At 43.6% G+C, this 221417-nt stretch overlaps 2 protein-coding genes, 1 long non-coding RNA gene and 1 other non-coding gene across 12 annotated transcripts; 3 read left to right on the top strand and 1 right to left on the bottom strand.

Annotated features, from left to right (window-relative positions):
• The first annotated feature begins 68888 nt into the window (after nt 1–68888).
• Nucleotides 68889–147910, top strand: Iqsec2 (IQ motif and Sec7 domain ArfGEF 2). 4 transcript variants are annotated; one of them, XM_087902785.1, is made up of 16 exons: nt 68889–69819; nt 89925–89954; nt 103149–103244; nt 123746–124007; nt 124785–125186; nt 130095–130990; nt 132520–132681; nt 133144–133266; nt 134338–134504; nt 138276–138415; nt 139144–139269; nt 141569–141668; nt 142364–142525; nt 144357–144530; nt 145001–145050; nt 145625–147910. In XM_087902785.1, exons 1-16 carry the CDS (start codon nt 69113–69115, stop codon nt 146588–146590), a joined length of 4563 nt encoding a protein of 1520 aa, XP_087758911.1. In that variant the 5' UTR covers nt 68889–69112; the 3' UTR covers nt 146591–147910. The 4 variants fall into 4 exon arrangements, with proteins under 4 accessions (XP_087758911.1, XP_087758912.1, XP_087758913.1 ...); XM_087902786.1 differs by lacking the exon at nt 103149–103244 and having other exon boundaries at nt 68890–69819; XM_087902787.1 differs by lacking the exons at nt 68889–69819; nt 89925–89954 and adding an exon at nt 101172–101319.
• On the top strand, nt 112761–115258 carry LOC146889064 (uncharacterized). Its single transcript, XR_015736940.1, has 2 exons — nt 112761–112926; nt 114525–115258. It is a non-coding gene; the product is annotated as an uncharacterized LOC146889064 (long non-coding RNA).
• A 12376-nt stretch (nt 147911–160286) lies between the features above and the next one.
• Kdm5c (lysine demethylase 5C) lies at nt 160287–199707 on the top strand. Of its 6 annotated transcripts, none has more exons than XM_048441649.3 (26): nt 160288–160778; nt 164389–164466; nt 166862–166984; nt 167244–167414; nt 169063–169194; nt 173232–173355; nt 173436–173617; nt 174944–175102; nt 178692–178811; nt 178917–179075; nt 181109–181290; nt 181386–181548; nt 188323–188442; nt 188550–188744; nt 192087–192268; nt 192347–192471; nt 192619–192766; nt 193451–193556; nt 194136–194494; nt 195077–195215; nt 195663–195842; nt 196000–196137; nt 196318–196899; nt 197181–197250; nt 197396–197595; nt 197879–199707. In XM_048441649.3, exons 1-26 carry the CDS (start codon nt 160629–160631, stop codon nt 198242–198244), a joined length of 4653 nt encoding a protein of 1550 aa, XP_048297606.1. In that variant the 5' UTR covers nt 160288–160628; the 3' UTR covers nt 198245–199707. The 6 variants fall into 6 exon arrangements, with proteins under 6 accessions (XP_048297611.1, XP_048297610.1, XP_048297606.1 ...); XM_048441647.3 differs by having other exon boundaries at nt 197181–197259; XM_048441648.3 differs by having other exon boundaries at nt 169060–169194.
• On the bottom strand, nt 187684–187789 carry LOC125405260 (U6 spliceosomal RNA). The gene has a single exon (XR_007233518.2). It is a non-coding gene; the product is annotated as a U6 spliceosomal RNA (small nuclear RNA).
• Nucleotides 199708–221417: the final 21710 nt, after the last annotated feature.

Below are 221417 nucleotides of genomic sequence, written 5' to 3'. Positions count from 1 at the left end.
CAGTTGAGTCACCATTTTGGGAGGCACTAGAGAAAGGAGCAACAGATGCCTCAACTGAGGGGGTGACAAGATAAGCCAGGCTCTGAGCTGCTTTGGAGCAAAAGCCATTTTCAAGTTTGCCTGCAAAGCCCTTCCTGTCTTGTTTGCCTGTGGATGTTTTAAATTTCCATCACCAATGCAAGTGTGTCTGTGTTTCTTGTAATCTAAAAGAGGTTAACACATGTGCACTTCTGATGTGTGACAGCCAGGGAAGTTCTTCCTGGTGAGTTTGATGCAAGACACGGAGGTGAGGATCCATTCTTCCCCTCGTGCCCTCGTTTTCTCATGTGCTTTTCACTCATTTACTTGTTGATTTTCTCGTTTGTCTAAGTCATTGTTTTTGGTTATTACTCTGTGCATCGATTTGAACATTTACTCATTTGTTCTTTCCTGCATCCCCCCCTTTCCATTCATCTGCTCTACAAGCATATATTGAATTTCTTTCTGTGTATCAGGCCCTCAACTAGACTCAGTTCTCTGGCCTCCAGAAATTCACAGCTTAAGTAGTGACTCAGAGGAGTGCACTAAATGTAGCAGATGATATAACAGAAGTCTAGATGGGGCAGGGCGAGCTTATAGAAAGCACTGGGTGGTTCTCCCTGGAGTCTGGTGGGTTGGAGGAATTGCTCAGTAACACCTTTATAAAAGAGGGTGTTCTTCAGCGGAGTCTTAAAAGAGGAGTTGGTGCTTGCTATCTGGGAAGGGACAAAGGAACATTATGGGGAGCTGCCTAAGCAGAGAATGTGTAAGTTCATGGCTTCAGAGGGTAGGTAGTATTGGTCCATGCCTTGGTAAAACTGGTGGAAGCCTTGCAATCCAGCTTAGCTTTTATCCTATGACCAATGGGGAAGCTGTAGGAGGGTCTGAAACAGAAAAGCGACTACAGATACATTAGGAATCTCAGTCCGGCACCTGATATTAAAGAAGACTGGGGGTGGTCAGGCAGTTGTGGTACACACTTTCGATCCTAGCACCCAAGAGGCAGAAGTAGGTGAATCTCTGTGAGTTCGAGGTCAGTCTGGTCTACAGAGCTAGTTCCAGACAACCAGGGTTACACAGAGAAACCCCCTGTCTCGAAAACCAACCAAACAACTAAACAAAAAGATTGGGGGCATAAAGCACTGACCTAAATTGTGTATGTGAATAAAGTGTACATGAGTGTCATCAATAGAAAGTTGTTAGTTAGAGACCAAGATTTTTTTTCAGAAGGTAGGATTTCAGTTAAGAGTTTAAGAATAGGGACTGGAGAGATGGCTGAGCAGTTAGGAACACTGACTGCTCTTCAAGCATCCCCATGGCAGCTCACAACTGTCTAACTCCAAGATCTGACACCCTCACACAGACATACAGGCAGGCAGAACACCAATGCACACACAATAAAATAAAAGGATTTTAAGAATGGGGGGTTCTAACTGGTGAAAATGAGGATGGGCTTTCTGAGCTCAGGAGCTAAGCAGGGAGCTAGAAGTAAAAACATATTACGGTTTGATTAGAGCAGGGGCTGTCTTTCAGACAGAGAGAGACTGCGAAGTTTTCCAAACTCTTACATAAAGTCTGGAGGGACAAGAAAATGTGGGGGGCACAGAGAGTTCATGGACAGGAGTATCCTTTATGCTTTTAAGTTTTGTTTTTGTTTTTTAAATCAAACGTTCATTTAAAGATGAGGTAAGGCAGGCAGGCACATTATTTAGAAAATCATACAGAAGGTCTTATGGAAAACAAGAGTCCATTGCCCTGCACACTCGCACTTTTGGTACCTAATTTCAGATTGGTTTTTCTTTTTCTGATTGTTAACTCCACACCTAACTAATGTACTGTGAGAAAATTTTTAAAGCGGTACTTTAATTTTAATTTTCATTTATGTGTACATGTGTGCCTCTCAGTGTGTACAAACGTGTGCATGTCCTCATGGAGGCCAGAAGAGGACCTGGATGCCCTGGAGCTACAGTTACAGGCAGTTTTGTACTGTCTGCTATGGGGTCTGGGACTCAAATCCTCTGCAAGAGTAGCAAGGGCTCTTGACCACTGAGTCATCTCTTCAGAATCCTTGTGGGCATTTTGACCACAATACACATTGGTGTTCTTTGACCAACGAGAGTTGAGGACATTTGCACCAAGTTTATCTTTCTCATTTCTAATATAATTTCACTCCACTGTTGGATAACATTCTGAATTTCAGTAATGTTTTATTTTTTATGAACTGGAGACAGTCTTTCCTTTCCCGTTGTTTGTTTTTTGTTGTTCATGGTGCTTTTGAGACGGGGTCTCTTATCACCCAGACTGGTTTTGAGCTCACTATGTAGCTGACACTGGCCTTGAACCCCTGATCCTTCTGCCTCCACCTCTCAAGTGCTGTGATTGCAAACATACGTCATCATACCTGACTTGAGACAATATTTTTTGATCCGAGCTTTGTTAAATTAGAAAATAGTCTTTCCTTTAGCTTTCTCCCTGTTGATGTTCCAACTTCTGTCACATGGACAATTATCTATTTTGAGACTTAAATTTTAAAAAATTATTTATGAGGACACACAGCACAGTCCAGGATGGTCAGAGGACCATTTTCAGGAGTCAGTTCTCCCTTCTTCCATGTGGATTCCAGGGTTGTACTCAAGCCTCAGGCTTTGTGGCGAAAGCTTTATCTACTCAGCCATGTTGAAGGCACTCTATTTCATTGTTGTTGCGTTTTATTTATTTATTCACGTGCACCTGTTTTATTTTGTTTTGAGACAGTGTAGCCCATGCTGACCTCAAACTTGCTTTGCAGCTGAAATGACTTGGGGTGCCTGCTCTTCCTGCTCTATGGCCACCACATCACATCTTGTCTTCTGTGCTTTTATGTTATCAAAACTGGTCTAGCAAAGTGATGGTGGTAGATTAAATTCTGTTCTGTTATCATGATTGCTATTTATGATTTGTGGTGTTTTGTCTATAGTATTATTATCAAAATTAAAGAGCAATATACAGCTATTGATATGACTAAATAAATAGTCTTTCTTCTACGGCCAACCAGTATATTTTAATGAATTTTTGCTTTGTAGCAAGTTTAGTTTTTCCCGACTTCTATTTTTACTTCTTCCACCTCATTGCTTTATCACGCATTCCCTTCTTTTTCATTTCAAAATCTCCACTGCATTAAAAATTATACTTTTAAAAAATAGTCCACCAAGTCTGATTTTTGTCTCCATCCTCCCCTTGAGTCTTTTTTCCTAGGGACCTTCATTCCTTTTTCAAGTATGGATTATCATTTTAGAATCTCACTTTACTACTTTCTATGGTTACATCTACCATTTATTCGATCTTAGGGTTTCGGTTTTGAATGCTTCTTTCCCCACCATTGTTTTGATGGATCACATTCTCAGATAGCTTTCTCAGAAAGGCTGTAAAGAAAATAAATTTCTTTTGTTTTTTATTGTTGTTGTTGTTTTTAATTGAATTAGAATCGCATTACTTTTCTTCCTCCCTTTCTTCCCCTCAGATCCACTTAGCCATCCTGCACTGAACCCCTCCTATGCCTCCACTCAAGCTACTAGCCTCTTTTTCTTCATTGTTTTATATATATGCATATGCTCAAAATAGATAAACACAATATACAGCTCCGTTTTTGTTGTTTGGACTGCACGCGGTTTAACGGCTCACCACTCTACACTAGACAACCAATAAGGGGGCTCATCCATGGAAATGACTAATACTCCTCCCAGAAGTCATTAGTTGCCTGTAGTTCTCTGTCTAGGGATGAGAACCTGTGAAATTTTATGCCTTGTGGTAGTTTGAATATAATTGGTTCCCATAATCTCATAGGGAGGGGCACTATTAGGAGATGTGGCTTTGTTGGAGTGGGTATGGATGGCCTTGTTGGAGAAAGTGTGTCACTGTGGGGATGGGCTTTGAGGTCTCATATATGCTCAAGATACCACCCAGTGTCTCAGTCGACTTCCTGTGGCCTGCAAGATGTAGGACTCTCAGCTACTACTCCAATACCATATCTACCAGCAAGCTACCTCTCCAGTACCATGTCTGCCTGCACACCGCCATGCTCCCCACCATGATGATGATGGACTGAACCTCTGAAACTGTAAGCGGGCCACCCCAATTAAGTATTTTCTTTTTAAGAATTGCCATGGTCATGGTGTCTCTTTCACAGCAATAGAAACCCTAAGACATCCTTCTTACATTAACCATTAACATGCCCATTGATCTTGCTGTTGTTCCAGCCTGTTTTATGCAGTCCTTTCTAGGAGAGACTGTTTCATAGCAGAGTTCCTGGTGTTCTGGTTCTTACACACTTTACACCTCCTCTTGTTCCCCATGGTGTTCGCTGAGCCGTAGATGCAGGAGCTGTGATGAGGCCTATCTGTTGGGGCTGGGCTCCCCGTGGTCTATTGGTCTCTGCATCATGTCCAGTTGTGGTTTCCTGTGCTGGTCTCCACTTGCTGTAAAGAGAAGCTTCTTTGATGAGGGCTGGTGGCTGCGCTTATCTGTGGGCTTAGGGATAATATTTAGAATGAAGTAAGGAATTGTGCTGCTCTAGCAAAGAAGTGGTAGTAGATTCATTTCTAGGGTACATGACCACATTAGCCTGGAGAATCTGGCTCAGTTTCCAGTACCAGGCATGGTTTTTCTCCTGTTGCGTGGTCCTACGTTCAACATGTGAGTGCCATTTCTTATTGGAAAAATCTTCCTTTACATTCTGAAAATATCTTTATTGTGATACTTGGCTATGAATTTGAGATTTTGTATCATTTTCCTACTCAACATTGAAGGCACTGCTCCATTATATAGAGGGTGAGTGATGGGAACTTCTTTCATGATGCTGCCCAGGCTTGTTTTTGGATTTCTGAGCTCATGTGACTCTCCTACTTAAGGCTCCCAAACTTTGGGATGACAAGTGTGTGTCACTATACCCAGCTCTCTGCACTGTCTTCTAATACCCAGTTTTGTTTTGTTTTTGCTCTTTGGTTTTTCGAGACAGGGCTCTAATACCCTGTCTTGATGGTGTCTGATGAGTAGTGAGTCTGATTGTTTTAGACATAACAGTTTACATTGCTTTTTCTCCTTTTTTAATTTATTTTTATTTTATGAGCATTAGTGTTTTGCCTGCTTGTGTGCCTGTGTGTGATGGTGTTGGATCCCCTGAAACTGGAGTTACAGACAGTTGTGAGCTGTCATATAGGTGCTGGGAATTGAACCCAGGTCCTTTGGAAGAGCAGTCAGTGCTCTTAACCACTGAGTCATCTCTCCAGCCCCTTCTTTTCTTTCAGAATCCTCATACACAATGTCATATCTTTTATACCAGCCTTATAGCCCTAAGGCTGTTCTCATTTTTTCCAAGTCTGTTTTCTGTCTATTTCCCAAATTGGGAAACACCTATGTTTCTGTCTTTAGGTTAATTCCTCATTCTGTCCCCCCCATTTTGCCATTGTCATATCCACTGAGGATTTATTTGGGGTTTCATATTTTTCAGTTCTAAAGTTTCTATGATTTTTCCCATAGATATTTATTTCTTGCTAACAGTTACTATTTTTAAAATATATCACATTGTTTATTGTTTGTGTGTGTGTGCATGTGTGCGTGCATGTGTGCATGTGTATGTGTTCCACAGTGTACATGTGGAGGTCAGAGGGCAACTTATGGAAATCAGTTCTCTCCTTCCACAACGGGAGCCTTTGGGATCAAACCCAGGTCATCAGGCTTGGCAGCATGTGCCTTTACCCGCTGAATCACCTCAGTTGTTTTGAGACTATTTCTAATTGTTGAGGTATTTTTATGGTGACTCCTTGTCCTCAAAAGCTATTCAGATGATTTTAACATCTCTGTCATTTTGGTACTAGTGTCTATTGTTTTGTTTTGTTTTTCTCATTCAAGTTAAGATTTTCCTGGCTCTTGTTATGGTGAGTGATTGTCATCTGAGAGCTGGGTGTCTTAGCTACTGCGTTATGAGACATCGAATCTTAGTCTAGTATTCTGTTTTAGCTTCCATTGTCAGACACTATTATTACCGTGGAAGAAGAGACCCTGCCTTGTTAATTTAGTGGGTATAGAAATATTCAGGTCTCTATGCAGCCACCATTGGATGCCCCCACCAGGGGTTCCTCACTGCTAGAGGGGAAGGGGTGTTCTAGCTGTCCCGCCCCAGTGCGAAGAGAAGGGCAACACATTCTCCAGTGAGAATGAAAATCTGAACTCCCTGTTGGCCTTTGTTAGTGCAGTGGGAGTAGGACCACAATTTTCTTTTGTGATGTGTGGTTAAAGTAGAGCAATTATCATCTGATAGATTGTGCTTTGAAATATCTGAGGTGAAAAACAAATTCTGACCCTACCACTGTGCCGCTCATTTGTTAACAAGTTCTCTACCCAGTCACTCTGCTTATTTTGGAATAGTTCTTTCATTTGTAGTCTTTCCTCAAAGAAAATCTTGCGATCCGTGCTTCTTCGCTGCTATTTTTTTTTAATGTAGCAATGGACTCTTAGCATTGATCAGAGAAGCCTCTCTGTGGTGGTTTGGGTATAAATAACACTCATAGACTCATTGGGAGTGTGTCACTATTAGAAGGTGTGACCTTGTCAGAGTAGGTGTAGCCTTGTGTGCCACTGTGGGTGGGTTTTGATGTTTCAGAAGTCCATATTAGGCCTAGTGTCTACTCGCTCTTCCTGATGCTTGCCAATCTGGATGTAGAACTCTCAGCCGCCTCTCCAGCATCATGTCTGCCTTCATGACACCATTCTTCCCACCATGACAACAATGAGCCAAACCTCTGAACTGTAAGCCAGCCCCAATGAAGTGTTTTTCTTTATAAGAGTTGCCTTTATCATGGTATCTCTTCACAGCAATAGAAACCCTAACTAAACAAGAAGCTGGTGCCAGGGACTGAATGGGGGTATTGTTGTGATTGGCCTGACCATGTTTTCGTTTGGAGGAATATGGAACACTTTGGAATTTTGGACGAGAAAAGCCTTTGAATGCTTTAAGTGGGGCTTAATGGGCCATACTAGTAGGAGCATGGAAGACAGTGGGTGACTTGAACTGTGGGGGCCTGACTCAAGATGTTTCAGAGGAAAATAATATTGGTATGTGGCCTAGACATTAATCTTGTGATATTTTGGTGAAGAATGCGGCTGTTTTCTATCCTCATCCAAAAAAAAATCTTCCTGAGGCTAAATTGAAGAGTTATGGATTAATAGCTTTGGCAGAGAACATTTCAAACAGCCTAGCATTGACTGTGTTATGTGGCCAGTCTTATGTGGGTTTATAATGAAAAGGAGCAAGCTGAGCAAGGAAAAATATAATATGTACAGTTCAAGGAGAAAAGGGGCACCAGGAAGTTCAGTGGAGCTAAATCCTGTGTTCAAAGGGATAAAAAGATGAAAGAAAAGCCTGACGATAGACGAAGTAAAGGGTCTTGACTTCAGGGCAAGACCACACCCCCGTTAAGCTTCCAATTTGTGAAAAAGAATTAAAGAAAAGCTTGGACTGGATTGGTGGCAGACATCTTTAATCCTATGATTCAGGAGACAGAGGCAGACAAATTTTTCAAGAGTTCAAGGACAGCCTGGTCTACAGAGAAAGTTCCGGGACAGCTAAGCTTAGAGAGTGAAGGAAACCATTGATAAGAGAAAGCTGATGAAAATATAATTGAACAAGGGAGCCATGTTCCAACCTCAGCAAGCAGAACTTGACAACTCTGGCCATGCAGTTCTGAATTTAAGTCAAGGATATAAGAGAGGCGTTCTGGAATCTCCCTCTGCAACTAAGGGAAGCTGCTGAGGCTTATGTCAGGGCTGTCCCTACACGGAGACCTTAGAGAGGCCATTGTGTGAAGCTGTGAAGGTGAAGCCTGCATGCCCAAGATGATGGAAAACCAGAGCTGTGGGATCCCTGCCAAGAGAAACTGCTGATAGGGAGTGGAACCAGCTCAAGAGAAAGAAGTGTGTTGCAGTCAACAAAGATGAAAGGAGTTGGAGATCTGAAGAGTGTTTTGACATCAGACATGGAGATGCAGAGTTTGGAGTTTGCTCAGCTGGTTTTTGTTCTTGCTTCGGTCCAGTATTTCCTCACTATGCTCCCTTCCCACCCTTCTGGACTGGTAATATATATTCTATGCCACTATATGTTGGAAGCATGTGATCTGCTTTTTAATTTTGATTTTACAGAGGATTACAGTTAAAAGATTGATGTGAGTCTCAGAAGAGACTTTGACCTTTTAAACAGTGCTGATACTGTGATAGACCATGGGGACTTTTGAAGTTGGACTGAATGTATTTTGCATTATGATATGGCTATAAGCCTATAGGAGCCAGGAAGTGGAGTGTGGTGGTTTGAATGAAAATGGCCTCCATAGGCCCATAGGGAGTGGCACTATTAGGAGGTGTGGAGTCGATGTGGCCTTGTTGGAGTAATTGTGTCACTGGGGAAATGGGCTTTGAGCTCTCAGATACTCAAACAAGACTCAGTCTTTTCCTGTTGCTTGCAGATCAAGATGTAGAACTCCCAACTGCCTCTCCAGCATCATGTCTGCCTGCATGTTGCCTTACTTCTTGCCATGACAATAATGGGCTAAACTTCTGAACTGCAAGTGAGCCGCCATAATTAAATGTCTTCCTTTATAAGAGTTGCTGTAGTCATGGTGTCTCTTCACAGCAAAAGAAACCCTAAGACACTTTCTTTCCAGTGAACTACTGTGGGTGCAGAGATTATACTACCATCTCTAAAGCTCAGGGAGTCTTGTGGAAGAAGGGATGGAAGGAATGTAATACTCAGAAAATAAAGAGAAGAGATATAAAATGTCATTTTCTGGGCAAGGCACAACCATTGTGTTTACAAACTCCCAACTGCTGAAGATGCCGTCACTGATTCTGCACAAATCACAAAAAGGAGGAACTCAGGAGGGCCTCAGCCTACACTGCTGGACTATTTCCCACTGATAGATTCAGGAGAAATCACTGCCTTCACTTGTATACCCACTAAAACCCCATCAGACTCCAATGGATAGTTTTAATGCAATGGCCACATAGATGATCCTGGTTAAAATGAGTCACAAAGAGTTTGAGGCCAGTCTGGTCTACAAAGTGAGTTCCAGGACAGCCAGGACTGTTACACAAAGAAACCCTGTCTTGAAAAAAAAAGCAAAAAGAAAAGAGTCACAAAAGCAAACCAAAAGTCTTGAATCTGGGAAAGGGACTAGCATGGGCTGGAGGGGCTGTTGACAGGAATAAAAGGGAGATAAGAGAGTGTGTGAGGGGAGCAATCAGAATATACATATATATATATACATATATATATATATGAAATAGTCAAATAAACAAAATGAACCAGTAAAAGTTTTAAAAAATATATAGTAATGAAAATCGTATTGCAAGTTTGGGGTGGGGAGTGACTAGGCAAACTGACAGATTCCCCATAGGACGAGAAGACGAGTTCTGAGCCTTATGCTGTAGTCCCCAGTTACCAGAACACCAAGATCCTGTCTCTGAGATAGTTCAGTTCCTTCAAAAGGCCCACTGTCTTTGTCTAATGAGTAGACACCCATCTACTGGCCATTGCATAGGGGTAGATAGTTGGGCATACAGTCTTCCCACTAACCTCCTTGTTTTCAGCCATGCGTCTCCCTCCCACCTTTCACCATACCTGGCATTGTCAAGACTCCAAGCTCTCCAAATTTCATTCAAAGAAAGGCTAACTTCTTTCTCAGAGGCACCACCTTCACACAAGTTCTGGGCTGTGGCTTCGTCCACCATGCTTCATCAATCACCAACTGTCCTAGGGTTCCCACTGCTGTGAAGAGACACCATGACCATGACAACTCTTATAAAGGAAAACAGTTCATTGGGGTGACTTGCTTACAGTTTCAGAGGTTCAGTCCATTATCATCATGGTGGGGAGCATGGCAGCTTGCCAGCAGATATGGTATTGGAGTAGTAGTTGAAAGGCCTACATCTTGCAGGCAACAGGAAGTTGACTGAGGCACTAGGTGATATTCTGAGCACAGGAAACCTCAAAGCCCACACTCACAGTTACACACTTCCTCTAACAAGGCCATACCTACTCCAACAAAGACACACCTCTTAATAGTGCCACTCCCCATGAGATTGTGGGGGCCACTACAGTCAAACTACCACACCAATTCTCCACTTGATTCCTATCTTCCAGAAACTTATTGAAACCTCTGTTTTGTTGACAGATGTGCTCCTAGACTCTTCCTTAGTAGTTTATATAGTATCAAGGTGTTTTATACCTTTATAATTCCTTTACTTCCATTTCAGCAGGCTCTCAGTATAAACACATGGTAAATATGTCATCTTGACTTTGAAATCTTTCTGTTTTCCTTTTTTCTGATAATTATCTTCACATCTCCAAATAAAGCTCAGTTTTTCTATTTATCAATTTTTTATCAATTTTGGTCATTATCTATTGATTTCCTGCTATGTATACTACTGAAAAGCCCTCCTCAGAGGCCCTCAATATAGTCATGTCACGAATTTTATATAAATATATATATATACTTATAATCTCTGTATCTCTTCTGTCATCTGTATTTTATTGTTTGACATAGGTGTCACTTGACTGGCCTGGAGCTGCCTTTGTATACCAGGCTGGTCTTGCATTCATAGAGATTCACCTGCCTCTGCCTCCAAATGTTGGAATTAAAGTTATGCACTGACTGCCGGTGGTGGTGGGGCACACCTTTAATCCCAGCACTCGGGAGGCAGAGGCAGGCGGATCTCTGTGAGTTCAAGGCCAGCCTGGTTTGCAAGAGCTAGTTCCAGGACAGGCTCCAAAGCTACAGAGAAACCCTGTCTTGAAAGGAAAAAAAAAGTTATGCACTGACAAACCTGGCTTCTATTTTATTTTTATTAATAAGATTGATAAAACTTACATTCTATTTGTGACCATAAATTAACTCATCCATGATTTGCTGATTGATCGTTCTAAAGAGTACTTAGCTGTCCATGCTATGTACATAATTTTGTGTGTTCATGTTCATGTTTGGGTGCGTATGTGTGTGTGCTTGTGTGTAGAGAGAATAAAATAATCTTCGGTGCTGTTCTGCAGGTACCATCCACTTTTTTTTTAAAGACAAGGTCTCTCCCCAGCCTGAAACTCAGAAAACAGGCTAGGCTTATTAGCTCAGGGATCCTCCTGTCTCTACTTTCCAAGCAGTGGGAATGAGCCCATTACCAAGCCTAGATTTTTCTTTAATGTGGTCTTCAGTGATCTAACTCAGATCTGCATGTTTGCAAGGCAAGCACTTTACTGACTGAGCTGTTCTCTCAGGTCACATTTCTTTTCTTATACAGTCCCCGACTGTTGGAGTTCCTTTTTTTTTTTAATTTTTTAAGACAGGGTATCCATGCCTGTCCTGGAACTCACTATGTAGACCAGGCCGGCCTTGAACTCAGAGATCCACCTGTCTCTGAGTCTTGGGATTAAATGATCAAATGTGTGTGTTAGCACTGCTCGGCCTCTTGGAGTCTCTAATTGCTTTCTTTTCTTTGCATTGTCTGATTTTAGAACCTTATTAAGCTATTCCAAATGCCCAAGGAAAGCATAATAATCATTTGAAGCCCCCCCTTTTCTCTAGGAATCTTTCCTCCTGGAGCCCTTCTTTTGCTCCCGTGCGGACGGTTGCTCTATAGGGCTGCTGCAAAGCTGCCATCCTGGGATATCTCTTCATTGCTCTTCTATGTCGGACAAAATCTTTCTTGGACCCCGTAGCTTCCTCTTGCTTAGTTTACACATTTGTAGCGGATATTGTGCTTATTCTCCAGCATTTATTCCATCTGTCCCACTTTATAACGTCTATAGAATTTGGATTGGCCTCAAGGCCCCAAAGAGGTATTGCTCTTTATAGGCGTACCAGCCTGAGTAATTTCATTCCCCAGTCACAGTGATGATTGGTTCAGAGATGGTCCAGTGACAGTGAGTCTTAGGACTACATTTAGCTCTTGAGGGGCAAGATGGCTCATCTTCCCTGAATAGGAACAAAAAGCATATAGTCCCTCTGCCGCTGCTAGCCGTCTTCTGAACACATAGAATACTTACCTGAGGATGATGCTGACAAGTAGAGGAGGCAAAAGCAAGAGAGCCATAGAGAAATGGCACCATAATCCAGATCGTAACATCCCTGACGTCTTCCCGTCTGTGGTCCATCAAGTGAGGCAATAATTTGCATTTACCATTTGAGCCTGAGTGAGTTTTCTGCTGCTTCTGCCTGAAAACATCCTAATTTTTGTTTTTGATTGCCTTCCTTTAGGAAGGAGGCGAAGTGCAATTTTGGTGATATCAAGTGTAGTTGTACTATATTAATAAGAGAGGTTTTTTTAGGGTGTAAGTACAGGGAAAAGACTATATATGGATGGTGGAGAACTAAATGAGTCATCTCTAGCAGCTGCCCAACATATAAATTAGGGTACCTTGGTGGGGGCCTCTACTTACTACTACGCAAAGATGGTCAATACTTCCTCTCCCTGCCTATCAGTCAACAAATCCTGAATATTATCTTCATAAATTTGATTCTGGTGCCAGCAATACAGAGGAGCCAGGAATATATGAAGTGGGCTAATAATAGACTGGAAAGTGTATTTGTAGTGTATAAAACAGAGGATTAATCAACAGGCAGTAAAACTAGACATGGTGGTGTATCCTATAATCCCTGCACTCTGGAGGCTGAAATAGGGAGATCTCCATGAGTTCAAGGCCAGCCTGGGTTACAAAGTGAGAGTTTGCATCAAAATAAGTAGAGAAGTAAATTAAAACAAAAAAATAAAAAAATTGTAAGCTCAACAGATATATGAACATAGGATTGAGATAGTCATTTACACAACAGGAAAGTTGAACATGTTGAGATTTTTAGCTTTGCTAATAGAGAAATGATCACAGTGTCGGTAGAAGTATCAAAGCTCGCGATGTTCTCACATGCTGGTAAAGGAAAAGGCAACTGAGGGTGCATTGAGAACTGTTCAGTAGTTCTGGAGAGTCGTTTGCTTGTCCCTTGTGGAAACATTGTATGACCTGGTGCTCCAAATCCTGGGCATATACTCTGAGACATTACCACACGTGTCCTAAGGAGACACATCTGAGCTTTTTGTTGTATCAGTTTCTGAGGTAGTAAGTCCTTGGAATCACCCTAGGTGTCCATCATAATGGAGCTAGAGAAGCTAACTATAGAGGTTCCATAGGATGGAAAGGCATAAAATAAAAATAGTGGCTAGATTTACATGTAATAACATGGACAAATAGTCTCCCAAACTTAGTGTTGAGTGAAAAAAGAAACAGAATGAGATTTATGCCATGATATCATTTATGTAAGTGTTTATATGGTGTATATTTCCACAGGTATGCGTATGTTTAAATAAGCATGAGAAAGAAAGAATAGTTAGAGAGACTCACTAACATGAGCAAGAAAATGAGAACAACAGGGAAAGGAAGATGAGAAAAGAAGGCTATCTTTACTGGATTCATGTTCTGACTTGATCGTTATGAGTAAGGAAGCCCTGACGTCCACAGCAGCAGACTTGGGTATGCAGAATTCATTTGCTATGGTGTGAGGTGTAATTTCACACACACTGTGACCAACTGTGAGAAGCAGTGCCAATGACTGCTTTCCATCCAGTAAGGACCTTAGCTGTGATTCCTCCTGCCGGGCCTTTCTAATTCATATCCTATTGTCTCAGCCAGATTCTTTACACTTGCATCAGCTAACGTCATAGCAAGCCCCCCTTTCCTCCTTAACTTTACTGAATTCTATTTCTGTTATTCATATTCAAGAGTCCTGACTAATCTAAGAATCCTGCATTTTATTGGCGATGTCTTGAAATAACTTTCATTTTGTGTTTGGAGACAGGGTCTCTCTATGTAGCCCTGGCTGTACTGTAACTCACTCTGTAGCCCAGGCTGGCCTCTAACTCATATAGATCTGCCTGCCTCTGCCTCATGAGTGTTGGGATTAAAGGTATAGGCCACCACCACCCTGCTTTGAAGTAACTTAAGAAAGGTGAATTTTGGGGATCTTTGGGAATCTGAAAATGAAGTTGTTACATTTACCTTCATATTTCAGTTATACTTTGACTTTAGAATTCTGTGTTAAAAATAATTTTCTCTGATTTTTGAAAGTATTACTGTTCACAGAGACTGCTCATTCATTCCTGGCCACCCAGATCCAAAACAATCACACAGAAACTGTATTATTTGCGATACTGTTTGGTCAATAGTTTACCATATTTCTAGCTAGCTCTTACATCTTAAATTAACCCATTTATATTATTTTATATTTTAACACGAGGCTCATGGTTTACTGGCAAGGTTCCAGTGCGCTTGTCTCCTGCCATGGCTCCATGGCTTCTCCCTGACTCTGCCTACTTTCTCCTCCTCTATCTGCTTGAAATTCCCGACTTGCTCTACTCTGCTAAGCCACTTGCCAAAATAGCTTTATTCATTAATGAATAAAAGCAACAATATGCAGAAGGACTTCCCACATCATTTCCCCTTTTCCATTCAAATAAAAAGGAAGGTTTTAACTTTAACATAGTAAAATTGCATATAACAAAACAGGTATCAAGCAATAATTACAGTTACAATATTTATATCTACTATATCTACAATATTTAGATCTACTTTATCTTTAATCATAACTAAGAAAAACTATAACTATCTATTCTTAATTTCATCAAAGACACCAGGAGAATATAATATTACCTAAGTAAAGAGGAAGTTTATTGTAAGCAACTTCTAAAACTCTAGAACTGACAGAGACATCTTGCTGCCTGGACAGTCACCTAAAGTTCTTTTGTAACATTGGGGCATTCATCTTCAGCCTACAGGCCCATAGTATCCAGCAGACTTTTTCATGAAGCAGGAAATTTCAAAGACAGTTCCACCTGTATTGGCAATTTGTCTGTGGGTCCTGTATGTCCAGTTCATACAGCATAACATTAAGCAGTCCAAGAAAAAGCAGTTTCTTGCCCAAATGGCTAACAAAGTCCACAATGAGCCACTTTGATGCCCATCATCTTCTTGAAGTAGATTGGTGCTGCCAGGAACAGATGTGTCTCATTGTCATGAAAAGTTCTAAGTCCTTAGAACATTTTAAATGCCATATTCTATTAGTCTTTGAAAGGTTTGAAACATACCTATCCATCTGAAATATATCTCTGTACATATAGAAAACCTAACTAACATGACTATATACTTGACTATTATAGATGACTATCTATTAAACTGTATTTCTTAGTTATACATTACATTTTTAAAGGAGCTGTACAAACACAATACCTTAATCAAGAGCAGAAATACACATATAACAAAATTGACCTTAAATTTGTATCAATAAACCAAGATCCATACCAATGCAAAGGATTCATCTCTATATCATATCCCCCTTTAAATGTAAACAAACATTTATAAACAATCATTTAGGGAATTTGGGCATAGTTATCTCCAAACCACTTCCTGCTTTTTGTTAGGCAAAGTATTTTCTTTTAGGGGGTTCATGGAGACCTTTCGGGGGGTCTTGTTCCATCAAGCCACATTAGTCTGGAAGGAATTCACAGGTTCTCATCTTCTGTGGAAATTAAAGCAGAACCTCTTTTCCAAAGCAATAAATATATACAGAATCAAATGTCTCTCTGCAGTCAAAAATTAAAAAAAAACACAATAATATACATAATCCAGACTCTCTGTGTATATTCCATCTTTATGTGGTTTATTTTTCTTTACTCCTTTAATCTATGACTGTCTGTACTCTGTATCTTTAAAGACTTTACTTAAAAATTTATTTAAAAAATTTACTTCTTTTTATAACTATTTCTCTCTCTCTCAAGCCCATGTACATTTATCCAATACTTTGTTCCATTTAGAGATGTTTTTAATTGAATCTGTCTTTATTGCATATCTGTAATTATTTTCTGACCAGGAGTGCTTTTTTTTTAATGTTACGTGGGCTTGGCTAGGACCAAGGCTTCTTCTTTGCATTTTGGCTCTGCCCAGTCCAACATGGCAAAGGCATGTTCATCACCTCTGCAAGTGGTGTACACCTCCCCAGTTCCAGGTATGCAGCACGTCTATGTCGCATCATTAAGCAGTTTGTAACATGCTGCTCACAAACTCCATTTAAGTGCTCAGCCTCCTGAAAAAGTCAGAGTTCATGCTGCCAGCACAAATCAGGAAGACACCACTGCACGGTTTTTTGCTGCTAATGCTGAATCAGGAAGACCTTTTTTTTTTTAATTTTTTTTGTTTGTTTGTTCTCTGTAGCTTTGGTGCCTGTCCTGGAACTAGCTCTTGTAGACCAGGCTGGCCTCAAACTCCCAGAAATCTGCCTGCCTCTGCCTCCTGAGTGCTGAGATTAAAGGCAGGCACCACCACCACTAGGCAAGGAAGACCTCTCTTAAAGGAGCCACAGCACTTCTGCTTGATGCCAGCAAAACAAAGCCCATCTGAAAAAAAAATGCAGGCTACCAAGAAACCCTGCTTAACTCTGTTCTCTTGTGTCTAGAACTCCTTTCCAAGCCTTCTCAGGTTTTATGTGGATTTAGCTGGTACATGTTAGCATGCCAATCTGTTGGCAAAGACTGTTCATTCATTCCAGCCACCTAGATCCAAAATAATCACACAAAAACTATATTATTTGCAATACTGTTTGGCCAATAGCTTAAGAGTCTTTCTAGCTAGCTCTTACATCTTTATTTATTTATTTGTTTATTTATTATTGCTTTATAAATAATACCATTCAAAATTTCCACTTCCTCCCCTCCTCCCATTTCCCTCCCGCTCCTCCACTCCCCTTCCCCCTTCCCCCTCCAGTCCTAAGAGAGGGCAGGGTACCCTGACCTGTGGGAAGTCCAAGGCCCTCCACCCTCCATCCAGGCTTAGGAAGGTGTGCATCCAAATAGACTAGGATCCCAAACAGCCAGTACATGCAGTAGAGACAAATCCTAAAAGTGCCATTATCATTGGCTTCTCAGTCTGCCCCAATTTGTCAGACACATTCAGAGGGTCCAGTTTGATCCCATGCTCGTTCAGTCCCAGTCCAGCTGGCTTTGGTGTAGCTCTTACATCTTAAATTAACCCATTTATATTATTTTATATTTTACCATGAGGTTCGCGGTTTACTGGCAAGGTTCCAGTGTCTGTCTCCTGTGGTAGCTACATTGCTGCTCCCTAACTCCGCCTACTCTCTCCTCTATCTGCTTGGAATTCTTGTCTTGCTCTATTCTGATAACCCACTGGCCAAAACAGCTTTATTCACTAATTAATAAAAGCAACACATATGCAGATTGACTTCCCACACCATATTACTTTTTAAAACACAGTTGCTGATTAAGTCATATTAAGTCATATGATTAAGTCATACCTTCGATTGTGACCTGTTTTCCCCACTTCTAGGAGCCTAAAGGCTTAAAAACTCTATTTCTGTTTTATTTTTTTCTTTTTGAAATGTCACAATAATATGTACAGACACATTTTTTTCCTGCATCTATTTTTCTGGTCACCTGCTGTACTGATGGAGCACTTTTGTCTGAAGACTCATTCAAGTTCCTCTTGGGTAATTTTCTCCTTCCCTGTGCTTTGTAGCTCTCCTGCCATTTGGCTGATGAATCTCCTACATAGTACACTGTCTGTTCTCTCTCCCTTGCTCTTCCAGCCAAAATATTTCTAATTGATACATAATAATTGTACACATTTCTGTATAGAAATTCTTGGTTTATAGTGTGCTGAAGCACTGCATGTACATTATCATTTCTTTGTGTTAGGAACATTCAAAATCTCTTATTTGCAATTTTTAAGCATACAACTGAACGTTATTCTCCATAGTTCCCCTACTGAACTTTCCCCTACTGAAAGTTCTTCCTGCTTCTCTCCCGAATCCTAGTATATGTTCCTTCATCCTTTTCACACATCCCCACCTTCCAGCCTCTGTTAACCCAAGGTGCTTTTTACAGAGAATACTTTTATTATTTTGGAAATAGGTACAACATCTTCTGTGTATGTATGTGTGTTTTATAGAACTTTACTAGTGTCTTGGTGATAATAGAAGATAATAGTCAAGAAAAAAAAGTGTTTTTTTTTTTCGACAGAGTTTCTCCATGTAGCCCTGGCTGTCCCAAAATTTACTCTGTAGACCAAGCTGGAATCAAACTCAGAGATCTGCCTGCCTCTACCTCCCGAGTTCTGGTATTAAAGGCATGTGTCACTATGTGTAGTGGAAAAAAATAATTTATGACAGATAATACCTTTATCATCCCCTAAAAGAATTCTACCCAGTCATGTCCGAGGGAGACTACCTGCAAAGACTCCTCGGCATGGGCAAGATGATCTCTTACTATTGCAGGCAGTTCAGAGAGGGTCATTTTTTCAGTGTCCATTTCTAGATCAACTGCAGCTGGATTGAGCTCCAGCATAACATTCCACATACGTATTTTCTTTCTGGAATATTCTCACACCTACCTTACAGTGGCCCACAGCCCACAGAAGGAGATCACAATAGTCATTGACACATTTTACAGAGCGAGTTCTTAAAATTTGCACCAGTATGGGTGGTGGTGGCACATGTTTTACTCCCAGCATTCGGGAGGCAGAGGCAGGAGGATCTCTGTGAGTTCGAGGTCATCCTGGTCTATAGAGCGAGTTCCAGGACAGGCTACACAGAGAAACTATGTCTCAAAAAGCAAAAAAATTACACCACTAATATTTTGATGGGATCAACAATCAAGTCTCACCCCTCTCTACCTCCAGCAGGCATTGACAGCAATTTCAACCTGTAGGACTGCTGATGTGCCCCCCCTCTGAGTATCTTCTGTGAGTAATGGTCTGGGCAAAAATATGTATGTACCCTCTCTCAGAGAATAGGAGACTTTCAGGATACTCAGCTCTAAATGGGACATCTGTACCACATCCTATCCTCCCAAGGCTAAGGCATCATTGTGGGAGAGGGTGCAGAAAGACTGTAAGAGCCAGAAACAGTGGATGAATACAAGCAAAGAGTGTCCTTCACATATAACAGGGTATATGAACTCACAGCAGTTGAGACAACATGCACAAGCTCCATGCAACCTTAAGTCACACCAAATCTCAACATGGAAAAGGGAGGTGAACAAAGTTCCATGCCCATCAAGACACTATTGTCGACTGATAGCTGCTGAGAGATGGAGAGTCAGTTTTCCTTAAGAATGTTGCCCCTTGTAGGGGCAGTGATGACACAGGCCTTTAATCTTTGCACTCGGGAGGCAGAGGCAGGGGGATCTCTGAGTGCAAGGCCAGCCTGGTCTACAGAGCAAGTTCCAGGACAGGCTCCAAAGCTACAGAGAGAAAATCAGTAAATGAATGAATGAATAAATAAATAGAATGTTGGTTCTTGTAAGTTGACCATGCTCGAGGAGGCCAAGCATCTAAGATAGATAGGCAGCAAAATTGGACTTGATGCATGGAAACAAAACAAAAATGAAATCAAAAACAAAAATTAAAAAAGAGGATACAAAGTTGGGTAGGTAGAAAAGAGTGGATCTGTGAGGAGCTGGAGGAGGATGATATAATCAAAGCATACTGCATGGAATTCTCAAAGAACTGACTTAAAAAGACCATGAAAATACTCAAAGGTAATTTAAAAGAAAATTTGTTTTCCCATATGACCTAGTCATTGTGCTTTTGCTGTGGTGAGACACCATGACCACGGCAACTCTTATAAAGGAAACCATTTAATTGGGGCTGGCTCACAGTTTCAGAGGTTTAGTCCATTCTCATCATGGTGGGAAGCATGACAGCGGTCAGGCTGGTGCTGGATAATCCTTTCAAACAGTTCATCAACCAGGGACTAGGCATGCAAATATATGAACTTATGGGGCCATTCTTTTTCAAACCACCACAACCATGTATGAGGAAAGACGGTCATAAACATAAAGTTAACATATTCTTATTCATAAATGTAAACTCATACTCATAAAATAAAAAATGTGTTTAGGGGATCCAATGCTCTCTCCTGACCATTTCAGGCACTGCATGCCTGTGGTATATAGACACAGGCAGGCAAACACCCATGCCTGGCTCTATGCAGTGCTATATCAAACCCAGAAATTCATGCTTGCTAAGCAGGTCTTCACCAACTGAACTACATACCCAGCCCACATGCCAAATAGCGTTTTAAATCGGTCGATAATATATGCCACAGATTTGAATTGTCATCCATAGAGAAGGAAAGAGAGCTGCCAGGGTTCATGGGGCTCACATGCTATTGTATAGGGACGGTCTAGCAACAGTCAACCTTGAAACTACTCTGCAGAACCACACTGATTTGCACTGGCCACATTCACACTAGCAATGACAGCATACTTTCCCCCTATGACTCACAGGTGAAACCCTGAGATAGCTCAGTCTACATGAAGGGCCTATTCTGCTAAGTTTCCTTCCACAATGAACTGACATCCATTGTTCTGGAGACATAGAAATAAAATAGTCCAACTTTTACTTTTTCAGTGTTTTCTTCATCAGAAACCCTACATTATATGTTTCTTTTTCTGAATCAAAGTAATCCAACGCACATAGCTTTTTTGTTGTTGTTGGAATTTTTTCAGTTTTTTATTGATATTTATTGAGCTCTACATTTTTCTCTGTTCCCTTCCCTGCCTCTCCCCTCCCCCTTCAACCGTCCCCCAAGGTCCCCATGCTTTCAGTTTACTCAGGAGATCTTGTCTTTTTCTATTTCCCATGTAGATTAGATCTATGTAAGCCTCTCTTAGTGTCCTCATTGTTGTCTAAGTTCTCTTGGAGTATTAGGGGGTTTTAAGACTTACTACCTTCCTTTTACATGTGTGGGTATTTTGGTTGCATGTATGTCTGTGCACCACATGTGTGCAGTCTCTGTTGTGGCTAGAAGAGGGCATTGGATCTCTTAGACACATAGGGTTTTATTATCATCTCATCATCATCTTTGATTTTCTGAGATAGGGTCTCACTATGTATCTCTGACTGTCCTGAAACTCACCATGTAGACTAGGCTAGCTTCAAATTCATAGAGATCCGCCTTCTTCTGCCTCCCAAATGCTGGGATTAAAGGCTTGCGCCCCCAAAGTCATTACTTTTGTTTGTTTGTTTTAAGATTTATTTATATTTTATGTGTATGAGTAGTTTGCTTGTATGTGTGTATGTATGTGTACCATTTGTGTGTTTGATACCCATGGAGGCCAGAAGAGGGTGTTGGATCCCCTGGAGCTGCAGCTCCAGAGAGTTGTTAGCTGTTATACAGGTGCTGGGAACTGAACACAGGTCCTCTACAAGAACAGCAAGTGCTCTTAACTACTGAGTCGTCTCTCCTGACAATACACATAGTTTTAAAAAGCAAAGCAGTGCTTAAAGATACCAAATAGCAACATCCTGTCCCACTCACTTCCGCTACTAGTCTAGTAGTAACTACTTTCAGCCATGTTACTTGGTTTGACCATTTTTCTGTCACTTACAATGCCCAATTCCATCCTCTGTGCCAGCTACCACTCAGAGACAGAAGGGCTAGGTACTTTATTAGCTTCCTTTGCAGCCAAGAATGGCTATATGACGTATCTATGACCAACAAGTTATTTTCTCGGGGCTTTCTGCAAAAACCCTTTGATATCTTGAGAAAAGAGATAAGTGATTGATTCTGTGCTCTTCCTCATGATTTGAATATAGTCATGTGGCCTAGACACATGGGAGCCATCTTGGGACCATGAGGAGATGAGCCTGAACATGAAGACATTATGAAAATGTTCATTTTCTGGTCATGCCACTGAACCCATGACATACTTACAGTTGAGAAAATAAACAAAAAAAAGCTGTATGTGTTTAAGCTACTGTCTGTCAGGATTTTTGTTACTTGAAAGGGAAAGGACTTTCTATATTTATTTCTATTATTTTTAATTATGTATGTGGGGAGTGTGGTGCATGCAACTGAAGAGGCCAGAGTGTTAAATCCACTGGAGCTGGAGTTACAAGTGACTGTGAACCGCCTCATGTGGGTGCTGGTGCTGGGAATTGAACTTGAGAACGGAAAGAACAGTACATGCTCTTAACTCTGAGCCAATTCTCCAGCCCTGAAAAGACTTTTAACGAATGACTCACTGTGATTCCTCATAATGTGTTCATACTATCTGAGCAATTTGAAGCAACATTAGTTGATATATCTCAATATGGCAGAAGCTTTCACACACACACACACACACACACACACACCTCTTTCTCTTCAGTTAAAACAGTGGATTGATTTGGGACTCAGTGCAGGTGGCAGGGGTTTTTCAGGTCCACCAGTAGAGCTCCCCTTTGAAGTGACTCAGTGAGGACCTACACAGTCTATTAGGGGCCTTTCAGTATAACTCGTGGGGGCCTTTGCTGTATAATTGGAAAGTCCTTGATACTTGCTGGCGTGTAGGTGTGGAGTTCTTGTCATGTCTATTGAGGCCATGAGAACATGATAAAGGGCAGGTGCAGGATGGTTGAGAGCGCCAACACCTATCAGTGGTCCAGCGCTTTAACCACTTGGCCACCTCATCCCACTACAGCAATACTTTAAACTATCCTTCTTGGGACTTGACATCCAGCTTCTGCTGTCAGGGAACCTTTCTGTCCTGTTGGATGTGGCAGGGTAGATCAGCTCTCTCCTTATGGTTCCTTACCCAGGTATGGATGAAGCCCATGCCGTTCCCTGCCCTGGTTCTCAGTTACTACTCCTCCAATTCACCTTCTGCTTGCCAGAACATTGTTGAAATTTCTCCCCCATTGATGGGAACTTTGGAGCTGTGACTTCTTTCCTCATTCTACAATTTTTTTTTTGTAGCCAAAAGGCTGAGGCGTAATCTTCTAACCTGGTTCCTCTACTTTTATTTTCTGGAGCCTTGGAGATTAATCAGATAAACTCATCACATCTTTTAAAAATTTGTTTATTTTTATTTTATGTATATGAATGCTTTTGTCTCCATGTATGTAAGTGTACTGCAAGCATGCCTGGTGTCTATGAAGGCCAGAAGAGAATGTCTGATTCCCTGAAACTGGAGTTACAGAGAGTTGTGAATTACCATGCGGGTGCTGGGAGTTGAGCATGAATCCTTCGAACGAACAGCAAGTCTCTTTACTGCTGAGCCATCTCTTCAGGCATCCCCCTTTTTCTATAGATATTTTGAGACAGGCTCTCACTTTGTAGAGATCTGTCTGGCCTGGAACTCTATAAATAAACCAAGCTGACCTCGAACTCACAGAGATCCCCCTGCCTCTGCCTCCCAAGTGCTGGGATTAAAGGTGTGTGCCACCACTGCCAAACACACTCGTTTTCTTCTTCTTCTTCTTCTTCTTCTTCTTCTTCTTCTTCTTCTTCTTCTTCTTCTTCTTCTTCTTCTTCTTCTTCTTCTTCTTCTTCCTCTTCCTCCTCCTCCTCCTCCTTCTTCTTCTGACAGTATCTCACTAAATTTTCCAGGCTAGCTTGAAACTCTTGATCTCTCTGTCTCTCTGTCTCATCCTCCTGAGTAGTTAGGATTACAGACATCTGTCCCTGTGCCCGGTTGTAGTTCACTTTTTTTTTTTTTTTTGGTTTTTCAAGACAAGACAGGGTTTCTCTATGTAGCTTTGGCTGTCCTAGAACTAGCTCTGTAGACCAGGCTGTCCTCGAGATCCACTTGCCTCTGCCTCTTGAGTGCTGGGATTAAAGGTGTGCAGTGCACCACCACCGCCCGGCGTATTTTACCTTTTTGACTAAATGTTAGGATTTAGAGTTTTAACTGCCCACAGTTTATCTGTATATATCAGGTATGTAGACCTACATTTGTGTACCATGAGCAAGACAAAATGTCTGGATTTGGAAATCTTATGGATTTGAGTTTGAATTCCACCTCTAACAGCCATATATCCGTGAACTTCAGTTCTTACCTCTATAACATACACAATGTCTCAAGCAGCATATAGTCTTAGGAGGGTCAATAGCTTCCACCTAATAGAAGTTTGGGGAAGATTTTCATAGATATTGCATATAAAGCATGCAGCACCAGGCTTGTCAGACAGCAGGTGTCAAAAATAGGAGCGATCATTGCTTAATAGGGGCGACTGGGAAATAAGATTGGAAAGATTTGAATCAGGTTTTCAGAGGACCTGGAATGCCAGTCTTATTCTTGTGACACTGAGGAACCTTGGCAGACTTGTCAGCATGAGAGTAAATTGATCCTAAAAAATTTGTGGCATTGTTCCCTTAGTCTGGTCTGGGAAGGGAACTAGAAGCCCTTGGCCCAGCAGCTCTTGGGTTAAAATCTTTGCCTGCATCTGAGTTATTTGTAACCCGTTGTCATGGCAACAAGTTTGGCAAGCGAGCCAGTGCTGCAAGCTCCTGACAGTGGGGCGGGGAGGGCAGTGGGAGAAGACAGAAGATTTGGAAAGGGGTTCATCTGTGACCAGTGTCTCACTTTCCTCTGATTTGCTCAAAGCTTTTCAGCTGCAGATGAGGGTGAGCGTCCTCTAGGGAGAATTATTGGATGTTAGGGCCTCTCTCCCCAATCTCCTGATATTTCAGACGTGAAAATAGGCCGAGAGAGATCCAGCAGCTGGCTCAAGGCCACAAAGCAAGTCAGGGACAGAGAGAGTAGTAGCCCCCACTCTCACCCCCTTTTTAAAAGCACTCCATATCATGGAACTGAAGCACCTGGAGTAAGCCCTTGAGAACAATTCATCCACTACTCCCCACAACACAATACACACACACACACACACACACACACACACACCTATCTTTTTGCTGTTCTTTTTCAAATGGAAAACTAGGACCCAGAGTGGCTTACAACTGATTGGACAACACACAACACTTCTGAGATTGAGACTGGTGAACTCTTAAACCTCTATGCTGACTGCCAACATAGAGTCTCCCATGGTAATATTGGTTCATTGGCTCTGAACTTTGATGGTCTTCAAAGGCATGTGTGTTCTGGTCACATATCACCTTCCCCATAGTCTCTTCAATTGAATGCAGGGATGTCAGGATTAGCCACTTTTTTCATTGCTATGGCAAAATACCTAACAGAAGCAACTTAAGGTGAGAGGGTTTATGTGGCTCACGGTCTGAGGGTACAGTCCATCATGGCAGGGAAGGCATGGCAGCAAAGCATGAGGTGCTGGGTCTCATTGCAACCACAGTCATGATCCAGGAGAGAAGAATGCTGACATTCCTCTCTTTTTATTCAGTCTGGGACTCCAGCCCGTAGGACAGTATACTCACATTCAGGATGCATCTTCCCCTCCTCAGTTACTCCTCTCCGGAAATGCCCTCACAGATAAACCTAGAGGTGTGTCTCCTAAGTGATTCCAAATCCAGTCAAGTGTGCAATGGAAATTTACTATCAACGTACCCTCCAGCCTGCAGCAAGGTCAGCACTGTTGTATAAATATGATGCAACCCCACTCACTCTGACCCAAGTCACCCACAGGGCTAGGTACTTCCTGAATTCTGAGCATTCTCTCTCTCTCTCTCTCTCTCTCTCTCTCTCTCTCTCTCTCTCTCTCTCTCTGTGTGTGTGTGTGTGTGTGTGGTTGCATATGTACCATGGAGCATATGTGGACTTCAGAGGACAATTTCTGGTCTTGGCTCTCTCCTTCTGTCATGTTGATCCCGAGCTCGAGCTCAGCTCATCAGGCTTGGTGGTGGCACATGCATGTGCTGAGCCATCTTGCCAGCCCTTAGCATCCTCTTATGTAGTGCAGTCCTCACAATTTTTCTCTGTCTTTGGATTTAGTAGGTGGGAACCCAAAGGCCCAGAAAAATACAAGGTGACTGATCCAAAGTCACACAGTGAGTCTTAGCCTGAATCCCTCCTCCTCCAAAAAGGTCTTTCTGCCTGTCCTATTCCACAGCCCACAGAATTCCTCTGGGGCTTATCTCTATGTTGTTGTGCAACACACCCCACTCTCTGTCCTCTGTCTTATGTGCACTACAAATGCCTGTCTCCTCATCGCTGATCCCAGTAGATCCGGCGAGTTTCCTACTGTCTGTCAAATCTACCACTTATCCTCTGCCATTGCCCTGGTCTAGTTGTAATGTCCCTCACGGAAATAACACTAATTCTACACCCTAGCTTCTAGACTATCCATTTTTAGATGAATACGCTGCACACTAGCAATGAGAGGACGTTGGCCCAGAGCCAGTGCATTCTTTCCATCTATCGTGCCTCATTTGCCGCAGGATGAAGTTCTAGCTCCTTCTTTGGTAGTTAAAGCCATCCAGTTTTTCTATTCTAGGTATCTTTGCAACCTAAGTTTTTAATTAAAGCCTTTTACGCTGCCTCCTCTGACCCAGTGAACTCAGCTGTCCAAGTGCAACTTCATCCAGCAGCCAACTTTGATTCCTCCGCTGGATTGGTTCTTTCCTTTGGCCTCTCAAAGTCTGACAAGTTCCTCTTTGCTCCCCACATAGTCTGACTCTAACAGCCTATCACATTGAAAGCTCCTTGAGGCAATGGCCCTGTTTCTGCTGAAACTCAGGGCTTGACTCTTCCCAGAGGAATGGTCAATGAATATTCATTGAATGAATTCAAATATGCCAATGATTTCATGACCAGTGAAATTCTCATTCAGTTTCATGATTGCCTGCTCCTACTCAAGAGAACCCGGGTGGTGTCACCTGGTACCTGACAATTTCTCCACTACTCCATGGCCTGGTTTATCTGGAAAGAGGTGTGTCTTGGGTCTTCTGATCCAGGGTGGGATGGCTCAGTAATCCAAATCAATTAGATCATAACCAAAACATTTTAATGTTTGTCTTTTAAGGGATTAAAAGGGGAATGAGATGTAGGGACACTGCAGGAGAATAAATAACAAAATAAATAAACAGAATGAATTAAAGCAGAAGACACAGGTCAGGCATGGTGTCTCATGCTTGTAATCTGAGCATTTGGCAGATGGTTGGGGGGGATTGAGAGTTTGAAGCCAGCCTGGTCCAAAAAAACCCCACAAACTCTCAAGAATCCAAGGGCTTCAATATAGATTGATAGTATAGCTCTTGTTTAGTATGCACAAGACCCTTTGTTGGGTCTCCAGCACCACCATCTATTCTGCCACCACCATCTATACTGCCACCACCACAACAGAGACAGGTCAAGAATCTTAAACAAACTCATGTGACTAATTGGAGGAGCATTAGTAACTGAACTCTCTGCCCCAAAGTCCCCAAATAACAAAATACCCCATTCTCTATAGAGCTAATGTATGTTCATTGGTGAAAACAAATTCTACATGCAAATACAACCAATGCTAGAATTTTGATTGATTTACTCTTTATTTTAAGCATAAAAAAGCTTGAAATCATGCTGTGTGTTCAATTCTATGCTCCCATTGTCTCACAGACATTTCCAACTAAATTTCTTTAACTTTTTAAAAACATTTATTAGTTCATTCTGTGTGTATGGGGCGTGTATAGAGAGAGGTCAGGGGACAACTTGTGGAAGTCTGTTTTCTCCCTCTGCCATGTGGATTCCTAGAAACAAACTCAGGTCATCATGCCCTGCCCCCTTTGCCTGGTGAGCCATCTTTCCAGGTTCCAATTCGAATTCTTTATAAAAGTTGGACACGGGTGGCACACACCTTTAATCCCAGCACTTGGGAGGCAGAGGCAGGTGGATCTCTGTGAGTTCGAGGCCAGCCTGGTCTACAAGAGCTAGTTCCGGGACAGGCTCCAAAGCTACAGTGAAACCCTGTCTTGGAAAAAAAAAACAAGCCCAGAATTCTTTATAACATTTATTTAGCACAAAACATTCCATTGAATGGATACAAAATTCATTTCTGTAATGTTTTTGTTTTATTCATATTTTTTTGCTATGCTTTTATTTTTCAGGGGAATGGGAAGTTGAGATAAGGGCTTCTGTAGCCCAGCGTTGCCTTGAACTCATCCGCCAGCCTTCACTTCCCAAGTGCTGGGATTAGAGTTTACATCACCACATCTAGCTTTCCCTTGCTTTCTTTAGATTTGTTTGGCTTTTTCCTTGTATCTTATTTTGGGAGATAGTACAAAGATTGTTGTTTAAGAGAAGGTAGGAAAACCAGTATAGGCTTTTTGGAAACAGTAGTATTTGGAGTATGTAATAAATGCACAAGAGAAAAATCTTTGATTGGCACGAGAAGGTATTCAGTGACAAATAAGTGTCAGCTTTCCTCCTCAGTTCCCCAGTTCTACACCCAGGATCTCCACGGTTAGCACTTCCTTGTGCCGCTGTTATGTAGATGGTCTAAGCCTACACAGTCATCCCTCAATAGCCAATCGGAACTGGTTCCAGGACTCTCCTTGGATACCAAAACCCACAGACATTCTAGTCCCTTATGTAAAATGATGTAGTATTTGCATAATAGCCTACACACATCCTCCTCTATACTTTGTCATCTCTAGATTATAATACCTAATATAATGTAAATGCTATGTAAATAGTTATTATACTCTGTTATTTAGGGAACAATGACAAGGAAAATTTTTTTTCCATGTACAGTACAGATACAGTCTGAAAAAATTATTTTCAATTCTTAGTTAAAACTGCAGATGTGGGAGTCATGGTATGGAGTCCAGTTGCATTTCCAGGTTCCGGGACCTAGAATGAGGACTCAGGCTTGTGCGCTTGTGCACATATAAGGAGTTCTTTGGTCTTTTTGGCTTCTTGTTGGTTAGCATTTCTGTTTTTGAACAGGATCTCACTATGCAGCCCTGGCTGGCCCCAGGTTGCTCTCAAATTTACTGCAATCATCCTGCTTCAGCCCCCAGAGTGCTGGGGTTACAAGTGTGAGTCACCACATTTAGCTTGTAAGTTCTTAAAATTTTGTAAAAGTAAAATATTACATCATCCCCCCCCATCTTCTCCTTCCAACTCCTCTCATTTCCTTTCCCACTCCCTCTCCAATTCATGGCTTCTTTTTCATTACTTATTGTTGGTACACATGTATATAAATATGACCTGCTGAGTCGTTTAGTGTTGCTTGTATGTGATTTCAGGGCCGAGCAATTGGATAACCAACTAGGACCCTCATCCTGGGGCATTGTACGGCTTCCTTTTTTGTCAGAAGGAAATCGCTTGTTTCTCTTCATCTACATTGGGATGCTAACTATTGCTGAGGTTGTTCAGGTTTTGTTTTTTCAGCCATGTTGCTGAGATGTCATGGGCATAGCTTCCTGTTATAGCTAGGAGATAGAATGTCACAGCAGACGTCCTGGCCTTCTGGATCGTACAATCTTTCTACCTGCTCCTTAGGTGCAGGAGTTGCCTTGCAGATGTTTCTGTCTATTGGGGCTGGGAGTCCCATCATCAGTTTCTCTCTGCATTCTGACCAGTTGTGGTTTTCCTGAACCAGTCTCCGTGTCTTGCAAAAGTTTCTTTAATGAGGGGTGAGAGCTACACTTACCTGTGGGTAAAAGAATAAATATTTAGCATGCAGTTAGGGATTCTGCTGGTTTACTAAACTGGTGGTAGTAGGTTCTCCTCTGAGATCCATGACCTCACTAGCAGGGGTAGCTGGCTAGGTTTCTGTTATGCAACAGGGTCCTCTGAGATCAAAACATTCCATTTCGCAGGGGTACTTCCTAAGCAGGGAGGCAAACAACTAAAAAATAGCTTCAAGAACTCCCTGAAACTGAACAGAGTCACCAGGTCCCTCGCTACCAGAGTAAACAGTAAAAGTTGTTAGTCCCTCACAGAGGAACAACAAGCTGAGCTGCGTGGAAGACTCTCAGATGAGCCGAGCTTCCAAAAGACTCAGCAGATTAAAAACGGCAAAGACTCCAAGACCAGACTGTCTACTGAGCTGCCTGGAAGGTTTAGACCCACTGAGTCCCTTGGAAGGGACACTTTTGAGCTTCCTGAAGACTGTGCAGTGTGCTCCAAGTTTCCCAGCTTTTGTGAACTGTCACCCATGCTGGTGCGGGACTTGGTGATGCAGTTGTCTTTGAGTCATTTCTACTCCTGTATAATTAACACCTTGGGGGCTGGAGAGATGGCTCAGAGGTTAAGAGCACTTTCTGCTCTTCCAGAGGTTCTGAGTTCAGTTCCCAGCTACCACATGGTGGCTCACAACCATCTGTAATGAGATCTGATGCCCTCTTGAGGAAGAGAACTAGTCCTGGTCATTCGCCCTCATCAACTTAGACCATGAAACCCAATATGGATGAGTTCAACAGAACCGCCATGTATGAGCTGCCCATGCATGCTTCAGCATTGTCAGGGCATAAATGTCATTTCAATTTCAAGTAACTCCTCACCTATTATGCTGGCTAGTTTCATGTCAACTTGACCCAGGCTAGAATTATCTGAAAGAAAGGAGCTTCAATTGAGGAAATGCCTCCATGTGATCCAACTGTAAGGTATTTTCTCAACTTGTGATCAATGAGGGAGGGCCCAGGCCACGGTGGGTGGGGATATCCCTGGTCCTGGGTTCTATAAGAAAGCAGGCTGAACAAGCCATGGGGAGCAAGCCAGTAAGCAGCACCCCTCCATGACCTCTGTCTGCATCAGCTCTGGCCTCCAGGATTCTGCCCTGTTTGACTTCCTGTCCTGATTCTGTGATGACGAACTGTGAAGTGGAAGTGTAAGGCAGATAAATGCCCCCCCATTTGTTTTTTTCAACTTGTTTCATCACGGCAATAGAAACTCTAACACCCATATTTCTGTAAGTAACCCCAAGAAAACTTACTGGTTCACCAAGTTGAACTTTGGTGATACCCATACTTTGGTCTCTGGTGGGTTCCCTATCTGGGGTGAGTAGATGACCGTGTTTCCTTTTGTCACACAACAATTTCTAGTACCAAATATGATTTCTCTCCAGCTGAGGTGGCCTTAAGTCCCATTAGACAGCTGTTAGTAACCACCAAGATACGAGAGTCACTATTGCACCTTGGGAATATCTTGCCACGCTGATCATTGTTGTGGTTCATAGCTATTCCAGTGGGGTAGGACTATTGATTACTTTTTTCCCTTGGCAGCTAGCATAGCAACTTCTTTAGGGAAGATGCTATTGGGTCACACCCAGCTGGTTTGTTCCACGTCCTGTATCCAAAGTGTGTGGTTTCTTCAGCAGTAGGAAATTACCTTCAATTTCTGGGCAACAACCGAGGTCAAAAGCCATAGCCTATATTGTTTTGGGAGTTTCTTGAATTCCCCTGACCTATAACTCAACCAAAGGTTCCTCATACATGTGTATATCCCTATGGTTATCTAACCATCACTACAATATATTTTAGGATATTTTCATATTTCCATTAAGCTATCCTATACTCCACAGATATCACCCATCAATATCCTCATTCCCCTACCCTGATGTAACCATTACTTTACTGTCTGTCTCTACAGGTTTACCTTTTTATTAACATTTCATATGAAATAGAATAATACAGAATATGACCTTCTTGTGACCAACTTCTTTCACTTAGTGTGTTTCCAAGGTTCATCCATATTGTAACATATAGAGTACTTTAATCATTTTAAAAATACATGGAATTGCCGAGGACATAGCTCTTATATCAATGGCAGAGTGCTTTCCTGAGGAGTGTGAAGAATTGTATTCAAGTTCTAGTACTCGTGTGTGTGTGTGTGTGTGTGTGTGTGTGTGTGTGTGTGCTATGCATGTATATGCATATATGTAAGTCTACATTTATTTTTCAGAGAAGTTTCACATTTACAAAAAATTTGAGTTGAAAATACAGAGTTCAAAGTTCACATGTCCTCACATCCTATCCTAGTGTATATCCCATGGCTCTTTTAGGTTAGGGTCTCACTGTGTTGCCCAGGAAGGTCTCAAACTGCCTCAGTCTGCCATGTGCTGGGACTACAGTAGTCAACCACCATGCCTAGCTCCTTCTATGAGTTTTGAAAATGCATGGCATAAATACTCTTTGGTTTCATACACAGTAACTTCAGTGCCTTGAACTTTCTCTGGGTTGCCAGGAGGTGGTGGCACACACTTTTAATTCCAGCACTTGGGAGGCAGATGCAGGAGAATCTCTGTGGATTTGAGGCCAGCCTGGTCTATAGAGGGAGTTTCAGGATAGCCAGGCCTGTTACATAGAGAAGCCCTGTCTGGAAAAACAATTCTTGGTGCTCAGAGCTTCCTCCTGCAGCAGATGGGAACAATAGAGAATCATAGTCAGATAGTGTGCAGACAGTGAGAGACCTTGGAACGCTCAGGCCTAAATGGGATGGCTTCACCAAATACCTCCCGTCAGAGTTCAGGAAACCCCCTGGAAGAGGAGGTGGAAAGAGTGTAAGAGATAGAGGGGATGGAGGACACCAGGAGAACACGGTCCTCTGAATCAACTGAGCAATGTTCGTATGAACTCACAGAGACTAAAGCAGCATGCACAGCACAGGTCCTGTGCGGGTCTGCACCAGGCCCTCTGTATATGCAATGTGGCTTCCAGTTTAGTGTTTTATGGGACTCCAGAATGTGCAAATGACTGGGTCTTTGATTCTTGGGCCTTCGCATGGTCTCTTTTTCTTCTGTTTGTTTGTCTTGTCTAACTTTGATGTGATAGCTTTTGTTTTGTCTTACAATATTTTACTTAGTTCTATTTAAAAATGAATGAATGAAAACTTAGCTACTAGAGTAAAGGTTAATAACTAAGCTATCCTTTTATACCTTCTGGGAAAGGGAAAATCAGTTTTCTATAACGGAATGGATGACACTGGGTATATCAACCACTTCAGGCCAGGCCTCATGTTCAGGGGTAGTTAACCAATATATAATGGACTCCACAGTTTTTTGTGTGCTTTATTTAGCTACAATTGGTGTTTTTTTTGGGGTGGTATTTTATCTTGTTTCATTTGTTTTGTTGTTGTATTGGCTTTTTGTTTGTTTTTTGAAAAAGAACTTAAACTTGTGTGGGGGAGAAGATCAGGAAGGACTTGGAAAAGGGGAAGAATATGACCAAAATTTATTTAAAGCTAAAAATTGTTTGAAATAATAAAAATATAATAAAAATTCTCTATGCTCTATTTATCCCTTTTGCCTCCAACTCTCAGTAACCACTAATTTAGAATTTACTATTATTATTATTATTAATTATTTTACATGCTTGTGTTTTGAGTTAAGAAGACAGCTTTTTTTTTTCTGTAGCTTTGGTGCCTGTCCTGGCATTTACTCTGTAGATCAGGCTGACCTCGCCTGCTTCTGCCTCCTGAGTACTGGGATTAAAGGTGTATGCCACCATTGCCTGGTGAGAAGACAACTTCTTATAGTTGGTTCTCTCCTTCCACTTTTGTGTGGATTCCAGAGATCAAAACTCAGGTAACCAGGGTTTCACAGCCAAGCTTTCATCCATTGAGGCATCTCACCAGTCCTAATTGTGAAATTTTAAAGACAAGGCGTTGCTATGTAGCCCAGGCTGGCCTGGAACGTTGCATCCTGCTGCTTCAGCCTCTCTCAAATGTTCAGATTAAGGGCATAGATTACTCACCAACCACTGGTCTTTTTCTGGTGCCACCATAGTTTTGCCTTTTGCATGTTGGAATTATACAGCATGTAGTCACCTTAGGTTGACCTCCTTCGCTTCACAATGCACCTTTAAATTTTTTCTTTTAATTTTTATTTTATGTGCAATGGCATTTTGCCATGGATGTTGGGTCCCCTGGAAGTGGAGTTACAGACAGTTGTGAGCTACTATGTGGGTGCTGGGAATTGAACCCGGGTCCTCTGCAAGAGTAGCCACTATTGTGAATCGTTGAGCTATCTTTCCAGTTCCCTACCTTTAAGGTTTATCCATGCCTTTTTATGACTTGGCCAGCCATTTCTTTTTATTGTTGAATTAACGTTCTATTGTACAGATTATTCTAGTACTTCAGCAGGTGAAGCACATTTTGGTTGTTTCCAATTATGGGCAGTTATAAAAAAGCTGTTATAAATGTTTATATGCAGATTTTTGTATGGATTTATTTTTAAGTCATTTGGGTGAATACCCAGAAATACAATTATTGGATTATGTGGGAAGATGATGTTTATCTTTGAAGCAACTCTTAAACCATATCCCGAAATGATTGTTCTGGTTTGCATTCCTATTAGCGCTTAATGAATTCCTCTTCTCACATCCTCATCAGCATTTGGTGTTGTCAGTGTTTGGAATGCAACATTTCTAATAAGTGTGTGTTGATAATCATTTTAATTTCCAATTTCCTAATGACACATGATGTTGAACATCTTTTAATGTCCTTCTTCGCTGTCTGTATATTTTCTTTGCTGAGGATCTGTTCAGGAATTTTGCCCATTTTAAAGCTGGTTTGTTTCTTTCTTGCCTTTGAAAGGATTTTTTGTTGCCGGGCAGTTCTGGCACACGTCTTTAATCCCAGTACTTGAGAGGCAGAGGCAGGCAGATCTCTGTGAGTTCGAGGCCAGCCTGGTCTACAGAGTGAGTTCTAGGTCAGCCAGAGCTACACAGAGAAACCCTGTCTTAAAAAACAGAAAAGGTAAGGTTCTTTGTTGCACGGGAGTGTGTCTCTGTGATGGAGTCCATGCTTACTGGGTGTGATACCCTAGCTTGGTCCCTAGCACTAAAAAAAGCTCATTGTATGTTTTGAATACCAGGCCTTCCTATATTAGAGATGTGTTTTGCCTTATACATATGTTCATGTGCATGCATGTGTGTGGGTGCAAATGTACATGTATGTAAAGGTAAACCTATTGTTATTCCTCAGGAGCCATCCACCTTCTCCCTTGAGGTGGAGTCTTTAATTGGGGCCTGGGTGGACTGACTGGCCAGTGAACCCAAGGGGCCTTTATTTCTCTGCCTCCCAGAACTGGAATTACAAGGGCATGCTTCCTCCATGGGTGCTGGCGATTGAACTTGGGTTCTCATGCTTGTATGGCAAATACATTGCAACTGAGCTCTTTCCCTAGCCCCCAGCAATGTTCCTTATAGCGAAAGGCTCCTCTGAATTCTGTGTATTTAGTTATTACGTCTCTTTAGTCTCATTCTGGTAGAATCTTCGGTTTTTCTTTGTTTCGTGGCACTGATATTTTTCAAGGGTACAGTCTAGTTATATTTAGACTGTCCCTCTATTTGAGTTTTTCTAGTAATTTTCATCATTCCATTTGGGTTATACATTTTGGTCGGAAGATCACAGAGTGATGATGTATCCTTTTTGGTACATAGTATCACGAGGCAGGCAATGTCTATTTGTTTCACTAATGGTGATCGCTCAGTTAAAGAATGCCTTCCAGATTTTGTCACAGAAAACTTCCTGTCCTTAATAGTATCTTGTGGAAAGACGCACTTACTGTAATTATGTCTTTACTCAGACTTGAACCTACTAGTTTTTACATTCACCTGTAACAATTATCATTACTGAGATTGTCAAATGGTGATTTTCAAATGGCATCATTCTTTTGGTATTTTTTTTCTAATCTAGAGGATAATTATTGTTACACCTGGGTAAGGATATATGTGTGTGTGTGTGTGTGTGTGTGTGACTATATATGGAGATATATATGAATATATATGTGGATATATAGGACTCAGTTAGTTATAGCACATTAGTATTATTCTTTTTGTTTTGTTTGGTTTTGTTTCTTTGAGACAGAGTTTCTCTGTATAGTCCTGGCTATCCTGGAACTCACTCTGTAGACCAGGTTGGCCTCGAACTTAGAGATCTACCTGCCTTTACCTCCAAGTGTTGGGATTAAAAGCATGCACCACCACTACCCAGCTCATTCTTTATATTAACATTCAAATGTCCCATACTGAACTAGGAGGAAACCTTTTGTATTAGGCAGGATTCTCCATAGGAAAAAAAATCAATAAAACACATATAGGGTGTTTTAATTAGATTGGCTGACAGAACCATAGAGGCTGAAAAGTGGTCATTTTGGGGTAGCAAAGTGGAAACTCTAAAAACAAGAAAAGCTCATGATATAACCCTTCAACCTTGGCCCAGATCAAAGAATCAAGAATCCACCAGTATAGAGACATGTGCTGTACCCAGAGTTCAAACACCTGGAGCTCAAAGTACCCGGAATCTGATGTCCAAGGGCAGCAATCACAGGAAACATGTTCATTCTAGAAGGAAGAACTGGAGAGACAAAGACTGTTCCCCTCCTCCTCTCCATTCCATTTGGGTCCTTATCTAATTAGATAGATGATTCTTAATCTTATTTAGAGTGGGTCTTCCTTCCTATTCAGTTTGCTGACCTTCTCTGGAAACACATACCTGGAAGTGGCGATTTCCCACTTTCCTAGCATCTGTCAGTCTAAACAAGTTGATAGACAAATTTAACCAATAATACTCCATTCAAGCTGGTACCTGCATGCTTTTAGTCTTTGTGACTCCATCGGTTTTTGAGCTGTGCTTTATTTTTTCCCACCAGAAGATGTTCCAGACCTCTTACATTTGCGTTTCCTCAGCCCTGTAATCAGCCAACTTTCCAAGAAGCCTAGCTGTTTCGGCCAGATAATGACATTTAGAAACAAAGATTTGGATGCTTGGTGTTTATTATAATATTTAAGAGTCTGCTTTCTCTATTTGGGAAGAAACGCTGAAGTCACACTGCTGACAACTAAATGCACTTGGTTGGAAGTGATGGGAGATTGACAGTGTCTTCCTGTTTTGATATTTTCTAAAAGCAGCTTATACCTGGTGACATTACCATAGAGATTAAGGTGGCACTTGAAGTGTTTGGCAATGAGGTTGGGCTATAACACTTGAAAGGATGCTAACACCTGATAGCTTCCATTTAGGGAGAACTTGCTGAGTGTCATACAGTGTGCTGGGAGCCTTATAAACATTTGCTCAGATTCCCTATGGGAGTTACGGAATGAGACCGGCCTGATTGGCAAGTTAGAACTGAGCCAGGAAAGAACTCTGAAAAAACGAGCTACATAACTGTCACACACTTGGTCTACTTGGGGGGACTCCTAGCATTGGTAGTGGGGCCTGTTCCCTGGTGCTTTGGCTGGCTTTGGGGAACCTATTCCTCATGTTGGGTTGCTTTGCCCAGCCTGAATAGGATGGGGAGGGGGAAAATTTTGGTCCTGCCTCAACTTGATATGCCATGCTTTGTTAATATCCTTGAGGGGGGGGACTACCCTCTCTGAGCAGAAACAGGAAGGGTGGGTTGGAGGTGGAGGGGAGGTGGCAGGGAGAGTGGGAGGAGAGGAGGGGTAGGCTACAGTTAGTATGTGAAATAAACAAATAAATTAAAAAAAATCTCAGACAGATCAGGTGGTGGAGGACCCCATGGAGAGCCAATGTATCTTTGGTATTTGGAGAAGGCACTCTGGTGTAATAAACTGCAAACTGAAAACTTGACATTCTCAGGCTAGTTTTGCCACCCACTGATTGGGAGAGCTGAAGTAGCTATATATTCCTTTTAAACATTAGTGTTCCTATCTGGCTACATCTTATGTTTGTTAAGGAAATCAAATTCAAACATGACTGGAGAGCAGTTTCGTAAGCTCTGAGATGCTATAAAAATGGATGTGGCTACTATTTATCAGGCTATATGAGCCTGGAGTCTCTTTCGCCAAAGATCCTAATTTTCACAGAAATCAAAATTGGGCTGCACGTGGTGGCACGTGCCTGTCATCCCAGTACTTAGAAAGTGGACACAGGAAGATGTTCTGTATGGCATAGAGAATGGCCTGTGACAGCCACATTTTAGGGTCTGAATGAAGTTTATAGTATACAGCAAGCCAAAGTAAAAGCGAATGGTTGATGGATAGATAGATAACAAAATATCATCCAATTAGATACTCAAAACATTAGTAGAGGTCAACCGAGGAAGACCCTCCAAGGCAGTTAGCTGAACTTCGCCATAAAAAAATTCCCCTCGGAAAAACAACAGAAAGAGGTAATAACACCAAATTGGCTCATGACATTCAGCAGAAAATGACTGCAAAACCAGGCAGTCAACTGAAGTTCCTCATCGCGCTTTCTCTCCGTGGCTGTGCATCCAATGATAGAACTGCCCATGGCTGAATCGCAGCTTCACTCTTCTGCCATCGGTACATTAATACCGCAGGATGGATAATAGTTACATCTGTTACACATGGTTCACCCTCAAGCTGTTTTTAAGGGCACAATATATTTTGTTTGTTTGTTTGCTTTTCAAGACAGGTTTTCTCTGCATAATCCTAGCTGTTCTAGAATTCAATCTGTAAACCAGGCTGGCCTCTAACTCAGAGAGATTCACCTACTTCTGCCTCCCTAGTTCTGAGATTAAGGGTCTGTGTCACCACTGCCTGGCAAGGGCACAGAATTTTAACTCTTTGGATGTTCTGTTGTTGTCCCTCTCTGTCACAGAGTTGGCCAGGGGAGCCCATCCCCAATCAAGTGAACTTGGAGGATACTTTGAGACAAACATGCTTTGGTCTGAAATGGGTTGAGGGAAGTCCCAATTTGAAAATTAGCTTCTCAGTGAACTCAAACAAACAACACATGGCAATTTAATAATGTACATTATAGAAGGTAGAGAATTTGAGGACGCTCTGGACTATATAGTGAATTCCAGGTCAACCTAGGATGAATAGTGAGACCTTGCCTCAAAAAAATCAAAGAAAGCTGCCTGTGGTGCAATCTTAGTACTAGGTAGGTGAGGGCAGGATGATCAGGAGTTCAAGGTCACCATTGACTAAACAGAGCTGGGGCCAGCCTGAGCTACATGACTTTGTCTCAATAAAGAAAAGGAAGTATAATTTTGGCTTTTTTATTGAAAATCAGGTGTCTGTAGGTGTATGAATTTATGCCAGGGTCTTCGATTCAATTCCATTGATCCACCTGTCTGTTTTTAATGCCAGTACCAAGCTGTTTTTATTACTATAGTTCTGTAGTAGAATTGAAGTCAGGGATGGTGATACCTCTGAAAGTTCCTCCATTGCACAGGATTGTTTTAGCTATCTTGTGTTTTTTGCTCTTTCCCATATGAAGGTGGGTATTATCCTTTCAAGACCTGTAAAGAATTGTGTTGGAATTTTAATGTGGATTGCACTGAATCTGTAGATTGCTTTTGGTAAAATGGGTATTTCACTATGTTAATCCTACTAATCCATGAGCATGGGAAATTTTCCATATATTAGTAGCTTCTCCAATTTCTTTCCTCAACAATTTGAAGTTTTTATCACACAGGTATTTCACTTACTTGATTAGAATTATACCAAGATATTTTATATGATTTGAGACAATTATAAAGGGTGCTGATTCTCTGAATTTTTCCTCAGCCCATTTATTGTTTATATATAGGAGGGCTACTGACTTATTTAGTTAATCCAGTCACTTGACTAAAGGTTTTTATCAGCTTTAGGAGTTCCCTGGTAGAGTTTTTGGGGTCATATAATCTGTATAATGATACTTTGACTTATATAATGGAGAAAAGAAAGCATCTTTCAACAAATGGTGCTGATCCAACTGGATGTTAGCATGTACATCCATGCTAACAAATAGATAATACAAATAGATCCCTATCTATCACTCTGCACAAAACTCAAGTCCAAATGGATCAAAGACAACAACATAAATCTAGATACACTGAAGCTTCTAGAAAAGAAAATGGAAGGTAGCCTTGAATGTCTGAGCACAGGAAACACTTCCTGAAAAGACCACCAATAGCACAGGCGCTAAGATCAACAATTAATAAATGACCTCTTGAAATTGGAAAGTTTCTGTAAGGCAAAGGACACCATCTATGAGACAAAATGTCAGCCTACAAAGTGGGAAAAAGATCTTCACCAACCCCACATCTAACAGAAAGCTAACTTCTAACATACAGAAAGAACTCAAGAAACTAGACATGGAAAAAATAATCCAATTAAAAAATGGGGTACAGATCTAAACAGAGAATTCTCAATAGAAGAATGTCAAATGGCTGAGAAACACTTAAGGAGATATTCAACATCCTTAGCATCTGGGAAATGTAAATCAAAACAACTCTGAGATACTGTCTTACACCAGTCAGAATGGCTAAGATCAAAAACACTATTGATAGCCTATGCTGGAGAGGATGTGGAATAAGGAGAACACTCATCCACTGCTGGTGGGAGTGCAAACTTGTATAGCCACTTTGGAAATCAATATGACAGTTTCTCAGAAAACTGGGAATTGATCTACTTCAAGACCCAGCTAGCCCTCTCTTGGGCATATACCCAAAGGATGCTCAATCATAACACAAGGGCACTTGCTCACCTCTGTTCATAGCAGCTTTATTTGTAATAGTCAGAACCTGGAAACAACCTAGATGTCCTTCAACCAAGAAATGATAAAGGAAATGTGATACATTTATACAAGAGTATTACTCAGCTGTTAAAAACAAGGACACAAAGAAATTTGCAGGCAAATGAATGGACCTAGAAAAAATAATCCTGAGTGAGGTAGCCCAGACCCAGAAAGAGAAACATGGTATGTCATCACTTATAAGTGAATATTTGCTGTAAAATAAAGGATAACTATGCTGTAATCCACAGACACAAGGAAGGTTCGAGGGGAGGGGGGAACACCCGGATCTCCCTGGGAAGGGGAAATAGAAGAGATTTTATGAGTGGACTGAGGGCAGGTGGGGACAGGAACATGAATGATCAGGCTGCAGGGGATGGGAGGATGGAGGGGAGAGTACTGAAAGAGGCTACTGGAAAGGAGGTCAGGTAAAAACAAGGAAATCTCCTAGGAATCTACAAGCAAGACCTCAGCTCAGACTCCTAGCAATAGCGGATATGTGCCTGAACTAGCCACCTCCTGTGACCACATTAGTGCATAGCCCAATTGTCATCAGAGAGGCTTCATCCAGCAACTGGTGGAAACAGATGCAGACCCACAGCCAAGCATTAGGTGGAGTTCAGGGAATCCTGCAGAAGAGGAGGAGAAAGGATTGTAGGAGCCAGAGGGGTCAAGAACATCACAAGAAAACTCACAGAATCAACTAACCTGAGTTCATAGGGGCTCACAGAGACTGAATTGACAACCAGGGAGCCTGCACGGGACTGACCTAGGCACTCTGTATTATGTTACAGTTGCGTAACTTGGGTTTTTTTTGTGGGACTCCTAACAGTGGGAGCAGCGGCTGTCTCTGACTCTGTTACTGACTTTAGGGACCCTACTCCACATACTGGGTCGCCTTGCCCGACTCTAATGCAAAGAAAGGTGTTTAGTCTTACTGCAGCTTGATATGCTATGTTTTGTTGATATTCATGGGAGGCCTGCCTCTTTCTGAACAGAAGTTGGGGAGGTTCTGGAAGGAGGGGAGGGAAGAAAAACTTTACCCAAGATGTAAAACAAACAAACAAACAAATAGATTCATTTAAAAAAGAAGAAAGAAAGGTAAGAAAAGAAAGATGAAAGAAACCTGGCCGCTGGTGGCGCACACTTTTAATCCCAGCACTTGAGAGGCCAGAGGCAGGCAGATCTCTTTGAGTTCAAGGTCAGCCTGGTCTACAGAGTGAGCTTCAGGACAGTCCAGGCTACACAGAGAAACAAAACAAACAAAAATCCCCAAAGAAATTATACTGTAACAACAGTTCCAGTAGATACAACACCCTCTTCTGGCCTCGGTCCATGGTGTACACAAACTTAGGTGGGCTCACACACATACATAGAAATAAAAATAATTAATTTAGAAATATTTTTAAGTGCTCCCATTTTATTGAAAAGAGGAAATGGAAACCTCAAATGCCCATCAGGTGAGTGGATAAGCAAATGAAGTTTATATTGAGAAACTTGTGGGGTTTTTTCTCCATGTATCGGGGGTCTCTAGAAAATTCCTTTGGCAAATTTTGAATTAGCTAATGATTTTAAAGTCACTGAACCTTATATTTCTTAGTAACTGTGATAAGTAGCCTTTAGAATGACCCTCAGGTTGATGTGTAATTCTTCCCTTTGGTGTGAGTTGACATACAGATTTGTGTACAGTTCATGTATATACACAATTCATGTATACGATAAAGGTGATGGTATTTAATTTAAGTGCTTAGATTACCTAGGACTGAGACTTCTATCATGCTAAACAATGATTCATTACCTTGTTGGGTTTGTGTGTGTGTGTGTGTGTGTGTGTGTGTGTGTGTGTGTGTGTCTGTGTATGTGTTAATGGATATCAAACCCAGGGCCCTGCACATTCCATCAATTGCTTTAGCTGTGATTTATACTTCTAGTCCCTTTGTTGGCTTTGATGAAACAAGTTGCCATGTTAGAGGGGTCATGTGTCAGGAAATTAAAGTCCAGAAACTGAGGGCTTCTCAGTCCAACAGTCACTGAAAAAGGATTGAAAATTTGACAATAACCACGTGATCTTGGGAGTGGGCCCTTCCTCTGGCATCTTTATTGTGGTCTTGTGAGGCCGTGAAGCAAAGGACTTGAGCTAGGTTGTGCTTAGATTTCTGACCCATAGACATTATGAGATGAATAAGGTTGTTGTTCTAAACCACGGCCACTACTACAGTAACTTCTGCTCTGTGCTTCATACAGTTCTGTATTTCCCCTTCCTTGAACCATATTTGAATTTCTGCATTTCCTTCTAAACCTTTTCATTGTATCTTTCTGGAAACCCCGCTGTACAGTTAAGGGGCTCCCGTATAGGGTCTAAAATCTGTTCATAGGGCTGGTGAGATGACTCAGCAGGTAAAGGCACTTGCCACCAAGCTTAGCAATCTGAGCTCAGTGCCCAGTGCACAACATGAAAGGAAAAAATCAACTCGTACAAATTGTCCTCTGACCACCACTGTGGCACATGCACACACTTGCACAATAATAAATAGGTAAATACTGTAATAGAATAAAAATGTGGGAAATGTTCAGCATTTATAAAAATGTTAATACTCTTCAAATTGATTCATACATTTCACAAAATTAAAATAAGTTTAAATTGATCTTGCATCTATAAATTGTATTCCTTTAGAACAATAAAGATCCAGAAATAACAAGGAAAATTCCGAGATGACTAATGAGTAATGAGTAACCACCAGTCTTAGCACTTAATGAAAGAAATTGTGAGGCTGTAGGAGTTAGAATATAGTGGTACTGGTTCAAAACTGAAAACTAGATTAATGGAATATAGCAGAATGCTTTTTAAAATTAGGTTCATGGAATTTAGCATATTAACAATGACAAATTTATTTGTGAAAAGATGAATTGTTCAATTCCCTTGTAATTTGGCAAAAATAAGGTCATGTCTCCATCTTATTGCTTATGCCAAAATAAATTCCAACTATTCAAAAAAGTATAAATATTAGGGGCTGGAGAGATGGTTCAGCACTTACGAGCACTTATTGCTCTGCTGAGGATTCAGGTTAGTTCTCAGCACTCGCATGCTAGTTCAAAACCATACGTAGCAACAGTTCCAGTAGATACAACACCCTCTTCTGGCCTTAGTCCATGATGTACACAAACTTAGGTGGGCTCACACACATACATAGAAATAAAAATAATTAATTTAGAAATATTTTTAAGCACTCCCATTTTATTGAAAAGGGGAAATGGAAACCGCAAATGCCCAACAGGTGAGTGGATAAGCAAATGAAGACACAAACATGCGCACATGAGGGGACTGCTCAGCAAGAGAGGTGTGGATTCCTGATGCAAACAACTGGGGTGGATCTCAGAGGATTATGCTGACCGAGCAAAGCCAGACAACAGCCCCCAAGCACATCCTGGATGACTCAATTTTTGTATTTTTCAGGAGAACATGAAACATTGGAGAGAAGAAAGAACAATAGCAGTTTGGAAAGAAAGCTGATGTTGAAGGGGCATTAGGAGGATGGAAATAGTATGTATCTTGATAAAGATGTGGATTACAATGGGTTCATGTTTTTGTTGAAACCGATTGAACTTTTCACTAAGGTCTGAGCATTTCATTTTATTTAAATTATACCCCAATAAAATTAATGTTACTATTATTAGTTATAGCAGTGCTCAAAGTTTCAAAAGAAAGTATGAATAGATGTTTTATAGTCTAGAGTGGAAAAGGGCTTTTTCATGTCACTTAAAACCCAGAAACTCTAAAGGAAAAGATGATGTTTTCAGCATACTTAGTTTTGTTATTTTATTGAATAGGTAATTTATTTATATAGTGTGGAATGCTAAAGAATTACCTTCCAAGATTGTGCATATCATTCTCAATTACTTGAAAATACACACTTTACACGGCCTCCTAACCAGTTCAGGTGCTTTAAGAACATGCTTTGCGCCAGCAGTTCTCAATCTTCCTAACATTGCCACCCTTTTAATGCGCTTCCTCGTGTTGTGCTGACTCCTAACTATAAAATTACTCCATTGCTACTTCATAACTAATTTCACTACTATAATGAATCATAATGTAAATATTTGATAAGCAGGATATCTGAAATGTGACCCCCGCAGGGGTCATGAAACAGGTTGAGAGCAGCTACTTTAGATGGCTAACTTTTTTTAAAATATTTTTAAAATGAAAATATAATTGCATCGTTTTCCCCTTCCCTTTCCTTCTTCTAGTCATTCTCATGTATGTTCTTGCTCTCTTTTAAATTTGTAGCCTCTATTTTTTTAGTACACACACATACACACACACACACACACACACACACACACACACCTAAATGTATAAATGCAACATGCTCAGTCCATATAAAGTTACTTGTATATATATGATTTCAAGGCTGACCATTTGGTATTAGACAACCAGTTTGGAGTCTGACTATTTCTCCTGCTCTCAGTATTCCTTAGTTACCCATAGTTCTTTATTTAGAATTAAGGCCCCATGAGTTTTTCCCAGTCCGTAGTAGCATGGCTATTTGTGTTGTCCTTGTCCAGGTCGTGTTTAGGTGTTGCAAAAGGAAGCGGTGGGCTGCATTCCCGCCACGTTGGGCACCACTCTGTAGTAATAAGGAATGGTGGGCTGTGTTCCCACCCAGATCCTGGCTAGCTTACCCTGAAATAATTACACGGAAACTGTATTCATTTTGAACACTGTGTGGCCCATTAGTTTTAGCCTCTTATTGGTTAATTCTCTCACATCTTGATTAACCCATTTCTAATATTCTGTGTAGCACCATGAGGTGGTGGCTTACCGGGAAAGATCTTAACCTGCATCCATCTTGGAGAGGAGAGCTATAGCATCTGACTCATTGTCTTCTTCCCAGCATTCTGTTCTGTTTACTCTGCCTATCTAAGCTGTTGTCCTATCAAGGGCCAAGGCAGTCTCTTTATTAACCAATGAAAGTAACACATAGACAGATGATCCTCCTACACCATTTAGGAAGCTATCCTGTTGAGGCATCATGGATGTGGCTTGTCTGACATTTCTAGAAGACACAGCCACACAGTAAGCTTTCTGTTCTTAACAGTCTTTCCCTCTGCTCATGTGAAGGAGTTATGTTGTAGATGTACCAGTGAGCTTCACAGCTCTGCATTTTGTTTGCTTGTGGTTTTCTGCAATGCTCTCCATCTGTTGTAAGGAAATGTTTCTTCGATGAGGGATGAGACTTAAACTTCTCTGTGAGTATAAGGACAAGTATTTAAAATGTAGCTCAGAATTATGCTGGTTTTGTAAAGTGGTGGTAACATGTGTTCCTTCAAGATTCATGACCTCATTAACTCAAGGTAGTTGAGCAGGTTTCCAGTACCAGGCATGATTTCCTTCTTATTGAGCAGGCCTTAAGTCCAATTAGCCAATAATATTGGTTACTGTCAAGGTGTGTAAGCCACTCCTGCACTCTTACAGATAATGTGCCACGCTGGTCATTGTTTAGTTCATAGGCTAGATGGGTACGGTAGACAATGCAATTATGTCTCATACTTCTGAAGGCTGAAAAGTCTGAGATCAAGGCACTAGCAGTTCCAGTGTCTAGTGACAGTCTGTTCTTGATATGTGACACTTTTTAAAAACTTATCCTTACATGATTAATAGGCAGAAAGGAACTAACAAGATTTCTCAGTCCTCTTTTGTAATAACACTAATCCCATTCATGAAGGTTGAGCCTCCAAAAGCCTTACTTCTTTATACTAACACCATGTCGGTTAGGGATCAACCCAGGAACTTTGTGAGAACATATACACATAGACTAGCACATAGCAGAAGGAACTTTGTAGATGTTAAGGATCTTGATAATAGGAATAATACTCTGGATTGATTAGGTAGAATCAATCTAATTATAAGGGTACTTACAAGTGAAAGAAGAAATAAGGAGGAGAATCAGAGAAGTGTAACATTTTGTTTCAAAAGTGAGAGAGGAGAAAGGAGGGAAAAGAGGAGAAAGAAAAGAAACAAACACTATATTTCTGACTTTGAAAGACGTGGTCACAAACCAAAGAATGTGAGAAGCCTTTAGAAGTTGGAAATGACAAGGTAAGAAATACCGAAATACTCCCCTTAGCACTAAAGAACACGTCTTCTGCTTTTGGCCCTGTAAAACCCATTTCAGACTTCTGACCTCAAAAATTGAGGATTGAATCCATGGCCTTCTGCAAGCTGAACATGTTATTTTTTAGCATTGATTTATTTAGTGTGTGTGCACGTGTGTGCATGTGACACAATGCACATGTGAAGGTCAAAGGACAACTTGTGGGAGTGAGTTCTCTTCTTCCATTATGTAGATCCCAAGTATTGAACTCAGGTTGTTAGGTTTGGTGGCAAATGCTTTTACCTGCTAAGCCATCTTGCTGACCCCCAAGTATGTTACTTTAGCCATGGTTGTGGTTATTTGTTATACCAGAAACAGGAAGCTAAAACAAAAAAAATTAAAAAGTGAAACTGTATGTGAAGCATACCCTGAAAATTATTGTCAACAATCTGTCTTCACCCAGATATTCCCCTTGAACTCTATATAGTAACTATTCTATTAACTTCCAGTGTGTTCATTCCTTCTTCTTTTCCTATTAGACTTATATATGTATGTATCTGTGTATATGTATGTACTTGGAGGCCATAGGAAAATGTTAGCTGTCATCCCACCTTCTTCAAGGCAGTTACTCATTGACTCAGAACTCATCAATTTCTGAGCGGTGGCACACGCCTTTAATCCCAGCACTCGGAGGCAAAGGCAGGCGGATCTCTGTGAGTTCGAGGACAGCCTGGTCTACAGAACTAGTTCCAGGACAGGCTCCAAAGCTACAGAGAAACCCTGTCTCGAAAAACCAGGAAAAAAAGAAGAAAGAAAGTGAACTCATTAATTAACCAGGCAGTAGTGGTGCACACCTTTAATACCTGCACTTGGGCAGCAGAGGCAGGCGGATCTCTGTGAGTTTAAGGCTAGCCTGGTCTACAGAGTGAGATCCAGGATAGCCAGGACTATGCAGAGAAACGCTGTCTCAAAAAACAAACAAACAAAAAAGAATTTGTCAGTTAGGCTAGACTGGTTGGTCAGTGAGTCTTAGGGATTCGCATGTGTCTGTCCTGCAGCACTGGGACTAAAAGTGTAGGCTACCACAACTGCCATTTTATGTGGGCTCTGAGGATTGAATTCAGGTCGTCATGCTTGCAAGGCATACACTCCAACAACTGAGTAGTCCTTCACCACCATTGTTTCTTTATGTAAACATATTTTCTTACCTTTTTTTTCAAGGCAGAGTTTCTCTGTGTTGCTCTGGAGCCAGTTCTGGAACTAGCTCTTGTAGACCAGGCTGGCCTCAAACTCACAGAGATCCTCCTGCCTCTGCCTCCTGAGTACTGGGATTAGAGGTGTGCACTTCCTTTGCCCAGCTTACTCTCTTTGTATACACAGACTTCTGCTCACTTTTTTTTAGCTAACAATACAAGGTAGATAAATTCAGCTGCGTAAAGTTAAACATTTGTTAAATAACATTCCAAGTGAAATCAAGGGAGAAACTTGGGGAAATATTTGCATAAATCCCACACTAAAAATCAGAAGCTGATTATTCATTGATAGAGAATTGCTCAAGTAAATTATGTTGTATTCATAGGATGATTTCAATACACAGTAGCAAGTAAACAAGCCACTTGCAAAATACTTTGAATATACAAGTCTTTTGTTTGTATAGCACAGAAAATAGAAAGAATATGTAACAAGCTATAAATAATAGTTATCTTGGCGTGTGAGACTATGAGGGACTTTTCATTTCTTCACTAAATATTTGTGTAATATTCATTTTTAGCACGTGTTATCACTTTAATTATCAGAAAAGGTTAACTCCAATATTCTTGTCCCCATATCCTTTGCTAGTCATGGATATATTTTGCAGTTGTGTAAGCAATGTCTCTGGTTAACTGTAACAGAAAATGAATTTGGAAGTATTGGAATTTCACTATTGAAACTGGAACTATTGGAATTAGAAGTCTGGCCAATAGGTTGCACATTTAATAGCTGGTACTCAACCCACCTACTCTCTCTTCCTCTATTGTGGCAACCAAAAAAGCTAGATGAGTCAGCTACAAGATGGTGGAACATTCATCTGCCTGTACCTCTGAGTTACCTCGTGGAAAGGAACTATTCCAAAAAACTGCTAGATCTGCTGTAAATCTTGCGTAAACAAGAAATATATTTTATTAGGTATGATGGTACGTGCCTATAATCCTCGCATTCAGGAGGCTGGATCAGGGAGATCATGAGTTTAAGGCCAGTCTGGGCTGTGCAGAAGAGCCTGTGGAAGTAAGGGGGTAGGGATTTGTATGTATGAAGTCATTTCAAGATTTTGTTAAGTTTTAAAAGCTTAAGCCAGCCTACCTCAGCTAATAGAAAATAATGTCCAGCAATCCACACGGTTCATCAACATCCTGGAGAAAAGGGCGAGGTCATAAACCAGGCATGTCATGATGTAAACCTAAGAATAGCATGGATTGCTAGAATAATTCTTTCTCACCCATGAGCAACATACCACTTGCCCATACAGCTGTGGGCCCTGCTATCCCACAGATTTTGTTTTGAGACCAGGTCTCTTTGTTGCTCAAACTGGCCTTAAATTCATGATTATGCCTCAACTTCCTGAGGGCTAGGATTTTATGTGTGTGCCACCATGCTTAACTCTTATCAGATTCTTGACTTCGATAGTTGCCTTGAAAAATCACTAAATGACCCTGCATACTTTTGTGTTATTTCTTCAACATTCAGAGTTGTAGGTAATATCATGTAATTGGCCATGTAGAGTCCCCAGGGAATGGAAGGAAGAAATATTCATGAATTAGAGGCTTCATTAGGAAAATTACAAGAGGGTTTGGGATACAGCTCAGTGCTTCTAGACAAGAGCACTTGTCTAGAATTCCCAAGTGCCTGGGTTCACTCCAAGCCACAAAACAACCTACAAACTAGGAGAAAACAACACAAATAGTATGTCTGATAAGGGGCCTGAAGCCAGAATATATAAAGAACTCCTAGAACTCAGTATGAATAAGATGCACAATTCAACTGAAAAATGAGCAAAGGACTTGAACAGAAAATGAATGCATAGAAATGGCCATGAAGTACCTGAAAAATAAATTCATAGCTGGATGTGATAACACATACCTTTAATCTCAGCACTTAGGAAGCAGAGGCAGGTGGATCTCTGTGAGTTCAAGGCCAGCCTAGTCTACCTACTGAATTCCAAGCAAGCCATGGCTACTGTGGCAGTTTGAATGTATTTGGCCCCCATAATTCCAAAGGGAGTGGCACTTGTGTGACCTTGTTGGAGGAAATGTGTCCTGAGAGAGCAGGCTTTGAGGTCTCTTTTTTGCTTCACTCAGTGTCACAGCCCACTTCCTATTTATTGCCTTCTGATCAAGATGTAGCCAACACCACATCCGCTTGCACACTATCATGCTCTCTGCCATGATGCTAATGAGCTCTGAAATTGTAAGCGAGCCACCTCAATTAAGTTTCCTTATGGGAGCTGCTGTGGTCATGGTGTCTCTTCACAGCAATAGAAACCCTAGCTAAGACAGTTACATAGAAAAATCCTGATTCAACAAAGAAACAAAGAAATTCATAGTACCATTAGGAAAATGCAAATCAAAATCACTTCACACCTACTAGGGTATGTATAATTTTTAAAAGAGAAGTGTTGACAACTGGAATCTTTATACATTGCTCATATGGATGCAAAATTATGAAGCCCTTGTGAAAAATTGTTTGATATTTCTTTTTAAGGGGTAAACAGGATTACCAAATAAGTCAGTAACTTCACTCTTAGGCTTGTACTCAAAGCAACTGAAGGCAAGAATTCAAATAAATATACATACGCAAACATTCCTAGAAGAGTTATTTACAATAATAAAAATCAAAAATGCACAAATGGCCATAAATTGATGAATGAATAAATTAAATGTGATATATGCAGTACAATTTAATATTTTCAGCCATAAAATGGGACGAAATACTACTACAATGCAGATGAACCTTGAAAACACAATGCTAAGTGAAAGAATCCTAACACAACAGGCCTCCTATTCCATGGTTACATTTATATGACTATCCACACAAAGTAAATGCATATAAACACAAAGCCGACTAGTAGCTGCTTATAGGCTGGGATTAGGGAGCAGCAAAGGATGACTGCTAATGAGCAAGTGTGGAAGTTTCCTTGAGAAGTGATGAAAGTGATTTAGAACTACGAAGGAGTGATGCTTGCACATTCTATGTGTAATAGATGCCATTAAATCATACAATTTTGTGGCATTTAATCAACTAATGAAAGCATTGTCTGGGCCAGAGAGATGGCTCCCTGGATAAAGATCTTATTGCAAGTCTGATGGCCTGAGTTCAGTCCCTAGAACCCAAGGGATGGGAGGAGAGACCTGATCCCACAAGTTGTCCTTTGATCTCCAATGTGGAGATCACACGTGCACACGTCCCACCCCAATAAAAATAAAATTTAAAAAGTTTTAAAGCATTGCCTTCTAAATTTTTAAGAATCTAATCATAGTTTACCTTATTATCCCATAGTCGTGCCTCTAAATACCCAAGACAAATGAAAATGCTAATTTGTATAAGAAAATTATATTCAGAGGTTTTAAAGCCTTTTTGTTCAAACCAATCAAAATGTAGAAACAGCCCAATTTTTCTACCAACTGGTGAATGCCTAAACAAAACATGGTGGAATCATGTTATTCAGAAATGGAGCAGTGATACATGGGACAGCATATATGAACCCCCAAAACATTTGCTCAGTCAGAAAACTCAGGCAGAACTCCCCATACATGTCCTATCATTCTGCCTATAGAAATTTTGCGTGAAACACAAATATATAGTAACAGGAAATAGATAAACAATTGACGAGGGATGAGGTGGAGATAGGAGGCAGCTGAATGGGCGGGAAGTGATTTCCAAAATCACTTCTATTTTGGAAGAAATAGAAATGCTTAAAAAATGGATTGCAGTTGGAAATGGTGATTTGTGCCTTCAGTTCCAGCTATTAGGATACTGACGCAGGATGATTACTTGAACCCAGGAGTTCAGGCCATCACAAACAGCTCCTATCTCAAGAAAAAGAAAAGGTGAATTGTGATTCTCGCACAATTTTGTAAACAAGGTAAAACTAATTTAAGTGTGTACTTAAATCACACAAAGTTTATCCTCTGTAATTCTGCGTCAGTAAAGGTTCATACAAACCAAAGCACTGCTCAGGGCTCATTGCTCTCCAGCTTCTGCCCTGTTCCTCTCCTCCCTGTCACAGACAAACAGCTGGAGGACGGTGTTAGCACTACTGTCCCACCTCCTCACCTCCCCTTCACTTTTTAATCTTTTCTCCCCAGTCACTTCTTAACCCCTTTTCATTTTGCCTTCGACTCTTTCCTTCTTAGCCCATTGTAATTTGCCATCCACGCCCACTACTCCATGGAAACTGCTCTCTGCAAGCCTGCCAATGGTCGTGTTTCTAAATCTAGTTGATTCAGACCTTGTTTTGTGTAATATATGGCACCATAGACCCCTCCCTCCATTTGACTTTAGTGACACGAACTCTTCCTGGGTTTGCTCTTTATTCCTTGGCCTCTACCCCTGTCACTTGTGGATCTTTCTTTCTCTGTTCCTTTATTAAATGCTTTTGTTTAATAAAGCTATGTTCAAGCCCTTTTCTCATTCTTGGGAAGGGGAGGGCAGAGACAAGCCAAATGAGAAGAGTAAAAGCTATTATTTAGAGCTTGCTATAACAAGGAAATCCACCACCGTTTTGTTTTGGTAGAGACTCAGAGGCAGGTAGAGGAGGAACGGTTCAGAGTAGAAAAGAGACAGCTTATGTATGCCCAGATTTGTTCCCAGGCTGTTTGACCTGGGAAGCCATCAGCAGCTAGAAGCAGATATGTGATCAGTTAAGGGTACATATTTGCCTTTATGGGATCGTTAGTTCTAAGTTGAAAGGGGGGGACAAAAACTCGGGAAGAATGTCAGTTATTTATCGAGTCCTAATCACTTTGAATCCGTTGTTATGGAAGTTGTTTATTTAGCTTCCTAGAAGGTCACTAGAGGTAACCATCTAACTTCTTAAAAATCTCACTCATTATGAGCTTGCTTCCCAGGCTGTTTACTGTAGGTAAAGGGTGAGTTTCCTAGGCAGGTTGCTGCAGATTGTGAGACAGAGTTCTGCTTTATATGGAGTCCTGCATTGCCCATCTGGATATTCAGTGGCTCGCCCTGTTCAGCTTTTGCAGGTGATCCATCCATCCCTTTGTACTTACTAATCACCTACAAGATGGCTCCCAGTTCTGTAGCCTCAGCCTACATGTCTTTCCTGAACACCAGATCCTATATCCATCTCATGGATGCCTTTCCAAAGGCAGAGAAGACATAGCAGGCCATTTGATATTTTTTCTTCAGACACCTGTTCCTGTTTGGGTGTTCTCCTTCTCAATGAAAGGTTCCATCATCCATCTAGCCACCTCAGCCATAAACCTGGGCTTCCTCTTTGACCAAGTAGATTGCATACCATTATAATCCACTTGTTGGTCGTGCTGCTCCCTTTCTTTTTATTTGAATGGGTCCCTGCTATTTTATACAGGCTAACCTCGAACTCCTCTAGCCAAGAGTTCCTCCTGTTTGAGTTTCTTGTTGCAGCTGGGACTACAGGCATTTATGGCTGTGCTTGGCACTCATGCAGATATTCAAAATCTCTATGTTCTCTAACTCAGAGATCCTACACAGATGTTCATGGACTGAATGGTTCGGAACACACTCAAATATGCTGAATTACAGGCAAAATTTGGTATGCTGTGTGATTTGCAATTTTCTGGGGACATCATGTAGGCTGGAGCCTTTACCACATTCTCAGACAGATGAGTAACTCAACAAAAAAAATATTAAGAAGCAGCTCTCTGCATTTATCCACTTTACTTATCCACCTTTCAGATCCAACAAGGTGTATTCCCCATATGGGTTATTTCCCTGTACAGCACCTTTCCCTTTCTCTTACAGCTGCAAATCAGGAGATTTTGCTGAGATCAAGGATCAAAGTGTTGAGTACAGTCTGCCCAAGGGGGCTCCAGATCCTGGCCTTTCTATTAATAGATCATTCACTTGGTTTCCGTTTCCTCTCCTCCCCCATCAATCTTCTCTTTTTCTCTTTCAGTTTATTCTCTTCCCTTTTTTTCAATTTCTGTCTCATGCTTCATTAACACCCAAATTATAGGGCAAAGAGATCTTTAGCACACAAAGCTTGGAACTTTTCTCTTTTTTAAAAAAGACTTTCAGGTTATGTACGTGAATAGTCTTGCCTACATATATGTTCATGTACCACATGTATGCAGTGTACATGGAGGCTAGAAGTGGACATCGGGTCCCCTGAACTGGAGTCACAGAGGATTGTTAGTCACCATAAAGGTACTGGGAACTGAACCCAGGTCTTCTGGAAGAACAACCAACGCTCTTAATCACTGAGGCATCTCAGCCCTGGAACTATTCTTCTCTCCCCCATTCTCTTTTTATTTTTAGATAGATAGGATTTCACTATGTATTCCAGGCTGGTCTTGAACTTATTATATACCCTCTCTCAAGATTATATACCTTGCCATCAACTCTCCCCTGCCTCAGTCTCCCAAGTACTGGGATGAAATGAATGCACCACTATGCCTGGCAGTACTAACCATGTCCCATCCCACTTAACTTCCGAGATGATGGGATGAGGAACATTCAGGGTGCTATGGTAAAGATTTGTAGCCTCCTTCCTCATGGACTTTCACTTACAGAGTCTCTGGCATCCCCTCCACAGAGTAGAAAAAGGGAGTAAGGCTTTGATTGTATTTGATGCATCTTTGATCTAGCCTGAACCCATTCTGTTTTATAACATATCCCCCATTGCTCACTTGTATGGGCTGTGTGACAAGAAGCTTGTTTTAAACAGGAAATGTGAAATGTGAGACTGTTATCAGCAAACTTCTTCTAGTTTACAGAGAAGTTTGTATAAGATCTTGACTTGATTCTTTTTTTTCTCTTCAATTTCTATTTCTTGTAAGTTCTGTTGCATGTGTCTCAGAATTTGTTCTAGTTTGCTTTATTGATCTATATATGTATTCCTTCTTTAGCTCCTTTGTGTACTGTACCTCACTTCTATTATGGTTGCCTTGAAACTGGATAGTGTGAACCCTCCAATTTTGTCTTTTTTAAGTCGTATTGTTGTAATTGTACCAAGTCTTTGACCTTTCTCCAACTTCAAAATCATTTTGTTTATACCCACAATGTAAGCTTGCTGGGTATTTGGTTGGAATGACATTATGTCTAGGTATTAGGTTGGGAAGGATGGATCTTCACAATATCTACTCAGCTTATCCATGGACATAGAATAATTCTTTCTATTTAGATTTATCATCAATGATTTGTTTTGCACAGTAAGATCCTGTACCTATTCTGCTGTATTTATAACTAAGTATTTCATCAATGCTATTGAAAATAATTTTGCTGCCTTAGAATTTCCAGTTTGAATTGTTTATGGTTGGTGTGTAAGAAGCGGCTGATTTTTACATGTTGACTTTGTCTTATGGTCATGCTATACTCTCTTACTAGTTTCTGGGGATTTCATTTTACTTAAAATTTTAAATATAGATTGTTTGGGGGGTTTTACAGATTGCTTGGAATTTTCTATGACTTATGATTTCAGACTTATGTTTTGAGATAGAGTCTCCCTCTGTATCCGAGGATGGCCTGGAATTCCCTAGGTATTCAAAGGTATCCTTGAATTCACATAATGGTACTGCCAGGATTACATGTATGAGCCACTGTGCCTGGCTATACACTTCTATTTGAACATTTCCAGTTTTCCCCCAGTGATTTTTGCTCCTAGGTTAGACAGTGTATTCTTTAGGGTAAGTTTGTTTATTATTATAAGTTATTTATTTCTTTTGAGCTTGTTCCCTTTTTCTTAATTTTTTTTTTTGGAAGGGAGATCCATTGCCACAGCGTTCATGTGGAGGTCAGTGGACAACTTGTGGGAATTGGTTCTCGCCTTCCACCACGTGGGACCCAGAGATCAAACTCAGCTTGTCAGGCTTGGCCACAAGCATCTTTACTCACCGAGCCATATTGTCATCCCTGAGCCCATTCTTGAACATTTGTATAAAAGAAGAAAAAAATGAAAACATGGTCATTATAAAAAATGCTAAGAAAGCTAGTATTCAATAAGACAAGCCATATTCATAACAAACTTCTTGGCTACTAGGAATAAGAGGAAATTTCCTTAACCTGATTTTTAAAAAAGTATTCCAAAATCCTATAGCAAGGATTTTGTAATGTAATGTAATGTAATGGTAAAACATGGAGCTCTTTCTTCCTTTAATTGAATAACACAGATGCCCATTTTAACTCTTTTGTTAGCTGTAGCTACAGTAAAATACGTGTCCATCTCTACGTTCTAGAAATCCCACACAGTAAGACAAGGGAATGAAATAACAGAACAGGAATTTGGAAAGAAGAAACAAAGCTGCCATTTAAAACTCCTGTTTCGCATCTTTCAATCACCATTCCTTCTGCTCCCTGGAGTGTGTGTGTGTGTGTGTGTGTGTGTGTGTGTGTGTGTGTGTGTGTTGGGGAAGCATCCATATAATAGTTCCTTCTGGGGCCACCTCATCTGGTAAGGTTAACCCAAAAGCTCTTTGCAATTCTACCTTCCTGCGCTTCTCTGAGTTCATAATCTCATCCCCCACAGGCGTTCCCACTTTCCTCAATAGTTCCTGATGGAGAAGGTTTCTGGATCGCTCCTTTCCTAGCAACACACTCCATATTGTTTTGTTCTGTTCTATTTTGTTTTCTAAATGGTGCCCAGAACTCGGAGAGAAGGTCAAGAAACGGGAGGGCACGAAAAGATGGAAACGCATGAAATCAACCCGAAAAGAGAGCTTGAAAAGGATGGTAAGGAGGGGTGAGTAGGTAAGGGAGCTTTTGAGAGCCAAGTGGCCTGGCAGGGAGAGCTTGTGAGTAGGGACCCATCTCCCTGACCTTATTTCCGCGGGGCAAGACAAAGGTCCCCGTATGCTTTAGGAGCGCAGGGTCCACAGCCTGCCTCAAGCACTTGGTGGTTCTGTATTGCTCCTTTCTAGCACCCTGAGCCTGGAATCCAGGACTCTCCTGCTAGTAGCTGGGGTGAGGTTGGAGGCAGGGGATATTGACAAAAGCCAGCTTGGAACAGGAAAGGGAGCTGAACAGATCCAGGTCTCTGTCCAGGAGGCAGGAGCAGCCGCCACAGTGGGAGGGAAAGGCAAGCCAACAGCTGAGTGAGACAAGGCCTGGGTTATTTTTTTTCCAGTTTGTTGGCATGTGGGTGGATTTTTCTCCTTTTTTCTTCTCTCCTGCTCTCTGCCGTTTCCACAGAGATGTGGGAGTTTGCAAATTTGTCTCAGTGGAGGGGAGAGGCAGGAGCTGATTTTGAGGGGGGTCCTTGTCAGGGACCAAGGGAACAAAGAAAGCCATGTAAATTTAGGCGGTCAGGAAACTAGGACCTTTCTCCTGACAGACTTGCTAGGGTAAGGAAGTCGGGCAAGGTGGCTCCTTTCCCAGTGCGCCTGGCTGCCGAGATGCCTCCTTACCTCTCCTCAGCTCTTGATTCTCAAATCCATCCCACCTGGTGATTATGGAAATCTCCCTACCCATTTCTCCTTTCTCTGCGGTGCCAGATACCCTTCCGCAGGGCCACTGAGACGACCCTAACCTAAGGTTGCCCTCCTCTCAAGTATTTCTGGGGATGGGAGTTGAGGCGAGGCCGGAAAAAAAAGAAGAAACCTTGAAAAAGATGGAAGAGGGAGGGGCAAAGAAGCAAGGGAGGGGAAACGTATGAGGGCAAAGAGGTCGGTCAGGGCAAGCTTGTGGGCATCTTCTTGGCTATTTCCCTGGAAAATATTGTCCTCATAACACATTTAGAGGGTAAAAAAAAATTACCAATTTTTAAAGGGGGAGGGGTTTTGCACGGCTGAAGGAGCAGAGCAGGTGATTTAGGAAATCCCTCTTAGAAGACTGGAGAGCCTCGCAAACTGACACGCAGCTGAGAAAGTGTTAGGCAGGGGCGAAGAGCCTGAGGCTGAGGGTCTGCAGCTTACATGCTATTCTTGGTTCTAACATTAATTTGTAACGAGGTATCAAACACGGGAAGGTTCTGCCATTCTTTCAGACTTTGTTTCCTCATCTGGAAAATGGGCTGGATCTAGAAGGCTCTGTTCAAACTGAATCCGATTCCTAGCCTTAGGAGTAGTGAGATCATGCATATGCCGGGTATGTTGAACATTATGGAGGGTAGTACGGCCAAATGTCCTGAGTTAACCGGCATTCAGAGCCTTCATGAGATCCGGGGTCTTCAGTGATTACAAACAATTATGGGAATGTTGGAAAAGTTGGTCATTCTAGCAAAGCTCATACCCACTAATGATCATTTGATTATCATTATCATTATCATTATTATTACCACCAGAGGGCAACACTCTTCTGTCTGACAGTAGGTCTTACCCTAGCCAAAAGGTGCAGAACTGTCTCCTGAATCCAGAACCTGAATCCTGAATTCCTCCTAGAGATGAGAGCAATAAGGAACAGGGCAAACTCCAACGCCAGAGTCTCGGAGCTTCGTGAAGCAGCTCTGTGTGGTCTGATTGCCAGTTGTGCTCAGTTTAGCCCACTCTAGCGGAACAGTCTGCTTCTTGGGGAACTGGAAAAATAAAGAAATTCTGAAACATACCCGAGTTTGTCTGAAGAAGAGGCACTTTCACAAAGCCGTGCTGTTCTTCCTATGGTTGCCTGGAAGCATATACATTTCTGAGGTCATCCTAGAGCTGGCTATCTCCTTCCTAAGGAAGTGATTTTTATACACTGCCAAAACCCTTATCACACCAAACTGTGATTATGATAGATCTGTCTGCATACCATAACATTAGGGTGTTAATTCAGGCATCCAGCAGGTAGAAATCACTTATTGCTTACCTACCATGTACCAGGATTTTTACTATACCTATGACATTGAATGGGTAGTGCAACACTAGCTAGAGGAATACTAACAGTCCAAAGGAGGAGGCAGATGGAAAGCAATGAAGAACTGCACATGTCAATATGCAGTTACAAGCTCGCTGTGCTAGGCAAGGAAAAGGATTCGCAGACAGCATCAACTAGAGGGACTGCCTACACTGAGAATGAGAGAAGGGACTGCTGATGAAGTGAGATCTGAAGGATAAACAGGCAGGAAGTATGCGGAAGTAGGGAAGAAGCTTTCCATGACAGCCAGTGTGCAGACCATAGGCAGAGCATTTGCTCCTTGAGGGCACAGCTTATCTCATGTCTACTCTTGTATGACTCCAGGCTTCTGACACAGAGAAGTGAAAATCTGTTTGTCTGACTAGAACTGAATGGTATTTTGTCATAGATCACATCACAGACCATGTTAGCAGGCCCAACTTCTAGTTTCAACAACTTGGGACAATCCTGCGCTGTTCAATGTCCCAGCTGCTAATTGTGTATCCACCGTGCGCAGGGATCCAACACCAAGCCTTGTTGAAGGATTGAAAGATGGAAAAATTGATTTTTCCCTTGAGAAGATCTTTGTGAGATGAAGTGGACAATGATCTATCATCTATCTATCTATCTATCTATCTATCTACCTACCTACCTACCTACCTATCTATGTTGTTGTATCTATGTTGTAGTATGAAAGATTTCCACACTAACCCATAATGAAGGTTTATTTATAATAACAATGGAGGTATATTTATTATAAACAAAGGTTTATTTAGTTGGGGATAAACTCACAGAAAGGGTAGCAATCCTCAGTTCTCTGCATGCGCTGGGAACTGGAACTGAATCCAGGAGCCAAGAGGCCCACACATGCCTTTTGTCTGCATATATAGTGCATGAGACCACACCCAAAGTGGGCCAGTATCTTAAAGGTTGTTGGCTGAAGGAGTTTCTACAACGTATCTACATATCTAGAGATGGAGTCTCACTATATCAACCCAAGCTGACTTCAAACTTTTAATACTCCAGATGCTGAAATTACAGGCATGAGCCACTACAGCCAGCTCCTTCTGAGTCTCTTTATTGGGTCATAACATGAGGAATTTGGATCACATGATCGCTAAGGTCCCTTTAAACTCTTAACAGCTTTGGCCTATTCTTTGAATAACAGCCTATGGTGTTAGGAGTCATGAAAAGGGCTTTTCAGTTTCTTTTCCCCTATAAGGATCACATGGAATAGGACTGGGTTAGTGCAAGCTTGGGTTCTGTTTATAGCCCGTTATCCCACCTATAAGTGTTTCTGAAGTGGTCAAGAGTCATTTTGGCTAGAATATCTCAGTATTTGGTGAATCTTTGTGTCTTTCCTGTTCTCCCTCCATACTTTCCTCTTTGCCCGCCTGTCTTCTAATTTACAGCTCTGATGATGTCTTTCACATGTTAGAGGGATGTAAAGGGTCGTTTAAACCATCCTATCTAATATGTTTCCATTCTCTGTTGCAACCGACCGTCCAAATGATAGCATCCAGACACTATTTGAAGGCCTCCAGTGACAGTGAGCTTGCCTTGTTGATTAAGCCTCTCTGGAAAAGGTTTCTTCCCTTAGGCTCTGTCTCCTGGTAATTTTCACCCATTACTTCCGGCTGTGCACTTTGGAGCTATGCAGAACAATTCTACTACATTACTCTCCTGGTAGCCTACTGGATATTTGAAGACAGTAATCATGTCCTTATAAGCCTGCTTTCCTTTAGGCCAAATATCATCTGTTTTCTCAAATGTTCTTCATTGTTTTAAATCCCCTTAGCATCTGTAAATATAGTTTAGTTTATGTGAGATTTATATCTCGCCTACTTTAAAGAGGATATTAGGCGACTCATCAGTTTATAACATGAACGAAAGACAATTGGGGATAAAAATGTGGAGGAAAACACACCAGAGACTAAGGAAAGGAAGCACAAATAGATGTTGCCAGGTACCTAAAATGAACTGGATTATAATTGGACTCTGAATTTGGCTCAAAGTTTTATGGCAGCTAGGACAAAATTGGAAACGCGATGGGTTATGTGGTTTTATGTTCTGACAGGATCAAGCTTACAAATCATCTTCAGAGAGAAAATTTCTCCTAAAACGAAACTCCACAGCTTGTTCTCTGCAGTTGTTAGAGGCTGACAAGTACTTTGGTTACATATCATCCCAACCCCACTAGGGGGAAGGGGACTGGCAGCGTAGGTAATTAATTAGCTAAGAGCTGTCTTAGTTTTAAGCACCGCTATCTCTGTAAGGATACCCAAGAGAAAAGCGTAGTCCTTTTCTCTCTCTCTTTCTTTGTGTTCCACACAAATGGTCCCTTTCCTACCATTTTGCTCTCTAAACTCTGATGCTTCATGTCTCATTGGAACAGCAAAGCCCAGGAAATAAGCCCAAGAAGCCCAAGGAAATCACTAAAGTAGTAGTCTGCTAGGCTACCGGTCACTGGCTACAGCATTCGGTACAATCAGTCTCTCTGGTTCTGAGTGTCTTTGAATTGAAAATGAGTTCCTCTGGACACTAAATTGTCCGAGGGAAAGCTTTTTTCTTTCTTTTTTTTTTTTTAAGATGGGATCTCTCAATCTGTAGACCAAGCTAGCATTGATCCTCTTAACTCTGCCTCCCGAGTACTGGAATTAAAGGTGTGCAATACTATGCCTGGCAAGTCCAGAGATTTGCACATGCTAAGAGCATCCTCTACCGTTGAGAGATACCCCCAGATCCTGATTTTCTTTTAGTCTTGATATTCCCGTTTTGTGCTTGGCAGCTAACAGGTGTAGGAGAAGGTCTGTGCATAGTTAGAGTTGTGAGAATCTAGTAGACAAGACCCAATTTGAACAGATGCCACCATCTGAGGAAAATGTTTCATGACTCTCAACAGCACGACAATTTATTATTGACTGGATACTGGCAGTGGTGAGAAGTGGTTTTGGGGGACTCTTTTCTCCTCTAACACGCATTCTTGGCAAAGGCAGCTTTTGGGAAGGACAGTTGAAACAGTCTTACTGGCTACAGAGGCTTCTGGGAAATGACTCTGGGAGGTGGCAGGCAAAAAGAGATGCAGTACCATGGGTTCTGCTGAAGAACAATAGTAAAGTAATGCTGAGGTCATCTTGTAGTGTGGCATGTTTGCTGCCTACAGTATCCATGTGGGTGCCCCACCTAACATGTTCAAAAACTTTTCTATGCCTATAAGAGAATGTTCAAATTCTTTCACTTGGCAATAGAATTTTCAAAGTAGTCGGGTAATGTTTTCCCATCTATTCTCCCTTACAACACTCGTGTCTCCTTCTCCCTCAATACATAGTTTTCAAAATACTTGTGTTTTCTTACTCTTCTTTTCCTCCCAATGGCACACAAAGTTTGGTTCATTCAATTCTCTTCCCTAGTTGTATTTGGTCCAGGACCCCAGCCCATGGAACAGTACTGCCCACATTTGTGGGGTATATGTCTTCCCTTCCCACCTCAATTAACCTAATAACCATAATCTCTCATAAGCATTCCCAGAGATTTTTCCCACAGTGCTTCTGAAACCTATTGAATTGATAATCATTAGCAACAGTCACAGCCCCACCCTGTGTCTATGAGAGAGCTAAGTCATTAACCCTGCACCCCTTTTATTCATAGACTCAATGTCCCATAATGCAAAATACACCAAGTCAAACTTCAAGAATCTTCACAGTGCTTAATAATCCCAACACTGTCTAAAAATCCAAAATCAAGGCTCAAGAGAGAGGGCTCCACAGTTAAAAGCACTTACTGTGCTTGAGGAGCACCTGGGTTCAATTTCCAGCACCCACATGGTAATTCACAAGCATCTATAGTTCCAGGATCTATAGATCCTGTCTTCTGGCCATTGAAGGCACCAGGCATGCTTGAAGTATACATACATACATGAAAGCAAAATACTCATATACATAAAATAAAAATAAATCCTAAAAATAAAACAATAAAAATCCAAGTCTCACCTGAGACTCCAGACAGTCTCTTAACTGTGAGTCCCTATAGCATCAGAAAATAAAGTACAAACTTCCAACATATATAATGGCACAGAACAAATGTTCTCATTCCAAAAGGGAAGAATGGGGATATTACAAGGAATGAATGAACTAAAGTAAAACCAAAATCCCAGCAGAGATAATACCAAACGTTGAAGTTCCTCATCTCACATCTGGGGTTCCAGATGGAATCATTCAGACTCTAAATGGTAGCATTGCTTCTCTAGTTTTGCCACATGCAGAACACATAGCCTCTCTTTTGAGTTAAGTCCACCCTATGCCTGCAGTTTTTCTCAGCAGCCATTTGGGTTTTGGCCCCTCCAACATCCTTGGGTCTCCATTGCAACTTAGACTTCACCTTTTCAGCTTCATGCAATAGCCTCTCGGAGTCTCCTTGTTGGGACTCCAACCCTGCCCACATTGCCTGACCTCTGAGGCTCTCTGAAACCATGAAATAAAATTCTAGGACCTCTTCAATCTTGCATTTTTTATGCTTTCAAACTAGTAGCACATGAATGCTTCCACTAAGTTCTGCTGACATATCACTCACTTGGATCATAGCTGTATCAACTCCTATGTGCTGACCATTGGGAAACACTTCCTTAGACTGTTGCCTTTGAGGAGCTGGGAATCCATTCACTTTAGACTTTCTTCCTTCAAACGAATTTGTGTCTTTATAAAATGAAGCCTCTAATGGATATTGTTCTGTCTTCTTGACCTCATTCTTACTGTCCTTGTGTAAATCAAGGGGTTTCTCTTTAATGATGCTAGTCTCTAACAGTTAGAGCTACTTGTACACCTGCCTTGTCTATAAAGTCAAATTTATTTAAATTCTTTTCCTCATTAAAATACACTACTTTGATATCTTTCTGCTTCACTTTTTTCCTTTCTTGGATCAGAACAATAAACAGTAACCATGCCATAGCCCAAATGCCATTTTGTCTTCAAATTTCCTTCACCAAACAAGTTAGTTCATTACCTTTAAGTCAAACCTCACTCGTGTTCTTAGGGCACAGACAGAATACAGCCAGATTCTTGACCAAAATATCACATGAATTGCCCTACGCCCACTTTTCTAAGAGATCTTGTTCCCCTCTAAAACCTCATGAACTGGGCTTTCACTATTCATGTTCCTCTCCGCTCTCTCACCTTCCAAGTTCCTATGAGGATGGCTCACTAAGTCCTACTTCCAGCAAGTTAGTTTTTCTAGCTCCAAATACCACACTCTTCAACAGAAACAGTTCCAAAGGCCTAAGAGCTACATACTCAGGTTTATCATAACAAAAGCCCCATAGTCAGGTTTATCATAGCAAGAGCCCCACTTCATCAGGGTGTGGTGGCACATGCCTTTACTCCCAGCACTTGGGGACGCAGAGGCAGGCAGAGTTCCATGAATTCAAGGCCATCCTGGTTCTCACAGTGAGTTCCAGGACAGCCAGGGTTATGTGTAGACCCTTTCTCAAAAAAAAAAAAAAAAAACCCAACCAAACAAACAAAACCCTAACAAACAACCTCACAAAACAAAACAAAAAAAGAGCTCCATTTTTTTTTTTACCAGTTTTATATATTAGTTGTTTTTTCTGTTGTTGTAATCCCTGACAAGAGCAATTTAAGGGGGAAAGCTTATTTTGGCTCATAGTTTTGAGCATGCAAGTCCATCATTATAGGGATGTCAAGTCAGCAGGAGATTGAAACATCTGGCCACATTGTATCCTCAGTCAGAAAGCAGAGAGAGAGACTGCATACTTGCCCTTAGGTCACCTTCTCATCTTTAGACAATCCAGGCTGCCAGCCCATGGATGATTATTTCTACCTTAGTTGAAATGATCCAGATAATCCCTCACAAGCATTCCCATAAATTTGTTTCTATTGTGATTCTAAATCCTGTCAAGTTGACAATCATTATTGGATTAGAACACACTAATTTCACAGGACATTATCTCAACTTGACTAAATCTGCAGGAGCCATTATTTCGAAATAAGTTTACTCATAGTTTTGGGGTGGACATTGATTATGAAGGAACACTATTCACTGCAGTTCTACATATTCTATTTATTGTCTCTCTAAACTGCTAGAATGTTAGCACCATAACATTAGAGTTTATTGTTTGTTTTGTGGTTTTGTTGAGATTATAACATAATTATAACATTGTTATCATATGCATATGTGTACATGCATACATGTATGTTAATTCTATATATGTTTTCAGGGCTGACCATAGGTCACTAGCCAACTCATCGGTGTACTCTTCCCTGGGGAAGGCCACCTCTTCCATTTCCAGCTTTCCTCAGTTGCCTATATTTCTTTGTGTATGGTCGAGGACTTGTGGGTTTTCCCCATCCACTTTGGCATGTCCATTGATGCTGTACTTTTCACCTCACGTTTGGGCAGTCATGTTGATGAGACTTACGGTGTAGCTTCTGACATTACTAGAAGATTATTGTTTGTTTTATTTATTGTTATATCTTCAGTGTTCAGAGGAATGTTTGATACATAGTAGACATAGTATTTTGTGAAAGAACCTTAGGACTTCTCTACCTCCAACTCCAGAGGGAATTTAAATGACAAATGCAAGTAAAGATGAACATGCAGGCATTGCCTGGAATATGGACAATGCTTTACAGATGTTTGCTGGATGAATAGAAATATTCACTAGATATATGACTTTAACATTTACAGAGTGCCTCTTTTGTACAAGGCTCTGGGAGGATATGCAAAGAGATGAGAAGGAAGCTGTTGAATAGGTATTCTGGTTATCCGCCTGAGTGACTATTGGCAAATCATTCAGTCTTCATTTTATTTTCCTTATTATTGAATGGAGGTAATAACAGAACCTACCACATAACATTGTCATGAGGATTGAGTTAGATCATATGGTTGAGTTGTTTAGCATAGTACCCAGAACATGGGAAGCATCATAGCAGTAATAACTGCTATTATTATAGCTGGTATTGCTGCGTGCTAGTTTTGTGCAACACTTTTCTTTTAAAAAATTCACATGTGATGAAACTGCCCCCCCACACTTTTTTTTAAAAGACAGACTTTCTCTCTGAGCCCTGGCTGTTCTGGAACTTGTTCCATAGATCAGGCTAGCTTTGAACCTGGAGATCTGCCTGCCTCTGCCTCCCAAGTACTGGGATTAAAGGTGGAAACTGGACATTTAAAAAGTATCATTTAATGGCTTTTAGTATACAAGAAATGTTGGACTATCATTACCAAAGTCTACTTTTAAAAATCTTTTTTATCCCCTCCAATAAAATCCCATACACATTGTCAGACACTTTCTTTTTAATTAATTAATTAATATTTAATTTCATTTTACATTCCAACCACAGTTCTCCCTCTCACCCCTCCTCCCACCCCCCCCCACCTTCCCGCCCCAGTCCACCTCTCATCCATTCCTCACAACGGGTAAGAGCTCCTATGGGGAGCCAACAAAGACTGGCACATTAAGTTGGAACAGGACCAAGCCCCTCACCCCTGCATTAAGGCTGAGCATGGCATCCCACCATAGAGAATGGGTTCCAAGAAGCTAACTTTACGCACCAGGGATAGATTCTGGTCCTAAGTAGACACTTTCTACTTCCCCACCTAGCCAGCCTCTACTACTACTCTAATTTTCTTATCTATAGAGTTGTCTATTTTGGAACTTCATATAAAAGAAGTCATACAATATTTGTCTTTTGTGATTGGCTTATTTCTCTTAGTATGTTTTTACAATTCACCCAGTATATGTGTGTGTGTGTGTGTTTTGTTTTCAATACATCTGACTCTAGTTTCTCCTCTCTTCACTCCTTCCAGTCCCCCTCCCATCCCTCCCAGTTCCCACCCACCTCCCTCCTCATCCACGTTTTTTATGTATCAATACTTCATTATTTCTGTTGTTGTTCTGAAACAGAATTTCACTATGTAACCTAGGCTAGCTTGGAATTCACAATCCTCCTGCCTCAGCCTCCTGGAATTACAGGCATGCAATGCCACACTAGAATTTTCTTTTGTTTTTTTCTTTAGTGGTCAAATAGCATTCTGTTTTTCATTTTAGATTTATTTATTTTATACATATGGGTGTTTTGCCTACATGTATGTGGCATGTAACATGTATGTGCCTGGTGCCCACAGAAGTGTTGAATTCCCTGGAACTGGAATTATGGATGATTGTGAGTTGCCTTGTTCTGCTGGGACTCAAGCTCGTGTTCTCTGCAAGAACAAGTGCTCTTAACTACTGAGCCATCTCTCCAGTCCATAGTTCGATTTTTTATCATACTACATTTTGCTTATCCAATCATCAAGTGATTTGTTTGGATGTTTATACTTTGGGGTTATTATTATTTATAAGGCAACAATGAATACTCCATAGGATTTTTATAGTTGTACATTATCATTCCTCTTGGACAGATACCCAGAAGTAGAACTATTGGCTCTATTTTTTTCACCTTTTAAGGAATAGCCAGACTGCTTTACAAAGCAGTGACTCCATTTTACATTCCTGCTCGCAGTGAATAATGGTTCCAATTTCTCCATGCCCATGTTAACCTTTTTTTTTTAATTGTAAATACCTTTGATTTAGTCATCAGAGAGGATATGGTATTTTATTGTGTATGTTTAAGAAACTGATGTTTAGGAACTCAGAGGTTAAAAGTACTTGCTGCTTTTGCAGAGTACCCAAGTTAATTTCCCAGCACCCACATCAGCACCCACCACTCACAGCTATCTGTAACTCCAGCTCCAGGAGATCTGGTGGTCTCAAGCACACCTGTACATACATAGCATACACTTACATACACATAATAATAATGATAAATCTTTAAAAAGAAATTTCCATTAACTTTATTTCACTTTCTGTTCAATAGCCAGTGGAAGAATAGCTTAGGAGCATTCACTCTATTTGTTCCTATACAGACAATCCTGAGAAGTGGAAGCTTAAGCCCAGCATTCAGTGGCCACATGAGCACACTTGAGAACTGCTGCATAGGCTCAGAAAACATTTGCCATGCCTTCAAACCATTCTGGATCCAAGATGATGTCAGAAAGCTAGCTCTTCTGTTGTCACTGAGCTTTCTCCTTAGTTAGTCCCAGCCTTTTCAGCACCTTTCAGTCTGCCATTCCTGTTTATCACTGAACATTTATCACTGGGAAAATCAGGAATGGCTTCAGAAAAGTGGCATTTGACTTAGGATTTTCTTCTTCTTCTTCTTCTTCTTCTTCTTCTTCTTCTTCTTCTTCTTCTTCTTCTTCTTCTTCTTCTCCTCCTCCTCCTCCTCCTCCTCCTCCTCCTCCTCCTCCTTTTCTTCCTCCTCCTTCTTCCTTCTCCTTCCCCTTCTTTTTCTCTCCTCCTCTTCTCTTTCTCCTTCTCCTTCTTCATGTGTATGGGTGTTTTGCTAACACTTATGTAGAGAACAGAGTGCATGGAACCAAAAAGGGTGTCAGATTCCCCTGAAATTGGAGTTACAGATGGTTTGAGCTGTCACTTGGGTACTAGAAATTGAATTCAGGTCATCTGAAAGAGCAACCAGTGAGCTTAACTTCTGAACCATCTCTCTTGTCCCCAAAGTTTCTATTGTTATCTTTTTGAGATAGCATCTCATACTGTAGCTCAGGATGGTGTGGAATTCATTATTGAGCCCAGGTTGACGCTGAACTCTTGGCAATTCTTCTGCCTCAACCTTACAAGACCCATGGTGAATATTTGATTTGTCTTGATGGATAGATAAAACTTCATTGGCTGGCAATAATGGAATGAATGAAAATACCATTTCCATGGGGAATAGAAAATGATGGTCGAAGAAAGATGTTTTGAAATCAAGTCAGACTCTGATGGGGAGTCCAGGGACTGTTTGGAATGGATGATCTTGAGGTTGCCTTGGTCAGAAGTGACTGGCTAACATGGGGAATCCTAGGGTTGGATAGGATTGGGAATATGAGCATTGATCTGGATGGAGAATTTAGAGGCTGACTGGAGGTAAACGCCTATGAAGTTCCGTGTGTGGTGATGGTGGTGGCGGTAGTGGTGGCGGTGGGAGTAGGAGTAGAATTCCAGGGGCTGCCTGGGATAGGGAACTACAGACTGGGTGGGCTATAAGATCACAGAGCTAGAGAAATACAGAAGGACGGGATGGAGGAATGGTCTATAGACAAGTTGGAATAAAAATTCAAGAGATTGTCACGAGGCTGGAAGGATAGGGAATGGAATATTGTTTGGGGTTGGCAGACTAGAGGTGTAGAAGTCTGAGTTGGCTAAGTCTTGAGACTGCCTGGGATGGGTGCTCTGATGGTTTGGATCACGTTAGAATAGGTTGGAGGTCTTCGTTAGACTGTCAGGTGAGGCCCCCAGGACGGCTGAAATAGAGATATCGCCTACAGACTGAGCTAAGGCTGGCCACCAGCTGAGGTGCCAGTGCCTTGGGACTGGTCCAGCTCGGGTGCTGGTGGCGACTGCAGGTGGGGCGCGCGGGGGCGGGTCGGGAGAGCTGGGTGGGGGCAGGGGCGGGGGGCGGGCCGGCGGCCGGGGCGGTCCCGCGCGGCCGCGCTGCGCAGTGACTCCGCAGCGGGCGGAGCGCCGTGGGCCGCGTCCTTCCTAGCCCTGGTGGTGGTGGTGGCGGTGACGGCGGCGGCGGCGGCGGCAGCCTCAGCTCCTGCGCCCCGTGCCGCCGGCCCCAGCGCTGTCTCCCGGGCCCCCTAGGGCCCCCGGGCCCCCGAGCCCGGTGCGCGCCCTCGCGTCCCGCCGGCCCCCTCCCCCGGCTGGGCCCGGGGGAGGGTGGCGCCGTGAGCGAGCGGGGACTGGGCTCTCCTGCCCGTTCCCCTGTCCCTGGGCCGCCAGAATGGAGGCGGGGTCCGGTCCCCCGGGTGGCCCGGGATCTGAGAGCCCCAACCGGGCGGTGGAGTACCTGCTGGAACTGAACAATATCATCGAGAGTCAGCAGCAGCTGTTGGAGACCCAGCGGCGGCGTATCGAAGAGCTGGAGGGCCAGTTGGACCAGCTCACCCAGGAGAACCGCGACCTGCGGGAGGAGAGCCAGCTGCACCGCGGGGAACTGCACCGGGACCCCCTTGGCGCGCGGGATAGCCCTGGCCGCGAGAGCCAGTACCAGAACCTGCGCGAGACCCAGTTCCACCACCGCGAGCTGCGGGAGAGCCAGTTCCACCAGGCGTCCCGGGACGTGGGCTACCCGAACCGGGATGGCGCCTACCAGAACCGGGAAGCTATCTATCGGGACAAGGAACGAGAAGCCTCCTATCAGCTCCAGGACACTACCGGCTACACAGCCCGCGAGCGCGACGTGGCCCAGTGCCACCTGCACCACGAGAACCCAGCCCTGGGTCGCGAGCGTGGCGGGAGGGAGGCTGGGCCAGCGCACCCGGGCCGCGAGAAGGAAGCCGGCTATTCCTCTGCGGTGGGCGTGGGGCAGCGGCCACCGCGGGAGCGGGGCCAGTTGAGCCGTGGCGCATCCAGAAGCTCCAGCCCTGGCGCGGGCGGAGGTCACAGCACCAGTACCAGCACCAGCCCGGCTACAACCCTCCAGAGAAAGTAAGAAATGTGTTTGCAACCCTCACCCCACCCTTTCCTTTCCCTTTAGATTCCTCTCTAACTTATCTGGCGGATAAAGTATATGAAGCCCATGCCTGATTCCATTTCCTGCTTCTCCTGTCCCAATCGGGAGAAGTCAAGTCCTCCTCAACCAGCTGACATGCTTTCGGTAGCCACCACACACTGGTTTGAACAGATGAGTGCAGGCTGCTGCTGCTGCTGCTGCTGCTGCTGCTGCTGCTGCTGCTGCTGCTGCTGCTGCTGCTGCTGCTGCTGCTGCTGCTGCTGCTGCTGCTGCTGCTGCTGCTGCTGCTGCTGCTGCTGCTTCTTCTTCTTCTTCTTCTTCTTCTTCTTCTTCTTCTTCTTCTTCTTCTTCTTCTTCTTCTTTTTTTCCTCCAGAACCAAGACAGTTAGAGACTAAAGCAATCCCCACTACCTCCCTCCACTTCTTCAAACCCCAGCTGTATCCTCCTTTCTGGAGGATGGATTAAATATGTTTTAGACAGAGGTGGTATCAACTCAAAGCCCTAAAGGAGAGAAACACTCCTACACACCTTTTTGGGTTTTTTTTTTTTTTGAGGAGGGGGTGTCTAGTCTTGTCTGAAGGCAGGTGGGGACCAGAATGGATTCTGACTGCTGAGATATCCCTCTGAGGGGAACTGCAGCACATCTTGGCACGGAGGGGGGGTGATGGTGACAAAGATGGGGGAGCAAAGATGGAAGCTAGGCCCTTGGTTAGTTTCTCAAAGTCCAGCTGGTCTCCACCCTTCAAGAAAAACAACACCCATTTAAAGAGCCCTACCAGGAAGGGAAGTCCGTAGATCTCCCATCTGTTGGATCAGCTTCAGTTCTGGTGCTGGGGTCTGTACGTGTGTCCAAGACAGGATAGGACTATTTTCAGAGTTGATGGGACATGGGCAGGGTCCACTTTTCCCATAGAGATCTCATTGTGTGCTGGTTGGGATAAATGTATTAGGCTGTGAGTCAAGGGCATGAAGACTCACAGGGATGCCCTAAAGGCTCTCCTCTTGCTTTGCTGCTATAGTGGAAAGAACACTGAACTGGGAGATAGGAGAACTGGGTTTCCCTTCCAGCTCTGTTGCAGATTGGCTTTGTGACCTTGACTGAGTCCGTTCTTCTGTCAGTCCATCCTTTCCCCTATATTTCTTTTAAAGGCAAGGTCTTCCAGCTGAGATTCAATGGATATCTTACTAACCTAGCCACACCAAAGAGCAAGTCTGAAGTCCTTTAGCAAATGGACAGGCTTCCCCCTCCTCTCACTGCTCAGCTGGTCCTACCATGTGCCACAACTAGTGGAGTGTCTCTTGGAGGCTGGGCTGGGGGTGGGGAAGCCTTCTGCCTCAGGAAATCTGCCGGGAGACAGCTCTCTGCAACTCCCCCATGGTGAGGCAGCAGGCTGGGGTGCTGGGTTGAGATGGCTGGGCCCCAGGAGCAGCAGCTGCAGCTTGAGGGCTTGGCTTGGCTCCACTGCAGTGCACCCTTAGCTGAGTGCTGGGGTGGAGGGACAGCCCCAGAATGGGGGCAGAGAAAGACTGGATGGGGCATTGTGGTCCTTGAACCTGGTTGCAGTCTTCTCTAGAGGGGTCAGGCCTGTGATGGAGGGAGCAGCCTCATTATATATGACTCCAGGAAGCAGATCCAGGAACAGTGGGAACATTTGAGATAAAAATCAAGAGAACTTTTCAACCTAACCAGTTGTGATGCAGTAGATTGCCTCAAGGAATGGGGGTAGTAACTGGCCTGACATGTCCAGTTGAGGACCAAAGTGGATCTGAGAGAGCTGGAAGAAGCATATAGTTCCTGACTCAGGCATTAAGCCCAGTGAAAAGACCGGAATCTTCCTCAATTTTCGAATTCCGTTGCTTTCAGATTCTCCATCCTGCAGACATAGGTCTGAATTTATTGGCTGGCTGGAAGCCCATTTGCCCTTCTGCCATCCTTGCAGGCCTGCTTCAGACTCCTTCCTTCTTTTTTGTGCACTTTCCAGGTCGTTTGTTGGAATACCTTGCATCACATTTCCTACTGGGCTAATAAAGAGGTTTAAATGACACTTTGAATGTCTCTCAACTACATATTAACTGCTTGCCTATCTGTGATTATTTCATTTGGGCTTCACAACAGACCCCACTCAGTGAGCATCAGCAACTCCATTTTAGAGAACGAGAAACTGAGGCTTCAAGTCCAAGGGGCCTTATTCAAGGTTATGCTACTAGTTGCTAATGGAGCTGGGACTAGAATCGAAAACTGCCTTTCTTAAAGGCACCTTACTTGTTCCCTAGCGCTTAACCCCTAGGAGTCTTGGCCTCAGGACCTGGTGGGGTCCTGAATTCAGAAAAACCAAGAAGGCCCTAGGTATCTCCAGGTTTTGAACTAGAAGAGATGGGTCTGGGGTGAGTGGAGGAGTCGATGGGGGAGAAAAGACAGCTACCTCCCTCTTTCCCACCTTCCTTCTTGCCGGGTGTCAGGAGAACCTGTAGCCATTGCAGTAACCAGTGCTGCTGCAAGCGACTCCCCTGCTAGGCCTGTTCTGGGTTTGTAAGGAGTGGGTGAGAAGGCTGCTGTTGGAAGCGCGGGCAGGCAGGGTGGGAGTTCAGCAGCTGGGGCTGCAGCATTGGGGGAGGACAGGCAGAGCTGCTACAGGCTGGGCTCTGCTGGGCCCCAGGCTCCCTCTGGTGGCAAATTGGGGAGAAATAGGGCCTGGGTCAAGCTGGAGCTTGGTGGGAGCTCGGTCTGCCTAAGACTCAGTTCTCCCAAGCACCCTGTGCGTCTGTCACTACCATCGTGTCACAGCATAAGAAGCTGGGGGCTCCGAGAAATAAAGTTGTCATATCGGAGGTCGAACCGAGAACATAACGTACACAGCATATTCCTGTGAACTTTGCCTTCTTTGCTTTGGGTATCCTCCATCCATATCCGTAGCATATACCCAGAACTCCTACATCCTTTCATACTGCTCTCCTGGATGGGTTCCAGGATGCCAGAATCTATTCTGGCGTGCTCAGGGTGTGGTCTTCCTAGTGTGACAGAAAGCGACATGAATCCCTACCTCCTTCTGGTCACTGGTACATAAGGATTTAGTTGTTTGCTTACTAGTTGTTGATCCTGACTGATGGTTATCTTTTTACATGTTACTAAGCTTGGTCTGATCCCCCCGCCAGTTCTGACACCTAGAATGAATGATTTCTAGAGGCTTGGAGCCACTGCTGAGTAACCTGTGCTGAAGAGAGCTGTGTTCCTACATTGTCTGCATGGGCCTAGCTCCACCTCTGCTGTATGCAGTGGTGGGCTGAAGCCAATATGGTGGTAACTGTCTATCCTCAGCCCCCACCCACCCTGCAGACTGGCTCACATTTGGATACTGAACCTAGAGAGGCCAGCCTGCTGTTCTTGACACCCAGGGTGATGCGTGGTCTATCACATCACTGCTGAACTATCGTCGACTGCAGGTGGTGGGGTGTCAGCATGCTCTCTACAGGAGCTGAGGCCAGAGAGAGAGAGAGAGAGAAAGAGAGAGAGAGCAAGTGAGCGTGAGCCCAGGGAGAGGCTCCTCGGGGGAAGCCTGGTTCCTTTAGCATGCTGGATTCTTTTTCTAGGGTGTCTCTCCGTCCTTTCAGAAGGGAAACTGTTTATTGCCCCCTCCACTGTGTTGTGAGCATTATGCTGGTGTGGGAGAAAATGATAATGTTGAATTTCGTGAGAATTTGGAGTCTTGCTTCTCTGTCTAGATCTGGGGCAAGAATGGGGTTGTTGTCATCCACAAATATTTCTTGGCTGTATTCACAGAGCAGGAGGGGCCACCAGGCTGAGCAAGCACCATGCTCTTGGCACTTGCAGAACTCTCTTCCCACCAGCCATGAAGACAGGGTTGTGGGCTTAGTCAGGCCGCAGACACAGTACTGAGGAGGACAAAGTAAACAGAAGGGGTGGGGTTTCTCGGAGGATAGAGGGATCAAGACGGACAAGGCCACTGCTTGAGGACCTGGGCAGTAGAGGAAGGTGCTTTGAAGAACCAGCTTGGCATAGTCCCTTGGTGTCCAGTTGAGATGTGTGGCAGAAAGAAGACATCAGACTTGGTGTTTGCTGACTGGTCTTCCTCTGCCCACCCCTACCAACTATGGCCTCTGCATTTGCTGGGGGCCTTGTAAAGCCTGGAGCATAGTGAAGAGGCCTTGAGTGAATCTCAGCCTTCTGTGTGATAGGCACTATTCTATGCAGCTTTATGTAATAATAGCTAATATTTTTCTACTGCATTTACTGTGTGATGGGCACTTCATTCTAAGTGCTTCCTATATAGTCATTCTTTCTGTTTTCACATGAATCCTTTTATGTAAATTGTTATTAACTACATTTTACGGGTGAAGAAACTAAGGTCTAGGAAGTTCAGGTAACATAGCCAAGGTCCCTAAGTGGCAAAGGGGCAGGACTGCAGAAGAGCTAGTCGGAACCCAAGCCCAAGCGGCTGGGCTCCAGGGTCTGTGGCATTCTTGGCATTCTTACTCATCCGGCAGTCCTGTTTCTTATCTCATTTCCCCAGAATCCTTGCCAGGTGGGTGTTATTGTTCTCCTCATCTTTCAGATGAGGAAGTGGGGATCAGAGAGGAGCAGCGAGTTACACAGCCGGCTGAGACCTAGAGCTGTATGGCTTCCAGTGTTTCAGTGCGCTGTTGTTCCCTTCCGTCGGTGGGGGTTAAAGACATGAACTTTAGGTGTGACTCTGGCTTTCCTCCCGCAGAGGTTTCCTCTCACAATCACCCCTGATTTTTTCCATGGTGTCCTGAGAGATTACTCCTCTTTTTCTGTCAAGTCTCTGATAAATCAGCTGGAGCCAAGCCATGTCTGCAGTCTGGCTCCTATGTTTTCGTTGTCTTTCTGTTTCTGTCCACAGATTCCCCTTCTCTCATTTTTATGAATCCCTTTTCTCCAGCCCATGCTTGAGTTACCATGACCTTGTATTATCTCATTAGCCCACCCAGGCCTTCCTTCTGATGGCCTCTGTGGCTTGGCTAATACCCTTCCCTTCTTCTTGGTTGCTTACTATTATTTCTAAGGTTGAATTAGCTGACACCTCTCCTATCTTTATTTAAAAACAAATACTTTTATTTTATTTTATGTGTGTGACTCTTTTTGCCTGCATGTATGTATGTGTACTACATGTGAGCCCCTGGAGGCCAAAAGAGGCTACTAGATCCCCTGGAACTGAAGCTGTCAACTACTGTGTGAGTTACTGGGAATCAAACCTGAGTCTTCTACAAAAGCCTCAAGCACTCTTAACCACTGAGCCATCTCTCCAGCCCTTGTTGGTCCTTTGTGATGCTCAGTTTAGCCTTTTTATTTTATTTTTAAAATTTTATTTTATGTGTAGGGGTGTTTTGCCTGAATGAGAGGGCTTTGGATCCCCTGGGATCTCAGTTACAGATTGTGGGTTCTGGAAATTAAACCTGGGGTCATCTGCAAGAGCAACCAAAGCTATCAACTACTGAGCCATCTCTCTAACCCCAAGTCTAGCATCTCTGTCTGTCTGTCTGTCTGACTCTATCTATCTATCTATCTATCTATCTATCTTCTTAGTTGTTTATATCTTGTGCCTCCTACTAGCCTTTAAAACAGTGGTTCTCATCCTGTGGGTCTTGACCCTGTTGGTGTTGCATATCCACCAACAGGGATATTTATAGTATTACAGTTCCTAACAGTAGCAAAATTACAGTTATGAAGTAGCAACTAAAATAACGTTTTGGTTGGGGGTCACCACAACATGAGGAACTGTACTAAAGGATCACAGCGTTAGGAAAGCTGAGAACCACTGCTCTAAAAGGAGTCAGACTTAACTGACATGTATTGAGTATGTATTGTAGATTCGATTCTGTGCTTGGTACTGGGGGCATAACAAAGGAGTGAAGACTTTGGAAGTACATCACATAGCACGTAGTTAGCTGCTCAATTAATTCCGAGTAGACTTAAGAATGTCTGGTTAAATCCTGGTGAACTATTGGCCAGGTCCCTCAGTTTTTCTTTATTCTGGACTCCTGTTGAAAGAAATGTCAACTTCAAAATTCTCTTGGCTTTTTCCTCTTGCTCCCTGAAGGCATTTGACTTGGGTTTTTCTTCTTCGTACACCCAGTGGTCTCCCAATCGATAAATGACAGAGAAGCCGAGTTGGATAAGACTTTAGAGGTATAGTGATCGATTTGCTCATTACCATCTTCCCAGCATGCCAATTCTGTGTCACGCCACATTCTTGACTCTTGGTGCAAAATCTTCTCTCCTGAGTGAGCCAGGGAGTCCTGTTTAGGATCTGTATGCAGTTTGCCCAACTCCAGTGATGGGTTGTTTACTGACACCTTTTCTTCATTTCTTTTCCTCTCTTCTTTCCTTTCCTTTCCTTTCTTTTTTTCTTTTTTTCTTTTGGTATCCATCCAGTCTTTACTGGGGTTTTACGCTAGGCCAGGCACAGCATCTTGGGAGTGGGAGTAGATTTGGCCTCTTTGGCTCATTCCCTGGCAGGATCATGTGCATCGGTCACAGGGGAGAATGAGAACTAGATGTCTTATTTCCTCTTTGAGGGGGGTTGTTGAGGGAAGGATAGTTTGCCAAGTAGTCTAGTTTCCTCCTACTCTCTACCGTCTCACCAAGTGTTCAGTTTTTCGGACCCTTGAAAGCACGTACACAGGAAACCCTTCTCAGTTACTTAGGAACTGAAACTTCTTGGGACCTGGGAACCCTGAGTACTGCCTGGGCAACTCTGAAGGGAGTGGGATGTTCTGAAACGTAGGCTTCATGTGAGACTCTGAGCATCATTTCATTTTCAGGGCCTGTTTTTTATTTTTTATTTTTCCCTCAGCAGGACATGGAGATAAAACTGTATTTTCTAACAAGTATGATTCATACTAACCCCCATCCCCCCTCCGACTCCACCCCTCAGTGTGTCAGAAACTTTCCTGCACGCTCTTCATATTCATCAAGGTCCTGATCAAGATGGAAAAGCAGAGAGCGGACCATAGAGAAGAATAAATGATACTGCCCTGCCCCCTAGAGGCGAAGTGTAACAAACAACAGGAAAACAGTCCCGTCTTATCCAAAACATGGCTAGCCAGAGCTACACAGCTGATCAGGATTGTTCTTCTGATGCTTTTGATATAAATTAATCACTACCATCATCTAAGAGGTACCCTTCACTCATATAAGGTACATTTCTATATCATAACCTGATTTTTTAGACTATAGGTTTTATTTCCTTTTAGTTAGCACATAAACGTTGGAGTGAGGATGTGTGAATTTTATGCTTTCTAAAGAGTTAAGATGACTGTGTATCCAGGCCTTATGACTGTCTACTGGATCCCAAGATACAGTGCACTACACTTCTCTGAGTCAAACCAATGTTTTCTTTTATATAACCATGTTCAAATTATTGTCATTAGGGGCTCGTCCCTGATTAATATGTGTAAGACCCTGGGTTCATTTTCTGTTGTAGTCCCTGAAGAATAATAAACATTGGTCATGAGGAAGAATTCGAGGAACTCAGTTTATTCCCAGCACTGAAAAACATAGTAAATAATGCCATTTGTAAGAAAAATGAATATAACTGGAAATCATGCTAAGCATGATAATGCAGACTCAGACAGACAATTTTATATTTTTCTCATCCACATGCAGAATCTACATTCCTATATACATATGAGTTAGGGAGATGGCTTCCTGGATAAAATGTTTGTTTACAATCTTGAGGACCTGAGATAGAATTCCCAGCACCCACTAAAAAGCTGGGTGTGTTGGTACGCTCCTGTAATTCCAGCGCTGGGGAGGTGGAGACAAGATTCATGGCCCTTGCCAGCTACTCAGTCTAAGCAGTCAGCGAGTTCCAGATTCTATGAGAGACCTGTCTCAAAGATAAGGTGGAGAGCCGTTTTGGAAGATACTCAACATCAACCTCTGGTGTGACCACACACAACACACACACAGGAACAGATATATACGTAATTATATATAACAAGACGCAGAAATGGGACTATTTGGAGGGAGAAGGGGACCAGTGAAGGGAGGAGAGAAGAATAAGAGGGTGCACTAGGGGGTGAATATGAACAAACAACAAAAATGTACATGTGTGAAAATGATATAATGAGCCTTTAATCCCAGCACTCAGGAGGCGCACAGATCTCTGAGTTCTAGGCCAGTCTGATCTACAGAGGGAGTTCCAGGACTGCCAGGCTACACAGTCCTGTAAGCAAAAAGAAAAGAAAAGAAAGAAAAGGAGACAATGAAACTAATTTTAAAAAGAAAACAATTTGTTGAGAGAGTAGATCTCATTTTTTAAAAAAAAAAAAAGAAGAAGAAGAAAAGGCCTGCACACTTGGGTGCCGGCGAGAGAATGGTGATGACAATAAACTCAAGTGCTATCCTAGAAGGGAATGCTGCACACCGCGGGAGCTCAGAGGAACAGCAGCCATTCATGAGCAGCAGGGTTGGAAATGTCAACCGTTGGAGCTGGAAGGGCCTGAAGTATGCAGCTGAAGGCGATTTGCTTTACAGGTGAGAAGATTGCGGCCAGAAATGACAAAAGACTGTTTAAGGCCCTCCAAGTGTGTGTGGAAGAGAGCCTTCTGGAGGAGTCGCCCTAGTATTAACGCCCATGCTCAATGCAGCTTTCGTCGAATGTGCTGCTTCCTGCTCTAAAATCTTAGGATTGTTTTGTGTTCTACTTATAGAAAACCCAAATGAAAGAAAGATGAAACTAGGACTCCAAGAGATTGGGTGGCTTGTTGGGGATGAAGCAACAGAAAGGATTCATCTCCTAGTGGGGCTCTTGCTTGAATGGTAGACTGGCCTCCTGCTCTGATTTGGCTCCTCAGAAACCAAGGTGCTTGATTCATAGCTGGGATAGGAACTCTTTCTTCTTTTTCACCACCCAGCTCAGGACCAAACTTCTTGCTGCTGGTTTTTGTCTTGCTAGGACTTGTTTGATGTATCTGAAGCAGCTCAAAGGCAATTTCTGGCTTGACAGCCAGGCCTGGCTACCCCCTGCCCCCGTTTCAATTTTCATATAAAGGAGGCCTGTGCTTCTGAGAAAGACAGACTTGTGTTTGAATATAAACGCTGCCTCAACGTGCTAGATGACCTCAGTGAAGCCATTTTATGCTTTATAAGCTTTTAGTTCCTGGTCTTTAAAATGGAATAACAATGCCTACTGCTTAAGATTAACCGAGATCTTTTGAATTACACTCTCTGATGTTTGTACTCAATAAACAAATCATTTTTGTTCTCTTTCTAAAATCTCCTGTGGACAGTGATTTGAAGAATCCAGTGCTAAACCAAGCTTCACTTTTCCTGAAAATGGTGTATTTTCTCCTTGCTAATATGGAGCTTTCCTAGTTCATGGTATCTGCCTCAGTCACCAGTTAACTTGAAATATAGCTCTAGCATCTCCGTTCATCTCTCTTCCCGAGTTCTTATTTTTTGGTTCAATTTCTGGTCTGTCCTTATCTGTGCTCTTAGAGTAAGTAACCTTAAATCCTTCATGACTCAGACAGGTATAAATAATTACTGGATGTAAATAGTTGGGTAAATGGAAGGCTGGAGGGGCTGGAATGGTAATGGTGACATTTGCAGAGGACCGGAAGGTGGTGCAGGCTGATCTGGTTGAAAAGACATCTTATGGATTTCTGTAGGGAGGCAAAGTATTAGTTTAGAGCAGTGGTTCTCAACCTTCCTAATGCTGCAACCCTTTAGTGTAGCTCCTCATGCTGTGATGACCCCCAACCATAACATTATTTTCGTTGCTACTTCATAACCATAATTTTGCTACTGTTATGAATCGTAATGTAAATATCTGATAGGCAGGAAGGATATCCTATGTGACCCCTGTGAAAGTGTCATTCCACCCCCACAGGGGTCGTGATCCACATGTTGAGAACCACTGCTTTAGAGTGTCTAGCCCTGTACTTGACCTCTCTTGCTCCTGCTCTAAACAGAAGCAAACACTGGAGACTAGGACCTCAAATTAGCAAAATCATCACACTCTTTGCTTGGTATGTACAGTGTGGAAGACAGAGAACCCAAGAAAGGAAAGGGACTTGCTTTTAAAATTTTAAAAATTTTACCAGTCAGTCAAGGTGGTAACCACCTCAGCTGGAAGGCTAAGGCAGGAGGATCCCTTGAGCACAGGATTTCAGGACCAACCTGGGCAACACAATCAAGATCTTACCTCAAATACAAAAAAAAAAAAAAAAAGAAAACCAAATCAGCACAAACCGAAGCAGTGTGTATATACAATATTATATTTTATTTTTAATTGACATAGTAATTATACATACTTATTAGATACAATGTAGCATTTTAATATAGGTATACAATATGTGATAATCAGATCAGGGTGATTAAGTTATACGCAAACATTTACCATTTCTTTGTATTGGGAACATTAAAACCCTCTCTACTAGCTAATTTGAAATATTCCATTAAATTTTGTCAACTCTTGCTATCCTCTTGCACTATAGAACAGTAGAAGTTACTCCTTCTCTCTAGTGTTCAATAACCAGCTTCTTTCCAGCCCCTTCTGTTCTTTTCAGTCTTGGTAAACACTATACTGTTCTGTATTTCTATAAGATTAACTTTTTTGCTTCTGCAATTAAGTTAGCTCATGCAGCATATACACACATTTTAAAAATGATACATGAGGGAGTTGGAGAATAAAAAGCCAATGTCTTGCCAGGCACGATGGTACCTGTCTGTAATCTCTGCTCTTGGGAGGCTAAGGGAGGAGGATTCTGGGAGGAAAATAGTCAGGATGGGATACATAAGGAGAACCTGTCATAGGAAGGCTTGCCTCTTGCTCCTAGCCTCTGGAGGTGGTCACTTCTTTTAGTTGTTGCTGTTTGTTATTTAGTTTTATATTTTTAGACAGTCTCACTAAGTATCCAGGAACTTGCTACATATATCAAACTGGCCTCAGATTTACTAAGATTGTCCTACCATGCCTTCTATTTCTTGTAGAAATTCATCATTATGCCAGACTGTTGGTTTTTTTCAGACAGGATCTCATGAATCCAGGATAACTTTGGACTTGCTATATAGCTGAGCCTGGCTTTGAACTTTAGATCCTCTTGTATCCATTTCCGAAGTACTGGAATTATAGCATGAGCCCCCATGCCCAGCTGCTGGCTATTATGGATATTATCACTTTTATCATTTAGCTTTTCTGGTAATAACTTCATATCTCTTTTTTATTATTACATTTCTGTCTCTCTCTGTGTGTGTGTATGTGTGTGTGTGTGTGTGTGTACACACGCTTGTGCACACACACGCATATAGTATGGCATTTAAAAGCCAAAGGCCAGCTCTTTAGAATCGACTTTGCCTTGGATTGAGTCAGGACATTAGTCCTGGTAGCAAGCACTCCAAACCTCTGCGCCATCTCACCAGCCCCGTGACTTCATGTTTCTAAGTAGCATGCTTTTAACAGTTATTTCCCCCACTTAGCAACTTAAAACATTATCTTTTTTTTCTATTTAATTTTCATTAATTTTTAAAAAATGGTACTCAGAGTAATGGATTTAATTATGGGACTTTTATACATGCTGTCAACAAATCAGTGGGTAAAGAAAAAGTGATGCATGTACAAATGGAATTTATTTAGCTGTAAAGAAAAATGGAATGATAACATTCCCAGGAAAGTGGATGGAACTGAAAATTATGAATTTACACAAAATAGCCCAGATCTAGAAAGGCAGATCTCACACGTTTTCTCTCATATGTATGCTGTATATATGTATATGTATGTGAGAACGAGTATAAGTCATGAAAAGGGGACTATGAAGAGTGAGAAAGGTCTCGAGGGAGGGGGTGGGGAGAAGAACAAAAGAAGGTAACAGAATACATGGAATATGAAGGCTGAAGGAAGGCTAGCTGAGGTGGGAAGAGGGCAATGGGGTGGCGAGGGGTTGGGGAGGGGATTAAGGAAGAGTATCAACAAAAACATTTGCTAAAATTTTTTTTAGCTTATTTATTTTTAGCACTGAGCTGCTTCCCCATCTCAAATTGTGATAGTTTTCTCTATTTTTTGCTTTACAGACTGTGAATGAGTTAATAGAAACTCTTACTGAGGTGTTTGTATATCTAGAATTGCTTGTGTGCTCGCTGGTTTTATTTGGTGATCTAACAGGGAGATGATTGTTATAATGGGTGTCCTTCAAATGCCAAAATAAAAAGCAGTTTATTTGGGGCCACTAAAATGCCATTAGATACTCTAATTCATTCCTCATAGTTTAATTCCTTTCTCCAGCAGCCCTGTGACATTTCGCCTGTGCATGAATGCCAGGCAGTTTGTGTTCCGAGTCCAGCACTTAGGGTGGCAAGGATGGCAGGGATAATTTTGTTTGTATTACTGTGTGTTTGTGATACGTGCGGATGTGGGCCCAAGCACTCGCATGTCATGGTGCGTGTGCGGAGGTCAGAGCACAATTTCAGGAGTCAGTTCTCTCCTTCCACTGCGCGATGTCTAGAGCAAATGTTCTTAGGCTTGCGCAGCAGGCGCCTTCACATGCTGGGCCGTCTCTCTAGGCTGAAAGGGTTTTGTATGGTGGCAGTTTATCCCTTGTCTTTTGCCCCCTGGTAATGTTTACCCTTCTCTTGGTCCATGCCAAGGCTAAATCTGGGTAAGGCCCTCCTGGCCCAGTGGGCTCCCTCCTCAGCTACAACCCCCTACAAGGGTTGGCTCTTCTTCAGCTCTCCCAGCCCTCTGTTTAATTTTTTTTCTTTCAGAAATTTGTTGAAATCTCTTACTCACTGATGATGCCATTCTCTCCCATCGTCTTTCCTGATACGAGTGTGAGTTCATATTTAATATCCTTATTCCTTTCCTTTTGTTTTACTGCAGGGAGAGATGCACATTTATGCTTTTGAGTTATAGGCTTTGGCTCTAGCTAAGCCTGATTGGAACTAGAAATTATCAGTAACTCCGCATACCTAGTAGCCAAGCTTGGATGACCTCGTTTTGACCCTGCATTACTGTTGACTCCAGCCAGTGTCATGAGCATTCCTCTAGCAGCCTTGGCGCATCCCTTCCCTTAACCTCGCCTGCCTGGACTATATCATCAAGGAGCCTCAGCTGCGGAACTTGGGCTCTGGCCCCGTTCTGGCTATTGCAGCTTTACAAAGCCTTCAAGGCTCTGCTTCACCTCCATGAACGCCCTGTCTGTGACTTGATAGGCTTCTGGTCTGCTGTAAGCCAGGCTTTTCCAGGATTGGCTAGGTGCTTGAAGGGCAGCTCATCTTCTTTACTTAGGCAGTGAAAGCTGGTGAGCCAGAGATGATCCCCAAATTCACTGGAAGGGGCGTGGAGGCCAAGATTAGACTTATACAACAGAAGGCTTGCTCTAGTTGCTCCCCCTTCCACCTACACTTTCCCATCATGGCTGAACCTCCAGCAGAGAGGGGACAAAGTAAGGCCAATAGAGGCAGTTCCTTTTTCCTGTCCCCCCCCATTCATCTGTAATATCTGTACCTACCCCCACTTTTTTGGAATGCCCCCTTTTCTGTCTCTTCTAAAAGTGCTTACTGGGGCTGGAAGGATGGCTCGGACTCAAGAGCACTGGCTGCTCTTCCAGAGGACCTGGCTTAAATTCCCAGCACCCACATGGTGGCTCACAGCCATCTGTGCCTCCAGTTCCAAGGGATCCAACCCTTTCTTCTGGCTGCTGATGATACCAGGCATGCACGTGGTGTATAGACATATATACAAGCAAAACACCCTACCCATAAAACAAAAATAAATCTAAAATTAAAGCATAAATAAAAAATGAAAATGATTGTTAAACATTCCTGGTATAGGTGCCTTGGGCTAGGTGTGTGTGGAGGGGAGATGGGAGGCAGGTGAGGAAGGTAGATCAGGTCTGCAAGGCCGCATGGGAGAGGAAGTGCCTCTTGGCTCTGCTGTGACAGAAAGGAGCAGAAGTTGTGGCAGTTAAAGGCATTTGTTGTCAGCATGTAGGATGACACATGCTGACTCAGGAGGCAGAAGCAGGAGGACCACAAGTTCCCCCATAAGCATGCACTGCATAGCAAAATCCTGTCTCAAAAAGCCAAGCAATCAGACAAAGATTTTCAACTCATCCTCCGCTTATTGGCTGGGTGATTGTGGGTAATTCACATTGCTCCTCCAAGCTTCAGTTTCTGTATCTGTACGATGAGAATAGCTACCTTGCGCAGATGTTAGGGAGCTAACATGAGTCCTGAACCATTAGAACCACATAATAAATAGTACTATTGTTATTATTTGGGTTATTATAAGTTTGGCTATGATAAAGACCAGTAATAGCTGCTTATTATGTTTATTATGATTATATAATACCTGTTTAGGATTTAAAGAAGGCATACCTTGGGTGAAGCCTCCCTGGTGCTTCCTAGCAATTATAAAGCAAAATTTATATACTGTTGTCTTTGGTTGTGGTCTCTTTGTTTTCTTCAAGATATAAACACAACGTGATCTTTGCCTCTTTAGTTCTGGAACATAACATTTAAAACGTGATAGCCTTGTACATGCCTATAACCCCAGCATTTAGAAGGCAGAAATGCCTTCTAAGATTCCCTTGCCAGCCTGGACTACCTGGTGAAATCTTATCTCAGAAAAATAATAAATATAGACAGATATTTAGTTGAAAGTGTGACTTGATCTTTGCCATCATCATCGCCACTAATACCATCCTTTTATTCCAGACTTGTCCAGAGTTATGTTGAACAAGGACTACAGAAAGACTAATGACCAATAACACTCTAGAAAGACCTTTTATACATAATGTATTTTTTTCTGTAGAAGCATTTAGCATCTTTCTTTATTCCTCAGTGTTCTGAAATCCCATAGCAACATATCTCAATGTGGGTCTTTGTGCTGTTTGTCTTGCTGGCCTTTCATTCCTTCAGTGCTGGGAAACATTCTTATATTGTGTGTTTGAGCATTTCCTTCCCGCTGTTTCTTCCATTTTCTATTTCTGGAACCCCTATTGTTAGACGGAGGAATTCCTCAATTAATCCTCTAATTTTCTCATCTTTTCTCTTCCATCATTCTCTTTATTGTGTTACTTTGTTTCCTAGGCTATCTCTTCACCTTTTATTTTCTAATCGCACTGACATTTTTATTCTGGCTCTCACTGTTTTTCACTTCCCAGATTTCTTCATTGTCTTTGTTCCTTCCAAATTCCTTCTTTGGTTTGTTTTCTTTGTCCATCTGCCTTCCAGGTTGGTGGTCTCTCCCACATAGCTTTGCATCATAGTGTAGGCTTTGACTGCCTGGAACTTCGTTTCCTTTGAAAATAATGAATTTTATTAAGGTTTATTTAACATGAAGCAAAATATACCTAAACTGGGGACTGGAGAGATGACTCAGCAGTTAAGAGCACCTGTTACTCTTTCAGAGGCCCCAAGTTCAGTTTCCAGCACCTGCGAAGCAGTTTATAACCACCCACAACTACAGTTCCAGGGGATCTAGCTTCCTCTTCTAGCCTCTGCTAGCTCCAAGCACAAACGCAGTGCACGTACATGCAGAAAAAACATTCATACACATAAAATACAACTAAATAAACCGTAAAAACAGAAGTCCTAACTTAAGTGTCTTTGCATTAAGAAAGCGTCCGTGACACTACACAGGTACACAAAAGCCGTGCACACTCGAGTATGCTGTCTGAAGTCGGAGAGTAGAAGGAAGTTAGGGTCCCACTATTTTCCAAGGAATATCCCTTTGCCTTTAGCTCTGTTTTACCCCATCTGCCCGTCTGCTACTGCACCTGGTGTTCTCAAATCCAAAGCCTCTGGTTGCTGGGATGGCGCTGGAGGTGGAAAGCCTCTGACTGGACAGCATTGAGGACAACATTGCAAGTCACTATTTTTAGCTTTATCCCTCACTCTGCCTTCTGAGGTGTACAGCACCTCCAAATCCTGAGCCCTGAAAGGGTTTTCTAAGTGGAATAGTTACTTCTGGTCGACACTGCAGACTTTATCTTTCTATCTTTTTTTAAAAAATTTATTTACTTACATTTTAGTGGGATTTGGGGAGTAACAGATAAATCAGTTTATTCCACTCATTGTGTTTAAGTGAACATTCCCTTTCTTATTCTAACCAACTCATATTTATTTATCTTCCATGACTCATGTAAGTACCATATACTCAAAAAGTTTATGTTCATGTCCATAGGGTGGGTTCAGGAGACCCTTCTCTGTTTTCCCTTGATATCTGCTTCTTCCTTCCCTCTCAGCCATAATCACGATGTTCTGAAATTGCCTTTTGAAAAGTGTGATTGACACATCTTCTGGTGGTCTGGAGCTGTGCCTCATTTCTTCCCATAGCCCTAGCTCGGGATCTGGTTCCTAGAAGTACAGAGTGACTGTGTGCTAATGGAATGAATGCATGACTGTAAAAGCAGACATAGCTAGCGGGAGTGACAGTCTAGAAAGAGAACTAAGCTGGATGCAACTGCTCCTATATAAGGTTAGTTTCCTAAAAGTCATGTGTTGCTTTAAAGCTGTGTGGAAAAGAAAGACTACCAAAGCACAATTTCAAGCAATGAGAAAATATACTTACTTCTGTTCACTACATTCAGAGGATGGTTAACTGCATCTTGACAAATCAAAGTAATGAATATGCAGTTACATGGGCAAACATGCAATATAAAAAGCCATGAAAATCATACAGTGCAAAATCATTTCTACTACATAAAGAACTGCAGAGAATGAGAGGAATAGAAACGGTTCAGAGTGGTTGCTGCCTCTGCGATGTAATTTCACACATTTTTTCTCCTTTCCTTTTCCAAGGGTTTCTAGATTTTCTAATATAAGAATGCATTCAGTGCACAATTTTTGCAAAAGCTGTTCAGAAGTGAATATCAGTATACCAAAAGAGCTACGAATGAAATGCCCCAATGGACAGCCTGGGAATCAATGTGTTTATTTAATGAGGTTTGCAGTGAAAGCTGCATCCTGAAGGCCTTGCCACTTGGGGCATCCCTACTCCCTAAACTACCAAAGCAGGACCTAGCTAAGGAATCCAAAGGAGGAGAGGATCTTGGGCTCTATGTATTACAAATCCCAATATCATGAACTGTACTAAGAAACAGAGGCCTGGCCCTAAACTTCAAAGACCCCCTCCCCACCAAGCAAGTATATGTGGGATCAAGGAGCCATGCTCATTAGGACCCCATCCCTTCTAGACCATACTCTAGGTATCTGGGACTCAATTCCCTGTCCAGATCTCTCAAGCTTACTTTTAGGGGTTGTAGTCTTATTATCCAAGTCTACTCATTAGGCCCAGAGTTAGCCTAAGGAGAAAAGGGGGCATGCAAACAGGGTATGAACATATGGACTGATATGGGTGTGTGTATGCACACATGCATACATATATACAGATAACTAGATAGACAGACAGACATATGGACAGAATTTCCTTCTGCTGAACTTAATAAAAATAGTGGAGTGTGATTCTTGGGTCTTTGGTTCCACATGTGGACAGCTGACTCTAGTTGATAAAAGAAATAAACCTTGGAGTTCTGAAGAAAGTAATTTTTGTGTTTTTTGTTTGTTTGCTTGGTTTTTTAAGACAGAGTTTCTCTGTGTGGCCCTGATTGTCTGGAACTCACTCTGTAGACCAGGCTGGTGGCCTCAAACTCAGAGATCCACCTGCCTCTACCTCCCAAGCACTGGGATTTAAGGTGCCAGGCCACCAGTGCCTGGCAGAAAGTAAACATGTTAAAGCCTAAAGACTGCTTAGAATGCAACTAACACAGCTCCATTATTTTACAGATGAGGAATAATGTCCAGCTAGCATTATATGATGATTGTTGTCCTAGAGTTTCTGTTGGTGTGATAGAACACCATGACCTTTGGGGGAGGAAAGGGTTTATTTCAGTTTACCCTTCTACACCACAGTCTATCACTAAAGGAAGTCAGGGCAGGAACTGAAGCAGAGGCCATGAAGGAACACTGCTTTCTGGCTTCCTCCCCCTGCCTTGCTCAACCTGCTTTCCTGTACATCCCAGGACCACCTGCCCAAGAGTGACACCACCCCCAATAGGCTATGCCTATTGGCCTATAGATCAATTTTATGGAGGCATTTTCTCTTTTCTCTCCCCAAGTATACCTAGGTTTATGTCAGTTTGACAAAAACTGACTAGCATTATTGTTCCCCATATACAACATACTAAATGCTTAGTGATAGACCTGTGAGATAGGATGCACCCCCACTTTGGATCTTATGATGCTATGTTCTCCCAAACTAAGAAGAATCAGTCCAGTGTGAGAATTGGCTAATACACTCTGCCTCAGGACTTGAACATTTCCCCTAACCCCACTGCCACTTTGAGAATGGTGACACATCAGAGAAATGTTTTGGAAGCAGGGATACTATAAATTGGTACATAGTAGATGCTCAGTGATGGTTCATAATGATAACGATGAAGTCGAACTCCTTGAGTAAGTAGTTGCCTTCCCAGGTTAGAACCTACAGTATAGCCAGCTGAATAAATGTGTGCTTGTAGTCCAGCCTCCCTGGAGCAGGAGATTAGTGTTAGAGGTGCTGAGGGTTCTGGCTTCCATTCTGTAGGCAGCTGGGGAGTCATTCAAGTTTGGCTCCTTTGACTTGATACCTGAGAATAACTGAGCTGGGATTCCAGAAGCCATCTTGTTGCTATAGAGTGTGATGGAAAGTTTGAATAACTGTAATAAGTTGTGCTGTGGCCTTGATTTTTCTAGCCCTGTAAGGGGACAAAAAGGCAACAGATTGGCACCAGGTGTCAGGCACTTTGAGCCTCAAAGCCATTCCATGAAGGGAGGGTTTCTTGTCACTGCCCCATACTGCCCCATTTACTGAGTGAAGACTTTGAGGTTCTAGATAACAAGGTGACTTCTTCAGGATAATGTGGCTAGTAAGCTGTCAGACTCACTTACCACCCCGATGCTTACTTTCCCTTCCTTGATGGAGTAAGAGTGTGCGTGCGTGCGTGAGTGAGTGCGTGCGTGTGCAAGCGTGCTCACTCTCTCAACAGATGCTCTTCTAAAATCATCCTCTCAATGTAATATAGATAACAGCCCCCCAAAGAAACCCTAAGATTGTATCTTGGCTCTCTCAGTTGGTGACAGAGTCTTATGTGTTCATCTCTGTGCTTTTTTCAGTTCAGCCTGGGAGAGGACCAGAGGTGTAGGTTGAAGAGGGAGAAAGACTACGTCCCAATATTCTGCCAATTCCAGGGTCCCTGGTTCTCCTTTCCCTCCTCTTCTGCTCCCAGTATAACAACTTCTCTGTCCTAACCTCCACCACACAAGTGCATGTGCACACATACTAGCCATGTGGCTGCTTGTACAGGCGTGTGTGCCTGCACAATGCACATTCTTCCCAAAGAAGAGTGAGGGGGAGGGAAATGGTCCTGGTTTTGCTCATTTCCTGGCTTTCCGCAGAGCTGGCCTTCACTCCATTCAATTTCACCCTTCTTTTGCATCTGGGGCCATGCATAATGAAGAAGGCAGCCCAGCATAGTAGAAAGGAGCACAGCAGCTGAGTCATTTACCCGCTCAGCTTCATTCTTTCATCTGGAAAATAGGCAGGTCAGACTAGGCAGTTGGCAAAGCCTCTTGTATCTTATTAATAATATGTGGCATTTGTCTGCTCGGTTCCAAAGAGCTTACTCATCCCAACAGCTCTGTGAGGATTAATCTCGTATTATTGGGGGACTGAGGGAAACTGAGGCTCAGACTTAGAGAAATGAAGTAGCTTGCCTAGCTCACAGGGATGGTAAGTAGCAGAGACAATATCTGAACCTGGCTGTCTCTGGCTGCTTCTCAGACCAAGAAGATGCATACTCACTGTGACTGCTGCTCCGTCCTTGACCTCACATCCCTCCAGTGGCCCTTGACTTGCTTACCTAGCCAACCAGTCCTTCTCCCTGTTGCTCCAACTGACTAAGCACTCACTGCCATGGCCTTTGCACTTGCTATTCTCTGTGCATGAATGAAACACATGTCTGTGCTTTCATGACATATGTTGGACTTCAGGGTAGGGTAGGAGAAAGAGTGGTGCACCTGTACTGACTGTTGTTTATTTCCTGTTTCTTTTGCAGATCTGATGGTGAGAATTCCAGAACAGTCAGGTCAGTACCTCGCTTCTTTAGTAGTACTTGGGGGATGGGGCTGGGCTTGGGGTGGAAGGGTTTTCTGGTTATTACTTTGGGATTCATGGGCAGGGGTCAATGGCAGGGTTCTTTCCCCATTGGTATTAGAGGTGGGTGTGGAATGGATGGGAGGACAGGGAGAACATGGCAGGCATAGACATGGTGTTAAAGACCATTACTCAGTCTGTGCGGTCCATTGGACTTGAGAGCTTTGCTGCTCAGTGCAGGGCCATGTAAGAGGCTGATCTCGGTCAGCTCCAGACCCAGGAAGTTTTCTACTTTCTTTTTCTAGGAAAGAAGGGAACAATGGATGCTGGGCTTGCCTGGTCTTATTTTCCCTCTCTATCCTGAGTTCTGCCAGTCTCACGTAATGGGCCTTAGATTGACTTTAGATGTGACACGTTCTAGATGTTAGAAATATGTATATGATGACAGGGAAACATTTTTTTTGCATGCTTGGTTAAAGTTTGTAAGCTTTGGTAAGGTTTAAAGGTTACCAGCTGAGGAAGCAGAAGCAAAACTGGACTAAGACTGGAGCCCTTTGTGCATTCCTCTGGCCCTCACCTGTCAGAAACCCCATGAAGGCAGAAGTATCAAAAGCAGGGATAATGTGGGGATGGTGAGGGGGTTCAGGGTGTGGTCTAGTCTTAGCATCGGGACTGGGAACTATGGCTTTTGAAATGAGATGAACCCAGGCAGTAGAGGCACACAATGGGGTAACCAGTGCTCTCCAGGCCTGCACTAGTAAATATGACATCTTTGTCATGAGTAGAAATGGTTCACTTAAGGGGCGCTTCTTCCTTCTGAATGGATCTGTTGGAAGAAAGGGCCCTTTCTTGTGAACCTCGCTCACCAGGCTTTCCGGGTTGGTGAACACAGCTCAAATGGGGCGCAACCCCCCACTCACTGCCTCTCAACGGTAAACCCTGGGGTGGGGCACAGTTTGGCCAACCATGTGGAACAGCACAGTTCCTGTCATGCAGGTTAGCAGGCTGGCTCAGAAGTTGCCTGTGCATAGAAGTCTGTCCTAGCATCTCTTGCAGGAGGTCTGGAGTGACCACATTGGTGCCCATGTCCAAGAGGAGGGCTGTGTGCGTGGCAGGGAAGATACATTCCGAGGCCAGCATTAAATCAGTGAGAATGTGATGGATATAGTCAGCCCTGGTGTCTGGGCTAGAGGTCTGTGATGGCACACAATTAATCCTTGCATGCTGCCAAGGAGCATAGCCAGGCACAGCTTGTTCTAGCACTTAGGAGGGCACTTCTCTAAGAAAGGACATAGGATCTCAGTGTCCTTCTTGTGGGTTTGGAGAAAGGCACCTGGTATGACCTCAGGCCCAGGCCTCCCATAGGCATCTCTGTGGATGTGCCTGCTAACTTGTTGAGGAACCAGACTGAGCACATCTCTAGATGTCAGCTCCTCCCAGCTGGGGAGTTCCTGAAACCTTTAGCTCATGGTATTTAATAATAGCCATAATCATGACTCACATGATGGCATATGTTGGGCCTTTATAACTTACAGAATTTGTCAAGGATTTGTTTTATTTGATCCACCCAGTGACACTGTGGATGGAACCTGCGCTGGCCTTATCGTCTGTGTTTTCCAGTTGAGGAAACAAGCCAGAATTTAAACTCCAGTCTGCTTGGCCCCAAGCCCAGATTGCTGCCTATACTGTCACTATAGGCCTTCTTGACAGCTTTGTAGATGATGAGCACCATCCAAATATTAGTAATCATAATAATTATCATTGATTCTTCAGATACTAATCACTCTAAATATGATCTTTTAAAGCTCACAGCAGCTGCATTAGGCATGGATTATGATGTCTGATTTACAAATGACGAAAAGGAGCTGGGCGGTGGTAGCACACACCTTTAATCCCAGCAGTTGGGAAGCAGAGACAGGTGAACTGCTGTAAGTTTGAGGCCAGCCTGGTCTACAGAGAGAGTTCCAGGACAGGCAGAGCTACATAGTGAGACCTTGTCTCAAAGACAAAACAAAGATAAACGAGGAAGAGGAGATCCCAAGAGGGTCAGTGCCTCACCCAGGGAGAGAAGATCAATGGCATAGGGTGGAATTTCTCTGATTCATATCCTGGACTCTCTGATTCTGATGCTGGTGTTGATTTTACATCTGCTTCCTGGCATGTATGCTGGGTTCATAGTCAAGGAGGCTATAGAAGCATTGAGGAATCAGCAGGTAGATCAAACTCAGACTATAGTAGTAGCTACAGGGCAGCAGAAGAGCCTATAGCGATAGCACATATAAGACAATGTCTTGTGGAACCACAGCTGGATGGGGCTCTCTGAGGATACTCTCAGGTCCCACACATAACTTCTCAAGTTCACTACAGTAAGGGAGTGTTTCTTTGGAGCAGGTGATATCTAAGCAGGCAGGGCTGCACGGGACTGATTTTACATACGGCAAGTCCCTGGGTGTAGAGTCAGCATGAGTAGGAAAGCAAGGGGGCATGTTTAAAGCCATGGTCCAGTCAGTCGGACTAAAACAGATGTCAGCAGGAAAGAACAACTCCTAGAGGTCAGAACCCTCATTGGGTCAAGAATGCATCAGGGATCTCTTCAGGCATGTCCAGCCTTGTGACTTTATGACATGATGCTGTCATCTACGAAGTTCGCATACGAGAACTATGTAAACTGATGTCTACAAAACAATGCAAAAAATCTCATAATAGCAGCTGGGGAGATGGCACATTTGCTTAAGTGCATGCTATATAAGCGTGAGGGCCTCAGGCAGATGTCTAGAAGCCATATAAAAAGCTGAGCGTGATGGCGTGGTCTGGTAATCACAGTGCTAGGGAGACAGATCCCTGGAGCTCACTGGCCAGCCATCCTAACAAATCAGTGAGAGGCCCTGTCTCAAAATAGAGAAGAGCAATCGAAGAAGACATCTGTTATCTGCCTCTGGCCTTCACACACACACACACACACACACACACACACACACACACACACATACACACACACACACACACACATATCCTTGTGTACCCATATGCACACATACCATCTACAAACACATGCACATCCAATCTTCTGTTTTAAGTAAGTCCCTAATTTTGTATTGGCACCATTTATAGCTATCCTGGGGTGTAGGCGGCCTATGGGCTGCAGGTTATACACACCTAAGTGACCAGGAAGGAAGGAAAGTAGACTCTGTGGCATTAAAAAAAAAACAGTAGAAATTTTTGGATCCAAGCTTAAGGGCTCTGTTTTGGGCTATGTTGCTTTCCAATGATTTGACTGGGCAAATCTGTTTGGCTATTGTCAAATTCCAATTTCCCCATCCAGGAAGCAGCTGCACTCATGAGTGTGTGCATACCTGGGTACATGTGTGGCTGGAAAAGAGTTAGGTGAGTGGAAGAAATGCCAAGAAGATGATTAGGCCTCAGCTAGTGTGAAAACTGGCGTGAGTAGCAAGGCGTGAGTAGAATACATGGACTGCAGACACCCATGTTAGGGCCCAGGCTTTAGGACCGACCCCTCAGTATTGAATGGAAGAGTATAATTAAAGCTGAATAGCCGGTGATGGGGTAAGGGGCAAAGATAGATGTCTGGGTTTCCTGTATATTCATCAGAATTTGTCAGCCCTAAAGGTACCTTAACCGAAGTCCAGAGTAAGACTAGGCATAGGTAAAGATCATAAAGCTTGTCAACACAGCCTGCTTCCTAGCTGTCTGATTTTTGCCATCACCACTTAAATTCTCTGGCCCTTTGTGTCTCTTTTATGAAATGGAAGCAATGGTTCTGACTTCTCTGAGTTGGGGGAAGTTGAACTAAAGCTGTGCTCAACATCAAATAGCGACTCAACCAGTTGTGCTCCAGTCTCTCTTAAACTGACTCGTAGCTGTATGATTTAGAGTCACGCTGCAAAATGTAGACAGGGGTAGAACTTAAAAACAGGCCGTCGGAAGAGGCCGAATTGTTACCATCAGCAGAAGACGAGGGAGTCACAGCTGTCCCAGAGGCAGTCATAGCTGTACGAGGTCAGACTGGAACTTCATGGCCCTAGGGACCAGGCTGAGGTTGCTAGGCATGCAATGATAAGAGCAAGAGGAGGTGGCCTGTTGCTAGGGAAGGAGGGAGGGGGTTGGGGAGCCACTGACACCCTCTGAGCCAGGGACATCCCCATGGCAACAGAAGCCACTGATGTCTGGGGAAGTGGGAGGAGGAGCAATGGCTGGCTCTGTTCCCAGAGGAGGCCTCCCACTCCGGGCCTCAGTGTCCCTATCTGTCCCACTGAGAATTTGGTTTAGGTAACTTTGAAGATTCTTCCTTGTTTTGACCTCCTAGGATGACTAAGACCTTACAGTCCTTCCTTGGCTCCCCCGTTCCCATATCTGAGATACTGTCAAGCCCCAGAGTGCCCCGAGCTGTGCCCAATTCTTCCCTCCCATATGCTTCCTGTTCAGCTCTGCCTGGCTGCCCACCCTGCCCAACTCTCTGTTCCTACTGCTTCCTGTGCCTCCAGCCTTGTTACTTACTGCCTGCAACCTGCTCTCTGGCTGGGAGAGGGGACGCAATTCCCATCCTGTCCAGTGTGGGAAGCCTGGCCCTCATCCACCCAGACTGCTTCCTCCATCCTAGGCTTCCTAAGCATCCAAGGTCTGGGCCCCTTTTGCTAGCTATCCTTTGTGATCGCTTCTGCAATTTATTGAGCTACTTCTAAGAGCTGGGCTCTCCACATGATACTTGGCGGGTACATTTATGGTGACGTATTGTGATTCCCCATTTACATAAGACTGTATTCAGTAAGCTCCTGGGATCTGTCTGCTTTCCTTCTGGTAGCTTGTGGTGGATCTAGGTTTAGAGCTTGCCTCTGAAGCATTCCTTCTACTCCTAGCCTGGGGTGCAGGTGTGACTTTTCATTTTGAGCAGCAGCAGCCCTACCAAGTGATGGCACTTTACATGTAGTCTCTCGTTTCGTCTTCACTATCATCTTAAAGGCTCTATATTGCTGTTGTTTTGCAAAGGTGCTAAGGCTTTGAAAGCTAAGATAATTTTCCCCACGGTAAAAGTTAAGGTGGGAATCTAGCTCATCTGAGCTGGAATCAGCACAGTGTCGTGGGTTTTACCCGACTGCTTTCCTGAAACATGTCCGGCATTCATTCAACAGGCCTGCGTTGGACAATCTGGGAGGAGGGGGACACAGAAGGAGGTAATTGCGGACCCCTGCCCTTTGGGAGCTCTTAGTCTAGGGTTGCTGCAAATAAAGATAAGCTAGCTTTAGAATGTGATAACGAGGTGGATGACGAGTGTATAAGAACAAAAGTCTGGAGGGATTGTTCTGGCTTCAGATGACAAGACAGAAGGTAGGACTAAGGGGAGCTGGATAATTTTCCCAAAGGAGGAAATTTTTCTGGAAGCTCCAGAGATGTGAGATAGGGCAAATGGTTCCTCTTTTCCCCTTCCTCTCTGAGTTCCCCTACCTCCACTTGGCCCAGCCCCCGGAAATGGGTGACCCCTAAGCTGGCGAAGTGTCTGGTTGGCACCAAAATAAACTTGCCTTCCCTCTCTTCCCCTCCCCTTGCCTCTGTCCCCTCTGTCCTGGCTTTAATTAGCAGCCCTAGGGATGAGTCACTTGGCAGCTGGGGAGGGAGGCTATGCAGAGCCCAGTTAAGCTTCGACTCTTGCCCTGAGCCTTACAGGCACCACTGTGTTCATATGTGTGGGTGTGTATTGCTGCATGTCAGGGAGGCTCTGCGTCATTGCTGCTGAGATGAACACAGGGACAACTTTGCATGCTGCTTCAAGGCCATGCATGTTAGGGTGTCTGCACGTAAGCATATTTGGTGGTTGGTGCATTTGTCTCTGTGTGTCACTGTCTGTGTGTGTGAATGTCTGCCTGTAGTGTGTGGCTGTGATAGCAAGTGTCAGGAAATGAGGAGGAGCTTTTGGCAAACAAACAACAAATTTCCTAATAATTGCAGTCACTTATCCTGACATAAGTGTTGTTAAGTTTTCCCTTATACAAGCCCTGCACTTGTATCCCCAAATTTCACTTGTCTTAGTTTGGGTACATTTTGTTGCAGGGAACAGAAGCTTACCTGTGCTAGCTCAGAAATGGGGGGGGGATATAAGAGGTTACTTCTCTCAAAATTAAGAATAGTAAATGAATGATAGCCATGCTTTTCACCAGCCAAAATCAAGACCAGAAGTCAAGGACAAGATTGCTCTTTGGATCACTTGTGGATCTCTTGGGCCTATGTCTTGTCTATCCCTCATAGCTTGCCTGACCCCTCTTCATCTCTTTTTTTGGTGATTATTCTCTGTGGCTTCCTCTGCTGCCATGCACCCTAGCATGGTCACAAACCTGGAAGCTATGTGACTTAAGGTCCCTATCATCTAACTGCAGAGATTCTTTCCAGCCTCTGGTAATACAAGACAGCAAGGTGGGTTTCTTTTCTCTTGGAAACGGATGAGGGTAGAGAGGTAAAGTACTTAGAGCTTGGTGCTTCTTCCGTACTCAGAAGAATTCTTATGTGCACAAAAGTCAGGTCAGGAGCTGGGCATGGTGACACACACTTTTAATCCCAACCCTTGGGTGGCAGAGGCAGGTAGATCTCTGAGTTTGAGGCCAGCCTGGTCTATGATGTTAAGATTGCCCATCCGCCCAGTTTTTGGTTCCTACTTATTTCCAGGTGACCTTTGCTCTCTGTTTTCAAGTTCTTGTATCAAAACACACTATTTTATCTAAAACCATTTTTCACTTTTTCCTGTGATGTTTGTGTTGAACCCAGGACCTCATGCATGTTAGGCATATGCTCTATTCCTGAGCTATCTTGTTTCTTTATTTTAAGTCAAACACCTTTTAAAGCTGTTTTGTTTTTGTTTTGAGACAAGAGTCCCACTATGTATTTCTGGCTAGCCTGGAACTCTTTATGTAGACCAGGCTGGTCTTGAACTGAGGTTGAGAGCACTTCTGAGTGCTGGGATTAAAGGCATGTGCCAGCCCAAAGCACCTTTTAAATGCATGGTGCAAATTACCATTGTTATCAGTTTGTGGCAATTTTCATAGCCTCAGAACAACTGGCATAATGTCACTGATGGTACAGTTGCTACCAAGCTTGTGGTTGCTTTAGGGATTTTTCTGTTTTATTAGTTCAGTGACTAAATTTATGGTTATTTGTAGTATATAATTACAGAGATACATTATCAATATTACCAGCGTGACGCTTGAACTTACTTTTCCATTAGTACAAACCCTGCAGTTTTTACATTAATTACAGAGGGAATTAATGACCCCTTGGACAAGTTTTCACCTATTAGTAAAGAGTTAGGATCCAGCTGTGCCAGTAATGACTGGTCTCTAGATGTGAGGGCAGTGCCCACAGCTCTGGACTTGGCCCTGACCTAGCATCCTCTAGCTGAAACTAGAGTCTTCCTACCACCTCATCTGGGGCCTTCTGGTTCGATTCCAGCATGTAAGGGATGCTGCTGTTCTTCTAATAAATATGACCATCCTATTATTACTGGTAAGTCTAAATGACAGAGATTATCCAAGGCTCAGGCAAAGTCCATTTCAACTCCTCTTCTTCCTTTGTTTTCTTGTTCCAAATATTAATTATTGCTTTTGTTCTGAAAATATCTGCTGAATTTCAGGTAGTGTTAGAGAAACTTGACACACATTATCTTTAATTTGTGTGGCCATTCTGACAGGTGGGAGACATAACTAGCGGAGGTAAAGTGATTTGCCCAAATCATTAATCTATCCGTTTATGCATTTTTTGTACACCATTGGAGGATAATTTATCTAGTACCTACTGATACTAGTTGACTGATAAGATGGTGCATAATAGAGTGATGGGCCTTGTGCTGGACCCTACTGTCTAGTTAGGAAGCATAGAAGTACCCACAATGATAAGAGAAGTGTGGTGTCCCGTGGAAGCATCAGGGAAGTATGCCTAACCCAGCCTGAGGGTCAGGGAAGATACCCAAGCTGACATCCAAACTGAGACTTGGAAGATGAGTAGACGCTATCTGAGGGAGGTTGGAGCGGTGTGAGACGTAATGGACAGCTTGCAGGCCAGACATGTGGGAGGGCTGGTTAACACCTGCCTTGGTGAGGGACTCAAGCTTCATATGCAGTGGGAGTGAACTGTTAGGAGAAAGGGTCTGCAAATAGAAAAGTTTACCTGAGGAGGCTGGAGCTGATGCCTTGGTCCAGTTGTACCCACTGAATTGCAGTGACTTCAGTGCCCTCTAGTGTCCACTGGCCCATCTTGCAGTTTCCTGTGCTGTGTTCATTGTCTCCCAGCAACATGTATAACCTGGTGGACCTGTGCTAGGTGCTGGGGACACTGGGCTCAGTGGGACACCTATTCTTGCAGATTTCCCAATTAAGTAGATGAAGCCATGAGCAGTATTGTGAGGTGAGCAGGGTGGAAGGGACACTAAGGAGGTGATCCACCCTGCCTAGGTGGGATCCGGGCACGTACCCAGAGGACACAGCTTCTAACTGACTTTGGAAGAACAAGGAAGTACTGTGTAGGTCGGGAGGTGGTCGTGGGGGCCCAGAGGGAGAGTACTGGTTAAGACGAGGCATGGAGCAGCTGCATGTGCCTGAGAATTAGAAGTAATTCTGTCCAGGGGAGGTGCAGGTTGGGGGCAATGTGGTCCATATCTGTAACCATAGTACTGAGAAGGTGCAGGCAGCAGGAGCTTGAGTTTAAGGCCAGCCTGGGCTACGAGGCAAAACCCTATCCCCCCAAAATGGAGGAAGACCCAGATTAGCTGAGGGTGGGAGAGAGAGGCTAGGTCACTGAAGGATCCATGGGATGTCCCCCACTACTAGCTCATTTACTAGGTATTTAAAGCATGGGATAATAGTCAAAGCTTTTTTACCCTTTGGAGTCACACAGTCCTCTGAGTAGCTGACAAAAGTTGGAAAAGTAATGTTTCCTATAGAATCCTTCTCATCCTATTGCAGGGGCTTTAGAGATACTCCGTCCATGCCTATCCATGAACTACAGACTTCTGAAATAACCCTACTATAAGCAAGAAACCCCTATCCTGGCCTCCAGGGATTTCCAAGATTGAACCCTTTCTGCATCTCTGTCCTCATACGTGTCTCTCAGTGAAGTTTTCACTCAGCCACATTGGCCTCTTGGAAGTTCCTGGAAGTGGCATCTTGGGCCCTTTCTTCTGCACAGAATTCTTTCTGCTTCCTGTCTCCACATGAACAGAATGTCTGTCTCCTCTCAGTTAGACATAAGCGCCCCAAAGACAGGACATATTATACTTTTAGAACCCAGCACCGTGCCTAGTCCATAGTATCTGTCGAATGAAGTACTCACCAGTGCCCTGTGACTGGATTAAGCTTCTCACTCTAAATTCGTTCAGCCCCTGGTGAGTCATCATATAAATTTATGTAACTTGTGTAGATAGGTCTGAATTACACAAAGGCTCCAGTTCATTAACAGGTGTTTTTCTAGAATTCTTCCTCATCTCTGAAGCAAATGGGCTTCTGGCAAGTCCTCCCGCCCCCCATGTCCTTTGGGAGAAGGGTCAGATGCTCTTACTCCAGCAGTGACTCTTTCATCTTCATGTGCATACTCAAGCTTATGGAATCTTGACAAGCGCCTGTGAGGTAAGCCAGGTGTAGTGGCACGTGCCTATAATTCCGGTACTCAGTGTGAGGCTGAGGTCAGTCTGGGCTACATAACGAGTCACAGGCCAGCCAAAGGCTATGTGGCAAGACCACATTTCAAAAATGACAAATGAATAAACACCCTTGTGAGGTAAGCAGAGCATTGCAGGGTAGCACATACCTGTAATGCCAGTACTTGAGAGACTGAAGCAGGAGAATTATGAATTTTAGGTAAACCTGGCGTACACAGCAAGACTGTGTTTCAAACAAACAAAAGTAAACCTATGGAGTAGGAAATTGTCATTTCTATAAAAGCCAAACTGAGTCTCATGGGATATGCCCAGGTAAATGGTTACATTAAACTCTACTAGGCTCTTGGAATCCCCAGAGAGTAGAACAGGCTTGCCTGAGGTCACACATTATCAGCCTTACAGTCAGGACGACAATTTCTGTCCTCAACCCCTGTCAGGCATGAGGAAGAACTGGGCCAGAGGTGAAGCAGCTGCAGAAGCTGGGAGAGTTGTCCAAGAAAAGTAGACAAAGCAGAGGTTGAGACAAGGGCTTGAGCACCCAGTAATAGGAGATGGGCAGAGAGAGAGGAGGCCTCAGAGGTCCCACAGATGCCAGGTTCGTGGTGGTTCAGAGGGCCTCTCTCTTCCTAGCAGCCTTGGCATTCTTCAGATGAGCCAATTGTCCTGGTAGGGAGGCAGGAAGGTTGGCCTGTGGCCTGTCAGCTCCTGTTTCTTCTAGATCACTGAGCACCCTGGCGCTCCCCAGGAGCCTTCTGCTCAGAACAGCCAGGAGCCTGGGCTCTGGGGCCATGAAAGGCTAGGATGCTGTAACTGTTACCCTTTTTTATAGAACACGCCCATCTTTCAGCCCACCCCCCCCCCCATTCTGTTTCTCCGGTGTTCCTCATGTAGAAAGTAGAGAGTTCTGTGGTGGATAGGCAGGTGCCAGATGCCCGCCTGTGCTCTGTTGTGTTGACTTTGCTGAGATTGTGCACCTCTCCGGGTTTCTGTTGTTGGCCCTGTAGATTCAGGCTGCATAGTCTTGCTGGAGGAGCAACCTCTGGATTATAAATGACAGTTGTACAGTTGTGCTTTTCTCTTTGGGATTTTTTTGAGAGTTTACTATAGTCATAAAGAATATTTGGGGCCATATCCTCATATCTGAAACTGGGTGCTTTGAATTTTACAGTAAATGGTCTGCAGCAGAGATGTTTGTGAGAAGCCTCTGCTGAAAGATCTCTGCATGCACAAAGTAAGAATGGACCTGAGGTTCCAGGTTCCAGATTTTGGAATATCCAAATTAAGCCCTAATCTTGAGGTTCTGCCACTACTGCCAAGCTTTGTGTCTCAGTTTTCTACAGAAGGTATTCAAATAGACCCCGTGACACAAACTTCTCAGGATGAGACAAGTTGCCTGTGGGGATAGCAGAGATGCACAGAGGGGGCCCAGCCCCAAGTTTGACCATGAGGAATAAGAGAGCTTTCTAAACTGCTTCCTCTTGTGAGGAATTCCCAGCCCCTGGAGAGCAAGGAAGGAGCAAAGTTTCCAATTGCAGCCTGGCCTGCAGCCCAGCTGGCCTGGCCCCTCCTCTTTGACTCCTCCTTTTAGGGAAGGGCTGAGGAAGAGGAGGTGGGAATAGTGACGGGGTGGCACTGGCAGGGAATAGGGAGGGGGCTGCCCCTGGGACTGGTCCAGACTCATGGAACCCCCCTGGAGGAGCAGCAGGTAGGAACCTGGGCCACTTAGCCTGACCCCCCCTCCCTTCCTGCTCAGACCTGGCCTGATGATTCAGCCGCCTTCTGGCTTCCTGGTTTCTGGCTCCCTTTTTGTATTCTAGAAGGCCTTTGGTTTAGGAGAGGGAGCCAGCTTGAGTGGGTGAGTCTGTGGGCATCTGAGAGCCAGCTCAGTCAGGACCTTGGAGCACCAAGTAGGAAGTCAGTGGTTCGTGAGAGGTGACCTCCGTGACTGCCCAGACGTTAGCTTCGCACACCCGGCAGCTTGTGTACTCCAGCCACTGACATTCTGATGCCAACATTCCAGCAGCCTGAGGGTGTCTGAGGCTGGCACATAGAGGGTACTTGAGAAATGGCCATTCTGTCGATGATGGCTATTGAGAGCTCAGATGAGACTTCTCACATGGGAAGATAGATTCTCTGTAAAGATGTGGGCACCCTCTGACTTGTACCACGTTAGATAATGGGCAGCTGGGCTGACTTTTACTTGGGCTCTTGAATGGCCAATACTGACCATCTACCTTTAGGGACTTGTGGAGACAGAGGCTGACTGACTTGGAGGGGCAGGCTCCACGTTCAGCTTGTCCTGGCTGTGGCCACTTGATTTGACCCCCCAGAAACCACACTGTGTTGGACAGGGCAGGGATAAAGCCCTTAGCCCCCCTACTTACTGTCCCTCCTCTTCCCTCTTGCCATTCTCCGGACTTTAATCACATTCAGCAGGTGCCAGAGGGGCCTTTAGACTGTGCACTGGAGGTGGGGGTGGGGTGCAGCAGAGGGGCGGAGTGTGGGCCCAGCTTTGGGATGTGTGGGGAACAGTAATGGCCTTGGAAGCAAAAGACTCCTTGGAACCACCCTGTCCTCTACCTTGCCTGCCCTTTCGCCCCCAGCTCTGAGTCCTATCCTGTCACCAAGACCACTGAGATGCTGTCAGCCTTCTCTGCCCTCAGCGCCCCCCCACCCCCCACTCCTGCTCTGGCACTCTCTGGCTCTCCCTGTCTTCTCTCTGTGTCTTTTGTCTAGCCCTTCCTCCTTCTCCTTTTCTGTCTCTTTCGGTTTCTCTCTGTCTTTTCCTCTGCTCCTTCAGTGCTCTGCCCTACCCTAACCTACCTCAGGCCCCTTCTTGGGGTTCCCCTACCCTCCCTTTGTGTGAGGGGCTTCCTCTAAGGGGAGCCCTTGCATTTCCCACACATCTTTTCCTTCTCTTTCACCTCTCTCTGCTTTCCTTCCTACCTTCCCCTGTGCTGTCTGCTGTGAGGAGGGCTCCTTTTCCCTTCCCTGCTGTGGTGTCCCAGCGTCTCTCAGTGACCCAGGTTCCCACGGAGTCACCTGGAACACAGGAGGCCCAAGCCTGGCTCTTGTCTCTACTGCCCCCTGTTGTCATTGTGTTCTGTTTGTGGTTGAGTGCTGTCCTCTCTTTCTTGACTTTGTGGTTTTTTCTTTTTCCTTCCTTCCTTCCTTCCTTCCTTCCTTCCTTCTTTATTTCCCTCCCCCTCCATCCCTCCCTCTATTCTTTCCTCCTCCCCTCCCTCCCCTCTCCTTCTATGTCTCCTTCCCTCCTTTTCTCCTTCCCTTTCTTTCCTCTTCCTCCTCCCTTTCCTTTTCTTCTCTCTCTCCCTCCTTCCCTGTCTTCCCATTTCCCATCATGTCTTCCTTTCTTTTCTCCCTCCCCAACCCCCCTCACTTTCCTCCCCTCTGAGCCTTCCCTTTTCCCATCCCCCACCTACTCTTATCCCCTTGTCCCCATTGCCCTCCCTGCCCCTCCCCTCCTTCCCTGTCTCTTTCTCTGTCTCTCTTTCCCTGTCTCTCACTGTCTCTCAGGTCCACAGCGTCTCACACTCTCCACCAGTATTGCTGTCCTACTCAGGCCCTTGACTCCATGAAGCTAACCCCCTCAGGCAGGCTGGCAGAGAGCAGGTAAGAGCTAGACCTAACTCTCCCCCAATCCTTCCCCTCCCAAACCAATATGCACCATCATTGCCAGACACCCCCAGCCCCTGCCCCGTGTCCCTTAGTCCCCCGAGTGACTGTCGAGTGGTTGTCTGAATGTCTGAGGAGAATATCTTGGGAGAGCAGGTCTGGAGACTAAAGAGAACCTTTGGAATCTATTTGTACTTTATTCTTTTTTAAAAGAAAGAAAGAAAGAAAGAAAGAAAGAAAGAAAGAAAGAAAGAAAGAAAGAAAGAAAGAAATTCATGCCTAGAGGCCAGTCTCCATAGCGGGGAGTGGTTGGTCTTGGAATATGTGACATTTGAAGAATGTTCTGAAGTATGAATAGGAGTTTGCCGTTTGAGTAGACTGTGGAAGGATATTTAGGCAGAGGGAAGGATCTGCCTACAGTTTTGGAGAACAGTATCATTTCCAAGTTAATCTGAAATCCTGTTTTATATCTCTGATTAGAATTCAACAAAAGGAAGTATTAAGAGAAAGGGAAGCCCAGCAATGTGGTGTCTTACACCTTGGTCCCAATACTCAGGAAGCAGAGGCAGGCAGATCTCTGTGAGTTCAAAGCCAGTCTGGTCTACACAATGAGTTCAAGACTAGCTGGAGCTACACAGTGAGATCCCACCTCAACAAATGAAAGACCTTACATTTAAAAAGAAGTAAGAATGGAATTTATAGATTATATACAATAAATTAATTTAGGATATCATTACATTTCACAACCTATGAGGTATGTCCATGGGGGTTCTGGAAAAACATAGTTTCCAGCCCCATTTATTTATTGACTGATTGATTATGATGCTGGGAATCGAACTTAAGACTTCACTCACGAGTTCAAGGCAAACATTGTACCACTGAGCTGTAGTCCCAGTTCTCCCAGTGCTTTAATTAGAGAGCAAGACAGGTTAAATTACACTAACTATTCCACTTAAGAAGCTAGAAAAAGAACAACACGAGGAAAACAGAATACATTAATTACTGTAGATGAAGCGAGAAATCAATGAGAAATAAAACAAAAGTTTTGATCCTCTGGCAGATATGATTGGGGGAAAGGCAAAGAAAATATAATCAAAATAAGATTTTTAAAAAAGGGTTTACCATAAATTCTGAGGAGATTTTTAAAAAGTTATAAGAAAATGCTGTGTGTGTGTGTGTGTGTATGTATTTATACCAAGAAACATGAAAATGTAATTTAATTGGGTGATTTTCTAGAAACTGTAAATTACTGAAACTACCTATAAAAGGTCAAAAAAAATCTCACCCAGAATAGAATGGTAAAGTGAGAAATAAAATGAAAAAAGTGGTCAATTTTTTCTCTTGAGGAATAATACCATGTCCAGTTGTTTTTTGTAGGTCCTGAAAGTTCTATTAAATCTGGCAAGGTCAGCTAATAAGAAAAGATAGCCATCTTCCCACGTCATGACGTAAGACTAGATACCTGGCCGTTCAGTGGCATACCTGCAGTCCCCAATACTCAAGAGGCTGAGGCAAGAATGTTGTCTTATTCTAGGAGTTTGAAGTGATCAGCCTGGGCAATGTAGAGAGACCCTTTCTCAAAAACAAAGCAGAACGGGGCTGGAGATAAAGCTAAACGGAATAACACAAAACTCTGGGTTTTTAATCCCCTCTCCCACACATAAACAATTATATGTCAGTGAGCAACTGTTTATTATTTGCTATCTATCAGAACTAGGAATTAGGTGCAGGGATTTGTGTGTGTTAGATTGAACTGTGTTTCCAGTCAATTTTCCCTTTATTTTACTAAGTTACTTGAGAAATCCTAGAAACCACTATGTTGTCCAGGCTGCGCTCAGTCTTGTGTTTCTACTGCCTCTACCTCCTGAGTTCTGGGATTTCAGACTTTTGACCCCAAACCTGATGTAACAAATATTGTAATAGAATATTATTAAATAGAATCCATTAGCATACTAAAAGTAGCTCTTTCTTGCGTTGGTGGCTTAAGTTTTTAATTCCAGCACTTGGAATGGAAGATAGAGGCTCAAGGTCAGATTTGATTACATAGCAAGTTTGAACTCAATTTTAGAGAGGGAGGGAGGGAGGGAGAAGGGAGAGAGAGAGAGAGAGAGAGAGAGAGAGAGAGAATATCTTAACAAATAAAGGCTTCCTAGGATTGTAGGGATTGTTCAGTGTTCAACATTAGGAACCCTGGTGGCTGGCTGGCTGATCCAGTGGTTAAGAACAGTGACTGCTCCTCCAGAGGACCTGGGTTCGATTGCCCATACCCACATGACAACTCACTAATTTCTGTAACCCACTTCCAAGGGATGCAATGCCCTCTTCTGGGCTCCACAGGCACCCGGCATGCACTTGGTGCACAGACATACATGCAAACAAAACACCCATATACATTAAAATAATGATAGTATAATGACAATAACAAGTGATAATGATAAATGTTAGGAACTCTGTTAGTGTAATTTATTGCAATATTTTTCCTTTATAGGAAAGATGATTTCATTATCTTTATTAATGCTGGGAAATGTTCTGATAAATTTACATTATATTCTCTTGCTAAAATGGAATAATTTGTTACACAGCAAAAGATAGCTGATACATTAAGCTAGGAATTAGTGAAAACTTCCTTAGCTTGGTAAAGGTTTGTTTTTATCAGAAATCAGAGACAATCATCAGATGTAAAATTGAAGCACTTAATACACTTCCATTAAATTGAAGAACAAAGTAAGAATGATTGCTATCACTATTATTTAATAATTTTTGAAAATTTTAAATAGTGGGATTTCATTGAATTTGTTAATTGACAAGTTCATACATGTGTATATTTTTTCCAATTATAAATAATGGGATTTAAAAAGAAATGAGTAGTGTAAATAATAGAATGACTCATAATTAGCATTATCTGAAGATGATATAATTGTCTAATTAGTCAAAGAGAATAAAATGAAAATTTCTTTCAACTACTAAGAAATTCCAATGTGATAGGTACGTACAGGGCAAATATGTACCCAAAACATTAGCATCTCTGAATAACAGTAGACTCTAACTAAAAGATGTAATAGAAAAATATACTTTTCACAGTATTAAAAAACAATCTACAAACTCCCTAGAAATTTATATGAAACAGGAAATTGTTTTGGAGAGGGCTATAAATTTTTATTGAAGGCTATAAGACTTTACTATATCAAGGGTTATATTCTATTCGAGGAGGAAAATGTTCAGTATGGTAAACAATCATATTTTCCCCAATTTGATCAAAATGTTCAATGTGCTTGTCATAAAAAATTCAGTGATATTTTATTTGGTATTGAGCAATTACATTTTAAAGCTCATTTAAAAGAGAAAATATTCATTAATTAAGAATTTTTTGAAAAAGAGGAATAGCGTAGGACATTTACCCATTAAATGTACCCAGATCTTACCAAAGAGTGCATTCATGGACTAGAAAGATGACTCAGCAGTTAAGAGCTGTGGCTGCTCTTTCAGAGGCCCTACTTCAATTCCCAGCACATGGTGGCTCACAACCATCCATAACTCCAGTTCTAGGGGGTCCAATACCCTCCTCTGGCCTTCATAGGCACCAAGCATACATGTGATATGCTGTACACATAAAATAATAAAATAAATCTAAAAGAAATTTTAAAAACTGCAGTAATTATAAATATTTTATCTTCACAGAAATAGAGAAATATATAAATAAGACAAAGTTGGGAGTTTAGATGCAAACCCACATGTTGAAATGTAAGATTCGTTTTTGATGAAAAAGATATTTTAGGCCAGTAACACATATGAAAATATGCTTTTAGAATTAACAGAAGAAACTCTGGAATATTTTAAGTATAATATTAAGACTTTAAAGCCTAGAAGACAAAGCCTGGTGCAGTGAGTGGTGCATTCCCTTAATCACAGCACTTGGGAGGCAGAGGCCGGCAGGTGGTCTCTGTGAGTTCCAGGTCACCCTGGTCTAGATAGTGAGTCTGTAGGACAGCCAGGGCTATGTAGTGTGACCCTGTCTGGAAACAAACAAACAAAATAGAATCTAGAAGCTAAGCCAGCTGTGATGGTGCAGGCCAGTAGTCCCAGATACTCAGAAAACTGAAGCGGAAGAATTAATTGAAGTCAGGAGTTCAAGGCTAGCAGAAGCAACAGAGTGAGCTACCAGATCCCTTCTCAAACAACAACAAAACCCAGAAGCCATAAAATAGAGTAATGTGTTTCTTCATTAACATTTAAAACTGTGACAAAAGATACTGTATCCAAAGTTAAGGTAAGACAAATAATGGCAGTTGAAAGAAACTACACAGAGATCAGGTAAAATGCTGTTATCTCTGTCTAAATCTAGGTTGTATCCTGGAAGTCAATAAGAAAAAGATAACAACCTATTTACAATGGAGAATTAGGTCAGTCGGCTGGTGGTAGATTTTTACCTGTAGTCCTACTGTTCAGGAAGCTGAGACAAGAGGAACTGTATGAGTTTGAGACCCACCTGTGCTACCTAGTGAGTTCCAGGATAGCCTACACTGTAGAGTGAGATCCTGTCTCAAATAAAGCAAAAGAAAATGTTTAAATAACACCATCTGATGATTCAGCAATGAAATAGATAATAGCCGAATAACTATGAATAGGCATTTAACTTACTACTCGTTAATAAACTGTAGATGAAACCATAACGAAGCACCATTTTTAAAAAGTGAAAAATTAAAAAGATCAAAAGGATTGTGGCAAAACACAACCTCTTGTATAGTATACATTGGTTGGAGTATGGATTAATATTGATTTTTGTTTGTTTGTTTTATGGGACCACTTTGTCAGTTGCCAGGAGAATTTCTCTCTTCCTGCTTGGATTTATGAGGCAGGGTCTCACTATATAGCTCTGACTCTCCTGGAACTCACTATGTAGACCAGGCTGCTTGCAGGTGTCTTTAGAGGCCAGAGGCATTAAATGGAGATCTAGGAGGTTATGAGCTTCTGCCATGGGTGCTAGGAGTCAAACTCGGGTCCTCTGCAAGAGCATGCCTCTTTTAAATAAAGACGGGAATTATGACTAACCTTTACCTTTAGCTAGTCTATACACTTGTTAAAGAGATGGAAATAACTTTTATCTACACTTTAAATAAAATATGTATTCTTGGGACTGGAGAGATGAGTCAGTGGTTAAACGCACGTGCTGCTCTTTTGAAATGGAGTATGTCTGGTCCTACTTTCAGGGAGTTCTAGTCTAGCAGGGAGGAAAGAAGCATTGTGTACTGTGGAATGGAACTGAATTAGGCTGAGCTGGCTGCCAGAGTAGAGGCATGTAACCCCATCTGGCATCTCGGGAGGCTTCCTATAGGAGGTGACATTTTTAATGAGTTGGGGAAGAAACCTCTCTTCCATCCTCCTTTATGAAGAATGACCTTGTCACCCTTCCAAACGTGGTGACCTATTGAGGAAAAATAGTTGAGTCAGTTTAAGTTCAAGATTTTTCACTCTCTGTGACTTTGGGCAAGTCATTTAGCTTCTCGTCCTCTCTTCCTCAATCTAGTCATGAGGCCGATGCCTGCTTACCTCTCAAGGCTGTTCTTAGTATTGGAGATGGTCTTGTGAAACTGCAGGTGACTGTCACTACAGAAGAGGAAAAAGGACTTAGATCTTGTTTTCCTACTAACAAAGTGCATAACCCAATACATGTGTAAAGATGGTTCTGAATCAAAGACTGGCCCTGACCATAGCAGGCAGTATTTGGGGAAATACTGTCACTTGAACAACTTACTTCACATATCTTTTAATCCCCTTTCTTCCTTGTTAAAAAGGACAGAATGCTACCAACAGCATCATGGATTTTATTGACTAAGGAGTGGGTGGTTCCATTCAAATGAATTCATTCAGAGTTCGTATCACTAAGTACCTGAAACACAGTGGGTACTCTGTAGAGCCGTTGTTGTTGGTACTTACTTCGGAAGACACTTACAGAGTACTGCCTATACAAGGTTGCTCTTGTCCTCCATGAATCCCCAGTTAGTTTGGAGGAAGACTGTGAAAGGCCTGTGACAGAAAAGAGCACCATGGGGTAGAGGGTAAAGAACAGGATCGCAAGGGAGAGATTCCAGCCCTGCCTGGGGCTGGCACAGGTGAACTCACCCTGAGGTCTGGGTCTTAAAGAATAAGTAAGAATTAGCCAGATGGGTGAAGTACTGAAGAGCATTCTAGGCAGAAGGAATAACATATGCAAAAGAACTGGATGTTTTTAGATAGAGCAAGAGAGTGGAGTGTATAGGCTTCAATGAGGCCCACGAACCTCCTGAAATTGGATCAAAATGCTACATGTGTATAACTATGCACATAATTTTGTGAGGAAGATACTTCATAGCTTTCATTAAATGCATAAAGGGATTTGTATCCCCTCAGAAAGATTATGAGCCAGAATTGTTGGTAACGAAGTATTATGTGAAGGAATCTGAGGTGGGAGTTTACCCGGATTAAATTTGTATTTTAGAACTGTCACATTACCAGTCAGTAGGACAGATGATTGTAGCTGGACAGTGTGGGGCATGCCTGTAATCTCAGCACTTGGGAGGCGGAGGCAGGACTATCAGGAGGCCATCTTTGACTATATAAAAAGTTAAAGTCCAGGCAGGGATACAGAAAGCCTTGTCTGCAAAAAGTGGATTGTATGAGATCTAACTTGGGATTGGGGTCGAAAAGTAGAGTCAGGCAGGGCTAGTTACACTTAGTACATTTCATGACTGTGGTGGCACCATTCATTTAGAGGCATTTGAGTTTCAAAGTTTGGAATCCACATCCTTTGAGAGTTGTTAATAAGATGACTTCAATTCAACTGTTGGGTGATATACACTGTTAGGGATCATGAAGCTGAGGGATAGGAGGGCAGAAATGAGTAGACATTAACAGAATGCCAGAAACCAGTCAGGGTAATAGTATAAGCAACAAGAACTTCTACCAGTGGTCATCCATCATCCAAAGTCCCTGGTTCATATGTAATTACTAACTTCCAACCTATTGCTTGTTCTTAGAGATTCCAAATAACACCGGAGACACTTGATTAAAGAAGGAAGAGGGGGAGAGATAGGCATATTTACTTCTAAGTTGTGGATCGGACAAAGTTTACCAAAGAAAGTAACATCTAAGATAGTTATTTAAGATCCACAATGATGTCAGGAGCTAAAGATAAATGGTGGAGGATGCTCTGGGGGTCTGCACAGAGTTTGGAGGTAAGAAAGAGCAAATAGAAATATTAGAGGGGGCAGAGGTTAGACGTGCCTCAAGCAGTTGTCCGGGGAATCTGGGCATGTTATAGTTTTCAAAGGAGTGGACAGCTGAGGTGCTTTGAGCAGTTCTTGACTAGGAAAGTAACACTATCAAGTTAACATTTTAGAAGGAAGGGAGAGGTTTGGGAAGAGGCTGATGCCATCATCCAAGAGAAGAAAATGGCAGTGAGCATAGAGCAGAGGAGATGGACTGAGAAGTGATTGGGCAAAAGAAAGGACCAGAGTCAGAGGCTTGGTACATAAGGAAAGATGGAGCAGAAGGTGGACATGATGGAGAATGTAGTTCTCGGTAAGTTGGAGTCTTCAGGCTCAGCGATGGATTCATTTATTGCATGATTACTAAGCACTGTTCTGGGCATGAGAAATGGAGTGCTGTCCTGGTGGACCTTACTGTAGATAAGACAAATAATAAACAATGGGATGTGTGTGGTGAAGAGGTGCCTTTTGAGGAGTTCAGTCTTTAATGGTGAATTGCAGATCAGAGACTTGAAGGAAGTCAGGCAGCAAGCCATGTACAAAATTTTAGGAGATGATCCTTCAGACAGAAGATGCATGTGTTTGAAGAACAGTCACAAAGATAATGTGATTTGAGAAAGGTTGAATGAGGGGCAAAAGGAGTAGAAGATAAGGTGCCACATGCAGAATGTTAGAGCTATTTAGGAGGTAGAATGAGCAAGCTTTAGTAACTGAAGAATCACACATGTGTGTCCAATCTGCAATCTTTAGGCCACATTTAGTCAATAATAGCTATGGATTTGGTCTAACACAAATACTTGCACTTACTTAAAAACATTGTGAGACCTTTTGTATTTTTTTCTTATAATGTGATTGCACAATTAAGTATAAACTGTGTAGATGTCATCGTGTCAAAATATCGAAAGGTTAGACTTACCTGGCAGGGTAACTCCAAGGTATGTTTTGGGCACAAGTGACCAGGCATATGGCAGCAGCTTTCACTGAGGTGGGCAAGGCTTGCATTATAAGGTTGTGGGGGAGGTCCCTTTGACATCTGACGGCTGTCCAGTCTGTCCTCTTGGAACTGGCTCACAAGTACTAGGCTTAATGGGCCTAGACCCAGCAGAAAGATCTGTGCTGGATAGAACCACACCTGAAGTTATGAAATGGAATGACATCACTGAAGGAGACTGAGATGAAAGAGAATGCGAGAGAAAAACTGGGGAAGAGGTACCGACCTGCAGAATGGGCCCAAGAAGAGGTGGAGGGGTGGACCAGATAAGGAAAACCAACTGCGAGTGGGCTCACCAAGGAAGGAAGTGGCCTCCTTGTTAAGAGTGTTAAATCTTGTGGGCAGGAGGAGTTAAGCCCAGGGCAGAAGTGAATGTATTGCTTTAACCATCAGGAAGTCCTGGGCAACCTTCCTAAAAACATTTTCCATGCAGCAATGAGTGCAAGAGGCAGATTGCAGTGGGTTGAAGAACTCGTAGGAGGTACTGAAGTGGAGATGGCCAGTGTAGACAAATTTCTCAAGAAGCTTAGCTGTGAAGAAGAAAGAGGGACAGAGGGAGATGTGGAGGCAGGTAGAGGCTTTTGATTCCCAGATGGGAAAGACTTGAGCTTCTATAAATGGGGACAGGAAGGAGGCAACAAAGAGGGAACGGTTGAGAATATGGGAGATAGAAGGAATGGTTGTTGTGCATGAAAGAGCAAGGATAGACCCCAGATCCCAGGTGGAAACTGGCCTTAAATAGTATAGGAGACCCCTCTTCCTCTCAGGGAGGGAAAGCACTGGTGGTAATGGGCATATAGGTGCATTGAGATTGGTGAAAGGAATGCTTCAGGGAAGTTGAAAGAAATCAACAAAGAGTCCTTAACACACACATAAATGCTGGAGCCAGGTAGAAGCAAATAATACTTATGGCTGGGAGTCAGGGAGGACAGCTCTCAGGAAGGCAGCATTTGATCAGGAGCATGAAATCCAGCATGAATAAAATCAGCAAAGACATAGAGGAGTGAAAAGGCTGGGCATGCAGATGTAATAGTGAACTCGCTTGACAACAGTTGGACAGGAGTGAGAATAACAGTGTGGATACACTGGCATTGGCAGCCATAATAATGTTACCATGTGTTTTTTAAGCCCCAAACCTCTCCTAGTAGATGCTTTAGCATTCATAGATTCATTTAATCCAACCATACCCTATGGGGTGGATATTTCCCCGTTTTGCAGATAAGAAAATGAGTCCCAGAGTGGTAAAGAAATGGATCCCAGCCCAACAAGCTGGTAGGTGGTGGAGCCGGTATTGAAACTCAGGCCTGTTTGAGTCCATCTGTCCAGAAAAGCCAGCTGAGCCCATATGATGAGGGAGCCTTCAGTGCCAACTTGGAGTCTTAACTTTATCCAGCAGACAATGAGGAGCCAAGAGCCAGTGAGCAAAAGAGATTGGTGCTGAAAGGTAAACTTTAGGGAGACTAAAATGGAAAGAGAAGGGGGTTGTCAGAAGGAGAAGCAGCGGGAACCTGTCCTTGGTAAGAGACTGAACTGTCACATTTTCCTCACGACAACCTTAAGAGTTGTGACATTTTCATCACTTTGTAGAGAAGAGGAATGGAGAACTAAGGCTCGGGGCTTGAGACCTGGGTCATGTGATTTCAGTGTGTATGTGGAACAGCGTGTCAGAGGGATCTCCAAGTTGGAGAAGGGTGTGTGCCCGTATGCGTGTGTGTATTCGAGCATGTGCTTGTCTGCCGGGTGGACCACAGTGCCTTCCCCTCCTGTCATCTTTCCTTCTCATCTCTTCCTGATTCCTTTCATTCCTGGATTCCATACTTCTTACAGTCTCTGAACTGAGGAGTCTGGGAATGGGATGTTGCCATTTCCTTGGCTGTCCCCAGAAAAGTCGCCTTTCCATTTCTGAAGCATCTGATCCCCTCCCAGCCCTGCTGTCTATCTTTCCACTCCATGATACTATAGCCCCACGTCAGTGACTGTCATAAGCAGACCGGCCCCTTAGAAATGAGATGTAGAAGCAATTAACAAAATCCCCATTGATCTTATTTCTGTTTTGATTGTTTGCTGGGCATTTGATGTATGTTGTAGTTTTGCAACAGTCCTGGAAGTTGGCAGCATGAGCCCTTTTTTACAGATGAGGTAAACAACTCCCAAGAGGGGCAATACAATGCCCAAGGGCACATAACTAGAAGCACATGTAAACCTGGGTTTAGGCCCAGGTCTCCCTTCCCTTCCCTCTCCTCACCTCTCCTCTCCTCTCCTCTCCTCTCCTCTCCTATTCTTTCTTCCTTATCTCTCTTTATTTCCTCTTCCTTTTGTGGTTCTAGGAGTGGAACCCAGGGCCTTCATGTGATAGGCAAGCACTCTACCATTGGGCTCCATCCCTAACCCATGAACCCAGGTCTTTTTGCTTCTGACACTGTGCACTTCTCATGCTGGATTTCTAAGCATCATTCTTGGTTTTGCTGACCTGGAGTCTTAAGGAAATACAAGTCTGTCCTATAAGGACAGAACCGATTTCTAGCACAAAACCTGGAAGGACTGAGTCTGAGACCTGAAACTCTAAAAGCTCCTGATTTGGGTCCTGACTGTATTTTATACCCAGTTGTGTCTGTGTATCTAACTTCTCTGAGGTTAAGTTCATTTTTAAACTGCCACTTCTGCAGAATTGTTGCAGGGATTCGATGAGATGATACATACAGAGTTCTAGCAGAAAACAGGTTGCTGTTATTATTTATAGGAAAATGAAGGTTGGGGACCTGTCAGAGTCAAAAATTGTGTTTCTGTACTGTGAAGATGACCCTAAGATTAAAGCTGGGTTGGGGAGGGCTATCCATAAGGGTACCAGCCATAGGCTCCTTGGAGACTGTGTTGGGTGTGGCCCTGGATAATGTGTCACACTGGCTTTCCCATTTGGACCCCATCCTAGCCCAACCTCCCAGTTCTGGCCCTTCATGTATCTCCCCTTCTCTGCAAACTAATGTCTCTGCCTCTCTCTGTCACCCCTGCCTGTGGCCTCTACCCTGCCCTTCCTGGCCCCAGGGAAGAGGAGGAGGAGGAAACTGAGGAAGAGGAAGAGGAAGACGCTCACCAGTTCTGCTGTCCGGCCTCCGAATGCAGTAGTCCCTCCTCTCGGTAACTGAGAGGACAAGGGCCATTTTCTATGCAGAAGCAAAAGCCTTAACCAGCCCCCAACCCCTGCCTCTGTGGATCCCTCACGGGACCCTGTCCCCCTGCTTCAGGAACCAGATGGGCAAGCATCATGCTCTTTCTTCCCTGACCTCCTTCTTGGAATTTCTCCCCACCCCTGCTGTCTCCCCTAGGCTCTAGCCCTTGAATTAAAGAGCTGGAGTCCTAGATTTTACTAAAATGTGGGAGATGCAGAGCTTGGAGCTTGAAGCTTGGAACCTGGACCCTCTTGCACCCATACCCCCACTTCCCAGGCACCCTGGAGCCTGTTACTACTGGAGAGGTCTCCAAATGACACCCCAAGGACCTACCTCTGTCCTCTGTGAGCACAAACAGAGACGCAGGGTGCCTAGGGCTCAGAGGACCAGACGGGAGCAGGAACCCAGCCTGCCTAGTTCCCCGTCACTCATTCCCTTGCTGTGGCCATAGCTGCCATTTTCTCCACTGCTTGAAGGCCTCACCTCATACCCTCTCCCCAACCCCATCACGCCCATAGCGCTCTGTAAACATGATCAGGAGGGAAAGGCCTTTCAGCATGTGTGTTGCTATGTATAAAGAAATTTCCATCAATAAAAGCTGATCTCTTCTCTCTGTCTGATGTATGTTCCACCCCACCCCATCTCCCTGTCTCCATTCCCACCAGAACTTTGCCTTTTTTCCTCACCGGGGCTGGTAATGGGCTGGAAGACAGAGTAGGGTCTGATTTGTGGCGTTGTCAACACCTAAAAGGCATTCAATCAATAAATGTATGAATGTCTCCCAGCATGAGCACACCTGTTACTGTCTTCAGGGCACTAGCCAAAGGCGTCTTTGAAATGGCTAATCTTGGACATGGCCCTTGACTTCTGACTTCTGTGATTTTTATATATATATATATATATATATATATATATATATATATATATATATAATATCTCCATATCCCATAGAGAAGGTGGTTTGCCTAGGGTCACTAGAATTCTTCCAGCTCTGATGTTCTGAATCTGAGATGCTACCACCATTTTAAGAAGCTGTAATTATGACCTTTGAAAATATGATGATTTGGGGAACATACTTCATGCAATTCTATGATTTCATGAAATTCTATTATTTTTCTTTCTACAGTGGTATGATTTTTGGATTCTCCAATCCTATGATCTTAGATTTCATAATTCTAACATTCAAAAATTCTGATGATGTGATTTTAATATTAGGATTCCTTGTTTCTGATACTGTAATGTTAGGATCTCTGAGAGGAAGCCATTTCCCCAACATGACTGTAAACTTCTCCTTGACTTGGCTGGAAGTGAAGACTCTTCAAAGCAGTGGTTCTCAATCCGTGGGTCACCTAAGAACATCGGAAAACAGAGATATTTACATTACAATTCCTAACAGTAGCACAATCACAGCTAGGAAATAGTAATGAAAATAATTTCATAGTGGGGGTCCCCACAACATGAGAAGCTGTATTAAAGGGTGGCAGCATAGGAAGGTTGGGGACCACTGCTTTAAAGGGTGCTATGGGGAAAGAAGACAGTGGCTCTTATGGATCTGAGCTCCCCCTTCCATGATGTGTTTATATTAGGAAATGGAAAGGTGAGTGGGGAATGGAGGATGAAGGGTAAGAATTGGGTCTCAAGTATTGGCAAAGATTTGATTAGATGACAAGAGGTGAGAAGACATTACAGGGAATAGAATAGGGACCCATATTGGGAAAACACCCACTGGGGCGCTCTAGGGTCAAGTTGGGGAATGGTGAGTAATTGCTGTGTTCAAATGTCTCTCCAGGGTGTATGAGTCTAGGTGACATGTAACTGGGAGAAGGAGATCACCTATGCTTTATTTGAGTAGAAATAGAAGGAAGTGGGCAGGGGTACCTGAATGGAGGAAGAGGGTAAGTCAATGACAGATGGTCATCCTGGGAACTGTAAGAGTGCTAACTCCTATTTAGACAACTGAATTGGCTCGATCCAACAGGGTCTGTGCTGTGGGAAGGGAGCAGGCTTAATATCTGTTGTGAGAAAAATCTGCCTCCATGTGTCTGTGTGTGTGTGTGTGTGTGTGAGGCTGCACAGGTCTCACAGTAGTGAGAGTCTGTATGAGCTTTTACTTTTCTAAGGAATTCTGAACATACGAGGTTTCCAACCTGAAAGTCTCTATGTGCCCAATGAATGTAATCATAAGAGTGAGATATGATTGACTTTTAAACATGGGGCTGTTGCTCTTGGGGTAAGTTTATCAATTTATCAGGCAGATAGTTATACACATACATTACCTGCAGATGTAGGGAACAAGGTGACTGAGCAACAGATGTATGCTAGGTCCTGACTTGGGCATGGTAACTCCCATGAAAGTGAATCACACCAGACCACTACTCTTGGAAAAGAGACACGGCGATCAAGAGTGTGCAGTGCATACTTCAAGAGAGAATTACGTTAGCTGGTGGTAAGGGTCACCAGGAGATGGGTGAGAACAAGACACAAAGGAGACAATACCTGATTTTGTTGGGCTCTGGGCGGGTGAGAGTGAGTCAGAATTGAATTGGCTAGAAGATCTGCCTGCTCAGGGTACACAAAATGAAGATGAGCTCATCTAGGACAGTTAAGTCCAAAGGTGAAATGAAGAAAAGACATTTTGGACAGGAAAAAATAAAGCAAGTCTGTGTGTGAAAGCCCAGAAAGATGATGGATGAGCTTGCTATAGAGGAATTGCAAGTAGCCTTTTGTTCCCTGTTTGGAACATACAGGCCAGAGTGAGAGGCAGTAGGAAGTGCTGGGGTGGGGGCAGCGTGGATCTTTGTGCTACAAAGTGCAACTTTTGCGTAGGAAATAGGGAAGTTTTCAAAAGAGACTCAACTTTCACTGCCCGGGGTTCACCTGGATCTGTGGGATTGGATGGTTCTTAAAACTTGTTTGTAAAGTTCGCCCCAGCTCTGTGGATCTCATGTACAAATACATGAGTCATTGTTCTTAAATGGAGGAGCTTTTCCCATCTAACTTCAGGCTTTCCTGCTTTCACAAATACTTAACTGATGTCTAGTCCCTTGTGTGCCACTATGGGAAGAACTGGAGAGATGGATGGCGCAGGGACCCCACAGTGGAAGGGGACATGAAGAACGTGAGCCCTGTATGCAGACTTACTGTTTTCTGTGTGTGGAGGTAGGGATTGAACTCAAAACTTGGAGATGCTAAGCAAATGCTCTGCCTCTTAGCCATACTACCTGCCTCGTGTGTTCAGATATGGTTTCTTTTGAGTCTTGGCTCCACTACTACTTAGAGTAGACTTTTTTTACAACTGAGTTCATGTCTCTGTGCCTCAGATTCTCATCTGTGCTATATCCCCTTCAGGGAGAAAACCCAGAATTTGCACAGTTGCTAGACCTAGTGAAAAGAATAAATAAGTTGCAACTAATATGTTTCAAAGGTTACGAATGAGCAGATCCAGGATTCCAACCCAGGTCTTTGGGCTCCCGGAATCTGCTTTCCCACTGGTTTACCTGCTCAGCCCTCAGGTTAGTGGTTAGCTAATCCAGGATGAATTTGGGATTGGATTCTCTGTGGCACTGGACTGGACAGCAAAAACATCTTGCAGAAGAGCTTTGAGAAGCAGTCGCCGCTGCTCCTTGGTATCCCCTGCCACTCTGTTAGCGCTAACCTCTTTGCCCAATCTTTTCCCTCTAGAACCTAAAGCCATTGGCTCCATATCCATACCCTCACCTCCTTGTTTTCTTGTCTCTGACTTCACGTCGCTTCCCTTTCCAACCTAAGTTGTCATGGGGATAGTTTTCAGCAACCTTGCTTTCCTCTTGCCCTCATCTTATGGTATCCATAGCAACAGTCTCCATTCATTTCCATGGCAACTGCATTCTGATCCCATTCCCTGCTGAATTCCTGGCTCTGGGCAGTACCAATAAAGAGAAGGAGGGAGAGAAGACATCCCCACAGTAAACAGTAGTAGCATCTGGAAAGGGTCAGTGCCCCTTCCTTTGTTGTGGTCAGGCTAGCCTCGAGTCCCTAGAAGGCATCCTATCCTTCTTCTCCTATCTTAAAGCCTTGGCTTACAAGATTCCCTTACTTTCATCTCTACTAGTTCCTCCTAGGCAAAGCACAGTCCATGAGCTTCCTCTCCCAGGAAGACTTCAAGACAGCAGGAGGGCCAGCACAGGCTTTGGGTCTGAATCTACATCCTGCCATTACTAGCTCTGTGACCTTTGTCAGTTAGTTTCCTTCTTAGAGCAGTTTTCTTCCTCTGTAAAACAGGAATCCTAATTCTCCCCTTGTGTTTGCCATGCAGATTAAATAATGTGTGGAAAATGCCTGACACACGGTAGGTGCATAGTTAAGTGCTAGTTTATTTTTATTCTGCTCAGCCACCCCCAAGCAGAAGGAATCTCTCTCCTTTACTCCCCCATCACTTCCTGTATTCCCCAGCCTTGATAACTTTCCACTTTGTTCTGTGGTTATTTGTGTAGCGTGGCTTATTCTCCCCCTCTGCAAAGAATGCTCTCATTTCCCCCTACAGAACAGGCCAGCAGGCAGTGTGTGTTTGTGTCTACATGTATTCATGTCTACTTCCGCGTGGCTATGGATGCGTCTGTGATGTTATACTTATCCGTGTGTGTGTGTGTGTGTGTGTGTGTGTGTGTGTGTGTGTGTGTTTGGGAAGGGGGATAGTTTTCAGGTGATTGGCCTGTCACTAAAGTGTTTTAGTGTTTAGGGGCTCTGACTTGAGGGGTTCCACACCTCCAGATTCTTCAGCAGAATGTATGATAGCAGGAGCAACCCTTCAAGCAATTTTCTTTTCTTTTTTTTTTTTTTTTGGCCAGTCTCTCCAATGGGAAGCTGTGCTGCCACCCCACGACTCCTGCCACTGTTCCCTTTGTAATCAAAATGGAGCTAGTTCTCAAGAGAGGAATTACCAAGAAGCAGAGAACCCAGAGCAGCACAGGGCTGGGAGTAGGAGAGACACTGAAAGATCATTAGAGGGCAGTCTGATCTCTGAGTTTGCATCCTGGCCTTCTTAGTAGCTATGTATGACCATGAGTTACAGTTATATCAACTCTACCTCTCTGCATTATGAAGGGGGCTAACAGTGCCTGTCGCAGGGGGGCAAAGATGGCTGCAGAGCCCTCCAGTACCATGAAGGAGGGGCATGTCTGTAAGGTAACCTGTGTGAAAGAGGAAAACTGGTGTGGAAGGGCACACTTGAGCTAAATACTGAATGAAGCGTAGCCAGGTTTAGGTGTGGTATACAGTTCAGGCCAAGTAAGGAAGACGGAGGTTGTTCTATTGATGATAAGTTAGGTTCCATCCTTTCTATGTTCATCTCAATCGGATCAAAAGCCTAAGTCTTTATGATAGGCTCAATGTCCCTTGTATTATTTTGCTTTTTGTTGCTATAATAAAACTCAAAGCACAAACAACTTGGGGAGAAAAGGGTTTATTTCATCGTGGACTTCCAGGTAACAGTCCATTATTGAGGGAAGTCAGAGCAGGACCTCAGGGCAGAAACTTGGAGGCAGGAACCGAAAGAGAAACTGGCTTGTTGTCCATGGCTTGCTCTGCCTGCTTTCTTACACACCCCAGGACCACCTGCCCAAGGTGGCACCATCCATAGTGGGATGGGCTCTCCCACATCAATCATCAACCAAGAAAATGCCCACATATATGCCCACACGCCAATCTGATAAGGGCAAATCCTCAGCTGAAGCTCCTCGTTTCCAGGTGACTCTTTCTTGTGTCAAGCTGACAAAAACTAACTAGTACAATTCTCGCCGCCCATCTTAGATCTCTCATTACTCTCTTGTTCACTGTGTTCTGGCTATACTGTCTTTTTTGTTGCTCTTTAAACGTGTAGACATGCTGTACTGACTACTCTCTTGCCTCAGACAGCTACACAGCTCACTCCCTCATCTCCATCAGGCTTCTGCTTCTATGGCATTCCCCCTACCCTGGGCTTTCCTGGACACCACATCTAAAATAACACATTTGGCTGGGTTTATGGCTCAGTGGAAAGAGTTTGCTGGGCCTGCATAATTCACTGAGTTCTATCCCTAGCCTGTCTCTGCTGTCTCTTTGTGTCTCTGTCTGTATCGCTCTCTTTCTCTTTTACACACACATGCACACATGATTAAAACAGCACCTCTTTTTTTTTAATGGTTTGTTGAGACAGGGTTTCTCTGTATAATAGTCCTGACTGTCCTGGAACTCACGCTGTAGACCAGGCTGACCTCGAACTCACAGAGATCCACCTCTGCCTCCCTAGTGCTGGGATTAAAGGCATATCCACCACCACCCAGCAAAACAGCACCTTTTTATACTCTGCTTTATTGTCCATCTTAGCTCTACTTGAAATGATAGATATTTGCTTCTTCCTCCCTCCCTCCCTCCTTCCTTCCTTTCTTTTGTCTGTTTTCCTCACTATAATATTACCACATGAAGAAATAATTTGATGACTTTGTTTTTTAATTGATTTCTGGTGCTTAGTGCTGTGCACAACACATGGAAAGTGCTTGGTTATTGCTTATTGAGTGAATTATAGGGAGCTGTGGCAGGGTTTGATGAGAAAGCAAGATGGGCTAATTTGTATGTTTCAACGTTCTCACTCTCCACAGGTTAGAGAAGAGATTTGCAAATAAGACTGAAGTGTGTGGTATAAATTCGGGTGAGAGTCTTATTGGAGCAACCGCCAAGAACACTTATTCACTGACTCCCCCATACCAGAAATACCTACTCTGGCCTAGGCCCCATACCCTTTGCCAGCCAGATAGGAATTTACCAAATTCTCTTCCTATGCTGGAAGACTGAGAGTTGTGCACTCTTTGCCAAAGCTAATCTGTGCCAGCAATCTGTGTCCCGTGCAAAGGTAGGGGCTCTGAGTGAGGTCAGGGTCAGTGGTCACTTCTGGCTAGTGGCAAGATGCAGGGGGCTTCTCAGTAGATTCATGACTTAAATCCTAACAGAACTAGCACGTAGGGCATTTCTCAGATTGCACTAGCAGAAACGATGGGGATGACCTCGGGAGTGGAAGATAGTGTATGAGCAGTTTGGGAGGTAAGGGGTTGAAAAACATTTGAGAAAAACAGAATCTGGGCCTGGGTGGATTAGATTAGGGGTTGCTTAATGACTGAGAGCATGAACAGCCAGGCAGTGGTGGTGCACGCCGTTGATCCCCACACATGGGAGGCAGAGGCAGGCAGATCTCTGTGAGTTCGAGGCCAGCATGGGCTACAGAGAGTGTGAACTCTGAAGTCATGCTGCTTGGATTTGAATCCTGCTTGTATTGTTGGTAGCTAACCTCACCGGGCTTTGTTTTCTATATAAAATGAAGACAAATAACAACTTCATAGGATTGTTAGAAGGAACAACCATACTGAGTATGAAGTGGTGAGAACCTAAATACTAAGTGTTCTAGAAGCATTCATCGTCTGTTGAACCTTCGAGAGGGCTTCAATGCCAGAGTGATTGGGAATTGGACTAACTCATAGACAGTGAAAACTGTGGATGTTTTGTGGATAGAGGAGGTAGTTGAACAAAGCTGGGTTTGAAGTGTGTACTGGTAAGGGAGAGGCTTGGGAAGTTGGTGAGCGGGATTCTGTCATCCTGAGGGAGACAGGAGGAGTATCTTTGATACTGGGCTGGGTCTGACTAGTGGAGGGTGGCATCAGGGGCCTCCAGGGTTTGAGAGGAAGGAGAACTTGGGGTGGAAAGCAGTCCTTCAGTCTAGTACTTGGGAGGGTGGAGGATGAACAGTGAGTGAGAGTTCCCACCAGGGCTGAGCCCAGCTCCACTGCCCTAACCTCCAGCACAGGGAGCTGGCAGGCCCCAGACAGCTCAAGATCTTGTGCTAGTCGGTAACCCGTTCCACCTAGCCAACTTGCCCTTGCCTTGCACCCTGGCCTCTGCCAATAGAGGCTGAGGAGAGGCCCTTTAATCGTTTTACTAGCCAGGAGCTTCCACAGCCTTTAATACTTCCCCCAGATTAAAAAAAAAATCGTTCTTTTAGCCCAGCCACACCCATTCTCCCACAACCTCCTCCACCCCTCAGCCTTCCTGGTTCTCCCCACCTCTGTGCTCCTCACCATGCCCTGGAGCTCTGCCGCCACCTGGGTTCCCTGGCAGCCTGGTTGCCATGGCACTGTGGGAGCAGGTCTGGCAGAACAACAGCTCTAGGTAACCCCAGCAGGCAAGACCTGGGACCCAGCTCCAGCCACCTTTCTGCTTGAGAACCCCCTGCCCTCCTCCCCCAGCTGAGCAGAGGAGGACATGAGGAGAAAAAGGAAGCTTCCCCGCAGGGCAGCTCTTTACCTGTGAGGATGCTGAATGGGAGGCACTTCCCACTGTGGCCCAGCCTGTGCCTTCACCCTGCCCTCTCACCAGCAGCAGCAGCAGAAGCAGCAGCAGCAGTAACAGCAGCAGTAACAGCAGCCGCAGCACCAGCAGCAGCCTGGGAACCCTGGGAACTGGCCAGGCCTGGACTCCAGGCTGCTAAGGGCAGGGGCAGGGCACAGGGGCAGGGCTGGGTGGGGGAGGGGATAACCTGGATGGGCAGGGTACAGGAATCATCAAAGAGGGATGGGAGGGGGCTATATGTCAAGGAAACTGGTCTGGGGTAGTTCTGGGAAATCACTGCATGGAGTTAGGAGGGGCTAGAGCTGGGAGGAGAAGAGGTCTAGGGAGGGGGCAACTAGGCCATCAGGGGAAGGAAGATTTGAGATTGGAGCAACTAGGGACAGGAACGGGAGGAGACTAGGTGTAGGGTTGTGACTGGACCAAATTGTGAGGAGTCTGGTTAGGCCTGAGAACAAACTGAGAAAACCCCCTTGAGGGAATGGTGTCTCAGAACGGAGTTATGGAGATGGGGCTCTAAAGGGAAGGAACTGAAAGGGAATGAAGATAAACAAGGGTGCTTGAGGGAAGGAATGGTACAGGCAGTAAGGATACAGACTGAAGGTCTCTTAAATGTTCGGGTCCCTAGGTATCCAAGGAAATGGGAGAAGATGGGGTTGGGGCAAGATCTAGTTTACTCGCTCAGTTGGGCCTAGCAAGTCTCTCTCCTGTTGCCACATCCTGGCTTATTTTATCTCATCCCCACAGTGTGGAGGGTGATGCCCCAGGCAGTGACCTGAGCACAGCGGTTGATAGTCCTGGGAGCCAACCCCCCTACCGACTGAGCCAGCTACCCCCAACCAGCAGCCACATGGGGGGCCCCCCTGCTGGGGTGGGCCTTCCTTGGGCTCAGAGGGCACGCCTCCAGCCAGCCAGTGTCGCCTTGAGGAAGCAGGAGGAGGAGGAGATAAAGCGCTCCAAGGCCCTGTCAGACAGCTATGAACTCTCCACAGACCTACAGGACAAGAAGGTGCAGAAGAGATGCTCCGGTTGAAAATGGGAGTGGGATACAGAGAGAGCCAAAGGAGGGGGGTTGGGGTGTGGTACTTGAGGGTGGTATTAAGGGAGGAACAGTAAGGTTGGACCTGGAGAAGACTGGCTCCAGGACCTGTCATTCACATTCACTGCACATACACTGAGTCTTCTATTCACTTAGCAGACATTATTGCGCTCCAATGATGGAGTCCGAAAGATGAATGAGACCTGCATCCAGCCTTCAAAGACATGCAGTCTAAGAGGGGAGGCACACACATAACTTGCCAATTTCACAGTGTGATGCAATACACTGTCTGGAGGGGCTGGGGTGGGGAGAAAAGGGAGGGAGGGAAGGGAGAACAGTACACAAGATTTCAGAAAAATAGAGCCTGGAAGGGCAGTTATCAACACGTTAATTATGACTATGCCTAGATGTTTGGACTGCAGGTGAACCCTCCCTCACTCCCTCCTGTCTTTCCTTCCTTCCTGCTTTTCTCTTACTCTGATTCTCTTTCTTCAACGTCCTACTCTTCATTTATTGTTTCCTTTCTTTCATTTTTTTTTGGTTTCTCTAAGCTTTTTCTGATTTCAAATTATATACGTTTATTTTTGTCCCCTGTGATTACATACACTTTGGGATTATAAGTGAGAAAACACTGGGCACACAGCCTGTCATGACTTCTTCCAGCAGTTAGTTATGACTTGAGCGGGGTATGGTTGAGGACCAAGGCCATGAGGCTCTGGCAACTTTCTGAACTTGTTCCTCTGACAGGTGGAAATGCTGGAGAGGAAGTATGGGGGCTCCTTCCTGAGCCGCAGGGCTGCCAGGACCATCCAGACAGCTTTTCGCCAGTATCGTATGAATAAGAACTTTGAGCGGCTGCGCAGCTCAGCTTCAGAGAGCCGCATGTCCCGCCGCATCATCTTGTCCAACATGCGGATGCAGTTCTCTTTTGAGGAGTACGAAAAAGCACAGAACCCTGCATACTTCGAGGGCAAGCCTGCCTCACTGGACGAGGGTGCCATGGCTGGTGCCCGGAGCCACCGGCTTGACCGGGGTCTCCCCTATGGAGGCTCCTGTGGTGGGGGCATCGATGGTGGTGGAAGTTCAGTCACCACATCTGGAGAGTTTTCTAATGACATCACAGAGCTCGAGGACTCCTTCTCCAAACAGGTCAGGAGCCCTGAAAGGGGCCTTTCTTCTCCATTCCCAGGCTCTGGCTGCTTCTCCTGCTTCTTTACCTATTTTCCAAACTGCAAGAATTTGCACTACTGAGCACTTAATAGCAACAAACAGCAGCGATTTTAATTGAGACTTTGAGAATGGTGAGGGAGAATTGTTACCATGAGAAAAAATTACAGCTGAGTGTCTACCTGCAATTGAAGCATTGGCAGGACTGAGGCAGGAGGATTAGGAACACCTATGTTAAAAAAAAAAAACCTAAGGCAGTGATGTAGTTGAGTAGTAGGAGCGCTTGTCTGGTATGTCCCAGGTCCAGTACTGTTAGGTATGCCCCAGGTCCTGTACTGTTAGGTATGCCCCAGGTCCAGTACTGTTAGGTATGTCCCAGGTCCTGTACTGTTAGGTATGTCCCAGGTCCAGTACTGTTAGGTATGTCCCAGGTCCTGTACTGTTAGGTATGTCCCAGGTCCTGTACTGTTAGGTATGTCCCAGGTCCAGTACTGTTAGGGAAAAAACTGTGCTGCTAAAACAAACATGTTAGGATATGGGTCCCAGTAAGATGGCTCAGCGGGTGAAGGCGCTTGCTGCCAAGCTTGATGACCTAAATTTGGTCTCCAGAACCCCCACTGTGGAAGGAGAGAACAGATCGTTTATTTTGATTATTTTTATGTTTGTGTATCTGTGCGTGTGTGCCAGGTGTGTACAGTTGCCCAAGGAGGCTAGCAAAGAATGTCAGGTTCCCTGGAGCTAGAGTTAAAGGCGGTTATGAGGTATCTGGCATGGGTGCTGGGAGCCAAACTCCAGTCTTCTGCAACAGCAGGTATATATTCTTAACCGCTGAGCCATTTGTCCAGTCCATCAAAACGGATTTATAAAAAGATTTATTTATTTTCTTTTATATGTTTGGGTGTTTTGCCTACATGTATGCATGTGTACCTGATACCTGTTGCATTCAAAAGAGGGTGTCTGATCCCATGAAACTGGAATTATGAATGATTGTGAGCCACCCATGGGTACTGGGAACCAAACTTGGGTTCTGTAAAAGACTAACAAGTGCTCTTAACTGTTGTGCTGCTAGTTTTATATCAAATTGACAGATAGAGTCATTTCAGAAGATGAAACCTTAGTTGAGAAAATGCCCATATCAGGTTGGTCTGTGGGCAAGCCTGTGCTGCATTTCCTTGATTGATGACTGATGCTGAAGGGCCCAGTTCACTGTGGGCTGTGCCACCCCTGGGCTGGTGGTCTTGGGTGCTATAAGAAAGCAGGTTGAGCCAGGAGGTGGTGACGCACGCCTTTAATCCCAGCACTCAGAAGACAGAGGCAGGCGGATCTCTGAGTTCGAGGCCAGCCTGGTGTACAGAGTGAGTTCCAGAACAGCCAAGGCTACACAGAGAACCCCTGTCTCGAAAAACTAAACCAAACCAAACAAAAGGAAGGAAAGAAGGAAGGAAGGAAGGAAGGAAGGAAGGAAGGAAGGAAGGAAGGAAGGAAGGAAGGAAGGAAACTGAGCCAAGTCATGAGGAGCAAGCCAGTAAGCAGCACTTTTCCATGGCTTTTACATCAGCTCCTGCCTCGAGTTTCTGGTCTGACTTCCATGGATGATGGACTACACATTGTAAAATGAAATAAACCCTTTCCTCCACAAGTTGCTTTTGGTCATAGTTTTATCACAGCAATAGAAACCCTAACTAAAATAGAAATTGGTACAAGGTTCACGGGATATTGCTGTGACAAACGTGACCATGTTTTCAGAAGGATTGTGAAAGGACTTTGAAACTTTTGGCTAGAAAAATAACAACAGATGAGCCAGCTCTCTCTCCAGCCCTAAGAAATGATTCTTGAAAGTTTTCCTCTAACCTGCACATACGCACATGTGCATGTACACATGTGCACGCACACACATACACACATTAAATGCAATAAAGCAATAAAAATGAGTATATAGAACAAAGAAGAAAACAGAAAGTTCCCACTGTTTGAAATTTGATATAATAGCAAATAAAGGCTTTACTGACAGATAGTGAGTACCTGCTGGATGCCAGGTACTCTGTATACTTCACAACAGATCTGTAAGGTAGAGGAGACTAGGCTGAGACTTGAGCTCTGGTCCATATTTTCCAGGATCTTCCAGTCTGGTAGACAATAGAAGACATATAGGTGCATGGTCATCACCTAAAACAGAATGTGTTCAGAACCAGCAGGGATTCTGGGAGGACAAGAGAAGTTTCTTGAAGAAAACAGCATTGTAACTAGGCTTTACAGGACTGAAAAGATGTAGCTAGTTAGAGATGTTGAAGGGGGCATTGTTTGCTCAGGGCATCAGCAAAAACCATGGAGCTGGGAATGAACATGGCAGTGAGTAGAACGGGAGGTCGTTCTAAGCTGAGGGTATTTTAGCATAGCTTCCCAGGTGAAAATCCCAGTTGTGCCAGTTCCCAGCTGTATGACCTCGGGCAAACAGTTTTACCTTCTGAGCAACAAAAAGGAGATAAAGTTTTTTTTTTGTGTGTGCTGTTTGAGAGCTGTGGTGAAAAATGCATCTCAACCAGGTACCACGGGGAAAGCACCTGGCATGTGGTAACTGCTAAGTTAGTTGTTTTTTTTTTTCTCCTAAAACTGAGGAGGTACTTGGTTGAAATTTTTGAGTGAATGAAGCTTTATAGAAGAAATCCCTGTGACCCAAACTCTGTTATCTGACCCTATCATTGGCCTATGCATACTTCTCTGAGGCTAGCGAACAGATGGAGGGAAGGAAAGAAGTACGAAGGGAAGAGCTGTATCATCCTCCCATTCATTTCTATGATAATTAAGCACCTTTTCTGTGTCAAGCAGTAGCTGATCTAAAATAGTAACTGCACTTGCACCTATTCCTCAAGGGAAGAATAGAGAACAGGAGAATACCACCTGATGGAAGATGCAGAAGAACCAGGCCTAATCCTAGCACTCCATGCTGTCTATGTCAGGGGTGGGGAAAATGTATTACTTACCTATTTCTGTACAGAAAACTACCCCCAAATTTAGTAACTTTAAAGTGACCTTAGGGGCCAGTGAGATGACTCAGTGGGCAAAGGCACTTGCTGTGCAAGCCTGTTGACTAGAATTCAATCCCTGGAGCCTATGTAAGGTAGAAAGAGAGGAACCAGTGCCACAAAGTTGTCCTCTGACCTTTACATACATGCTGTGGCTTACGTGCCCACACTCTTATAATATGTGCTCACAGGCACAGTGATAATACATTTTTAAACAAATTTTTAAAATCTGACATTAGAACTGAGCTGAATAGAGTCACATTGAATAGCCTAGGTTGGCCTCAAACTTGAGGTCCTCCTGGCTTAGCCTCTGGAGTGCTATAATCACAGGTGTGTACCCCACACACACACATACACACACACACACCAAGAAACATTTATTATGCAGTTTCTGAGGGCCAGGAAACTGTGATGGGCTTGGCTCGATGATTCTGTTTCCGGGTCTCTTAGGACGTTGCTCTCAAGCTGTGTAGGACACAGTCTCAGAAGACTGGACTGGGACTGGCAGGGTAACTCCTTTCCTGGCAGTTCCTCTCCCTTAGGACTGTTCACAGTGTGGCTCCCGTTAGGCGAGGAATCTGAAGGAGTACAAGTCAAAGGGGACATGCAAGACAGAATTTGTAGTATTCAACAGTCTCATATAGAAATACTATACCTTCACTTCTACCATCTATTGTGAGCCACACAGACCAACTCGAGGGCAGTGTGATATCTAAGATTATGAACGCCAGGAGAAAGAAGTCATTAGGGGCCAGTTTGGAAGCTAGGTGTACAGGGAGGTAGAGTTACTGGGTGTAGTTCAGATTCTCAAGAGTAAATATTGTGGATTTCCTAAGAGATATTGACACAGAGAGCCCTGGGAGGAAGCTGAAATTTGGGGCTTTCCCTACATGGGAGTTGAGATGGTATTGACAGAGGTAAGAGTGTGGCTTGACTGGGGGCGGGAGGTAGTATTTAACTTGGGTTGACATGGAGATCGACATACTGAAGTGTCCAAGAAGGCATCTTGTCATTGTTAGTCCTAGCCCTGTGAACTCACAGTGACTTCCTGGGAGTTATTTTGTAAATTATTAAGAACCTATGGGTTTCTTTGCAAAATAAAGGGCTGGACAACACACACAATGAACTCAACAGTATTTTTGTAGACTTCTTGTCTCATATTGCTTTGTTTTTTTTTTGTTTTGTTTTGTTTTTTGTTTTTTGCCTAACTGGTTTTTTGGTTGTATATTATGGTTTCTGATTTTGTGTTTTTATGGGCTTTGATTGGGCATGTATGTGTTTCTTGTGCTTTTTCTTTGTTTTTTTTTAAAAAATTATTTTTCTGGTTTGTTTGTTTTTTGGTTTTCTAAAGAGAAAAAGAAGGCATGGAGTTGGGTGGGTAGGGAGGATCTGGGAAGAGTTGGCGAGGAGAAACTATGATTAGATATATTGTGTGAAGATAAATTTATTTTCAATAAAAATATACATACATATGAAAAATAATAAGTGGCTGGAGAGGTGGCAGGTTTGATTCCCAGCACCTACATGATCAATTGACCCTGTATAACTCCAGTTTCAGGGAATTTGATACCCTTTTTTGGCCTCCACTGGCACCAGGCAGGCACACATGTGGTATACAGACATACATGCAGCCAAAACACACATACACACAAAATAAATAAATAAATAAATAAATAAATAAATAAATAAATAAATAAATATTTTTAAAGTTTAAAATAAAGAGCCTGTGGGCAGGGGAGGGGGGACACAAGCTAACCCACCAGGGAGCTTTCCCTGCCTTTCCTTTTCTTCTTCTCTCCTCTGATCCTTGTACCATTCCTCCCTTTATCATTCCTCCCTTTCCCTCTTCACCTTTCACTGTGTGCAGGTTAAATCTCTGGCTGAATCCATCGATGAGGCCCTGAACTGCCACCCCTCAGGGCCTATGTCTGAGGAGCCAGGGTCAACCCAGCTGGAGAAGCGGGAATCAAAGGAACATCAAGAGGACAGCTCAGCCACCTCCTTCAGTGACCTTCCCCTCTACTTGGATGACCCAGTTCCTCCTCCATCACCTGAGCGACTGCCCAGCACAGAGCCCCCACCCCAGAGCCGCCCTGAGTTCTGGGCACCAGCTCCCCTTCCACCAGTTCCTCCACCGATGCCACCAGGGACCCGGGAAGATGGTAGCCGTGAGGAAGGCACTCGCAGGGGTCCTGGGTGCTTGGAGTGCCGGGATTTCCGGCTCCGAGCTGCACACCTTCCCCTCCTTACCATTGAGCCTCCCAGTGACAGTTCTGTAGACCTGAGTGACCGCTCAGATCGCGGCTCTGTCCACCGCCAGCTGGTGTATGAGGCTGATGGCTGCAGCCCCCATGGGACCCTGAAGCACAAGGGGCCACCAGGCAGGGCCCCAATCCCACACCGCCACTACCCTGCCCCTGAGGGTCCAGCTCCAGCCCCACCAGGGCCCCTGCCACCAGCCCCCAATAGTGGCACTGGGCCCAGTGGTGTGGCTGGGGGTCGGAGGTTGGGGAAGTGTGAGGCAGCAGGTGAGAACTCTGACGGTGGAGACAATGAGAGCCTGGAGAGCTCCAGCAACTCCAATGAGACCATCAACTGCAGCTCTGGCTCCTCCTCCCGGGATAGCCTGAGGGAACCTCCAGCCACTGGCCTGTGCAAGCAGACCTACCAGAGGGAAACAAGGCACAGCTGGGACTCGCCAGCCTTCAACAATGATGTGGTACAGAGGCGGCATTACAGAATTGGCCTCAACCTCTTCAATAAGTATGTGCTCTCAGTTCTAGCCTCCTTGCCTCTTCCCATCCTGCCTAGGCACCTTGTTTGAGGACCTAGCGCCAAGAAGTGATCTTGGTTCTGCCAGCCTGTCATCTGGTGAAATGGTATTTCTCCCCAGATGCCCAGGGATGAGGACTAGTGGAAGGGTGGCAGAAGGTGGGAGCAGTAGCTCTTGCCTAGAAATCTTAGCACTCAGTAGACTTTAGTCAAAGGGGTTGCCGTAAGTTAGAAGACAGCCTAGTCTCTGTTGTGAGCACCAGGCCAGCTTAGGCTACAGAGTAAGACCCTGTCTCAAAAGACCATTAACCAAACTAAGAAACAAAGGGGAAAAAAATCAAGGTTGCCGAATAGAGAGACCTCCCCCCAACATGCCTGTGTTTGGGTCCTGTGCTTTTGGTATCTGTTTGTATGATCTTGAGCAAGATGGCAAGATGTTTCCCCAAATGACTTCCAGGTGTTGTCATCCCTATATCCCCCTTCCGGGGGGGGGCATCTAGAATATAAAGAACCCCAGACTAAGACCCCTAATCTGCCTTTTCACTCATTGTCTAGCCTTAGGTAACTTGTGGCCCTTATTTGGGATTCAGGTTTTCTCATCTTTCTGTAAGTAGGGTTGTGTATTTGGCAGCAGGCTGGAGTGACTACTAACAGTGACTAAGCTCTTTCTGGGTGCCTGGTCCTCTGCCAGGTGCTGAGGAATGGGGGTAAGAGTATGGCATTTGATTGGAAAATAATTAGAAAACATAATATGTAATTAGAGAACATTAGATATAATGGAAGGCATTTGATGTAATACCTCACATCTTTATAGTCTGTTAAACACTGCCACCTATATTTAGTTTTCACAATAACTTAGCAAGGCTGGTAGGAATGTTCTTATTTTAGAGATAAGGAAGTGAGACCTGGAGAAATAAAAGAGGCTGTCCAAAGCCATGCAGAAAGTGATTGTTCAGAGACTCCAGGGACATCAAAGTCCAAACGTCCAAATTTTGGTTTCATGGGAGTCCTAAGACATTCGGGTTCTGCACGTGGGATAATTCCAACCCAGATGTTTTGGTCCCAGTCTCTGTAAACATTGGAGGCACCTCATCTGTAGAAAAAGCCCCAGAGGCTGGGTAGGATGTAGGATATGGAACAAAGTAATCTTGTCACTTCTTCCCTGTCCTGAGTGAGGGTCCTGAGAAGCAGCCTTGGTCTAGAACTCGGGCCTTTTCTCAAGACAGTCTGACGGTTGCTGGGATGATCCTGGCCAAAGTAGGCTCTCATTTCTTCCACCTGTGGTATGCCTCCAGTAAAAGAGGAAAGTGGTATGAGGATGGATGGATACCTTGGAATTTTGAAACTCTGTGAGATGGAAAGTAGTTTACTCTTGTACTGTGATGTTTTTATCTGTACCTGAGAGGAATTGGACCACATTTTAGATCCTCGGCTCTCTGAAGCCTTGGTTAGTTCTAGAAATGAGACCAGGTGCAGTTCTAGAGGACCAGCTATCTGACCTACCTCTTCTCTTTTTGCAGGAAGCCAGAGAAGGGTATCCAGTATTTGATTGAGCGAGGTTTCCTGTCAGACACTCCTGTGGGGGTGGCTCACTTCATCCTGGAGCGGAAAGGCCTGAGCCGGCAGATGATAGGGGAATTCCTGGGGAACCGGCAGAAGCAGTTCAACAGAGATGTGTTGGAGTGAGGACCCCAACATGGGGCAGGCGGGCTAGGGATTCCTGGAAAGGGAAGGCAGGAGGGAGGAAGGGGGCAGTCTGTCTTTTTTGCTCAGATAAACTTTTTAAAACATGACTAGATTTTCCTGTTTCCATACCCCTCTGCTCCTAAAGGGTCTTATCTCTCTTGACCCTATTCCTAAAGTCTTCTAAGAGTGGCTCTCCGCAGGGCAAGCTCACCTAATCGTTTGCTTTGGGCCTCAGTTTCCCATCACTGAAACGAATAGACTAATGGAAAGCACTCTAAGTGACCATGTGCCTTCGGTTTTCTTACTTCAGCGTCACTCGGTCTAGTCTTAGGTGTTATAGGTCCAGAGTTTGGAAGCATGTCAGTGGGAGTGCTGGCTGCTTATGCAAGTGGGTGGGCCAGTGGTTTATGTAGAGAAATGAAGAGTGCCACCACCCACCCTGACTCTTTACTTTGCAGCTGTGTGGTGGACGAGATGGACTTCTCCTCTATGGATCTGGATGATGCACTCAGGAAGTTCCAATCCCATATTCGAGTTCAGGGTGAGGCCCAGAAAGTGGAGCGACTCATTGAAGCTTTCAGGTGTGCCTGCTTCCCACTCCTGAAGCTGCCCCTTTCTTCTTTGGGGCCCTATTTCCACAAGATGCTTCTCTGAGCATTTTAATTTTCTCCCCACTAAACAGAAATGAAGGTCAGGTATGGAGAGGAAAGAGACAGGAGGTTCTCTGAGTTCAAGGCCAGCCTGGTCTACATCGTGAGTTCCAGGACGGACAGGTCTACATAGAAAAAACCCTATCTCAAAGAAACAAAACAAAACAAAAACTAACCAAATAAACAAAAATCCAGAAATGATAAATCTCATTTTGAGAGGCATTTGTAAGGTTTGGAGATAGTGAATATAGCTATATATATATAACAAAGTATCTAGCTCTAGCAATTGAATTGAGATACAGGTGTATTAATAAGTGCAGCATCAGTAGCAAATGGTAACATTCATGGATCTGGGTGTGTAAATCATTGATAGAGCATTATTTGCCTATTGTATGGCTATGAGTCTTTGGTTTCTGTGCCCCGTACTGGAAAAAAAAAGGGCTACCATTCTATGAAGTAGATGCTCTATTGGTATTTCCATTCTGTAGATGACAAATCTCAAGTTTAGGGGCATTAGAGTAAGTTAGCTGAACCAGGATTTGAACTTGAGTGTTTCTAAAGCTGTGGTATCTATACTCAGCTCTAAATGCTTTGAAGATCAAACAGAGCTGGGTCTAAATCTTTCTTCACTGTTTTGGAGCATTTACAGGGGAGACAGAGGAATTGCTGAGAACTCATTTTCCATTATGGGCGAAAGATTTGCTTTGCCAGCTCAAAGTTCAATCCCCACCGCTACATACCCAAAGAAATGGGGCACTAGCATTCATGCAGTAGTGTAATCAACTGCATGGGACAATGTACATTAAGTCTCCTGGAAAAGTTCCAAGAAGTTAGTGATTATGGTTTTTCATGGTACTATTAGGGAAAATTGAAAAGGACATACTTCAGGTACTAAGGGAGTGTTTCTTGAAGGAAAGGGTTTATGATGGCAACTTGGGCAAATGGTGGGTAGGTGGAGATTGCTGGCACCTGCGTCTAGACTTGACCCTTATTGTCTCACAGCCAGCGGTACTGTGTCTGTAACCCTGCACTTGTACGCCAGTTCCGGAACCCAGACACCATCTTCATCCTTGCTTTTGCCATCATCCTCCTCAATACCGACATGTACAGCCCCAGTGTCAAGGCTGAACGCAAGATGAAACTGGATGACTTCATTAAGAACCTGAGAGGTGAGCAGAATTTCCCATCTACTTTTCTTGCCCATCATCAGAGAAAAGAAATTAGGGTGGGGATGGAAGTGTGGTGAGAGATCCCAGATGTCACTGTAAATTAGCCTTTGATGCTGTCACTTTATCTCATGTCTGGATGTCCCCAGGCCGTTCACTTATCAATTCACACCAACAGTTACTTGCCAGGATGTGTGGGTAGCTCAGTAGCTGAGTGCTTACCTAGCATGTGCAAGGCTCCGAGTTTGATTTCCAGAACTGCAAAGACAAACCCACTCTCTGAGCAGCTATTTGCTAGGTATTGACTCAGGTTGTAGAATATGACTCTGTCTCAGAAAACAAAGAAATACAGATAGCCTGACTCTTAAACTATTTTATTCACTCAAGTCCTTCACCCATCCCTTATTAGCACTCTTCTTGTCTTTCCTACTTATACCCATAAAGACTCATTTAGATACCTTTCCCCCATTCATTTATTCATTCATCCATCAAGTCGGTCAGCCAGTTGACACTTACTGGATGCTTAATGTGTACCAAGTAAAATGAGTACCGAGGACAATGGAGGGGAGTCTGCTATAGGCTCTGTTCTTAGAGCTCTTCCATTGTGAGGGAGAGACTGCCATGTAGTGCCTAGATAACCACGATGAGACAGAAAGTGAACAGTGATGTCAAAGAGGCCAAAAGACAACCAGAGCTCAAAGGAAGGAGCTCTTACCTCCTACTGACTTCCCAGAGGAGTTGTATTTTAAGGTGAGCCTTGAAATGACAGACTAAAAATAGAGGAGGGCTTACCTGGCAGAGAAACAACAAAGGCCCAGACGGAAGAAAATGTGAGGTTGTTTAGAGATCAACTGAGATGGGCTAGACGAACACTTGGGAAGGGCAGGCGGATCCACTTTCTGAGGTCTTCCAATGCCAGATAAATGATGCCACTTTGATCTGTGCTTTTGGTTTATTGTAACGATGTCAAGCCCTAGCTCTCACCAAAGAGCAGCCTGCTAAAATGGCACAGATACTATGATTATTTCAAAAGAAATGAAAGAAGGGAAATAGAGATGGGGAGAGCAAGACAAAGTTGCTGACTGGCATAATTTATGTAGCTGGAGGCTTTAAAACTGTCTGGCAGCTAAGGTAAAAAAAAAAAAAAAGCAGTGAGGAGAAGAATGTACTTTTAGCTCTTGTGCAAGGAAGAAGTATGGTATTTCCCAAACAAGAAGTCATTTTTTCCAAGAAGAACCTTTAAAGAGAAGAGTGAGAAAGTTTCACTCAGCACACAATCAAGAGTGGAGAAAGACGGTGGATTTAGGAAGAGCAAGTTAGATTTGAGGGCACCCGGAGCTGCTTCCCATAATCTTGCCATTATTCATTCAACCATATACATATGCTCACCATGTATACAGTCAGTTCTCCAAACCTGTGGGTTCTTCATCTATGAATTCAACCAACTGTAGATTGAGTGTAGAAGGAGCAGTGGGCTGCATTCCCACCTGGCTCCCACGTGGCTAGCTTTACACCCAGAAATAACAACACACAAACTGTATTCATTTAAACACTGCCTGGCCCATTATCTGTAGCCTCTTATTGGCTAACTCTCACATCTTGACTTCAACCAATTTTTAATAATCTGTATGTCACCACGAGCTTGTGGCTTACCCGGAAAGATTCAGCGTGTCTGACCTGGCAGCTTTATGGCGGCAGCTCTCTGACTCTGCCTGACTCTGCTTCTTTCTCCCACAATTCAGTTCTGTCTTCCCTGCCTACCTATGTTCTGACCTATCAGGCCAGGCAGTTTTCTTTATTAATTAACCAATGAAAGCAACAGATAGATAGAAGACTCTCCTACATCAATTGAGAACATCTAGAAAAAAACTTGTATCTGTACTGAACATATATAAACTTTTTCTTGCCATTATTCCCAAATACAGTAAAACCCACTGTTTACATAGCATTAACATTGCAGTAGATATAGTAACAAGAGAATGTGCATAGGTTATATGAAAATACCACCCCATTTTAACATGATCAACCAACACCTTACCACTTAGCAACCATACTTGACTATCCTATTTTATATATGAAACATGAGCATCTTTGGATTTGGGTGTTGATGGAAGATCTTGGGACCAATCTCTCATGGATATGGAGGGATGATGTGTGTTTGTGTGTGTGTGTGTGTGTGTGTGTGTGTGTGTTGCGTGTGTGTGTGTGTATAACCATATATTTCCTTCAATTATTGAATAAGTAAGCAAACAAACAAATGAAAGTAATTCATGTTTATTTTAGGAATGTGGGGCATGAGGCTATATTTCAGCAACAGGATGTACTTAATATTCATGAGGCCCCTCTCTGGGTTTAGTGCTCACCACTGCCAAAATTATTTTCTCCTTACATTTATTTGTTTATTGGTGTGTGTGTGTGTGTGTGTGTGTGTGTGTGTGTGTGTGTGTGTTACATGTGGGTATACACATGCCTCGGTGTGCATGTGGAGGTCAGAGGACAGCTTGCAGGAGTTTGCTCTCTTCTTCTACCATGTGGTTTCTGGGGATGGAACTCAAACCATCAGACTTAACAGCAGGCACCCCTACCTGCTCAGTCATCTCTCTGGTCCTCATATAGTTTTTTTATTATTTTTTATTTTTGGGAGGGTTTTTGAGACAGGGTTTCTCTGTGTCACTTTGTTGCCTGCCCTGGAACTAGCTCTTGTAGACCAGGCTGGCCTCGAACTCACAGAGATCCTCCTATCTCTACCTCCTGAGTGCTGGGATTAAAGGCGTGCACCACCACCGCCCAGCCCCTCATGTAGTTTATGATCTTACTCTTTTTCTTAACTTGCTACAGGGATTGTCTCATATTATTGAAATATTTTGGTAAACATCAAGTTTATTGATAAACTATTCTTTACTTAGCTATCTCTCTATTGTTAGAAATTAAGCTGTTTCCGAATTTCTCCACAAATAGCACTTGGTGAACACTCTTTGGCATCAGTTTCATATATATTTCTGAATAATTTCTTAGGATAGATTCTTTGGAAAGGAGTTGATAGGTTTGAATATTTAGGCTTTTGCTAGATTAGCTTCTGAAACTGTTATATCAGTGTACACGCCAAATTCCTCAGATTCTTACTAACTCTGGATATTATTTTCAAGTAATATTCCCAGTTAAAAGAGCAAAAGATAGCCAGGTGTGGTGGCACACTCCTTTAATCGTAGCATTTAGGAAGTAGAGGCAGATGGGAGAGGGCAGGAGGTGGTGGGGGATGGCTGGCGAGATGGCTCAGCAGTTAAAAGCACTGACTGCTCTTTCAAAGGACCCGAGTTCAATTCCCAGTACCCACATGGTGACTTGCAACTGTCTGTAACTGCAGTTCCAGGGGATTCAGTACCCCACTTTGACCTCTGAAGACAGCAGGCCAACATGGTACACAAGCATGCGTACAGACAAAACACAAAAGTACATAAAAACCAATAAATAAATCTTAAAACAAAAACCATGGAAGGTAAAAAGTAGTACCTGCTTGTCTTAATTACAGTGTGTTATAAGTTGTTTAGACAAAATCCTACCCTAGCTAAAAAAGTAATTGGCTGTTTTGTTTAAAGGAACCTTCCCTGTCCCATTCATAGCTAAAAGACTAAGAATACTCACTGGGTTTTTTGGTTTGTTCTTTTGTTTTGTTTTCGCTAAGGTCCATGCTGGGTGTGGGATATTATGGAGATCCCCCTACTGCCTATGCTCCATATTGATGTGACGTACTCCTGTGTTACACTTTCCTTGTAGGGGTTGACAATGGAGAAGACATCCCCAGAGACCTCCTGGTAGGCATCTACCAGCGCATCCAAGGTCGTGAACTGCGGACCAATGATGACCATGTGTCCCAGGTGCAGGCTGTGGAGCGCATGATTGTTGGCAAGAAACCGGTGAGTGTCTGGGGAGGGGACAGTGTTGTGTGTGGTAAGTCATCCCCCATCTCAGACCCAGGTTGCCCTTACCTGTAAAATGAAGCAGAAGATATTATATTCCTTAGGGATCATGGTACAGATTATGGGAGATTCTCCATGTAAATGCATGTAGTATATTGCAAAGTTCATAATAGGTGCTGTATAAGTATTTTCTTCTCATCTATGGTTTTGTCTGCCCATCCCAAATAAGGAGAGTCAAGCTAATATTTTCTAAAAAAAAAAAAGATATATTTTAACAAACAAACATTTATGGATGCCTTTTCCCTGATTTTTTTACTGAAATCCAGAGACAGAGATGTGAATCAGACACAATTTCTGTCTTTAGGGGCACTCAGAGATTAGTGAGGTTATAAGGCAAAGACACATAACGCTCTGCTTCGTGGTCTAATTTAGGGGAACAGAAATCAGGGAGAGACCATTTTAAGGCAAGGGAAGTTAGAAAGACTTCTTGGAAAATAACTTTGGAATTGTGATTTGAAAGAGCTGGCCAGGAAAAGCATTTCAGACAAAGGGTGCTATTGGGACAAAGACAAGGTGACAGGAAAGCTTAAAGGACTTCATTGTTTATATTCTTTGTGTCAGGGTGACAGATATGTATCAGGTATACATTTTGTCTCGTTAAAGTACCAGAGGCCTGAAACCCCTGGGATGGCCTTGCTGACACCTATTTTTCCACATCTATCCAGGTCCTGTCTCTTCCTCACCGTCGACTGGTTTGCTGTTGCCAGCTCTATGAGGTGCCAGATCCAAACCGCCCCCAGAGACTGGGGCTGCATCAGCGGGAGGTTTTCCTCTTCAATGACCTCCTTGTGGTATGGGCATTGGGCAGAAGGAAATGGGAGGGAGCTAGTCAGCACAGCTGTTGGCTCTGGTGCCAACTGTGCTATGTGGAGTGTGGTTGGAACACTGCAGCATGCCATCTGCACGGTCTCCAGGAAGGCACAGCCATTCTCTGGCCCTCATTTTCTTTCATTTTGCTGTGGTCACAGCCACACCAGGGCAGACAATGTGAGAATTGCGGGGAAATGATAGACCTATAATCTGGGAGGTGGTAGGAAGTGTTCCTGTCCACCAAAGCAGAGGGTTGTGAATCTGTGGCCCTGTGGACCTTTCCATTGTCTTGATGCTGGAAGTGATTAAAGCAAAGCACATCACTGGTACAGCGGCACACCACATCTTTTAGTGATGGGATTTGTTGGATTCTGTGGATCTGAAGGGATTTTCAGGATTTCCTGGACCAGAACCACTCTTCAAGATGGCTTAGCCCTGACTGCTAGAATCCATTGTGGGCTTTCGGGGGAGAGAGGGTGGGTTTGTTTTTATTTTATTTTGTTTTTCTAATACAGGGTCTCACTGTACAGCTCTGGCTGGCCTGGAATGCACTATGTAGACCAGGCTAGCCTCAAACTCACAGAAATACACTGGCCTCTGCCTCTGGAATGCTAGGATTAAAGACGTGCACCACTACACCAGGCTAGAATTTGCCTCCTATTGGGGTTCACCTCCTACTCAAGTTCCCCATCGTTTCTTGGGAACGCGATAAGTATTCCCCCCACTGTTCTGAGACAGTAGTCCAGGGATTTGAGAACAGCAACCCTGTTCCTTCCTTGGTCTTTTCTCCTTCACAGCAGGATTTCTCAGTCTTGGCACTGTTAATATTTTGAGACAGACAATCCTTTCTTGCAGGGGCCTGTCTTGTGCATTGTAGTATTTTAGCACGGCTCTGGGATAGCTACTAGAAGCTAACAGCAAACCTCCAACCAAAAAAATTAAAAAAATGTGTTCTCCAGAGAAAAGCAAAAGAGAGAAAGAGGGGTGGAAGAGGGAGAGTATATCTTCTTCAGGGAAGAAAGGAAGGCAGCGCCTTCTTCTCCAGACATTGTTCTGTACTCTCTCCAGTTGAGAATCACTACTCTAGAGAAAATGCCTGCAAACCTTAGTTGCTTGCTTCATGAAATAGTGCTGACCCTTATTTCCCAGAGTTGTTGAGAAGATGAACTAAGAACTCAGTGCCTGACAACACAGTTCAGTAGTAGAGCACTTGCTTAGCATATGCAAGGATCTGTATTCCATTCCTAGCCCTACAAAAGAGGAGAGGGTTTAGAGACGATCACACCGTAAAGAGGTGTGCCTGGCTCACACAGGTACCGATACCCTTTGTGCACTGATGCCCCTCTGTGTATGGAGCTCTATGCTGGCTACTGAGCACATGGAGAGAAATCAAACTCAGTCCTGAGACTCACAAAGGACCTAAAATGTGTTTTACAACATGGTGTGGTCATAAACCCCTGTCACCTAAAGCGTTTGGGATTTGGAGGCAAAAGGAACAGGAAGCTAAAGTCAGACTGGGTTACGTGATGGAGGCCTTATCTCAACCAACGTACCACATCTCTGCCAAAAAGTGACACCATTGTGCACTGTAACCAACCTAAAATCAAACGTTTGTTTTAAGAGCCATTTGTAGAGGATGGGGCTGTAGTTTTGTGATAGAGTTACTTGTCTGGCTCGAAGTTTCATCCCCAACATAAAAAATAAATGAAATAAAATAATCACTTGCAAATTGTCTGAGCTTATGTTAGTGTAAAATCCAGAAAGCCTAAAGACTTTGGGTTGGCAAGAGATTTTTAAGTCTGTCCATAGGAATTGCTGTTATACACTAGCTCTTGATGGTGGAGGTTGGGGTAGGTGAGAGAACCTGAAAACTAGACCCCCTGCCCTCTAGGCCATCAGGGAGCAATCACATATTCAGAACTACCATAGAGTCTGACAAGGGAAAAGGTATAGGACCAGAACCTGCACCCTGGAAGCTCAGAAGGTAGAAACAGAAGTCTGTATGAGGTATTGGGACGAGCTTCTTGGAGGGACCAGCATTCATTTAGTTCCTTTAAAAGTTGCAGATGTTTGTATGTGCTCATGATGTCACAAACTTGGGTTTTCTCCCACCTCTCTCTTCCTCAAGTTTCAGTTCTCCCTTGTGGGTATGTGTGCTCATGTGTGCATGTCTGTTACGGGGAATAGGTGCGGAAGATGCTTATTAAAAATGGGTATCACTTGGAAATTCCCCACCCTAAACCCAGCCTCTTATCTTTTTCCCACCCTTGTTTGCCAAAGGTCACCAAAATTTTCCAGAAGAAGAAGATCTTGGTGACATACAGCTTCCGTCAGTCCTTTCCCCTGGTGGAGATGCACATGCAGCTCTTCCAGAACTCATGTGAGTCCCTTCTGAGCCTAGCATGCATCCCAGGGCTTATCAGAGCCATGCTCATCCTTCATCTACACGAGCTTTCAACCTTTGAAGTCCTCTATAATTGCATTAAAGTCTCCAAAGTATCTACTTGTCCAAGGATGAAAGGAAGACTAGAATGGAGTATGATTTGGATTTGGCCCCTGGAGAACCTGGAATAGCAATGTTTTGTGTATTCCTTAGTGAGCAGATGTGGCAGCCACCCCGTGCTTGAAGTGCTGAACTGAGAACAAGAGCATGGTTGAGTGTCATTCAAGAGAGCGAAGTCATTGTGAGAGGCAGAGGGACAAAGGAAAAGGTTTCTAGAAAGCAGTTTAGAATTATGTTTGCCTTTCCATCCTGGAGTCTGGTATAAGGTTGCCAAGGCTACCAGGAGTTCGGGGACAAAGGGAAAGCACTGAAGATGCTTGAGGCACTTCAGAGTTGGATGTTACAGAAATAATTGCTATGGTGTACAGGGTGCTGTGTAGGGCAGTATTTGAGAGGCAGAGACAGAAAAGTTACTTGAGCCCAGGAGTTTGAGACTAGGCAAATGACTCTGCCTCAGATGGTTGGCAGTAGTAGGGAGTGGGTTGAATCATTTCTCAGTTTCTTGTCTTAGCCACTTTGCTTCAAACCTGACAGAAATACCCAGCTTCTCCTGTCCCCTCCCATTGCTGCAGATTATCAGTTTGGGATCAAGTTACTGTCCGCGGTACCTGGAGGGGAACGAAAAGTCCTCATCATCTTCAATGCTCCTAGCCTTCAAGACAGGTTGCGCTTTACCTCTGACCTGCGGGAGTCCATTGCTGAGGTGCAAGAGATGGAGAAGTACCGTGTGGAATGTGAGTAGCTACAGCATGACTCCTTCCCCCGTCATGATACTGTGCCCCACAGATGCCAAGAATCCTGTCTTCTGACAACCGCAGAGTTAAGAGCTAGCTTGCCCAACCTTCCTACCTTCGTTCCCGGAATCCCTCACCTTCTGCCTGAATACTTTCAGAGACAAGAAGGTCATTACTTCCTTACCTCAGATTATCATTCCAGCCATTGCGAGTCTACGCCATGGCCTACACACCCATCCTCCAATCATGAGCCAACTTTTCCTTCTATTGAAGGCAGACTCAGGGCATAAGAGTAGGACTGTAGTTTCATACTTCATGTCTGCTATTTGTTAGCTGGGCAAACTTGGGTGAGTTCCGCAGCCCTCTGAACCCTTTGTTCAGATGAAACAGGAATAAAGAAATCTTCACAGTTCTTTCCCACTGCTCATCTGAGAGGCAGGCTGGTCCTTGCCTCCTCCTCTTCTTTCTCTCTGTATCTCTCCTTCTCTCTTCCTTCTCCCACTCCCTTCATCTCAACAAAACTCCCACATAAGCTCAAAAAAGAAAGAAAAAGAAAGAAAAAGAAATCTTCACTGAGTTTGACAAGGAGCCAGACACAGTGGTTGCACATCTGTAATCTCAGTATTGGGAAGGTAGAAGCAGGAAGATTTCAAGTTCCCAGGCCAGCTGTGGCTATGTATTGAGTCTCTGTCACAATGAGAGGGGAGGGAGAGGAGGTAGAAGAGGGGAGGAGAGGGAGAAGTTGAAGAGGAAGAGAGGAGAGACCAGTACGTCCATGGTGTTCAACAATACCATTCCCTGTCTCCTCTCCTCAATATCAGCTCCCAAACAGGTCCAGCTTAATACCCGGGACCTACACCAAGTTATTTTGATCATAGGCTATGGAAAATAATGAAATATAGAAAATATCTCATTCTTCTTGATGCCCTCCAGGTTTTCTCTTCTCTAAGCTAAGCAGTCATAGTTAAGTAACATGGCATTGAGGAGAAAGAAGGCAGAGAGAAACAGACCTTGATAAGTCTGCAGCCAGCAAGGCAGGAGTATCAGTTCAGTAGAGACCTGGAGCCGCTGGGGAGATGTAAGGCAAGAGATTAGCTCTCAAGATAAGGAGAGGCTCACTAGACCAGAGTTTTCGTGACCTCATTGGAGGTATAGGGGGGCCAGTAGAGCAAGATAGACCTGCTTCTAGAATGTTCGCTTCACCGATTTCAATTGTCTAACCCTGAGCAAACTGTATAACTTGTCAAGTTCTCAGGTTCTTCTGCATAATGTAGACTATGCTCGTAATGTGGAATGAGTGGGATCGGGTATGTGCTGTCCCCAGCACACTGCCTAGCACATAATAAAGGCTTTGATTCCCGGCAGTTTTGTGCCCTTACTCTTCTGAGAGCTTCTCTGCTATGAAGCAAGGCATTTGAGAACTGAGTGAACGTTGAAAGGACTGTCTTTCACCATAGGCTAGAAGGGCCTTCCCATCCTTCCTGTGAGCCATCTGTTGCAAAGCTCTTGTTTAAAGGGCAGGGGTGTTTAGGGAGGTCTATCTACAACAGGGTAAAGAAATGACGGACAAGAAGAGGGAGAGGAAGCAAGAAGAGGGGACACTTATAGGGAGGAAAGCAAAAGAAGGGCTCGGTGGCATAGGATGGGCTGGGCACCTAAGGAGCTTTGAAGATAGAATTGCAGTTTAGAGGGGAAAAGTACTATGGGAATGGGAATGGGGTAGAAAGCTCGGGGAGCAGAAGGAGGGAGGAAAGCAGGTAGGCTGCCAGTCAATCAGGTGGGTTCTTAATGTTATTCCTGACCTTTTCCCATTTTCTCCACTGCTACCCAGCGGAGCTGGAGAAGCAGAAAGGTATGATGCGACCCAATGCCTCACAGCCTGGAGGAGCCAAGGACTCAGTGAATGGGACTCTGGCCCGCAGTAGTCTGGAGGACACTTATGGGGCAGGCGATGGGCTCAAGCGGGGTGCACTCAGTAGTTCCCTGCGAGACCTCTCTGATGCAGGTAAGTGTTCTGGGCCCCTGTCCTGGCTGGGGAGATGTGGGACCAGGTGTCCTCTTTGCCTCCTGTCACTGGCCTTCCTCCATCTCACACACACACACACACACACACACACACACACAAGCCTTCATTCAGAGCCCTGGACACTATGTCACAGGGGGCCTGGTAGCCAGGTCAGAACAGATGGGGCCCAGGGTTTCTGCCAGGGAGTATAAAGTGGGGCCACAGACTCAGCCCCTCTCCTCTTTTCCCTCTTCTGTCTCTCCTTTACTGCCTCTCCTCCATATTTTCCTCCTCTCTTTCCTCCTTCTCAACCTCTCTTCCTCCCTACCTCCCCCTCTTTAATGGGGGAAAGGGGTAATGGGGTGTCTGTCCCTGGGAGGGACCTAGGCCTGGTGCCCAGCTCTGGAGCCCAGCAGGGTGGGGAGGGAGGGTTGCTGCTCTGACGCTGGGCTCCTTGCTTGTGGGTGCAGGGAAGCGGGGGCGGCGTAACAGCGTGGGATCGCTGGACAGCACCATCGAAGTAAGTGTCAGCTCCTGCCTCACTCATTTTCTGCATGAGCCCTGCCCTGGCCGTGGAGCCCCAGAGGAGGAGGGGACCTGTTGCCTACCCCTCTTCCGTGCTGGGAACCATATGGCTGCCTCTCCCAGCCAACCACTTTCTCCATCTGTCCTCACTCTGTCTGTCCTCACTCTGCCTGTCTCTCAGTCTGTCTTCCACTCTCCCATGTCCCTTCTTAACCCCAGGGCCAACTCCAAATAGGGATGCCCTTGGACTTGGGCCTCGAGAAACTTTAACCTCCAAATCCTGCTCTTTGACCCCGAGCAAGTCACTCTGCCTCTCTAGGCCTAACATTTTCTTGGCCTGAGAAATGGTCATGAGAAGGAGGTCCTTCTGATTCTTCCTCTGCCCTCTGAGATTCAACTGAGGTAGTGGATGTGTCTGCAGAGCTGGCCACAAATACAGGACTGCTGTTTGGTTTTTGCTGTTACTTTGGGGGTCCTTGTTGCTCCAGCTTCAGGGACAGGGGTGGAGTTTAGGGCTGGGGGTTTAGGATATGTAGACTGGCCTGACTTCCCTCCCTCCCCTGTTTCAGGGGTCTGTTATTAGCAGTCCACGCCCTCACCAGAGGATGCCACCTCCGCCCCCACCCCCGCCGCCAGAGGAGTACAAGAGCCAGAGGCCAGTCTCGAACTCCTCATCTTTCCTGGGCTCCCTATTTGGAAGCAAGAGAGGCAAAGGGCCCTTCCAGATGCCACCACCGCCAACAGGCCAGGCCTCTGCCTCGTCTTCATCTGCTTCCTCCACCCACCACCACCATCACCACCACCACCATGGTCACAGCCATGGTGGCATGGGGGTGCTACCTGATGGGCAGTCCAAGCTTCAGGCCCTGCATGCCCAGTATTGCCAAGGACCGGGCCCTGCCCCACCACCCTACCTCCCACCCCAGCAACCCCCTCTGCCTCCACCCCCTCAGCAGCCTCCACCCCTGCCCCAACTGGGCTCCATTCCACCACCACCTGCCTCAGCCCCACCTGTGGGGCCACATCGACACTTCCATGCCCATGGCCCAGTTCCAGGACCCCAGCATTATACCTTGGGCCGGCCAGGCAGAGCCCCAAGACGAGGGGCTGGAGGACACCCTCAGTTTGCTCCACATGGCCGCCACCCCTTGCACCAGCCCACATCCCCATTACCCCTGTACAGTCCTGCTCCACAGCACCCGCCTGCCCATAAACAGGGCCCTAAGCACTTCATCTTCAGTCACCACCCACAGATGATGCCAGCAGCAGGTGCAGCTGGGGGCCCTGGGTCCCGGCCACCAGGGGGATCCTACTCTCACCCTCACCACCCCCAGTCACCACTGTCACCACACTCACCCATACCCCCTCACCCCTCCTACCCGCCCCTGCCCCCACCCTCACCTCACACCCCACATTCACCCCTCCCACCCACCTCCCCCCATGGCCCACTGCACGCCTCTGGGCCCCCTGGCACGGCTAATCCACCCAGTGCAAACCCCAAGGCCAAACCAAGCCGGATCAGCACTGTGGTCTGAGGAATGGAATGAGTGTACTGGGGAACAGATAGTCTGGGGAAGTCCACAGGAGAGGGACCTTGCCCCTCTCTTCTTCCTCAGTTTTTTTCAAAATATATATACACTCAGCAGTGTCCTTCTTTCCACTTCCTCCATCTCTCCAGCCCCTTCTTCTAACCCCTAGCACTTGTCATGGGGTTTCCTTTCAGATTGGAGGGCCCTTGCCACTTGCAGCCTGAACTTAGGGCACTGCAGTGCTGGCAAGTGGTAAGGGCCTCTCCGTAGTCCTTGTCCTCCCTTTCCTGCCTTCCTCTCTTCTCTTTCTGGTCCCTGGAGGCCTAGTTGGTGGCCTCAGACCTCTGGGCAGATGGGAGCATCCTTACAAGCTGGTAGAGAAGGCAGGCTTCTGGAGCCGAGCCGTGGGGGTGAAGGCTTCCCCAGAGCTCCTCTGGCTGTGTGGGGCTAGGAGAGAGCTCTGTAGAGCTGTGGCCGAACCTCAGGGCCTAGCCACACACCTCCATGTGTCTTTCTGCCTGCTGGAAGACACAGACTGTCCGTGTACTCCGTGGGTAGAACCCCGCTTGTGCTGGCCCCCACTGAGGGCAGGGCTTCCCTCTCTTGAGCCAGTCTGTGTGTGCCCTCCTAATAGGCCCCAGCCCAGACCTCTTTGGCTTCAGGAACTTGCCTTGCCCTGCAATGTTCTTATCCTGATCAAAGTCCAGACAGGTTTTTTTTGGAGGTGGTGGGGGGCTCAGGTCTGGGATGAGAAGGGTACTGCCCTCCCTCACCCATATTGCATGCCCCCCCTGTTCCTTCTTCTTTTCCCACCTACAACTGAAGACAATGCACTTTACAGATATCACCCACACATATCTCACTGGGGCAGGGCACCCAGCATCAGCCCTGGGGAAAGACTCCCAGAGGACCACCCTGAGCCCAAGATGTCCTTCCTGAGGCAGAGATTGAAGCCATCAGAGCTGGGGGCTGCGAGCCAGAATGCCCAAGCCCCTCTTGTTCATCACAATCTCCACTGCCTCGCCAGCCCCTCTGCAGCCCTGTTTATTTATTATAAATATATTTTTTACAAGTCCCAGCTCCTCTTCTTGCCCTACACATCCAGCAGCTCCTTTCACAGTCCCTGCCTTCCTCCCCTGTCCAGTATGGGCTGCAGTACAGATAGACAGATGGACCCTCTATGTCAAAGGGTCCCTGGGGCTTTGGGTTGTGGGAGGGCGTTGGTGGGAGGTACTGTATGGAGAGGAGCGGGGATTCAGGCATTGTCTTTTTCCTCCTTGTATATAAGAATGTATATTTGATGCCTCATAAAAGACCTTGTGCTCACCTCTGGCCTCTGCTTCCTACTTATGCCCCCTTCCCCACTGTGAAGCCCATGGAGAGAGGTGTTGGTTTGGGGAGGTGATGTGCTAATCATAGTTCAGACAACTGGGCATGCAAGATGCTGCGGTTGGGTAGGAGGGTAGATGAGGGTGGGTTTTCTGTCTCATTTCATATGCTGTCTGCATGACAGTGGTAGGGGCGTGGGCTTTAGAGTTGACCTAGTTCACATCCTGAGGAGTTTCCCTTAGGCACAAGAGTTTCAGAGAATGATCCAAGTCTTTGTCACTTCAGTTTACGAATTTGGCAGTCACAACCTGTGCCCCAAGTCAGGTTCAGCCACTTGTCTTCATTAAGCCAATTAAAACAGCCAAATTAAAAGTGGAAAGCAGAATTAAAAAGAGATTTATTCAATGTGACCATATTGCAAAGAGGGACAAAGAGACCCCCCCCCAGACTATCTCCAGGGTTCTGAAGGGAGGTCAAAGTTTTAAATAGGAACATGGATAGGCACATGAAAACAGTCCAGGTCAAGGTGTGGTTCCAGCCACCATTGACTCTTCCTTGTCTGGGCTTCAGTCTCATCCTGTAAGGTGGTTAGAACTAGGGAAAACCTCTTTCCTGGAGACAAGTTCTTCTGGCATGAGATTCCTGGAAAAATTCCCTTTCTTTGGGGCACATTGTTTAAATAATCTAATAGTCAGAGACTGTCTCTTTAATAAAATATTCAGGCTGGAGAGATGGCTCGGAGATTAAAAGCACTTCCTGTTCTTGCAAAGGACTGGAGTTTGATTCCCAGCACCCAAATGGTGGCTCACAACTATCTGTAACTCCACAACTCAGGGGGAGGGGGTCCGACACGCTCACTCATTTATATTTATATTTATATATGGATACACACATCTGCATAAGTGGAAATAAAAATAAACCAGGCAGTGGTGGTACACGTCTTTAATCCCAGCACTCAGGAGGCAGAGGAGGCAGGCAGATCTCTGTGAGTTCAAGGCCAGCCTGGTTTACAGAACCAGAGTTCTAGGACAGGCTTCCAAAGCTACAGAGAAATTCTGTCTTGAAAAACCAAAAGAAAAAGACTTTTTTTTCTTCTTCCTTCCTTCCTTTTTTTTTTTTGAAAAGAGTATCTTCATTTCTGCCAGGCTAGTTCCAGTTACATGGAATTGTGATAACTGCATGAAGTCATCAATGCCAAGCACCTCAGATGGTGTAGGTGTTCAGCAAGTTAGTTCTCGTATCTTCTTTCTAGAGTTTAACTGTGTGGAAAGCGTGTGGCCTCTGTCACACTTGCTGTGACTGGCCTGGTTTTGCCTTGAAACCCCTGCTACTGAAACCCCTGCTACTGACTCTCCATACAATGACTGGCCATATTTTTGTTCTTGATGGCAGGGAGGTGACTTGAGCCAAGAAGACCCAGGTCCAGATACTTTCTGTGAGCTCTGTGTATATACTTAGGATATTAACTAACAAATGGCTGTCTTTCCTTTACAGAGGAGATAGGCCACACAGCAAGTCGAGGTGAGGTTTTCTTGACTTGTAACCCAAACCCATTTCCTCTGGCCTAAGTTGCTTCGCTGTAAAATGAAGCCATTTCTAGTACCAGTAGTTAGTTATACCCTGGGTCTCAACCTAGCACAGAAAGAATGGGGCAGCGTAATGGCTCTCAGAGGCAGCAAGGTCCCAGACAACATTGAGCTGATAGTTTTGCTGCTTTCGTAGAATGTGCAAAGGTGAATGGTTTAGGTGAGCCTATACTTCTTGGATCAGTGCCTTTGTTTTCTTCCTGGTAAAGCATGCTGAAAGGCTACCCAAAGAAACAGCAGCTAGAGCAAGATAAGCATTTGGTGCCTCCCTATGAACTGGACGATTGTTTGAAGAGCCCAGATGTGGAGTCCGCATACCATGTATTGGTTTCTTCCTCGATTGGTTAAGCTAGACTATCCTTGGTCTTGCCCCATTTTTTCTCATTTCAGCTAGAGATTGACTCTATCTTGGCAAAGTTTAGCCTTTAGCACTCAGATACTGACCCATTCACCTGACCCCTCAGAACCTGGGTTTTGACCTCTAGAATGGAGATAAAAGTCTTGCAGTACAACTGTTAGCTGATGCACGTGAAATGCCTACCTCCTGACACACAGTCAGCCAGCTGATCTCAGCCACCTACAGAAATAAGTGCAAAAGTTAGCAGTTCTTCACAGGATGTCCTAGCCAAGATCTCAGAAGTCCACCCCCCCCTCGTGTGCTGCACAAACACATACACACAATTAATTGATGAATGGAATTTTTAAAATTAAAAAAAGTTACAGAATTCCAAAGCAGTAGTAGTACAGAATAAACATTCTCATTCCACAAGGAAGGAATGAAGATAGAGAAAGGAGGGACCAAAGCAGGCTGAAAACCCAGTAGGATGAACATTACATTCTGTAGCTTCATGTCTGGTGTCTCGGTCATGTGGCATCATAATGTAACATTGAAAGGACCTGGAAAGCCCTGCCCCCGTGACCCTTCTGTTGGAACCCACATGACCCCTTTCTTGGGCTGGCCTTGTTGGCTGGCTGAAGCTTTCCTTAGCAAATGTTTCCATCTTTAACTTCCTGGGATCACCATAGACTTTTCAACGTTACTCTCACAGCTTCACCTGTTGCCCTCTCAAGGGTTGCCTGTTAGGGGTCCTGGCATCTTTTGAAATTTGGATAGAAACCAAGTGATGGCACAGGCGTGTAAACGTAGTGCTTTTGTGGGAGGTGGTGGTGGGAAGATTAGGAGTTCAAGGGCAACCTGAGTTGCCTCGCAAGTTTGAGATATACTTCAGACCCTGTCTCAGAAAGCCCTAAACGGACCAAACACAAATTAATCAGCATCATGAGGGTGGCGGCCAACTTCTGCTGTCAACTATGGGGTGAGGGGCTGGCACCATGGCAGTCCCTGTCTTGTAGTGCCAGGATGACAGAATAGGAAAACATTTCCCTAGGAAGTGTGAGCATTGGTTCCCCAGGGTGTGGGTGTGTGCGCACACATGTGTGTGTGCAGACCAGAGGTTGATGTTCTGTATCTTCCCCAATCGCTCTCCATCTTATTTTGGGGATAGGGTCTCTCACTAAACCTACCCATCAGTCCTCAGGGATCCTCCTCTCTCTACTTCAGTGCTGCGATTACTTGGCTTTTTTACATGGATGCTGTGGATCAAACTCAGGTCTTCTTGCTTCTGTGGCAAGCACTGTGCCAAATGGCCCATCACGTCAGTACTTTCCCCCAGGACTCTTTTTAATTAAAACATTAATTAAAAACCTTTTACTTATTCGTGTCCTTATTTGTGTTTGTGTGCATTATGTATGTTTGAGGCAGTGGCACATATGGTGGAGGTCAGAGAACAACTTGTGTGATTTCCCTTTTCCTTCTGGGGATCAAATTCTCTCTCGTCAGGTAGCAAGCGCCCTTACCCACTGTGCTATCTTATCACCCAGCTTTATTTATTTATTTATTTATTTATTTGGTGCTTGGTTTTTCGAGATAAGGTTTCTCTGTGTAGCCCTGGCTGTCCTGGAACTCACTTTGTAGACCAGGCTGGTTTTGAGGAGATCTTCTTGCCTCGCCTCCCAAGTGCTGGGATTAAAGGCATACGGCCCAACTCACCCGGCTTTGTTAAAGCAAAAATTTACATTCCTGTGACTGGGATTAATGGGATCCTGCCAATTTCTGATATAACCTTAAGACATTTTCCTATGCAAACTGCTTCTTTTTAATGGCTCAAATATCTTTCTCCCTTCTCTGTTCTTCCTTTCCTTCAAACCACTACCTTTTCCCTATCTCTCTTCTTTCTCTCCCCTTCCCTTCCATTCCTTCTGCTCTCCTTACTTCTCTCAATTTCTAAGACTGGGTCAGTATGTAGCCTAGGCTGGCCTCTAATTTATGATCTTCTTGTCTCAAGCTCTTAAGTGCTGGGAATGGTTATATACCACCATACCTGGCTCTATTAACATCAATATTTTGGTGTCCAAAATGCTCCAGAGTTAGCTGGGCATGATGGCACAGGCCTGTAATCTCAGCTACTCTGGAGGCCGAGGAGGGAGGACCACAAGTCCTAGTTTGGGCAACAGGACTAAAGAGTAAGTTCAAGACTCAACCTGGACAACCATGATTCTGTGTTTTTAAAAAAATTGTTATATTTTATTGTGTAGAGGTGTTTTGCCTACATGTATGTCTGTCCACATGTGTGTCTGGTGCCTGTGGCCAGAAAAAGACTTTGAATCCCCTGAATCTGGAGTTACAACTATAAACTGCTATATGGGAATTGAACCTGGGTCTCTGAAAGAGCAGTCAGGGCTCTTAACCACTGAGCCATTCCTCCAGCCTCAGTGCCCTTTTGAAATCTTTTAGACAGGGTCGAGAACTTTCTGTGTAGACCAGAATGGCCTTGAACTCACAGAAAAGGTGTGACACCTTTTGCTTAAAAAGCAAGACATAAAGCTGGGTGGTGGTGGCACATTTCTTTAATTCCAGCACTCGAGAGGCAGAGGCAGGCACATACCTTGAGTTTGGGTCTACAGAGTTTTAGGACAGCCAGGGCTACCCAGAGAAACCCTGTTTTGAAGAAACAAACTGGCAAAAGATATTAAAGATAAACTGAAAATAAAACTTAGTGGTAAGAGCACTTTCCTAGCATACACTGGTTTTAGGGTCAATCCCAAATACTATAAAAACAAACAAACAAACAAAATTTATGAACACAAAATGGCCCCGATTTGGCTTGTAGATAGCCTCTAAGGTGACTTTTGTGTCCTTTGACATGTGTCCAACTTTCTTTGACACCGCCTTTTTTACTGGCACCACAAGATATTCTTAGTCTTATAATTTCCCTACCCCAACCTCTAAATCAGATTTTTGTTTTTGTTTTTTAAAAAACAAAACAAAACAAAAAAAGCAAAGATTGTTTTATTGTAAAGAGTTTGGAAATCAGCACCTAGAAAGGGCATGGTATCTCACAAATTTAATAAGAAGTTCGTAGAATGAAGCAGCAGGAATGCCGTGAATTCTAAGACTACCTAGACCACAGAATAAGACCATCTCATTTGATCCACCCATCCGCAGAAAAGAGATAGATTAAGATTTAGGCATCAGGGTTATAGTTATATATGCTAATAATGTCATCATATTTAGAAAAAAATTCAGCATCTGTTGATGATTTTCCAGCTCCATTATTATTCCATTCATATTTTTTTGTTTAGAATTCTAAATGTTCTCAAATGAGTATGGTGGAACATACTTCCAGACCTTGGGAGGTGAAGGCAAGAGTTCAAGGCCAGCCTGGGTTACAAGAAATCCAGTCTCAAGATACCAAAAGAACAACCAGGTGGTGGTGGCTCACGCCTTTAATCCCAGCACTCAGGAAGCAGAGGCAGGTGGATCTCTGAGTTTGATTTGAAAGACCCCCAGTGAGGGGAGACTCTCACTCAAGTCTCAGGATAACCCCCCAACCCCAGTAACTCACGAGAGACCATCCTTGCTACAATCACACAAGACAAGAACCAGTGCACTGGGGCCGAGACTCATAACCCACGCAGGGGAGGAGTTCGACCCCGAGTAACTGGGAGAAGGGGTTTTTAAAGGAAGAAACCACAGCCCAGTAATCCAAAAGGGGTAGGGAGGGCATCACAGAAAATTCCGAAAATACCAGTGATGATCACAAGGGGCAACTCCCTGTTTCTCAAGATTATTCTCAAGATTATAATCAGCTAGTTTCTGAAACAGAGTATTCCAAAAATACCAATGATAATCACAAAGGGGCAACTCCCTGTTTCTCAAGATTACAATCTAACTTTATCTTCAGCTAGTTCCTGAAGCAGAGTCACTGAACCTGCTAATCCTAGATTTCTGATTCTTATCTCCCTGCTTAGATTTTTGGCTCTATTTTTTCCTGCTAGGGGGATCTGGATTTATCCAGGTCTTTCAGATTGAGGCCAGCCTGGTCTACAAAGTGAGTTTCAGGACAGCTACACAGAGAAACCCTGTCTTGGAAAGGAAGGAAGGAAGGAAAAAGAGACTAAAATATCAGTAAACAAACTTTCCTTTTTCTCTAATTTCTCTATTTATATCAGTGTGGGGTTATGGATTTTTCATTTTAATCAATTTAAAGTCACCACTGTCCTAATGTATTTTGAATTGTTATTGTTTTGATTATATTGTTAAGTATCTGTCTATATTTCTTTGAGCATCACCTTTTTCTCTGGCATCATAAGATACTTTTAGATATTATTATAATTTCCTAATTTCTTTGATTATACACATACTATACACCTATATTTGTCTCTGAGTATGTCTCGCTCTGACACTCTCTCGATCACATATATAAAAATCTATTTATTTATTATATACAGCATTCTCTGCCTGAATGCATGTCTGCAGGCCAGAAGAAGGTACCAGACCTCATTACAGATGGTTGTGAGCCACCATGTGGTTTCTGGGATTTGAACTCAAGACCACTGGAAGAGCAGGCAGTGCTCTTAACCTCTGAGCCATCTCTCTAGCCGACAATCACGTTTATTTTAAGGCCCTTATCAGATTGTATCAGAGTACAATCTGGATATGGTGGTGTACACCTACAGATAGTCCCACTCAGAAGACAGATAGTTGAGTTGCTTGAGGACACAAGTTTATGATCAGCGTGATCAACATAATAGTGCTACTTCATCTAAAAGAAAAAGAGCCAGGCGGTGGTAGTGCACGCCTTTAATCCCAGCACCCAGGAGACAGAGGCAGGCGGATCCCTGTCTTGAAAGACAAACAAAAAAAGAAGAAGCACCTGGAGAGGGGCGCCTCAGTTGAGCACACTGACTGCTCTTGCAGAGAACTCAGATTCAATTCCCACATCCACATGACAACACACAACTGTATGTAACTCCAGTTCCAGGGAATTCAGTGCCCTCCAAAGACACAAACCTATATTCAGGCAAAACATCTGAATACATAAAATAAAATAATGATAATAATAAATTTTTAAAAATATTCCATGGTAGAGAGATAGTAAATGGTTCACAAATGATGGAGAAAAGGGGGATAGAGGTGAGAAGGAAATGGAGTCCAGGGGTATTTGGGAGTTGGGCATGGTGGCTGTTAGTCTTCTGCTGTCACTTTAAGAACTAAACACGCCCACCCCAGCCACTTCGGACCTCCCTCGCCGCCATCTTCTCTCTCTCTCTCTCTCTCTCTCTCTCTCTCTCTCTCCCTCTCCTCTCTCCTCTCTCCTCTCTCCTCTCTCCTCTCTCCTCTCTCCTCTCTCTCTCTCTCTCTCTCTCTCATGTGTGTGTGTGCGTGTGTGTGTGTGTATGTGTGTCTTGTTTTCTCTATGTTTGTCTATGTTTTCCTTTCTTTAAGTAATAAATGTCTAGCTTTATGTATAGCCTTATGTCCATTTACTCTGCCGTCCACCACATCCAGCCGCCTGACTCTGCCGCTTGCCTGGGGACCCTGACTCCCCCGGCCGCATGGCGCTGCCACCCTGGAGATCTTGCGGGGACCCACAGCCACTAGCAGCTGCTCCGCAAGCTGCCCGGAACATCCCTTCATCATATTCTTTTAAAAAAGAACAACAGTGGCTCCTGTCTGTAAGCACAGTACTTGGGAGTTAGAGGCAGGAGGATCAGGAGTTTATCAAGGTCATCCTTGGCTATATAGCAAGTGAGACCTCATGTTAAACAAATAAACAAGCAAACAGCTCCAAACAAAGATCAAATAAATAATGACGAAAAGATACTGCATACCTATTTTGGAATTTTACAGACCAAAATTAAAAGGAGGCCTAGGGGTTGGTAGTAGAGTTTGGGGCCGAGCACCTGTTTAGTGCGTATGAGATCCTATGTTCAGGGCCCTGGGTTTCATCCCTACCCCTAAAACACAGTGGCATTCTCATGCAGTTTATCTATAGAATATATGGGGGTGTTATTGAGAGTCCAGCCAAGACCTCGAATTATTGTTCTGCATACATTCTATTCCAGCCCTCTCTCCCAGGTGGCCGGGTCCCTGTTGCTTCCAAATTCTGTAGCCTGCAGTGCCCAGTCTTTGATTGGTCCCCAGTAAGACTTGAATCTTGGAAAGGAACTTATTTCCTAAACACTTTTCTGTGCGAGGAACAACATCTGAGACTTTCATAGGTAGAATTTTGGGGACAAAGACAGTTTGAATCCTGGCTCTGTTACTTTCTAGTTATGTGACTTGCGCTTGAGTTTCATTCTCCTCATCTACAAGACAGAGATAATACTACTTCATAGCACCTGGCCCTTAAAGAAAGGCAGACATCATTATCGCTAATCTTCTAAAGTAATGAAATCGTTATTTAAGTTCTTTTTATGAACAAGAAAATCAAGAGTCAGGAACGTGAGGTACTTGGCAGATCTCCGTGAGTAAATACCTTCTGCTCCAGGAAGGCATCCACTGCTCACAAACTTCCTGGTGTGTAGTATGATTTTCACAAATAGGAATTCATGGATGCAGTCTCACTAATTTAAAAGAGTGTGCCGTTTCCTTTTGCCCAGTGATATGTCTGGGCTAAGGGCATTGGAGAAGACTGTGGGAAGACTGGGTGGTGCTGAGACCAAAAGCCTGATGTTCTTTACCACTTATTGAGCTCCTTCAGGTAGAAAAGCCAAACCTTAATTTGACTCATGTTTCCCCGGCCTAGTTCCTCTTTATAGTGTCATTCATTATACACTGTATCTTGCTTTATAGCTCAGGTTGGCCTCAAACTCAAAATCCTCCTTATTTAGCCTCCTAAGTACTAGGATTGCTGGCAGAGTCACTTTTTTTATTTTTTTAATAATGTTTATTTATTTATTATGTATACAATATTCTGTCTACATGCATGCCTAAAGAGGGCACCAGATCTCATTACAGATGGTTGTGAACCACCATGTGGTTGCTGGGAATTGAACTCAGGACCTTTGGAAGAGCAGGCAATGCTCCTAACCGCTGAGCCATCTCTCTAGCCCCCAGAGTCACTTTTTTAAAAAGTGTTTTTTAACCACTTGAATCTTTAAAAACTTTTTAGTACACTTGTTTATCTTTCTGAGTGTATGTATACCACACATTGAGTTGCATGTGTGGAGGTCAGAGGACAACTTGTGGGAGTTGGTTCTTTCTATCTTGTGGGATATTGAACTTGTGGGGTATTGAACTCAGGTTGTCAGGCTTGGTGGCAATTGCTTTTATTGAGTCATCTCTCTAGACCAGAATCTTTTTTTAAAAATCACATTTATTTATTATTTGTGTGCATTTTGTGTCTGGGCATGTTTGTGCCACACTGTGCATGTAGAGGTTAGAGCGTAGGAGTTAGTTCTGTCCTTCTACCACATGGGTCTTGGGGATCAAAATTGAGTTATTAGGCTTGGTAGGAAGTGCCATGATACCATCTCACCAGCCTTGAACCTTTAAATTTTTTTGAACTGTTTATTTATTATTTTTATTTTACATGTGTGACTGTTTTGCCTGCATGCATGTATGTGCACTGTGTGCATGTCTGGTGCCCTCAGAAGCCAGAAGAGGGCACCAGATCTTCCTGGAATTGGAGTTGAGGGTGTTTGTGAACTGCCATGTGGTGCTGAAAATAGAACCCAGATCTCTGCAAGAACAGCAAGTGTTCTCAATTGCTGAGCCATCTCGCCAGCCCCCGCCCATCCTTGAATCTTAATATTACCTTAAATACTTATCCTTACTTGACTTATGAGCAAATTTATCTAAGCAGGGCAAATGATTGGAAAAACATTTGACCAGGAATCTGCAACTTCTGCATCACTGACAAGTTATTAAATCTTCCTAGAACTTGATTCCTCTTCCACAGAATGGAAACTTATGTCTTTCCCAAGGCTGTTGCCGGGTGTGTTGGCTCATGCCTGTAATCACAACTCTTAGGTGGCAGAGGATCTTTTTGAGTTTGAGGTCAGCCATATTTGTATAGTGAGTTTCAGGCCAACTAGGGCTACATAGTCAGACCCTGTCTCAAAAACAAAACAAACCCCCAAACAACAAATGAAAAAATATGAAATGTTAGCTGGGCAGAAGGGATATTCTTTTTGTTTTGAGACAGGCTCTTGAAGCTCAGGCTGGCCTGGAACTTGGTATATAGTCCAGGTTGGCCTGAGAAGTCAGTTCTTCTTCCTCAATTTAGGATTGCTGTCAGGAGCCATCACACTTCGACAACAATTAGATCTTAATTGAGCTTTACTTTGTAATGACTTGCTGATTCTAAGAAACAAAAGATAGAACTGGGTGGTGGCGGTGCACGCCTTTAATCCCAGTACTTGGGAGGCAGAGGCAAGCGTATCTCTGTGAGTTGGAGGTCAGCCTGGTCTACAAAGCAGAGTTCCAGGACAGCCAGGGCTGCTACACAGAGAAACCCTGTCTCAAAAAAAAAAACAAAAAAAACAACAACAAAAAACAAACAAACAAACAAAAACAACTAGCACCAGGTACTGTAGGACAATTCTGCAAGGCAGGCATTTTCATCCTCATTTCAGTTTCAGGTAGGACTAGAAATAGCAGAGCTAGAGAGATGAGAAGGCAGGTCTGTGGGACTTCAGGGTGCGCCTCCCACTCAGTACCCTACTCCTTCTGCTAGGATGACCAAAGCTTAGTCCTGAAGTAGAATCTACTTAGTTTGTCTCTGTATATGATTAGGAGCAGTTCACTAGAGGAGGAACAACGCTCCTCCTCCTCTTCAGACACTTTCAAGCTATGGTAGATGCTTTATAGTATACAAGAAATGTTTGCAAAGAGTGTACATTATTTTCAGTCAATATGAGTTACCAGTTATAAAACGCATTCATTTTTCTTTTGTTTACTCAACATGTATTGCTTACTATACAAGGTACAAAGGGTCTCTGCGTTTAATTAATTCAGTCCGATGTGAGAATATAAATTTAATTAGCATGTGCACAGGTACTCAAGCAGTGGACACACATCTGTGCATATAGGTACAGACCTGATGAATAATTTAGATGATCCCCAAATACAGATATATGTCACCCCCTCCCAAGAACTTTTGTGTTTGTGGTGTTATGATTTGAATCCAGGGCCCTGCATATGCTAGACAAATGTCTACCGCTGAGCTGAAGTTCCAAAATACTGGTTCAATACATAGTTGTCACTAATGAACCTATGGAGAAACAGCTTAGGGAACCTACACACGGTAGATGTACATGTAGCAGGTACCACAATAATTATAACCTCTAAGTATGTAAATGTTTGAAAAGCAGTACACTACAGGTTCACAAATTGGCAAGCAGGTGTTTTGCACAGAAGTCACTGGTGGGTGATGGATAAAATGCATTGTTGCTTAAAATATAAAAGCGGGTTGGGGAGATGGTTCAGTGGTTAAGAGCCCTTGCTACTCTTGCAGAGGAACTATTCCAGCACCTATGTGGTGGGTCTCAATCATCCATAACTCCAGTTCCAGGGAATTGGACGTCCTCGTCTGACCTCCACTGGTACCAGGCACACATGTGGTGCATATACATGGAATAAACAAAAATGTAAACATCCAGGCCTTTTTTTGTTTTTGTTTTGTAGCAGTAGTTGCCACGAAAGTATATACGCGCATACACACTTACTGTTTATACATTTATAATGCATACAGAACAGCTGAAAACATTAATTAAAATGCTGATGGCTAATGATGCTGGGGTAAGCATAATAACGCATTTTTACTCTAAGTAGGACCGAAGCTTCTAAAAATCCACATTCTCTAGGAAGTGAGAAGTTTCCTGTTTTTCTTTAAAAACAAAACAACAACAATAAAAAAATCCCAGAGGTGTAAGTCGGCTAAGTCTCCCACAAGCAGCAGGCACACAGAAAGCGAAGGGGAGGGAATGGGGGGGGGGAGGCGGGAGGGGGCGGAGATTCCTAGAAAACGCCGCCTTGCGTGGCGTGGTTCTCACAGAAAGACCTGGGAGAAGAAGCAAAGGACATTGGGGAGGAGCTGAAAGCCTGCTTGAGAACTAGGGTGTGTGCGTGCGCGTGCGCGAGTGGTTGCGAGCGCGCATGGGCGCGTACCAGTACGGGGGCCACTATCTATGAATACTAGCTCCTCTTCCGGTTTGTCTAGAGACTGCGCATGCGCACCACTGGCCTTTAAACGTGCATCGCCGGTCCATCCGGTAAAAGGATCCGGCGAACAAATTACGAGTTTGTTCCTCCGCCACTGAGAGGAATTATTTTCTCTCAGTCTGGTAAATACTTTTAACTAACCACCTCCAAATAAGGAGCATATACCACTCGATTTAACTCAGTCACCACAGAATGAAAGCTTCCTAGGGTTTATTCTGGCTCAAAGTAGACAAAAGTCGGAGAGACACCTCGCGGAGGGATCCGATTTGTTGTGGTGAGGTGCAGAGGTGGGGGGAGGAGACGCTGACAAACCAAGATGGCGGTGGCGGCGATGAAACCTGCGGCGACTGGGACTTAAGTGTAGTACCAAAGGCTGCAGTAGTTGGTAGGCAGCGGCAGGGTGTGGAAGAAACGGAACAGGATTAAGGGCCGGTAATAGAAACCTCAGCCTGAGACTTTTAGAGTACGGCACCCGCCCCCCTAGTCCCTGACGGGCGGTGGCCGTCCTGCTTAGGGCCTAGACTCCGAGAAGTGCCTCGGTTTCAGACAGCGGCGGCGCCATGAGTCCTTAAGGGCAGTCTGAGCCCTCCCGATCTCTGGCCCAGCCCTCGGGCCCACCATGGAGCTGGGGTCCGACGATTTCCTACCGCCGCCGGAGTGCCCGGTGTTCGAGCCTAGCTGGGCCGAGTTCCGAGACCCTCTTGGCTACATCGCGAAAATCAGACCCATCGCCGAGAAGTCCGGCATTTGCAAGATCCGCCCACCTGCGGTAAGGCCGGGAGCTGATGGTCGCCGGTGGCGAGCTTGTGGGTGGATCCGGGTAGCCAGTGGTGAAGTCCCAAGCGGAGGGCAGCAGGTGTGGGAAGATGAATTGACTGGGATCTTGTGAGTGCCTTGCTCATCGTAGAAAGGGTGCTGGAGTCAGGGGTTCTCTCGTTTTATGGCATGCCAGAGACCTGGGGTCTGAGCCCACTCCCACCCACCCTGCTCTTGAGATGCTTGTGGGCTGGGGAGAGTTCGCAGGGAGGCACGGAAAATACATCTGGTAATTTGTGTCCTCTACATCAAGGCTATACTAAGTAATGACTACTGTGTCATTTTCTTTAGGGCAGGCTGTGTGGTGTAGTGTAAAGATCACACGGTTAAATTCAGGGAGACAGACCTGAATTTAAAACTACTTAGAAGGTTAGCATCTGTATGACCTTGGGCATGTAAGGTAATCTCTGAGCCTGTGAATTGTGTACTGGGAATAATGAGATTAAACTAGGTAACATAGTACACTCTGGTAAGTGGTAATTACCGTGACTCTGGAGGTGTTTGATGTGGTCATTGGTTTGCTCATGTGTGTGTTGACTCATGTTTACTCACACCCTGTCAGGCCAATTCATCTATGATAATATCCTGGCCTGATGGGTCAGTGAGGAAATCATTCTCACACTGGGTGCTCTTTCTGCCTTCTCAGAGATGGGTTTAGGAATTTGTTCCGTTTTCTAGTTGAAGGTAATGTCAGACCTTTCCTGTGCACGGTCTCCACAGATTTTCTATGAAGAAATTTTGACCATTTAGCTTGGTATGTCCCTTACCAGAAGATTTCTACTCTACCTCTGGCCCAGAATGTAGGTGATCCTATAAGATAAGGCTTTTTTGGGTCCCCAGAAACAGAACAGAGTTATGGAAATCTCTCTTGGTTCCCAAACGTCAGCAAAAAGGACCATATCTTTGGTACTAGTCCTGACTTGACCAGAAGTTTCCCAAAGGCTAGGACAGGCTGCTGCCTCTCCACACTGGAGGAGAGATGACGATCAGTGTTTAGTGGCCACACGGGATTTGGTGGGTTGGATCGAATTCGCTTGCTTCACTGTATTTCTGAGGTGTTGATCCAGGATGTGGAGCCTCATTCCCACCCGAGGAGACCACCACAGGTCTCCTTATCCGACCTAATGTTTTTGGTGCCCTTCCATTGACTGACTTTAGATGGGTCCTCTAGGGTCTAGGAAGAGTTAGGTAAACTAATTTTTTCCTTGTTGGAGCTACAGTGTCTGAGGATGCTTTTCTCTGGTGAGTTAGTCACAACTGGTAGTTACAGGCCTGGAAGGTCAACAGAAAGGAAGGATTGGACGCCTGGATCGCCTTGAGGAAAATTCCTTGAAGTAGTCAGGAAAGGCACCTCTGACCTGGGGATAATTGAGGTCTGAATTTCCCTTTTTTTCCCTCGGGCTTTTGGGCAGGTTGGCCTTAGATAGGTGCGATTACCCCGCTTTGGGGGACCAGGATGGGAAAGAATGATAAGTCCATGATGTGTGTGTGTGTGTGTGTGTGTGTGTGTGTGTGTGTGTGGCCAGAAAGGACTGTCCTTTGTGGGTTTCTTTTTTCTGCTCCAATAGTTTGCTTCTTTCCAGTCCACCAAGAGATCCGACTCTGTTTTTGTTGTTGACGGTTTTGTGTGCCCCCTCCCGCCCCCCTCTCCCTCACTTAAAACACCTTTAGACCCTAAAGCACCTGGCTTTCTTCTGTTTGGAACTTGAATTACTCACACAAGTGATGCTTGGGTTCAGGATGCAAATCTGTGTGTGAGTAGGTATTGGAGTTTGTCTTACTTAGTGGGGGTGGTTTTGGGTTTGAATTTCAGAGCATTTGACTGCTACACTTGGTATAGATGGATGGGCCATATGGGAGCATCACAGCTTCTTGAATTAGATAGCCATCCTGTTTGTCACCACACTCTAAATACCTTCATCCTGTGCATTTTGTACTAGTATGGGACTGAAGAAGAGGTTTGCTGGACCTTCCCCATCTCTCTGTTGTAGCTCCTGCTTTAGGATTTCAGTTGTGCAATCTCCTGTCAGGTGCTTGATGTTGCACCAATTCTTTAGAATTTGGCTGAGCAGGAAAATTTGCCTGGAGTTTTGTGTTTGAGTACCTTTCTGTCTGGGTTATCTGTGCTGATGGGAGTGTTGTAGTCTGGTGGACGGTAGTAAGAGTATGGGGAGGTCCACTGGGCTTAAGCTATACCATTATTAGCCTAAATTTTTTTTCTCTCCTGCTTTACTCAGCCTCAGGTGCTCTCTACTACTGTGGGTTGGGGGAGAACATGTGTAATTGCAAATAAGAATCCTCTGGCTCCTTTTCTAAGAGAGCGAGTATGCATGCAGAAGAGATCAACAGCCTTCTTTCTTTTCCCATTCCTTTACCCTCCTTTCATATGTTTGCATTTGTGTATGGATGCTGGTAGCTTGGTATAGTGCAAAGAACCATTGATCAGAGGACATGGATTCTAGTGTTGGCTCTATTGCTAACTAGCATGTAATTACTCCCCCCCCCATTGTAAAATGAAGACATCGATCTAGGTTATTCTAGGGTGTTTTGTTTTTGGTTTGTTTTTTGTTTTTTGTCTTACCACTTCCTACACAACAGAGTTCCAGGAAAGAGAGGACTGTCTGGGGAAGTATTCATGAGTCTGTTGGGAAGGGGAGTCTTTAGCTGTCCTTTGGGTAGAACAGAAAAAGCTTCAACTTGGCATGGTAAAGCTTTCCCTACTTTCATTAATTTTTCTTGGTTTCCCCTCTGTAAATCCTTGCATTCTTTGCCACAACTATTGGGCTTCCCACTTCCAGACTTCCTTCCCTGTCTCTTATACCATGCAAGTATATGATAGAGAACCCATAGGCAGCCTTTCAGACCTGGTGAGTGAGTAAGAGATACAGATGCATGTTCCTTTGTCTTTCCTGCAGTGTCTTCTGTGACTCTTTAACTGAGAACAGACATTGACAGCCTAAACTATTAGTCCCTGCCAGAACCAGAGCTGAGCTACCCTGTATGGGTATTCACTGGTGGGGTCAGACTTAAAGATCAAATGTCTTGTTAGTAAGTCAGGACCAGAATTCATATGCCCACCTTACAGGTAAGAAAACAGACTGAGAAAGAAAGGCAATAAGATCTCATAGCTACTAACTAGTAGAACTACAATGTGAACCCAGGTCTTTTGACTTAAGGTCCTGTGTGGTTGCCAGAACTCTGGGTTATATGTCCTGCCTAGGGAAGGGTGGTGATGCGGATGTATAGAAGGTTTGTGGTTACCTGTTTTGAGCTTTTTATAATTCTCAAAATCCTAACACTTTACTGTTGGGAAAGACTTAGAAGAAGTTTACAAGGGTGTGTACATGAGGCCTTGCATATGGGCTTGAGTGGTCTTTATGCCCTGTTATAAGTCTTAGGGAGAGTTGGAAGTGGATCCATTTATATGTTTGCCAGGTTGATGGATCTGAGGTGTCACGAAATTTTAGAAAATATTAATGGAGTACTGAGCTGGTTTAGGTTCCCTTCTGATCATACATTAAAGTGGGATAACCCAAGTTCCTTTCCTCTTTCTATTCTCCTAGGATTGGCAGCCACCCTTTGCTGTGGAAGTGGACAACTTCAGATTTACGCCCCGAATCCAGAGGTTGAATGAACTGGAGGTGAGATTTGGAGAGGGTTTAAGTGTGCCCAGGACATAAAAGAGGCTTTGGAGTTCCAGATGTAAGGGCAAAGACAATTCACTTTTCTTTTTTTTTTTAATTTGGCTTTTTGAGACAGGTTTTCTCTTTGTAGCCCTGGGTGTCCTAGAACTCTGCTATGTAGACTAAGCTGGCCTTGAACTCACAGAAATTCGCCTGCTTCTTGGCCACATCCCCCCCCCCCCCCATGCTGGGATTAAAAGCACTTGAGACCAAAGGCTGGATATGTTCTTTTCCCATAAAACTTTTCTTCTTATGAATTTTCCCTGTCAATACCTGTCCTACCTACCTACCTGGGTCAACAAAAGGTAGCTGTGTGGCTGGCTGAAACCTCTTCCTTGATCAGCACAGTGTGGCCTCATATATCTAATTTATCCATGGCTTTGTGCTTCCTACCTTCCTTTTTTGATACTTAGTAGAGTGGATGGTGGGGTAGAAGAGCAAAAACAGCACAAGAACTGGTCTGGGTAGAGGCTGAAATGGTTAGAGACATGGACAGGGGTCAAGCAGGTAGCCTTTTCCCTCCCTTTGTTCTGTACAGGACGTCTGGGCCCCTAGAACAGGTGGTATTTTTCATTGGAGCTTGAGAATGCCCTGGGATGGTGAGCTGGTTTTAGGCACGGTCCTGGAGTTTTCCATAGAAGATACAAGTTAGATGCATGTTCCCTTCCCACTCCTCCCCCAGTAATATGTGTCTTTGAGCCTTTTTCAATATTCTAGTGGAGTATTGGGCCCAGCTGAATACCAGTACCCTAAAATTAGCTTCTTTTTAAGACCAGAATTCTTCAGCATTGGCACTATCGACAATTTGGATCAGATTTATCTATCTACCTACCTACCTACCTGCCTACCTATCTATCTGTCTACCTATGTATTTATTTATTTTGGTCATGGGGTAGTTGTATGTGGATATACATGGAGCATAAAATTGTTCTCCATTGAGAATTACTACCCTAAACTCAGTCTAGGTATTGTTCAAGTCAGAACCAGAGTTAATCTCTTGTGAGTAGTACGAGTTCCTTAGAGAAATAAAGTCTGACCAGGTCTGTGGCTGGTATAGCTGTGGCCAGGTATTACCTAGCACTGAACAAGGGTAGATCTTCTAGAGTTTTCCTGCTAGTTAATAAGGGAAGGAGGAGCAGGGGTGAGGCCAAGTTTGTAAAGGTAAGGGGTGGGTTTGTATGGAAGGTGTTCTTAGGCCCATTAGGATTTTCACTGCCAAGGAACTTTAGTTCATTTCTTACCTTGGGTACACCTTAGTTCTTCTCTACCTAGGACTCAGAGGACTGACTAGAAAAGGACCTCTGTCTCAAGTGATCAAGTTAAAGGATTTAGGACTTTTGTGAACCCTTCTTAGGGCAGTGAGATTTTAGGCAAGCAGAGGAAGCATTGTTTCTAGGAACTTTTATCCATATCAGGTCTTGAGTTAGCCAGGTACCATTGCTGTTTCAGTATGCCATTCTTACAGTTTTTGTGAAACAAAAGGAGATGAATGTGCTCTTTTGGAGCCCTATGAAGAACTTAGATATAATTCTGAAGGTTTTTTTTTTGTTTTTGTTTTTGTTTTTCGAGACAGGGTTTCTCTGTAGTTTTGGGGCCTGTCCCAGAACTAACTAGCTCTTGTAGACCAGGCTGGCCTCAAACTCACAGAGATCCACCTGCCTCTGCCACACACACACCCCCCCCCCAGTGCTGGGATTAAAGGCGTGCACCACCACTGCCCGACATTTCTGAAGTTTCTAGAGGGTCTTAACCATTCTTCTTAATTAAATCCATATCTCTGGGGTAAGTGTACTATTTTCCTTTTCCCATTTTTTGTTTTTGAGACAGTGTCTCAAATCTGCTATGTAATAGAGTCTGGAGTTTAACTCCTTGTCTTCCTGCCTCTGCCTTTCAAGTGCTGGATTACAGGTGTGAGCTACCAAGCCTGGCACTTATTTTCTAACGAAAATATATGGGGTGCAGTGAGTGATGTGCATTTGCTCAATCAGCAGATCAACAGAGAGAAGGCTAAGCTTAGAGTTACTTGATTATTTATATATCTTAATTCTTGTTGTGTGACTTAGCTTTTCTGGCCCTATTTCTTCATCTGTATAAGACATAATACACAAACAACCTTGTCAAGAGAATGAGAGATTATATGTATAAAGACTTGGAAAATGAGAAAAAAGTGGGGCCAAGCATTGTCTTGAACCCAGAGCTCATTTCACTCGAAGTCTACTCTGTTCTCTTCCTCCCCTAAGTTTGAGCCAGAAAATGGCACACTGCAGAGTGTGGGGGGTGGGATGGAGTGTTGGTGGTAATGGATGGGTGGTGGTAGGAGGTGGCCAGTGTTTTTGAGCCATTTCTTCTTTAGGCCCAGACAAGAGTGAAACTGAACTATTTGGACCAGATTGCCAAATTCTGGGAGATCCAGGGCTCATCCTTAAAGATTCCCAATGTAGAACGGCGGATCTTGGACCTCTATAGCCTCAGCAAAGTAAGAACAGGTTTTTCTCAAATATTTCCCAACCCTATCTCAATAAATCCTTGCTATGCTAGGACCCCTTCTGGTTTGGATGTTGGGTCTCTGGGCTGTATGGAAGGGGTGGACTGGTAGCACAGCAGAATATTTTCCCACCTCTTGCAGCAATTTGAGATTGGGAGAAACAAGAGGCTGCAGTTGTCTTCCTCGCCTTTCTGTAGGCCTGCTTCTGCATGTTCACATCCATCATGTCCCTTCTTGCTCTTCCTTGCAGATTGTGGTGGAAGAAGGTGGTTATGAAACTATCTGTAAGGATCGTCGGTGGGCTCGTGTGGCCCAGCGCCTCAACTACCCACCTGGCAAAAACATCGGTTCCCTGCTACGCTCTCACTATGAACGCATTGTTTATCCCTATGAAATGTATCAGTCTGGAGCCAACCTTGTGGTAAGGATGCCAGGCTGTGGTGGAGTAAAAAAAGTCTTTATCCCCAGGCACATATTGGTACACTTCTTTTTTTTGTTTATTTATTTGTTTATATTTGACACAGGGTCTTGATATGTGTCAGGCTGGCCTAGAAGTTACCACGCAGCTAGCCCACTTACCACGTAGCTCAGACTGCACTTAAAACTCCTCCACTGGGAAGTCCAGAGATGACCAATAAGTCCTCCTACTTCAGTCCCCCAAGTAGGAGATTTCAACTGCCATGCCCTTGTTGTCTTAGAATCTTTTTTTTTCTAAAAAAATTTATTTATTTTTATGTGCATTGGTGTTTTGCCTACATACATGTCTGTGTGAAGGTGTCGGATCCCCTGGAACTGGAGTTACAGACAGTTATGAACTGCCATGTGGGTGTTGGGAATTGAACCCAGGTTTCCTGGAAGAACAGCCAGTGCTCTTAATCGCTGAGCTTAGATTTTTTTTTTATTTTATTTTGTAGCAGGGTCCTCTTACAGCCCAAGCTGGTCTCAAACTTTAGGCAAGGACGAGCTTGAACTCTTAATCCCCCTGCTTCCACCTTTCAGGTCACTGAAATTACAAGCATGCACTACTATACTGAGTTTAAGCAATACTGGGGATCAAACTCCGGCTATGTCCATGTTAGGTAATTTACCAATTGAATTGTGTCCACATTCTTACCTTGAACTTTATAAATTACATTTATGGTGTGTACATACATGCACATGGAGGTCAGAGGATGATTTTCAGGATTTCATTCTCTTCTACCGTGTGGGTCCATGGGATTGAACTGAGATTATTCTCAGTCTTTACAGCAGGTACCCACTGATACATCTTGCTGGTCCCTTGGCCTTGAACTCTTGATCCTCTTTTTCTCAGCTACTCAAGTGCTAGGATTACAAATAACATATCTTAGCTTTTTTTTTTTTTTTTAAGATTTATTTTTTGTGTATACGGTTGTTCTGTCTTCATGCCAGAAGAGGGCACCAGGTCTCATTATAGATGGCTGTGCGCCACCATGTGGTTGCTAGGAGTTGAACTCAGGACCTCAGCAGCCTCTGAGTCTTCTCTCCAGCCATAGCCATCTCTCCAGCCCCCATACTAATACTCTTAATAGAACTGGTTCCATGTACTGGAGACTGGGAAACTAGACCTTACTCTTTCCTAGTGGTGCTTTTTTTTTTTTTTTTGCCTTTTTATAGTTTCTTATAGTGTCTATTGTCAAGTTCTATAGTTAGTTATCTGTTGAACCCCTGAGTTGAGTACAACCGCGGAGAGTAGGGGGGAGCCTTGTCAGTGGCAGGAAGATGACTCATTGGGTTAAGGTGCTTCCTTCCAAGCCTAGTGACCTGAGTTTGACTTGGAATGCGCATGGTAGAAAAAGAACTGACTCTGACCTTTACATACTCACTGTGGCATTAATGTTACACATATAAGGGAATGTTAAAAATGAAAAGGAAAAGGACTTCTGAAAGTATGTAAGGTGTCAGTGATAAAGACCAGTTGAACTGGGGCTATTAGTTTGGTCAGGAGTCTAGGCTACAACTTTGGCCATTGGGTGAAGGTGAAAGGATGGTCTTGCTTGGGGGACTGAAATTCCATGCTCTGGACCTTACTCTTCACTTTTCCCTAGCAGTGTAACACACGTCCATTTGATAATGAGGAGAAAGACAAGGAATATAAACCCCACAGCATCCCCCTTCGACAGTCTGTACAGCCTTCCAAGTTCAACAGTTATGGACGACGGGCAAAGAGACTACAGCCTGATGTGAGTACTTTTCTTCTTGCCACTTAACAGGGGCTTTGGAGTAGGAAGAATACTGCTTGCTGACTGAAGCTATGCACTCTTTTGTGCTCTTAAGCATTTGGAGATCTGTTTGTACTGTACTTTTTGGTTTTTTTTGAGACAGGGTTTCTCTGTAGCTTTGGAACCTGTCCTGAAACTCACTCTGTAGACCAGGCTGGCCTCGAACTGACAGTTCCTCCACCTGTCTCTGCCTCCCAGGTGCTGGGATTAAAGGTGCACTACTACTGCATGGCCTGTACTGTACTTTTTTTTTTTTTAATATGTCTGCTCTGTGTGCCTGCTTTCTTCAGTCTGCTCATAAAAGTCTTCTTATTTCTATACCCTACCCTTTAGGCAGAGAAGATTATGTACCATACTTTTTTTTTTTTTTTTGGCATGGAGGGGACAACAGAGAACAATATATTCACTATGTGTTCATTGAGGAATTTTTGTTTGTTTGTTTTTGGGGTTTTTTTGTTTGTTTGTTTGTTTTTCGAGACAGGGTTTTACTGTAGCTTTGGAGCCTGTCCTGGAACTAGCTCTTGTAGACCAGGCTGGTCTTGAACTCACAAAGATCCTCCTGCCTCTGCCGCCCAAGTGCTGGGATTAAAGCCACCACCACCGCCCGGCTCTCACTGAGAAATATTAATTTAGCAGGCCATATTAATCTCAATTTTTTTTATGATTTATTTATCTTTTATTCTATGTGCATTGGTGTGAAGGTGTCAGATCCCCTGGAACTGGATTTTCAGACAGTTGTGAGCTGCCATGTGGGTGCTGGGAATTGAACCCGGGTCCTCTGGAAGAGCAGTCAACGCTCTTAACCGCTGAGCCATTTCTCCAGCCCCCTCAAATTTTTTTTTTTTTTGAGACAGGGTCTTACTTTGTAGCTTTGACCAACCTAAAACTTTCTGTGTAGACCTGGATGGCCTCAGACTCTCAGAGATCTACCTGTCTCCACCTCCCAAGTGCTGGGTTAAAGGCATGTACCTCCTACATCCAGCAATAATGCTACTTTTTTTGAAAATTTTTTAATGTTTTTAATTGAAATTGACTTATTTACATAATTTTTCCCGTTCCTTCCTCCATCTTCTCCCACGTATCTTCCTTCAGACTATGACCCCTCTCAAGTTGATAGCCTCTTTTTCTTTGATTATATTTTTTTGTGTATGTTCATGCTTATATGCAATAAATATGCATATATATATGTGTGTATGTGTGTGTGTGTGTGTGTGTGTGTGTGTGTATGATCTCAAAGCTGGTCAGTTTGCATTGGAAAATCAGATAAAGGGGAAAAGCTAATTCTCCTCCTAGCAATCAGCATTTGCCTGTAGTTTTTGAGGGCCAGCCATGATAATCTTAAGTCTGGGCAGAAAGGAAGTTCTTTACTTCCTCCAACCATTATCACCTGGGACTCTGGCCATCGATAAATTTAAATGGAGTCTAGAGTCTCAATAGTTTACCCTGAGACAATGCCTGGCAGGCCAAGATTACCTGACCCCCACCCAAGAGCAGACCATTCAAAGGAAATTCCTGGCATTCCAAGCACTGTAAATAGAAACACCTGCCAGCACTTCACCAGGACACCCTTAGACAAATGTCAGCCAGTCAGGGGTCCTGAACCTCAGACCCCTCACTCCCACCTTTACTACTATAAAAACCCAATTCTAATTGAGCTCGGGGTTCTCTGGGTATTCCAATACGTTGAACATGCGGAGAGACTGAGTTTGCAAACTTGGTTAAAATAAAGGCTCTTTGCTTTTACATATGGGACTTGGTCTCCTTTGTTGGCTGGACCCACGGATTTGGGCTTAACATAGTTCTTTGTCTAGGAGTGGAACACCATGAAATCCCCCCCCCCCCCCCGCATGTTAACATGTTCATTGATAGTGCCATTCTGGTCTTAAGCAGTCTTTCTTGCTTTGTTTTTTTGAGACAGGGTTTCTTTATGTAGTCCTGGCTGTCCTGGAACTCACTCTGTAGGCCTTGCTGGCCTGTACTCACAGAGATCTGCCTGCCTCTGCCTCCCAAGTGCTGGGATTAAAGGCATGCACGACCACACCTGGTTTATGCAGCCATTTTTAGGAGAGACTTTCACAGCAGATTTCCTGTTCTGGCTCTCAGAAACTTTCCATCCCTCCTCCACAATATTCCCTGAGCCGTAGATGCAAGAACTGTGATGTAGATTTAGCCACTAGGACTGGGCTCCCCACAATCCATTGGCCTTTCTTCATTATGTCCAGTTGTGGTTTTCTGTGATGGTTTTTATTTGCTGTAAATAGAGGCTTCCTTGATAAGAGATGAATAGCTTCTTTGAATAACTATTGAAGAAAAGTGGTTCGAGTACCACTCTGCTTCTTCAAATATGTTATCCTTAATTTATGAGGTAGAAATTAATATTTTTATTTTATAGTTGGCAACACTGAAAGTCTGCCTTTAATTCCTTTTTGGTTTTCTTTTAAATTTTTAAAAACTTTTTCCTTTTTAGAGCTTTAAAACATTTTATGTGTATGGGTGTTTAGTTGCATGTGCGTATATGCATCATGTGCATGCCTGGTGCCCGTGGATTCCAGAAGAGGGTGTTAGATTCCCTGGAACTGGGGTTGTAGATGAATTGTTAGCTGCCATTTGGATGCTGGGGGTTGAACCTGAGTTCTCTGGAGGAGCAGCCAGTGCTCTTCACCACTGAGTCATCTCTCCAGCCCTAGGATTTGTTTTTTAATTATGTATATGCACACGTGTTTTTGTGGAGGCATATGAACATGTGAATGTAATTGCCCACAGAGGCCAGAAGGAAGAGTCTGATTCTTTGGAGCTGGAATTACAGGTGATTGTGAGCTCCCTGCATTGGTGCTCTTAACTAATCAGCCATCTCTCTAGCTCCTGAAATTTTTATATTTATTCATTTGAAAATTTTATGTATATATACAGTATATCTAGATCGTATACACCTCTCAACTCCCCCCCCCCACTTCCTCTAGGATACTTATCACATCTCCCAACTTCATGTCTTCCTTTTATACTTTTTAATTAATTAATTGATGTTTTTTGAGTTCTTTAAATTTTTTTCTTTTGGCTTTTTGAGACAGGGTTTTTCTGCAGCTTTGGAGCCTGTTCTGGAACTAGCTCTTGTAGACCAGGCTGGCCTCGAACTCACAGAGATCTGCCTGCCTCCTGAGTGCTGGGATTAAAGGCGTGTGCCACCACTGCCCGGCTTGAGTTTTGTAAAATTTGTGTTGCTCATTTGTACATGGGTGTGTGTTTGGTCATCCACCAGGGCATGAAGAACCTGCCAGTTGCCTCTCTCCTTTCCTTGGCAGTTGTCAACTACTGCTCTCCTCAGCTAAAGATGGGACCTCATGAATCCCTAATTTTTTTCCATTATTATTATTATTATTATTATTAGATTTGGGGTGTATGTTTGTGCGTGTACATATCTGTATATTTCTGCTTTGGCAGACATATACTAGAGGGCAATTTACTTGAGTTGGTTTTTTTCCCTTCTACCAGCTGGGTCCCAGAGGTTCAACTCACGTTATCAGGCTTGATGGCAAGTGAGCGCCTTAACCTTCTGAGTCATCTTGTTGGCCCTTTAAAAGTAAGACTTAGAGCCAGACAGTGACGCACACTTTTAATCCCAGCACTTAGGAGGCAGAGGCAGATGGATTTCTGTGAGTTTGAGGCTAGCCTGGTCTACATAGTGAGTTCCAGGACAGCCAGGACTGTTGCACAGAGAAACCCTGTCTTGAAAAACCAAAAAAGCAAAACAAGCAAACAAACAAACAGACTTAGGACTTATCTATCCCTAGTCTTCAAAGAGTAACTCTGAATTCTTGCTGTGGCCCGTCTGTGCATGAGTTCTTGACACAAACTGTGTGTGTGTGTGTGTGTGTGTGTGTGTGTGTGTGTGTAGATATAGATATATAGACTATAGATATAGTCTGAACTTTTCTTTTAGTGTTGGGCAGCCTGTTCCAGATAGTATTCTTGATTCATTTTGTTTCCTGTTTTCTTTGTAGCCGGAACCCACAGAGGAAGACATTGAGAAAAATCCGGAACTAAAGAAGCTACAGATATATGGAGCAGGTCCCAAGATGATGGGGCTGGGTCTTATGGCCAAGGATAAGACTCTTCGGAAAAAAGGTAAGGCCTAAGATACTGGGGATGATTTCAGGACTGTAAATATCTCAGATTTAAATTTGGAACCACTTTTCTCTCTACAGATAAGGAAGGACTTGAGTGTCCCCCCACTGTGGTGGTAAAGGAAGAATTAGGTGGGGATATGAAGATTGAATCAGCCTCACCCAAGACCTTTCTAGAAGGCAAGGAGGAACTGAGTCATAGTCCTGAGCCCTGCACCAAGATGACCATGAGGCTGCGAAGGAACCACAGCAATGCCCAGTTTGTAAGGACCCAGCCCTGACTTCCTAGAGCTCTGCTTCTCATCCCTTCAGTGAGCATTTCTCCAGCGTGGCACTGGACTAGGTTGCCTTAAGTAGAAAAGTGGGTCTAGAGAGCCCTGTCTGCAGGTAGCTTACTTAATTGGGGAAAACAAGGCCAGCTAATTTGGAACAAAGAACAAGAAAGAATACACAGCTACTGTTCACATAAAGTGCTAGAAGGGTCCAGAGATGACTCTTATTGTCCAGTGCTTCAGGATAAAGGCTAAAATCTTCATTATCTTCATTATCATGCATGGTCCAGTCCCTGTTGACTTCTAACCTCATTGCCTAGCACTGCCTACTTCACTTCTGCTGTAGCTGTTCTGAACTACTTATAGGTATATTCATTTTTTTTTCTTCAAGAGATGAGCCTTTATTTCTTTTGTAATCTTGCATTCCTTGCACATATGGTTCCTTCTGCCTCAAGGAATTTCTCTTTGTGCTCTGCTTCAGTTGCCAAACACTAGTTCCCTTTCAAGTTTCAGTTAGCTTCAAAGGGGGCCTGGAGAGAGAATTCAGAGATTAAGAGCACTGACTGGGGTTCTGAGTTCAATTCTCACAACCATCTATAATGAGATCTGGTGCCCTCTTCTGGTGAGTAGGCATACATGCAGACGGAACACTGTATACATAATAAATAAATCTTAAAAAAAAAAAACAACTGTCCCCTTCAGAATGAAGAACTCCATCCTGGAAGTCCTCCCTCACCTCTAAGTAATATGAGTGCTATTTCCTTCTCCAGGTTCCCATAGTATTTCTTATTGGCTACTATGGCTGTTTTCAGTTTTTATGAACATTCTAGTACTGTGTGCCCTTTGAAGGCAGATACCAGCTCTTCCACATCTCTGTGCCATAGAATGCAATGCTTACTGAATGAATAAAATGAGAAGATTGAAGATGAATGAGACTGCTCTCGCAGGGCAGTGGTGATGTGAGCCTTTAATTGTAGGAGGCAGAGGCAGGCAGATCTCTGAATTCAAGGCCAGCCTGGTCTACAGAGCTAGTTGTAGGATAGCCAAGGCTACACAGAGAAACCCTCTCTAGAAAAACCAAAAAGAAAAGAAAGAAAAAAAGAAAAAGACTGCTTTCTCATCTCTTCTTGTTTGGAGGAAATAGTGCACGCATGCAGCTGAACTCCAGACTTTGTATAGGGCCATGAACAACCAAGCCAGTAAACACCTCTGACTTCCAATGGAGAACTCTCTGGAATAGGATATTGTCTGCAGGGGCCTGTGTTTGAAGGCTGGGCAGGGCCTATATTGATATAACTCGTTGCTTCTCTCTGGCAGATTGAGTCATACGTGTGCCGAATGTGTTCCCGAGGAGATGAAGATGACAAACTTTTGCTATGTGATGGTTGTGATGACAATTACCACATCTTTTGCCTGCTGCCTCCTTTGCCTGAGATCCCAAAAGGTGTCTGGAGGTGTCCAAAATGTGTCATGGCGGTAAGGCCTCCCCAGTCCACGTGAGATATCTTGTTTTCCTATGTGTAATCTAAGGGGAGGCTCCCACCTTAGCTATAGTATTATGTTTTGGGACTTTAGAGTGAGATGAGGTTTTGCAGAGCTTTGTGAGAAAGAGGAAGAGAAAATGTAATTTATACTCTTGTCCTGTGGGAGCTACCAGACTATGTTATGATTAGATGGACTGTGTGTGATGATGAACTATGTGTCTTAACATTTAAGCAGATGTTAAAACATATTAGAAACCCTGAGTTGGGGCTGGAGAGATGGCTCAGAGATTAAGAGCACTGCCTTCCTCTTCCATAGGTCCGGAGTTTGCTTCACAGCAACCACATGGTAGCTCACAAACATCTAGAATGAGATCCGGTGCCCTCTACTGGCATCTGGGCACACATGCAGGCAGAGCCCTATACATAATAAATCTTTAAAGAGAAGTAAAAAGAAACCCTGAGTTGTAGTAGTTGACCAGATAGGAAAGATGGTTTTTTTGTTTGCTTGTTTGGTTTGCCATTTTGTTGACTTAGTATCTCACTCTATAGCACAGACTGGCCTCAGACTCAGATCAATTCTCCTTCCTCAATCTTCCAGAACCTGGGATTATGGGTATGAACTACCATGCCCATATCAAGGAAAATTAAGAGTAGTGATTATGGAAGATCTCAAGAATGAGTATTAAATGACAGAATTAACTATCTATAGCTAGACCATATAGCTCAAAACTAGGGCTTTGAGCATGCTAAGGAAGTACTTTTTACCACTGAGCTCTATCTCTAGCTTGTGTCCTATTTAATTTTTGTTTTGAACTCACTTTGTGGCCTAGGCAGGCCTTAATCATGTAGTCCTCCTTCGGCCTCCCAAGTTAACTGGAATTGTGGGCTTGCACTATCAGTCCTGACTAGAAAATAAAATAAAATCAATGTCTTTTTGATTCTCAAGTATTTTCTTTCCTCCATCATATATATAATTACCTTTAAGACGTTTAAAAAGTCTTGTTCTATACTTTATAAAGACTTTTATAGCTCATACCCTTTCTGTAGTAAATGAATTAAAGATACAAAGTTTTCATCAAATGAGTATAATGATTACTTGCTTTCCCTGTTAGGGTATTTAGATTTGACTGTAGAAGAGGTTCATTGGTGTTTCAGATAGGGAAACGGGATTTTGCAGGAACAGAGATATTCAGGAGAGAAAGTGCCTAGGGCTGGTAGGTGTAGTGTAGTAAGGAAGAGACAGAGCAGCAGTGAGGGTTAAGTACCCAGGATGTCTGACAGATTCATTTCATGTCTTTTGTACCTTCATCCATATTCTCCATGCTCATCTATATTTTCCTCTGGGTTTCTGGAGGTCATACATTGGTGGTCCTGCCTTATTCTAGACAAGACAGGTGTGACATGCATACATACAAAGGATGAAAAAGGACTAGGATACTGTACTAGTTCCAGCCTAGGCATTAAGGAAGTTTCCCTGAGCAATCTGCATCAAGTCACATTTTATTGGAGAGATAATACAGCGACAGAAGACCTTGTTGAAGTTAGAGCTTATGGTTTACTTTAGATAGCAAAGTCCTAGGAGAAGATCATGAACTGTAGTGATGAGGGAGGACTGTTTACAGGCTAGGAGACTGACCTGAGTTTCTGTGTTTTCTTTCTTTTTTGGGGATAGTGGTGGTGTTACTGGGGATCAAAATTAGGTTTTGTGCACACTATGAAAGTAATCTCCCACAGAGCTAAATCCTTTGTCCGTCCGTCCTTCCTTCTTTCCTTCCTTCCTTCCTTCCTATTTATTTTTAGAAAAAAAAATCTTTTTTCATTATACATACCAATCCAAGTTTCCCCTCCCACCCTTCCTTAGTCCTTTTCTTGTTTTATTTGTTTGTTTGAGACAGGATCTCTCTATGCAGACCAGGCAGTCCTCATAGATATCTTCCTGCTTCTGCCTCCCATGTCCTGGAATCAAAAGCATATGCTACCACACCCAGCAACTTTTTTATTGTTCTGGTTTTTTGAGACAGTGTTTTGTTGTGTAGTCCAGGCAGATTTGTGAAAATCATTTACACCTGGATGACACCTAACTTAGATACATCTATTTGTATTTCCTGAATACTGTAAGCACTTGGTTTCTCAAAATCAGTTAAGTAGCCCAGGTCACAATGCCTTTGTCTTGGGTTTTCCAAGTACTAGAATTAAGATATGAGCCAGAGTACCTTCAAGTTGGCTTTTGTTTGTTGGAGACAAGATTTTTCTTAACAAGTGTCTTGCTACATTTTTCAGACTAATCTTGGGTTTGTGGACCTCAAGTGATTAATCCTTTTGCCTCAGGGTCTGAATAGCTAGGATTATATAGGCTTATATGACTGTACTTGATTTGGAGTTTGTATGTTTGTTTCAGTGTTGAGAAGTGATTGAACCAAGAGTTTCATGTTCTGGGAAACTGTTCTAAAAGTTGTATTTTGAAGTCAGTAAAAATAAGGAGGAAAGGGGCTAAGAGTATAGCTCAGTGGTAGAGTATCTGATTAACATATGTAAGGCTCTGGGTTCAAACCCTAGCACCCAAAAAAGAAACAACAAAAGTAGTATTAGAAGACATTCCTGGGCTGGAGAGATGGCTCAGAAGTTAAGAGCATTGCTTGCTCTTCCAAAGGTCCTGAGTTCAATTCCCAGCAACCATATGGTGGCTCACAATCATCTATAATGAGGTCTGGTGCCCTCTTCTGGCCTGCAGGCATACACACAGAATATTGTGTACATAATACATAAATAAATATTAAAAAAAGACATTCCCATGGAGAATGAACTCTGTATGTTAGTCACTTTCTAGTACCTGAGAGAAACAGTTTACTATTTATTGAGTTATGTTTATTTTATTTTATATGTATGAGTGTTTTGCCTGTGTGTACCTTGCACCATGTGCGTGCCTGGTGCCCACAGAGGTCAGAAGAGGATTGTGAGTCCCCTGGAACTGGAGTTGCAGATGGTTGGGAGCACTTTGTGGGTGTTGAGAATTGAACCTGTATCTTTTGCAGGAGCAGCAAGTACTCTAACTACTGAGCCATCTCTCCAGACCCTAAGAGAACCAGTTTAAAGGAAGACAGATTTTGGCTTACAGTTTTAGAGATTCAGTCCATCATGGTGGGGAAGTGCTTAGGGTACAACTCACATTATGAGAGCTAGAAAGCCCAGAGAAAGACTGTGTTGGGCTGGGCAAAGATACTGCCTCTGAGAACCCAACCCCTGACCGACTTCTCCTAAAGTCTGTAGAGCTTTCCAAAATAGCACCACCATCTTGGGAGCAATTCTTTGATGCATGAACTCTCTGGGGAGGACCCTTCATACCCAAACCCTAACAGGGAGCAGAAGTGTGACAGAAATGCTGTGTGACATGAGTAGATTTGATAAGTTGAGGTGGTAAGAAGGAAAAAGTAGCACTGTAAAGTAAGGCTTATCTCAGGAGACTTGAAGGCATACCTAGGGCTGGTCTCCCTCCCTGCTCCTATCCCATGTTTCCTGTCCACTTTAGATCATTCTCTCTTTGCCTCTATTTTTATAACTTTTCTGTCTCTCTTGGGTTTTAGGAGTGTAAGCGGCCCCCCGAAGCCTTTGGCTTTGAGCAGGCTACCCGGGAATATACTCTGCAGAGCTTTGGGGAGATGGCTGACTCCTTTAAAGCTGACTACTTCAACATGCCTGTACATGTAGGTGCTGGGGCTATTTTCATGGGCATTGGTACTGTACCTCCCCTAAGTTAATGTGGACAGGATAAAATGGGCTCTGATCATCTACTATCTTTGTTACCCCAGATGGTACCCACAGAACTTGTAGAGAAAGAGTTCTGGCGGCTAGTGAATAGCATTGAGGAAGATGTGACTGTTGAGTATGGGGCTGACATCCATTCCAAAGAATTTGGCAGCGGTTTCCCTGTCAGTGACAGTAAGCGGCATCTAACTCCAGAAGAAGAGGTGAGTGGGTTATTATTATGATTGTATATGTCAGCTGTGTGAACTTGGCCAAGTCATTTAGTTTCTGAAAGACCTGCCTTAAGTAGTTGCTTTAAGATTAGATGAAGTGCTATATATAAAGAACACAGACTAGGTAGTATCTGAAATGTGTATGTATGAGATGCTTTTTTTCCCCCCTGCGAACCCCATTTCCTAATTTGTAATATGGGGTTATACCTACTGTGCAAATTTGTTATAAGGATTATGTGAGAAGTAGGAAAAGTGACCTAAGGAGTACTTGGCCCTTCCATATGTGTTCAGTAAATAGGATTTATATGCATAGGTAGAATTGAGAGGCCAGGTTTGACTTAGGGAAGAATGTGTTTGGGTTCAGGGCTTTGCTTTTGTTTTTGTTGTTTTGATATTTTTCTTTGTTGGTTTTGGTTTTTGTGTTTTGGCTTGTTAGGTTTTAATTTTCTTGTAAAGATTTTATTTATTATGTATACGATGGTCTACCTATATGGCAGAAGAGGGCACCAGATCTCATTATAGATGATTGTGAGCCGCCATGTGGTTGCTGGGAATTGAACTCAGGACCTTTGAAAGAGTAGCCAGTGCTCTTGACCTCTGAGCCATCTCTCCAGTACCTAGGTTTTAATTTAAACTTGAAAAATTGGTGCATAAAAATACTAAAAATATGAATATTAAAATAATGGAGCTAGAGAGGTTGCTTAGTAGTTAAGACCACTTGCTGATTTTTCAGAAAACCCAAATTCCATCCTAGTGCCCACATTGGGCAGCTCACACCTGCCTGTAACTCAAACTCCAGGGATCCAACATTCTTTTCTGACCTCCATGGGTACTTAGATGATACACATGCATACACTTACTTAAAAGTAAAAACTAATCTTGCATGGGGCTGGAGAGATTGCTCAGAGCTTAAGAGCATTGCCTGCTCTTCCAAAGGTCCTGAGTTCAGTTCCCAGCAACCACATGGTGGCTCACAACCATCTGTAATGGGGTCTGGTGCCCTCTTCTGGCCTGCAGGCATACACACAGAATATTGTATACATAATATATATGTATATATACTAATCTTGCTGGCTTATGGTGGCCACACTTTTAATTCCAGTATTTGGGAGGCAGAATATATACAAAAGCAAGTAACTTGAAATTTAAGTTCTTGTTTAGTGTGATCGCTCACTCTCAGCACTTAAAAGACTCAGGCATTGTTACTGTGACTTTGGTGTTGACTGAGCTACACAGTAAGATCCTGTCTTAAACTAAACAAATGGGGCTGAAGAGGTGGCTTAGTTGGTAAAGTGACTGCTGTACAAGTGTGAGGACCTGAGTTTAGATCCCCAACAACTGCATAAAATTAGATGAAGTGCTATATATAAAGAACACAGCCTAGGTAGTATCTGAAATGTGTGTGTATGAGATACTTTGTCATCCTCATGAATCCTAACACCCTCATGTCCCATGGTGTGCCGGTGAGTACCCAGAAATGTAAGCAAGGGATAGGAATGATATACTGATGACTTTTGTGATAGTAATTATAGATGTGCCAGCTTGCCTCTGGAACTCTAGTGCTGAGTAACGGTGACCAGAGACAGGGAGATCAGCATAACCAGTTTAGCCTCTGGAATCAGTGAGAAATCCTGTCTCAAAAATTAACATGAAGAGTGATAGATGGAGATACCTGACCTCCACGTGTGTGTTCACCCATGTGCACCCACAAAAAATAAACTCATAATATACTACACGCACATACACAAAGTAAATAAAACAAAAAAAAATGCTCTGTTTGGTAATTTAGGCCTATAATCCCAGTTACTCAGGAGGTTGAGGCAAGAGGATTACAAACTCATGGTCTGCCGGGGCAATTTAGTAAAACCCTATCTCAAAATCAGAAGTAGAATAAGCTTAGGATATAGTGGCCGAACATTTGTCTCTAATTTGTGAGGCCCAAGGTTTAATCCTCAGTACTGAAGGGGAAAACTCAGTTCCATAGCATAATCCTCATCCTTCTGTACAAATACTTGATCTGACAGGAGTATGCTAAAAGTGGTTGGAACCTGAACGTGATGCCTGTATTGGAGCAGTCTGTATTGTGCCACATCAATGCAGATATATCTGGCATGAAGGTACCCTGGCTCTATGTGGGCATGGTCTTCTCAGCCTTTTGCTGGCATATTGAGGATCACTGGAGTTACTCCATTAACTACCTCCACTGGTAAGTGGGTCCATGGTGAACTGGGGCGGCAGTCAGGACGGGCTCTCTACATAACCATGTATATGGCCATTCTGTATCCCATTTAACTTGAACAGGGGTGAGCCAAAAACCTGGTATGGGGTTCCATCGCTTGCAGCAGAACACTTGGAAGAAGTGATGAAGAAGTTGACACCTGAGCTTTTTGATAGCCAGCCTGATCTCCTTCACCAACTTGTCACCCTCATGAATCCTAACACCCTCATGTCCCATGGTGTGCCGGTGAGTACCCAGGAATGTAAGCAAGGTATAGGAATGATATACTGATGACTTTTGTGGTAGTATCACTGCCTTTTCTTATTCCTGTTCTGCCTTGATGGGACTGTAGGTCTGATTACTCTGAGGTCCATGGTCATCATGGTTGGTTAAATATAAAATGTGATAGAGTTCTCTGGGCCATGTGTTTGAGGGAAGTACCTTAGGGATGCCTCATCATATCTAGGTTCCAGTTAGTGGAAAAGGAAAATGGAGGAAGGACAGAGCTAGAAAGTGTTGCTTTTCTTTGTAATTTTATTTGTTTTTATGTGTGTGTGTGTGTGCCTGAGTATCTGTATATGTACCACATGCATGCATTGTCTGTGGACTCCAGACAAAGGGTGTTAAATCCCCTATAACGGGAGCTATGGGTAGTTATGAGCCACTATGTGAGTGTTAGGAAAACTCAAGATTTTCTGTAACAGCAGCAAGTACTCTTATCCACTGAGCCATCTTTCCGAAACAAGAAATAAAGGAAGGAAAGAGAAAAAAGAATACTGGAAAATGGTATTCTTATTCTGGATTGCCAAATACTACCAACAGATTGGAGGTCATATTTTTATGTCAGTTATTTATTTATTTATTTATTTATTTATTTATTTATTTATTTATTTGGGATAGGAACTAGCCTTGGCTAGCTAGAGCTGCTCTGTAGACTAGGCAGGCTGTCCTTGAACTCAGAGAGATCTGCCTGCCTCCTGAGTACTGGGATTAAAGACATGCGCCATCACACTCAGCTTGTCTGTTATATTTTTATACTGATAACCTGGGGTAATAGTTATGTTTTTTACTTATTAAAAGGTTATAAGTTGAACCTAGGGTCCTGGGTCTGTCCTCTTTCTCTGGATAATTCATCCTGTAAAACTTTCTGCTTGGTAAATAAACTGACTAAGATCTATTTTATATCGTAGGAATTTTTAGCAGTCATTGTTTTTGATGTAGATTTTTGTTTGTTTGTTTTGTTTTGTTTTTTGAGACAGGATTTCTTTGTCTGACAGTCCTGGCTGTTCTGGAACATGCTTTGTAGACCAGACTGACCTCGAACTCACTGAACTCCACAGGCCTTTGCCTCTCAAGTGCTGAGATTAAAATTGTGTGCCACCACTGCCTGACCTTTGATGTAGTTTTTTTTTTTTAAATTTATTTATTATGTGTCAGGATCCGAAGCCTCAACTACTTTTCCCTAATTGGACCGATACGGAGGCAATATCAGAAGGACATCTCAGGCTTCATTCATTCCTGAAGATCTATCTAACCGTGTTTATTCCTTAAATCTTTTATTCCCCCCAGGTAAACCAAGGTGAAAACTCATTAATATTCTTTTTCTGGGCATGCAGGTATGCAGGAATACCAGTACTGTCACACCTGGTAACTTAGTCACCAGCTTGGAATCCACACCTTTTCCCAGGCGATTTACATAATAACAAAGAGAAGGAGGAGTCCATCCTGAGTCTTTTGTTAGGTGGCTACAGGTGTCTGGCAGGATAACAGCTGTCCTTGGAAGCTAAGCATGGCCAGAGAACCTGGCTGCAAATACATGAAATATGAGCCTACAATTATGTATATAGTGTTCTGTCTGCATGTATGCCTGCAGGCCAGAAGAGAGTACCAGATCTCACTACAGATAGTTGTGAGTCACCATGTGGTTGCTGGGAATTGAACTCAGGATCTCTGCAAGGAGCAGCCAGTGCCCTTAACCGTTGATCCATCTCTCCAGCCCCCTGGTGTAGATCTTAAAGAATTAGTGTATCCTCTATCTTTACTTTAACTCTAATTCTGTTATTACTCTCCCCCCCCCCCCAAAAGACGTAATAGTTTTTCTGTGTAGCTCTGGCTGTCCTGGAATTTGAGCTGTAGACCAGGTTGGCCTCGAACTCAGGGATATGCCTGCTTTTCCTCCCAAGTGCTGGTGTATTACTAATTTTTATTTCAGACAAACTCATGTAGCCCAAGATAACCTTCAGTGCCTAACACTCCTACCTCCCAGGTGCAGAGATTATAGAAATGTGCCACTTTTCTTGGACTCTGTTATACTGTTCCTCCTATTCCTTTCCACCTGCTCTGTGGTAGGTAGTTGGTAAATCTCAAATTAATGTGATAGGTATTTGTGGTAGCTATAATAGATAGTAGGATGTGGTAGATAATTGGAAAACCTCAAGTTTTTTGTTTTTGTTTTTGTTTTTTTTTTTTTTTTTGGTTTTTCAAGACAAGGTTTCTCTGTAGTTTTAGTGCCTGTCCTGGTACTAGCTCTTGTAGACCAGGCTGGCCTTGAACTCACAGAGATCCTTCTGCCTCTGCCTCCTGAGTACTGGGATTAAAGGCATGCGCCACCACTGCCCTGCTCATGCACATTATTTCAACCTCCACAGTATTTTTCTTGTTCATGGTTTACCAGCTTCTCTGACCAGCTATTGCTTCACTGCTGCCTCTGACCATCCTGCCCTTCTAGACTGAATAGTTCTCAGTATTTCTGGGCTCTTTGGATTGTCAGTGTACGTTCCAGTCCGAATTACCTGTGAACTTCTGTTCCTACTTGGCAGGTTACAGTTAAGTAAGCTATGTTTAGGTCATTGTGTCATGTCATGTTGTGTGTATTGCGTATAACCCCCCCCACACACACACATACACACACTGTGCTCCCTTTGGGAAATGCCATTTCTTTTAAGGAAGCATGCCTCCTTTCCAAAAAATGGAAAATAGGTCATTTCCTAATCCCTACATCCTAAACATTTGCTGTATGTCCATGTTATTTTTTTATGTAAAGTTTGATAAAGCAGTAAACTGTGTGAATTTTATAATCTCTTGTATGTATGATCTAGAACTGTACTGTCCAATTTGATAGCCATTAGTCACCTGTGGCCACTGAGCATTTCAAATATGTCTAGTCCCAGATGAAATATATCAAGTATAAAATGAATGTTGAAATTGAGACTTAGGATTAAACAAAAAATGTAAAGTATTTCACGAATACTTTTATATAACACCTACATGCTGCAATGACAACATTCTGGGTTTGTCACATAACAAAATTAAAGTTATTTTATTTTATTTTTTTCTAATGTGGCTACTAAAAAATTTCCAAGCAACCAGGCTTCACTTGAAATTATGTCCCTATAATCTGAGATGCTTGACTAGCTGAGTCAGAAGGATCCTAAGTTCAAGGCCTGCAGCTTGGTAGAACATTTGTCTAGCAAGGCCCTGGATCCAGTCAGTACTTACTTAATACCAGAAAAGGAAGAACAATTTTTTTCTAAGCACCTTTGAGCCTGGTATATTTCTCTTAGATAGTGCTGTTAAGTATGGTTTTATAACTGCCTTTGTCTTTCTTCAAATCAGCTTTATTGCAATATGGTTTACATTCTGTAAAATTCACTCATTTTAATTATATTATCTAGATGTTCCTACAGAGATTTGCTGTAGTCACTGCAATCCAATTTTAAAACATTTTGCCTCCCCAGAAAAAAAACCCTTATACTCATTTACAGTCACTCTCCATTCTTGTCTGTAGGGACTAGGCATCCATTCAATTTATTTTCTTGTTCTATATTTGCCTTTCTTGTTAGTTCATACAAGTAGAATACTGCTTGGTCTTTCATGGGAGGCTTCTCTCAAATCCATGTTGCAGCATGTATCTGAAGTTCATTTTCTTTATGGCTCAATAATATTCACTTCACTCTGAGTTTTAAATTTTTGTTGTTATTTATTCCTATTTCTCATTTTCGGGCCTGTGAGATGTCTCAGTGGGTCTTACCACCCGGCCTAGAGAGCTGAGTTTGATTCCCAGAGCCCACATGGTGGAAGAAAAGAACTATGTTACTCCCTTTTAGTAGCTGTAGAATAGAATAACTGCTTCTTGTTTGTTTTGTTGTTGAGATAGCGTAGTAGCCCAGGCCATCCTTAAATTTGTCAGGTAGCTCAGAGTGGCCTTAAACTTAAGATTCTCCTACCTCAGCCTTCCAGATGCTGGGATTGTAGGCATGTTAACTCCACATCCGGATAGAGATGCTTTGTTTAAACCACCATCTAGGAAACAGTAAAGTAACACTAGCAAAATGAGCTGCAGAGAAAATCAGGAGCATTATTTTCCTGGGTCTACTATCTGGGGCTTCTCTGGAACTAGGCTTTTGCATCCATGAAATTAGAATGTCTGGGAATAGATTGTTCAACAGATATTGCTTGATTGTTCTTTATGTGTGCAAGACCACTGGTCAAAGTTGAGAGACATTATAGAACAACAGACTGGGTCATTTAGGACTGGGCTATCTGGACCAAGTTTGTAAACGTATTTATATGTTTGTTTCCTTAAACAAGAAGTTTCACAAAAGTTTTAAAGATGAACATTCAATATTCAATGCCCAATGCATAATCCTTCATAAAAGAATAAGAATTTGCCTGCCAGACTCATGGCTTCTTTACCCATGTAGTCATGGAGTTTATTCCAGAAGGACTTGGGTGAGGCATACCATGTTCAGAGTTGGACTTTAAAAAAAAAAAAAGAATAGAACATTTCTGGTGATTGCTGATGGAAACCATAGCAATAATAAAAGCAAGAAATGTTTCAAGATTTACTGCTTTAAGATAAATAGTTGAAATAATAGGATGAAAGATAAAAATGAGAAAAGGTAGAAAAAAGTTATAGAATCTATATAGTAAGTTTAATATTCAAATAATAGAAATTACAAAGAATAGACAGAATGGTAGAATTAATAAAATTGTTGAATTTTTTAAGGTTTATTTATTATGTATTCAGTGTTCTGTCAGTATTTGTGCCTGCAGGCCAGAAGAAGGCACCAGATCTCATTACAGATGGTTTTGAGCTACCATGTGGTTGCTGAGAATTGAACTCAGGACCTCTGGAAGACCTCTGAGCCATCTCTCCAGCCCCAAAATTGTTGAAATTTTGAAAAATGAGATTAATCTTATTTTATATGAATGGGTGCCTTGCCTGCATGTATATCATCTGCACACTGTATGTATTACGGGTACCTGTAAAGGCCAAAAGGGTGTGGGGTTGCAGAAATTTATTAGTCACCATGTGAGTGTTGGTTATTGAACGTGATTCCTCTTGAAAAGTAATCAGTGCTCGTAACCACTGATCAATCTCTCTAGCCCTAAAGAAAATTTTCTTGAAGGATTGTTTCTTGAATCAAAGTGGCCTACCTAATATACAAATAAGACAGATTCACACCAAGATATATTTTTGTCAAACACTGAGAGCATTGTATAAGCATCTTGAAGAAGAAACAGTTTTAATTCAGAATTCTTTTAATAGCACTGAAATCTAAAAGACTTCAGAAAGAGTTCCAAATGAGCTGGGCATGGTGATACATACTTGTAATCTCAGTAGTTATGAGAATCAAATAGAATTGCCTCAAGTTCAAGGCTACCGTAAACTGCATAACGAATACTTGGCCAGCCAGGCTAGGGTAGTAAGATTGTCTTAAAGAGCAAGCCCTTCTAAATAATTTTCATTTTGGAATTCTATATGCAATCAAGTGTAAGAGACTAAACACCTCTCTTCTAAATAAGCTGTTTCTGACCATGTTCAAACACAGCAAAGCAATAAATCAGCAAAGAGAAGAGCACGGAATCTAGGAAATGAGATCTAGGGAAGATAAATGGTTCAGATGAAAAGGATTAGAAATCTGCATGAAGCTGAATGTGTTGACACACACGTATAATCCCAGCACTGGAGTGGCTGAATCAGGAGTTTGAGTTCAAGGCTAACCTTTGCTATATGTATGTGGTAATACCCCCATATCCAAAAGCAACCCCCCCCCCCCGCAAAAAAAAAAAACAGCTGAGAGACTTACAGAAAGGCAAAAAATGCGTAGAAAAGATGTTTGGGCTTCTACCAGAAAGTTAGGGCTCAGGTTATTATATGTATACAAAACTAAGCAAATTGAGAAAATGCTGGAGCTGGAGTTATATTTGGTATGAGCCACCAATGTGGGCACTTCTCTCTCTCTCTCTCTCTCTCTTTTTTTTTTCCTTTTAAGGCAGGAATTAAATGTGTGTACCACCATGCCTGACTGATAATGCTGGTTTTTGGTGTTTTTGTGTGTGTGTGTGGGGGGGGGGTTATGTCTAAATGGTATTTTAAAACCTATGAAACACTTCACAGATTTGCATGTCATCCTTGCGCAGGGGCTATGCTAATCTCTGTATCGTTCCGATTTTCTAGTATTTGTGCTGCCAGAGCAAGCACAACAATAGTTTAGGGCCATATTATTATTATTATGATAATCTTTTGAGACATTTCTCTTTGTAGCCCTGACTGTACTGGTGCTGGGATTAAAGGTGTGCGCCATCACTGCCCAGCTCAGATCCATATTATTTAGAGTGGTTAAGGTTAATATTCGAAAGTCAGAAGAGATGAACATGGTTGGTCCTGGGAAAGAGAATAATAGCACCTGCTGGTTTTGTAATCAATATCATAGATGCATTTGACTCCCGAAACCATGTAATAAAACAAATGAATATTAATGTGAAATCATGGTTATCTTAGTGGAAAGTACTTCTTATAATTGTATTAAAATATTATCAGGAAAGTTGAAGTGATTTGATGCATATATTTCCTACCTCTTGTGACTCAATGGACGCCCGGGATTCTGTTGTCATACTCTGTTCCTTGAAGCTTTCCTTTTGTTTTCTTTAGGATCCCACTCTTAGGTTGCTGACAACTGGAAAGCCTTGATTTATCTCAATGGTCTTAGCCTTTTTTTTTTTTTCAACCCTTAGGTTGTTCGAACAAACCAGTGTGCAGGAGAATTCGTCATCACTTTTCCTCGTGCTTACCACAGTGGTTTCAACCAAGGCTACAACTTCGCTGAGGCAGTCAACTTTTGCACTGCTGACTGGGTGAGTCTGGAGTGTGGTGTCTGGTAGGGAGAACTAGAAAGTTATAGGGAAGCCAAAGTACCGCTTCCTTCAGGCTTGGCCAAGTTCAGCTTTGAACCTGTTCACAGCTGCCTGCTGGACGCCAGTGCATTGAGCACTACCGCCGGCTGCGAAGATACTGTGTCTTTTCTCATGAGGAGCTAATTTGCAAGATGGCTGCCTGCCCCGAGAAGCTGGATCTGAACCTAGCAGCAGCTGTACATAAAGAGATGTTCATTATGGTGCAGGAAGAGCGGCGTCTACGAAAGGCTCTACTGGAAAAGGTGAGTGGTGGTGCTTTTGATCAGCCTGGTAAAGGTTGGGAAAGACAAGGATAACTTCCAGGGATAGATGTAACCTTTATTCTTGGAGTGTAGTGAAAAGAGCTTGGCACACCTGACTTGAAAGCCACATTCTATTTTCAGTGTTTCAGTGCCTGACAACCTTACACAGGTTAGTTTGCTTCACTGAGGGTAAGCTTCCTCATCTGAAAAATGGAAATTCTGTTTGTCTTTTTAGATAGCTGAGTGAGTTATGAGTTACGGATATTTGTTCAGTAATGTAGGCTATGGTTATAGTTGCTATTACCTTTATACAAATGACCCACTAAAATAGGCAGGCATATGAAACCCCTGTTGCTGATCATTTTGATCACTTCATCAAATTGCTTAAAATTAAGTGATAGTCTCACTTTCCCACTCTGTAAAATGCTAATAAATTCCTAAGCTTCATTGTGTTTGTTCTCAAGACAATAGACTTTCTCTGCATAACAGCCCTGGCTGTCCTGGAACTCACTCTGTAGACCAGGTTGGCATCTAACCCAGAGATCCCTGTCTATGCCTCCCAAGTGAAAAGGCTTGGAGCACCACTTCCAGCTTAAGCTGGTATTTGTAATGGTAGTTGTAAAGCTTGAGTGAATTGATATTTGTAAAAAGAATCTATTATTACCCTTTTAGTGTAGTAGCTGCTAATGTTAGTAGTATTAATGCGTGAAGAAAATGAAGTATGAAATGTTTTTTAGGAAATTCTGTTTTATTTACTTACTGAGATGGTATTTTTTGTTCCTTCATAATCTCCTGAGTCCTGAAATTAATAGGTCTGCCCCACCATACCTAGCTACTTTCCTGAATTTCCTTTTTAAACATTTGTTGTTGTAATTTATGGTGGAGTGTAATAGTGCATGCACACCTTTTATTCCAGTGCCAGAGGCAGGCAGATCTCTATGAATTTGAGAGCAGCCTGGTCTATATAGTGAGTTCCAGGTCAGCCAAGGTTACATAGTAAGCTCTTGTCTCAAAGGGGGAACGAGTTCTATTTATTTTTATTTGTATGAGTATTTTGCCTACACATATGTGAGTGTATTGTGTGTATGCAGTATTCATGGAGGCCAAAAGAGGGGTGTTAGATCCCCAGGAACTGAAATTACAGTTGTGAGCTGCTTTATGGGTACTGGGGACTGAACCCAGGTTCTCTGCAACAGCAACAAGTGCTCTTAACTGCTGAGCCATCTCTCCAGCACCCTTAGCTATTTTCTCAATTTCTAATGTTCTGTTAACTTGACTAAAATAATGTCGAATAGAAAGTGATCTTACTTCAGTAGATTCTCCATAAGCATGTGTCAGTTGTGTGTGGATGAATGGATGGGTTAGGGAACTGCTGTAGTGAAGATCCTCTTGAGATGATGTAGGAGGTTTAGTATTATAGTTAGTGGCAGAGTGCTTCCTAGCATGTGGAACACACTGGGTTTGATCACCAGCATTACAAAAGAAAGAAAAGATCACAAAAGAATGCTGATCCTAAGGGATCCTGAGAGGCCTGTTTTGGGGGGATAATGCATTTTTTAGTTTAAAGTTCATATACATGTTGGCTATGGTAGTGCATGCCTATAATCTCAGCATTTAGCAAGCAGGGAGAAGAGGATTACCCTAAGTTTCAGGCCAGCCCAGGCCAAGACTTGTCATAAAACATACACACATAGATATATACTCATAACTTTGTGTGAGTGTTAGATATAGGCCAGGTTTCAGCTACAGTAATATTGGAAGCCTGGGGCTTCTCATTTGTTGTTAGTAAATAGCTTGGCTTTTTCATGGACTTACTCTATTATTAAATGATGGTCCCATGCTATACCACAATATGAAAAGAAACGAAATCAAGATTTAAAGAAAAGAGGCTACCTTCCCATTTGGACAGAATTTTGTACATTTGGCACTTAACTCAGATGGGTTCTGGACACACACACACACACACACACACACACACACCCCAATCTTGAGATCTTTTAGATATGATGTGTGTTTTTGAATATTTTTATGGAGATGACTTAGTATGTCTATGTCTGTGATCTGAAGAAATCTAGGGGCTTCACCCTTCTAACATTCTCTAGCTTTGGATTCAGAATTATCTGCAGTTAAATCCTTACTTTGACAAGCTGCTGGCTTTCTCTGTTATCCTTTAGTAAAATGAGATATGCTTATGAGATGCATATTCTTACCTTAAAACTAGAGCTAATAATGTTTGTTGAGTACTTCATAATTCATAGTGTTAATATATCAAGTACTTAATTGAAATATTTAGAACAATTGAACAAGAATGATAGTTACTGCAGACAAGTGAAGCAAACAGATTGAGAAAGATTTAAATAACTTCTCATGATGAATGGGGGATCACAGCCACATTAGCAGCAGTTTGATTTTAAAGTTGGTATGTAAAACAAAACTTATTGAAGCCAGCATTTTTTCTTAAAATTCCTAAAATTGCTCATAATTTTGTCTTTTAGTGACTTCAGTATATTTGCATATTTGGCATTTCTTCATGGATTGCTTTATTTTTATATATTAAAAAACTATGTAGTTGTGTTTCTGTAAGTTCTATTGGTGCATAGTGTTTCCATTTACTAAGCATTAGTATCTGGAATATAGTGAATGTTAGTGGCTAAAGCCAGCATTGTTTCCTAGAACAAACCTTACATTTCCACCTCTCTGCTGCTTAGGTCCACATTCTTTATCTCTCTCACTTACAGGCCTTTTGTTAGTCTAATCTTTTTTAATTTTTGTTTTAAATATTTGATTGGTTTTTTTTATTATCGCGTGGGTGCACAGGCAGTGATGAGCCTGTGGAGGTCAGAGGACAACTTTTGGGAGTCTGTTTTCTCCTTCTACCTAAAAACATGGGTTCTGGGAATTGAATTCAGATTTCCAGACTTGTATAACAAGTGCCTTTGCCTATGCAGTCATCTCCCTTGTGTCCTTGGTTTTGTGAGACTACAGCTTGCTGGCATTGGAGTTCACAGTAATCCTTCTGCCTCAGCCTTCTGAAGGCTGAATTACAAGCCTTTGTCACATTGCCTAGCTCCTAATCTGAATCTTATCCAGATTTTTCTATCTTTATGCTTTTTTGTTTGTTTGTTTGTTTTTTGGCCTTAAAATCCACATTGATCTGATCAATCCTGATTCTTCTGAACCTGCTTTGAGATTGTGGACTTGACAGAGGGCAGATGTGATGTGAAATTTGGCCTTCTAGTCTTCATGACCGTCATCATAGATTTAAGTTACTCTGTGATAGCTGAGATGGGGGTTTCTACCACCAGTCTGGTTCTGAATAATGTGTGGGTTGTATACCCCCAGGGTATCACTGAGGCTGAGCGAGAAGCTTTTGAGCTGCTTCCAGATGATGAACGTCAGTGCATAAAATGCAAGACCACATGTTTCCTATCTGCCCTGGCTTGCTATGACTGTCCAGATGGCCTTGTCTGCCTTTCTCACATCAATGACCTCTGCAAGTGCTCCAGTAGCCGGCAGTACCTTCGGTAAGTATAGGGCCTACCTGAAGAAAGTAGGAGAATGCAAAGTCGGGCTAAAATGTGCTTTTTCTGGTCCTTTTCCAGGTACCGATACACCTTGGATGAGCTCCCTGCCATGCTGCATAAACTGAAAGTTCGAGCTGAGTCCTTTGACACATGGGCTAACAAAGTACGAGTGGCCCTGGAGGTGGAAGATGGGCGGAAGCGCAGTGAGTGATTGCTGGGGTAGGGTGGTGGGGGTGGTGTTGGAGGGACTCTACAGACAAGTTCTATTCCTTTTTTCTTCTGTATCCCAGACCTTTCCTTCTGCCTTTACATATGCTGTGTACTCCTTGCTGCTCTCATTCTTCCTCCAGGCCTTGAAGAACTGAGAGCACTGGAATCTGAGGCCCGTGAGCGAAGGTTTCCTAACAGTGAGCTGCTACAGCGACTGAAGAACTGCCTGAGTGAGGCAGAGGCTTGTGTGTCTCGGGCTCTGGGACTGGTCAGTGGCCAGGAAGCTGGGTATGTTGGTATGAGGTGTTACAGCACAGGTAGCTTGCTGCTACTGAAAAGTATGTTACAATGGGTGGGTTACAAATAGACTTAAGTTCATGGAGCATTATCAGGAAATTGCCAAGTGTGACATGACCTGGGAAGTACTGCCGAGTGCAAGGAAGACAGGCAGCTTTTCATAAAGGAGAGCCTTAGCAATAAGAAAACTTAGAAGTATTTATTTTATCAGTGTCTAGAAGATTTGAGAGGTAGGTTAAGGGATTTTGTGGGCAGGGAAGAGTGTGGGAGGTTTAGGGACTGGAATAGGACACAGACAAGAAAACCTGAACAAGTTGCAGTAGAGGGTGGATTGTAAGGGCTGGTGATGTAACTTAATGCTTACCTAGTATATGAGGCCCTGGGTTCTATCTCTGACTCCGTGTGGGTCCGTGGAGGATGTAAAGTCTGGCTTCTGTTACCATTGGTTAGTTTATAAGTGTTTTCATCCTCTAGCTGTTTTCCTTCCTCTCTCCTTCTATCCCTTCATCCCGTGAATATGCTTAGATTTATAAACTCTTTCTGTAACCTGGTCAATTGTGGAAACATTGAGGTACAAAGATCAAAATAGAACAGATATGGTGAGGAATGGTTTTGGCACAAATGGAAGGAGGGACCTGGGTTTGGATCTGAAATCTCACACATGAAACTCCATAGCCCCGACAGGGTGGCTGGTCTACAGATGACCCTGGCAGAGCTACGGGCTTTTCTGGGCCAGATGAACAACCTGCCTTGTGCCATGCACCAGATTGGGGATGTCAAGGTGAGGAGAGGTGGGCTTAGGTAAGACAGAGTGCATGTGTGAGAAAATAGTGGGAAGTATGAGCAAGTTTTTAGATTTGGGACTTGGAACAGGGATGTGAGTCTAAGATGCTGAGTCAAGAGAGGGTTTGCTCAAGTAAGAGAAAGGAAAAGTAATAAGGGTGTTTGTTGGGCCTGAAACAGTGAATAAGGTTTATAAAAATGAAAGGATGGAGAGGACAGGGGACCCCAGAGGGAGCAAGAGATTTATATAGCATAGTACTTCTTAGGGTAGAGGATCTGTTAGTGCTTTGAGAACAGAATCCCATGTAAAGATAAAGTAAAAGTACAGATTTTTTGATCAGTCATGTATAAAATTGCCTATGAATGTCAATTTTATTACAACCCCCAGGGCATCGTAATGAGCAGTTAAGTGTTAACAGGAACTGCTGTTTTAGAGTTCAGAGAACCAGAGTTCAGTCCATGGTAGATTTCTTTTTCTCAGAAGATTGTGTTGGGAGATGCTGGAGCAAGGCTATGTAGTGGGACCTCTTAAGTGGCCTCAACTGAAGGATTCGTTCTTCACCCTCTATTTTGGTAGGGTATTCTGGAACAGGTGGAAGCCTACCAGTCTGAGGCCCGTGAGGCCCTGGTCTCACAACCCTCCAGTCCAGGGCTGCTTCAGACCCTGTTGGAGAGAGGGCAGCAACTGGGGGTGGAGGTACCTGAAGCCCAACAACTCCAGCGGCAAGTGGAACAGGCACGGTGGCTGGATGAGGTAAAACGCACGCTGGCTCCCTCTGCCCGAAGGGGTACCCTGGCCATCATGCGGGGACTGTTGGTTGCGGGCGCCAATGTAGCCCCTAGCCCTGCTGTGGATAAGGCCCAGGCAGAGCTTCAGGAGCTGCTGACCATCGCTGAACGCTGGGAAGAGAAAGCCCACCTCTGCCTGGAGGCCAGGTAAGTCCAGCCCTTCCCTTCCCTGCCATTCTTTACCTTCAAAATTTAGTAGAGAATCTGAAGAGAATGGCTGTGGGTGGCCTTGGGCATCACACCAACCCCTCTGTAGGTATATTGAGTTTCTCTGTTCTTTTGTTTCTTGTCTCATTTTTTTCTTTTGAAGTCTGTATACATAGAGGCAGGGGTAGGCTGATGGAAAAGCTGAGAACAGATGTGGATGTGGGTGTGTAGCCCAGTACCAGTAGGTCAGCATGTATACATGCTCAGAAGCACAGGAAACAAATAGATGAATGTGTATAGGTAAAAAGGTACCACACACATGGGTTGTCTGATAGACTTCAGTCACAGGATACGTAAGTGGTTAGTATATGAGCTTCTAGCAGGCTGACAGAGTATCAAACTAGGTGCAAGAACGTTGGCAGAAGCCTGGCAAACATTTTTACCAACATAAAATCACAGAAGTGTAACAAGGGGGAATAACAAGAGCCCAGCTGTATATAGCTACTGATCAGACTGGACTCTGATCCATAGGCTATGTGCCAAACTGGCTTGCTCTCCCGCCCCTTCTTTTGTTGTTTTTAGGCAGAAGCATCCACCAGCCACACTTGAGGCCATAATCCATGAAGCAGAAAACATCCCTGTTCACCTTCCCAATATCCAGTCTCTCAAGGAGGCTCTTGCTAAGGCTCGGGCGTGGATTGCTGATGTGGATGAGATCCAAGTAAGGACCTCCCCATCCACACCTAGACCTTCCATGTAGCTGGAAGGGATGACATACAAGGTTGTGCTGTGTTTGCATGTCTAGAGAGGAATGAGGCCCCACATATTGTGAGGAGGCAATTATTCATGAGAGAGGGACTTCGGAGACTGACCTGAAGGAAGTAGGGTTCTGGTCAGGGTGAGAACGGTAGAACATGTGAGTACAAAAGGACAAGTACCTGGAAAGGAAGACCACAAAAGCATAGCTAGCCCGGTATTTCTGAAGACTGACTGACTGCTTTGACCGAGCCAGTTAGTAGATGCAGGTGTCATGCATGGTAGAGTATATTCCTGAGGACAGCGTCAGTTGTTTCTACTTGGACAGAGCATCTTCCTAGCGTAGGTCAGACATGGAAAGTTAGTAGATAATTGCAAGTTCATCTTGCCTTTCTCTCTTGCCTGTGCTTAGAATGGTGACCACTACCCCTGCTTGGATGACTTGGAGGGCCTAGTAGCTGTGGGTCGGGACCTCCCTGTGGGGCTGGAGGAACTGAGACAGCTAGAGCTGCAGGTACTGACAGCACACTCCTGGAGAGAGAAGGCCTCCAAGACCTTCCTCAAGAAGAACTCCTGCTACACATTATTGGAGGTGAGGCCTGACACATTTACCTATATTCTCTTTTGCCTAGACTGGCTGTTTCGAGGTAGTTTATGTGAGAATAAGAGTTTTTGAGGGGACATGGGGGAGGGGAGAAGATACGGGAGGTAGGGAAGCCTGGTCATTTGCCTCTGTCTGCCTGCCTCAGGTGCTCTGCCCGTGTGCAGACGCCGGCTCAGACAGCACCAAACGCAGCCGGTGGATGGAGAAGGAGCTGGGGTTGTACAAATCTGACACAGAGCTGTTGGGGCTGTCTGCGCAGGACCTCAGGGACCCAGGCTCTGTGGTAAGAAGCTTAGATACAGATGGGTAAAGAGCCTGCTAATGATTGTCTGAACCTTGTGACCGTGGGCAGACTATTTGCCCCCTGAGTTCAGTTTTCCTGCTTTGGGAGTGGGGTGTTGAGGAGGCCAGAGAGCAATGGAATCAAGTTGTTTATGTTCTTCCCCTTTCCTGGGCACGGCAGATCGTGGCCTTCAAAGAAGGGGAGCAGAAGGAGAAGGAAGGGATCCTGCAGCTTCGTCGCACCAACTCAGCCAAGCCAAGTCCACTGGCATCATTGACCACAGCCTCCTCTACAGCCTCTATCTGCGTGTGTGGGCAAGTGCCAGCTGGGGTGGGAGCTCTGCAGTGTGACCTGTGTCAGGACTGGTTCCATGGGCGGTGTGTGACAGTACCCCGCCTCCTCGGCTCCCAGAGGTCCAGTCTTACCTCATCCCCACTGCTGGCCTGGTGGGAATGGGACACCAAATTCTTGTGCCCTCTTTGTATGCGCTCACGGCGCCCACGCTTGGAAACCATCCTGGCACTGCTGGTAGCCCTACAGAGACTGCCTGTACGGCTGCCTGAGGGTGAGGCCCTACAGTGTCTCACAGAAAGAGCCATCAGCTGGCAAGGCCGTGCCAGACAGGTTTTGGCCTCTGAGGAAGTGACTGCTCTGTTGGGACGGCTGGCTGAACTCCGCCAACGGCTACAGGCTGAATCCAAGCCTGAGGAATCCCTTGCTTACTCTTCAGACGCTGGCGAGGGCGCTGGCAATATGCCGAAGGTGAGCTTCTTAGCCCAGCTCTTAGCCTCAAATTTCTGTCCCCTAACTTATACATAGGTTTCAGCTCTGTCCCAGTGCTCCAGTTTTAACACTTTGGCCCAGCCTTTTTGTTCCATCCTATATCTGTCCATACTCCTAGACCCTGCTCTCTGCTGGCGCCCCATGTTTGCCCTTCTTCCTGGAGGTAGAGTCTCTGAGGTTTGGTGTGGGTGAAGGAAGAGTAGGTCCTGGCTCTTCAGTTCAGTTACCCCCTGCCTTTTCCTGATCTTGATATTTGATAGGTCCAGGGGCTGTTGGAGAATGGGGACAGTGTGACCAGTCCTGAAAAGGTAGCCACAGAGGAGGGCTCAGGTAAGAGAGGTAGGTCTAGCTGTAGTATGAGTGGGGTGTTGAATGGCTATTACCAGTGCGGCCCCCAATGTCCTCAGCTCTGTTCTAGTGGTGTAGGATAAGATCAAAGACAGTCTCTAATCCAGCCTATGCCCACAATTTTCAGATCTGGAACTGCTGTCCTCACTATTACCACAGCTGACTGGCCCTGTCTTAGAACTGCCTGAGGCAACCCGAGCCCCACTAGAGGAACTTATGATGGAGGGGGATCTACTTGAGGTGACCCTAGATGAGAATCAAAGCATTTGGCAGCTGCTGCAGGCTGGGCAGCCTCCGGACTTGGAGAGAGTCCACACCCTTCTGGAGGTAAGGAAGAGGAGTCATTGACATGACCAGGTCAGGCCAGGTAGGCAGAGAGCTCTCAGGCCTTGACTACTTGCCTGTGCTTGTCTTTTGGGATGGGTGGGGGCCAGGATAGGATCTTGTTATGTAGCCCTGACTGGCCTGGTAACTTGTTATATAGTCCAGACTGGCCTTGAATTCATGGCAGTCTGGTCTTCCTGCCTTTTAGCTTTGGAAGTGCTGGAATTACAGTCAGGCACCACCAGGCATCACTTTAAACCTGCCTTTTGGTCTTTTGTGTTCACAGCTGGAGAAGGCAGAGCGCCATGGGAGTCGGACACGAGGCCGAGCCCTAGAGAGGAGGCGGCGAAGGAAGGTGGATCGGGGTGGGGAGGCTGATGATCCAGCCAGAGACGAGCTAGAGCCAAAGAGGGTACGGAGCTCAGAACCAGAAGCCGAGGAAGTCCAAGAGGAAGAAGAACTGGAGGAGGAGTCTGGGGGTGAGGTCCCTCCTGTACCCTTCCCCACCAATGGCAGCCCCAGCTCCCAGGAGGACCAGGATGGCTTAGAACCAGTGTTAGAGGCTGGTTCAGACACCTCAGCCCCTTTCTCTACTCTGACTTCCCGGCTGTTGATGTCCTGCCCACAGCAGCCATCTCGGCAACAATTGTGACAGTGGCTGAGCCTAGCACAGACCCCAACAAAGATCCTTCCTTGGCCTCAAGGATCCTTTCTGACCATCAAGCCTGCTTCTTGGAGGTGGGCGGGTAGGTGGAGAGATTTCCCCCTCACCACCATCCCCAAGACCGTGACTTTTATATTCTGACTCCAAGGTATTGTTCAGACCTCAGCTCCTGGGGGCCGGCCCCTGGAGTCCTGCGTCCCTGGTAACCTCTAACCAGCATTCCCAGACACCAGAGGCAGATAGACACAGGTGGGCAGGGGATCGACTGGGGCTAGGCCAGCACCATTCCAGAGACGAATGCAGGGCACATGCAAACTGGGGGACCTCTCCCTTCTCCCCAGTTCTGGCCCTGGGTCAGGCCATGCTACACTAACCTCCTCCCCAGCCACACACTCTTTTGCCTCCTGCCTCCTTTTTACTCCCCCCCCCCTTCATCTTTTCCTTTCCCCTTACTGTTCTACCCAGGAGGAGGAAACTTCACATAGCTGTCCTCACTTTTTTATTTGAAATGAATTTTGTTGGGGTTGAACAGGGCTGCCTATGGTCTGAAGGCTTTTGGTGCTTGTCCACACACCCACCTCAACCCTTCCTGCCCATCCTCCCCGTCTCCTCCTCCTGGGTTCATGCTGTAATAAAAGAAGATTGTTGGTGTGTAATTAATTTGTTCAAAAGGAGAAGAAAAAGCAAAACAAGAAACTTTGTTCCAACTAAAGCCTATTTTAATTTTATTTTATTATTTTCCTCGTTAGAAATAAAACCCTTAGGAATGTTTTTTGGAAACATGTTTCTGAAGTGCATTTCTCTTCAAAAGGAGAGCAGACCCTTCCTCGCCTATTAATGGAGCAGCTGCAGTGCTAGTGGTAGTGCCAGGGCCGAGTCCAGAGAGTCAGGGCTCTGAATCGGAACCTTCCCAGCCTCTCTCTAACCTTGGAAAAGATCTCCTCCTCCCCCAAGCCATTTCCCTGTCTTCAGACTGGTGGGCACTGGTCCCTCTTGGGAATTTGCACAACAGCTTCCCCTAGCTTTGTGCTCTTGTTTTCCTGTTCTGAGGGGACCTTTTTCTTCATGGCTTTATTATTGAAGTATAGTTTCCATGCTATAAAGTTGAGCTGTTTTAAATATGTTATTTGGTGAGTCAGATTATCCTTAATGTTTCTCTGTTAGTTTCTTTCTGCCCCTAATGAATGTGTGGTTAATTTGTAATTTCTGTGTCACTGTTAAACTGCTCTATTGAGATGAAATTTGAGTACCATACAGTTCATCTAATTCAGTATACAATTCAGTGACTTTTAGTGTATTTCAGTCATTGAATGAAACTTCATTGCAAAAAAATTTTAGAATGTTTTTATGACCCTTAGAAGAAACCCCACATTCCCTAGGTGTTCCCTCCCCACTCACTCCCATTTGTCTCTTCTGGACATTTTATATAAATGAAATTATACAATATATGATCCTTTTGTGTCTGGCTTCTTTGACTTGGCATAGTAGCTTCAAGCCTATTAATAGTCTTACAATATAGATTTTCACCCTTCTAAACCTGAAAAATGAAGGGACTGTACTTGATTAGGGACTGCCCTCTGGAAATATGTTTATACACGATTTTTTTGTGGGTATCTGTATGCATTTCCCCCCCCAGATAAGACCCATCATATTTATAAAGGGACCATAACCCTCCAAAGACTTTGTGGTTCTGAGTGTTCTCTAACACTCTACGAAATAGAGGAGGAAGCAAAAGCTTGGAGGTCCTGCTTCATTAACTAGCTTCCAGACATCTCTGACTTCTCCAAGGCGTTTCCTCTTCTCAAGGTTGTATAAGGTGTTCTAGGCTAAAGTCAAGTCTTCCCTTAGCTCAGGAACTCAGTATACCGGCACTCTTGCTGTGCCCTTTCTCGTTTTATGTTCAGAAGAATCGCTTTGGTCCATTTCTCCCCTTTCCAGGATTTCCACTTGCTAAAAATCTAGTGTTAAGGGATATCTCACCCTTTTTTTGGTGGCTCTCTGGTGGGAGCATGGCTTAGACCTGCCTCATCTGATCTTATAGTCTATATTGAAAGGTGAACCAGTGAACAGTAAATACCCCTGCCCTGGTTCCATTTTGATCCTAAGTTGCAATCAAGGGGAAAAGGCTGGCCTTTTCCTGCTCATTGGAATTAATCATGGGTTCCAATGAGGATTGGAGGTAGCAAAAGAGATACCTGGGACAAGTACCCGAAGGAGCTTTATCTTGACATTTAACTACCACTCTACCAAGCAACCAGGCACTAGAAGAGGCGGCCAAAAGAGGAAAAGATGGTACCTACATCCCACAGCAGCTAGTGAACCGCTCAGGCCAAGGTAGGGGTTCCTTGTGGTATGGACCTATCCCTCACCAATTTTTAGACAGCCTTTCTCAGCTTAGCGTTTTCTACCTTATCCTTCTCATACACTTGCCTCTTTCAGTGTACATGCAGCTGTCATTGATGCAGAACTGTCTTAGGGTTTCTATTACTGTGATAAAAGACTTTGACTAAAAGCAGCTTGGGGAAGAAAGGGTTGATTTCATCTTACAACTTCTAGTCCGTCATTCAGAGAATAGGCAGGAACTGACACAGGCTGTAGAGGAGTGCTACTGGACTTGCTCAACCTGCTTTCATATAGCACCCAGGACCACCAGCCCAGGGGTGGCGCACAGCCCACAGTGAACTGGGCCCTTCAGCATCAGTCATCAATCAAGAAGATGCACCATGGGCTTGCCTAAAGGCCAGTCTTTTGGGAGCATTTTCTCAATTGAGGTTTCCCTCCTCTCTCAAGAGAGCACAAAATGAGTGGGAAAGGTTTACCTCAGAGTCATTTAGTTTACAGATATCACCTTGCTGCTACATCCAACCAGACAGTTCCATTCCTGTCAGGATAGCACCTGAGTATTTGGGGGATGGAAAGAGATACTGCCTCTACTAAAGACAGACTATTCTCACCCTCTACCCTTTCTCTTTGAAAGGGTACGGTCTCTCTGTGTAGCTCTGACTGTCCTGGAGCTTGTTATGTAGACCAGGCTGGCCTTGAACTCACAGAGATCTGTCTGCTTCTGTCTCCTGAGTGCTGGGATTAAAGGTGTGCCACCACATCCAGCATCTAAATTCCCCTCTTGTCCCAACTGTCCATTTCTTCCTGCCTCTAGCTATTCAGTACCTCCATTGTGCCTTAAATCATAGCTGAAACACCATAGGTTTAGTGAGTCTCTCCCCCCTACCTAAACTTCCTATATTGAGAGTTCCTGGAGGAAAAAAAAACAAGTACCAGGCCTGAGTCCTCTGCTACTTCAAGGCTGGGGATGGAGGTGGTAGTCTTGCATAGCTGATTGAGACAGCTACAAGCAGCAGTTGCAACCCTGACATTGCATGCGAATTCTGTTCCTTCTGTGCTGTATGATGTCCACTGGTCCAGGGTGACACTCTGGAAGTGGGGCCCGAGTCTGGGCCTTGGTCATCAGAGCCCTAAAGGAGAAACATTAATCATGTGTCCTAGAAGACCAGAAATTACAGTGACAAGAGAAACAAAGTAGAGAATCTTTGTCTCTGGGGCACTTAAATCCTGAGTAAGCTTAAATCCTTAAGCTCCATGTAAGAGATTTTGGCAAAGTTCTTAGCACATAAGGAATAGACCCCTAGGAGCATAGGCTATGACCTGTGATTCTTTTTTTTTTTTTTGACCCCCCCCCCCCCCAGGTTTTCGAGACAGGGTTTCACTGTGTAACAGCTATCGCTGTCCTGGAACTCATTCTGTAGACCAGACTGGCCTCAAACACAGAGATCTGCCTGCCTCTGCCTCCCAAGTGCTGGGATTAAAGGTGTGCGCCATCACCACCTGGTTAGGATTGTGATTCTTAATCTTCTGTAAATCTAAAGCCCTACTCTTCATATCACAAGGGGTCTAACTTTACTGTTAGTAAACTGGAAACTCAGCAACACTGACTTGATAGGTAGAAGCCCATGTGGCTGAATAATTCCTGTGCCTGTGTTAGGGTTAGGTATGTATTGCTCTAAGACAATAGCTTGCCTGGCACATATCTCTAAAACCAAACCTTTGGAGGTAGGAGCAGGAAGATACCAAATTGAAAGCTATGCCAAGTTGTACAGTGGGACCCTGTCTCAAAAACAGCTAAAACTATTAAAAGCAACATTTAGCTCATATATCCGTGGGTATATGATCTGGATACAATTTATCTGAGTTTATTAGGGTCATTCACAGGCTTCAATCAAGGTGTGAGCGCTGCAGTCATTTCCAGGTTTACTTCTGGAAAAATCTACTTAGAACTTCTGTCATTGGATGTTGGCAGGATTTAGTTTCTTACTGGCTGTTGGACAGAATTCACTTAGTTCCTTGCATGTAGGTGGATTTTTTCACAGGACAGCTCACAACATGGCAGCTTGCTTCCTGAGATCAATTAAAATGGGCAAGAGACAGAAATGAGTCTTTATAATCTAATCTCAGAAGTGACATTCCATTGATTTTGCAGTTGACAATATTCATTAGAAGCCAGTAGGAGGGAAAGGGGGAGTCTAGACTATATTCAGAAGGAAGGAATTAAGACTAGATGCTAGAGGGTGGCATTCATTGAGGGTATCTTGGAGATGAACTACCATGGTTCATTTTCTGGTACTTAACTAATATCTCTTCCACATACAAAATATATTCATTCCTTAAGTTCTCTTAAATCTCATTACAGCATCACCCCTAAGGTGCTAAATATGAATGAATTGCCTTGGGCATAATCCCCACATAAAGCTCAAGTACTGTTTTTCTCTATGGGTAGAACTGTGAAACTTATAAAGACAAGTTCCCAGTTCCTAATAGATATGGTGGGAAAGGCACATTATAGGCATTCTAGTTCATTAAGGGCGAAGGATATGTGTGAACTGTGGCATTTCAAAGCAGAAACGACTATAACAAGTCAAATTCAGCGGGGCAAATGAAGTTCTTCATTGATTCCAAGACCTAGAGATGAGTTTTCATCCTCCTGGCTCTGGTCTCTGGGCTTTTGGTCCTACCTGTGCTTCCTTTTTCATGAGCAGTAGCACATGTTTACAACTGAGAAATTTTTTGCTGTTCCTTGCCAGGATTTCGGAGGCTTGTAGTGTCCATGTAATTATTTACTGTTCAAGACAAAGGGCTTAGAAGGCTTTTGGCATGTAAATATTATAGCAGGAACTATAGCCACATTGGCCTTCAGGGCAGCCCTTACTTAGATCTCACGCCTGCCATCATGGTCACTTTGTTCAGGAACGTGTAAGAGTAAAGGTGACAGGATAGAGATTGGCCACATCTCCAGAATGGAGTCTCTTCTGAGATTTTCCTCACTAGTGGTGCTTGTTTATGTGGGTCATGAAAATTCTCACAGTGTGTTCATTCCAAGATGAATGACCATCCACATAGGCCTTTTCCCGCAAATATCTCTTCAGCATTTCAGTCTTGTTCTTTCCAAATCCTGGACTATGTAGAAGCAGCTATGAATCAGCTGACAGCTCTCTATCTGACCGATTATATAATGGTGTTTTTCCTACTGGGAGGATTTCCTTCTCACTTTCAGAGTCAGCCCTAGGTGGAGCTATAACTCTGAAACTAGCATGTTGTGCAGAGCATCTGTAAACCAAGCTTTAATATTGTATCCCTTAGTTGTCTGGCCTTGAGGGGCCCCCAAGAGTACTTGGATGACCTTTTCTCAGATGAGAACAGGATGACAATGTAGCAGGTGTGATCTTCCAGAACTGCACGTGATTTATTGGACCTGGTACAACAGTTAACACATTGCTGTTTGATGTCATATGCTCAGATGTTCATTTGAAAAAATAGGTCTGCTTTTCTATTTTTTTCTTTGTTTCTGAGATCTTGCCACTTGCAGATTTATCCTTCGTTTTTGTTTGTTTTGTCTTATAAATATGTTGTATCTTTGGCCAGTGAGATGGCCCGATGGGTAAAAGCTCTTGCTTCTCAAGACTGGTGACCTGATTTCAATCCCAGGAATCCACGTGGTATGAGAGAATCAACTTGTGTAAGTTGTCGTGATCTCTGTGTGTGAGCACACACATACATAGATGTAATAAAAATAATTTTAAAATGTTGTATCTCTTTATTATTTTCTGTTAATTCCCAGAAGTTCTTAGTCTGATCTTTCAACTCACTAATTATTCTTCTGTCTTTGTATTTGTTTTTTAAAATATAGTATTTTTATTTATTCTTTGAGAATTTCATAAATGTATGCAATATATTTTGATTTTAGCCACCTCCACTACCACTTCTAACCTCCCCAATATATCCACCTCCAAACTTCCCATATTTTTTATTTTATGTGTATATGTGTGCTGTATGTATGTGCACCACATGTGTGCAGGAGCCCTTGGAGGTCAGAAAAGCCATCTGACCCTCCAGAACTGGAGCTACAGATGGTTGTGAGTCACTGTGTGAATGCTGAGAATCGAACCCAGGTCCCCTGCAAGAGTAGTAAGTGCTCTTAACTGTTGAGCCACCCTTTAAGCCCTGTCTTTAAAAACACTTTTGAGTGCAATTAGTGCTGCCTGTATGTGCATGGATGTGGGGCCCCAACCATTGGAGCATGAGCTTCCTACAAGTGGCCATACCAAAAAGCGACTCTTCCTCCCCTAGCAGGACCCTTCTCTTCTTTATATCATGTATATTGTGTGTATTTAAATAAAGTATCCACAAACTGGAAAAATCTGGGCCAATAGACAAAACTTCCTGTATACTATGATCCCACTTTAGTTGGTGGACCATAATGATGGTGGACCAGCAGAGATTAGCACAAGTAGGACTTAAATTTTCAGGCTGCCATAAGTTTTTGTGCTAGGAAAACCATACTGAATTAATCATTACTACAGATCTACACAGGTCAATAAATTCTGGTTACTGCAATGATTCTGCTTTCCATTAAAGAAACTAAACTCAATCTGCCTCTGGAGGTGATCTTATAGTCTCCACTGAAATCATCAAAACATAGCATTGTAGTCTTTATCATCTGCATTCTAGTCATTCAAAAGAGGAAATGACCAAGGGAAAGGTTTTTAGAAAGTCAGACACTGGGCATACCTACCCAATTGCAGGAGATACTAAAATGTAGTCTGAATTTATCCTCAGTAAAGAAAGGAAAATGATTTAATGGCTACCAGGCCAGTCTCAGCTACACTTCATACTTTCCACAGTTCTTGTGAAAGGAATGATAATGTAGTGAGTTGAGTGGTTTTCTATAGCTAATCTAAGATTCTTTTGCCTTAAACATTTGCATTGCTCTACGTTGTTCCACAGAAGTCCTGGCATCTTCATTTTACAAACTTACTGTTACAGACAGTTGGACAATTGTAAGCTGTCATATGGGTGCTGGGAAATGAACCCAGGTCCTCTGCAAGAGCATTAAGTGCTCTTAGCTGCTGAGCCATTTCTTCAACCCTATCTTTTTAAAACAACCAATGGAGTGTAATTAGTGCTGCCTGGATGTACATGGGGTAGGGCCAACTACTGGAGTATGGGCAACCCACAAGTGGTCATACCACCAAAGGAAAAACGACTGCCCCTCTCTGTAGGACCCTTCTATTCTTTTATGCCATGTATATTGTATATATTTAAATAATGTATCCAGAAACTGGAAAAATCCCCTGAGCCAATAAAATGAGTCATTAACAAACTATTGTTGAGCGTAAATTTTGAATAAACAATAAAACAACTTTTAGAAATACTCATAGCGCTGGGCATGGTGGCACATACCTTTAATACCAGCACTCAGGAGGCAGAGGCAGGTGGATCTCTTGAGTTTGAGGCCAGCCTGGTCTACAGAGTGAGTTCCAGGATAGCAAGATACATAGTGAGACCCTGCCTAAATAAACAAAACAAAAAGCCCAAGAAACCAGACGGTGGTGGCGCACACCTTTAATCCCAGCACTGGGGAGGCAGAGGTAAGGGGATCTCTGTAAATTCGAGGCCAGCCTAGTCTACAAGAGCTAGTTCCAGGGACAGGCTCCAAAGCTACAGAGAAACCCTGTGTCGAAAAACCAAACCAAACCAAAAAAAAAAAAAAAAAAAACAGTTTTAAAAAAAAGGCCCAAGAAACGAGATACTCATAGCTGCTTCAACTAATAAAGTATACTTAGTATTATATGTATAATGTATATAGGATTTCTAATGTCTATTTCCATATTGAAAAGGTATCAAAAACATAAAGATATCACAAGAGAAGATGGGTACAAAACATCTTTAATGAATATAAAAACAAAATCTTCAGTCAAATCCAACAACAATGACAAGTAAGATTTACTCTAGAAATGCCGTAGTGATTCGCTGTAAGAAAATGGCATTAATAGAACAAAGGGAAAAAACAGGAGCACCTCAGTTCATACAGAAAATACATTTCAGATGAGGAAAGATGTAAAGCTAGTACATTCCAAAAAGTTGCAGGATGCAAGAGTAAATGCGAATCAGTTTTTACACGTTAATAATGATTCAAAATGAAATTGAAAGCAATTCCATTTCCAGTAGCATCTGAAAGAACAAATGCCTAGGAGTACACTTAATTATGGAGGAGAAAGACATAGTGAAAAAATTTAAGGTCTGGAGAGATAACTCAGTGGGTAAGAGCTGACTGCTCTTCTCAGAGGACCCAGTTTCTGCACCCACATGGCAGTTCACAACTGTCTGTAACTCCAGTTCTGGGGATCTGGTGCCCTCTTCTGGCCTCCAAGGGCACCAAACATGCAAGTGTACAGGCGTGCATGCAAGCAGAACACTCATACAAAAAACATCTTCTGAAAAATATTTAAAAGTTGTTGAGATAAATTAAAATACCTAAAGAAATGAAAAGATACTCATATTCATGGATTGGAAGACAATGTTAAAATGTAATACTAGCCAAAGTGAGCCACAAATTCAATGCAGTCCTATGAAAATTCAAACAGCTTTTATAAGAAATAGAAAACCCATTCCTCAAATTCACATGGACTTGCAAAGGATCAATATAATAGCCAAAATAATTTTGAAAAAGAACAAATGATGCTGGAGATTGAAGTCATCTAAATTCTCTCAGCCAACCAGTTAGTTTCTGACTATACAGTAAGGAAGAAAATAGTCTCCCTCACATAGGATGCTGGAAATTTCCACATGCAAAATAATGGAGTTGGAACCAGGCAGTGGTGGCGCATGCCTTTAATCTCAGCACTTGCAGGCAGAGGCAGGAGGACCTCTGTGGGTTCAAGGCCAGCCTGGTGTACAAGAGCTAATTCTAGACCAGACTCCAAAGCTACAGAGAAACTGTCTTTTATTTATTTATTATTATTTTGGTTTTTGAGACATAATGGATGGGGGGTGGCGGGGGCGTGGCTTGTCTCTTAAAGGGACAGGGCAGACCATTATATGCATAGATTTAATTTTTTTAAAGGGCAGACAATTTGAATAGGCATTTCTCCAAAGAAGATATGAAAAATACCAAGAGGCACATTAAAAGATTCTTAGTGTCAGCTGGGTAGTGGTGGTGCATGCCTTTAATCCCAGTACTCAGGAGGCAGAGGCAGGCAGATCTCAGTGAGTTTGAGGCCAGTCTGGTCTACAAGAGCTAGTTCCAGGACAGCTAGGGCTGTTACACAGAGAAATTTTGTCTTGAAAAGCCATAAAAAGGGAAAAAAAAGATTCTTAGTGCTACACACACACACTTCTTTTTCTGAGATGAAGTCTCTATGTAGCTCAGATTGCCCTGGAGCTTGCTGTGTGTATCCAAGGCTGGCCTTAGACTTGGATCTTTCTGGTTCAGTCTTCCAAATTTTGGGATTACAGGCATACACCTACTTCAATATACATTGACCACTCCCCTAATGATATTCAAAGACAACAACAATAACCAACCAAACAACAACAAAAAAAACCACACTGCTACTTTTTTTTTAAAAAAGGTTTATTTATTATGTATACAGTGTTGTGCCTGCACACCGGAAGAAGACACCAGATCTTGTAGATGGTTGTGAGCCACTATGTGGTTGCTGGGAATTGACCTCTGGAAGAGCAGCTAGTGCTCTTAACCCCTGAGCCATCTCTCCAGCCCCTATACTACTACTTTTAATGTTGCAGCACTAGAGGGACAACACAGGAAGGCTTCTCCCTGATAATTTGAAAAATGAGCCAGTTTGCAATAAGCACAGGGGGTGTGTGACATACATTACAGGCCTACTTGGAACATTAAAGGAGGTGCTCCCTATCTATCGTGGATGAAGATAACTACTGAGTTCCCCAAGGCTTATGATAATAAACGGACCAGCACAAACTATTTGAAAGCTGTTGGAAAAGACAGTGTCTTCTGGGGCTGGAGTTGTCCTTCCATAGTAAGTGGCTGTGCTTACAGTGTTGGTTCCTTTAGGCATTCATGCAGTTTTCAAAGCAAAGAGGCTGAGGCGTGTGTAAAGTATCCAACTGCCAAAGAGTTTGGCTGCCTCTGTTTTCCTTTTTTTTCTTTTTTTAAGATTTATTGGGGCTGGGGAGATGGCTCAGTGGTTAAGAGCACTGACTGTTCTTCCAGAGGACCCGGGTTCAATTCCCGGCACCCACATGGCAGCTCACAACTGTCTGTAATTCTAGTTCCAGGAGACCCAACACTCATGGCAAAACACCAATGTGCATAAAATATAAATAAATAATTTTAAAAAAAGATTTATTTATTATGTATACAGTGTTCTGTCTGCCTGTATGTTTGCTGGCCAGAAGAGGGCACCAGATCCCATTACAGATGGCTGTGAGCCACCATGTGGTTGCTGGGAATTGAACTCAGGACCTCTGGAAGAGCAGTCAGTGCTCTTAATCTCTGAGCCATCTCTCCAGCCCCTGCCTCTGTTTTCCATAGCCAGGTCTAAGGGAAGGAAGGGCCTCTCAAACAGCTTGATCTCGAAAGTGTTAGCAATTCACAAAATGTTAAACATTAAAGGTTTTTAGAATGAAGATTAAATGGAAGACTCGACACTCCTAATAGCATTTAATAGTATTACTAGTGTTTAATGCTTAACAGCATACTCGAGGATTCCAGGGAGAGATGGGTCTGTCACAGATGAACCTTGAAAATATTCTAAATGAAGTAATCCAAATTCCAAGGACAAAAAAAATGTGATTTCATTTAAGTGATATTATTTGATCTTGCAAATTCACAAAGGCAGAAAATAGATTAGAGGTTACCAGAGCCTGGGAATATGGTGGGAAAATTGCAGTTTCTGTTTGAGGGTTTCTGTTTGGAGGGATGAAAAGTTTTACAACTAGATAAAATGATGAGCGCAAAACTTTTTGAATATAACTATTGCCACATACAATCAAAAATGGTTAAAATCACACACACACACACACACACACAATAATGCTGGGCTCAATCTAATATTATATTTATTTCTCTTGATTTGGAATCAGTTCCCATTCATGCCACTGAGGTTCCTCTCAGTCCGTCATTATTTGTGTGTATATGTGTACGTTTTCTCCCTCGTGGTTTGGATTCTACTTCTGAGACATTCAAGACTCAGTCCAATAATGAGTCTGACAATTGAGAAAGAGTGCCAAATCTATTTCATTTTCTTTTTCTTTATTCTTCTCTCACACAGTGCATCCTGACCTCAACCTCCCATCTCTCCCCTCTACCCAGTGTGCCTCCTCCCTTCTCCCCCAGATTCACTGTTCCTCTATTTTCGTTCAGAAAAGAACAGGCCTCCCAGGAATATCAACCAAAAACAGCATAACAAGATGCGATAAGACTAGGCTAAGACCTCAGATCAAGGCTGGATAAGGCAACTCAGTAAGAGAAAAAGGGTCCCATGAGTAGGCTAAAGAGTCAGAGACACCCCCACTCCCACTGTTAAACATCCTTCAAATTTTAAAGATTTACTGAAGCCTTCTCTTTAAACGATAATTACTACAGTATCAAAATTGTTTTCTTCTCCCTATTTTAACTTTTTTTTCTTAAGTTCTGTATAAGGATCATACTTACACTTTTTTGTGTGTGATAAAGATGTTTCTTAGCTGGATGGTAGTAGTGCACACCATTAATCCCAGCAATTGGGAGGCAGAGGCAGGTGGTTCTCTGTGTTCGAGGCCAGCCTGGTCTACAGAGTGAATTCCAGGACAACCAGGGTTACACAGAGAAACCCTATCTTGAAAAAACAAAACCAGCTGGACATTAGTGGCTCTTGCCTTTAATCCCAGCACTCGGGAGGCAGAGACAGGTGGAGCTCTGTGAGTTGGTGACCAGCCTGGTCTAGAGTGAATTTCAGGACAGGCTCTAAATAAAGCAACACAGAGAAACCCTGTCAAAAAAAACAAAACGAAAAAAAAAAAAAACCAAAGAAACAAAAAGATGCTTTTTATATCCCCAATTAACTAATGATGACCCTAAAAGTGTTTTTTGCTTGTTTGTTTGTTTTTGAGCCATGTAACTCCAACTGTCCTGGAACTCACTTTGTAGATCAGGCTGGCCTCCAACTCATAGAGATCCACCTGCCTCCACTTCCCAAGTGCTGGTATTAAAGGTGTGCACAACCATACCTGTCTCATTGTTTTTGGTATTTAAGGAGTTCATAATCCTGCATTTAGTGTGTTTGGGTCAATCAAATTCATCCCTAATTTCCCCCCTCCAATCATTGTCCTATTTCTCTACCACCTTCCCTTCCCAACTTCATACATTTTGTTTTGGAATCCACTTCGTCCACTCAGTATCACTTGTATGGGCATAGGTATGGGAGCATCTGCTGGAGCATGGGAGCAGCTCTAAGACACAGCCTTGGAAAAAGAAACAAATGAAATGATTCTCATTCTGACATCAGTCGGCAAATACTAATAGCTTACTAATAGCTTCTCAGCTAGGGCTGGGGCTTCATGAGCCCTTCTTCTGTGCTGAGATTTTTTGCTAATTTGATCTTGCTTAGGTCTTTAGCATGTAGTCACAGCAGCTTTCGGTCTGTGTTCCATCACTGCTGTTCCTGGCAAATACTGTTTTGCTGCTGCCAACCACTCCTCTAGTTCTTACAGTATTTCTCCCCTCTCTTCCATGGTGATCCCTGAACCTTGAAGGAAGGGGAGTGACATGCATGTCCCATGTAGAGCTGAGCACGCCACAGACTCTTATTCTCTACACAGGTCTCTGTAAGTCACCGTCTACTGCAAAAAAGATTTTCTCTGATGAGGAATGAAAATTGCCCTAATCTATGGGTATAAAGTTAAGGACTTAGGAGGAAGCTTATTATTATGCTCATCTAGGAGAATAATAGCATTAGGTTCTCCCTTAGGACTTAGGTTTCCTTGGGTTTTTTTGTTTGTTTGTTTGTTTTTTTCTCATGAGAACAGATATCTAAAAAGGGGCAACAGGGAAAGAGGAAGAGCCAGGGGTCCTATAAAGTGTCCAAACCAGAGCAGACTCCAAGCATTAGAGCCCCTCCCATACAAAGAGATAAATCTGTTAGTTTCCTTTTCTCTGTAGTTTTGTCTTGTATTTCCTGGATGTTCAATTCTTTGTCCATCCCAGGAAATGAGCTAAGCAATCTCCTAGACAACCTCCAGCGCCCCCATTACATTTCTCTCATCTGGGATTTGAGAAGACCTCTACCTGACTGAAAAATTTGGAAGACTCCGAAGTGGTCATGAAGGGCTTTAGTTGTTTGTCCCGAATCCACATGGCTACTTCTGAAGTACTATGTAGGGAAGCGTAAGGACACGTGCTCACCCCACACGTCTTTATGCTCCCCCCATTTCCCTGTCATAATGCGAAGCTCTCTGCTGGCCTTGCAGAAGACGCTGAGCTGTGGAGGTTCCCGGGTGAGTGGAAAAGATGCACTGGGAGGCTGCAGGCCCAAACTCACACAGGACCTGGCTTCCATCCGCAGCCCTCAACAATCAGCCCGTTTAGCTAGAGGAGCCTTAAGAGTTTCCCCAGCTGTGTGCCTGTACGGAAGGGCACATAAAACTGCAGCAGCTCAGACAAAATTGCTCTAGTAACCACTAGACAGGGAGGCTGAAGATGAGGGCACTGCTGGGTCTTAATGCTGGCTCTTTCTGTCCAGTATCTAAGTCTGTTTTTCTCTCATTGAGATACAATATGTTTTTTCTCCTTGCCACCTGCTCTTGTTTCTGCCCCAAGATGGTCTGGGTCCTGATGCTTTTGTTGTCATTTTCCAGGGGTTGTGACATAAACAGACCAAGGAGAAGAGTGTCCCATATTCTCCAGATTATGGGTACATGTGGCAAATTATTCACCCTGGGTGCTTACTGTGCTTGCTTACAGATGATAAATTTGAGGAAGAAGGGTCAAAGGAGATGTTTACTCTATAGAGCTTTGTTTTGTTTTGGGTGGTGGATAATTCATTAAGGTCCCAAGGTACAAGCTTCTAAGTAGTTGGTCACCCCAAATCTAGCCAGGAAGGGTGTGATGGCTAATCTTAGTTGACAACTTGACTACATCTGTAATTCACTAACACCCCAAATGAGGGCACACCTGTGAGGGAATTGCGCTCAATTTGAAGTGGCAAGATCCACTTCTAATCTGAATCTTTCAGGTACACCTTGAATCCAGATCTTTTGAGCTGGGAAAACTCACCCCTAACCTGGGCCATGCCTTCTGGGGAAGTCTACATCAGAACACAGAAAAGGCCCAGCAGCGACATCACACGCCTTTCATCCCAGCAATTGGAAGGTGGAGGCAGGATCTTTGAGTTTGAGGCCAGCCTGGTCTACAGAGTGAATTCCAGGACAACCAGAGGCCACACCTGTCTCAAAAAACTAAGGGAGAGAGAGAGAGAGAGAGAGAGAGAGAGAGAGAGAGAGAGAGAGAGAGAGAGTCGTTCTATAAGTTCGGTTACTCTAGAGATTCCTAATGCTGAGGGCCTCAGGTTAGAAACTGATAAAAGTAGATAGTTCTGTTGGCTTAATCCTCCTTGACCATGGCTATTCACGGCTACTCACTCATTATCTTACAAAGTTACCCTAAAAAGAAATTTTTGTTAATCTCTGTTCCCTGTGCATGACCCAATTCATGATAAGACTCATTTGGACAAATTTACAGCAATCAGGACAGTGGTTCTCGACGTGGGTCGCAACCCCTTTGGCGGTCAAATGACCTTTTCACAGGGGTTGCATATCAGATATTCTATACATTAGATATTTACATTAGGGGCTGGAGAGACGGCTCAGAGGTTAAGAGCACTGGCTGCTCTTCCGGAGGTCCTGAGTTCAATTCCCAGCAACCCATGAAGGCTCACAAACATCTGTAATGAGATCTGGTGCCCTCTTCTGGTCTGCAGGCATACATGGAGGCTGAACACTGTATACATAATAAATAAATAAATCTCTAAAAAAAGAGTATTAGATATTTACATTATGATTCATAACAGTAGCAAAATGACAGTTATGAAGTAGCAATGAAAATCATTTTATGGTTGGGGGTATTAACCACCCTCCCCAAAACAAACAAAGACAAAACAAAGACAAAAGAAAACATGGAAAATGGAAGTTTTCTTTGCTTGCTAGTTCTTGCCTGTCTAGCAAGTCCATCCCTTCACTGGCATTGGAGGAGCTGTAGTAAAGTGTCACAGCATTTGGAAGATTGAGAGTCATCAAGTTAGGAGGCTCTAGCTACTCCAACAGCTGCCAAGGAGCCTAAGAGCACATGCTGTATTCCTCACTCTTGAGGATAGCCTTGGACCAATTGCTGTGTGGGATTTTTTCTGGAAATCATTGGCTTACTCTGGGCAATTCTATAGTGGCCCCAGCACTCACTTCTACACTCCATAAGCCCCGATGCTTCTAGAGATGGTCCTGGAGATGAAGCCCAAGAGGCACTTCCCACTGGAATCTTTCCATGCCCCCCCTGGGTGGGTATCAGGAGCCCACTTCATTAGAATTCCTTCTCTCTTGGATTGCTAGCCCCCTCTCAGCATGAAGCAGCTAGAAAGGTCCTCTTTCCCCTGACAGCATTCAGTACTCATCTCTGAGAGTGGGACCTGAAGTCAGAGGAATATAGATAACATAAGGACAGGGACATAAGGAAAGAGAAAATGGAAAGTGAAGCTCCTTGGATGGTAGCTTCTTGTTCGTGAAAGCCACCGTGAAGAGACATGTCAGGAAAGCATGGGGGCAGGCATCGAAACAGGACTAATAACAGAAAAGGAAGGATCTAGGAGCCTGAGAAATACCTAAGTCAGAATATATTCTGAGCCTTAGGGCCCCAAAGGGAAAAAAGCTGGTACTTTCTCTTTCTCTTCAGCTTGTTCTTTTCTTTTCTGCATGTTCAATTCTTTATTATTATTATTATTATTATTATTATTATTATTATTATTAATGAAATTTGTTTATTTTATATTCCGACCACATTTTTATCCCCCCCATCTCCCCTCTACCCCCCATCTCAATCTACTCCTCCTGTTTCTGTTCAGAAAAGGGCAGGCTTCCCATGGGTGGCAACAAAGCATGGCACATCATGTTGAGGTAGGATTAAACCTTTGTCCATCCTTTAGTGGATCACCAGCAACTCTGTTACAGGAAGGTTGGAAGAGGCACTGTCCTCCTTTTAGAGGGTGACTCCATTTGAATCCCTCTTACATATGCATATGTGCATATTTTAGGAAGCACCAGGTCTCTGCATGGCTTTTTGAAATGTCTTTGATGTTATTAACCCCTCCCTATAACCCTCTTCTACACTACCCTCCCATTTAACCCCTCCCCGTTCTAGTATTCCCTCTTGTCCTTTCATATTACCTGTATTCTATCCCCCTTTTCTTGAAATGAATGCATGCATTTCTTTTAAAATCTTAGTGTTTGGGCTTTGTTGAGATGGTCTTAATTATTTAGCTCGGACTGTCCTTAGATTCTTGGGCAATCTTTGAGCTTCAGCCGCCCTATGCTAAAATCACAGGCTGTAGCACGAATACTAAAAACCCAGAGACAGATATTGGGGTTCAACCTGAAGCTCAGAAAAGCAAAACAGCCAGCCACTGACTCTTACCTGTACCTCAGTCTGAAATGGCGATCCTGCCTCCAGGAATCTCAGAATGAGACTGTCTGAGGGCTGTCTCCTCCCGTCTTATATTCCTCTCTAGGGCTGGGATTAAAGGTGTGCACCACTATCACCCTGTTTCTATGTCAAACTAGTGTGGCTACTGGGATTAAAAAACATTGCTTGGTCTGTAAGGTTGACCAGGGTGGCTGTTTTACTTTCTGATCTTCAGGCAAGCTTTATTTATTAAAACACAAATGAAATATCACTACAACAGGCATGAGCTACTATGCCAAATTTAAATTTTATTCTTTATTGCTACATTTTATTTTGTGTGCATGTGTGTGGGTATGTATGTCATAATGAGCATGCGGAAGTCAGAGGACAACTTGTAGGGGTTGGTTTTCACCTTCTACCACACAGGTCCTGGGGATTGCACTCATTTTGTCAGCCTTTACCCACTAAGCCATCTCGCTGATGCCTAATTTTTAAAATTCTTCTCTCATATACATCCTGACTACAGTTTCCCCTCCCTCTTTCCTCCCAGTCCCTCCCCTAACCTCCCCTCTCCCCAGATCCACTTCTCTTCCATTTCCCTTCAGAAAGGGGCAGGTCTTCCAGGGATAGCAAAGAGAGCATAGCAAGTTGCAATAAGACAAGACATCCCCACCCCCTTAAATTAAGGCTGGATGAGGCAACCTAGTAGGAGAAAGGGGGGTCTCCAAAATAGGCGAAAGAGTCAGAGACTCTCCACAAGAAAACCACAGAATCAACTAACCAGGCTCATAGGGGCTCAGAGACTGAACCAACATTTTTTTTTTTTTAAAAGCAGGATTGTGTTAAGTGTGGTGGTGCATACCTGTAATCCCAGAATTTAGGAGGCCAAAGTATGAGAGCCATAAGTGTGGGGCCAGTCAGAGATACATAGCAAGAACCTCACACAAAAGTTTGAAAACAAATAAAGGAATAAGTAACTAAAGCAGTTTTGGGTTCACAGCCAATTGAGGTAAGCTTTACAAAGTACAGAGTGTCCATACACTTCCTGTTCCCACAGAGGCACCATCTCTCCCACTATCTCAATCTCACAATGGCACATATTCTTAAAATCCAGTTATCTACAATGACATATAAACCAAGTCCGTAGTTTGCATTAAGAGTTTGCTCTTGCCAGGCAGTGGTGGTGCACACCTCTAATCCCAGCACTGGGGAGGCAGAGGCAGGAGGGTCTCTAGAGTTCCAGGACAACCAGGGCTACACAGAGAAACTCTGTCTCACTCCCCACCTCCAAAAGAATTTTCTCTTGGTGTAGTTCATTCAATGGTTTTTGACAAACTTACATTAATATTTTCATCATTCTAGCATCATACAGAACAATTCCATTGCCCTAAAAGTCCTGTGCTCTACCAACCCATCTCTTTCTCCTTCCCACCAAATCCTTGGCCAATCCTTTCACTTTCTCATCTTTTTATTGTCCTCATAGTTTTTTTTTCCAGAACATCATTTAGAATTTTGTATGTAAAAATAAAAAAATTTAAAAAAAATTTAGTATGTAGTCTCTTAAGACTGATGTCACTTAGCAATATGCATTTAAAGTTGCTCCATGTCTCTTTATGACTGAATAGCTTGTTTCTTTTTTTAGTCAAAAACCTATTAGTTTCTTGGCTGGATATGCCATAATTTCCTTATCTACTTACCTAGTGAAGAATTCTTTCGTGGCTTTAAAGTTGTTTACTTTTGTGTCGTTGCTCCTGCATAGTACCTGGGGTGATTTAGCATTTGCTACGTATCCCAGGTTGGCCTCAAAATTGTAATTCTTTCTCCATCTCCTGAGTGCTAGAATTAGAGGTATATGCCATCAGGCCTGAGTTTGAACAATTGCGAATAAGGCTGCTATAAATATCTGTGTGCAGATTTTCCTGTGGATATAAGTTTTGAACTCACAAGTTAATTATCAAGAAATGAAATTGCTAGATAGTCACAGTAAGAGTATGTTTCTTTTGGGGGCACTTTTCCAGAGTGATGGTGCTGTTTTACTATTCCTACCAGCGACAGAGGACCTAAATTCTGGTTGCTCCACATCTTCAGCATTTGGTGGAAGCAGTTCGGATTTCAGTTATTTCAGTAGGTATCTAGTGGTATGTCATTGTTCTCTTAATTTACATTTCACTGACGGTATATGTGGTTACACAGAGCATCTTTAAAAATGTTTAAATTTTATTATTTAGAGGTCACTAATAATAATAATAATAATATGATTACATTCTGACAGTAACCAGATTCAAAGACTGTAGAACTCAGGGAAGTTCTACACAGGCAGAGTAGTCATTTGAAAGGAAAGCTGTGGAACTTCATAATGGATTTTATACTTTCACTATCAAATCAAATGTTTTTATGCACTTATCCATCACCAAATTAAAAAAAATTCATGACGAGTTAGAACTAGAAAACAGTTAACTTTTGATCCTCTTACGTAACTCATATCTATTACCTGCATCCAGTCCTTCCTGTCTCCTAATATGGGGAATTTTTGCTTTCTTCTTTACATGTTTTTCATATACTTTTAAAACTTTTGTTTTACTTTTATTACTTGTTTGTTTGAAACAGAATCTCATTATTTAGCCCTGGATAGCCCGGGGACTCGCTGTGCAGACTAGGCTGACCTCGGACTCAGACATCTGCCTGTCTCTGCTTCCCTAATATTGGGATTAAAGATGTGCACCACCAACCCCAGTGACTTATTTTTTTTATAATTATGTATATGTGTGTGTGTCGTGTGGGTTTATGAATGCATGTGCAGGTATGTGGAGGTCAGGAGAGGCCCTCAGCTCCCCTGGAGCTGGAGTTACAGGTAGTTCTGAGCCACCTGAGCTGTGTGTGGGAACCAAACTGAGGTTTTCTGGGATGGCTCAGAGGAGAAAGTTGCTTACCATTAAACCTGAGGACCTGAATTCAAATCCAGGGACTCACATGGTTGAAGGACAGAACCAATTCCTGCAGGTTTTCCTCTGACCTTCGTCCACGTGCAAGCGTGCGTGCACACACAATACAACTGTAATGATAAAATATTTTAATTATTTAAAAAAAACTTGGGGCTGGAGAGCTGGCTCAGCAGTTAATACCAGGAGCTTTGAATGAAAGTTTACTTATCAATTCTGTATATCCATAAATAACATTTTGTTTCTTTGTTTCTTTTTCTTTCTTTCTTTCTTTTTTTTTTTTTTTTTTGGAGACAGGGTTTTTCTGTGTAACAGTCCTGGCTGTCCTGGAACTCACTCTGCAGACGACGCTGGCCTTGAACTCACAGAGATCTACCTGCCTTTGCCTCTCAACTGCTAGGATTCAAGTCGTGCACCACCCGTGCTTCCTTTGGAGGATAGACAAGTCTCTGGTTCATCATCAAGTTCAGCTCCCTAAAACTGTACGATAGCTACTTCTAGGAAAATTCAGAGTGTAAGGTGAGTCTGGGGAAATACATCCATGGCTGAGCCGAGCTAGTCACCAGCAGGACTGGTGTGTGGGACAGAAGTTGGTTTTTGGGTAACTGTGGTTGGTGAGGAAGAGGCTGCTCTGATTTTGTTTGTAGTTTTCCTACGATCAGCTTTCTTCCTTAGGAGTTTGCTGCGGGGGACTACTGTGGACAAAGCCCCCTCTACACCCAGTCCTGCTGCAGCACTGCAGGGGGTGGGCCAGCGCTGCAGCTGCACGTGCTCAACACTAACTGTGTACCTGGGAAGTCCAGCTTCGGACTGTTGAAGGTGGCGGAGTGTTAGAGAGTACTTGCTTGCCTAGCATGTGTGGGCTTCTCAGTCTGATCCTCAGAAGCACAAAGCAAATAAAAAATAATAGGGCTGGTAAGATGGCTCATCAGGTAAAAGCTCTCACACAAGCCTGAGTTCAACGCCCAGAGGCCACAGGAAAGAACTAAGTCCTGAAAGCAAAAGTTGTCCTCTGGCTAAGTAATAAGGAGGACTCAAGGGGGTGTATATGGATCTCCCTGGGAAGGGGACATAGAACAGATTTGCAGGTAGACTGGGGGCAGGTGGGGATGGGAATAAGAGGGACCAGGCATAAGTGGGAGGATGAAGTGAGAGAGTACTGGCAGAGACAACTGGAACTGGGGCACATTGTGGGGTGTGTGTGGAAACTTACTGCAGTAGAAATTCTCTAGACACTATGAGGGTGACCCTAGTGAAGACTCCTAGTAATGGAGGCTAAGGAGCCTGAACCAGCCATCTTCTGTAACCAGGGAACAGGGAAGGCTTTCAGTGGTAGGACTAGGGCATCAACCCAGCCACAAAACCTTTGATCTACAATTTGTCCTGTCTACAAGATATGCGGGGGTAATGGTGGCCAACCATTAACTGGTCCAACTTGAGGCCCATGCCACGAGAGGGAGCCCATGCCTGGCATTGCCTCAATGGCCAGAAACCAGAGGTTGGTTAGTCCAGAGACCTAGGATAGGACCAAACATGACTGTTCCCTCCCTAAAGTCAATGAAATCATTCCTGATGATATTCTGCTATACTCATAGATTGGTTCCTAGCCCAGCAGTCATCAAGAGGCTTCAGCCAGCAACTGGTGGGAGCAGATGCAGAGACCCACTGACAGTCATTAGGCAGAGCTCAGGGAATCCCACAGAAGAGGGGGAGGAAGGACTGTAGGAGCCAGAGGGGTCAAAGACACCACAGGAACACATCCGACAGAATCAACTAAGCAGGGCTCTTAAGGACTCAGAAACTGAAGGAACAATCATGGAGCCTATATGCATTTGAGCAAGGTCCTCATGCATGTATGTTATTAGCTTGGTGTTTTTGTGGGACTCCTAACAATGGGAATGGCGGTGTCTCTGACTCTTTTGCCTGTTCTTGGGACCCTTTTCCTCCTACTTGACTGCCTTATCCAGTATTGATATGAAGGTTTATGCCTCAAGGGAATATGAACCCTAGTATCTGAGGACAAGATGGAAAGGCCAACTCCATTCTCTGAAGAACTTCTATTTCTTCGCTACTGTCAGGAGTCAAGAAAGATTCCCTTCCACACACGGAGCTGGGAGAGACTGTAACCTCCAGGATTGTCACAGCCCCAGGGTGGGTCTACAGGATGCCTGTCACATAAACTCCAAGGTCTTAAATTAGAGGCTGATACAGACAAACCTATGGTTAGTCATGTCAGGCAAACTTGTCATTAACTTCTTAATAACTATATATTGCCATGTCAGAGGAGACAACTCTCGTATGTGAATTTTAGTATGTTTCAAAGTGTACTAGTGTGCTCTCATAGAAAGAACCGGTGAAGGGTAAATGTAGTGGGGTGGCTGGCATATTGGACTGTTTCCTAGCTCTCTATCATTGCACACAATGTGCCCTTTGCCTGAATTACACCCTTCTTCCCCTTACCAACCAACTAGAACGTTCCTATTCCTCATTTAAGGTTCAGTCCATATGCCACCTCTTCCAAGAAACTTCCGTGGTCTCCAGAGTTGGGCTGAGTATTCTGTAGCAATTATTCTTCAACTGTGTTAATCACTGTTACCATATTGTCTACCTGAAATTAGGGTCATATCTTATCCATGTCAGCGTTGTCAGTGTAGAGCAGGAGGCCTAACATGTAGTAGACAGTCAGACATTTTGTACAACTGCTCATCTAATTGGATGGTTAAACCAGTGCTGATGGCTGCTGAACCGATACTGGCCTGGAGAGGGTGGTCTCTAAAGGCAAGCCACATGGCTGTGTATATTTGCATTTTGATAAAGTTGGTGGTGACAGAAGTGTGTGCATGTGTGTGTGTGTGATAAAGGTTGGTGGCTGTTAGACAACAGGATTAGTATCCAAAGAGTCATGCACATGCAGACACACTGGAGTCAGCCTTGTACCCAACGGGGTCAGAAGAAAAGTCATGACTACAACTTCAGAGCCTGCTGCTACCTTGACATAGGGAAGGGAAGGGGAGTCCTCCCAATCTACAAATTGCCTTCTGTAGTGTTTACCTGTAGAATGGTACTTACTATGTACCAGACACTATGCACTATCCCCTTCCTCTCAAGTACCACTGATAAAGTCTAATAGGAGTGAGCTGCTTGACCTGAGAACCAAGAAACAGTTCCTCCCAAGGCAAGAGAAGGGAAGATGCTACCTAGTTGGGAGGGCCGGGCTTTGTTTGCACAAAGTAACAGCGGATAACAA

Source organism: Myodes glareolus, chromosome X, assembly GCF_982192425.1.
Source record: "Myodes glareolus chromosome X, mMyoGla1.1, whole genome shotgun sequence".
In the NCBI taxonomy this organism is placed as follows: Eukaryota; Metazoa; Chordata; class Mammalia; order Rodentia; family Cricetidae; genus Myodes; species Myodes glareolus.
The sequence above is the reverse complement of the archived record's forward strand: the minus strand, read 5'-3'. Positions and strand labels throughout refer to the sequence as shown.

Coding starts and splice junctions, on each gene's coding strand:
- Kdm5c (XM_048441646.3), top strand. CDS start 160,629: ATGGAGCTGGGGTCCGACGATTTCCTACCGCCGCCGGAGTGCCCGGTG. Junction 166,985..167,243: donor ACCTCTATAGCCTCAGCAAA/GTAAGAACAGGT, acceptor TCTTCCTTGCAG/ATTGTGGTGGAAGAAGGTGG. Junction 181,291..181,385: donor TCCATTAACTACCTCCACTG/GTAAGTGGGTCC, acceptor TAACTTGAACAG/GGGTGAGCCAAAAACCTGGT.
- Iqsec2 (XM_087902785.1), top strand. CDS start 69,113: ATGGAGGCGGGGTCCGGTCCCCCGGGTGGCCCGGGATCTGAGAGCCCC. Junction 132,682..133,143: donor TTCAACAGAGATGTGTTGGA/GTGAGGACCCCA, acceptor TTTACTTTGCAG/CTGTGTGGTGGACGAGATGG. Junction 138,416..139,143: donor TGATTGTTGGCAAGAAACCG/GTGAGTGTCTGG, acceptor ACATCTATCCAG/GTCCTGTCTCTTCCTCACCG.